The 243,803-nt window shown below is 43.0% G+C and overlaps 1 protein-coding gene and 1 long non-coding RNA gene across 3 annotated transcripts; one reads left to right on the top strand and one right to left on the bottom strand.

The window, feature by feature from the left end:
• The first annotated feature begins 87,281 nt into the window (after window positions 1-87,281).
• Window positions 87,282-211,561, top strand: RTN1 (reticulon 1). Of its 2 annotated transcripts, XM_071426211.1 has the most exons (9): window positions 87,282-87,808; window positions 158,799-159,536; window positions 163,828-164,610; window positions 206,334-206,541; window positions 208,349-208,487; window positions 209,344-209,413; window positions 209,795-209,841; window positions 209,924-209,982; window positions 210,736-211,561. In XM_071426211.1, the coding sequence occupies exons 1-9, from the start codon at window positions 87,619-87,621 to the stop codon at window positions 210,776-210,778; spliced, it is 2,277 nt and encodes a 758-aa protein (XP_071282312.1). In that variant the 5' UTR covers window positions 87,282-87,618; the 3' UTR covers window positions 210,779-211,561. The 2 variants fall into 2 exon arrangements, with proteins under 2 accessions (XP_071282312.1, XP_071282313.1); XM_071426212.1 differs by lacking the exons at window positions 87,282-87,808; window positions 158,799-159,536; window positions 163,828-164,610 and adding an exon at window positions 192,955-193,169.
• LOC139589673 (uncharacterized) lies at window positions 183,263-192,791 on the bottom strand. Its single transcript, XR_011679091.1, has 2 exons — window positions 190,262-192,791; window positions 183,263-187,211 (listed from the first exon to the last, which is right to left on the bottom strand). It is a non-coding gene; the product is annotated as an uncharacterized lncRNA (long non-coding RNA).
• Window positions 211,562-243,803: the final 32,242 nt, after the last annotated feature.

The following is a 243,803-nucleotide window of genomic DNA, read 5'->3' as shown; positions in this document are numbered from 1 at the left end:
CCCGGCCAGGCTCTAACACCTCCGGGGACCGTGACTCCGCCACTTCCCTGGCCAGCCCATTCCTATGTCTGATCTTCCTTCCTGGAAAAAATTCCTCTAATGTTCAATTTACCTCCCCCGCTACATGTTCAGACTGTGTCCTCTCATCCTGTCCCTTGTTTAAATGGAAGAATTTGGAGAAGAATTTGGAAGCAGATCCCGATCCCCACTTGGTTTCACCCTCCTGTCAGGGAGTTAAAGAGGGCGAGAAGGTTCCCAGCATTCTGACATCATAACAGAACACCCCAAAAAATTCCTTAATCTTGAATAATAATGGCATTTATGTGTTAACTAATTCAAGACACGAACATTGGTTTTAGCCTCAAAACCAAATTAATTCTGTTTTCTTCTAGGTTAAGTCAAATTGAGCATTCAGTGGCAAACTGAAATATAAATCCGAATACTGCAGTACCACTTCAAATTACACCTGTTTTAACACATTTGTTAAAAGAATGTTTAGCAGATCGGCATGCATGCTTTTTGGGTAAACTGTAATTAAGATCTAATAAAACTAAAATAATTATATAATTTAGTGTATTAACACCAGGGCACACATGTCTATGTTAATCCCTGTTAGAACAATCACCATGTAGATAGTTAGGAACAGTTATATCTGTTTTAATCTGAATATGTAATTTAACACACAAGCATGTGCTTGGAATTTTAGACAATGGATTCACTAGAAGCAGTTCTCATCAGAAGCATCATCATCTTTTCATAGGTCTGTTAATCTTTATTCTTCAGAGATAATAAAAAGACAATTGGATTGGGGAATCCAGTGTAAAATCTTGGAAACACCACCAGAGGACAATGACCATTTGTCTTTATTGAATTTCTTTTAAATGTAGTTCAGTGGCACAGATTATTCCATCTTCTTGCATAATAAATTTAAAATAATATGTTTTTTTCACTATCCTTGATCTAATATTTTTTCATCCTCTCTTTCAAATGCATCTGTTGCAATCCTATTAAAATTATTTATATCTTATAGGTATTCCAAGGTAAATACCATTTCTTTGCAATTCCCTAAAAGTTGGTAGCAGGTATTTACTTTTTTGGTTGTCAAGTTTCATCTTGTCCCAGTTTCCCAATTCAGTTACAACTTTATAAAGATGACGATTCTCTTCTGGAATGTTTAAATCCTAAATAACAACAGTGGAGTGAGGGAAGCAGACACTGGATTTATTTCTTTGCAAGCTCTGCTGCTTGTGTTTCAAAACTCACATAAAGCTCCTTCAAAACTCTGAGGAATAATTTCCTATATTTTCACTCTTGCTCAAAAGAATAAATCAGAATTTCAGTCAGTGCAAACTGACTACTGGTGAAGGGAGCATAGTAATTTATTTCTCTTAAGAGTTCTAAGAATTTTCTTGTTCATATAAAATAAGATAAAACCTGCTAACACAATAAACTGTTCAAGGTAAATTCTGCTGACCTCCAGCTGTCTTTTTCACACAATATATAGCTGGAAACATGAACTATCTCACTGAATTTAACAGGACTCCTGATCCTCTTAAAATTATGATACACATAAACTATTTCCAGATTTTGAACTTGGTTTTTGGCTTGCTTGTTCTGTTTGTGAAAAGTCTGTTAGTCCTAACTCCCTGAATATGAACGTTTCCATATTTTTAATATTGACTTTTCTTGGAGTAATACAGGTACAAATATTTTTCTTACCTTTCTGACCTTTCTTCTCTTCAGAGATAAAGCAAAAAAGTGTTTTCTGTTTGGAAATGCATCTTTTTATGTGTTTTTTAGGTTTCTGGAGATCTGTGTTTGCTGGATATGTGTTATCCATGACTACTTTCCTGTGGCTCCCTTGGCAGTAATGCCTTTCAACAACCTGGCTGTAGGCTGTCGGAAAAACACACGGAGGAGCTCCCTCCTTTCTGGGTGACTTTATCCCTTTAAAATAAACTTTAGGAAAAGGTTCTCCATTCCTAGATGTGAAAGATACCCGTGCTTTCCCAAAGGGAAAGCTTTTGTTGACATTTCTGAGCAACCATTAAGAGTTCCAGGGTAACATCCCGGTAATGAATGTTAGTGACTGAAGAATCAGCTCCCTTTCAGGTGCCCTTCCTTCATGGCAGCTGAATGTATGCTTCAAGTAATTTCAGTATTCCTACCTAGCTGTTTTTTACAACATTAAAACATGAGAGTATTTCTCATCAATTTAGCTTTGTGTATAAAGTGATTTGGATTTTATAAGAACTGTATTCTTCAGATGAAGGATAAAACACTGACTTTGCCGATTTCTGTTTAATTTGCGTAGGATATTCTTAAAATCAGGAGCTTTGAGCTGAATTGTTTTTGTTGTTTATCACGGTAGGGTTTTCCTTTTTTTTCTCCTCTTTGCATTTCATATTGAAAACATCTTGGTTATGGAAGCAATCTAGTTAAATATTGTATGTTTTGGGAAAGACTCACTTCTCTTGGAAGTCTCTTTCAATTGCTGTATTTTAAGAATCTGTCACTGATCCATGGAGAAAGGGACAGAGAGAGAATTACAAATAGCAAATTTTTGTACTACTGGAATCGTAAGTGACAACCCAGGATTGACTATGGGATATTCTGCATCTTTAGTTTGACAGGGTGCAACAGTCCTGTGGCCATGCAGCCTTCACAGTTGTCATTTATACCCCAGTGTGTGGATATAAACAGAGACAGATCATGTGTGGTGGTTGTGAGGGTCCCAGGACGAGGGAAGAGATGAATCTGACTCCATATTCTTATATAATAAGAATATAATAATAAATAATATGTATTTATTATGATATGAGATGATATGATATTATAACACTATACTAAAGAAAGATAAAGGATACATCAGAAGGCTAGAAAGGAAAAAATAATAAAAACCCCTGACTGACCAGAGTCCTGACACAGCTGGACTGGAATTGGTCATTAAGTCAACACAATTCACATGGAACCAATCAAAGATGCACCAGTTGGTAAGCAACCTCCAGACCACATTCCAAAGCAATCATTGTTTACATTTCTTTTCTGAGGCTTCTCAGCTTCTCAGGAGAAAAATCCTGGGCAAAGATTTTTCAGAAAATATCATGGTGACAATCATGTGGGGCACTCTGCTCCAGTGACACGCAAGCTCTTACAGCTGAAGCTCTGGGACACTTCCAATGGAATAGGAATGTTTGAATAATCAACAAAGTAGTGTATCCTGTGTCCTTGACCACCTCACCCAATTAAAAATGGTCATATACACACTTGCTGCTTGTTAAAACTTGGCTCAAGTCACCACTGTCCAGCATCCAACTTCTCAAAGACTTAAAAAAATATTCTTGACCAAGAAAATTCAGAGACCTCAGTGCAACATTTGGGCTCTGTGGGATATTGGGAATGAAGAAGGTGTCCCTGGAGGGAATTGGATGCTCATTAAGTGTAGAGCTGCCACATTGGTCATTAGGAAACATCTCTCCAGAAGCAGGTCTGAGCTGCTGGTTTGTGATGGTGCAAAAAGTGCCTTGATCCACTCAGAACTGGGATGGCCCTGGCAGGGATGGTACCTTCTTAAGGAGGAATAAAAAGCAGTGGTCTGATGTCAGGAACTGCCTGGTTGAGGGGTGCTAGTGGTCCCCCCAAGAGGAAGGAGGCCAAGGACCTTCTTAGCTTGCTGTGCCACTCCTTTAGATGTCCTAACCACAAAGCTGTGGACATGGTTATGGAAAAGCCACTGGCAGCTATTCTAGTGAAATCAGACTAGAGAAGGAGCCTGATCCCATCACTCAATCACATTTCCCTTGTGTGCCTGACCTAAAGTATTAATTACTCCTTACCTGCTGTTTCTAATTGTGTCTTCAGAACAGCAGCCCAGGGAGGGAAGGTCTCAGTGTGAAGACCCTCCTGTGAAATTCCAACAATATTGAGAAGTTCAGCCATGATTCCTTGGCATACATAATAATAATCTCTTGCCCCTACAGCATTACAAACTATTGGGTTCCACATGGAGAAGGATTCCCAGCCAACCATCCAAATCCTTCCCAGGAGCAAAGCTGGACCTTCACAGCTCTTTTGGGTTGCAATATTGAACGGTGTCTTAGACAGTAAAGAAGAATTTTGGGTAAACTGGTTGCTATTGTGAAGAGCCATGGACACACCTCTGAGCGTGTCTAGGCCTGTCCCAGGTGGTAAAACAATATATAAAAAGACAGAAATGGTAAAGTCCTGTGCTGTGCTGATGTGTAGCACACTGCAATACTGTTAATTAATCTTTGTTATTTTGATGTCCAGTTTTTCTGACATGGGTTTTGATCTAATCTTGAAGAATTCTGAAACTCGCCTTTTATTCTTTTTACGTGCAAGTACATTTTAGGAGAGATTTTCATAATTTCTTTGTGTCCAGCTTCTCTAATAAGGTTGGACAGATTCTCACAGTTTCTGTTGCTAATATGATTCCTGGCAAATAGAGCAGAAGGTTCAGGAGAACAAAAGAAGTGATCTAATTTTAGTAATGGTGCAGACTGAGTCTGTCATTTTTCTCTCTCTTTTATCCTGCTACCCTTTCTGAATGTCAAAACCTCTCCCAGCACTGCCTCTTTTCAGTTTGAATTGAATTCTTGTTCCTCGTCAAGGACTGGGCACAATGAGTTTTTAGATACTCCTCTGAACAGGCACTGAATATTTGAGAGGCTGATCAGGGAAATTCTGACTTGTCACAGGTAATTTGCTAAGAACGAACCACTTCCAGTGAAGCTTTTTTGCAGATTAGAAACTCTCATATCTGAAATTTCACTTAATATGTATGTCATATTTCTATTCTCCATTTTAGATTTGAAGTGTGAATCTATTGCAGTGTAAAGACAATAAAGGAATTTAGTTTCTGAAAGACAAAGAAGGTTGCATTTACTGAAATAAATCTGCTCAGTTTGTGAGGTGCTCAGATCTTGGTCCAGTGAAGTTCTTTAGTTTGTGTGTAATTCAAGTGTGAGAATTTTTGTAGAAGCCTTAACATAAAACAGATTCTCTCAAAGGCAATGGAAATACAAGCATGTTTTAAATTAAATATATGCTTACAAACTTTTTTAGTTTTGGATCTCAGAGGATTGTTCTATGAACAGCAATTATACTTGTCTTAGTCAGCCTTTTATTCTTGTGCTTCTGTTTTGGATGTGAGAAATAAACTGGCTGTGTATGCAATTTGGAGGATGGCAATTATATACATCTGATGTGCAGAACTGGACAAGAAAGCAAAGAGTAAAGAATAACATGGTTTGAAGTGAAAATTGCTTGAGCAGTAACAAAATGCAGAGGACGTCCTTTTTTGGATGTTTATTGAGTGTGCTACAAAAACACCAGTGTTGTTGGAAATAAATTATAGTTCAACATGTAGAGACATAGTATTTTACAAAATGAAAAATAAAGCCAGCCTAAAGATTAATTTTGTTCCTGAGCAGGTTTCCTTAATTAACCATGCCAAACATGATTAAAAATGTGCAATCATTTTTCAAAATAAATAACCATAGCATCTAGCTCCAGTTTGTTTCATTTCATGTCATCTGTACACAAGGGGGCTGGCAAGCATTGCAATTGAATCTATGAACCCTACAACCATATGATGATTGATGCAACAGACCACACTATTAGATCTAAAAATGGGCTGTGGAATACACTTGATGTACTTTAAAATAGTATTTTTGTCTGTCTTTGCAGATGAAATAATTAGGTAGACCTTCTTCCCTAACTTACATGATGGACTTAAAAACTAGTCTGAAGGATTTTGAGATGTGAGGAGTGTTGCTTCTTAGTTTGTGTCTTTAGGAATTATATTTACATTGCTTTTTCTGAAATTGTTAGACCTGAAAAAAAAAAAAAAAAAGAAAGCTTAAATGTATTCCAGGAACTGGAGCTTAAAAGAGCCCTCTGCCAAACAGACAAAGCTGGAAACAAAATCTCCCTTATCACAATGGAACAGCTCATCGTTTAACCTGAAATTGGAAGGGAAGGACCATTCTTTCTCCATTCCTGTTTTCCATCCATGAAGAGGCTTGGATGGTTGCACCAAGAGGCTCAGCTGCCAGCCCACCCCTTCACAGTGTTCAGTCTTTTTTATCCCTCACCTTTTCCTGCTCTGGTGCCTGCCCATTACTCCCACTCCACTTCAGCCATGGAACAGCACAATATTTCTGCTGAAATGAATGTTCTTGAAATGCTTCTCCTCCAGGGGCTGGGTGGCAGACTAAAAATGAACGGGGGGATCTGAGGGCTCCTGATAGCTTCCCCCAGAGCATGAGGGACCCAACCTCATACCCAACCCAACCAGGCGAGGTTGGCTGCTCTGGAGCCATCTCCATAGTTCTTTCCTATATCTGGCACTTGTTTGCCACAGGGTGATTTTCTGGCTGGGCTAAGGCATCCATACCCCTTTTGGTGCAGCAGATCCAGTGGCATAGACTCAATCCTTGTTTCAGCCAGCCCCTGCCACTGCTATCACACGCAGCTCTTATCAGGCTGCTGCTACTGTGGCTAACAAAGTCGATGTTCTTGAGGCACATCAAGAACTCTGGCACCCAGCCCTCGGCTAGAGCTCAGATTCTGCAACAATAATGTTTACATTGGCAGCCCATCGAACAGAAACTCGCGTCCTCTCCAGCTGACTGGTGTGATTCTAGCAATTAATTCAGCTTTTCCAGTCACAAAAGTTTGTTGATACAGCTTGTGGCTCTTCCTGTTTCCAAACACATCAGTAACTTGGAAAAAAAACTGGCTCGGCAGTCACAGAATCACAGAAGTGTTGAGGTTGGAATGGACCTGTGGAGGTTGTCTGGTCAAGCCCTGCTCAGAGCAGAGTCAACTTACAGCAGGTTTTTCAGGGCTGTGTCATCTTAGATTTTCAGTATCCCCAATCCCCAAGAATGGAGATACAGAACAACTCTGGGCAACCTTTCCCAGTGTTTGATTTCCTTCCTCCCAGTATAAACTTCTCATATTTAAATGGAGTTTCCTCTATTGCACTGCATGTCCTTTGCATTGCCTCTTGTCTCCTCACTGGGTACCACAGAGAAGAGTTGGTCTCTGTCTTCTTATTCCTTCACATCATGAATTTATGTACATTGATATAATTCTCTGACCTTCTCCACACTGAATTGCTCCTTCAGTTTCTCCTTACATAACAGATTCCTCAGTCCCTTCATCATCATCCTGGCCCTTTGCTGGACTCATCCCATCTCTTTTGTACTGGAAAGCCCAGGACTGGACCCAGCACTGCAGATGTGACCCCCACTAGTGCTGAAGAGAGAAGGATCACTTCCCTTGACCTGCTGGAGGTACTTTCCCAAATGCAGCCCTGGAGGCTGCTGGCCCTCTCTGCTGAGTGCTCACCTTGCTGGCTTATGGTCAGCTTGATGCCCACCAGAGCCTTTCCTCCAAAGCTCTTTTCCATGCTGTTGGTCTCATCCTGTACTGGTATTTGGGGGTATTAATATCTGAGTGCAGGACAAGGAGCTACTGGAGAGGGTCCAGTGGAGGCCACAAAGATGACCAGGAGTCTGGAGCATCCTTCTTTTGGGGAGAAATGAGGGCCTGCTTAATCCAGGGAGGAGAAGACAAAGAGGGGATCTCATAAATGTGTACAAATATCTCCAAGGTGGATGCCACGAGGACGGTATCAGATTCTTTTTGGTGATGCCCAGTGACAGGATGAGGAGCAGTGGCCATAAACCAAAACACAAAAGGGTTCATCTCAGTGTGAGGAAGAACTTCTTTACACTGAGGGTGGCAGAGCACTGGAACAAGCTGCCCAGGGGGATCATGGATTCTCCCTCCCTGGAGACATTTCAAACCCCCTTGGATGCATTCCTGTGTCACCTGCTCCAGGTGGCTTTGCCTCAGCAGAGGAGTTGGACTTGATGATTTCCAGAGGCCTCTTCCAACCAAAACTAGTCTGTGGTTCTGGGACTTTGCAATTCTTTGAGTTGACTTTGATGATATTGCTGTTTACCAGTGTTTGGAACTGTTTATAAATAAATGCTTGGGATAGAGGGATGGAGATGGAAGTATCTGAGGTTCCCACAAAACCCACACATCATCTTTTACTTCATGGCCCTCACACTTGTAAGACCTCATAATCTCTGATGATGAGGAGGCTATCAGAACTCCGAAAAGAGGACAAAACCAATCCATATGAAGATTACCTTTGTAAATCTTTACTGAAACAAGAAACTGCAGTTATTTAATTCTCTGTGTTGTATTTTGAGTTCTAAAATGTTGCATTTGTAGCATTTATGCTTAAATGATGGCAACTCTGCCCTGAAATAAATGTGTGGAAATGGAATCCTTTAAGTTACAAATGAACCACTTATTTTCTGCATATTTATGTGACAGAAATTCATAATTTCCCTTGTATCCTGGTTTTTTCTGCATGGTTGGTCTTTCCAACAGCAAGACCTCACTGTCTCTGCCCTCAGCTTACCAATGGTGAGATTGTAGAGTGTCCATCTGGTTTCCTGGGTACAGAGAATACAGCAAAATGCTGGTTGTGAAATGTCACTCACTGGAATTGCCAAATGTCCTGAATATGTCCAATTTTTCTTTGCCTTTTAATGTTGCATGCCTTTTGGGGGTAGAAGGACCTAAAGCCTAATAGAACTGTCTGAGAATTCCTGGTTTTTAGCTTTGATTTGCCATTCACATGGGACAGTCATTGATTCATGACATGCATTTACACCCATCTGTGAAATCTGTTACTTTGTGCTTTTCCTTGAATCCAGACTTTCCTGTCTATATTGGATGGCTCAGACAATGCACTCAAGACATTGAGAGAACAATCCTGGTTTATGGAAAGTCAGGAAGGAAGATGCTTTTGTGCTCCCTTTTTTTTGTGTATTTCCAAGCATTTGGAGATCAGGAAAATCCAGGCCTGTTCCTCGGTCCACACTGGGAAATTTAAGCACATTCAGAACCTCTGCCTACCTTTCTTTACCCAAACTCACTGACTAATTTTTAACTTTAACTTATTTTACTTTTTTATTTTACTTCTCTGGTTTGAAATGTCTTCATTTTCTTTCAGGTTTAATCCTGAAAATTTATCAATAGTACCAAAATTTAGATTTGTCAGAAAGGTGTGGGACTAGAACAACATTTTAAAGGGGGTGCAGCAGAGAAAGGAAGTAGAAATGTTGCTAAAATTAATTTATGGTATTTACAATTAATCTGCTCACTCCTAACTTGACTGTTGGAGAAGGTCAGGGCAGAGGGTCTTCATGGTATGTGGTTGTATGAATCTCTTTGGGTTCCTGACAATCAAGGCAGCACATTTTAACCCCTCAGCTCCATTCCTTGCGTGGCAGGATGGAGCCCAGTGCCTTGCCTGGGGCTGCCTTGCTCTCTGCATTCCCTGGAAGTGCAGTTCCCCATGGCTTCCCTTCAGAATGCTTCATTTGAAGGGTGGAAGAATGGCCTTGAGTTTAAGGTACTGAATTGAGATGCATCCAGTGTAAAATAGTAAAAAAATGTTTTCTTTAAAGAGATGTGATTTCTTGTGACCTGTAGATCTGCTAACTTCAGCTTTGCCTCTGTAAATCAGGTAATGTCCAACTAAGTTGGACAGGTAGTAGGAGGGAACTCATAATTGTTAATAATAAAACCCCAAATCCTGCTTCATGGACAGAGCTCATCTCTTTTAAGTAGGTCAGAGTCGTTTCAGAAAGCACAGCCACAGTCACACAGTGTTTAATAGTCCCTGTTAATGTTTCACACTTTCCCTCCCTTTTAAAACTTCCATTTCAGAGTCAGATGAGTCACTACAATATGGGTTTTTTTTCCCTCCTGCATTTCACACATTGTCCTGGCATCTTGGCAGCAGCACTGGTGAATCCAGGTCCCCCGGTCTGCGAAGGAAACACCCCTGAACGGGTCCCTGGGATTAGGCAGGAAGCAGAGGCTTTAATGAAGCAGACTCCATTCTTCCAAGGGGTGAAGGGAGGTAAAGGAAGCTCCTGTTGCTTATGTGATTATTGCTAATTACTCTAATTGAACATCCTCATGACAGGAATATTTGGTGCCTGAGGTAAAGCTTGTTTGCTTCCATTCCTTTTTTCAGCTGTCTCGTGGTGCCCTCTCGAGGTAGGAGAGCAGCCCCTTTTATTCCCTTTTCTACAGCTGCAGCTGCAACACAAACTGGAAATACAGATGCTGGTGAAGAAGCTGAGAAATTGCTGCTTGCTGTGAAAAAACAAATTAAAGGTGCTAGAAATCCGTGCCAAATCAGTGGGGTTTGTTATTCCCATTTATAAAAGCACACTAATGTCTTTGTTTCCATCTTTTTCACGAGACCCAGCATGTGAAAGGACACGAAGAGCACAGGGGATTCTTCTTTGCATTGCCCTGAGGCCACAAAGGTGCATGAACCAGCAGATGCTACAAGGTTAAAGGCTGTTTCCATGAAGGAAGGGAATGCATTTCCCAAAACGTGCTCTTGTGCCCTTGAGGCAAAGCACAAAATGCATCAGGAAATGCTGATGTGTTTGGATATTAAAGTGGATTAGGAAACTTGACACAGGAGGAAGGCTGACCTTAGGGCTCAAGTCAAACATAGGGAGCTGTGCTTGTGAGGGAGGTGTATGAGTGAGATGCTGGAGGAGCCAAATGCCTTGGATGCCATCACCACCTCACTGTGAAGGACTGCAAACTCTTGGTTTCTCTTTAAATGTGACTGTTAGGTGCATGGTCTTGAAATATCTCTCTCCAAGTGACAGCAGATTGTCCTTCCAGGGATGCTTCATCTTAAATTCATCAAGGAGCAAGGGCTGGCAGTACATTGGGTCTTGAAAAGGCAGTGAATTAATCAGTTTTGGTTTGGACTGGGATAGAGTTGATGCTGAATGTTTGGGGCAAGGACATCTAGTTTGAGAGATGAGCACACTATGGTGCTGATTTATTGAAAATATTCTTTTTCTAACCATCTCTGCTACTCGTAGCTAACTTTTGATGGGGGTGAATGTAAACAGATGCTGAACAACATGTTGGATCTGAGGGCATAAATCCTCTCCACAGAGCAGCAAATTGAAGACTGAAGGCTGTGGTTGTGTTGAAAAGGGACTTTTGGGCCCAACAAGGGCTAAGATGTTAATAAAACCTTTGTTCAATGTTACAATAGGGAACAGCTAAATGTGGTTTGGGGTTTCTGCCAATTTGACTTATTCCCATTGGCACAAATGCCACTAAGAAACCTCTTAACATCTTATTAAAGGTCAAGAATGAAAAACAATTAATACTCTTCATTTTAAATACTGGAGTTAAATCAAAAGCTTTCATTTTTAAACATCATTTATTTCCTTTCCCTTTTGGTAGACTAAGGACTTTAAAGAAAATTCACATTTTATGTGGCATTTACTTTCTTTTTGTGGGGAAAGAAAAACCTTAGCTTAAGTAGTCTAAAAGTGGTCTAAAAGTGGTCTAAAACTGGCACTGCCTTTAATATTAATGGAGTTTTATTTTCTCTAGGGTGAAAGTTCAGGTGTTCTGAATCCCCCCAAACACATCCTCACCTGGCTTGTTTTATTATTTCCTTCTCTTTGCTCTGTTGAGCTCTGTCCATCTGTAGTTTCTCCCCCTGTTGTCATCAGCAGGAACCATGAGCAGCACATTCAGACCCAGGTCTGGACAGAATTGCTGTGGCAATTGGAATAGCAACAACAAAAAGACATGGAAAAATAAGATAACATTCAATTATTATTTCTTCTTTTTATTTCTTCGGCGAAGAAAGGCAAAGGGAGCTGGCTTCTGTCTGCATTCCTGCCTTTCACTGCTGTTAGGGAATCAGAGGCCACTCAGCAGATGGTTTTGGAAACCCTGTGAGTGAGTGTGAGGTGGTAGGAGGTGTTGGTTTAGGGACATCTCCACGTGACTTTATTGAATTAACTTGAGAACAGGGAAGAAATGAAGGAGGGAGGTGTCGGGTGTGCCTGGGTGCTCTGGTCAGGACAGGATGTCTGGAGCATCAGGGTCACACAGGTCCCATGGTGTTTAAAATCAGGCTGGTGTTTAAAATCAGGATATGTTGGGGTGACAATCACATTCCCTTCTGCCCTCATACTCTGCTCTCCACTGTGCCCCCCCCTCATCTAAGGAAAGGTGGCATCTTTGTTCTGGTAGAATTAACTAATCAAATTACGCTGTTGGTGATTTCAATTATGAATGTTCCCTCCCATTCTTAAAATCTTTTCACTTGTTTTCTTGGCAGGATCTTGAGGATCTCTCCTGAGAGCTCCTTTCACATAGATATGCACAGAATGAATAGTTTATCTCCACCTCCTGCTGACTTTCATGAATAATTTGATGAAAAAAGCTAAGTTGAACTTCTGCTGTGTTGGATAAGTTGGGAGTACCAGCTTCTAATATTCTAGCCACAGATAGAAACATATTTTCTAGTTTTAGAGGACAAAGTGGCCTCTCTGTTTTCCACTTAGTTCAAATACCTAACCTTTCCCTCCTTTCCAACCATAACCAGGCTCCTTTGGCCTTCCCAAAAAATGAGGCTTTGGAGGCTTCCAGCTGACAGAACATTCCCTGTGAATGAAAACTCTTTATGTAGACAAAAAAAAAAAGATTTAGTGGGATATATGACCATGATTTTTACAGTTTCTTGTTTGCCTCCCCAGGTACATGCCAGAAAATCCTGTGGTCACTCCTGAGGCTGAGCAGCTCATTTTATGGACTGCTTTTTTGCTGCCCACTCTCGCTGAAGGCAAACAGAATTGCTTATCTGAGTAATGTCCCACGTGTGCCTAAATGATTGTAAAAGACTGAAAGGAGCTGGGAGTAGAAATAATAGCACTACTTCATCTCTCACAGAGCAGAGCCAACAAAATAATGAAGCCTTGTGAATAAAGAACCAACATAATAATCAAGCTCTAACCATTTTTGTAAAATTAGCACTTCTTCCATAACAGTCACGGCTGCTGGGAAAATGGTACAAAATATTAACTGTCAGGTTAAGCACACCTTAATCAACATGTGCCAAGGCCCACTGATGTGTTCTCAAACCTGTTACTTAAGTACTTGTTAAGGCCCATTAAATAAACAAAATTTTAAAGCTTAATAGCATAAACCACATAAATAACATAAAACAGCCATAATGGTTGAATGGGTGGGTGTTTAGCCCTTCTTGATTTAAAACAGTGAAGTGAAAAATGTTGGAGCCCTTGAAGGTGATTTCGAAGACGAGGAAGTGACTGTGCTACACAAACAGCAATCAGAGACAATTAAGAGAACTGGGACAAGTGCCTCATTCTCCCTGCAGACTGCATGGGAAATTGCACTTTACATTTCAGTCTCATTGCATTTTCAAATAAGGCCCCCAGCTATGTAATTTTTCAAGTCCAACTCAAATCAAAAGATATTGCTTAAAATCTTCCTATTACTCCAGAAGTAAAAGGAATGATTGTCTATGCTGATGAGCCTGGAAGATTGTTTTGGAAAGAATTTGACAGTTTTGTCTCCCAGCCCCATTATAATGTTATTACTGCCCTGAAGAAGGCTGACAGAGGCTGAATGCCAGAGTGAGTACGAGGGTAGCTGAGGATGGCTCTGTGCTGCTGCAGATTTTGTGTTGGTTCTCTGCTGAAACAGCAGAGAAAATGCTCTATGCTGTGGATGTGTTTTCTCTTAAAGCTTAATCTGATGAAGAATCTCAGTTAGACCCGATGTTAACAATACAACAGAACAAGCAAGCTCAAAAAAACCCTCATAAAAATGGAATTAATTAAAATAGGGAAATTAGAAAATAGTTATCCATGTCTAATTATACATAAAGCAAAACCGACCAGCAGTACTTTTTAAAGAAATTTTCTGTTATGCATGGGAAGTGTTCCAGTAGATGATTCAGAAATTTCCTCATGTGTTGAAGTGGTCCCACTTTTGCAGCCTTCTCCCCACAGATGGGAGTACAATGATCCTGCAGAGCTGTTGCAGCTGTTTGGGTTTGCCACAATAAGTGATGGTGCCCAGGAATGAGCCCTGCCCTCGTCCCCGGCTCCTCAGGGGCAGCCAGCGCTGGCCCAGCCACTGCTGCTGCTCCGGCACTGGTTGGAGGGCAGAGGGAAGCAGGAGGAGACCTTGCATCCCTCTGAGTGCCCTTGTGGTGCCCAACAAACCTTCCCTTAACCAGCCCTGACACCTCTGCTCGCTGCCATGGAAGCTGTGAAATGGAGGAGCTGTGGTGCATCCATAGAAGTGATGCAAGCTTTGCCTTAGAGCAATTTTCCCATGGAGGTATCTGTGTCAATCCCATCTTCCTGTTTCCTTTGCACAGGGCACTTTTTTTCCTCTTCAAGATTTTAACTTAAACTCCAAATAAGCTGCTCCCCTTCCCCTGTTTCCCTCTGATGGCAAAGGGACAAAGGCAGAGGCTCTGAGCTGAGATAATTTGCTGACAACAAACAGCCATGGGATAAGAAACAAACAGTAATGGCAACAATATTTAAAAAAAGCAGTGTACAAAGGGGTGATTTACACACAGAGGGGGCTTCAGTACCTCTATGCCATTCCATGTGGCCACTGAGACAGAGACAAAATGGCAGATATTTCCACAGCTTGGGAGTTCCTTCAGCACAGGGAGATTTTTTCAGCCCCATGAGGTGCAGATGCATGACATCACACACATCACAGTAATCCATCAGTCCTATTGCAGGAGTGCTAAACTGCCAAAGCCATCAGATCTGTGTGTGAAAATGCACCCCCATGTGATGGGGTGAACCAGATGGGAACTGACCATTGCATCAAAGTTAGTGAAGGCTTTGACTTAATTGTTCCATTCAGCAGAACTCTTCGCTCTTTCACCAGGGCTGAGCCAGCAGACTGAAGGCTTTGCTCTTGCTGCTTGCAGAAACAATTCAGTTTGACTTGGAGCTCCAGGCTGTGCCCCCTTCTCATCACCTGTGAGAAAAACTAGGACAGCTTTAAATGGAAATGTTCATTTATAATGCTAATTAATAGAAAGTTAGCCTAAGATCCCTCCACTCAGATACAATCAACTCTGCATAAATGAGGTCATCATTGAAAACAAGAATGTAAATCAATTATTTCCAAATTAAAGATTCAAACTTTTATGTTTCACTCTATAAAAATTGTCTGAGAGGTAAATTATGGTTACAGTGACAATCTGGCTCTTGCTGTCTTCAGTCCAGAACATAAACTACTCATATCTCAGAAAAGAAAAAAGCAATGCTTTGTTGCCTAGTGATGGTTATAGAGCAAATATGCCCACTGAAATTAAGAGGAATTTATGAAGGAAATAGCCTGCTTCTAAACCAGGGATTTTAGAAGTAATTATTAATTGTGATGGCCCCGAGAGAAAGATTTTCACAGGGTGGGGTCAGAAAGCACCTCCAGCATGATCATTCACATATGGAACTATGTAAAAGGAAGAAAAATACTGCCAACCCACATTCTCTGCACTCAGAACTTTATCCCAGTCCCCAGAACTGTGTGGATAATGTGGAAATTAATTTATTTTGGTGGGACTTCCTTGGAGCACAGTACTCTTCAAATGATGTTTGCAAACTTGGATCCTAACCTGCTTGTTTTAAACCAGCTTTAGCAAAATTACATTTATGGCGAGCTCTTGTCACAAGAAGAACAAGGGGATTTCTGTGAATGAGTTTTCAAACTGTACAACAATTCCCTTTTGTTACACATTCATGTACCTCAAGCAGGTAACTCCTAAGTGGAAGAAACACATTTATGTACCTAAAAATGATGTGTATAAAAATTCAGTATTTATTGTTTTCTGTTCACTGGTATCTCTATGGCTCTGCATCAATATCCCTCTGTCATTTTCTGAAACAGAGCCGAAAGGCCAACAGGAGCGAGATACCAACCTGAGATAGCAGTCTAGCAAGGAAGGCAATGCTGTCACTGCAGAGGGACTTGCAGCAGGAGAAGTGACACTTGCAGTTACTGAGGCTGTCAGTCCAAATCCGTGTTGCTTTGGTACCCTGGGTAAAGATGGGGCCAACTTAAGAGCTGGCGACACGCCACGCAGACAGATGGACACAGTGGTGAGCAGCAGAGACTGTGCTGCAGCATCAAGTGGGGGTTCTGAAGGCAGCATTCCTAGCTGGGAGACTCCAAACAGCTGGCCAGCCTGAATTTTTTAAAAACAATTCATGTTTTAGGAAATGCTGCAGTTTGTTTGGTTCTGGATGATGTTACACGCTGAACAAGCCGGAGATAGGGAGGGGTGTTGTTATTTAGTGGTGGTGAATATGGCCTGAGCTGCACAAAGAGAAGGAAGTGAAAAAGGACATTCCCTCTGAGCCCTGGAGAGAGTGAGCATGAGAAATGAGAATAGAATTTCCCTGTGTTTTTCTGTGACAGGGCAAAAGAGATCCCACACACTTCCAGGCAGAGCAGCGGAGGGAGCGTCAAAGTTGCACATTGGAAATGGGAAGGAGAAATCTCACCCTGGATTCAGAGGCTGGAATTCATCATAAACTCACACTTCAGCCTTCCTCTCCCAAGAGCACCAGAGTTAGGGTAGAAGCCCAGTGGGACAACTCCTTTCCTGGGACAAGGATAGACAAAAGATAACTTGAATTTTTATTACAAACTGAAATCTAAAGGTGAAAATTGGATACCAGTGCATTTCTTTTATCAAAATAAAATAATTTAGAGGAGTTCATCTGTATATCTAGTTTTAAGCAGATTATCTCCTTGGGCAACAAACTTTAACAGTTTAATTAAACAATTCAAGTGTAACTAAAAATTAGGCTGCTCTGTTGGGATGTGAATGGATGGTCCTCACATGCATCAGCATCTCTTTGTCTTAGAATATTTCATCCCTTTTGTTTGCAAAAGGTGAATAGTTTCTCCCAGGCAAATATTTTATCTGGATTGCACCATATTATGTTTTTGAATAATCAATCCAAACTGTATGTCAAGCAGTTATTCTGTTTGACAACAGAACAACTGTTCTCCATTTTCTATAATTGAGTCCTTATTTACTTCAAATTCCTCATTGCCTCATGCCTCTTTGCTAGCATAATGCATATTGGGCAATCAGGTCATTCCAGGTTGCTCTTGTTTGTGTTACTCTTGTGACCTCAGTTTATGCTTAATCCTGAGAATAAGAGACATAAAAGGCCAACACAAAAAAAAAAAAAAGATGATGTATCCAGTGCAGTCAATATCCTGTTCAGTTATAGAGTTAGAAGAGAACAGAATGAGTGAAGAGGTTGATGAAAGGCAAAAGCTTTCTGGAATTGCTTTAGGTTTGATAAATTAGAAACCTATTATGAAGTAAGATCACTAAATTACTGCTGGGTTCCTCTCTTTGGGCCAGCACTTCTAGTGCCATCTCAGTTCATTCTTCCACGTTCCCTCATATTCCCTGGCCACTGCAGCTCCCCCATAAAGGTAACATGCACAAAGGCAAGGTGGTGATTGTGTTGTACTCAGGATATTTGGATGACCAGAGGCCCAGGACCACAGCTATCAGCAGTGACATTATCTAATTGTTGGCCTTATCTTGGCTGCAAAGAGCAAGCACGGACCATTGTGCACCACCAGCAGAGAGGACAAAGCTGCCACCATGGCCCCAGCTCTAAGACAATGTCACAAAGGAGTGAATCAGGATTTAAGTCCACCTCATTTTTTTTAAGGTCACTGATTCTCTTTAGAGAAACAAAACAACACGCAGACTTGTGTGCACACAAACACATACACACTTAATAATTAAAAGAATTAACACGGGAATTAGTTTGTGTTGCAAACCAAGAGACTGTTGTTAAGTGGAAATTTGCCATATGCTCTCCAACACTAGACACAAAGAAGAACCTTTTACCACTTAAACCTCTGTTTTGCTGTAGAATTGGGATGCCCAGTGCTGTTGATTGGCTCGTTTAAAGAGCATTAATGTTTCTTGTGGAGTCTGTATATCAAGGATATCAAGGTTACTTAGAAGAAGTTTTTAGAAACTCTCTCAGGCCACTGAGCTTTTATTTTGAGGAGAAAGTAAAACAAATAATAAAAGACAGAGGTGCCAGTGGGCTTAGTGTAAAGAAGACTTGGAGGTTTATATTTCTTTCCCTTTTTTTTTTTCCAGTCCAGCAGTCCAATTATGTACCATGTAGCAGCAACTGGGCTAACACCAGCCATATGATGGAATAGCTTGTAATCCGGTTGTGGGTCTAACTCCATGAGACAGACTCCAAGTAGATGAGTTTTAAATCTCCTTAGAATTAAGAAGGGTTTGGCAACCAAATTAATTGTTTTGGAAAAATCCTGCTTTATGGATCATGAAGAGGATAAAAAGGGAAAAAACATGTCATCTGTAGTGGTTAGTCAGATGTTCTTTTGGAGTTACAACGATTTCCTCTCTAATTCCTCTTCTTGTTGACATTCCCGTTAAAAGAATAATGAGCACGATGTTCGTTGCCTTAGCGCTGCTCATCCCTGTGTACATTACGAAATCTTTGCATTAAGCCACCCAAATGGATTGAATCATACCATGAGGCAGACACTGAAAAAACAACTGCACTCAGCTGTGAGCAGGCATAAAAGCCACGTATAAACTGATACAAGCGGCGATAATCGCCGCGAGCCTGGACGGGAGTTTGTTTGAAAGCAGCGCCGGGGCCCGGGCAGCCAGGAGAGTGCCTGGCTCTGCTTTAGCAGGCCTGAATTATTTTAAGTCTTTGGCTTGTTAATATTGATGCAGTTACCCTTTTACCAGGGAGGTTGTGATGCTTTGGAAAAATGTGTTCTATGCATTATTAATGCCATGTTTAAATAATGAGAGACAATTAAACGATCGCTGGGTGATAGTTTCCCAGGTGTATTCCTGTTTTATATGTTTTGTAGGTCTATACTGTACTCTCACAGAGGCTGCATTACTTAATTACCCTGTGCTTTTACAGTATTTTGGTAAAAAGTAGGTGTGCAAAGAAAGGTATTATTATTTCACAGGTGGCATAAAAGCAGCTTCATTAAGGAGCTTGGTACTAATAGTCCTTTAATTCAGAAAGCCAGGAGATGAGTCTTCACATGGTACATTAAACAGTGAAATATGCCAATTTTGACTCAATTTCTATGCTGCTAAACTACCCCACATTCATTTGCTTCAGCTTTAAGCCCCTTCCATTCTCATATTCTCTAGCCCTGGTTACAGAATTGCAGCTTGCTTTTCACCTATCTCCTGACAGTTTAACATGGATGTCTGGGTCCAGCCCATTGTTCCAATTGTATATCGTTTAAAAAGCTCTGCAGTGTTTTACTCTTTCCATTATATCTTGGCTTCCCTGAGCGCTCTGCTCACTGCATTTTGCTTGTACTGGCTCTGTTTTCTAAACCCATTTATGGCTTTTTTTTTTTTTCTGTACACACTTGTTCATTGGGGAGCTTAAATTGACTTCTCTCCATTCTGTTTCCTTAACTAAAAACGCACCATTAAGGTTGATTGAAGTCTTTTGAAAACACTTCATAAAAAATGAAAGGCCACAAGAAATTAGGCTACCAGTGTTTGCAAATACCTGTTTTCAGCCAAATTGGTGGGAAGGAATAAGAACTGAAATTTAAAAATGCTACTGATATGTATTTGGTTGCTGGTTATTTTTATAAGAATTTTAAAACTGTGTGTAAAACATTTTTAAGAATAAAATACCAAGACTTTAAAAACATATGCCAGGCAGTAGCTTGTTGTTGCAGAAAGCCTTTTCCCCAAAAAAACATCAGGCACAGTTCTGAGAACAGAAAATATCAGAACGAACAGAAGTATCTGGATCAGTTATTTTCATGATTTTCCTTTATAAAAAAATATTTTTTACTCTCAAGTATTTCTCTTCAGAGAGTACTGAAAACTCTTTAACATTTGAACAATGGAATAACAAATTTATCCAGAATTGGAAGAGTTATTAATAAATTTCTTTACAAATGAGAAAAAAAGTTTAATTAAAGCAGTGAAACTTTGAGTGCCTTTCAGAACAAAAACATCTGTGCAAAAGTTGAGGATATTAAGTATGTTTTACATTATGTACACATATCCTTAATGAACAAAGCAGCCTCATTTCACAAATCCTCCACCAGGAATCAGGGAAGTCATTCTGAGCAGCGTGCTGAATTGTCAAGGAAACTTTTATGGACATATGGAAATGCATCTGCTTTAAAAAGAGAAATATCAAGAGGGATTTGCACAAAGTTAAAAGCAAAGCAAGTGCTTTAGAATCAAAAGTGATTACATTGAAAATGGCAGCTTGCTTGTCAGAGCAGCTGAGGCAGCTCCTCACCAAACAAAATACTAATCGTTCCAGCTGTTTCCAGGCTCTCCCAATACTGCTGCTTATCATTAAAAAATATGTACTTTATAGAAATGTGGAAAGCTCTAAAAGAAAAATCGTTAGATTTCGGTTTATTTTTAGATTTTTTTTTTCAGACAGCTGCCAAACATATTTTATTTACAAGATGTATGGCTTCTATGGCTTTTTCTCTTTTTCAGAAATGCAGATATTCATTCTGACAGTCATCTCACTAAGTGGAGACATCTAAAATGCAGAACACTTCCCGTATGAGACTTATGTTGCAGAATAGGAGCAAAAAGTCTGCACAGAGTGAGTTTTACAGTTCTAATGGACTTAAAAAAAATTAAATCTAAATATGGAAAAATGACACACCTTTTGAGCCTCAAAATCAAATTCAGTCTTTAGTTCATCAACAAAATTGTAAATGACAGCTGTTCCCTGACTTTGCCTGTAATAATATGATGAATTTAAGACTTTTGATCCTTTTTATTTTCTGAAGGCAATGGAATCAGCCCACCAGGCCTCAGCTGTGGACGTGTTTGAAGGTGCATGTGAGCACAAACTGCAGGCTGTACCCTGTGCTTAATGAATTCTCCCCTTAATGGAGGAAGAGAGCAGTGAGATCAACAAGCAAAGTAGCTGAGTACAAGGAGGTCATGCAGCAGCACTGAGTTCTGCTGCAGAGCTACAAGGAAACCCTGTCAGCTTCCATCCCATTAAACGAGCCAGGAGCTATGTGTTGGACTCACTGGGATTACCACAAACCCCTCCCAAGCTGTCTGCTGGCTCTTGCTCACATCCTCTATCAATTATTCAGTTCCTTTTATGCAAATAATGTTTCATGGAAGCGATAGAGATTCATAATGGGGAGAGGAGTAACATCCATTTAGGAGAATTAAATGGTAGATGAAAAGCTGACACTTTGTGGGCAAAAGCTATTGAAATGGTACAGTAGCAGGGCTCTTTAAATGCATGCACAGACTGGGAGAGGCAAAGTTTTGTTTGCTTTTTTTGACAATCAGCTCTATACAAAATTAAATAAAGTGGGAATAGACACAGACTGCAGCATCCCTGGTTCTGCCCAGGGGACAGAGAAGTGAGATCTGCCTCTGAAGCAGATCTGTCTGTGCTCTGCAGGCTCTAAACTCTCTGTGTCTTACAGAGGATCTGTGGAGAAAGCCTGGATGCCCATGTGTCTGTACTAAAGAGAGGCTTCACTGCTCCTTAGATCAGGAGTCACAAAAAAAACCAGGGCCATTTCTGCCTTCTTTTATCAGGCAAAACATTAGTTTCAATGCAAGTATTGGGTCAAAACTTTGTGTTAGCCCCATCACACGTCACAGGGCCAAACTCAGTCCTGCTCCTTTCAGAGATTCTTCCCCCAGAAGAGATTGGTGAGTACATGCAGACAATCCTGGGTGCATCCAGCCAAAGGACTGATCGTGCCTCTGTTTCAAGCCTTTAAATCCTTGTCTGGGATTTTACTTGCAGGTTTATCCTTTGTCTTGTCAGTCAGCTCATGGTGGTTTTCCTGCTGAACTGTCTGTGGCTCTTTGGCCACTTATGCCTGGGTGTGCACGGTCAAGTTTGGCAGTGGTGGTGGTACCCCACTGATGTCTGCACTCTGCAAAGGTGGTGGTGGTGGAGCTGCCTGTGCTGCACACAAACAGCTCAGTGGTGCTGAGAACACATCCATCCTGTGTGCTCCAACATCAATTACAGAATCTTATAAAAATGTTGGATTTTATACCAGCAAGCCAGTGTTTGATAAGGCAGAAACACAGAGAAAGCACCACAGCCTCAAGGTTTCTGTCTGTGTCCTGCAGCCCCTTTTACTGCACTGCTCTTGTGTGAACCAAAAGCAACCAAAAGTTATTGCAACACAAAATCTTAGAACCATTTAGGCTGAAAAGACCTTTAAGACCATTGAGTTCCAGCCATTAACCCAGCTCTCTCAAGCCCACCATGTCCCTCCTTTCAATCTTTCAACTTCATTTGGGAGACAACAGCCAAGTGCTAAGAAAGTTCTCACATGTTCTATATTTCCTGGGACACACATACAAGATCCAGTGTTGTAACAACTGTGTGTTCTAGACATAAAGACAACTCTTTTAAAAGCTTTGTAATGCAAGTGGCCTGTGTATTTATGGTACTTCAGCATTTAGCTATCTTTAATGACACTGTTTTTCAAAAAGGAGATTTTTTGCTACACCAAGAGAGACAGAAAGTGTGTTCTAATGGAGTGCAGTTAGCCTCCATAAGCAAAATAGGCTTCCATTATAAAATTCTGCACTTAGAGGAGCCCTGGCTATAGGCAGAGGTGGAAAATTGAAAGAATGTTATGCACAATAGATAAATTCAAGAGAATTAAAGCATAGATAAATTCAGAGAATCAAAAAGAAGCAGGGCGTACAGGAATATTTCTGATTTTGTGTTTACCACAATGTGCTTTTGCAGCCCAAGGAGATGGAAGCTCTTGCCCTGCAACAGGCAATGCTCTCCCTCTCAGGAGGAGGCAGCAGGCCAGTGAAACTCCAAGATCTTGGGAAATTTTGGCTGTTTTAGGATAATTCTACTCAGGATGATACAAGGGTCTTTCTGTAGGGTTCAGAATTACACAGAGAGCACAAGAGCAAAACGCTGCTCAGAGAACTGAGCTCACTCAGCCCTTTCCTCCCCCTTTACCCCACTTAAGGCCAATTGTTAAATCTTGCCTTAAAATCCAGCTTTACCCCTGTGGGGCTGGAACTGCTCTTGTACACAGGTCAGTAACACAAAGACACAGGCACCAAATTCTGGGAAAAAAAATAAATTATTCTGAGCATTGCTCCACATACTTAAGTGGTGTTACCAAAGGGAGAGTTTGGGCATTTGTACTTTCATTTTAATACAGTGATCATGCATGCATAATGATTAATTAATTAATGATTAATGAGCAGTTCTACTCTTTTTTTCCTTCAGCACAGTACTTTCACAACCAGCTCACTCAGAAGGGACTGTCTCCTGTTGTTTTGAGCTGTTCCTGTGCTCACTTCAGCTACATTTGTGCACCTCACTCTTTCAGGCTGCCTTTAGGGGTACAAACTGTGTTCCCATCCTTCTGGCTCAGAGGAACACCTGGAATCTGCTGCCAGGTGACAGCCAAGGCAGTGACCAGCGTGATTCGAGTTTTCTGGACCCAAACTGTAAAGAATGGGATTTAAATCTTCCATTTATCCTGTTACAAATCTGCCACATCCCGGACGAGGTGGGTGAGCCCTCGTTCCCCAGTGCCCTCGGGCTGTGCTGGGAGCCCTGATGTGGAAATTCAGCGGTACAACAAAGACACCTCGTGGCTGCCCTGCAAACCACACACGGACCAAGAACTCGGGAGCGCCTGCTCTGGGGGCAATCTTCACCCTTCCTCCCTGGTGTTAATGACACTTTTAATTACTTAAAAGTGTCATTAATACCAACCCCTCCTTCAAATCACCTCGGAGAAACAAGGAATGACGCTAAGAAATGGAGTGTGTGATGTTAATTGTGAAGAATAAATAATGCACTTGTTAGAAATGTGATGTTGGGTTCTGAATAAAGCTTAGGAACTCAAATTATTAGATTAAAAAAAACCTTAAAAATTCAATCAATAATTTAATTTGGTCTGATATGCAAAGTGAATGCTGTGAAAGATTTATCAAGTCTAGAAGTAAGGTCTTATATTATTGCTCTCTAAAGTCTTCTAAGAATTTTAATTTCATACTAACATGCTAAGTTATCTACATTTGCTTTTAAACTACTTACAATTTTATTAGAAATCGTCAGGTACATGCTTACAGTCCTGTATACGAGTAAGTATTTTAAACCACTATAAAATACTACACACTCTACCCCAAAAAACTATACTTAAAAAAAAAAACATGAAAAATGAAATGTATTTTTAAAAATAGATGGAATAATAAAGTCCATAATTACATTCAGATGTAGTTTCATTGTTATCCTTGACATCACCTCACACACATATATATGTGAGAAAGGCTCTACAGATACAACAAACCCATTTATTTTAACAAAGTGGCAAATTTTTTTGGATTAAACTATTTCTTAACAACAAAACAAAGTATTGCACAGTGAATGTACCAGCATAAATCCTCGAGCTGATGTGGACTGATGTTTTATTTCCTTCCTCAGCTTTGCATGAAAATTCATTGTATCATAACCAGGTCAGTAAAAAAGAAGGGTAATTAAGTTAGATAATGAAGCTCTTGGAAAATAGACCAACCCACTATGCAGCAAAATGGGAGAGATCAGATTCTACCCTCCATTTTTTTTCCAGTGCAAATCTGAAGAAATCATGTTAAATCAGACTTATTGTAAACTAAATTCTTAGATTTTATTGCTGATGTCTACTAAGGTGACTGAAAAGAGATCAAAGGCATCTCTGAGTCCCACAGCTATTCTGCATATGTGTAAATGGTTGCTTCACTGAATTAAATAATTTCTTTACATAATTGATATTTCATTTTCATTATGCATTCATGATCACTGTGTTAAAATGAAAGTACAAATGCCCAAACTCTCCCTTTGGTAACACCACTTCAGTCTGTGGAACAATGTCATTGTTTGATAATTTTTTTCCCCCAGAATTTCTCTCATTTTTTGCAGTTCTTTTGTCCCTTAGGTTTGATTTAGGTGAGGAGGCTAGAAACAACTCCACATTACACCACAGAGACTTTGTTTTTAAAAATATCTATTAATTTAGAGAAGTAATAATTATAATAATACTTTTTAATATATTAGTAACATCACATTCAGTCCTATCATGTACCCCCATGACAATAACTTTATTATATTCTGTTCATAGATGAAAGCAGGAGTTTTTTTAATTTACTTGGAGTTCTACTGCTAATACAGGAAAGTCAGGGTTTCTCCATCCACCTCAGTACATCCCTCTAAAGCATCTTTAGAACTTTATTTGTTTTAGAAAGAAGAGATTATTGCAAACAAGATGAAATACTGAATTTGCTTCCCTCAAACAGGAATAAAGAGCAGAGGAATGTGCCATTAGTGGTTTCTGAGCATCCTCTTGCATCTTTTAGCTCGAACTTGTTGATTTCTCTGGTTAATCAGAAAGCTTTCAGCCTGTTCCAGTTGTGACAAGAAACCAGCCCTGTCCTGGAGCACACGTGTCCCAGAAGGGGACCTGAATGAACCCCACAGATAATAACAAATTATCTCATTATCCCTCTCATCTACAGGCCTCTGGTGCATGGAGTGACTCAGTCCAAACCTCCTGCCTGATACCACCAAAGGATAAAATCCCAACAGTCTTAAAACACAGGTGTTTCCATTTGAGTCCAAATTATCCTTTTAAAAATCCTCTTTTTTTTTTTTTTTTTTTTTGCTAGGATTTCCCCCTCTACTGAAATATAATTTACCCCTAAAATATTTAGAACAAAATGAAGCCTGGAAATTCTTAATATTCAGAAAAGCAGACAAATGTCATGCTCCCTTTGAAGCTGGGGACTGTAGTGGAGACTCCAGTAGTAAAATAAAGTTATTTTACTAAATAAGTAAATTCCTTCATTTGTACATTAAACAGTGCACATCTTTGTATATTAAAGAGCTAATTTCCATCTCTCTAATGGGAAAATTCAAGCATTTGTTACTTTCTGAAGAACAGTGAGGTGAAATTCTGTCTTTTTTAAGAGACAGAATTTTTTGTCTCTTTTGCCTTCCTGTGTGGTTTGTTTCTTTTGATCACAGCAAAGGAAAACACTTTAAACTTTTAAGGGAAATTTATATATATATATACACACATATATATATATGTATATTTATTATATACATATATAATAGAATATATTCTATGTATAATAAATATACATAGAATATTTATTAATACCTACATAATATATATGTATATATATTATATATATACATAGTACATAGAATATATAATTCTATGTATTATGTATATATATAATACATACATGATAATATATGTATAATATATATACATATATTATTATGTATACATATAATATATACATATTCTATGTATAAATTATATCTATACATAATACATAGAATTCACTTGTATTAATTATCTTGCAGTAAATTTAAGTTGTAATTAAAAATCATGCACAAGTGTTATGATTATTTAGGCAACACACAAGCTGAGGACAAAAATTCAGTTAACTGCACCAAAGAATAAGGGAGAAATGCATAGGTTCAGATGGTTTTTGGGGCTGGAATGCAACAAAAAATTTAGCTCAAATGATTACTTTAGTTTTCCTGCTTTGATGCATCAGTGAATCTTCCTTGAAGTTTAAAAAAATAAATGCTGATTAAAAACAGATCCAGTAAGCAGAAACAATGAACTGTGATGACTCACAGCATTTTTGTTTTTATTTAAGGGTTGTGTGGAAGATTTCTCCCTTTTAATAAAGTCAATTTCAAATAGAAATTAATAAGTAAATATCAGTCATAAATGTAAAAGATGCTGCAAATACCATGTCAATAAATTTAGGGTGGATAATACTTCCAAGCAATCTAACCACAGTAAATAAGATTTAGGCTGTCAAGACACCAGAATAGCTTTATTTTTGCCTAAAGAGATGCCATTTTTTAAAGATTAAAAAAAAAAAGGTCTCAATTGCCCTAAACCATCACTTTGTCTGGTCTTGGATGACGTGGCTTGTGTTGCTTAGTGAAAGGCAAACATTTTATTGGCTTTTTTTTTACTGTCCAGGTGCCTTTGTGCTGTTCTTCTAATTTTAGCATGTTGGATTTAATAAAAACACTGTTAAATTGGAAACCCCCAGACACTGAGCATGGAGTTGTAAGGTTACAACAGGCTGAGAGATATGGGAAAAGAAGAGATCAAAGAGCAGGTGTGGCATGTGAGGAAATGCAAACAAAACTACTGACAGAGGATGCTTGCTGCAGCAGCTCATCTACAGGCTTAAAAATATGTGGTCTCCATGTGTTGGATTTTTAAAAAAATGTATGATGATCAATTAAAACATGGAGAAAAATTCATAGATGCTGCTTTAGGCCAGAAAAGCCCATGTTTTAAATAGCTGAGAGAAGTACCTGTGACAGGATGCTGTCTGTGGAGGGGCCAGCTGGGGTCGGGGCCAGGGGGAATTGAGCTCTCTATAAATCAGCCATGCTGAGTAAAGTCTCTTCCTCTGACCACTGCCTTCTCATCTGCCACATCTGAGTCAGCACAGCCCTCCTTTGTTTAAATGAGGTTTATTTAAAGAGTTTCCCCTCCGGAGGTTTGGTGGTGTCAGTCATGTTCCTGTGGAAACTACTCCCATCACTGTCACTGTCATATTTTCTGAAAAATCCCTTTGCCAGGATTTCTTCTCCAGGGAAGCTGAGAAGCCTCAGAGAAAAATGAAAACAATCATTATCTGATTCGCTGTTCCCTGTTTTGCTGCTTTGGAATGTGGTTTGGACATTGTTTACCAACTGGTCATTGTTTGATTGGTTTCATGTGAATTGTTTTAACTTAATGACCAATCATGGCCAGGCTGTGTTGGGACTCTGGAAGGAGTCAGGAGTTTTTCATTATTATCTCTTGGCCTTCTGTCTGTATCCATTCTCTATTCTTTAGTATAGTTTTAGTATGGCATTCTTTAATATAATACAATATCATAAAATAATACATTAGCCTTCTAAGAACATGGAATCAGATTCATTCCTTCCTGCCACAGAAAATACCATACCATCACCACTGAGCTTATGTAAACACCAGCTGAAGTTGGTTGTGGAGAAACATCTTTGGGAACAAGCCCTTAACTATCACTTTTTCATTGGCAAACATACAATTTTTAAATTTCTAGCAAAGAAAAATCAGAGCTTATATGTGGTGTATAAATATAATAATACATGAAATGTACCTAGGAAAAATGTTTGTTTGGGAGTAATCTTACATGAAATGCAACTTTGCAGAATGATTGCAGAAGGAATCACCTCACTGGCTTACACATCTGATTTTGAGGAAATCTCTCCAGGTAATAAATATTAATAATCAAGATGGAAATGTAAAAGTTGGAGTTTCAAGTTTGTTCACATCCCTGTTGTAGAGAAACATTTGATGTTATGATAAATGTTGGTGTAAAATTCAATCATGTGCTGGTTCCAGCCTCTGGCAGTCAGAAATAGCAAGATACTGCTGTTTGTATCATAATTATTGTTCATAATACTCTTTAACATAGTGTTTATAATATTAACTATAACTATCTTAACTACAAAATATTTAATTATAAATATTTAACCACAGTAACAGTTCTACCCATGCATTTCTGCTTTCATACTTAGTATTTTTAATTGCTAAGCAAAACTAGATTTCATGCAACAGAAAACAAATAAACAAAAAATCAAAGTCTTGAGTTAGGGATAGAAAAGGATTAAGCGTGGATTTGGGAGACACCAGCTTATTTCAGTCAAACAGCTGGCTCCATTTTATAGTACAGTCATTGTTCTAATTGCAAAATTTAAAATTGTTGTCTAAATGCTTTCTTAGATGCATTGCAAGTTTTACCAGGAGAAAGAGAGTAAATATGGTTTTGGTGCTCTGGAAAGTGAGATAAAGAAAATAGAGGAAGGAAAGTAATGTTTGAAGAGAAGTGATTTGGCTGCACCCTCCCCCAACTAAAAAAAACCCAAAATGGGAAGAAAGCAAAATATTTGGGCTGGCAAGAGCCTCACCTGCCTGGATTGTCTGTGTGGCCCTGGTGCAGTTGGCTGGTTCGAGCTGCAGCACTGTGATGCACCAAATGGTTTAGAAGATTACTTGCTGCTCCTTTGGCTTGCCCAAGAACTCTTTCCACATGGATGCCTCAAAGATTATTTGTTGTAATTCCTGGGTTCTTAGGCTTATCTGTAACACAAAGTGCACATGGATATTATCCCTGCATAGCCTCTCCAGCTGCCAGTCACCAAGTTTGGCCTGCTTTCTTCTTTTTTTCTCAATTTTCCTCACCAGAATAATGCTTTCATAATTTCTTTTCAGTTCCTAGGATAGCTAAAACTTTAATTTACAGTCTGAAATTGGTTAATAAATTAAAAGGAAAAAAAAAAGCAAACAACAAAAACCCCAAAGCTTTTGAAAGCATTGAAAGGCTAATTCTTCTATCTGAAGGTTCATCCAAGAAGAACTGAAACAAATACATATTTTTCCAGAAAACACATTTTCCAACTCACAGAAGGTTGTGTAAAAATTACAGTTTTGCAAAATACCCAGGAAAGATAAAATAGTACTTGTTAAAAACGCTCTATATTATAGTAGAGGAAATGTATTTGAATATCTGTATAGAGGCTTTGCCCCAGAGGTCCCGGTTGCCCTTGATGGGCTGCAGCTGCGATGTCCTTAATTGGGCTGCAGCTGTGACCAATGAAGATGACTGGGATAAAAGGGGGTGGGTTGGCCAGTCAGGGAGAGCCTTGGAGGAGCCCTGAACTGAGAGAGAACAGTGTGCAGAAGAAGGAGTCAGTGAAGAGCTGCAGCCATGAGAACATGCCAAAGAGGTATGGACTTTAGAAATCTAATAACAACACTAGGAGACTCTAAAGAAATAATAGAAGAAGAACAATTGGTGACCCCGATGTGATAGTTAACAGAAGATAAGACAGCTGAGTGCTGTGGCGGCCAAGAGCTGCGACAGAACATAGCCTTTGGGTCAGGGAGCTGTGAAAGAGTATGGCCTTTGAGCAAGGAGCTGTGTGTGTTGAACATGGCCTGTGAGTCATGAGAAAATGCATTGTATTGTAATTGAACATCTGTACAACTGTTAACTCATGTAAAAGAGAAGGGGGAAATATAGCAGAGGAAATGTAATTGAATATCTGTATAGAGGCCTTGCCCCAGAGGTCCCAGTTGCCCTTGATGGGCTGCAGCTGTGATGTCCTTAATTGGGCTGCAGCTGTGACCAATGAAGATAACTGGGATAAAAGGGGGTGGGTCAGCCAGTCAGGGAGAGCCTTGGAGGAGCCCTGACCTGAGAGAGAACAGCATGCAGAAGAAGGAGTCAGTGAAGAGCTGTAGCCATGAGAATACACCAAAGAGGTATGGACTTTAGAAATCTAATAACAACAATATGAGACTCTAGAGAAATAATGGAAGAACAACACTATATGACCATGTAATACGTAGCATGAAGGAGTATGACAGTGTTAAATATCCAGAATATCACAGAAACACGGAATAGTTTGGGTTGGATCTTAAAGATGATCTCATTCCAGCCCTCTGCTGTGGCTGGGACACCTTCCACTATCCCAGGTTGCTCCAAGCCCTGTCTAACATGGCCTGGAAAACTTCCAGGGATGGGAGGGTGTAATGAAGAAGTGCAACCTGAAGGAGTGTAACTGTGTTAAGTATTCAGGAATCTGTAATCCTATTTATTTATGTTTGCTTTCATTTGAATTATTAAGGAGACTCTGTTGATGTTCATGACCAAGTATAAGATCAGAGCCAAATAAATGGTAAATGTTTTCATTCAAGCTCCAATTTGTTGTTCTGAGGATTATGTCTTGTAAAATTTCCTGGCATTCCAGGAAATCCAGAGTCCCCTGGTGAGTTTGGAACTGGAAAATGATTCATAAGAAAAGAAAAAAAACTCCCCCTCAAACATTAAAGGTTCTGTATCATAGTCTTTAGGATAGAAAAGTCTTTTTGGTTTTGCAGTAATATAAACAGTAAAGATCAACTTCTTGTGAGTAAAGAACTGTAAATCATCTCAAATTTGGCAGTGACAGCATTAAAAGAGATTTAATCAATAGCATGAAACAAGAAAATATTATTATGTACAGAGTGTTCTGGTGTCTACCTAACCTGGTACTAAGTAAAGTGCCAGCCTACTCTGCTGGGAAAAATCTCTTTTGAAGCTTAAGATCAAAAGCACTTTTTAAGCTTAAGCAACACCATAAGGTTTCAATTCTTTCTTTGGAGCAAGCACTTTAAAAAGCACAACTAAAATGCAACTGACAAACTCAAAAAATCTTTTGTGTTGTTCCACTTGGATGATCTAATGAGAAAATGGCTCAGTTCTGTTGTGGCTAATGAGGTATAACATCTTCACTGAACCTGAATATAAACCAGATACTTCTCTGAAGATATAGTCTGAACATGCTTCTATTGCTTTGCTCACTCATTCTGCCATGTTTTTATTTAAGTGATGTCCAATGAATAAAAGCACGGGTCAGTTTTGAAATAGAACATTTACACATGAAATGACTCAATCCAAAAGTGCTTTGAACTCTGTGTACAAGCATTGTGGCTTCAAGTGGGAAAATGTGGTTTGCTAACTCCTGAAGGCCCTGAGTCTGCAAACAGAGATATTGATGCAGCCAGCCAGAGATCTGTGCTAACACATTTCTGACAGATGAAGTTTTGAGACAGAGCCTGAGCGTGCATGGATTTTAACCTACCTGGTTTCAGCAGTGACCTGCTATCAATGTGAAAACTGAGGTTTGGCAAAGCAGTGAAATAGTGTCAAATCACAGTATTTGTTCTGGTAGGAACTGGAAGGCAACATCCTGCTAAAGAGTTTTATTTATACAGTAAAATATTTATGGCAAGAAATGTATACAAGGATATTATTACACATTACATATTATATATACACTATATATATTATATAAATTTATACAAGGAAATTTATACAATGAAGATGTAGGCGTGGGAAGCAAAGGAGTGAGATTTAGTGCATTAAGAAGCATTTGCAGCTCAGCAACAGTTTAGATGTGGTTGAGCATGGGGACAGCACCCTGGCAGCAAAAAATTTAAGGAGATAATTGGAGTAGAATATCCTTGTGCTGTAGGTGTACACTGGTAGAGCTTCTTACCAGAGAACCATGGAATTAGAGAATGGTTTGGGTTGAAAAGGACCTTAAATATCATCTTGTTTCACCCCCTGCCAAGGGCAAGGACATCTTCCACTATCCCAGGTTGCTCCAAGCCCCATCCAACCTGGCCTGGAACACTGCCAGGGATGGGGCAGCCACAGCTTCTGTGGATACCCTGTGCCAGGGCCTCACAGCCAAGAATTCCTCCCTTATCTCTAATCTAACCCTGCCCTCTTTCACAGCTTGACATCTGTGAATGCAGGTATGGATATATCAGCTTCATCAATAAAGCAAAAAGGTGTTAGGAAAAGTTGAACAGGTTGATGAGGATGGGAAAATAAAACTGATTGTACTGATGCTTCTTATCATCCTCAATACTTGTGTTTCAGATCTGTTTCTGTGCTTCATGAATACAAAACTGAGATAAAAGGAGAGAATTGGACAAAGTGGGAACAGACTCCACATCTCCTCGTTACTCAGTGGATCCTTCTGGATAAGCCAATGTTAAAATGACTACTGCAGGCTTTTGAGCTGGAAGGAAGGAATTCCACTCATCAAACAAGTCTCCAGTGAAGTTTCATGCTGTGATACAAAAAATACAGGTCTGCTGTGGGACAATGAGCTGTTTCATTGAGTGGGGTCTCAGTGATAAACTGGACTGGAGAGAATGACCCTTCTGTTCTCAGCAGACACGTGCTGGGCTGGCCTCCTCTCCATTGCTGTTATTCTTGTACTTAGGAAACCTGGCAGTGAATCCCTTTAAAAATCTCTGTTGCAGTGAATTTATACTGTAAAATGAGATGAGGCACACCCAATGAATGCAGACAGACTGACAGATGGGTGAGCACAAGAAGATAATGAGCAGTGAGGTCGGTCAGCGTGGCAGGCAGTGATCACAGCAGATGCCCAACTGTTGGGAAGTTTCTTTTGAGCTTCACAGTCAGTGAGAATTTCAGGGCAAGGTCTGGAGGAGAACAACAAGGTCCAGGCAGCCTCTTGTCACCAAAAGGGGCAGCAAAGGTTGAAATATGGCAAAAAGGGGTGTTGATGACCAGCAGCAGTGGTCATGCTTATGAGGTAGGACACAACCTCACTCTCAACAAGAAGGATGGGCAAAGGCAGGACTGAATCACAATCATGGAGGAGCAACAGTGAGAGCTGACTCAAACCATCAGGCTTGTGGCAAAGCAATAAATAAAGACTATTTTCTGTGTTATTTCTGGAAGAAGATGGGACAAAATAGCATTTTTCAAGACAAGGCAATATGTTCTTAGGCATTACCAAATTAAAGTTGGAAATAACTATCTAGGTGATGATCATCAAGAAGATAAACTGGAGTCTCACTTACTGAGAAAAGGTGGACAGGGAAGTTTTAAGGGTGAGTATTGCACCTTGAAATTACAGTTTCAAACATTCAGGCAGAATTACTGTTAAACTGCATTATGTAGTAACATTATGAGGCAAGAGAGTAAGTTATGTCTGAAACTTGCATTAAAAAAAATCAGATACAGATACCCTGTGAAAGTGTGGGTATTTCTGCTCCTCCTCTTCTTGTTCCATGTGTATATAGTTGCATGGCATTGTGTTGTGGTTTAACCCCAGTCAGCAATTAAGTTGCCACCCCTCATTGTCTCACACCATTCCCAGGAGAAATAAGAAAAAAGGTAAAACCTGTGGGTTGAGATAAGAACCCTTTAATAATTGAAGTTTAAAAAAAATTGTTATAATAATATCATTATAATAATTCTAATGACAAGGGAGACAACAAAGAGAGCAAAAATGAAACCTCAAAAATTAACTTGTATCTTTTATTTTTTCTGACTTTACAAACCTTGAGGTTGCTATGGAACCTTTATCTAAAAGGGGGGAAAATCTATTTCAATGCTATGATAACTGCATTAGGGACCCATTATAGATTGCATTAATATTGTCCTTGGTATCTGAATAACACTTATTTTACTTGTTCAAGAGGCTGGTAGGCAGCTCCCATCCTTTTTTGAGCATTTGCTGGCTGTCAAAACACGGGCAATGATCAGTGGTTCTACCTCAGCAAAAGCCACTCATAAGCTTTCTGAATTGCTTGTGTGCTGCTTTGAACCACTTCAATGGCAGGGGATGACAATGTGTTTGATTTCATTTATCTGCCATCTCTACTTAGAACAAAATATCTTCCTAAATAAAATCTGGGCATCCTGAGAAACAAGGCTCAGGTCAATCATTATGATTGGCATTGGTTATATGTGTAATTATGAAGAGTACATATGGATGACTGCAATTTGATTAATCACTGGCACAGATTTTGTAGGAATTTTATCTGTATATTATAAAAGAGATGTGCTGAAAAATTAAACGTATTACTTGGAGGTGTAAATTTTACATATATGCAGTCCCAGTTTGTGGAAGATAGGTTAAATCTTCTGCATCCAGACCATGAAAATCAAACAAATAAATAAACCCACTCCTCTGTTCATTGAAGTCTGGGGACATGAAAAGAAGACAGCTGTAAACACTGCTTAATTTAGTAAAATACTTCTAGAATCATAGAATAGTTTGGGTTGGAAGGGACCTATTTGGTTATTTCTGTGTGTATTCTCACAACAGTTGAATGACACCAGGCTAAATAAATCAACATGCACTGTTCCACTCATCTGTTTGTGAAAGCTTCCTTTATGTTCTGTCTGACCTGTAATTAGGCAGCCTGAGCTAATAGATTAATAAGAAAGAGAAAAAAAAAAAGGGGTTCTCATTTCACCTTTGCTTCTTCCTTATGACCCAGCTAATGGAACAATGGGCTTGGTAACCCCAATTTCCACAAAACTGCTAAATATTGGTGATTGCTGAGCAGATAGGGGACATGAGATGGTGCCATTCACACATCACACACAGAACAGTAGCCAACATGTACATTGATAGGCAATATTAATTTGTGTTAAGGTGTGTAAATATGTACTATGCATGCTTTACTACACAGGCTTATCTCAACAAGGCTGCAAAAATGAAGGACTAATTCAATTTCTGTAGAAAGTGTCAAGAGGATCTGGAGAGTGTTGAGCACATTTATTTGTCCCTAGAATACCTCATACTTGAGAAAGAAAACAACAGTCATTAAGGGGAGAGTATCCACATAGTGGGAAATTGAAAGCAGATAGAATAAATGGAAAAATAAATAAATAGATAGTAAGAAGTAAAAACTTTAAAAAAAGCAAAAGGTGGAAAGAACAAATGCAGAAAAGAGGAAAGGGGGAAACAATTTGAGTGTGTATCTATAACAGAAGCAATCTGGACAATATTACTGTACTATTACTAACTGAAGATGGTAGAAGCATCACTAAACTTGAAATGAGGTGTGTTTACTAAATACTTTTGTGCTGCCTTTGTGGGAAAAAAAGGTCAATGTTATGTATGTCATACAGTAATAATTAAATTATTTCCATTTCAGTATTGACTTAAATGTTGTTAAATAGCAGCTATTGAGCTAAAAGCTGTTTTAATCAGTGACTCTGAGCAAGTCACATTCTGGGAAGCTGCCTGAGAAACATCATGGAATATTTATGTTGACTTACACTAAATTTGGGAACATCAGCCAGGTTTCAGGGGTATTTAAGAAAGGTACATTTTCTCATTATTTAAGAAAAGAATGGAGAGGAAGCTGGAAGGTGTTAGAGTGAAAAAAATATTTTCCATCAACAAGAGGGGCACTCCTACAGTTACTGAACAATTATTTCAAGACCAGTTTGTGTAAGGAATGTTCATGTCCCATGAGGAAATAGACTCACAAAATGAGCACAGAAATTTGTGATTGAATGGCCAGATAGCCCATATGCACGTGTGCTTCTGTCAATGTCCCCTTTCCCCCAGAAAATCTGAAAACAAATTCATGTTTTTCCCACCCTCCAGATGCTGATCATATAAAAAGAATGAAGGCAAGAAGAGCTGGGTGAAATTCTGAGAAGGATGCACAGAACAGCTGGGTTCTGTGGGGTTTTCTGAAGCTCTGCCTCTCTTACTTCTATAAAATTGGCCAATGTATGGAGGGAATTCTGTGTGGTGACTTTGCGAGACTTGTCTGAGTTGATGAAGCTGAATTGGACAGTGGATGTTGCCTTATGTATACAGAAATGAGCCAATGAATCCTGACAGCTCCCGGAAATTTCAGCCCTGAAAAAGTGCCCAGATGAGAAATGCAAGCTGAAAGGTGATTTGAAAATGCTTTTTAGGACACAGGCAGATCCAACATTGATGGGAAAAAGAAGACGAAGGGATTGCGGCCGTCTCCTTCAGAGGATGACGAAAAGAATTTCACTTATGGAATGAGCAGAGGCAAGGAGGGTTAATGGCAGGATGAAGGACTGCTCAGACTACACACAGTGCTGCAGAAGAGCTTTGGATGAATCTAAAAAAAAGCCTTCTCTGTGCTCATAAAAGGTGCAGTAATCTGAACTGACTGAAGTCATTGATTCTAACAAGGAGTTGTGACTGCCATCAGAACATCACACAGTGTAAGACAGCTGAGTTTTCACAGGTCAGGCTCAAGGGACTGAAACACTATCTCAATATATATCTCACCATCCAAACATATATTTCTAAAATTTTGTTGTGTGATGTGTTACAAATTTAAGAAGGAAAACAAAATATCAATGATCAAACTGATTGGATACATGTGGACAAAATCTCCCAGATCAAATCAGGAGAGGGACAGGTGGTTCCTTTGCTCAGAATGAAATCCTATGCAGAAAGGTGAAAAATGAATGTATGCCTGGCCCCCTATGCAAAGAAGGATCCACAATACAGATGATGGCAGCCTGGTACAGTTGGTTGGGTGAAGAAGTGGCCTAACAAGCTGTTCACAAAGAACTTAGCTAAGAAAAGACAACAAGGTGATGCCCTGCATGCCATATGTGTGAAAAACAAAGGAACAAAACCAGCAATCTACTGGGTTTCTTCAAGCTCAGAAGAGTTAAAAAAAGGGAGATCCAAAGCTACTGACACTGAAGGCACCTCCTTCCTCCTCCATGGAGTACAGGAGAGATAAAAGTATATTTTAAAAGCTGATGGCACTGGCTTCTTTTGTCATGTCCTTGCTGTCCATAGTCACAAGGCCACCTCTGAGCACAGCTGCTCCCTCTTTGTTACCTGATTTTTGTCCAGGCAGTATTGATTCAATCTGACTGTAGCTCAGCCATAATCCATGTAAAAAGGAAACACAGTTAATCAAACAGAATGTTCCTCTGCTAACACATTAGCAAAGCTGCCGGTTATGCTCCTCTGATTTGGGAATTTGATCTTTAGGGGGATGATTGGTCAGTTTAAGAAAGTTTGGTGCAATTCACTGATTTTGGATCAGACTATTGCAACAGTACTGTAAAATGGAGAGAGTCGTTGCAATCAGTTTGGTGATGAGTGATTGCTGTTGTTACAAGACCCACAAACATCAGGGTATTAAAGGAGATTAAAGACTGTTTTCAATCAAAGGAAATTAGTTTATCATTGGTATTATTGCAAAAAAATAGACAAGACTGTGTTATGAATCCCCCTTGGCATTAGGGAGAAAGATTAAATGTGAAAGACATGAAATTGTTGTTCTATAAATTCTCACTGCAGACATTTCCAAACTGATCTGCAAACACCACCTCCACAGTTCTGAGTTAAGCAAAAAAACCCCAAATATGAGCAGAAAAAAGACAAATGTTGATACCAAACATGTATTTTGCTGTCCTGGTTGTGAAATGGGTTTCTTAGACAGGATCTGACTTTGGACACCTGGCAGGACGTTTCCTGTAAAGGTGAGGCAGTCAGGGACCCTGACTATAATCAGTTTGTATGACTGGGACTCCCCACTTCCCATCTACCATAGTGTTAGCAATCATTGTTCAACACAGAAAAGATCACAGAGTCTCAATCAAAAAAATTCAGATTATATTGTGAGGGCCCAAATCATCGAGTATTGTATCTAGGTTTTCTGTAAGACAATCACTTTAATAATCAGTACCATTAAGTTGCTTTTTAATGACTAAAGAACCTTTTTGGCTGTATTATTTTTTGTTTCCTAAGTATTTATTGTACCCTTTATGAGTCCCTTCTCTCTGATGTCACAAACCATCCATGACATACGCTAAAGCATTAATTTTCCTGGCAATTTTTCCAAACATGAATTCCCTAATGCACACAGAATGAAATGCTACAGTTATCAGCAGAAATGTGTTTTCCTCTAGCAATTCTATATTCTAATAACAAATTGAACTGACAGAGCAGCTTTTAACCTTTCATACTGGGCAGATTAACATGATTTCAGCTGATGGATCAGAACAGGTTGGGATGACCTTGGATCTTCCTCCACTGAGTCTTGTGGCTTTTTGCTAGGTCACTTTCCTGAGGAAACAAGCTAATGGGATTATGCTATCTGTATATCCATCTGCTGGCCTTACTGCTGATTTTTAAACCTATGGATGAGTTTTGGACCGATTTGTCAGACCAGCATTTCTTCCCTTCCTACAAATTCTGTGAAAATGAGCAGTTGAATGAGTGTTATAAACTGATGGTCCCTGTGAAAGAACAGCTGCAATATTGGCTCAAATACAATGCCTGGCTTAAATATTGGCTCAAATAGAATGCCTGGCACTGGAGGATCCAGGACAGACCTGTTGTGATTGATCTGAGGAACCCTGAAAATTCACACCTGATTAAGCACTGGGTAACCCAAATACCAGGTTCCCTCCTAAAGCAAACCAGTTCCCCACAGTCCTGCTGCTCATCACCAACGACTTAATTAGTTTGTGATTTCAAGTGGTCTTTCAGGGTGAGAGATGATGCTCAGAGGGTAATTCTCAGTGTTTGCTGGTTTGAAATTAGATGTACTGGCTCTCTCCTTGCAATCTGCTTTTCATAGTGGCATTCAGTAGAACTCTGAAATTTTAATCCTGCCTGATCACAAGAAATGGATTAGTGTGGAGGGTTCAACATGCACATGGCAAAGCTCATTTGGCTTTAGACATGAAATATTCCTAAGCCTCTAAATTTTAGGGCAGGGTATATTTGAGGGGTCAGCATTAGAAAACTGTGTTGCTATATATGTAGCAGAGAAGTTATATTTATAGAGTTTGCTAGGAGAATTAATGTTTCAACGTTATACTTCTGTGACATCAGAGAAAGGTTGGGTTCAGAATTGGCAGAATAAATAAACTGAGCACAGCTGCTGAATGTTCTAATGAAGAAATCTCTGGGCCAATTTCTACAGATCAGGGGGAGAATGCAGAGGAGCTGGCTGCAATTTCCTGAGTCACTCTGCTTCTGTCATTACCTTTGCCACCAGTGTCCTTTCTCTTAAAAAAATTGCTCAGTATTCTTGAGGCTTCACTGACACTCTCCTTTGAAATACTTCCAGAGCATTTAGAATTCCTGGAATCATTAAATGAAGCAAGTAAATTAAGCACTTGATCTTGGCTTTAAAAGAACAAGCAAGTGTGTCTCAGAAGCACATCCATTGTGCAGCCTTGATGTTCTAAAAAGGAAATTTTTCATGTACTGCAAGCAGGCACGAGCAAAATGTCACCAGAGTGACACAGAAACTTGATCTAAAAAATGTGAAGGCTGTTTAGGAGATGTTTGAAGATGCAGAAACACTAAATACTTCATCAATACAAACTAATTTACATTAAAAACATCTTTACCCTCTCAAGTTTACAGATAAAAGCAAATATTCATGAGCCCTGCTGAGTCAGGCCAAGGCCCTTTTATTCTACTATAGCAGAAGTGAATGAAAAATAGGAAAAGTGATAGCAGTGAGAATTAGACAGTTGTTAGAAACACAGATTGCTGAGAATGGAAGCTAAAAATGTCAATGAAAATTTGATGGCTCATACAGATCACAGTCGGGACCTAAGGAAATTCAAGCAATGCTATGGATTGAGCCTGTCCAAGGATTTAAAAATAGTCAGACTACAGAAGGGAAAAATAGCTCCAGTGAATGTTTTTCTACACTTTTGGGAAGAACCATGATGAGAACCTTAAAATTTGCATGGGTTAGAGAAAATATTTTGTATTTCATTTGCAACTAAAAAAAAAATCAAAGCATGCTAATGTTTTTAAAGCAGGCATTTCTCAATAAGGGATGTTAATGAATCAGTTGCAGAACTTTCAGTTCATTTTATACAAATGGTATTAAGCTTGGGAACTTGTAGAAGATTATGAACAAATTAAGTGATAACAATATGGAGGATAAATGTCTTTAAACAGAAAGATGGTAGGTTTAGATTAGAAATTAGGAAAAAAACCCTTGACTGTGAGGTTGGTGAGGTCCTGGCACAGGTTGCCCAGAGCAGCTGTGGCTGCCCCATCCCTGGAATTGTTCCAGGCCAGGTTGGATGGGGCTTGAAACAGCCTGGGATAGTGGAAGGTGTCCCTGCCCATGGCAAGGGTCAGAACAAGATGATCTTTAGAGTTCCTTCCAACCCAAAATATTTTAGGATTCTCTGATTTTCCACTCCATTGTTTCTATTTGTCAAACAGTTACTCTTGAATTCTGGACTCAGCAGAATTTGAACATGACTGTTCATGATCATGCTAGAATAAAAAGTTTGATCCCTGCCAAGATCTTTGTAGGATCAGTGTTTAATAATTAATTTCTCACCTACTGCCAGAGGCAAGGACAAAGCTTCTATATTCACAAAACCCAGAAAAGGGAATTTGCATTGTAAAAACAGGTGCAGAACTTTTCCTGAAGATTTCCTTTTCAACAGTACCTGGTATAAGTTGCAACAAAACAGAACATTAAGCCTCATTCATCTTTGATCTTGCAATATTTTGTGGTGCTTCTGTGACTTCTGAATCAGAAATCAGGACCTGATTCAGGTCAGTGAGAGCCTTTAACTGCTCAGTGACTGTAAAGGTGGCTGGCTTGGAGATAAAATAGTTTAAAATTTCTAATATAACTTATAAGCAAGAAATAGACTTGCATTTCCTTTCTGTTTGGTGTAATGTCACCTTGTTGGTGACAAGAGCCAGAGCTCTGCTCTGATTCCAACAGAGCCACTGTGCCATCCATTCTCATGTTGTTTGCTCAAATCACATGGGACAAGGCACCTTTGAGCCAGTTTTGTTTGTCCCCATTTTCTGTGACATTGATGGTGATAAACTTCTCTGGAATCACAGGGGCTAACTCAGAACTAACTCATCTTGCACAGCTCACTAATATAAAAGATGTATTAGTTTTTGTTTATATAATCTAGGAATTTCGTTTATAACTAGAAATAATACCAAAAAAAGCCCAAAGAAAGCATCATAGGACACATGAGAAATACTTTAAAGATTACATGTGGCACTGAAACCTCAAAGCATCCCCACAAATCTGTCTTATATATACAGGATATGTTGGACTGCCCATGTTATGTTTAACATATAATACATGAAGTACACACTTCTCACATCATGAGCAAAAACATCTTTGTGAGTGAAATACAGGTGTATTTTAACAACCAAATAATCCAAAAGCAATCATAGAATTATAAAGTGTTTTGGGTTGGAAGGGACATTAAAGATCATCAAGTTCCAGTCCCCTGGTCAGTTATGAGGTTTAATATAACTTAATACAAGAAACAGACTTGCATTTCCTTTCTGTTTAGTGTTCTGTAACACTCAAGAGTTGTTGACACAAAGAGCTGGTGACAAAAAACACAGCAAAATTAGAAGTTTATTATGATAAATACCTAAGGAATAGCAACAAAGAACCAGAGACTGGAACTGGTAGCTCTTATTATTTTGTTTATATCTTAGCATGTGTTGAAGAGATTAATTGGAGCTTAATTTACAGGACAAATAGACAAGGCAGCAACTTTTTGGATGTTTCCTGGGTGCCCCAATGGAGTTCTGTTTCCTCTGTTGGCTTGTTGTTCAAATTATTTCAGTTATTTTGTTCAAGTAGTTGGCTTGACTTTGACTAGTACAAAATATTAAATTTAAGTGATCATAAAAAAACCCCCAACTTTTTAAAGAGTGTCTCAATGCCTCAAATTTTTGATGTTTAAAGCTGCCAATTCTGACTGAACCCTTTAAATAATGCTAAAATGTGCTCATTCAAGGGGGATAAAGCACAGAGAGAAAGATTTGTTCCAGAAGCTGCTTGGGCAACAGGGATGAATGAGAGTCAGAAAAATTGCTGAGTACTGGCTGTGTCCTCAAAGCTGCAGCCAGCACAGCTGTGCTGCTGCAGGCACATCCAGGCAGAACAGGGGCTCCCAGTGTGCACACACCTCCCCAGGGCTGGGAATATCTCTGCCCAGGGCTGGGAATTCCTCTGCTCCCACCCCTTCTTCAGGGCAGCTGAGGCAGCAGAATTAACACAAGGGTTTGGTTTTGATATCTGGCACAGGCCACCAGTATGGTTAAATCCTAAGGGAAAAAAAAAAGAAAAAGAAAGAAAATAATTAATTATGCCTCAGAGATGTCTCTGTGCAGAAATGCTGTGTTTTATTCACTTGGTTAGACTGGGACTGCAAAAAGCAGTGAAAGCCCTGTGAGAACAAAATGCCATAACACAACCACGAGGCCTCTTACAGTGAGAGCCTTTAACTGCCCAGTGACACTCAGCTGAAAATGTGGCTGGCTTGGAGATTAAATATTTAAAAATTTCTAATATAACTTAAGTACAAGAAATAGAGTTGCATTTCCTTTCTGTTTGGTGTAATGTCACCTTGTTGGTGACAGGAGCCAGAGCTTTGCTCTGATTCCAACAGAGCCTCAGAAATAACAAGGTGGAGGAGCAGATTTAAACATTTACAACTGTTGAAATGCTTCTCCAGGAATTCCAAGTGCTGCTGCCCACCTTGTGCCATGGGTTGTGTGTGATTTCCAAGACTGGCTATGTTAGTAATGTGTTTTTTAAAATGTTTGTATCTTCCCTGGGCCTTTTTAGCTGGGTGCAGCTCAGGTTGAGGAAGTGTATTTTGTTCAAGCCTCTGTTGCCCTCAAAAAGTGATCACATAGTTATGATTCACATCAAAATACTTGGTTAAAGCAATCAGACATATTTAATCCTGAAGTACACTTCTCTGGATCCAGAGCCCAGGACTGCCCTTGCTCAGTGTTGGGCCTGTTGAGGGAGACCCAGGGTGCTCAGGAGTATTTCTTTATTTGTTGAAATGAAATGGCCATCATCAAGGATGATGGATGATAAAGTGATATCACATTGATGCTGTGATTCAAACTGGAGGTCATATAACCAGGCACCAGAGCTTTTGGCTGCTGCTGATATCCCAAATTCATGAGCCAGGTTCTGTTTCCCATGTGCATCCTGGCCCAGTCACATCCTGTGGGCTCACCTCACAAAGCAAGATTATTCCTGCTACTAAATGTTCTTTATGAAGGAAATAGAGCTTAATTTCTCACCATGTCATACATATTATTTAAGGAAGTAAATTCATGGTAGTTGAAGAGAAGCTTTAGGAGTGTTTTTAAATCTAGAGATGTCCTGCAGTGCTCAGGCTGCTTCTACTCTAACTCAGAGCCCAGGCCAAAAGTAGATCAGAAATCACAATTGTGCCAGACATGCAGCCAAATTCTCTAACTGCTCCATGGCTGCCTTTAAAATGAGAAAAGTTCAACTGATGCAGTGCTAATAAAATATTGTCCTACTGCTAAACCACAAAAAGACTATAAAATGGGAATACACACTGAATCAAATGGTGAAAAGTCAATAAAGGCTGTGGTGACTCTTCTTCAGATATTTGAAGACTATTTATTCTCCAACTTCTCCTTGAAATAAAAGTGGCCTGGGTAAGATGGGGAGTCAGAGAGAAGGGAACAGATGCTGCTGACAGGAACTGGCAACTTTTCCATTATGAAAGAGCAGCAAGGGAAGACTGGAGCCAAGCAGAGACAGGCAACAGATCCTTAGGAAAAGAGAGAGAATTTCTATTATCTCACTGCAAACACAGAATCACTGGAAAGGTGGCACCTTGATAAAGCAGGAAGAGAATTGTTATTCACTTCTTTCTCCTCTTCCTGAACACTGCCTCTAAAATTTCTGGGGTTTTTTTCCTCAGGCTGCATTCTGGTGACGTCAGATTTAACAAAAAAGGAAATATTTTCCTGAACAACTGACATAAGACATGAAGTCACATATTTCATAAAATTCAAAGGACAGGTTGATAGTTTAGGTTGTGTCCTATTTTCAGATACATTCCTTTTAAAATATTTTTTCTATGAATTTTTGTGCCCTTTACACAATAAGAAATGCAATTAGGATTCAGCCCAATAATTGTAATTCACATTGCATATTAACTGAAAGGCAGAGAAATACCAGTTCTAGTTATGTTTAATAAATATAAGTACCATCAGAATCAAGCCCAAATGTTAATTTTTAACTTTTATGTTTAGTTTAGGTCATGGGCCAAGCTGAATAACAAAGTAACAGTTATATAATGCATTCACAGAACTGAAAATCTGACAAAAATATCTCACTTGTACCTGACTAAATATTGGCCCTAAACACTGTAAATAGTGTGGGCTTTTTTCATTTCAGCAGTCTGAGGCCTGACCTTTACTGTCAGTTCCATGTTCAAAACACCATAATCACATTACAAATCATGAGACAGAATGAATCTTTCTGTGTTTTTCTTTTCTTCTTCCACAATTATATTGAACATAGGAAACAGATGCTGTTTTTTGAACTATATAAAATTAAAGGCATTTGAAATCTGCAAACTTTCCTGCTTTTTAATTAAATTATAAATGCAATACTGAATGTGAGATGAGAGGAGTTTGATTAGGAAATGAATAGAAATCAAGTCAGGAAATCATCTTTCTTTAACACTGATCTTCTAGAAACTGAGTTTCATTTCTCATAATCAAAGTGTACCAAATACCAGTGTAGGACACTAAAATCCAGCAGTGTGTTCTGCAGGACCAGCTCTGGGTCAAACACAAACCTCTCACAATGTCTGTGGCTGCAGTCCCAATTCCCCTATCCCAAGGGAGCCCACATTTCCAAAATGGGCAAAACAGGGTAAATATATTGATTTTTTTAAACTAAGTCTGATAATTTCAGGATGTTGAGTTAAAGGTATCTTTTTCTGTGAAGTTGCATCAGTTTAATTCCTTTCCACCACTGGACTGGAACCATACAGGCTCACACAGGCTGATAAAGGAGTTTAACTTGGCTGATACCCTGTGCAGAATAAACAACTGTCAGATTCCAGCATGAAGATCTCAGCCTGGCAAAGTCTGCCTTAGATCCTGAGAGCATGGACAGCTCTCCTGCAGTGCTTCTCTTCCTGCACTGTCCAAAACTACTCCATACTTGGGAGGATTTGAGAAGGAATTTTGAATGAGTTAGAGATGGGACCTCTGAGTTTTTAGATGATGCAATTTGTTTTTCTTATCTTTTACACAGACAGGAGGGGTGAGTTTGGCTCACATCTTCACTGCATGGTTTAGAAGGTCACAAGACTTCTACTTATGAGACCTTTTAAGGGTTTATTGACCAATAAAACACTGCCAACAAGGATATTTATATTTTTGACTTAATCCTTAAATATTGTCTTATGGACTCATGTTACAGTGTAAGCTTTCTTAGCCAATCATGACACACAAACCTACAGTGCTGCATTCTAAACTTCTTGTTTATCTTTGTAACTACTTTTAATTTTTTCTATATCTTAAACTCTACAACTCTAAACTTTCCTCCACTTGATGTGTCTCTGCTTTAAACTATAAATCCACATTCTCACTTCCAGCACCTAAGTTTGGGAGCCTCTTCCAAGGTCTCAGATCAAATCCTGTGTTTAATTCTAAGCTTTGGCTTAACAGGCCCAAAGTTCTGAGAGTTCTTGAATTTTGGATTCCAACACATACTCTGATGTGATCACCTTCCAAATTAGCTTTAATTTCCTCCCTTCTGAGAACCCAGAAACAATCCCAGTTCCTTTAGAGAGAGAGAGATGTTGCTCCCTGTTAGCAATGAAAAGTTTGGAGGGTGTATCAGAGCAGATATTAAAATTCTTTAAAAATTTAAAATTATTACTGAAGTGAACTCTGTTTTCTTGCAAAAAATAGGGTAAAGCAGAAGGTATCAGAGGATAAATATGACAGTGATTTAATCTGGTTACTTATTAACTCTATTTCTCATTGTTATTTGCTCAAAGACTGTGTGTTTTAAGGGTGAAGGTTTCCTCTGTGATTTTTGCATATTGTCCTTTGCAGCCTTCACCCAGTCCCAGTGGATGAAGGGAAGGTGTGAACCTGCTTTTTGGTGTGAACCTGCTTTTTGGTGTGAACCTGCTTTTTTTAACCCATGGCTAAAGAGCAGCGTGGCCCCTCTCACGTCCACTCTGTCAACTAAAAAGGCACAAACCTTTCAGAGAAGATTCAAGGAGGAATCTTCTTGCCTGTTATTGTCTGGGAAAAAATGCACTTCAGCACAAAAATGTCAAAGAAAAAAATATTTTAAAAGGAATGTATCTGAAAATAGGACACAACCTAAACTATCAGCCTGTTCTTTGAATTTTATGAAATATGTGACTTCATGTCATTATGTCAGTTGTTCATTTCTCTTCAGACCAGAGATTGTGTTCTGAGGAATGAAAACTCTGACACAGCCCAGAGTCAAAGATGAGTTTAGAGTACAAATGGTAATTTAACCTTAACTTTATGCTAATAAGTGCCTACAAATACACACCATTGCCAGAAGAAGATGCATCACTTTCTTGGCATTTCCATGGCCTGAATACTGAATCAGCTCCTGGGTATTTGGCTTGATGGGTTTGATTGATTGCACAAGCTGGAGAGCTGTGGCCAAGGAAAGCTTTTGCAATTATCACTTTCCCTTAGTGAGGGAGAAAAGGCAGTTAATGGTTCTAATTCTAGCTTGGGAGTGCAGATAGGATAACACAACATGATGTCAATTCAATAACAGGCAGGCTGCATCTTGGTCTGGCAAATAAATATTCTAATATAGATGTAGTGCATATTAATAAAAAATAAGTATTTTATCTATATCATGATACTGGTTTTATTGATTTATTAATGAAAAAATATACTTTGCCAGGGAAAAAAAAGAGTGATTGGACTGTGAAATCTGACATTTGTAGCTGGCTAATATTTAAAATCTGTGACATCCAAAATACAAATAATTTCATAAGGACTGGAATCTGTGAGGCCAGGTATCCTTTGGATTTGTGTCATAAATACTTCACTACCTTTAAGACTTCCTTACATTTTTTTTTCAAATTTCGTTGAAATCTGACCAATTCTAAGCCACTGCAATGACAGAGTCACACAACTAATTGGTGTATGAAAAGACCAGACACCTTTAGATATTTCTCACTCTTCAAACTCCTGTCTGGGAATTACTCCCAGTAGCCAAAGTCCTTTGTGGAGTTTTTTTACATGCCAAAATGACACTGGGGAAGAATTCAGCAGAAATTCAGAGCTTTTCAAGGCTGCATGTGCCACCCCATGGCCATCTACAGTATCTACAAACTGTCCTTCCTGCAGGAGCAATTGCACATATTTTACAAGATCTCTCCAAACTTAAAAGTTGGGGTTTTTTTGTTTTGTTTTGTTTTGTTTTTGGGGTTTTTTTTGTTTGTTTTTCTGTCAGACTCCTGCAAAGATTGAAGCAAGAGCCAGGTATTTTATTTGACTGAAACCATATCTTAAACATTTAAAGAAATTTAAGCAGCATGAAAACAGAACTATAAAATAACATAAAATATACCATAAAATGTATGATAAGGGATGGCATGCAGGGAAAGTAAAGGACAGTGAACAAGGAAAGAGTTTGTGGTGTCATTATTGCAACAGAATGAGAGACAGGTGCAAGAAAATCAGACCATTAACTGGGGAACAGGATCTTTTTCCTGTGTGCTCATTTAGCATTTGACACCTGTGTAGTGCTGGTAGGATGAATACAACAATAGCAAAATGATATTGTGTTCCAATGAATACAAATGAAAATAGTTCAAAAAACAGCCCATGAAACCACTGAGCCAATCTGTTCCCCAGGAGTAAATGCAGGTGCTGCAGATGGTACTGGGGGGGTCTTCCAAGCTGGTCTGGCACTCCCAAACTCTGGTGGGGGGCACTGGTGAGAAGTGAGTGTGAAGAGACAATTTGCAAAAAAAGGAGAAAGGGCAAGGTAGGAAAAATATGTCAATGAGGAGAAAAAGACAAGAAAAGACATTTTGACCATTTAAAGTTTACACATAGCAAAGGATTTACTAGTTTACACATAGCACGGGACTTTGTGTGGTTAACACAAAATCCTTAGTACTTACTGTTTTTCACTCTCACCATGAGATCACTTGTAAGATTTTTTTTTCCTCTTGCCTCTTTATAGTTAGTAAGAGGAGTGTTCATGCTCAGTATTGCAAAAATAATCCCCGAAACAATACTCTAGTTATTTTCCTCAGGGCACCTTCCACTATCCTAGGTTGCTCCAAGGCCCATCCAACGTGGCCTGGAGCTCTGCCAGGGATGGGGCCAGCCACAGCTTCTGTGGGCAGCCTGTGCCAGGGCATCACCACCCCAAATCCCCAAGCAAACAAAAGCAAACCTTCTAAAAAAGTCCCAAAACATAATTATGCCATTAAGTGAAATACTGCATCTCCAAATGGGAATGCTCTGAAGCCCAGGGAATTTGTTTTGATCTTGGCAGCTTGTGAAAAACACCAATCATTGTTTTTAAAATTTTAAAAGTTTAATAGTAATAAAATGGTTATAAAGATAGTAATATAATGAGAGGAATAAAAATTTGGACAATTAGGATTTAGGACAATATGAGACAACAGAAACAAAGAGTTACAGACAGTCTGGGTACCTTTTCTGGGCAAAATAAGCCTGAAAAAGGACCCACGTTAACAGAGGATTAACCCTTAAAAGCAATAACCTGTTGCATATTCATACACCTCATCCATGATGCATAAATTCCATTCAAACACAGGATTCTGTCTGGGCAGTGTCAGCTTCTTCCTCTGAATCCTGACAGCAGCTGAGCAAGGCAGGAAGAAGTTCATTTCTTCTGATTATGGAGCAATAAATTCTCTTTCTCTGAAAGATTCAGGTGTCCTGTGGCTGCTATCTTGGTGCAAGTCCTCTCTTTAAAAGAAGTATCTTACATAGCATAGTTTCTATTTTAACATTATGCTATAACCTAAAACTATATTTAACACACTACTTAAGAAAATTAATACAGCATTACTTTCTAACATAACACACATAATATTCATTTTAATATTTGTGAAAAGCCAATCATAAAATACACATTTTTCACAGAGCTGAAATGTTCTGAGCTCAGAACCTGCTGTCCCTCAGGGAGATGAGATTTTGCTTTCAAGATTGAAAAGGTCTTTTTGCTCCCCTCAAGCTCTCAGCTTACATAAAAAATAAACTTTTACATGCTTACAGTAAATGCACTTTAAGAAGATGAAAAGCACCTTCTTTACTAAAATTGTAACAATACAGTCACGATTATCAACTATGCAAAGGAAGAAAGGGATTCACCAGTTCTGTCTCAGAGGTACAAATGGGTGTCCTCAGACCACTGGTGTCACAGTGAGCTGCTCAGGACAGGGTTTATGACAAAGGTCTTCCCTGCATCACTATCGCAAAATTATTTTTGTAAGGCAGTTGAATAAGTGAGTGCAATCATGAAAATGTCAAAGCTGAGATTTAGCCAGAAAATGTAGTGACTTACTTGCATGGATAAAATGCACCCTGTGACTGTCCTGACATGCACATGCTGTCGTGTGATACAGTGAAATGCAATATCTGGATGGGATTTGATTTATTTCTGAAGTCCAAGACCCATAGAAACACCAACAAAAGGGACTGTAGGGGGCTTCAAGCCACCTCTGTCTGGGTAAAACTTCTTAATAATTTTCAGTTGCTTGCTGCTTTGAAAAATGTTTCTGTTCTTATAAAGTTAAGCAGGCCAATGCTACATTAAATGCCTCATAGAATTGAGGCACTTACTCTGCTACACAGAAAACTTATTTTTACAGAAATGCTTGAAACTTCTTAAGTTTCAGCCTCAGAATTCAATTGGGCCCTCTAAATATGCATTTATTTTCATTCCCATGATACTGTTACTCTGAAGTCTCTGGTAGAGAATCATGATTGAATTATGCAGCATGAACTCAACCCATGTGCAGAAATGCATACAGAGAAGAAGCTAATAGTGTTTTTTCTCCTTTACATTAATTTTTTTTCAGTCCTTTTTTCATGGTTTTCTTTTTCCCACTCAGAAAAAAGAATCACAAGCATTACCTCTAGCCTTTCATTTCATTATAATTTTGCTCTCTTGAGTGGAGGCAAATGACTTTATTTTATTCAAGGGCTGTATTCCAAGTTAAGCACCAAATACCAATATCTAATACATAGTGTTCCTTTTCTCTTTTTGCAGTGTCATATTTTCAATCTGTTTAAATCCTTCTAAACAAATCTTGATTTGCAGTTTCAATAGTTTCTACAGACAAACTTGAGAAAAAGCTCCATTACTTCCACCTGATGCTATAAGATTCCTTAAAGAATTTGTGGTAATCAATCACCTTAAAAAGAGAACCACCCTAGAAAAGAAGCAGGTTCCCCAGCTTTTCAATTAATGGAAAGTTTTCTTAAAAAGAATGAGCTGTGAAAGCCAAAGTAATTAGTGCCACTGTTAAAAATGTTCTTTCTTAAAAATGACTATGTGCTAAGATTACTCATCCAAAACCCTTCGGTTTGGCTTTCATCCCTACAAGGCTGATTTATTAATTTCTCCTTGCCAGAACAGAAAGATCCTTGGCTCGAGAGACAGTGGCATTAAAAGCGAGCAGAATTCTATTTATAAACAACCTCAAATGCAAGCTGTAAGTACAGGAGTACCTGCAGCTCTAACAAACATCCCTGAACAGGGAAAGAAGGCACACCTGAGGTGGACAAGCTTGGAGAATTCAAGCAGAAAACAGTCCTTGAAATGCTGCCAGTCTAAATTTGAATCTCCCCTCCACCGAGCATCAAGGTTGTTCATACAAAGGTTATGTAAGAGACTTCCAGTGCTTCCCTACAAGAAAGAATGTGTGCAACTCAGAATAATCAAATCTTTCAGAATCCTGCGAATCCCAAAAGAAAGGCTTCCAAACACCCTGCAAGGAGATAGGATCAAATGAAATGCAATTGAAAAAAAGCAGAAAATCGGGAGTTTTAGTGTCTTCAAGAAATGGTCTGTGAGGAAATAAGCTGCATTGCAAAGGACCAAAACATGCCAAAACTAAGCTCACAGATGTTGCAAAAGCAGGGGAAACAGTCAAGGAGGAAGAGAAAACTTGGAGGGGAAGATATGAGGGATGTGGTATGGACACTTCAAAAAAACCAAAAAAAATAGGAAAAAATTTTTCCCAAAGTCCAAGGCATCAAAAGGCATGGCATGTCATCAAGTGCAGGGACATGCACCAAAGATTCCTCTCTTGGTCCCCGTTGAAATTGCAAGATTCCGTTTCCCTTCCCGAAAGGAAATTTCATTTCCTTTCGGGAAGGGAAACGGAATCTTGCGAATCCCAAAAGAAAGGCTTCCAAACACTCTGGAAAGGAGATAGGATCAAATGAAATGCAACTGAAAAAAAACCCAAAAAACCAGAAAATTGGGTGTTGTAGTGTCTTCAAGCAATGGTGTGTGAGGAAATAAGCTGCATTGCAAAGGACCAAAACATGCCAAAACTAAGCTCACAGATGTTGCAAAAGCAGGGGAAACAGTCAAGGAGGAAGAGAAAACTTGGAGGGGAAAATATAATAGACATGGCATGGATGCTTAAAAAAAAAAAAAAGAAAAAGAAATCTATCCCATATGGTATCAAGTGCAGGTAGATGCAGCAAAGCTTGCCAAAATGGATCCCTGCTGAAGGCCAAAACAGATAAGGAGGACTTAGAAACACGCTGGAAAGGAGATAGCATCAAAGGAATTGCAATTGGAGGAGAAAAAAAAGAAAATGGGGAAATTTGGGCAATTTAGTGACCATGAGGAAATGGACTGGGATTCTATCAGAGCAGAGCAAATAACCAAAACATGCCAAAACTAAGCTCACAGACGTTGCAAAAGCAGGGGAAACAGTCAAGGAGGAAGAGAAAACTTGGAGGGGAAGATATGAGGGACGTGGTATGGACCCTTCAAAAAAACTCAAAAAATAGGAAAAAATTTTTCCCAAAGTCCAAGGCATCAAAAGGCATGGCATGTCATCAAGTGCAGGGACATGCACCAAAGATTCCTCTCCTGGTCCCCATGGAAATCGCAAGATTCCGTTTCCCTTCCAGAAAGGAAATGAAATTTCCTTTCAGAAAGCTTTCGGAAAGGAGGCAGTTGCATAGCTTGCCTGTTCTTTTACATTTCCTTTTTAAAATCAAGACCTTCCTATATAGAAACAAATGAAAATGCAACAAAAATTCAGTCGCTGTGGGCTCAAAGCTTCCACTGCCCCCAAGAGAAGGAAAGGAGAGGGAGAGTTTCCTTTCTTGCCAGCTGTCTCTAAATGGAGCCTGTGGAAATGCTTCAAATTCTCTAGGTCTTTGTAATAAATTTGTCTTGTTGAAAGTTATTAACTTGGACGCATAAGAAACAGCTTCCAGTTTGAAGTATCTGTAAAAGTTTACCATGGATTATTTAATAAGTCTTCTTCAAAGTGAGTTTTTCCCACTGTTTCCAATTATGCCAACAAGAATTGTACTACTGAAATGAAACTTCTCTTCATTTCCACTTTGAAATATTTTAAAATTCTGCCTGCAACAACAACAACAATGGACAATTGACATAATCTTGATTTTTTGGTAAAATTTTGATTTTTTTGTAAACTACAAATTCAGAGACAATGATTACAGGAATGCTTATTTGTTGTCTGGAATTTTTTTTTTGTGTTTGATTTTCATTTTTCATAAATCTGGTATCCAGCCCTGGATCTGTGGCATCACTGACACCCTCCACATGCCCCATTAGTGAGGGATTCTCTGTATGTAGACTTCATGCTGGCCATTGATTTTAGATGAATTTGACTTGGAAGCCCTAAGCCAGAATTGAGAATGAGAAGAAAAAGAAGTCATAAAGTTCACATTGTAATTACAGGAAACCCTTCCCATTCAAAAAACATTAAAAAAACCCCAAACCACACAAACTCATAGCACTTTGCCAGATCTCTGTGGTTTAAAGGCCCAGAAAACTCTTCCAATCTTCCAAGCATTTCTCTAATATATTATTCACTAAATTATATTATAGTGAATATCATTATATTATATTATATTATGATTATTCACTAAACATGCTATTTTAGTTTTCTCTTCCAGAAAGTTACTCTTTCCTCTAGTGGATTTATTTTTTTGTAAGACTGCCCTTTCAAGAATGCATGTTCAGTGTTTTCCTTACCATGAACTGAATTTTTGATTTCTAAATTATTACTCCTTAGAGATTTATTATTTGATGTTACATCCAACATTTGCATCTTGCTCAATTCACATTCCAGCTGATAAAAAACCCCATGAGTACCCAGGAGCAAAAGTTTACATTAAAGCACAGCAGGAAAATGATCTTGTTTATGTATCTCCAAAAGATAAGCTCTCTCTATATGAGCATTAAAAAGTCTAAAAATTCCATAAAATTCTTCTTAAGACAACTTAGTCCACTCTGCCTATACTTCCCAATGTGAATATCATTTGAAATGTTCAAACATGAAGTTTCTATAGGCACTTTTGACTAAGAGATGGGGTGACTGAAGCACATTTCTGCTTCCTAGATATTACCTGATATCCACACATGGCAGGAGCCTGCACCAACAAAGAGATCTTGGTCTCTGCATCCTCACTCAAAAAAATCTGTTGACTCTTGATCCAAGCACTTTTAAGGGTCCTGTTTGTGAAATCAAGATTTTCTAGTTTATTTGATGGATATATGTGCACAAGACTCCTGTTTTGATGCAGTCCCTTTTAAGAGGCCTTTGGTCAAATCTCCTACCAGAGGTTTGAGGTATTTGATTCAAATAGTTGTGAACCCAGCAGAACTGAAAGTGGAAATGGTTCCCCTGCAACACATCAAGTGTTCTAGAAACTTGGTGGTTGATTTTGCTGAAGAATAGTAATCAGTGACATCATAAATGTAATAATTATTAATTATTTTCTATTTCCACTCAAAATATATGTACAGCATTTGGAAGATTTTCTTTTTTGTTACAGATGAAGATACACCAAAAAAAAATTAGATTCTCTAAAATCTGCTTAGAAATGCAGTCATTATTTACATTTCCATTTACAACTGAACAGTCTTAATTTACATTTACATTAAGTGCCCTTTTTACTAAAGGCACTGAAAATTAAAAATAAGTGTATGAACAATTCCCACTGATATGTATTTTCTGTCCTTTTTGATATGACTTCATTTGTGAAAAGGACTCTGGAGTACACAAAGATGAGCCCTGGGGAGTTTTGACACAGACCTTGGGATGCCCAGGGTTGTGTATTTTGGATATGACTTCAAATCATGCAAGTTAGTGGGAAATTTGTATTAAAATGAGAGAAAAATGAAACCATTTACAGAAATCCTTGATAATAATGAGAATGATCATGATAAAAGTGCAAGACTGGTACCACCTTCCTATTTTTCCTCTGTGTGCTCCCAGTGAGGCTGACCTCTTACAAATTCTGCAGAGTATGTAAACCCTGTGAATGTTTTAAACAATACAGTTTTAATCTAATATAGCACTGCAAATGCTGAAGAGCCTGCAGGCTAACAGGCAGATCATTCAAATGTAAAAACAATTTTGACTGGAGTCTAAACAATGTTGGCCTCTGTTGTGAACTATAGCTTCCTTTTGACATGCAAAGAGAGAATGCATTTTGCCAAGAGGGGATTAGCTTGGAAAGCCTCTGTAAATGATACTGAGATGAAAATAAACAGTTTCACAGCTGGGCATGAGGAACCTCAGAGATCATGCCTGGTGTCAGGAGTGCTCATTAGCTTTTGGCTGCAGCCCATGTCTTGGCCTGGGGGAAATGATGAGAACTAAATCACTGGTGCCAATCATTTCTCTCCACCATGACACTGCAGTTCCTTGCAGTGAGGTGCCACTTCTGTCTGTTGTGGGAATCAGAAAAATAGAAACTTCCACAGACACTGAAGGGTTTGATCTGCAGCCTTAGAAGAAGTTTAGATTGATGTAAAAACACGATACACATGGACTAAGCAGAAAAATCATAAACTTATGTTTCTATAGCTGTAGGTAAGAATATGCCTTAAGTAAGTGAGAAACTGTATTGATCAGATGGTGAAGGGTTTATAATGTAAGGTTATATATAGTTTATAATGTGATTATATAGAGAAAGCTATGAGTTTAGAAGTTATAATGGAAGCGTGTGTGTGTATGACAGAAGACCATAAGATAAAAGTATCTGCAGTGCAACAAAATTAAGTAAAACTAAGAAGTTAGAAAAGCAAAATAAACTTTGTAGCATCTATCCATTAGACTGAAAAGTTAAATATTGTCTTATAACAAAAAACTTGTAACTACTCTTAAGCTATAACCAGCTGCTTACTCTCATAAGTCTCACAGCCACTAAGACTGATGTTTATCTAAGTAATAAATTGTTCTTAGCCCAAAAGTAGTCCCATTGCTTCATTAATAGCAGCAATAATGATCCTTGCTAGTAAAGAGTCATTTCTGGACATGCTCTGCTCCCTTTACTCCTGTACTTTGTCAGCTCTCATTTCTCAGTCTTCCCTTTCTTATCATCAGGATCCAATTTCTCTCTCCCAATTTTTTTTAACAGGTTTGAAGTTTGACAGTGATTTGGTCTCACTCATCCTTATCAGCATCTCCTGCTCTGGCTGTTTTTGGGATCAGTATCTCCCTCTGCCTTTTTCCCCACATTCTCTCCCAAGGGAAAATGGAGAAGCTGCAGCAATTCCATCTCCCTGTTGGGGTGTGAAGAGCCAGGGAACCCAGAAAGCCACGTGGTCTTCTGCTAGAAAAAGGCATTCACACATTTATTCTCCTTTTATCTGCCAAATTTTCAGTCACAGAGCTCTTGCTGGTTCTGGACCAGCTTCTGGTTCAAAGGTTAGCATGGTGAGAAAAGAATTTTTCATAGGAGATAAAAATTTGATATATAAGAGCCAAAGAAAAAGACAGGATTAAAGTTCCTTCTGACAAGGAATTTATATCTCCAAGTTATACAAGAATAAAAAAAAATTTCCAAACACACAAAAAACCCTAAAACCCAACAAAAACCCCAAAACAAAACATAACAGAACAAGGAAAAAAAACCCCAAAAAACCAAAAGAAAACAACAACAGCAACAACAAAAGCCTTTATGTCAATCCTTTCACATAATACTGAAACTGAGACAAAAATCTGCATGTGTAAGAAAAGTAAAAACCACTTTTTATTAGGAAGAATCTCAGAAAATATTTGGAAATGAATGAGTTATGTATATGCAAAAAACTTCGACAGCTAAGCAAATCCAAATAATGTTTCAGCCTTAATTCTTAGAAAGTAAAGTTACAATTTTTCCTTGTTGTTGTTCAACAGTTCTATAAATTCCTGACTTATTAGACACATTTATATACCATATTATTTAAATACCATACATTAGACCAGTTGGAAGGAAAGAAATCCTAAAAAGGACACAAGACTCACCTCCATATTCTTCATCGGTTTTTTTTTTCAACCAAAGTAGGTTGACCTTTTTGAGAACTTTTAGATTTTTAATCCTGGAAATTCCATTGCAATAAAAATAAATCCTTTGCAAATTTACACATTTTTGAAGACCATCTATTTTCTATTTTCTCTTTTCTCAGAAGAACTATTACTTTGCAGTACTGAAAGCAAAATGTCATTTTTTAAATCAAAATATTAATAACCTGCACAAAAAGTAGTTAGGCAGTTCCAAATCATTTGGGATCCCACCCTCGGTGCAGAATTTTGAGAAAGCTTTTCAGTCAAGGCAACAAAGTAGTAGCAGCTACCACAATTCAAGATAAACAATTATATGTTTTAAAATAAAGTATTATTTTAATTTAAGTGGCTTTTATCTAATCAGTTTCCTGCAGAATGATTCAATGAAATTATTTTTTTTTAAATATTGTTTCAAATGAGAGAGAAAAAAATCTAAGAAGAGGCTCTAAATTACAGAACCCTCTAGTAAGTAATATTTGATCCATACATAAAATGGGATTTTTCAATACTTAAGGGAAAAAGTGCCAGATCCTGATTGCTTTGAACTGTGCCTTCTTCCTTGAGCAGAAGAAAGGAGTGCTTGTGAAATATAATTATTGTTGTAAGGTGCTGGAAACTGTATAAATTTGTCTGGAAACTCATATTTAACTTCCCATTAAGCAGCAGGGGAATCCACAGCTCCTTGAGCAACAGGCAGGTCTGAAACCTTTTGAATACTTTATCCAAGGAAAATGTTATATTAAAAAAAAAAAAAAAGTTTGAGGAGTATTTTGTGCACACAAACTTGGGATAATATGAGAAAACTAATTCTCTTTTTAGTCCCTCTTGATCAACATCCTCATTAGACAATCCATTACATCTGTACAAGAAATGCAAATATTATTCTATTTATGTCCCTATTATTCTATTTATGTCCTATTATACAATAGAATTTCTTAGTGCCATTACAGCCAATCAAAGGGAGCTGATTAACATCAAATGTGTCTTTTAAAACTTTCTCTGCACTAAAATGTGCAGTGTTTGCAATTTTGGCCCTGTTCAGTATTTCAGTATACAGCAATTTAAGTAGCTCTTTTTCTGCTCCCAAAGTATATTTGCAAAGCCTTACAGGAGTACCTTATACCACACCCCAAAATGCACCTTCCATCTAAAAGAAAATATTTTACCATTATTTTTAAACTTTTTTCCTTTTTTCCCAAAACTAATTTTCAATTATTGCATTGCTGAATCTGTATTTGTGATAGAATTACGATGGGGATCACAATAAAAGAAATTTGAAATTGGTTGGAATGCTCCACTGCCTTTTTAATAAATTTTTTCTTTCTTAGATTCCAAAGGTTCAGAAAAGAATATAGCAAAAGCCCTTTTGACTGCCTTCATAAGAAAGGGTGAGGAATTGCACTCACTTATCCTCAGACTCAATAAGATGTATTTACACAAAGCATAAAGATGAAGTAAAAACAAACCTGTCATGGTTTGAGGCTGGTGCAATGCCAGTGCCCCCATGAAAATACACTCTCCCTGGTGTCTGCTGTGAGATGTGACCAGGAATAAGCAAAGCAGGCCCCCACTTAGAAATAAAGAAAAGAAAACTTTATTAACTAACCTACAACTATATGTAAAAAGGAACACACAGGAAAAACGAAAACCTTCCAAAAACATTTCCTCCTCCCCCCACCAAATTTCCAATACATCCATCCCTCAGATCACCAACTCTCGGTTCATTACCACCCTTTAGATAATCAATTCTCAGTTCATCAAGAGGAGAGGAGTCCCTCTTGTACCATAGGCTTCCCCAGGAAACACAGTTGAAACATGTCACAAGTGGCACCACCTGGAGAACATCTGCCATCGCGACATCTCCCTTCCATGTCCAGTGCTCTCACCACTGCACATGGACCAGAGCTGCTTCTAGGGTTGTCCTTTTAAGGATGCTTTGTCCCGATCCAAAAAGAGCACAGTCTCACCTTTGGGACACCTGTCCCCCCCATATATCACCCCCTGGGGCCAAAGGGTACCAACACTGAACCCTCTTGGCTCTGAGCCATTGCCTCCTCCTGGATGCAGTCTCTGTGTCACAGGAAACAGGGTTCTGTCCATGGCTATACAAGAAAGGTCCAGCTAAGGCCACTCCATCGTCTCTTCCCACCTAAGATTCTTCTCTACTCTTCCAACATCTTTCACTTGCACGAACTTTCATCACACTTGCCCATTTCCTCCTCCATTTCATCTCTAGCTCTCTTCTCATTCAGATCAGTATTTGCAAGGTTTCCATTATTTGAGAAAGGGGTTAAAATCTCAGGCTCTGCCTGCTCACGGCTCCCACACGCACCTTCTTGCTGCACCCCCTCCCTGCCCTTCTTCTCCCAGCCGTGCTACCAAATTTCAAGGTGGCACAGGCACAGGCTGGCTCTCCCTCTCTCTCTCTCTCTCTCTCTCTCTCTCCTGGAGGGGAAGGGGGGGGTGGCTCCCTGATGCTTCCTGGTGCTTCTCCCACCCTTCCATCCTCGGGCCCTCTTCATCTCCCATCTCTGTCCAAGGCCCGGCCTACCTCACCTGGCCTCATGGCTTCCCCTCCCTCGTCCGGTCTCATGGCTTCCCCTCCCTCACCCGGCCTCATGGCTTCTCCTCCCTCACCCGGCCTCATGGCTTCTCCTCCCTCACCTGGCCTCATGGCTTCCCCTCCCTCGTCCGGCCTCATGGCTTCCCCTCCCTCACCCGGCCTCATGGCTTCCCCTCCCTCGTCCAGCCTCATGGCTTCCCCTCCCTCACCCGGCCTCATGGCTTCCCCTCCCTCGTCCGGCCTCATGGCTTCCCCTCCCTCGTCCAGCCTCATGGCTTCCCCTACCTCACCCAGCCTCATGGCTTCCCCTCCCTCGTCCGGCCTCATGGCTTCCCCTCCCTCGTCCAGCCTCATGGCTTCCCCTCCCTCACCTGGCAGCAGCAGCTGGGCAGGGGAGAGACCCGAACTCTTTCCCTGCTGGAACCCAAGAGGGCTTCCTCCAGGAGTTCTCTGCTTTTAACCCCTGTGTTCCCAGAGGCGTATCCATATCCCCAGTGGCCCCACAGGTGCCCATATTAAAATCTGAACACCTGTTGGCTTGACCACAGCATTTCCCAGAAAACTTCCTCTCAAACCACGACAAAAACAGAAAGAGCTCATAATCCTCCAAAAACCTCACCAAAAGCCCCCTCTGCGTGTGTGAAAAAAATCTACCACAATATAATTGAGAGTATAGAAACCTCTGCCAGAATGTTTTGAAGCAATCACACAGCTGCTATGATTAATCTTTAGAATAAACACTTATTAGCAATGAGTGGGATTCTTGCAGCAGGTTTTATTTCCTTTTGCTCCACTTACAGAGTGTATTAACCACACTACACATAAAACTAAACCCTGAATAGACCTTCCATTGGATCAGGCTGTTCCTAGCTCCATCCAACCTGGCTCTGGGCACTTCCAGAGATGGGGCAGCTACAGATTCTCTGGGCAACCTGTGCCAGGGCCTGACCACCCTCACAGTAAACAATTTCTTCCTAATATCCAACATAACCCTGCCCTCTGGCACTCCATAGCCTTTCCCTCTTGTCCCATCACTCCAAGCCTTTGTCAAAAGTCCCTCTCCAGCTCTCTGTAGGTCCTTGAGATACTGAAATGTTATTTAAGATCTCCCTGGGGCTGGGTATGATGGTGGCTGGTGGTTGGGAGATTCTAAACATCTAAATATTTTTATAATATAAGTTATTCTGACCACCTTCATAAGGAAGGATGAGGAATTGCACTTCTCCTTCCACTGGACTCAGTAAATAACAGAGTAAAAAATTCAGAAATAACTGTACTCAAAGCCTGTCTCACATTTCTGGACACATCTTTGCTGTATCATCATCATGAACTGAATTTTCAGTTTCCAGATTCTTCCTCCTCATGGATTTATTACTTCATGCTTTACCTGACATTTGCAGATTGGCCAATTCGTGTTGCCCTCCCTGGAGCCTTCTCTTCTGAAGTAGTCCAGTTCTTCCAGCTTCTCTCCATGGGAGCAGTGCTCCAGCCCTAATGGCACAGTGGAAATTGGGTTTTTTTGAGCTCCTAGCCCTGCTTGGCTGGCAGTTTGACAGAACCCCTTGCAGACCTTCCCCATCCCTTTGCTGGGATACAAATCTGAGCTGCAGTGACATCTCCTCTTGCTCTATTTGTGTGTGGAGTGGGGCTGGTAAACTGGGTCTGGAATGTTAAAAAAAGAGAGTTAGGGAGTTTTCCACTGTCCTGTGCCATGGGAGTGTGTCCTGTCTATGGGGCAGGGAAATGGAGATTAACTGTGCCCAGCTGCAGGAATTTACTGATGCTGAAATCAGTGACAAATGTGAGCCTCAGCTGAAACAGGCCACTGTCAAACCAAAATAAAGGGCTCACTGAGCCATTTACACTGGAATAATTTTATCAATGTAAGATCAATTATAATTAAATCACTACGTTTTGTTGGGATTTTTTTCCCCTCATTATTTTGCAGTCAGACCAGCTGCACATTTCCCAGGGGTCGGATTACTTGGCAGAAAATCAGATCCTCACTGAAACAAATGTCATCAGAGATGTCTGGTTTGTGAATACGGAGGTTAAATCTATAAAAAATTCGAAAGCTTTTTATTGAAGTCTTTGCATTAATTTTTTTTAACATTTTTAGTAGAGAGGGAGAAAACTGCTCAAGCAGCTGCTGCCGTTCTAAGGTGGATCCTCTGTCTGCAGCTCGCTGCTTGCACTGTTTTTTCCTGTCACAAGATGTCCCTCCAAGTCCACATAAATCAGAACTTTACACACTTCTACTTTGCAAAAGATGTTTTGGCTTGATCTTGGACTTTGCATCTATAGGTGCCTAATTTCACTTACACGAAGACAAAAAATAAATATAAATATAAATATAAATATAAATATAAATATAAATATAAATATAAATATATTTGCATTTAAATGTACTGCTTCTTTTAGCAGAAGTCTGTAACAAGTCTATGAGTTCTCCTGAATATGTTCTCCTGAATTAAAATATCATGGCAAGTACATTATGGAGCAATTTGAAATGATAATAAAGAGATGTTAATCATCTGAAAATTGTGCACAGTTTATATTTCAAGGAAAAAAGCACCAAAACAATTGTCTACTCTGAGCTTTCTTTAGAGATATTTTAATGGAATTTTGTGTAAGTAAGTGTTCTGTCCTCTTTACACCACCTCCTGCAAGAAAGAGGATCTTGTCTAGCAAATTCCTTTCTTTCCTTTCTCCTTGACAACAATTTACTCATTTTTTCTTTCCTTTCTCATCGACAAAGAGCCTTAGGGACAACCTGCTCTGTAAATTAGTTTATGCAACAAGGCCAACTGATACCATTTTGTGATCTGCTTGATATTTTTAAACAGTAATTGAATGAAGAAGCATTAAAACTGGACATGGCATCCAAATTCAGAGATTTTTTGGTACTATCAGTAGCAAATTGGAGCTGCTTTGTTTCTGAGTGTCTGAGGGGATGACTCAGTGTTGGCAGTGAGGAAAGCCAAATGATCTAATTTGGGTATAGGGATTTCTGCTTGACTGGAAAGAGCTCCTATCTTACCAGGAGGGAATTATTGTACAAATCAACACCTTGGCCCTTTCTAGGTAACTGAATCATCTCAGAGTGACCTGCTCTGGCAGCCTCAAATCTCAGTGCCTGAGATTCTTAATCTCTTCAGCTGCAAACACACAGGGCAGCATTACAATATTAATCATTAACTCAGCTCATTAAAAGCTTGCTAATGTTACTGCTAGATAATCTTGTGCTGGTTCATAAAGCCATTAAAATGTATATTTGCATATATAGTATTTTAAAAATGTCTGGCAGCAGTTGCTAGGTTCTTGTTCAATGTAAAGGATTTTCAAATCTATCTCAGACTGAATTAATCACTTTGAGTGTTATCTTTCACCTTCTGCTGTGGCACATTCTGCTCTAATTCTCCTAATGCCTTTTACTATAATTTGAAATCATTTCACAGCAGTGAAAGCAACTGTTCAAGTGCTGATGGTGCTTTGCTGCTGTATATTTACTTTTGGAATTGTCCTTGTACTTTTGCTGACTGCCATGGAAACTTTTGAAACTGATGTTCCCCACATTCTCATGGATCACTGTGTGTTTCTGTCTCTGCCTTCTACTGGTTTTGATATTTGATGGTTTCACTGACATTGCTAAACAGCCATCCTTGCATTTTTTTGTAGAAGGGTTCCCCCATCCTTTAAAAAAATACTGTTTGTAATCAATGTGTGGCTTTTTATCAGTTTCTGCTTTGTATCACTGGGGTATTTCTGGCTGTGGCATTTATTAATCCAAGTGCTTCTGGAATCTTCTCTGCAAACCAGTATGTGTTCAGGTGAAATGTCAGATTAAATGGCAAGAAGCAGTCATGATAGAGCTCATGTGAATGTTCGAGATTACATTTCAGAAGCTGGGCTCTCTGTGCCTTAGCCTTAATAGAACTGTTAACATTTATCTTTTATTATCAGCTAAGATATATGAGACAGTTTTTGGATTGGGTGTTTTTTTCCTAACAATTTTAACAGTAGAAATATTTTGATATGAAATGCAGCTATGTCTTATAGCCATTTAAAATAACAGATTTACAGACACTACCTGGGTAATGTCACCCCTTCAGCTGTGATTGGAAGCAGGATAAGCACAGGCAACAGTTGGAAAACTGATTACTTGCATTGATGCCTCCATCTAACAAGGCAGAGTCCTTACTGTCACTGAAGTTGAGAAAAATGTTATTGAAATTGATGCTGTGGAGTGGCTAAAACAGAGGCTAGACCAAATTAAGAGAATAAAAGTGGGTATTTATTGAAGGCCTTCACTAGGGACACCTTGGGCAGTGAAAGCCTCTGAGGGGCTACACCCAGGATGGACAATGGTCACGAGTTTTTCATACAGTTACAAGTTTGGTCCATTCCCATATCAGGGGTTAATCCTGCAATTACAGCTTCAGGTAATGAAGTAATTTACCCCAAGTTTGTCCCCCCATTTCACTGCTGTTTGCATCTCTTGGGGCCTGAGACAATGAGGTGTCCTTGGGGTTCAGGCATAGAGAGGAATTGTTTTGTCTGAACAAAATGGGAGAACAGCAGCTGACAGGCTATGGAGTTTTTAGAGTTACACACTAATGCAGTACAGGACCTGAAAAATATAAAAGTTAAACCCTAAGGCATTAAAACAAGACTGAGGGTTTGGTGCAGGAGTGGTGATGCATTGTGTGTGCTCACAAGAATCCCATGGCCACGGGCATGGATGTGGTCAGGGGAGGAGAGCAGAGAGCACTTGCCTGGTTTTGGCACTGTCAAAAATAGATATTATTTAGGGAGCACTGTGGCAGTATCCCAACCATGTTACAGCCTCCTCTTCAGGATTCAATGGAGTAAAAGTGGTTTTTATCAAGTCTGTCACTTGCCTGCATGGAAAGGGGCTACTTTAATGTATCTGCAAAAGCACATAGGAAGGCTGAGTTATCTCAGATATTTTGGGCATAGCTGTTGGGAATCTGTAAGGAGGTTATACCCCATCCTGCACAAACCTGTCAGGAAAATTAATGCCCAAACATCAGAGGTTTATGTCCAAAAAGGAGACAGAGGAGTCCTTTGCCTTATTTGAAAAAAGGGAGAGACCATGGGGCTTTCCTCTGTGATCTCTCACATTTTTTGGAGGACTCAGCCTCCTTTTTATCCCAATTTCCTGGCTGCATTTCCCTTCTCTCTTTCCCCATTGGCTGAGGTACTTGAGAGGTTCAGACTTCCCAATATGCCTGATACCAGAGATTTCCCTCTAATGTATAACCCTCCCTTTTAATTTTTAATTCTTACGGAATTTAGGGGTTTTTTCTTCCCCATTGTTTCTTCCATCTTCCAATGTCGAATTCCATTTATCAGTCAACCTAAAGTTTATTTGTAAAAGCAAATATCTTTTTTCCATTCATCAATCAATGGAATCCTTCCCATTGTTTCTTTTATCTACCAGTAGACCCACAGCTTGTTTGTAAAGACAAATCCACTATTCCTCTCAAACCAATAAAGCTTCACTAGTGCTTCTGAAAACAGCAGGTAAGACAACACTTCTAGAATGTTTTATTATTGCAGTAACTTCTTCAGCCAGCTCTGGTCTGGGTGTTGTGCTCACAGACAGAAATGAGATCAGCATTGATCTATAAATTAGCAGTTGCCTAGTGACTCATGGTCTTGGCATGCTCACTTTATGCAAACAAAAAATATCACTATGCAGTAATGGATGCATGCCAATTTTTTGTTAGGGTCACTGTCCCAGAGCTCACAGCAATTTTTGACATAAATTTTGACAGGGAGAGTAGCTTGAAAATGGAAAATCTTGATGGAAGCAGGGAATTGTTCAGAAACCATCAGCTAGGTAGCTGCAGAGGAATGTTGTCCATGTGTGTTGCAGCACACACACACACAAATTATGAACCCAAATTATGAACCCAAATTATGAACAAATTATGAACCTTATGAAAATAAGCAGCATAGAATAAAATAGAATTCGCAGGGTACAATTTATTTGTTTTAAAAATTGGCATAAAAGCATATCTCGAAATGGGGGAAAATAGTTTAATGATTATTGATCAATTTAATAAAGCTATCTAATCATCTTATTGACCATCCAAATGGGAGTGTAGGTCCCTGCCAATTAAATCTGCAAATGGCACAGGCTTGTTGAGTAGTAAGTAATGAAGTTACACCCACAAAATTATTTGAATTACCTAATTAAAAGCTGATGGTCCAGCAATATGCATTTCAATAGAGCTAAAAGCTCTGACACACCAGGTGTGTATGGGCTACAGCTGCCCAATGGGTATTCCCATCTTGGAATGCTTTGGCCCAGAAAAGGGATAAAGGGCCATCCACAGCAAACTGCTGCAGCCTGAGCTCCTGCTCTAGTGCTCTGCTTAAATTAACCAACACGATTCATGGGTTTATCAAGTGGATGAAGACAGAGAAAAGACCCAAAGAAGGGATTTTTCTTTGGTGTGTGGCACTCATAAAACAGCCCCCGTGATGGTGTGTTCATTTATTTTCTCTGAGATCCAGAAAAGGAGAACACAATCTCAGCTGTGAACTGAAAACCAAACCTGATTGTTCACTGCTCACAGATGGGTGCTGAAATGAATTCAAGAGGAGCTTGTAAAAAGCTACAGAAAATTACAGCTGGTAGCAGAGGGCTTTTGAATATGACAAGGAAAGGTGCAGCAATGTCCAGCCTCTGCAGCTTTAAGTTGGCCAATGTACTGTAAAATGCATGTGAAGTATTGTCAGCATCAATGGGGTTGTGCTGTGTCACTGCTGAATCCTCCTGCACCATCCATCTCACCAGGATCAGCTTAGAAATCAGCACCTGGGAAACTTTATCCTGGTATTTTCATGGGCAGTCTGGAAAAAAAAGTGCAAAGAATGCTTTTCACTAGTTTCAGCTTTATCCTTCCTTATAAATTATGAATGATATCCAATGCACTTAACACTTTAAAAATTACAGTTTATACTTTTCAAATCCAATGAATGGTAAAGTAAATAATTTCTCCAAGAGGAGGGGAACAAAATTCTCCAAGCTTTCTAAAGAGGACCTGCATATATAGGAATTTGAGTGTGCTTCTCATCTGAGTAGTGAAGAATATTTCCAATTTTTATAAAAGAAGAAACTGTGCTTGCACCAGTACTTTGAATAACATCACTGTCTTTGTCTCCATCCTTTTGATCTTTCTTTTCATCCAAGGCCTGAGCAATCTTCACTGGCACAAAAGTAAATCTTCCATGGACATGGTGTCATTACAGGCTTGTGAATCACAGAATCATGGAATAGTTTGGGTTGGAAGGGTCCTTGAAGTCCATCCCATTCCAACCCCTCCCATGGGCAGGGACATCTTCCAGAAGACCAAATTGCTCCAAGTCCAAGTCCACCCACCTTGGACACTTCCAGGGATGGGAAAGGCTTCCATCCACAAAAGTCTTTAATTTTGGCCCTTATTTGCAGTCTCTTCCTGCAGCTCCACTGGATCCCATGGAATGACACAGGTTTTGTCCCCCCTCAAGGCTGGATTCTGGTCATATTCTTCCCTGGTTTTGGCTTTATCTACACACAGGACATGAAACCCAACTGTCAGAGCAGGTGTGGAAGAATCATTTCAGTCTTATGAGGCATCCTTATGAATAATCCTTGCCCAGAGCCTGGATACACCAGGATCAAGACCCTCTGCTCCAGGGTGGCAGGGGGGAGCAAACAAAAGGAGTCAGGAGAGTCTTGAGTAAATGCTGCAACAGCAGCTACCAGAGGTCTCTAGGAAATGTGAACCTCAGAAAAAGTAGCACTGAATATTTTGTCTACCATTCATGGCAAAAGAATGGCACTTGAGAGCAGCAAAGAAATGCAGTGAGGGATTCTCACCTGAGGAATTCTGTTCCTACATTCTTCCATGGTGAGCAGCACATCTCTGCCTCTCTGAGGAATTTCAATGGAAATTGAAAACCTGCAGGACTGGAACAAGTGCCCTCAGCTTTCCAGGATGAAATAATACCTAAATAGTTATTTCTGTATGGAAAAAAACCTGCCCAAGCCCTATAATCTCATTTTGACAGAAATTATGAGAAAAGCACTTGAGATCTGATATCAGCAAATCTTCCTTGAGCTATTTGTATCTTTTAATGAAGAGAACTGCTGATGTGATTTGCAGAACAAGAATGCTTTAAATCATTGGTTTGAGCATGTAATGGACTCCTACATAACCAACTTAAGGAAGTCTTTAAAAGAATATTTTTATTTCCCTTTATTTTTTCATTAATATTTTTGGCCTGCATCAGAGAGACAAGGCTAGCAAGCCACTTGGGAAGGCACCCCTTCACTCCAAGGCAGAATGGACTTTCTCCAAACCATCCCCCTGTCCTGTTTCTGTAATTTGCTTTTAAAAGCCTCTGGTAGTGGAAATTCCAAAACCAAAGATGAATGGCAAATTTTAATCCAAATGAGCAGAGGAAAGTTCACAGAGAAAGTAAATGCAAGAGAAAATAGTGGTATTTTTAATGACCCTTTAATATTACATTAAACTGTAGATTTTCTGTAGGAGAGCAAGAACCTGGAAGTTTCAAAGTCTCATCTGACTGTGTCAGCTCTCTGAATTAATTGTGCAAATTTGTTTTCCTTTATGTTGCCCAAGGAATAAATTTCTTGTTCAAAGTTGAAGTCATGAGCTGAAGATTGATAGGAAATGGAATTGATTTGCTTTTTGACTTATAATTGCGATAGAGGAGAACTCCCCCTCCCCCCCAATTTAGAGTTTTGAACAGCTTAATATATCAAACCCCTTCAAAATATAAATATTGAAAACATCTAAAATATAAGGCCATTTTTAAAATAATCTAACAGGAAATCATATTTAGCTGTCAGCAGGTCACCACTGTAAAATAGTTAGAACACAGTCTAAAGATCTCAAAATTGCTAGAAATATAGAACTAATAATTAATAAAGTTAATATTGTGAATGAATAAGTTAATGAAACATCCTGAAAGCTGCTAAACAATGTTATACTTTAGGCAAAGGAGGACTGAGAGATGATCAGCTTGTATTACTATGAAACAACTCTATTTTGTAAAGAAAAAAATAAGGCTCAAAAAATTAAAAAAAAAAGAAAGTGAAGAATTCCAGCCCAGTTCTGAGGACCACAATTGATGTATTTCTTTTGAAAAGGAGCAGCAAAAACATGTCTTTGATCCCTCTTGTATAGCCATAGGTAAAAATGTTCCAGGACAAAAGGATTATGTATGAGTTTCTGTTAGGAAGTGACTCTGCTCTGACAGCTTGATGTGCTGATTTTCCAAGGTAAAGGAGAATTTTGAGAAGCCCAAGTGACTGAGTCCATCTGAAATGTGGAATGATTCCATCAGGAGAGGTGTCAGCCAGTGCAGCCCTGAGTACCAGGAGTCCTGACAACTCTCTTCAGTTGCTCTGAGAGAGGGATCATGATTTCAAAAGTGTGGCTGAAAGGCTGCACTCACATTTCTGGGAAATTATTTTAGCAATATAAAATTGCTAAAAATTTAGCACCAGTCTTTGTGGGCATAATATAGGAACTAGATACTAAGGCTCAGGACACTGCAGTGTTTCATTTTTGGAGTGAAGAAAATGCTTTTCTCTGATGCTTCTGTTGTTTGTGTGATGTCTGATGTTGAAAAGTTCATGTACACACCTTTTCCAGACCTTCATCTTACCACTTCTCTCATTAATTACAAGAAAATAGAAGAGAATGATACAAGAAAATAAATAAAAAGATAGAATATTATAAAGATATAGAATAAAATAATTTTTAAATCATTGGAAAAGACCTTCAAGATCATCAAGCTTCAACTCCCACTAAACCATACCATGACCACATACACTCACTTTGGGAACACTTTCAGCAATGGGGGCTCCACCATTTCCAGGACAGCCTGTTCCAATGCTTAACCATCCTTCAAGTGAAGAAATTTTTCCAAATATCCTGCCTGAACCTCTCTTGGTGCAGCTCAAGACCATTTCCCCTTGTACTGTCAAGAATCAGACCTGGACCTGGATCTCTTGTGCTCTTTTAGATGCAACTGGAAGAAGAGCAGAAACCAAACATCATCACCTTCACCTCCCCAAAAAAAAAATCAAAACAAAGCAAAAAAAAGCTTGAAGAAAAGAAAAAATCCACACAGGGCCTAAAGGCAGTCACTGTTCACTCCCAGAGTGGGGGAAGTCGTGGATGTGTGTCTCGGGAGGGAATTTCCAGCCAGTACAACAAAAAGGAGAATTTCTGTGTTGGCAGAAACACAAACACTGACAGCATCAGGTGCTTGGCTTCCTGCAGAGGAAGGGAAATGTGGCTCCCCAGAATGTTGGTTGTAGTACAGCATCATATTCTTGAGCACATCTTGGGCCAGCTGTGCTTCAAATTGTTTATTTCACTAAACTAAACTCTTTATAAAACCCAGTGGAGCAATAGTAACAAAGGCTGGTTTGCTATCAACAGCAGCACTCACGTGTGAGCAGAGAAATTGCCTTCTGGGGTTAGGGGGGACAGCAGACTTAATGAATTCAGCTGATGAGACTTTTTTCTTGGTTGTGCTTCCCACAGACCAAATTAATTCCAACAGATGAGTAAAAGATGGAAAGACATGCTAATTAGCAGCTTTTTTTATGAACCAGTTCTCTACTTCAGAATCTAATTAGCTTTCTAGATAAGGCTTAGGCTGAAGTTTGTCTCTGCAGTGTAAGGATTATGTTCTTGTTTTTCCAGTGTTTGAAGAGAAATGCTTTGGATTGATGGATATTCACTTGTATAGTCCTTACTTATATATTTATGAATTGTATATAAACTTAAGTAGACGATGAGGGCCCTCTCATTACAGCTCTGGGGAATTAAACAGCACAATAGATTCCTCCAAGACAGAGAAGGCAGAGGGAACACAAAGGATTGCAAATTGTGGATAAGAGCATTTTACCAGAGTGATGGAGAGCAGTCGTGGTTGTGAGACAACAAACTGAGGGAGAACTGAACAGGGGGAATCTGTGGGGAACCACAGTAAGAGGAGAAAAGGCAAAAGCAATTCCCAAAATCTATTTGCTTCTCCTACACTTTCTATGTTGAAGGAAGAAACCAGAAAATATTTAATGGAAACAAGGATAGAAGCAAATGTGAAATCTAGAGAAAAGTATGAATAAATAATGTGGCTGTTTAGGTTCAATTGTCTGTGAGGATAAGATAATCTCCTGACAAAAGTTCTGTAGGTTTGGGGGAAAAAGATAAGTATGATAAATAGTTGTGCTGGAAGAAATAGAGTCATAACATTCTGCTGTTTACAGCCCAGCTCACTGGATTTACTACCATGAAACATTTAATTTTAAAAATTCAAAGACTTACTGGTGAGTAAATTCTTCCAAACTTCCAGGTTACAATTTTTAATCAATGTTTGAAAACAATTAGGAAAACCCTGAAAGAGGCTGACATGCTAGGCCAGGGCCAAACTTGAACTAAATTTTGCAATAAGTCTCATTTCAGAAACACTCAGGTATTTAAAAATAATGGGATGCTAAAATATTCTCTGATTTATGACATCCATGAATAAATCCACAGAGGAAGTGCACGTACTGTACTGCAATGGAGGTGGCAAGTAGTGAATAAAGCCTTTTTGACTGTCTTAGCATGTTTGGAAGACAAGCTCTGAGCCTCAAGACTACACAAGTAGAGGACTGAGGTGAATTAATTTGCTGCTTGGTGTTGGTACAGGTCAATCACAAAGGATCCTTTAAAAAAGCCACCCAACACCCCAGCAGCTTCTACCAGCGTGACAGATCTAGGACTGTGCTGCCACAGAGGTAATAAAGACAGACTCAGGAGTCTGCTTTTCCCTTCCAATCTAGCTCACATTTCTAGGGACATGGTGAAAAAAAAAAAAAAAAAACAAAAGATAGAGGAGAAAGAATGAGAAAGATGTTAAATTTGGCGATGATAATGAAACTCTGCATATTGAACGAGGATCAAGTCAGACTGATTCTCTCTTGCCTGGGAAATTTGATTGCTTTTTTTAATAGAATTATAAAAAGTAATGGAAAGAGGGAATCCAAAATTTCCCTTGCATTTGATGGAATATATATTTGAAACTTCTCAAAACTTAATTGAAGGGGATTTAGAGGGGGTCTGGTAATACCTGTGCGAGACCCTATAATGAAACCAGCTGTGTTCAGGTGAAGTCTCCAGCTTTCAATAAAACAATGATACCTCAGATGCCCTTACAGAAGTTAGTGCAAACACAGTGTGGTGCTGCCTCCATCAATTCAGTGACAGAGGGCACTGGAGCTGCTCCTGCTGCAGAGGAAGGAATGGCCACACCGATTTCCCCACCCAGACACATCAGACACAGCCCACACTGTCCTGATCTCTTCCACTCAAAGCTATGGCCAAATTAATCTGCCTGCACTACATGTGTCCCTGAGGACTGTTTATGAGATTATGGAATGGGAGACAAATCAGAAATTGGTGATGTGTGGATGGGAAGGAGCAGACTGTGCAACATGCTTCTAAATTCTGGTTCAATGGTCAAAACATTCCCTTCTCACTGACTGCAGTGAGGTTTGGGATTGACAATACTCTTGCAAAACCAATTTGGTCTTTCTGTGGGATTTTAAAGGCTGTAGACTCTCAGTCACCACAGGAGATACCAGAGGTCCAAATTGGGTAGAAGCCAGGCAGAAAGCAACAACTTTTTTTAGCATTAGTTTAAACACCATTTTAATCTCTAGAGTTTTGGGTTGCAGTTGGATTCAAAAGACGTGGATTAGATCCTACTGCTCCTCTTTTGTCTTTTTTTTTTGTCTGGTGTTTCACCAGGATTGGAGGAGATGGATGAAGCTCCTGTTAAGACAGTTGTAACAAATCCAGGTGATCTCCAGGCTCCCTGAAGAGCAGGGACTCCAAAACCAGAGCACAACAGTGGCTGAAAGGATCTCTGTCCCAGCAGAGCTGGAGCAAGGATTCAGAGCTGGGAGAAGAATCAGCAAGCTGGTGATTACAAATGGCCCTGCAGGAAGTGCAGGGACATGGACCAAAGCTGGCCAAAATTGATCCCCATTGAAATCTTGGAAACAGAAAAGGACTTACTCTGGAAAGGAGATATGAGCAAAGGAAATGTAATTGAAAAAAAACCAGAAAATTGGGAAATTTAGTGACTACAAGATAATGGACCAGGATTAGATGAGGTGCAGTGCAAAGGACCAAAACACGCCAAAACTAACCTCACACCTTGCTGATTTTTTCCCCTGCTTTTGCAGCATCTGTGAGGGCATGAGGGAGGGAAATGGGGGGGAGGCTCAGTGAGCTGGGGGCAAAGGAGTGGGAAATGATGGCTGGAAAGAGGAGGCAGAGAGGGCAAAAGAGTGGGAAATGATGGCTGGAAAGAGGAGGCAGAGAGGGCAGAGTGTTCAAAGGATGGATCCTCCCAGTAAGGACAAGGGGTGAGAAGTGCTGGCTTTGTCCTGCTCATCATACTCATAAATGATGTGGAAAACAGAGAACAGTTACTGGAACTCTGGATATTGAGAGTTTTGGGCTTTCTGTGCTGAAAGGCACAGACCTCAAGAGGACACTACATTGGACCTGAGGCCATGGAGAAGGCTTCCAAAACTGAATGATAGAACTGGGATTGTGGGCATGTAATTTGAATAGAAGTGTGTAATATCTCATGGTGGAAAACTTAGAGTTTAAGGTTTTAGAATATAGTAATATCTATAAATCTAAGATGGAGGTTTTAGGGTGGTGACTGGTCCTTCTTCTTTACCTTCTTCTTCATGGATTTGGGTGGTTTTGTGTGATTGGACAGAAAAGTCCACATTGCGGGGCATTGGTGGTCGGTTATTGGGTTAAAAGTAAAAATAATTTAGGTGCCATTTCTTAATTGGATAGTTTAGCCTTAAAAGACCTTGTAGAGAAAGATGGTTAGCCATTTTGTAGCTTGTTAGTAGAATTGCTTGCTGTAGAACTCAGACTTGAGTAGCTTGTTAGTAGCTTGCTGTAGAACTCAGACTTGTAAGACTCTGTTATAGGTAAGAAATGATAAACATCTGAGTCTGAACATGAAATACCATCTCAAGCACTTCAATCCTGACCTTGACAGAGGCAGAAAAGAAGTTAAAGAATTGACAAACAGTGATGTGACAAGGACTACAGATTATGTGGAATTAGGTTGGTAAGAACTAAAGCTGTCTGCAAAGAGTTGCAAAAGGGACCTCATAAAATGTGAGTAACTGGATCATGAAACTGTAGATATCAAACTCCACATTGATAGCTGGAGGAGGAACAGGCATGAGTAGATATGCACCAATGAGCTCCAAATTAGCTATCACATCTCAAGAAAAAATATCTGAGTCATTGTCGACAATTCAATGAAAATATCAGGAAAATATTTGGGAGCAACGAAAAACCAAAAATAACCAAAGAAACAGACAAAAATTTAATTACCACTGAAGGGTGAGAGAAAAATCCAGCACACTGCAGCAGCAAATCCCCAGTGTACCCACACCTTACATTGTGCAAGCAATTTGACCTCTTCCAACTTCCTCATTGACATCTTTTTTTTTAAATATAGCTAGAAAAATCTCAGGGAAGAGTACTGAAAATGATCAGCAGCATGGAATATTTTCCACATGAGGAGAGGCTAAATAGAAGTGCTCCCCTTGGAAAGCAGAGGATTAAATCACAGAGGTATATAAAATACATAAATTATGCTCCACACATTGCATGGAAGATGCAAGTGAGAACTATAGCCATTATTTCTTACTGTACAAGCACACCATGAAATCATCAGCAGGTCCTGAACAAACAGAAGGAAGTATTTCTGCAAGCAGTCTATAATTAAATTGTGGAACTCATTGCTACAGGATGCCATGGAAGCTGAAAGCATAAATGAATTAAAAATGAGATTAGACAAATTTATGGATTTGCCTCCATCAAAGGCTGTTAAACAGAAGGATGTGGTTTCAATATCTGACTCAGAAAATGTTTCAGAAAAGATTGCAGGAAATCTGCGGGGCTGTGTTGAGGAAGGAGGGCAGAGGATTTTCAGTCCTTGTGAAAGGGATCATTTAGTTCCTGATTTTCCCCTGTGCACCTTCTCTAAACAGCTGAAACTGGATTGTCTCAGACACAGGATCCTGAACAAACCTTTGGCTTGACTCAATATGACTCTTTATAATTCTTCCTTTATTTCATTTCTCCTTTCTCTTTATCTGCCTTCAGTTTTTATGACCAAGCCATTGGATGAACGAAGTCTCTCAGTGGCAAAGCTGCTGTCTGACCAGACTTCACAACAATTTTTGACTTCTGGGGTTGTTGGACAGTTTTAGCAGTGCCTTGTCTTAATGCTCAGCACCTGGAAAAAGCAGGGAGGATTTTCAATTAACTCCTGGGTGCCTGAGCCATAGAATTAATTTCCCTTGATGCACTCTGGAGGTGTTTTTGAAGACTCTTCTAGGCAAGATTGGGCAGATGTCTGAGGCACACCATGGACTGAAGGCACAGCTATAACTGCTGGGGATGATTGGGAGCTGAGCTGGGCTGAAAAAAAAAATCTAATGAATTTCCATTATCTAAAAGAGCTCTTAAAAGCACAACTAAAAAAAAAAAAAGTGTAAATAATCCAGTTCTGGAACAGGATGCAAACACCAACCGGGAGAAAAAAATTAAGCAGCTAGGAAATGGAATCTGGAAATTAGTTTTAAAAAATTACCTCTTTTGTAAATGGATACATCTGGGAATCACTCTGCCTTTCCTCTTCCCCATATTCCTGTTCTCAAGGGGAAGCGGGATTGTAAGTAGGTGCATAGAAAAGCAGAGGTTAAGAGCAGAGCAGCAGGGAAGTGAATGACAGTGATATATTGAAATGGAAATGGGGGTGGTCGATTTGCTCTGCATATACAGGGGCATTATGCCATGAAGCCTCTTGATTTAGCCATGGTAAAAGCACACCTGTGGCACTGCAGCTAGATTCACAAAACTGTTAATAACAAAACCAGAACGAATTGCACCAACTTTAAAACCCACAACAAAATGAAAATAGGGAATGACTTTAACAAAGCCATGAATACATCAGCAGAGAAAACACCGAGGAGGGGGGAAAGTTCCTTAAGCTGAAGTACACTGCTGGCACAAGAACAAATAGCTGTAAACTGGCCATGAATAAATTCAGGATGGAGATTAGAAGAATTTATCTAGCCCTAAGAGGAGTGAGTTTTTGGAACTGCTTTTTAGTAGAAACAAGAGAGACAGATCACTCTATTTTCAAATGACAGTGAACAGCTTATATGATATTGTTGCCTGAAATAGAAAAGGACTGTGTCTGGCAAGCCAGGAAGTCCCTTATATCTTTATATTTTAAGCCATTCTGTATTATAAGATGAAAGTAGATTTGAGATCATAAACATTTGAAGGGCAGGGAGAGAATGACTTTCTTGAGACACTTCTGAGAGTGGTTATGCAATATTTTCTCAAAGGGACTCATGGATGACTCATCATTTGGGTTGTCTAAAATAAGGCTGAATAAAGCAGCAATCCAGGTAATTTCAAGATGTGCCAGGATGATGAACAAGTCAGTCTTAATTGTCACTCTTCATCAGGAGTCATGTCATGGGGCCTTGGTGATTCAAACCCTGGAGCTCAATGGCAAAAGTACAAAACACGGGGAGGTGGATTCTCTAAAAGCTGCTGAAAAGGAGGAGGTGGTGGCCAAAAGTTATGAATGCTGGGCTGGGGAATCTTAATTGCTCACTCCAAGTGGAGTTAGGTTTCATTTTTGTTGGCATGAACAAGATTTGCTTCCCATAGAGGATGGTGCAGGAGGAAATGTTTAATGTGGAGGATGCTCTGAGCAAGCTGGGCTAGAGGAAGGTGTCACTGCCCATGGCAGGAGAGGATTGGAACTGGATGATCTGCAAGGTCCTTTCTAGTCCCAACTATTCTCTGATTCTATGATTTCAAAAGGAGGTTCAGGACCACCAATTCCAGCTACATAGCTCAAAATGTCATAGGAGAACCTCAGATTCAGAGGCCACACGGCTCCCGAAAACTTCACAAAACTGAGGCAATAATAGCCATGAAAGTCTGTATCTAAAAGATGAGACCTCAAGTATAAGGATTGGCCAGTATAGACTGCAAAATTAGCTACAAATTTTAGTTTTACTAATTTTGAGTTTTAAAACTAATTTTAGTTTTATATTTGAACAGCTTACTACTCTCTGGGGATTGCTTGTGTTTTGGTTTTTTTTGTTGTTGTTTTTGTTTTGGTTTTTTTGTTTTTTTGGTTTTTTTTTGCTTGTTTGTTTTGGTTTTTTTTTATTTTTTTTTTTTTAATTAAGCTGCCATTTAACTTTGTGTTTCACTTTGGGACAATAAGATGTTGGAAATGTTCAGTGATCCCCTCTCCTCTTTCTCAGGCACACAGGAGGCTGTTCTGTCATCAGAATGACAACTACAGCTCAGGGTTTCTGTTCAGAGCTGCTGGAACTGGGCTTTCCAGACCAGTGGTGAAAATGATGGCATGGAGACTGGAATATGTGGAAAATTGGATAGAAAAGCAGGTCAGAGTGTTTTTCTCTCACAAGAAGAGTCACTGGTGCTTAGATTTAGTGCACTTTTGAGATAACCTGGATCCTTTGCAGCTTATCACTGTGGCACTAGGACAAGGCATGCTTTAGGTAAATAGTGATAAGGTAATGACTTCACAGAGGTGTTTTTAGCAAACTAGAACAGATCTTTAACAAGATGAAGATACAGATTCTAACTTCATTGATTGGCTGTTTTAATAGAAAATAAGCCAAAGTTAAAGTAGTCATGCTTGGGAAATCAGGCTCTCCCAATGAGTTTTCTGATTTTAATTAAAACTGCAGTTTTGATTCTTTGCATTGTAAGAATCATTCCCATGCAGATCAGTACAAGGTCATTTCATTGTTCTCAGGGATATCTTTTAATCTACCCCCTTGAGACTTGCATTCCTTGATTAAATAAATATGCTCTGGGAGCATTTATTATCTGACCATGCCCACTCACACATCAGATGCCAGGCAGTTACCCCTTTTTCTTAATATACAATCAAATTGATAAAAGCATTGAAATTCTGGGCTCTGTCCAACACTGAGAGATGAATAATTAAAGTTAAAAAAGACTTCAAGTTCTCACATTTCTTTTTCATGATCTCACTTGATGTAACTTTCAATACTGAGAATACCAGAGCTGGAGAAAACTCTGACAGCAATACTTTCACCACTAAAAAATATAGGTTCAGAATCATTAATTATTTCCTACTGATTCTGCTAAACTGCTTCAGCTGGGAGATGAAAATGCAAATCCAGAATCCAAGCCACTGCTTTGAGATTGTGTCATTCCACAGCTTCCACAGAAGTGATCATATTAACCAATATAATTTCCAAACTTCTTGTATGTAAAACAGTGAACATTTAAAAGTGCAGGAAAAGCCCCCCATTAATGAGCACAAAGGTGACCAATCTGATAGTTTGATACAGCTGCAAGTAGGGAATGTTAAGAAAGCTCTGAAAAAATCAGATAAAAAATGGAATGGCAAATAATTCCTCCCTGTTTTCACAAGTCAAGCAGCATCATGCAGCTTTTAAGTTTTCAACTCTATATTGAGTCATGTAGTCACTTATTATGTGTTCATCTCACTTGGATTCATCATCCCTAGCTGGAGAGTCAGACTTGCCAAGATTCTGCCTTTTCTCAGAAGCCTTTTTGGGAATGTCACAGGAATTCTGTGATGTGACATGGAGGAAGGACTCAGTTGTGGCATCCAGGCTAATTTTGTCCAGAAAGAGCTTGTGAAACCTGTTCTACCAGCAGCTGAACAGAGACACTGCTGACCTGAAATGTTTCCTTTTAGCATCACAGCCCTCCTTCCATCTGGATTTAGCCTTTCTGTCTGCAAGTTTATTTATCTCACTGTTTTTCCCCCCAGAGCCCATCTCCATTTGTCAGTGTTGACTCAGGTCCTGGACCTCACAAAGCTCCTGCTGCCTGGGGTAGGTGACAGGATTATGAGGACATGTGGCCTTTCCATCCCTTGAAAGCAGGGGAAATCTTGGGGGAGGGTTGATGGGACTTCCAATATAAAGTGCAGAAAATATTCAACTCCTTCCACTTGCTTGTATTTTTCTCAACAATTCCCCAAGCTGTGTGAAGGTCAAGAGCTCATTTCCTCTTAGAGCATCTTCACTGGCTCTGATCTGTCTCTGATTTCTTATCTATTTCTCTACCATGTTCAGCTGTAATGAGTTGATGAGAATTCAGATAAGGAAATTACAGTGAATGGGATGTTGTTATTTTTTCTTCTTGGACACAAAAAGGACAGATTCTGTATGCCTTACTCTGGGAAACCTTCCCTGCAGTGTTTCTTGTGAGCTGTCACAGAGATGAGCTGTAATCTGCAGCTCTGTTTTCATAATGTTAAAGGCCAAAGGTTTTATGTTGATGCAAACTCTGAGCTTACCAGGCCAGCAAATAATTTCAGCATTTTGAGGAAGATAAAGGATAAAGATTTCCTCACAATCCAGCAGAGGGCCCTGGATCTGATTTCACTTTTCTTTTTTTTGGCAGAAAATGATTTTACTTATACAATGGAGCTGTTCACAGGAAACCAGCTGAGCCTTGCATTCAGTTCAGGTTTTGATTTTTTTAGTAAAAGTTAAGTTACATTAGGAAAAGAACATGGTGCAGGTTATAAAAACAAGTAATCAGACTTATTTACTTAACTACCAAATCCACTGCAAAACACAGAGAATGAAAAAAAAAAGATGATTTTAGAGGTTATTTATATCAGGCATTAATCCCGCCTGGTTTTGCTTTTTCAGCACTGACATCAGCTAGAATCTGGGGAATGTAGGCTCGTGTTCATTGCAAGCATTTAATTCACAAAATAAAGCCACAGATGAGTAGAGCTGGTGAGAATCTGCAGGTTGTTCTCCCCAGTTTGAATAATGTGATGTACAGAATGCACTACAAAGTGATTTTGAAATGTAAAACATTAATGTTCCCTTTGAAGGGCTGATATCAAGTGCCAAATGATATATCAATTAAATGGAAAACAAATCCCAACCCTGTAAATATTGTACAAAACCAGCTTCTTTGAAGTCAATGGGACTAATTACAAGTGTAAAATAAAGCCTGGTTGTACAGCACTTCAGTCAACTGGAGTGTAATTCCATTAATTTAATAAAAAATAGATCTCAGAACAACTCCAGCTTGGCTTCACACTCACAAAGTGCAATTCCTGCCTGGCTCAGCCATCTGTGGGTCTCTGGTACCCGAAATCCTGCAGAACAGGGTCTGACACTGCACTGCAGAGCTCCACAATTCCCATCTCAGAGATGGAGTGTGCAGGCACTGACTGGCAAAGGGGTGTGTTCAGTGTTCCCAAACCCTCTGGAATCACACCCAACCTTCAGCTCCAAAGGGCAGCTGGACACATCCAGAGTTTCCTGTTTTGGGACAGAGTAGCTGTGCTCAGGCTTGGCTGGGTGGCAGGCATCAGCCTCTTCCTCAGATAACTCCTTCCCTTGAGCAATGTTTAAATTAAAAGTGAGAGGTGGGGAGTTCTGGGCTGGATTTTCATTTATGGCTTAGCCCTGATGGATGCTGTAAAGCTGTTCTTGCTTCTCTTTGGTATACAAAGCAAGAAAATTAGGCCTGTGCTATAGAAATGGGAGAAAAGACAAATATGTAGCTCATTGGGGGAATGTGATTCCTGGCTATCAAGGTTACACTGAGGCAGCAATTCCAATGTTCAGTTTTCTCTCTCCTCAGACCATTTAAATTAAATTTGGTCTCTCAGGTTACCAATAGCATCATATCTTTAGATGAACCAATGTCCTGCACATCAGTATCCTCATCCCAGCTCTTGGAAGCACTGCTGATCACCCTCAGGTGACAATTGCTTAGAGGTATCTCTGGGCACAAAACATTGATTTTACCAAGCATGTGTTCCCTTTCACAGCAGCTTTGTCAATATTTTCATATTGCAGCAGTTCTGGATCCCAGGAATGGAGGTTGTGCCTCAGTTACACTGAAAGGAGCAATCTCTTGTGGGTTTTGGAGGGGATTGTAGGTTTTATCTCCATTGGCCAAGTCTCTTGTACCTTCTGTGCCATGACAAATTGTAAATGAAAACCATTTGAGTCTCCTCCAGCTCACAAGCTGTAATCTTTAGTATCCATGGGTTTCCAGAGATGTGCAAATGGTGCATAATCAACGCTCAGAGCCTGATAAAGGCATAGATCAGCATAATTCAGGACTCAGAAGCCAACCCCTAATGGACTTGCTGAGGAGCTGTGCAATGTACAGAGCACTCTGTGCACAAATACCTTCTGATGTAATGCAAGGGAATGAGAATTCATTAAAAATCTGTTTCTGCCTCTCTGGCTGTACCTTTCAAGTACCAGCCTAACTGTCCTGTGATTGACACAATTCTGGCCAGACCTTTGCCTCCCTTTTTTCAGCTTCTCCCTAAGCAAATTTATGGATATTTTAATTGTAATTATCTTTTTGTTTGCTTTCACTGTTTAACCAGTATCAAACCACTGCCCATATAAACTTCTGGGATGATCTTCTCAGGGCTCATCTGGTGTGTCTTGTCTCATATTTTCAGCTGGATCATTAACAGTGCAATTAAATAGCACCAGACCCAGTGGTGTCAGTCTGAACATTTTCCTCAGTGATGATTTGCCTCTGAAACTGCTCTGCCAGAACTCAGGGAAGGAAGTCCTGTTCCACACAGCTGGGAAACCCTACAGGACAAATTCTAATGGCTGCTTCTTTCAGTATCCCTGGGCTGGGCTCCCAGGATGAGCACTGTAAAAGGAGAAAATGATTCTTATTTTGAAGATAAGAGCAGAAGCACCTGCATGAATATCCTCATGGAGGATGCACTTTGCACTTGCAAAGAATATCTTCAGATAAGACCATGGGTTCAGATTCAGACTCCTGGGCCAGCCCCCTCCAGGACAAGGAGCCATTTCAGTGGCTGTGTGTTCTGGAGGGGAGTGCAGAGCTTTTCAGACACTTGGGTGGGAAATCCAGCTGCCAATCCTGCTGAAACTAGGCCAGTGCTGCATGTATCTTGTATATCCCACCTACTCACCTGTCCACACTGCTCAGCTCTCTGTCTCTGCAAAGAGGGTGAAACTGGAAGAAGGGAGAACTGCCCATGTTGGGTTTTCCCCTCTCTGACCAGCACCCACCCCACGGCTGTGCCAGCTCACAGGTCTGATGGTTTTGCTGTTTGAGCTCCTGTCACTGGATTTCCTTGCAGAACCCTCTTTCCAGTGAAACAGAGGTAATCCCCAGTGCTCCCAGAGCAGCTGTTGATGTGCAGGGATGGAGGATGGGGCAGTCAGTCAGGCTTACCCAGGGAAAGCACCACCTTTAATCACATTGCATTACAGCTGCAGGGCTGGAGGAGCTGAGAGCTCTTGCATGATGTGGGAATTAAAGGGCCAGGCAGGGTCTCTGTGCACTGCTGTGATAGCCCAGCAAACCTCAGAGCAGTGACAGTGGAGGGAGGTTCAATTACACAGCATGCAGGAAAAATGCTGTTATTTAGACTCTGGTATTTTTGAAATTGCACTTACTAAAGATCCAAGGTGAACCAGTCTCCTCATTTTACAGCATGTGGTAAGAGTGGGACTGTCCAGGAGATCATTTCAGAGAGCTGCAGTTGTGGACTCCGTACCTGTCTCATCTCTGAAGTTGCTCATCACAAAGGGAAGCACTCCCTGCACAGCTCTTTGTCTGGGAAAGCTGGAAAGGTCTCATCACACCTGCCCCTTCTGCCTTTCCTGGGCTTGGCCCATTTTCCTGGCACTGAGATGTTTGTGCCTTCAGAGCAAAGCTGGGTCTAAGACCCCTGGCTGGTGCAGGCACTCCAAACTCCAAATCAGGCTGGAGCAGGAGCCTGTGGTGGGTCCCAGGAGGGCTGTGGGGAGTGCATGATGCCTTGAAGCTCAGGAGTTTGGGGTTCCTATTTCCAGAAAGCTCTGAAACATTGCCACACTTGTGGCAGAGGGTGGAAAAGATGAAAAGGACCTTGGAGAAGCTGCCTGGCCCTGCTTCATTGCCAGAGCTTGAGGGGATGGAGAGGGAGAATGTGGAAGGCTAAAGGCCCAAAGGGCTCCCTGGGAAGGATCTCTGTGGGCTGAAAGGTGAAGAATGGCCTTTGCTGTGGGGAGCACCCACAGGTCACCTCTTCTCTCAGGCCTTTTGCCTCTCTGCAGTGACAGTTTTGAGTGGTTTGGCTTGCCCAGGAGGAGTTGTTATTCTCACCAGGTTTCCAGCCTCTCTTTGGGTGTTCCAGTACCTCTCTGTGCTTTGTAAGGTGGGTGTGTGCCAGATTAACCCCACAGCACTGGGGCTCCTGGGCTTCCTACCTGTCTGTGTCCAAATGGGATCTGACTGCAGGCTCTGGAAGGGAATTCCTGCCTGCTGGCCAGCCCAGTGCTGTCACACACTGCCAGAGCTTTGCCTGTGTGAGGGTGAGGATGTGGATATTTTTATTGTAATTATCTTTTTGTTTGCTTTCACCCTTTAACCAGTATCAAACCATTGCCCATATAAACTTCTGGGATGCACAAATACCTTCTGATGTAATGCAAGGGAATGAGAATTCATTAAAAAATCTGTTTCTGCCTCTCTGGCTGTACCTTTCAAGTACCAGCCTAACTGTCCTGTGATTGACACAATTCTGGCCAGACCTTTGCCTCCCTTTTTTCAGCTTCTCCCTAAGCAAATATATGGATATTTTAATTGTAATTATCTTTTTGTTTGCTTTCACTGTTTAACCAGAATCAAACCACTGCCCATATGAACTTCTGGGATGATCTTCTCAGGGCTCATCTGGTGTGTCTTGTCTCATATTTTCATTTCAGCTGGATCATTAACAGTGCAATTAAATAGCACCAGACCCAGTGGTATCAGTCTGAACACTTTCCTCAGTGATGATTTGCCTCTGAAACTGCTCTGCCAGGACTCAGGGAAGGGAGTCCTGTTCCACAGAGCTGGGAAACCCTACAGGACAAATTCTAATGCTTCTTATGTGAGGATGTGTTTCCCTGTGTGAGGGATGCAGTGCAGATGTGGTGAACTGAACAGGAGACTGTAGTTCCTTCAGTGTTGAAATATTTTCTGTGGGATAGGGGAGGTTGTTTTACTTATCTTCACTTTCCTATTTATGTCAAAAGCCCTCTTTTTTTTTTCCCTTTCCTTTTTCCTGTTGCAATTCATTTATTCTAAAACCTTGAGAATAAATCCTCAAGGAAGAGGAGAGGATTTTTTTTCCATTGCTGAACCCCTTGATATACCCTGCCAGGTCCTGTGCTCTTTGCTGGTAATGTTACATCTGAGATCACAAATCCCCTCGAGGTTCAAAGTCACTTTGTCCCAGCATCATGCAGCACCCCCAGAACACAAAGGGCTATAATGGAAAGAGAAGCAATTTGTGTGTCTGTGTTCTCAGACTTCATACATTCAGAGGTTTATAATGTCCAAAGGGTAGATCAAGATAATTAAATACCAATAAGCAGAGATAAATGAGCCCCATGCAGGCCAGTTTGCTGCACAATACAATACAAACTACCAGGAGCTTTTGTAAACACAACTATTTTATTGAAAATAAAAATAATTAATTTTTGTTCCTTGTGCCACTTAAACTCACACCTCTCTTAAACAGGTATTAGATTAAATCTCCATCCAGCCTGATTTTCCTGTGGGGAACTTAAATAACCCCTGTAAATTAACTTCATGAAGACAGCCCAGGTTGTGCCAAGTTCAAAGTTTTCTCTACAGCATGAAAAATGGACTTATCAAGATTTTTGAGTATTGTCTTGTTGCTCCTGTTGATCTTTTTCCACTCATCCTGGCAAATCAAAGCTTTGCTATCAGAAAGGTATGTACAACATCTCTGATGGTCAGTAGGAGCTCAGGGTTTGTGTTTGTATCCAAGGTTTGAAATCAGACCTCTGGTTTTTCCTTGCAACATTACATGGTGATGAGCAGAGCTGACTGTATTGCATGAGGCTGTTCCAGGTCACCTGAGGACTGTACAGGAAATGGTGAAATAAAGTCCTGGGTTGCACTACAACTGGGATTCCCAAAGGAAAAAATAAACAAAAACAAAACCAAAAAACCAAACCAAACCAAACCAAAACAAAACAAAAAAAACAACAAACTTTTTTTTCTTTATTTACATACAATTGTAGACTCATTACCGTTAGAAAAGATCTCCAAGACCTTCAAGTCCAACCTTTGACCAATCAATGCCCTGTCAACCAAACCATGGAGTGCCACCTGCAGACATTTCTTGAACATCTCCACCACCTCCCTGGGCAGCCCCTTCCAATGCTTGACAACCCTTTCCTTGAAGAAGTTGTTCCTGATGTCCAACCTGAACCTCTCCTGGTACAACCTGTGTCCATTTCCCCTTGTCCTGTCCCTTGTTCCCTGGGAGCAGAGCCTGGCCCCCACCTGGCTGCTCCACCCTCCTGTCAGGAGTTTTGCAGAGCCAGAATTTCCCCCTGAGCCTCCTTTTCTCCAGGCTGAGCCCCTCCAGCTCCCTCAGCTCCTCCTCATCAGACCTGATCTCCAGGCTCTTCCCCAGCTCCCTTTCCTTCTCTGCACACACTCCAGCCCCTGAAGGTCTTTCTTGTCAGGAGGAGCTCAAAACTCATCACAGGATTTGAGATGCAGCCTCCCCAGTGCCCAATCACTTCCTTGGTCCTGCTGCCACATTTTTTTTGATACAGGCCAGGATGCCATTGTCCTTCTTGACCACCTGGGCACTCTGCTGACTCCTGCTTGTCCCCATTTCTGTTCAGTAAGCAGAACACACACTCCACACTCTTTCTACTCAGTCTTTTACTGTAGTAGCACTGCCTGTGCTCATGGAGCAGCCCCGGCCCACGATAACCCTTTGGTCTGTGGAAATGAATCATTCCTGGTGGCCATGTGCACACATTCTGATGATGCTGCCTTATCACAAGGTCTTTGTGATGGCCCATTGCTCACACAGCAGAGCTGCCAGGGGCTCAGTGCCCTTCTCCTGAGAGCTTCAGTCCATTGTACCCTCACATAGAGACTTGTGGAGCATCTCAGAGAGTGGTGAATGCAAAAGAAAACTGGGAAATCCAAACAAGGATGTGCGTTAAGAACCAGTGGAAAACATATTTTTAAAACCAAAACATATTTATATTATTAATTTCATTTATATCAGTGTTGACATCATCAGAATCTTGCTGAACTCATGATCAGACATTTTATATGTAAAAGGAGGAACCATGAATTTGGAAAATTATTCTCCTTTGCTCATGAGGTAAACCCTGATGTATGGGATGGGTTTTGGAATTACAACCATGATGACTAAAATCATTGCTGCTGATCTGCAGCAAACATGTCCTATCTTGAGATACAGAAATAAAGAAAATCTAATTAGCCTGGGCATGTTCTTGGCTGTGAGGCTGCTGGGACCCTGGCCCACGCTGCTCACAGGAGCTGTGACTGCCCCATCCCTGGCTGTGTTCCAGGCCATGGTGGGTTTGGAGCAACCTGGCCTAGTGGAAGGTGTCCCTGCCCATGGCAGGGGGTGGAACTGGATGGTCTTTGGTCTCTTAGGTTCCTTTCACCCCAAACCATTCTAGGATTCTCAGGCAGCAGCAGGATGGAGTGAGGATAAGGGCGACAATTCCCTGCGAAGATAACACAAATGGAAATGAAATCCTCAAGGCTACTTTTGAGGCTTCTCATCTTGTATTGTGGTCTCACCCTGGATTTCCTCCCCCTTTGCACGGAAAAAGTGGAAATGTTCAGTTTTCAAGCCCAAGCATAAGTTTGCTGTAGCTGGAGAGGGTCTGAAGCTTGCCTAGGGATGCTGACACACAGATCACAGCTGGAGATCCACTGCTGCAACAGGCAGAGAGCCAGGTGGGAATGGAATCTTCTGGCTGGGGCAATTACACCCCACTTTGTAGCTTGACCTGTTGCATTACAAGAAAGAGGCCCTTCTGCAAGGCAGGGGATTGATTCCCTTGACCTGTCAGTGCCAGAACTCTGTGCAATGCAGGAATGATCCCATACCCTTTACCTGAGTCCATTTCCTCACCTGTAAAAGGACAGCAAGGAAACTCGCTCCTAGTTCACTTCAGAAGTGGCACAGATTCTGTGAATGCACAGACCCTGCCCTGTGCTTTCACCTTTGCTGTATCTCACCCTGCTGCTCTCACTGACAGCAAAAATCTCTGACATTTCTCATCGCCCCAGTACACACACATGAATCCTGTGAGAAGGAAAGGAGAAAGGGGAAAGGAGAAAGGGGAAAGGAGAAAGGCGAAAGGGGAAAGGGGAAAGGAGAAAGGAGAAAGGAGAAAGGAGAAAGGAGAAAGGAGAAAGGAGAAAGGAGAAAGGAGAAAGGAGAAAGGAGAAAGGAGAAAGGAGAAAGGAGAAAGGAAAGGAAAGGAAAGGAAAGGAAAGGAAAGGAAAGGAAAGGAAAGGAAAGGAAAGGAAAGGAAAGGGGCCCACAGACACCTGCTGTGAGTTTATATTTGACAAGTGCCAATAAGCTGCGATCGTGTCTCCTGCATGGCTGCAAACAGAGGAGCCAACCGAGTGAACAAACCCAGGGGCAGAGCGCGGCTGCCCTCGCCGGGTTAGGGGCTGGCAGAGAGAGGAGAACCGGGCCGGTTTTAGGCTGGGCTTGCGGAGAGCTCCGTGCCCCGGCGGTGCGGGAGGAGCCGGCGGCGCTCCGTGCCCGGCTGCGGCGCCTGCGGGATGCTCCGGAGCGCAGGGATGCGGAGGAGGAGGAGGAGGAGGAGGAGGAGGGCTGCGGGAGGGGACAGGGAGGCGTGTGCCCGCCTGCCAGGGGGCTTTTCTTCGCTCACCCGCACAAACCGATGCCTACCCTGCCGAAGCAGTTAAACAGGGGAGAGAGCGGCAGCCCGGCTGGCAGATTCCTGCCCTGTGATATGCCAGCCACAGGGTGACGCAAGGGCTGGAAGGCTCCAACTAACAAGCCATTTTCACCTGCGTAATAAGCGCTAGTGGAGATCCAGCAGAAGCGGCGGCGGCGGCTCCCGGTGCCCGCAGCCGGCCAGACCCCAGCGCGGCCGCAGCCCCAGCCCCAGCGCGGCGGCCACCGCAGCCCTTCCGCGGCACCCCCAGAGCCGGAGAGCAGCGGGCGCCTCGCAGGCAGCATGTCAGCCCCGCCGGACCCCCAGGACCTGCTGCTGGCGGGCACTGGGCTGCACTGGGCTGCGGACGGGGCGGACCAGTTCGCGGCTGGGGCTCCGCTGCGGGATGGAGATGGGGCTGAGCAGCGGGAACAGCTGGGATTCGGCTCCGCCAGGGAACACCCGCCCGTTACCATGGCGACTGCATCCCCAGGTAAAAGGCGAGGGGTACCCAGGGATGCTCAACAAAGGGGCCCTGGCAGCAGCAGCAGCAGCGTCTCCCGGTTGTCTCGTTGCTGACGCTTCCTCTGTTTTCCTCCCAGCCTGGCTGCTTGGAAACATTGCTAACGAGTTAGTGAGAAACAGAAAATAACGAGGAAATGCGGCCTTTGCAAATAGTTATTTTTTGCTGATGTGGGGGAGGGGGGATGCAGGAGACAGCCAAGTTCCCTAAAGCTCTTTGCAGTTTGTTAGGCACAAGACAACCAGATTTCAGGCAAATGCTGAAAGGCATTTGATTTCACCTGACTTGATGTGGATCTGTCCTCATTTGTTGTACACCTGTTCACATCTGGAGTGACAGATCTTAATGGACTTACTTCAGCTATTCCCCGTGCACCTGGAATTCCTGCATGGCCACTTGTATTATTTCAACATGCAGCTTTTAATAGAGTGCCTATTCTGAAGTGTTTGTACATTTTGTGCATGCTTTTGGGACTTGTTCATTTATTTGTGGACTTCTTGCTTGCTGTGTTTTCCACCTTTTGGATACTGAGGTGTGCTTGACTTCTGGTGTGTTCAGTTTAGGGTCTGCAGGTTCATTGATTTTCTGTTTATTTTTGGGATGTGTTCAATTTCCCTTGATTTAGGGCTGCTTTCTTTAGTAGGTGTATTAACAGCAGGTGTGTAACTGTTAATGGACCCCAGGAGGCTTCAGCTCCCCATAGCTTCTGGTAGAAATGTTTGGGGAAAAATTACTCTCTTTCATTCTTGGTGACAATTCCCTACTTTCTTTCCCACTGCTGTCTGTCAGAGAACCCAAACAGCCAGAAACCCCAGCCCTGGGGGAGCTGATGCATCCCATCTCACTGGGAAGTAGATGTTTCCATTACAGAGCCTGAAGCATTAAACTTGTCTTGAGTAAGTTGAGGGTCAGGGCTCGGGACAGGAATCGATCTCTGTTATGCAATAGCTGCAGGAGCATTAGGAACTGCGTTTTTGGGCTGAGTCCCTTCTAATCCCCTCCAGTCAATCAGCACAGAGAGTAGCTGGCCAGGAGCAGCACAGTCTGTGTGGCTGTGGTGCTGCCCTGCTCATACCCACACCAGTGGCTCCACAGGGTCTCAGTGTGTGTCAGTGCCCCTGTGTCCCTGCTGCCTGTCTGTCTGCTTGATGTGACTGAGCTCAGGGGGAAAACAGGATCCAACACCCCTCTGCTGATGTGGGAACTGTTTTGCTGTGTTGTAGCTCTGGGCAGGCAGCTCATCTGCTGATGTGCTGCTCATTCGCTGAGCCCAGTGTTGGGTTGTGGAACGTGACTTTCTACTGGAGGCAGAGGCAGAGGGCTGGGAATGTCAGGATGTGTGAGTGTGTGAAGAGGGGCAGGACTGGGGTCTCCAGGTAGGGCTGCTTTAACCGTATAGTGACACAAAGAGGGGGGAAAAAGAATCTTGTGAGCAATTTTTTGTTCACTGATGGATAAAAATATGGCCATGCTGAATCTTAGCATTCAGAACAAAGAGGGGTGGTCTCTTAAACTGTGTAAATCACCATTAAATGGAATCACTGTGGAACTGCTTACAATTAATGAAGGCTTCTTCAGGCTTGACATGGCTGTAGATTTACACTTAGAGAATGCAGAATAGACAGACAGAAATAAAAGAAAAAGAAGAAAGAAAAGAGAAAAAAAGAAAGAAGAAAGAAAAAGAGATGCAAAGAAACTATTTAGCTTTTGTAATCCTCTGCTAAGTGGTTTTAGACATGTCTGTTTGCTTGTGTCAAACTGTGGCAAGGTGGAGGCAAAGTGAGTGATACAGATCTTTTTTTGGTGTTTGCTGGCTGTGGGCTCTCAGGCTGTCAAATCAGCAGTACTGTAAGAGTAGCAACGTGCTTTAGACATTTCCCATTTTGTTTTCCCTGTTCAATAAAGAGCTGTTGTGTGGCTGTGAGCGTGTCTGGCCAACCATGGCAGACAGAGCAGCATCCCAGGCAGTGCAGCCCTGCAGTCTGCCTCTGTTTGTGGCTGCAGCAGCTGTATTTCTGCTCCACACTACCTAGAGAGCCACGACTCCCGCCCCCTTCACCGGGGGAAGTAAATAATTTCCTTGTTCTCTCCGTGTGACTAAGTATTCATAAGTTTCTGAATAAGAAGACTGTCATATTGTTGAATATCTGAAACTGTCAAGCTTTTCTGTAAACTCTTTATTTCTCCTGCTCAGAGAGAGATTCCTGCCTGTTCCTAAGCCATAGGAGTGGACCCAGCAGGAGACACACAGCTCCAGCTTTTTTATAACACTCCCATAATCTGCCATAAACTCAAACACTCCTGACACAATGGGCTATCTAGGGACATTTTAGACAAGGAGCAATCCATCAAACAAGAGTGAACTGGACAGAATAATTTCAGGTAGCTTCCCAGCACATCCTGTATCTTCCTCCACACCTGTCAGACCGGTCTTTTTTTTTTTTTTTTTGCTTTTTCTTTTTTTTTTGTGAAAGCCATGGTTATGCTTTCTGAGGCAAGAGCAGGGTCTGGGGTCTGGGAGATTCTCTCAGCATGAAAATAACTGAAAACAAATGGGAGGAATTTATCGCAGGTTGTGCAGATATTTTTTTATACAACCTAAAAATTTGCAAACTTTCCCTGATCTTGGCTTTTGTTTTAAGTTTGAAAACCAGCCAGGGATTGTTGAAAGGTTCAGGAATATTTTCAAGCTGGCCGTGGGCCCGGCTTTGAGCCAAGCTGGCTTTGTGTCAGAACCTGGTGAGTTGTTTCTGAATGATGAAAAGCAATGGATTCCACTCCCCATTCTTTGGATCAACCAAAGTCAGCAGTGATTGAGACTGCAGAAAAAAATTCCAACAAGGAGTGGAAAGCTCAGAGCTTTCTCAAGCAAAGTCAGGGCAACAGGGAGCTGCAGATCCCTCATCAGCCTCTCCTCTTGCAGGGCTCCAGTGAAGATAAACTCCAGCAGCTTCTGATCAGAGATAAGGCTGTTTCTCTTGCTTTTTTTCCTCCCTGACTTTTGCTGAAAACGTCTCTCTTCCTCAAATGCCTCAAAGTTTTCTTCCTTCCCAAAAATGAATTTGGTTCAGGGTGAGAGGACCTTGCAGGCAGCTCTTGCAAGGACTGGTGAGGGAAGCAGTCCTGAAGGGCTGGTGAGGAATTACATGTTGGTGAAGAGAGCCCCATGTCACCCAACACACCATCTGGTCACAGATTCTGCTATTTTATTTTTATGCGCCAACAGTGATTAAAAACCCTGGAGAGGAATTATTTTCCGAAAATATTACACAGGCTAACAGGCATTCCCCAGTATAAATACATATGGTTTCCTCCAGAGAAATGGCAAAAATGGCAGAATGGACTGTACCTCCATGCTGGATGTGTTCTTCAGGGAAAAATAGTGGGGAAAGCGCAGGAACTCATACAAATGGTGATTTTTCTGTAAGGATCTGGGAAATTTCCTGCAGCCTGGTGCATGGGTGATAGATCAGTGGTCTCATGCCCCAATGTCCATACAGCTGAGATCAGAGAGCTGCCAGCTCCTGCTCCCTCCAGGCCTTCAGACAGCCACAGCAGTCAGGACATCCTGGCAATCCTGGCCCATTTCCATCTGCCTCCAAAGCCAGGTCACACATGGGGACCAGCTGCCCAAAGGAGAGGAGGCCAGTGCCACAGGGGATGGCATGAACAACTGGGACAGGTCTACAGGGACACGATGGGATGGTGGATATGGCCCGTGGGAGCCCTTCTGGAACAGCATCCAGGGGCTGGCTGGGATCCCCTGGGGTGCCCCAGTGTTGTGGAATTCCTGTGCTCATGGGAATAACAGCAGCCTTTTGGTGTGTGCCAGTGAGGGACTCAGAGCTGCTTGGGTGAGGCAGATGAGTTAAGGAACAGCCTCTGCCTGCTGAGGAGCAGTGGGAGACCAAATCCCAGGAGTGTTTCATGCTGTGATAGGGGCAGATATAACACAGAAGACCATGGGGGTGTTGGGTCCCGCTGCTCCATGATGAGGACAATCCCTAATGTCAGTGCTTTAAGTAAAGACCATTTAAAAAACACTTTCTAATTCTTATGATTTGTAGAGGCTGGGTTTGAAGGTATCTGCTGTGTACCCAAATGTTCTCACCATGAGGTACCCACCAACCCAACCCTCAGCCTGCAAGAGACTGCAGTGAGGTGCTCCTGCCATAAGCCTCAACTTGCATGGACAATGCTGCACCAGTGACTCTCAGTTTATGGTTTCTCTCCAGTTACTGGCAGCTTTGCACCTTGGCATGAAAGAGATTTTTGATGGTTTTCAGGCAGGTTGAGAGCCCCATGGGTGGAGAGGAGTAGGCATGGACACGAATGTCTGCACTGCTTGGGTTTGGCACTGACACTTTTTGGGATGTCAGATCATGGACAAATGCAGCAGATTCCCCAAGACAAATGGCTCTTTGTGGCCTTCCCACCCCTTCCCAGGTGTTGCCCTAGGAAGATCTCCCCAAACATCCATAGCAATGTGCTGCTCAAAGCCACCACACTGGAAAGGCCAAGACCCAAACCCTAATTTTACAAGTTGCTGTAGAAAAGTCTTGGTATGATGGATTCAGTGACCTAAGCATGACACAGGGGAGCCTCTGTGGGTGTTTGGAAATAATCCTGAACTGCCAGGCAATCCTGCTCAGACTGAACCACCTGAGGCCAGATTTAGTCAGAAATATGAGACTTTGGAAGAGTATATATTCATGCCAATTCTACTATCAACATTTTAGTCCTTTCTGATTTAGAGAACTGAATTTAGTTTTTCCTCTGCTGTCTGGATTAGCCACTCACAACTTCTGATCTACTGCTGTGAGTGAAGGGGACATATTTTGGTGGAGGTTCTCCCCATTCCCTGGTGTTTTGTTAGTGCAAGCAGATTTTGCAGAGGGACAGAAACAAAGTGGATTTCTTCTCGGATCTTTCTGTTCTTGTAATCCTCATGAAGCCTGAAAAAGTAGCCTAAGCCCACAGTTAGCCATCAAAAAAAAAAAAAAAAAAAGAAAAAAAGTCCTGTTGAATTACCATCCTTCATTCTCACTTGGGTAAAGTTGGAGCAATGGCTCCTGTTGGGCTTTTCCAGAAATGCTCTGCATTTGGGGTGCTCTCAGAGGTGCCTAAAATACCTGGCATAAAATCTGTGCAGCAGTGTAGTTCCCAGCTCTGGCAGATCAAAATGCAGCTGGTTTTCCCTTGTTCCTCACAGGGATGCAGAGAGTTCTGCCTGCTTTTCCTGCCACGCTGATGAATTTCCTTCAGCCTTCAGGGCTGCAACTGGGTTGAGGAAGAGGATGAGGCAGATGAAAGAGTAAAGTAGTACCAGGGAGGGTGACTCACCTGCCTTATTTTAACCTTCATCACTCAGTAATGAAACGTTTTATTTATAGATGAGGAACTGAGGGGAGAGTTTGGGGAGGAGGGGAATGGTGTGGAGGGGAGAGGCTCTGGATGTCCCAGTTACTGCAGGTGTTGGGTTTTGTGGGTTGCAGTATTTTCTGGGCTGTGAATCTCCCCTGGGCTGGGTGGTTCATTATCTCTCACTGCTACAAGGGTCCCAGGAGGCACATCTGTCTCCTTTTTTCCTTCAGCTCTGGAAATGCCACTCAATGACATGTCTCATGCCTTATTTTTACCATAAAACCTGTGCTGCTGTCTGGGGACAGCAACCCCAGAAAATGCCTGCCTGTTGTCTCTGTTTCAATCCTCCCAGAGAAGTCTGGGCAGGTCCCACAGGTCTGTTCATCACTCACACACCTTCCCACGAGGGATCCTGGCCCAGCTGCATGGCCTGGATTGGCCCAGGATGCTCAGGACTAGAGTTAGGATCTGCTTTCAGTCCTGAGGCCCGAGTTCACCCCAAGACCCAATTATTTCGTGCACAAAAGTTTTAGCTCCAAGTTCCTGAAACAGCCAAGGAGTTGTGCTGCAGGTCCACATCATCAGCAGGGAATGGAGTTTTTTAAATGGGTGATTTCTTAGGAATTTCCCTCACTCTCCCTCCTTAGTAGTTGGTACCTGTAAAATGGGCCAAGTACACACTGAGATTTTTCATTTTTAATGTAGCATTTATGTCTGTCCTTCATGTGCTATTCTCTTACTTCTAAATCAGGGCTGCTTACAAAATTCTGGGGGTTTTTGTTTTTCTTAGGTTGTTTGTTGTTTGTTTATTTTTTCAAAAGAGAAGGTGGCCTCCACATAGCAAACCATGTTTCAAATAATGAAGCATTATTTGTAATTAGTTTTCTAATTTAGGACAAGCTGTAGAGTTGGCATGATTCAGCACTCAGGAGCACATCTCACATTTAGTACTCTAGTTTTTTTAAGACATTTCTGATTTATGGTCAGTCTATTCCTCCAAGAAACCTCCTACCTTCAACAGTGAGAATAAATTCTTGGCACCCACCTGCAAGGCAAGACTTGAAATAGAGAGGACCTTAATCACCTATTTCAGCCCTCCTTGTTTCAGTGAAGTATTTAAGATTTTAATTTTATGGAACATGAGTGCATTCTTAACTGTTATTAAAATTAAGATGGTCATAAGTATATGCATAAAGATGAGCATGTTTTGTTTAATTTAGGAATAAATGAGGTAGAAGATATATCATTTATAAATTGGCTTTATTACCCATTAGACCAGACTGCTTCAGGACAGTTGCATGTAAAATGGAAGCACCTGCACTTACCCATCTCATTACAGCACTGAAAATTAACCTTTAAAGAGATCAAAAACTTAGAATTAAAATCATAATCATGTTGCTGTCGTTTATTTTGATCTGTCATGTGCTTCTAGGTGAGAACAAAATTTGTTAGAAATGACTACATCCTTCATAAGCCTGTCACTTTCAAACATTGAGGTGTTACCTCATAAACATTGGCTTTGTGCTTTAATATTCCTTGAGAGAGGGCTTTCCCACCTTTATTTAAATAATAGCTGATAAGAGTTCCTTGCATATTTCTTTCATTGCTGCTATGAGTTGCCTGCCCTTGATACAGCCTCCTGCTATCATGAGATCTGGTGTGAGGAAAGGGAGCTGCTTCTCCAGAGATGATTTGGACACAATTGCCATTAAGAGCTGCAGCATTCCCATCATCTCCCTCTCTCCCATCCTGGATGCAGGAGCTGATGGGGCAGGGAAGATGCTTTCTGCACCAGGGTGACTCTGCAGACCTGCAGAGTTATGTCAGCTCGAGGCTTTTCTGTGCCATTCAGGACATGAGTTATGGCTTATTTTTCAGCAGTGCTGAATTTATTAACTGCAGCTGATTTATTGCCTGTAGCTTTAAAGACATTGAAGGGACTTATTAACTGTGGCCAGTAGAAAGGAAATGCATGGGGCAGCCTTGTCAGGCTGGAAACTTTCCTGCTTCCAGCCCCTCAGGGTTTCTCATCTCTGAGGGTTTGTTTTTTTTTCCTGTCCAGATTATCAGTCCATGTCTTGGGTGCACATGTGGGTGCCCCTGGGTGAGCCCTGTGGCTGAGAAAGAGGAAACACCAAGTCTGGCCAGGGCTTTGTATCCCAAACACGGCCCTGGGTGCCATCCCTCACCCCACTGGAGCCCTCATGGACGTTTCAAAGCCACAAATGCAGAAGTTACGGACCCAAACGACATCCCCAGCTTTCCCTGCACTGCATTAGTCACTGGCTGCGTGACCAAACAAAAATCCTCACCCTGGGCAGGCTCTGCAGCACAGCTGTGCACAGAAGGGCTGCAGACAGCCTGAGCCATCTGAGTTTGTGCTGATGTTCTCCTGCTGAGCCTGGGCTCCTCCACACAGCTCCCAAAACACTCAGGGGCACCTGTGAAAGAACTGCTGGAGGGACAGACTGCATTTAAGGGCTCTGATTGATGCCTTGTGAAGGCTGACCTAGAACAGAGACTAGACAGAGCTAAAGAATAAAGCAGGGATTTATTAAAAGGCCTCAATGGATCCACCTTGGGCAGCACAAGAGCCCAGCCAGGGCTACACCCCAGGTGAACCCAAAATGGTCACAAAATGGACAACAGGTCACAGGGTCACACACTTTTATATGTTCTGGTCCATTTGCATATTGGAGTTGATTGTCCAGTTATAGCTTTAGGTTATGAAGCTTATCCCACCCATCTTGTTTTTCTCTCTTCAGTCCCCCATTGTTTCTGCTCTTGGGCCTGAAATTTGGATCATCTGTCCTTGCTCCCCTGCTAGAGAAGGAATTGCTTTGTCTCCCTATTCTGTGAAGAGAGCTCACCATCCCCTAATAAGAAGCTCAGAAGTACACACTAAACCAGAATAGAACCTGAAAAATATAAAAGCTAAAATCTGAGCCATCATGACCAGCAAGAGAGCTCTGCCATTCGCAGGCCTAATCCATCCCCTAAGCAGGGGCCTACCCCCCACAAACATAATTTTGCATCTCAGGAAGGTGGGGACTCCCTCACCCCACACAGGGTTTGGTGCACATGTGAGCAGCTCTGCTTGGAAATGGTTTTAATGCCAAGCTCCTGGGCAGGCAAAGGGCTGGATCCTGAGCACAGCTTAAAGGTTGCTCTGAATCTGCCAAGGCCTGGATCCTGAGCACAGCTTAAAGGTTGCTCTGAATCTGCCAAGGCCTGGATCCTGAGCACAGCTTAAAGGTTCCTCTGAATCTGCAAAGGGCTGGATCCTGAGCACAGCTTAAAGGTTCCTCTGAATCTGCAAAGGGCTGGATCCTGAGCACAGCTTAAAGGTTGCTCTGAATCTGCCAAGGCCTGGATCCTGAGCACAGCTTAAAGGTTCCTCTGAATCTGCAAAGGGCTGGATCCTGAGCACAGCTTAAAGGTTCCTCTGAATCTGCAAAGGGCTGGATCCTGAGCACAGCTTAAAGGTTCCTCTGAATCTGCCAGCACCGTTCAAGTGCTCACCTGTATCCAGGTCAGCTGCATCCCTCTCCCTGTGTGAGGCACCCGGGGCAGGGCTGGGAGGTGACACCTGCAGCCAGCAGAGCTGGGGATCAGTGTCTCATCTCTGCCCTCTCTGTGGAGCAGCATTCCATGTGCTTTGTGGGAGGGGGGATGAGTTTTCACAGCTCTCCCCTGGCTGCTGGGGCACGGAGGGCTCTGAATCCCAATCAGTCTTAATTGGCTTTTTCCCTTGATGTCCTCAGTGCAGGGTAAAAGGGATGCACTTGCTGCTCACGTGGATGGGAGGTGTTTTGCATTTCGTGATGTTTTCATTGCTGTTGACTTCAGCACTGGAGCACGATGCAACACGCTGGAAATGAAATGTGCACTTCAGCTGAGCTGCTCCTGCAGGTGTGGCTGTGTGATAGCAGCAGCAGGCATTTCTTATTTGCAGACTGATTTTAGTCAAATGGGAAACCTCTTCTCCTGCTCCTTATGAAAGTTACAAAAATGTAAAATTAATTTTTTTCATCCTCTGTTTAGTGCTCATCTCTAAGGATGTAGCATGTTTGTCAGTTTTCTGGGTTGGGGCTTTTTTGGTATTTTTTTCCTTTTTATTATAAAGGTTTATAGCTTTGGTAAACATCATTGAGGAAATGCTCTAAACTGCAAAATTGCAGTGCACTAAATTATTGAGACAGTTGAATTGAGACAGTTGCCTTTGATGTAGAGCTAACCTAAAGCTGAGGCTGATTCCTCTCTTTTGCAGCTTTTGCAGTTCTTTAAAAAAAGACATAATGCAGCATTTATGTAGTTGCTGATTTCTCTACTGCTCTAGCAAATTATCCCTGGGGTGGAATGTAGAATTGATTCCTCAGAATTTCCTGGTTATCCTGAAAGCCTCTGTTGTAATTTGTGATTCTCAGAGCTTAATTAGCTTGTAGAAAAGGTGTTGGGCCCAAAGGTGACACTCCAAGATGATGTGTGAGACTTAAAATACCAGAGGAGTCACCTCCTCTGAATACATTGTTTATGGGAAAAAATAAATAAAATAAAAATAAAATAATAGGTTTGGAACATCTGGGCAGTAGCTCTGTTTATCACTTTAACTAAGAAATCCTTATAGTGAATTGGCTGGTAAGTGGCATATTTGTTGCTTGTAAGAGAGGATTTTTGTAGATTCTTAGTGTTTTAGGTGGTATCTATTTTTCCACGTAAAAAGTTCTGTGAGGGTTTAATGAGGGTACGTTGCACACGGGACTGAAAAGTCAAACAAGCAATTAATTGATTGCATGGACAGATGTGGAGTCATTAAGTAAAACCTGGATTACTTTTACATGAATGAAATAGGAGCTCTGCCTATGAAAATGCATACCTACCTCTGCTGCCAGGAGAAAGGACTGAAATTCCTGAAATTTAAATTTTTTTAGAAATTTGTCATCAGACAAAAATACCCCTTCCCACAAGAGATACACAGATTAAAATAGTATTAGTGAAAATAATGAAATTTTAGAAATAAGTGCATATTTGTCAAATTATTCTCAGATCAATTCATGTTTCACCTTATTTGGCTGACAGCATTGTTTCGAAAGGTACCTTTGCTTCCAAACATACATAAATTCCATTTCAAAAGCACTAATTCCAGCCTGCAAAGTTCTTTATTCTATTTTAGAATTGCCATGTCATGTACATTTTTTTTCCTCTTGTGTTTTTTATTTTTTTTTCCCCACTACCCTAAAAAATACCACTGGAGATTATGGAGGATTATCTGAGCAGTTATCGTAGTAAAAGCCAGTTGCCATTTTGGGAATATTGTTGTTTTTTTTTTCTCAAAGTCCTTTTGACATTAGCCTTTATAATTCAGTGCTGTGTAGTAGAAGTTCAGGTCAGAGCTGAGGAGACAGGCCTGGGGATTAATGCTGTGTGAAATAAATGCAATCTCCCTCCACTTTGAACGTGCTAAGCAGACCATGTATAATCCCTGGAATATTTGGTGGATCTGCCAGGCCTTGAAGATGGCATTTGTAATATTTGTCTAGCTACATGTATTTTTACATCTTGTCCCTCCCTCTGCCATCCAAACTCTATTCAAAAGTGAGGAGAAGGGGGCTGAACAAAGACTGAGAAGTGAACCATTCTCAGGAGGGGATTTTAGAGTTTGGGCTTCTTCTTTTTCCCCCCCCCCCCTCTCTGCTGTTGCTTTTTAATGAATCGTTCTTCTAACCTACTTTAAATTGAGCTTCTAGCATGCTGGATGTTTTGCAGATGAATCATACTGTGCACTGCACTTATGCATATCTGCTGTGCAAGTACACTGTCAGCTTGTATTTGATAACCTACCAGCAAGCTGGAGCTTTTTTTTTATGGAATCTTGGGATGCTAACGTTCTCCAAGTGAGAATAATGCAACCACTGTTAATAAATCAGCCTGGGTCTGGGGATGTCTCACCACTTTCACTGCATCCTTGATTAGCATTATCCTCAGAGGTATAAATTAAAGAGGAAAATATATAATCTGGGAAGCTTTCCAGCATCATCTTTGAAAATGAGAGCTCAGTGCTTTGCTGGGATTTCTTTGGTGGAGGAATGCTAATAGCAATGCTGAAGATGTGCCCTGATTGCACCCTAAAGAGTAGGAAGATGTACAAAATAGCTTTTTTTTTTTTTCTTTGTCATCAAGATAATTTCTGATGTGATCTGCACTGGTGAACAATTTTCTACATGGTTCTGTGAATTGATCCCAGAAGTGCAGCTTCAGTCTCTCCATTTTCTACTGCTTGTTCCTTTCTTTGTATGACATCTGCATCAAACCTGGTGCATGGTTTCCCACCTCAGCCTGCAGACAGCTGCCTGCAGCTGTTAGAGGGTCTGAGACGCTGGCCAAAGCCTGAACTTCAGCAATAAAGGTTTCAGGAATGTCTTCTGACTGTTCCTACAAGGTGTCACCACAGCTGGATGGTAACTCCTGACACCTCCCTCCCTGCCAAGGGAAGAAAACTGTGCTGCAGAATGTGCTGATTTGCAAAAGGAAAAAAAAGAAAATTCACAGGGAGGGTTTGATTTTTGCAATGTCCCAGCTGTGCTAAATGAGCAGAAAGGGGAGTTTTCAGCATATCAGCAACATCTTGGAAATGGAAATGCCACATCTTCCAGCACTTTCTGAGTAAGTTTTCCCCTTCCCTGCCCATAATCCACTCAGCTGGATTGACTGGAACTAGGAGTTTGGCATGACCTGTGCTTGGAGTTTTGCTGTATAATGTCTGTGTTTCTATTTGCTTTCCCCTGGCCAGCTCTCTGCCAACATCTCCCTTTGCTTTCCAAGAGATGGTGAAAAGCACAGAAGGCAAGACAAAGCTGTTGTTCCTCAGGTTGCCTTCTGGGGAGACATAAGATACCTTTATTACTATTTTCCTGATGGAACATCTGATCCACAGGATGGTGGAAGGTCTCACAAAAGCCCCCAGGAGCTGCATTTGAGCTCAGTCTGGGTCTGATGAGGTCTGGGCAGTACCAGGCTGCTCCAAAGAGGTTTTGGCTTCATCATCAGTGACTCAGTTTACAGGGCCTCTCAGGCTGAGACTCCTAAAAGCCATTCCTCTCCCCTGAAAAAATGTAGGGCAGTTATTTTTACTCAGCTCCTGAAGATGGTTAATTTTTTTCCTGCATGTTATCACTTTTAAATTAATATTGAGGATCCTTAGTTATGTTTTACAAAGGCATTCACCCTTCCAGCTCAACAAAATAGAGGGAATACCATGTGTTATTTGCCAGCTTTACTGACTTTGGTAGATTTGCTGAAGCAAAGTGTTTCAACATTTCCAGACATTTTTCCTGTGGAGCTTTCTCTTCCATAGAATGGTTTTCTGTTTCCCCTTGATTTGAGATGAAAAGAAAATTGAAAATACTATGAAATTTTCCCACAGGACAGAATTTCTTTTGCAATAGCTCAGCTTCTAGGTAATGTCAGGAATAACACAAACCACTGTGATCAGTGTGTCTAATTTCAACTCTGCATTTATGACTTATTCCTTGACATTTCTGTCTGAGGAACAATGACATAAACCCACTATTCTCAGCATGGAAATACCCATTAAAACCGACAGCTACTGCAACAGCAAGTAAGGTTTGTGAGCACCTATTTAATGCAATCAACAGGGTTGGGACCTTGGTTTTCTGTCACTGGAAATGAAAATGCCTCTTGTCCAGCCCATCTCAGGGCTGTAACACCAAGCAGGTTATTTTCTCTTTATGGCAGATGACTTTGCCAGCACTGTGGTGAGGAAGGCCTGAAGTGTCCCCCAAGCCAGCAGCTGCCCAGGGTCCTTGGATTTTAATAATTATCATAGAATCACAAATTATAGAATAGGTTGGGTTGGAATGGGTTTTAAAGCCCACCCTGTTCCAGCCTCCTGCTGTGGGCAGGGACACCTTCCACTGTCCCAGGCTGCTCCAAGCCCTCTCCAGCCTGGCCTGGAACACTGCCAGGGATCCAGAGGCAGCCACAGCTTCTCTGGGCACCCTGTGCCAGGGCCTCACACCCTTACAGCAAAGAATTTCTTCATAATATCTACCCTAAACCTACCCTCCTTCAGCTGAAGGCCATTCTCCCTTGTCCTGTCACTGCATGCCCTTGTCCAAAGTCCCTCTCCGGCTCTCTTGGAGTCCCTTTAGGCACTGGAAAGGGCTCTAAGATCTCCCTGGAGCCTTCTTTTCTCCAGTCTGAGCAGCCCCAACTGTCTCAGCCTGTCTTTATAGATGTATTCCAGACCTGTGGTAGCTCTCTGCTGGACTCATTCCAACAGGTCAACATCATTATATAGTGCTCCTTCTCTACTCACTTAAAAATGTGACTTGCCTGTTGATGCCAAGCAAGGGAATTAAAGTGAGGGAAGACAGCAAATGAAACTCTTTCTTCTTAGTCTCTATACAAGAGTTTCCTTTTGGAAAAGCCCTTCCCTTCTCACACTGTGTGAGCAGGAAAGCAGCAAAGCAATTCCCATGAGGGGGAAGTGAAGCCTTTAGGAGCCACCAGGTTCCCTTTCCTGACCCTGAACTTGGAGTAGCAACAACTGCTCCCTCAGATTTGCTGTGCTGTTTGTTTTAGTCAGCTTTTCAGAAAAAATAAATAGTCTGTTCCAGAAGTTTTCAACCAATTTCAGTCCCATCATTCAGCAACTGCTAAGTAGGTAAAATCCAAATCTTACCAGGAGTCCTGCTGCCTGCTTCCAGCACCAGGGGTCTCAGGCTTTTGTAACTTTTAGAAACAAAGAGCCAGATGTGAGCAAAAAACCATGTTGAGCAAAGAATCTGCAGAATTGCTCACTCAGATTTCTGGTTACAACTGCTCTACAGAGATTAAGAATCCTCTGAGAAGATTAATTAAAGAAGGTAGTTTCTAACCTTGCCCAGCATAAAATTGAGAGGGAAAGGGATGTTTGGTCCTGGTGCTTGGTGAGACTGACAGGATAAATGAGCTACACTAAAAATCAGTGTAGGCAGAAGGGTAAAATTGTGTAAATTACACAGGAGTGTCAGTCCAGGGAGGAGAGGAAGTCAGCATGGAGGGGAAAATGGATAGCAAGAAAAGAAATCCCAGCTACTCTCAAGAGTTTGGATTTCTCAAGCAATGGTTTTCTCACCAGTTTATGAAGAGATGAAGTGATGGAGGTTAAATTTATAAATTCAGCAGATGCCTTTTGGTCCACATCTCCTGTGCTTACAAGATCCGGGGGTGAAGTTTGCCTGCAAAACCATCTCCCTCCACCCTTTGTTCAGTTGGAGCAATTAACAGAATTGCATTTTTGAAAAGCCTTTGAATGCATTTTTGTTTCTCAGTTATTTCTTTCACTCAATTGAAAGGGCTTGAAATCCCCATTCTTCAAAGCACAGACAGATCTGTTGAGCCTTTCACCATGTGAGTAGTACCTGGAGGAGTGCTGAGCTACAGCAGGAGTGTGAATCCACTCTCCAGACCCTTGGAGGCTGGCTGAGCTCTCCCAGCTCCTAAATCTAACACAGAGAAACCACAAGGAAGACCATGAAAAAGCAGAATGGTCTTGGCCACTTGTATAAGCATTCAGAATAAACAGGAGGTGGTCATGCAGGGATAGGGCACCTCAGCAGGGAGAGCGAGCTTCCTAAATATGGAATGGGAAACCCCAGATGAATCCATCAGGGAAGAACTGGGGTGTTGAGGGTCACAAGCCAAACCCAAACCACCACAGGCTGCAAATCTTGTGCTGTTTTGCTGTTGCTAAACACCAGGCTGAGATGTGGTGATGTGTTTTTGGTGTGCAAGATGCAATAAATGGCCTGGAGATGAGCATGGTGTCCAGTCTGGAGCACAACACATCAGGAGCAATGCAGAAAACCCAGAGGAGAGGGACCAGAGTGATCAGATGTCAGGGAAATACAACCTAGGAGGGGAGATTAAAAGAACCAGGCTTGTTCTGGAAGAACAAGAAGAAGTTCTGGAATGGCTGCCCAGGGAGGTGGTGCAGTCCCCATCCCTGGGTGTGTTTAACAAAGCCTGGATGTGGCACTGGGTGCCAGGGTTCAGTTGAGCTGTTGGGGCTGGGTTGTGCTCCATGATCTTTAAGGTCTCTTCCAACCCAGTGATTCTGTGAATTCTGTGAATTCTGTGAATTCTGTGAATTCTGTTTAAGCTAAAAGTGAGAATCACTGGGGCACAGAACAAAAGCAGTCTCTAAGTGCTTTGAGCTCATGAAAACCCAAGCAAAGAGCCTGAGTCAACCCAGCCTCCAGAAATGTGTGTGGCTTCAGCTGCAACTATCAGATTAAACATTTGGAAAAAGCCTTGGGAGAATGTGGACCTGTGGGACAGAGAAACACACTCTGGGTGGGTGGTGGCTGAGCTCAGGTGCAGGAGAGGGCAGTCCAGAGGGACATCACCCAGATGGCAAAGTGATGTTGCTGCCTGGGGCCAACAGTGGAATCAGGTCTTTCAAGTCTTTCTGGCCCTGTTTTTGGTGAATCTATAAGCTGAGGTGAGGGATGGCAGCAGGAAATACACTAATATTTTATTTTCCCATCTTACTTTGGTTCCCACCTGGTACAAACCAGCAGCTTCTCTTCCTCTTTGAAAATGTGCATCAACCACAAGCCACAGAAAAATGGGAATGGCTGATATTCTTGTGTTTCAGTGTCTTTTTTATGGTAATTATTTAATTTTTTAAAGAAAAATAAATAATTTATGTGTGTTTTGCAGGGAAAACCCAGCTTTCCTTAGGGGAAGTGGGTGAATTGACTCCTGCAGACAAATCTCAACTTATCATTCAGTAAGTTGGACAAACAGCAAACTTCAGCACAAAATATTAACAAGGATTTTTAATAAATGCAGGCAGAGAGAAATTCTAGAAGATAAAGTGTGCAGTGATAGTTGGATACTAAGAGCATAGTGCCTGCATCCAAGGAAGGAGGAAATGGAAAAAGATACAGCAACTACAGTCTTATTAAACTGATTTAATGAGTATTGTTGCAAACATAAAGGAAAGATGGGAAAAGTGTGTTTATAAATGTGGACTGTGAAAACAAACTTGAGAGTTTACTTCAGTAAGAGATTGATTGTTTACTGACAGGTTTACAGTCAGTTTACAGAAGTTTACAGAAGTTTAAAGCCCAGCACTGCTTGGAGCACCTCTGCTGGGGAGACAGGCTGAGAGATTTGGGGTTCTCCAGTCTGGAAAGAGAAAACTCCAGAGTGACCTCAGAGTGACCTTCCATTGCTTAATGGGAGCTTGTGTAAGAGAGGGACAGTGGCTTTGTACATGGGCAGGCAGTGACAGGACAAGGGAGAATGGAACTAAAACTAAAAAAACTTTTAAACTAAAAGAGGGGAGATTCAGACTAGATATTTAGAAGAAATTCTTCACTGTGAAAGTGATGAGAGCCTGGCACAGGTTATCCAGAGTATATGTGGCTGCTCCATCCCTGGAAGTGTCCAAGGGCATGATGGATTGGGCCTGGAGAAACCTGGGATAGGGAAAGGTGTCCCTTATTCCCTTATATTCCCTTACCTGGAATGAAGCAGTGAAAGCAATGAGAGGGACATCAGAGAAAAAGAGTTGAAATATTAAATACCTAACACGTGGTTCCAATGTTTTTGATTTGTTTTGCAGCAGTTTAAATTCAATTAAAATTAAAAAAAAAAAAGAAGAAAAAAGTTCAGTTTTATAGAAATTAATTTTTCCAGTGAATTCTTTTAAGTAAAAATTTTTCATCCTTCTGAAAGGGCAAGGAAATAATCAATAATCATTTTTTGGAGAAATATAGCACCTCTTCCCAACTGTGCTAATATTGGTGAGAAAACATCATTTCATCAGACCAACTCATGAGTCAAATTTGGAAATGACTCCCTTTATACTTGGGCTCTGTGGACTGCTCATGAATATTGGAAGTGTGAGCTGTGCTGCTTAATTGTAGCTTCTTGTATGAGTCACATGATTATTTAATGAGAATCCTTGATTGGAGGCATGAGCAAACACATCTCTTACACACACTTGATTGTGCCAATTTCAGGGCTCATTTTCTCTCAGTGCTGATACATAACACATTTGTCATTGGCCTTGGCAAACGTTTCTTTGCCAGAAAAAAAATCGTTTCTCAAGTATCAACAAAAAATGATACATGGGTTTAGATAATATAAAGTGTGTCATGGAACAATAGAGCCACAGAATCACAGAATTATTTAGATTGGAAAAGACTTTTAAGATTATTGAGCCCAACCATTGCCCCAGCACTGCCAAGGCCACCATTAACCCATGTACCAAAGTGCCACACCCCCGTTTCTTTTAAATCCTCCCCTTCACCACTTCTGTATCATCTCCCTTGCAACAAAATTAAGAAAATAACATTAAGATTCACTTGTGAGATACACTTGGGTGGCAGCAGCATGTGGGAATTTTATTAGGTGAAGTCAGAATCCTCTTCAGGAAATGCTGATCCATTTGCTTTCTTAGCTCTGCTGTGAGTTGGGATCTTGGGGTTTTTTTTGGTGCTTCTGGTATGTTTAGGTTTCTCCTGGGCATGAGGGTGGCTGTAATTCTCACCTCAGAACAAGAGTGGGTGTTGCAGCTCCAATATAGCTGCTCCAGTGCCACGTCTCTGGCTCTCATCCTGCATCCAGCATTAATGGAGATCAAAGGATCTCCAAAAATCATGGAAAGGCTTGGGCTGGAAGGGACTTCAAAGGTCATCAATTCCAGCTAGAGGAGATGGGCAGTTGTTGCCATTTGCGGTACACTGCTTGTGTGACAATTTTCTCATGGAAGTTTGGGGAAAAAAACCCTTTGTGTTTCCTGTGTTAAAGCACACAGCTACCCCAGATTTCAGGAGAGCCTTCTCTGAAGTACCATTTCATTGGATTTAAAGCTGTGTTTCATGAATATAAAACATGACATATGTGATTTTCCCTCTGCCTAGCAGCAAAGGCTGATGCTGATGTAAGACAGAGTCAATGACCTGCTTGGGTTGAAAAATAATCTTCTTTTTTTTCGCTGTAAAGGTCAGTGCAGTTGCATCAGTCCAGGGTACCTGACCTACTTGATTGCTGAAGTTAAAGATTTTTAATAGAGTACAAAAATGAGATTATCTCTTTGGAAAGTGACTCCACAGGTACAACACAGTCATTTTCTGTTCCAGCCATGATTCCACCATTCCAAACACTGATGATTGTTTCCCAGCTCAAGTGAATGTTGTAAATTCATTGTGGTGGCATGGTTATTTCCAAAATTCCTTGGTTTATGTGTTGGTTTAAAATATTAATAAACTGTCCTTACAAACACACTGCCAAGCCAGCCACAACTCCTTGAACAACAAACATAATCAAAATCAAATTCTTTCCAAAACTCAACATTGTTTTTTTGAATAGATTCACTGACCAAAGGAATGACAGATTAAGGAAGAAAAAACAAAAAGAAATAACAGGCTTGGAAATATGAAGCTGGGAGTGGCTAAACAAAAGGGGATCGTGGCAGTTCTTAGAGTATACAAAAAACTCACGTTTGGGAAGAAAAAAATGGAGAATGGTCAGGAAAACATCTGGAATGTGTGGTGCCAGATAGTTGTTTCCTTTTTGATTGGACCAGTAGTTCTCTCATAAAATACAAAGACCCAATTTTCATGTTTTTCAATATTTACAGATCTTAGTCTGTATGTAAGAAGGAAAATAAGGTCTCAAATAGAACTCTGTGCATGCTTAAAATAATCTTGATATTCTCTGCCTTGCTGACTCAGCCTAAATGACCTAAGATTTTGAAGTTCTGGGAATGCTGGTCTGGGAATGCTACACCCCTATTACAGAAAGGATTTTATTTAGGGAGGCAAACTCTGGCCACTTCATGATTAGAAGATTTTAGCTTAGGTTCTCACCACAGCAAAATCTTGTTGAGCTAGTAGCAGGGTGGCATTGACTAGAATAATTTTCCTTAATTTCTGCTTGTGGCTGGTGCTGCAGTTCTTGATTGAGAGATTTTCAACTGCAGGAATACACTTTTCCTCATCAACCACCATGAAAAGCCAAGGACAAAATCCATTTTTTAAACAGCTCCCTGTTTTAGAGGTTTGAGCTATCATTGTTTTCCCCACTTAGGAGGGAACATATGCATTTTATGTAACCTTGAGTAGCTATAACAGCAAATTATTATGTTTTCTACAAAATATTTGTGTTTTCTTTCAGAAAACAATGGTCTTAAACTTATAAAACCTGACATTAAAGTGGTGTTGGACTGTGGGTATTTTTTAATTTCATTGTGTGCAATGCTGAGATAAACTTCCATACAGCCTGACATTCAAATGCTGGGATTTAAGTGGGGCTGTAGTTAACCTCCTTATCCCATGGGGCAAAAACATGATTTCTGAGGATTTTAAAGAAGTTCTTTTGCCATTTTCCACCTGGGGGTTTCTTGAGGCTATCTTGAGGATGCTCCCATCCAGCTGGACCTCACCTTTGCAATACAAGATGCCCCCACATTTTAGGGATCCCCAGGTGCAACACCACCTGCTGGGAGCCTCGTATTTTGGGAATCTGAGGAGAGGACATGGCACAGCTGTGGGTGTTGTGAACACACCTGGGAGGGCTACAGGCTCTGCTGTCCTGCTCCAGCCCTGAGTCACCCTCCTGTCACGTCCCTGCTCTGTGTCCCTGGTGCCATGTGGGTCACTGAAAGGAAGTCAAAACTCTACATTACTGCAAGCAAATCACTTCCTACTCAGGCAGTGAATAGCATTAGAATTTTTAGTGTCTTTCTTTGGTTTTAATTGGATTTCAGTAATTTAAAATTCATCAGAACTTTGCTAGCATAATCTGAATAATGCATTTATTCATGCAAACATATTTGGGTATGTTGCAAACACATGGTGCAGTTGTTTTGCCTGAATAATGTGCAGAGGTTCTGGTGGTCAGTAAGATGGGCTGGAATGAGCAGTGTGGGCCCAGCCAGGGAGCTGAGAGAAAAGATTTCTTCCTCTCAATTCCCTCTATTCAGCCAATGGTGGATAGAGGGAAAACTGAGCTATCTGAGCTAGCTTTGAAATGCCTCTGCTTTGAGCAAGGGTTGGGCTGGAGCCCTCCAGAGGTCCCCTCCAGCCAGATTTTCCCTGCAATTCTGACTTTTAAGACTCAGTTTTATCACCATTCTCTCTATTCTTCTTCTACCTACTGTTCCTGACCACTTCCACCTGTTTTCCCATTATAGCTATAAAGGTAATTAGGGCTATTTTAAAAGTTGGCTGCTGGCCCTTGAGGCATTTCTGCACCAACAAAGGGCTTGGGTTGCTTCTCAAACCCAGCTGCCTTTCCTGTTGCTCTGCTGTGTAAGTCCCTTCACTCCTTCTGGTTCACAGACTGAATTAATAAAATAAAATAGATGTATTTCTGCCTGAGACTAGGAATTTTCACTTTCCTCAGGAAAACAAACAAACAAACCAAATAAAAAGTTGTTTTTCTTAAGTCCCAGGTGTTCAATTTTCTCCCTGCCATTTTCTTTCACTTCACTTTGGAAACTACTTATTACTTTTATGAAAAGTCAGCTTGGGGAAAAGACACTGCACATAAATTGCAGTACAGTCTGCCACTACCACTGTGCAACAAAATCTTTCTTCTTAGCTAAAATAATTGGCTGAATTTGGCAGAAACTTCCAAACGTTGGGGTCGATCAAGTGTGAGCTTTTCACTCAATCACCAACCAAGACCCCAAATCTCAGCCTTCTTCAATTCTGGCAGTGCAGCAGGGAATTCCTGTATCCCTTATTTGTGCTACAAAGGCCAGTTATTAACAGTGTAAAGCAGAGATTTGCATTGGTGAAGCTGCTGCTGGTTTCAAGGGGAAATAATCTGGCGATGGAGTGGTTTTTTTTCTTGTCTTATAGGAGTGAAAAGCTGGGCTGAAACTAAGGAGAAGTGTGAAGGTGCAGGGATGAGTTTTCTCTGAGGTGATTTGACTGGGCAGCTGGAATGGGGACAGCCACCTCTTCAGTGCACATCTCTTTTCCTGTCTTTGTCCCTCTTTTCCCCATCCTCAGAGATGAGGAATGGTTTTGCCTTGGAGCTGGAGCTCTTTGCCAGCAGCGTTTTGTGCACAGGGGTGGTGATAACAGAATAAGGGCAAGGTAGTGACAAAAGTGCTGATGTTTGCTCATGTGCTGTGCTTCCAGCTCATGGCTGGAAAACCTGATTAACACTTGAAGTCTTGATTTCTCCAGGAGAAAAATTGTTTGGCCATGAATCTGCTGCTCCCAGTTGCACAGTGGTGGGACCCAGCTCACATCAGCTGGTTTGGACCGAGGCAGAGGGAGGAGAGCAAGAGTGTCTGGCCACATCTCTCCTGCTGTGGGCTGGCTTGTTTAATTTCTGGCCTAATTTCCATGGGCATTGTGCACTTCTCTTGCTGTTCTGCTCACCATGGAGTTGTTACAACTCTTGAGCAAGGCAGGAAAGGGAAAATGAAGCACCATTATCTATTTCAGTCAGTAGCTGCAGGCTTTGAGGGCACACTGGACCCAAAAGTGGTGCTCACTTTGGATTCCTCAGGCCTGGACTTTCTCAGGAGAAATTCCCTCTGTTGAATGCTGTGGTGTGAGGACAGAGTGTGATGTGGGGTGGGTATTCCCAGGGAGACCAGAATCACAGAATTCACAGAATCACTGGGTTGGAAGAGACCTTCAAATCATGGAGTCCAACCCAGCCCCAACAGCTCAACCCTGGCACCCAGTGCCACATCCAGGCTCTGTTAAACACACCCAGGGATGGGGACTCCACCACCTCCCTGGGCAGCCATTCCAGAACTTTATCACCCTTTTTGTTAAGAACTTTTCCCTGCTATCCAACCTGTATTTCCCTTGGTGCAGCTTGAGGCTGTGTGCTCTGGTTGTGTCAGTGCTGCTGGAGAAAGAGCCCAGCCCCAGCTGACTGCAACCACAGTGGGGATGAGAGAGCCCCAGATGATGTGGAGGCAAAGCAGGATGTTCAGATCGAGAGAGAATGGGAAATTGCTGAGAGAGATGCTGTGGGCAGTTGAAAGCAGGCAGAGCCAGCAGTTCCTTATGGATGAGCCACCTCTCCAACCATCCTGGGCAGTGCCATGCCCTGGAAGGTGCCATCCTGGCCTTGTGAGCTGCTGTGCTCTGCCCGTCTGCACAAAATGGGCCTCTCAGCAGGACTGAGCAGCTGTGCCCAGGGACCAAGGTGGACACTTGCCACCATCCAGGCTGTAAAAGGTGAATGGGTTTGAAAACAGTCAGTCTCCAGCTTGTGATGGTGACTGGTGTACAGAAGGCTTGGGGAACCAGAGGACACTTATCAGGAGGTCCAGTTATAGAGGATTACATGGAAATTGTAGTCAAGTGGAGTATGGGAATGGCACACAGAGGTTTGTAGGATAGAGGGGTGAAGGTATTGACAGAAAATTCTGCTGTGTTTGCTGCTGGTTTATAGAACTGTGAAGTGTGCAGCCCTGCTGAATAACATTTATTTCCTAAGTGTAGTTTTCCAGAAGTCAAACTGTGCTGCTGAGCCTTCATTCCTAAGCACTCTAATACAGTCTGCCCCAAATACAATCTGCTGTGCCATTTATCTGCACAAAATAGTCTTTTCTCACAGCAGAAACTCCAGCAACCCTTAACTGGGTGGAGTGGATGAAAACATGTATTTCAATCCTGAAAAAATATGAAGCCTATTGTTAAGCCCTAAATGTGTTTTGAAAAGAGGCCTAAACAAAGAAGAAATATTTACCACAGATATTTACTACCTCTTATTTGCAGAATTCAGCCTCTCTGTTGTTCCTCTGGAAAATCTCTGCTGGAGTTCTTCCAGTAAGACCAATGACATGCACAACATCTCTGCCACCCCTGCATGGGCTGTGCCCTGCTGTGAGTGCCAAGGGTGACATGTGGGGTGGCAGACCTGGACCCTTGGCCACTGCAAGCCAGCAGAGCTCCACTGAGGTCTCTGCTGTGTTTCTTTGAGTCCAGGTGGGCCATGGATTTGCAAAACCCCATTCCAAAACTCTTCTCCATACCAGGATAGTCCTGGGAAGAGTGAATCTAATCCCTTACAGTTTGCCCTTTGTTGAATTTTCCCTGCTGCGTTCCTATCTTGATTTTTCCAAGAACATATTTGGCAATTGCTTGGAGGGCTTTTGGACTCCCCTTTCTGTTTTCTTTGGATTGCAGGCATGGAAAACTGCATGCTCAACATGCTAAATACTTTCATTAATTTCACACTGTTTACGAGCTACTCTGTCTCCTGACCCCTTGCAGCAGCCGATTAAGCTGGGGTTGAGCTTCCTCTAATCTGCAAATTGAGAAATTAGTCAGCTATATCCCTTAGTTATGAAACTGGGATGAAACTGGTTGAAATCTGAAGGCCATCAACTGCTCTAGTTGAGCGTCTCTCTAGCTGGAAGCTGGAATACATATCCCCCTACTATAAAACCAGCTGGGTGGGTGCATTGTTGGGGAGTTTAAATGCTGCACTTAAGCCAGGATGGCCTTTGTTTATGTTCTGAGTAGGGAAATGAAGCCCTTGGCACTGTGCTCTGTTACAGTAGGAGTTAAGATGTGGTCTGGTATCCAGGCCATTTCCAAGGAGATGTGATGTTTGCAGGTCATCCTGACTATCCAAGCTTGTCCTACTTGCAAGCAACCAAGCAGTTCTGCTCCTGCTGGGGAATGTAACCTCACCCTGCTTGGTTTTACCTCCCTTTCTCTCCTGAGCACCAGCTGGACATCCCTTTATTTGCTCCTGTAACTCCCCACACACTGGAGCTGAGTCACAGGGTCCCTGCTGGTCCATGTGGTTCCTGCTGGTCCCTGTTGGTCCCTGCTGGTCCCTCCTGGTCCCTGCTGGTCCCTCTGGTCCCTCTGGTCCCTGCTGGTCCATGTGGTCCCTCTTGGTCCCTCCTGGTCCATGTGGTCCCTGCTGATCCCTGTTGGTCCATATGGTTCCTGCTGGTCCCTGTTGGTCCCTGCTGGTCCCTCTGGTCCCTGTTGGTCCCTGCTGGTTCCTATTGGTCCCTCTAGGTCCCTGCTGGTCCATGTGGTTCCTGCTGATCCCTGTTGGTCCATATAGTTCCTGCTGGTCCCCATTGGTCCCTGCTGGTCCCTCTGGTCCCTGTTGGTCCCTGCTGGTTCCTGTTGGTCCCTCTTGGTCCCCCTGGTCCATGTGGTCCCTGCTGGTCCCTCTGGTCCCTGTTGGTCCCTCTGGTCCCTGTTGGTCCCTCCTGGTCCCTGCTGGTCCCTCTTGATCCCTGTGGTTCCTGCTGGTCCCTGTTGGTCCCTGCTGCTCCCTGCTGGTCCCCGTGGTTCCTGCTGGTCCCCGTGGTTCCTGCTGGCTGTCACAGCTCTGGTGTCAGACAGGCCCCCTCTCCACCAGTCTGTGACAGCCAGCCCCTGCTGACACCACGTCTGAGATGCCTCCTGCTTCCCTCCTTCCCATCTGTCTCGTGGGGAAAAGCACAAGGAGCAGCCTTATCTGCTCTGACAGGCAGGGTTATGCAGAGGAGAGCTCCTCCTGGAAAGCAGATGGGGCCAGTTGAGAGTGGACAGGGAGATGTGCTAAATAAATCTGGACCAGCCAGTGCTTTGGGCAGGTGGTGGGGAGAACACTTGTGCCAGGCATGGAAAGGTAACCATCATGCACAGGCTTGATTTTTAGCTGTTATAATCTGGTAAAACTCCCATGCAGGGGCTCAGGGACATTGCTGTAAGCATAATATTTACTGCTCTCTCTACTGAGTGATTAAAAACCCACCAGATCCTCCTGTATAATGGTGTTTCCCTTATGGGAATGGCTCCAGCTGAATGCATGTGCTGCTGGGTGGGATGTGAGGATTTGCTCTGCAGCTGTGAACATGGTTTGTGTGGCCTTTCTGGCCCATCCAGGCAGACACCTGGGGCTCAAGAATCAGTTAAATGCATCTTCAGGATAAACTAGGAAAAATAAATGGGCCTTGAGGGCTATGAGCAAGTTTGAGAAATATTTCTGTTTCTTGCTTTGATCTGTTCCAAAGAGGAATTAGCTGCTGTCTCTGTGTTTGGAAATAAACTGTGAAAAGGGGCATCCTTCAGGAGATACTGAGCTGTGAAAGGTGGGCTCACACTGGGATGCTGAAATTGAGGGTGAAACCCCAACAAGGCAAAATTCCTACAGGTGGACCCAAAGTTCTGGTGAAGGGACATTTTTCCTGACGTTTTCCCCTGTCCCTGCTCTTAGTGAAACCAGGGAGAGTCCCAGGATGGTACATGGCAGTACCTTGTAATGTGCACAGGGTACTGACCTGGCAATCTTTGAGGGCATCAAAAACCATCCCAGTAAATACAGCAAGGGAATGTTTTCCCTGTCCATAATAGGGAAAGCTCCTGGAGGTGTTTGAAGAACGTGGTATATTTGCTATAACTTTGTTTTGACATTTTCCAGAACATTTCTCATGTTGTTTGCAACCAAAAGCCAAAATTTCCAGGTAGTTGTTGCTACTACAAAATTGAAATTCTTTGATCTAGGGCTGTTCAAAGCAACAGAGACACAGTGCAGGACAGGGAGATGGAGGAGGGTCAGGAAGGGGGTCAGTCTTTCTGGAACAATTTCCATGTCATCAGATAGCAACATTTTCATGCTTGGAATGAAAAACAAAAGGCTTTGACCCAAGAGAAACTCAAAGTCCAGCCTGGAATAGTTTATTTTATTTTCTGTGCTAATAGGTTGTTGTCTCCATTCATGTATCCAGAGAAGGGCAATGGAGCAGGGGAAGAGTCTGGAGCACAGGTGGGATGAGGAGCAGCTGAGGGAGCTGAAGGGGCTGAGATTGGGGAAAAGGAGGCTCAGGGGGGATTTTCTCACTCTCTACAACTCCCTGACAGGAGGACAGAGCCAAGTGGGGCTCAGACTCCGCTCCCAAGGAACAAACAACAGGATGAGAAGAAATGGCCTCAAGTTATTCCAGGGGGAGTTGGGATTGGACAGTAGGGAAAAAATGAGCACCCAATGCCTAGGGGTGGTCAGGCATTGTAATAAGTTGCCCAGGGAACTGTTGTAAGTGCCATTGCTGCAAGTGTTCAAAAAAGATGAGGATGTGGCGCTTTGGGACCTGCTTTAGTGGTGATCATGGTGGTGTTGGGTTAAGTGGGTGACTCAATGATCTTAGAGGTCTTTTCCAGCCTCAACAATTCTGTATTTCTATAATTCTGTCCCTGTTAGACTGTGAGCACCTGAGATCAGCCACTGCATGTTTGCCCATTCCATGTCCAACTGCTTCTCAGTCACTGAGATGGACAAGAAGGAAAATGCAACAACCAGACCTCACAGGTCTGCTGGGCTTCAGCCCTCATTGCCCCATCCTGCTCTGGAATCAAATGGTTCTAGCAGCCTATGGAAACCCCTCAGCCTTCTGCCTGTGTCTCTTTGTAAAAACCAGGCATCTTGAGGCAGGCAGGGAAACCCTGCTGGGATGCTGCTGTTTTCCCAGTCCTCTGGATTTGAAGCATTTTCTTTGTGGTTCACCTTTAAAAGGACAAAAATGCTGATGAGCCTGAGATCAGGCTGACCCCTGGTTACACTCAGGAGCCTTGAGTGGTGTTGATAATGAAAATCTTGCAGGAAGGACTGACACAGTCCAGGGCTGCACCTCTCTGGGAGAATGGATCTCTCAGAGCACAGACAGCATGGGCATTGGTATCTGCCTGTGGAGGTGAACCTGCAGTGTTGGCCACTGATATTTTTCCCTGTGCACTGCTCCTGTTAAGGTTAATGGGAAACTCTAAAGGAAAAATTTAAATACCTTTTTAACAGGAGTGAATTTTAGATCAACTGTATTTCATTTGTCTTTTGGGCTGGTTTCCTGACATTCAGTGTAAAGAGGTGTAAATAGGAGGGGACTTGTCCCTGTGGGTTATAATCCTGCTGACTTTAAAACATGCTCATGGTGGGGTTTGCCAGGAATGGGGGAAGTTATGTGAAAAAAAGACTCCATCAATCACAAAATCAGAACAGAGGATCATGAAACACTGGGAGGAGGTTTTTTTCCACTCTTTTCAGTAGGAAAGGTGCCTTTTCCAGCAGCAGTTCTGCCAGATCCCCTGCAACCTGCAAGGAGCTGAACAGATGTAATAAAAAAAGAGAACAGTGGAAGTGCATCCTGTACTTTTGTTGTGGTTTTGCCCTCGTGGTGCCTTTGAACAATCACTTTTGTTGAGGTGGGAGTTCCATTGCAGCTCAGGGGCTGCCCAGCAGGGCTGGGCTTTGTGTTCCCAGTGCTGTTTCCCTCCTGCATCCTCCCCACACCCTGTGTCTGTGCAGCAGGCAGGCCCTGGCTGCTGGTTCTGTGGGCTGGGGGTTCCCAGAGATGGCTGACATTCCTGACCAGCAGCTTCTCCTCAGCAGCTGAGCATGCCAGGCACTGTATTCACCTTCCTGTTGGCAAACACCCTCAATTGTCCCTGGTAGGATGGGCAGAGAAGGCTCAGGGGGTCACATCTGAGCCACCACCACCCTAGGCCAGGTCTGAGGGGACAGGGGAACTGCTGAGCTGCTCAGAGCTGGGGAGTGGGATGTGTCAGGGATAAGCACAAAGGTTTTTTGGGCTGTGTCACTTCTGCTGCTGGCAGAGCTTCCTCCATGGGCAGTGGTGGAGGGAGGTGAAGCCTCCTTTAGCTCTCATCAGGACAGATCAGCCCAGCAGGCTTGCCTGCCTCTGTGAGACCCAGGGATGGCCTCAGCATCTGCAGCTCGTGCAATATTAATGCAGCTGATCTGGGAAATGGCAGGGGTTTTACTCTTTGTTAGGTGGGTGAGTGACCCCTCAGCTGTCCCAGCCACCATGGGCCCTCCAGAGAGCTCTGTGGCTGCCCAGAGAGAGGTGGTGAAACATCATTTCCACAGCCTTGTGCAGATGAATTAGGCTGCAGAGAGCTCACACGTACATAAATGCAGTTTTGGGACAGGTTAGCAGTGTTGAGGCCTCATAAAACCTGTGGGGGCAAAGACACAAATGTTTGCTGAAACTGTGCAGTGAGTCTGCCTAAGAACCAAGGAAGGGGAGATCTGTGGGGAAAAGTGCAGGCTTTCCCTAAAGCCAGGAAAACACCTGAGGGAAGAGGAAAGTACAGCAAGCAGGACAAAGCCTGGCCTCTAAACCATGATCTGCTGCAGGACTGGGGTGTCCCCTGAAAGCCCAGGCCACTGCAGCCCTGCAGGGAGGAGGATGAGCATGAGGAGGAGAAGGAGAAGGAGAAAAAATCTCCAAGGAGATTTCTCTTCCTTGCAATGTAGTGGGAGGTGTGGGGAGGCCCTTCTCCAAGGGGATGTCCCCAGATTGCCAAGGTGTCTCTGGCAATTCCCCTTTCCTGTGCCCTCTGACACCCTGGTCACACACCAGCCCTCAGTCCCAGGCTGCTCCTGCATCAGCAGCAGCAGGAAATTCATCTTTGCCCCTGCCAAATGTGGATGTGGGAGAGCCCCTGCCTGCACTCACTGGGCAGGGACTGAACTGTTCATTAGGAGCCCAGTCTGAGGCTGTCAGGATCAGCCCAAAAAGGGATTTAAGGACATGCCCTGTGGTCCCTGGTGTTGTTAAAACCACTAAGTACCTAAGCCTAACACAAGATTTCTGTCTGCACCCTAATCCTGGAGCTGGGTGTCTCAGGGTCTCCTCTCCCCCTCTTCACAGATTTCCCTCTCCAGCACCTTGGAGGCTGCACCAAGCCCCTTCAAACCCAGCTTTCAGCTCTGGAGAAATTCTTGGGGTTGTTTGGTGCTGAGCAAAGTAACACACAGAGACCATGGCCTTCCAGACATCACACTTAACAGTGCACTTGAGGGGAAGGCAAGGAAATGTTGGATTTTCCCTTGTATTTATTATTATTCACCCATGGAACTACAGGCCATGAGCCAGTTTTGTGCATAGGCATTCTCCCTTTTTTTTTTTTTTTTGCAGCCTGGTTTCACATGACAGCTACAGCACAGATAATGTTGCTGCAAGAACAATTTGCTGGAATGTGTTGGACTCCAAACCTGCTTGGTAGTGATTTCTCTGGCAGAGGGGAGAGCCCCTTTTTAGCAGCACATGGAGAAATGATGTAGAGCCCTCTGAACCAGAACCCTTATGCAATTTTGTGTGTTTTTTTGACTCCAGATCCTAAGAATGTCTCTCTTGAATAGCATGTTTCTTGCTAGTTCGTTCATCTGTGAATTTCCCTGGCAGGTAGCACATAAATAGCTCTGAGACACGAGTTCTTTTCAAAATACAGCATTGAGTCATTTTAAAGCCTCCTACTGTAGCTCTTTTAAAGATTAACTCATTAATTTAAGTGTGAGATTTGTGCCTGAGAAAGAAGGATAAAATCCTGGCTTAAGATGTTCTTCCAACAAAGTGCCTTGTTTAAAAACCACTGAATAGAATGTCATGGGAGCTGGCCTGTGAAGTGAGCAGGGGACATCTGCCCATCCCCACCAGGCTGTTCATCACCCAGAGGCTACACTGCTTTCTAGAGCCAGGAATAGAAACCAGAGTTCCTCATTCCCAGGAGCCCTTTGCCATGTAGGGCAGAGCAACCCAGCTGGTTCCCCCCAGCCTTTTTTTTCTGCCTGACCCCAGGCACCACTCAGCTTTCAGTAATTAGGGCAGAATTAGGGCAAGATCCCAGGGGATGGAGGCTGCTGGAGCAGGGCTTGCACAGAGGGCAGAGCTCTTCTCTATATTGAGCTGAGCCTCTTTTACCACCTGGAAATGTTGTCCAAAGGGAATTAGGGGATTTGACACACTTGTACAGGTCTGGCACCCCAGCAGGTTACAGCAGCAGCTCTGCCCCTGGGTATCCAGAAATACCACATGTGTCTGCAGTGCTTGTTCAGATAGACACCTGCTGTCAGTGCACTGGGCATCCAGAGCCTCCACTGGCACGGGCTGGAACACCAAAGTAAGCAGGAAAACCAAAAAGAGATAATTTCTCTTGTGACATTGCTCATGGTGTGCAGTGTTAGCAGCCTGAGGAACAATAGAGTGTGGCTGGTGCTGACTGCACACATCAGATGAATAGCAAATTTCATTCAAGCAATAGCAGAGCTCCCAAATAGACCAAAATATAGTGTCCTGCTATGGAAACAGCCCAAGACTCTTCTTCTCATGTGCAAAATACCACTGCACTGCCTGTGCTTAATTAGTTAAGGGCTGCTTTGTGCATTGTCTTTCACATGTACCCCAGCACAATCAATTTTCAAGAGCTGGGTCAGGATTTACTTCCCCATTAAGTCAGACCAACTTCTTTTTCTTTTTCTTTCTTTTTTTTTTTTTTTTTTTTTTTTTTTTTTTAGAGAGAGTTTCAGAAGGAGGAGACAGTTCTGGAACTGTCTGTAAATCTGAGTTGGGATATGCAACCACATTAAACCTGCAAAGAGAGTTTCCACAGGATACCTTGGTGGAATTTTCCTTTCTTTTATCATCAAAACATGCCTGACTGCCCTGCCCAGAGCTGCTATCTTCTTTGCTTGATGCACTCTGCACATGTATATTGTAATTAGTCCTGTGCCTTCAGTCCTGCAATGTGGCATCAGGATTCTGCCCTCAGCATGAAGTGCAGTGGTGACTTGTCCCTCCTGCAGGGTCAAAGGAACAGAGGCAAATTCTGTAAACCATAAACATCTCTGACGTCTCTAAAAGTTCAAGGTGAAAATCAAAAATAGCCATTTGATGCCTGAGACTTTTGATGCATCTTTAGCTTGTGGTTCTGCTGTCAGGAGCTGTGTGACTCACACAAGCCATCAGCACCCTGCTGTTTCCCAGAGCACTTTTAGGGCTCCTCCTTGGGACACTTCTGCCACATCTGCTGTCAACCAGGGCCCACAGAGCAGCAAGATGCAAAGCTGATGCCCACAGGGACACACAACAATTTATTTGGGGCTCTTGGGCTGGGACAGACACTGTGAGTGGGAAAAATCTGCTGAAAATCAGGCCCTGTGCTGTGTTACAGATGGACCATGACACACTAAAATTTCCAGTCTTAATGGCTGCTGATGTTATGATAAAGTAATATATCAAAGTAAAAAGTGTTCTTTTTTAAAAACCATGAATAGATCTGAATCCATCCATTATTGAAAAGACAATCAGCAATATGCTGTGCTGGGTCTCTTACAGGGGCTCCAGAATGCATTAGTGCATTGCTCCTTGGTTCCTTGGCAACCTTGGGAGGTTGTACAACTTGAAATTGTAGTTACCATCCTGGAGAGTTCAAGTATCCATAAGGGCTAAAAATACACAGGGAATTGTGGTGCATGAGTGTGGGCACCTGGGATTCAGCAGAGTTGAGATGGAAGTGCAGGAGGAGGAGCACGTGGCCTTCTCCATTCACTGGAACAGTTTAATGTGAAAAGAGGAAAAAAAAAGAAAGCAAAGCTAAAGATCAGTTGCATTTCATGGATGGAGGGTTACTGGTGGAAGGAAATGGTCCTCCTTGGATTTAAATCAGAATTTAAAATTGCATCACTTAATCTGACATCCTGCAGAACCCGTGCTTAAAGATTTTACCTTATAGTGCTATGGCAAGGTCAAACTCACTCTGTCAGTAATTACCTTGGAAGTCAGAGCGTGTTTCTGTGCATGGCCACATTTGGAAGGGATGGGGAATAGAACAAGCTTTTTCATTTCTTCCTAGCTTTTGGTATATTTGAAATAAGTGAATTCCCTTGCATTGTGTGGTTCTTCAACCCTTTTAATGGATTCTAATTCACATGTGCTGCCTCCTCCCATAGTGGGTGTGGAAATATCAAAGCCAAGTGAGTAAACAGATGGGGAAATTAAGTGGAGTGCCCAAAGGCACAGCCCTCTCCCCAGACATGAGATTGCAGCCCTGTGCTGTGTGCAGGCTGCCTGACCCCATCTCTCTCTTCTGCACCATCCACGAGTGTGAAAACACACAGAGATCTTTTTTATCAAGTCCTCTTTTGCTCTGTGGCTCAAAGCTGGAAATTATTTCACAGCATTTCTTTTAATCTTCTTTGACAGCTTTTTTGTTTAAAAATAAAAAGGTTATGACAGTGGGATAAAGCAGCAATCACAAGTGTTTGCTGGAGTTCTGATCAAGTGCTAGGTGGCTCATGCAGCAAGACTGCTCTTCATTTTTACAGTGCTGTTCCTTGATAATGTGGATATTTGTTATTCATAATTTGCTGCTGGTTACTCTCATCATCAGCTGAAGGAGACAACATAATGTGAGTTAATTGTTTAGTTCTGCAGTGTCTAATGAGCAGTGTATATATTCCAATATAACAATTTTCCATAGCTCCATGGGAGGGAGTATTAAGTGTTCAGTGACAACATGCAAATAATGAATGTATTTGTAGAAAGCACAACTGAGGGACAATAAAAGGGCCCAGGTTTACGGATCATTTATTCAAAACTAACAATGTGATAGTAAAGGAGATCCAGATTAAAAACCTAGATATGCCATTTGGGAACTCAGATGTAATTCTTAGCTTTTTAAAAGTTCAAGCCTTTTACAGATCTTATTGAAAGCAGTGGGAGGACATCTGAGAAAGATGTGGCTGCTCAGTGTTTGGTTAAAAGCAATCCAGCCTTTTTGTCTGGCACTTGTGATACAGTTCCCTCCTAAGAAAATTTCTTGCCAACCTGTTTTCAGCAAGGCAGTGCTTGATTCTTACTTCCAGCCCTCAGGAAACCATGGATCTCAGGTGAGAACACTCAGAAAATGTCTGCCTTATTATCACATCCATCTTATAATATCAATCAAGGTCAAGGCACTATTGAGATTGGTACTCTGTGGATATGTAATAAGAGAGATCCTTCCTCAGAGATGCACAGAACCAAAATAGTAAATGGTCCCAGTTCCACTGACATGACTTCTTTGTGTTCCCCATTTCTCCTTCACTTTCTGCCTCTGGCTTTTCAGGCTGTAGCCTTTTGGGACAACACTATCTTCTTTTCTCAGCTTTCAGCATATAGGAGTAGAAACCACTACTGGGGCTCCTATTTCAATTTATTGAAACTGAAATTATTGATAATAATAGTATGTGCATGACAGTAATGGACAGTGCTCTTTTGTGCAAGAGCACAGGTTTTTACAGCCCTAAGGTAGCAGTGCCTCAGATGAGAGGCACCAGAGAGGCAGGTGACATTTTTAAAAGCATTTCTCTTTGGAAAGTATGGCTTGAAAGTCAGGCTTGAACCTGTTTTGAACCTATTTTGGGCACCCTGCACTTATGTATTCTAAGAACAGTGCTGTGTGGAGACACTGTAGGAGACAATAAACCCACCTGCAATGCAGAGTGACTGAGCATGAGTGGGGAGCAGTTGTATCTCCTCACAGAGAGCAGCACCAGCAGCCGCTACTGCTCCACCTCTGCTTTTAGCGAGCACAACAGAGCCTTTGAAGAGCTCTTGAAATTCCCATGTTGCTTCTTAAGAGACAGGCAAGGCTTTCCAGGCTGCCTTTTTAAAGGGGTATTTCATTGTAATTGTCTGTTAAATCTAGATTATTAGAGGTTTCATTGACCCCTCCAAGCAGTGATCAAAGGACATTTGCCACACTTGATGGCAATGACAGCCACTGACTTCAAGCAGAAGGATAAATGAATTAGTTGGGTGACAGATTTCTTTCTTTCTTTTAAACACCCAAGCCAGAAATCAATCCTTATAGTGACAAGGTTTAGTGTGCTAAATTCCCTTGGCATTACAAACTCTTTCTTTCTTTCCCTACCCTTGGAAAAAAAGGAAAGCAGGCAGATAGAGCTGATGCCGTGTCGCATCCCACGCGCTCGTGTTGCTCCTGCAGTCTGTTGCTTTTTGGGATTCACACACACATTTGCATTTGCAAGCGCCACTACTGCTCTGCAGTAAACACAGCTCACAGCTCTCTCCTCAGAGAATCCAGATGTCTTCCTCTCAGGACTCTGTGTTTCTCCTCAGGTTTCTCAGCCCATCACTCTCCACACTGGATGTTCTTTGGTTCTGCAGAGAAACCCCAATCCTCATCGCAGAAATTCCTTTTTGTGGTGAGGATGTTGATTGCGAGGGAAAGGTATTTATCTTTCAAAACCCAAGTTTCAATTTCATTCTCCTGATTCCATCAGGTGCCCATGGATAGGTCTGTGCTTGGAGCACTTTTCCCATACAGCCAACTCTGCCTCCATGAGCTGTGCTCTTTGATTGCACATGGTATGTGCAGGTATTTGCTGGCTTTTGGGAGATGAGTAAGAGAAGTAAGAGCCTGAATGAGGGATGTGGGACTCCAGGAGCTCTTCAAAATGCAGTTTATTCCATCCAAGAGTTACAGCAGTCCAGGGTCGTGGGTGACAGAGCTGTGCCTACAGCTGTCAGCTCCAGCTGCAGGCAGCCCTGGACACCCTTAGTTTAGGTTACAAATGCATTATAAATTTTTCTTTGCTGAGCATCTCAATACAGTAGAACCAATCTATACCTTAACTTTTATCTATAGCCCATCATAACTACTATAATTACCATATTCATGTTGCTATTCTCCAATCACTAAAAGTTAGTACATTACAGTTTAAGCTAGAAGTTGTTTTTCAGTTTTCTTGCAGTGGAAAATTCTGAGACCTTTTTTCTACTTGCAACACTGGCAGTCTTGTTTGCCTGTGCTATCTTTCTGATTCGTAAAAACATCTTGTTTGAGGTGGGTTTATCCTTTTCTCTAAGTCATAAAACCCCCTTCTATCTAATACATCCCTTCCCTCCTTGGTCAGCCAGTAAGACTGGCTCAGCAATTCTTTTGCTCTATATCAAAACTTGCTTCCATCTCTATTCCTTCTGCAGATTCTACATTCAAAAATCTTTCTGCTAAGCATACACATCTGTGAGACTTTCTTGTCAAACTTTCATCCTTCCCAACAGAGAATGATTTTATTTTTTCAGTAGTTGAAATGGTGGGGGGAAAAGGGAGAGAAGACATTCAGGTCATTTTTTTTAGCAAAGGAAGTTGCAATCTGAATGAACAAAGGGGTCAAACCCCTATTGTTGGTGAAGAAATGAGGAGTAAATCCTGATCACCCTGAAGCCTGGTGGAGTTCCCGGGGAGTGCAAGGATCAGGATATCATCCTGTGAAGTGCTGCTGCAAGTTCAGTGAGATCTGGAGAAGGGTTCATGTGTTTGCTCTCCCTCCCCCTTCAGCCCAGCCTTTGTGGTGTTGGAACACCTCAGACTTGGCCTTCAGAGCTGTTTGTCAGAGTCAGAGCAGCTGCAGCTGTGATGGCCTGGGGACACATGAGGCACAACTGGGAAGGAGAGATAACAACTTCTAATGGACCAGCTAATATTGGCAGGGAAAACAGACAGCTCCCAGGCACAAGTGCTCCTCGTGTCTCCTCCTGCCTGCCAGGGGCTGTCTCCAGCATTGTGGACATTCAGAATGAGGATGTGCATCTCCAGGGCACAAAGTTCCTGCTGACCAGGATAAAAGACCAGCTCCTCAAGCTCAGCACAGGCAGAGGATGATTGTTATAAGTGAGCAACTCTATAATTCTGTTTGCATCCCTGGGTAGGAACCTCTTTTTTCTTTTTTCCACCTGATTTGCCAAATCAGGACACTAATCAGGTTCAGATGGCTACTGGGAGCAGTCACAAGCTGCCTCTTTCCCCCTGTTTTGCTGAAGTAAAGGAAAGGAGAGGGGTTTTAACAAGCTTTAGGCTTTTTTATTAATCTTTCTAGGTGAGATGTGCAGGATCTGTACTTTCCCTAACCCTGCTGGTGTGTCATCCTGGGGGACTGAAGTTGTAATAGAAGAGTGGAAGGTCTAGCAAAACAGTAAAAACAACAGCATTATAAAAAGAAGGCAGCTGAGTGGTGGCATTGTGTGTAGTCTGATATACACTGGGAGAAGGTTATAAATACACATTTGGGAATGTACCAGCATTAATGGCTGCTGAACAAGAGACAGAAATAAGGAGCAGATCAAGCCAAGAGATGGTTGTACTCAAGGACATGGTTTTCATACAGGAGACATCTGCAGAGAAGGAGAGAGAGAAAAAAAGAAATATGTCCCTATTACAAGATTTTTTGGCTGCATGCAACCACAGGCAGCCTCTAGGGAAAGCTCTGTGGAGCCAGCAGGGTGATCCAGTGGTGGAATGGGAAAAGGGTTTTTAACAGCCTGGCCTGTGGATGGAAACACTCCCTGGCACCCCCTGCTCTGCCCTGTGTGCCCCCTGATTCCAGCAGTGCCAGTGGGGCACCTCTGACCCTGGCTGGGCTGCTGCTCTGGGTGCCCACACAGCCCAGCACTAGCCATGGGGTTGGCAATGCCACCAGCATGTCCCCCCCTCACCTGGACCCTCTGTCTCCTCTCTCCCTCTCTCCATAACTTCTTGTAGGAGGAAAATCACCTACTGGAGCTTGGCATTTTGCTGTCTTTTTTCTAGGGGTGGGTGGAGATGGGAAAATGGAAGTAATTTGATTTTTGATGCTCTTTCACCTTTTTGTCTACTTTATGACCTCAATCTGCAGGAGAGGAGTTCCTGTAGGAGGAAACCAGGATGACAATGATGTACCAGGACTGTACCAAGGGGAGATAGTTTGATCTGTAAAGCAGGAAGATTTTATTTGGAAACTCCTCAGTGTCACTACCAGAGGCCAGTGTTTTCCTCCCTGCACAGGCAGTGACTCAGCTGGTCTCATGCATGTGGAAGATCAGGGGCTCAAAAGGGATTTGATTTAACATGACCTGCTGTTTCAGCTGGTACCCATGGCTTCCATAAGCTCACAACTTATCAAAACATGTGCCTGCAACTGAGCAGGGAATTCACATCTCATCTGTCACTGCATTGCTGGTTTGCAGATGGGGGATGCTGCTGAGGCAGCATGGGTTTGGGTGAAGATTTATTACAGGACAAATGCTGAAACCATCAAAAAAAATGGGGAGATGAGGTTTTCAGTGCATTACTTGTGAATGGAGCTGCTGACAGCCAAATACCTCAGCAGATAAAAATCCATTTCATTGCTGGCTGAGCCAAAGCAGAGGGAGTTCACCTGCCCTGAGTAGCTCTGCCCTACATACCCCCATTACTGCACAATTTATGCACTTTAGTGATATTTTTAGTATAGACTGAAATCTTTATGTCTTAAACCATGGAAGTTTCAGCCAGTGAATTTGAAATTGGAGATTTGCATTAGGATTCCCACTCATGCTGCATTTGGAGGGTGGATTCCATGCCCAGCAGCAAGGACTGGGCTCTGGGCTGGTCCAAGCCCCCAAAGCCATCCTGCCTTCTGCAGAAGAAGCAGTTTCTTTAATGCCTGAAATTGCTGACTACATATCTCACTCTTTCCCCCTAACAGTTACAGAGCACAGGTGTTTCAAAGCTGAAACCTGGAAAATAAAAAAGCATCTTAGACCCTTTACCCCCTCCCCTCCTCTTTCTTAAGTGGTATTGAGGATTACCACATGTGGTTATATAATACCTTCCCTCAGCCTGAGCTTTTCAGCAATTAATTAGTCAGGGATTTGAGGGAAAATAACTCTAAAATGGTTTGATATTTGCTTCCTGGTCCACAAATGTGCCCTATTTTGTTGTAGTTGCTGTTCTAAAAGCCTAAAAAAGAAATTTTTTTTAAAAACTGGAAAAATCTATGACAACATTTTTTCCTTTCATTTTATGTGTCTTTATTGAGTGACCATGGGTAGGGAGGATATGGAAAGCTAACACACAGCAGGGAGGACATCACTGCTACTTCCAACAGGTTATGCAGAGCCTCTTCCACCCAGCCAAAGGCGATTCAGGTACTTCTCTTTCTCAAAATGCTGTTTCCTCACTGTGTCTCTCAGACAAAACACTTCTGTAACCCCCAGCGTGGCTCTGGAATTGCTCAGGGCTGAGGAGTGTGAGATCTGCTTCATTCAGTGCCCAAGATCAAAGCCATCCAGGTTGTTAACACCTGAGCCATGTAACAGCCTGCTGAGTCAGCCAGAGCCTCTCAAAGCTGCGGGCTCCTAACAAGCTCTGTAAAACCTTTGACTGCTTGGAGGTCTGTGGGTGAACTGTGCAATGTAGGGCTCATTTATTTACTGCTGTCTCCCACCAAAACCCTGAGGATAAGGAGAGGAAAAGTCACTGAGCTTCCTTGGTTCAGAGGGGAACTGTCCTGTGAGCTGAAAATTAGGATGTTCCCTGTTCCAGGTATCTACAGACACAGCTTTCAAAGCATAGCTGTGGGTTTTTTTCAGCCTTGTATGTGCTTTGTTGAGATGCTCCTTATCCTTTGGAAGACACCACTGCTTTTTCCTCCAATCCCTCTCCTTTCTCTGTGCTAAAAAGGGCTGTGGAATATCTTTGTCCCTAATAAAAACCCCACTGAAGGAATGTTTCCAACTTTATGGGCTTCCCTTCTCATTTCTGCCTTCAGACTCCAGCTCACAGCAGTGCTAAGACGAGTGGGTGCTAATTATGGAGAGCCACACTCCACAACAGAGCCCTGCTGCTGGTGAATACAGAAAAATTGCTCATTAGAGCAGCATGGTATTTAGTCAGATTGGCTTCCCTAGATATTAACATTCTGGCATTAATGCAGACTGGCAGGGTGATGCTTGAATAAAACCATCTCCGGGTAAGATGTGCAGAAGGGCTTGTGAAATGTTTGTCCCACCTGTGGGGCTTGCAGGGCATTTCTGCTGGGGACTCCCATGTGCTGCTTTAGGGGAAAAAAAACCACCCTTGGATTTCAGTAACTTGCACATACAATTTCTTGGTGATTTTTCCTTACCTCACAGGACATGGTGCCTGATACATATGATTTATTTTGCTGGAATTAAAGGTGCTGTGCTTGGTTCTCTTCCTGCCCATCCAGCTTTTCACTGTGCTGTTGGTGTGACAGTGCTGTGTCCACGGTGCAGGTGGCAGGGCTGCCTGTGCACAACACAGTGTGTGTGACAGTGAGGCCACCCTGGAAAATGCATTGTTTGTACCTCTTGTACAGAATAACTCCAGGAAGGAGGCTCAGCCAAAGCTGGCTTGAACACAAAAAGCTTCAGGTGCCTTGTTTTAATGCAGGGAGGCTTTAGCATGGAGGTTTTACAAACAGCATGAACCAAAGCTGGGGGGTGTGTGCTGCAGGCAGAGGTGCCTTTTCTTGGGCACAGCTCCTTGTTCCCCCCTCTGCAGCATCAGGACACCCCAGCTTGGCTTTGCAGAGCTGCCCACACCTCTGCAGCTGCATGGGGAGAGCCAGGGCTCTGCTGGCTGCAGGACTGGCGCTGGTCTGTGCAGCTGAGCGAGCTGGAGCTGCTGCTGGAGCCACAGCCACGGGGAATTCCTCGATCCCATGCCCTGCCCTTTCCCACCTCCGGGCTTGCAGCAGCGCTGGCCGCTCCAGTGGGCTGATGTGAGTGCTGTGAGCACACCCAGAGAGGGCAGAGCTGCTCAGAGGCCAGCAGAGCTCATCCAGCCACACACACACACACACACAACAGAATCTCCTCTCCTGCAGGCCCCTGGTCTCCACTTTGTGAAAAACGCCAATCACTTGCTTTTAAAATTTTAAATGTTTAATGGTAATAAAATGGTTATAAAAATAGCAATATAATTAGACTAATAATTTTGGACAATTTGGATTTGGACAATACCAGACAATAGAGACAAAGAGTTTCAGACAGTCCGGGTACCTTTTCTGGGCAAAATAAGCCCCAAAAAGGACACACATTAACAGAGGATTAACCCTTAAAAACAATAACCTGTTGTATATTCATACATCTCATCCATGATGCACAAATTCCATTCAAACACAGGATTCTGTCTGGGCAGTGTCAACTTCTTCCTCTTAATCCTGATCCTTAATCTTCATGGTTGAGCGAGGTGGGAAGAAGTTCATTTCTCCTGATAATGGAGCAATAAATTCTCTTTCTCTGAAAGATTCAGGTGTCCTGTGGCTGCTATCTCAGTGTGAGTCCTTTCTTTAAAAAAGTATCCTACATAGCACAGTTTCTATTTTAACCTTATGTTATAACCTAAAACTATATTTAACACACTACTTAAGAAAAATGAATACAGCATAACTTTCTAACATAACATATCTAATATTCATTTTAATATTTGCAAAAAGCCAATCATAAAATACACATTTTTCACAACTTTGACTGGAACACCAGCGTTTGCTAATTAGCTGTGCTTTATCTAATTAGCATCCAAGTAGGAGTGCCTCCATTCTGTGCTGGTGAAGAGCCCAGAGCTGAGGATTTATGTGGGAGAGGGATTTTCCCTGGCGTTTTCACAGTGTGTCCTCAACCTTGTGCCCTGGGAAGGTGTGTGAGAGTGTCCCTGCACTGGTGTCACCCTGCTGGTCACTGCAGGAGCTGGATGTACCTGCACTAAATGGTCCCTCCACTGCCGACCTGTTTCTTGCCTGTGAGTTTAGTGTGTGGGCTTTTTCCTTCTTTTTTTTTTTTTTTAAATAATGGTCATGGTATTTTGCCTGTAGTTTGCCTTGGGAAATAGAGTGTGTCCTACATCTGTGTCTATTTTAAGCCTCTGCTCTATTGCCTGCTACCAGCTGGGGATATGGCTGGAAGGAGTAGTGGCTTCATGTTATAAGAGGAAATACTGGATATTTCTAGGAGCCTATAACTATGAAATATGTTTCTGGCCCAGGATGTTATGGTCTTAGGGATAGTACTTATTTCACCTGGTTTTAGTGTTTTAAAACTGGCTTTCTGTATTATCTGGATGGAATAAGACAAATTTAAGATGGAGAATAAGACACACACAGAAAGCAAATTATTTTGTTTCTAATATTTGTATTAAATTAACAAGAATATTGTTTACCCTTGTCTTTGCCCTGCTCTGATGTGTTTGGGTTTGGGGAAGCCAGTAGAGATTTTGTTATGGGCACCTTTTAATTTCTGTGGTCTGTCCAGATTAAAGTATCTGTGGGCTACAGCAATTTCTTCCAAAATTAAAACAGACAGACAGAAGTTCTATTTGTCAGAAAGGCAGGAGAATGTTTCCACAGAGCTGAAATTCAAAGATTCGGAAGCAGGTGCCTTAATGTTTCACATCTGATGTTTATGCCTGTGAATGTCTCCTAGTCCACAACTCTCCAGCTCAAACATTGGATCATTTTCATCCTGACTGCTTTGTTGTGTCCCACATGTGTTTTATTCAGTGACTTGAATAGCATGATTTTGGCTAAATCCCACTTTAGGCAGTAATGTGGCTCAGAACCAGTTCCATATGGGAGTCCAGGGATCTGACTCCATCCTCTGTGTGCCTTGGCCCCATCCTGGAAGGTTTTGTGCCCTCAGAAACCCCTTGGTGCTCTCCTGCCACAGCTCTGGGTGTGCAGGCTTGGGTGATGCTGCACAAATAAATAACACTGTGCTGCATGCCATGGTGCTTGTGTTCACAGATTTAAAAAAAAAAAACACAAACCAAACCCCAAACCAACCAACCAAAACCTTCCAATAACCTCAATAAACCTCTGGGTCCAGAGATAGCCAAGAGGAATCCCAGAGCAAGTATTTTGTGGTCTCTCTGGATTATTTATTTTTTTTTAGTGTTTTGAGCTGGGTGAAAGGAGGGACAGGGGTACATAAATGTGATCTTTTAATTCAAAGGTGAGGAATTACTTGGTAAACCTGGCATGAACTCTTCCATGGTTTAGGGTGGCTTTCTCTGAAGTGCTTCTGTTTTGGTTAAACAGCTCTTTGCTTCAGGGAGCTGGGAGTTGGTGGGTCTATGTGTTGTTCATGAATTACCAGTTAATAATCTGTTTTCAGAAGAGTCTCTCGCTGCATTCAGTGGTTCTCCAGTTTTTCTTTTCCATGGGGGTCCAAAACCACTTGTAAACCTGCAGGTCACCTCTGAGACTGAAGAAGAGCAGAACTTCCTCAGTCAGAGTTTTCCAGATGCTTCCATCTAATATTTAAGACACAGCATAAAAATTACAGTTTATGCAGTAGCACCAGGGAGTGAATTTTGTATTGATTTTAAAATTAGTCATTTTTAGCTTACTGTTTTATGCATCAAAAAATGGCCTCAGCTTCATTAAGAATGCTGTGTATTATTAATATACAGCATTAATTTAATCTTGGCACTGGGCTAGTAAAAGCACTTAAATCATTGCCCTGTCCTTAAAGTTGGACAAGTGAGGTAGTAATAAATGTGATGGGGAGCAAAGCCATTTCAGAAAAGAGCTGTTGTTCCCAGCCCTGCTTTCCTCACACACCTCTTTTTTGGGGGGTCACTTTCATCTGGGTCTGCACAACAGGTGAGTCTGGATGTGCTGAACTCACCATCTGCAGATCTGATTTTTGGCACCCAGGCCATTAGTACAGAGGTTGGGAAGCCCAAACAGTTGATAAAGCAGCTGATCTGGGGTGAGGAAAAGGGATGGGGAGGGAATTTGCCCTTCCCTAGGACATTAGTGCCTTATTCTTGTTTTCAGGAGGGCTGGGCACAAGCTGCACCCTGGCAGGGTAAGTGCAGGAGCCTCCATGCAGCCAACAGGAGATGGAAAGTACCAGTGCTACAGACACTCCAAGGCAAAGGAGGCAATTTCAGTCCCTGTTCTTGTGCTGGTTTATTTATAAGTTGTTAAAGATGTATAAAGTGATTTTTTGAGCAGGCAGAGGAGCCTGTGCATCTCTGCTTCCAAGTGCATTGTCTGAATGACTGGTTACAGACTCCTGCTTGCCTTCCCATGTCCTCTTTTTGGTGTTAGATTCTCCCACATAGGACACTGCTGTTTCTTAACTGGCATTAAAATCTAACTTTTGCAGGGTAGGGGCCCATCCTGGTAAACCAGCAGCCCTTCTGTGCAGGGTGTTTCATGTGACACCTCCCACCAGAATTACTGCTGGTTGTATTCCTGCTGACTGGACATGGCTCCATCTTCTCTGCCAGATTTGTGGCCAACTCACTAATTTAAAAATACTTTTGGTTGAGCTCTTATTTGGCAAAGAGCAGCATTTTCTGCATTAGGTGTACATTGATAAAATGGTTTGGGTTAGAAGGGAGGTAAAAACCATCATGTTCCACCCCCTGCCATGGACAGGGGCATTTCCACTAGACCAGGTTTTTCAGAGCCCTGTCCAGCCTGGCCTGGAGCACTGCCAGGGGTGGGGCATCCACAGCTTCTGTGGGCAGCCTGTTCCCCATCACCCTCACAGCCAGAATTTTTTTCCTAGTATTTATTCCTCTGCCCTAAAATTATTTTGCTGCTTGCAACCTGTTTGCTGTTATGGCATCCTGAAAATGAAGTTCTGTATCATTGTTCTGCTAATGCAATTCAAGGAAAAATGTAGAAAGAGACCCTGCTGCATCTGTTGAGTGCACTTGTTCTTCTCTGGCAGTAATCTATTTTACACAAATGCGTGATTTTGTAGCAAGGCCACCTTAAAAATGAAACAAACAAACAAAAACACCTCAAAGCACTTTGTGGGCATCATTATTCACTCAAGTTGTTTGTTGAGATCTGTTGTTACACAGATATTGAGGCATGACATCTGATTTGGACTGATGGTGCTTTCAACTATCCCATCCTTCTTGGTGTTAGTTCAAGAAATACATCATGACAGATGGCATTGTTTTAAAGCTTGAGTGTGCTGTGCAAAGCACTGAAAAGCCCTGAACTTTAGAAAAAGCATTTTGTAAATTGGCATTCTGGAGTCTCTTTAGCCTCCTTAGCATCCCTTACAACTGGACACATGACACATAGAAGCACTGTGGATGTGCCTTTAGGAAAAGGCAGATCATTTTAAGCTCTTGGATATTTGAGGATGTATGAGGCAGAAGGTGTTGTCATTGTGTGGTTTTATTGTTGTAAAAGCAATTGTAATAAAGGTTATGGTAATCCCTGGTGTTCTGCTTCAAAGCCCTTTGAAGTCTGCAATAATGGCTCCACTGAATCTTGGCAGCCTTTGAGTCCCTTTTCCCATTGTGGAGTGGCACTGATCAAACCTGGAGCTGCAAAGCTCTTCAGAAACACCTCTGTGTGCTTTCCCTGCTCTCCAGGCACTCACAAACACCAGCACAACTAACATTTACAAAGTTTTCTTAGATCTGTTGATGAAAAGGACTCTCTAAGAGCTTGATATTATTCTGCCATCACATGTCAGGTTAGTGGGTTACAAAGTCTGTGCTACACTGAGGAGCTTGCTGCCTTGGATGTCTGCATGAACCCATTTACCTCCACTTTCATGCTCTGGTGATGGAGCTTTCCTTTTGGGACCAAAATCTGTTATGATCAGTCTTTGACCAAGCTCAATAAATGCTTCTCCATTGCTGCTGCTTTGTCTGAATGCAAGAGTAATGCCCTGAAAGAGGTTTTTAAATTTGAAAAACGTGCTTTTTTTGGAAGACTTTGGGTCTGTTCTAACCATGGTGCTGCAACAGGGCTGTGTGAGCCCCCAGTGGTGTTTGCTGTGGCTGTAAGGGATGGCCTGCTGAGTGCACCTGAGTGAGGGGACACATGGCACACACCCACTTTGTGGGGTGAGCAGTGACCTGAGGTGGCCAGTCACTTCCTTAACCCCCCCATTGTGGCTTTGGGCACATTATTGAGATGTTCAATCTCACAATTTCTCATTTGTGGGATGGGAAGGATCTCTCCTCTCCTGGACTGGCTCTCTCCAGCAGGGATGCTGTGCCCAGTGACTGCAGCACTGGCAGGAAGCAGCTGGAGCCTGGCCCTGCTCTGCCATGCCTGCAGTGCTCCATGGCTTGGGAAAATGAGATACAAACCTGCAGCACTGCCTTGCAGGGCTGGGAAATTCCACTCTCTGTGTTTGTGAGCAGCCTGATGTGGAGCTTTGCTGTCTGTAGCTCCCTCTTTGAGCAGCAGGTTGTTTGGCTTATTTTTTTAAATTGTCTTTCTTGCTAGCATTGCCAGTCACTTGGTGACACCTAAAAATGCATTTTCCAATGTAGTTGCTCTGACAAACTCCATTATTGCCTGACTGGGGAGCTCCTAGTCTGCACTTAGAGATTCACTGCAGGTCCTCCTGAGAGTGAATTTAAAAAGCAGTGAGCCTCTGCTCTCAAGGAGAAGTTCCTCTCCTTGTTTAATGATGTCTATAGGAAAATTCCCAGCAGTTGGCACAGCCCTCCTGTCTGCCTGTGTGCTGTTCAGATCATCCCAAAGGGTCTTGTAGCTAGAATATGTCTTTTTACCAGTTCTGGGCTAAGTTCTGTAGAAACTTATTAATTCCTCCCCTGGTTTGTTCCTATAGGGGATGGAGGTGACCTGACTGAAAGCTTTATGTAAGTAGAAACAATTCAGACTGGCTTTATTGAGTTTTCAGCTAGGTCTCAAATACATGAATAGCTGCAAAACTGGGATATACATTCCAGTATACAATAACTCCTAATAAACTCTACAGGTAAAAATATGCTTTGTAGCAGACCTGGACTCAGTTTGCTGTGATCATGCAGCTGGATGTGGAGACCAGTTTGAGTACATGGAGAATTGTCTGTTACCAGCTAAATATTGTGCTGAGCCCCTGGACACACAGCCAAGCCTGTGCCATTTACCATTATTCAGGTAGATCTGCACAAAACACATCCCCAGCCTGTCTGCAATGAGAGCAGAGGCCCCAGGGACTCAGGGGCAGCTTTGGAGCACAGAATGGATTCAGGTGATGCTGTGAGTGGCTTTTTATTTACAGCTGCTCCCAGCACAGCACACAGCATGTAATGAGAGCAATTAAGGGAAGAGGGGACAACCTTGTTGAAAAGCATGCCAGAAAGGTGAGGAAGTGCAGGTCTGATGGAGGAGATGAGGCTCTTGGGGAGGGAAGCAGGATGTGTTTGCATCTTGCCTTCATTATGCATGGAAGATAAAATACTGCATTAATGAGAAGGTATTGAGCTGCTGCTAAATGAAGCTTTTTAAACTGAGTTAGGAGGAGAATTGGCCAAAGAGATTTTTGGGAATGGGAAAAGGTGAAATTGAATCCACTCTGGAAAGCAGAAGAACAGAAAGGATGGGGGGAATTAAACAAACACAATTGCGGTACTTGTAAATAAGGTAAATGGAAAAGGATTAGCCTACAGCTGAATGGAGTGAATGCTCTGCAAATCCACAGGGAGAGGTCACAAATCTGCTCTGAATTTCTGCAGGTGATTCCTATCTCTGTCTTGTCCATTATCCTGTGAAGAAAGAAAAGCTGCCTCTCTTCTGGAGCCAACTCTCCTGGGTGCATATCCCAGTGTCTGTGTTTGCTGTGTGTGGCTGGTTTGCAGCTACTGCATTGGGCAGGTCAGAATTTGGCTGGCTGCCTTTGCAAGCCTTTTGTTTAGGGCTTTGTTTAGGACTCCAGCTCCAGAGGTGGTTTCCAACAAAAATACCTATGGACCTTGGAGTATGAGGTTAGTGGGAAACATGTCAATGAGCCTGGGAACCTCTGGAGAAAGAGGGCAGTGAAAATGGCCAAAAAAAGGTTTTTTTGAGGCCTGCTAGGTGAAGAAATAGCAGAGGAAGAGAGATCTTAAGAGCAAGAAAATTCTCTGGGTGGGCTGGGAGCTGGAGAAGGAAGAGCCTGAGTAAGACTGGGTTATAGACAGTGAAGATGTGTTTATAACTTGTGAGTTGCAGCTTTTTGTATTTGCTATGACTTAGCAAAGCATGGGCTTGTATTCTGTCTATTCCTATGTTTTATGTTAAACATGTAATTAAGAGGTCTGAGTAAGAACCTGTGGGCTTTGCAGAAGGAAGCAAATTGGTGCAAATCAACTCAAGAGAGGGAAAAACTCCAGCAGAAAGATTAGAAGCAAGAGCAAGGCAGCAGAGGCTGAGAACTGCAGCACACATCCACCTCCTCTTCCAGCCAGGGGTGCCACAAATACTGAAAACTTTCTGGGAACTGAGTTTAACATTTAACCTCTCTTGAGTTAAATAATTGTGATAGGGAAAGTGGGCTTCTATTCCATGAAGTGCTGGTGATAAAATAGACAGTGGCCAGAAGGTGAGAGTGGTGGGTCAGGGAGCTTGTGGTAGAGCTGAGGGTCTGATTCCTCATCTCCTGTGCCCTGGACCTCATCAGAGTGCTGAAGTGACTCTCCTGGATGTGGGCCAGGCTGCTGTGGAGCTTCCTGAAGGTTGGGATGTGAGAGATGGTGAGAAACACAGCTCACATCTCCCTGGCCATGTTCTGTGCTCCCCAGCTCCCTGCTGCTGCCTCAGAGCTGGGGTGAATGACCTGTCAGGGGTGCTGGTGAAATGCTGCCTAACATGATGGTTTAGCCTGAGATGTATTTAACAAAATAAGGCTGTGAGTGTTGCACTGATCCCCTCTGTCCTCGGGAAGGGGGATTAAAAGGAGCAGGGGTGTGGGAGTGTGCAGCATTGGATGGGCTCTGGGATCTGCAGGGGTGCAGTGGTGGTGACAGGAGGCTGTGTCCCCTTGGGGTGAATGTCCCCCCAACTCCTGAGGAGGTATGAGGGGCTCTGAAGCTCGTGCAGATGGGTGTGAGGGGCAGGGCAAGGCAGGCAGCCCCCACTGCTGCCTTCCCTCCATGTCCTGCTTTCTTGAGAGCCAGGAAAGAAAACTTCTCCTCCAGGTGCCTGGGGAGGTGATGCTGGGGTCGCTGGGCCCTTCCCTGCAATCAGATGGTGGCTTTGCCAGAAATGACATCATTTGTTGAGCAGATTTCTTCATTAGGGAGCTTTCTAATCTCAGACATGAGTGGCACAGAAACCCTCCCTGCTCCCCAGGCACTGAGGAAGCCGGGCTGCACTGCCTGTCTCTGCAGCATGCTCTGCTTATTTATCATTCATGGCATCATGTTTGTTTTATGACAAATGAACTTAATCATGATTTTCACAGTGGAATACATGGGAAAATGTACAAGATAACCATAGCTGCAGGTAGAGAAAACCAAACTTAATTTAGAAAGGATATACAGGAGCAGTCTAAGCAGCAGAAGAATTGAATTAATCTAATAAAAAGATTCAGCTATACATAATTCTTCATGCTGAAACAAAAGCCCTGTGAGACAGGATGGTGCTCAGGTTCTTCATTGAACTTTTTTCTTTTGTGCTTAATGCTCAGCCAAATCATTATTTGTTGCTGAAAAGTGCCTTTGGGTGTTGGGAATACTTTTTTCCCCCCTATGTCCTAATGTGGAGGAGGGCAGGAATTGCAGATCATTTATTAATGCTCTGCTCCACTGTGGTCTTAATCTCCAACAGATGGGCCAGGATACTCTGGCTAACATTCAGTGTGAGCCTGCTGACTTGCACAGAGCTTCCCTTCTCAAGCACAGTGGTGCAGGGACTGATAAAAGGCACTGAGTATAGTGGTCATCCTGAAATGTGATTCCAGCAATTTCAGAAGCTGAGAATTCATCCCTGTGCTTGGGAGAGAAGGGGATGTGCACACATGGAAGTGCCTTTCTATGGATGTGTTTTGGAGTAGCTGGGTTTTGATTCTTGGATGTGGCATTTACTGTGTGGCCATGATTGCCAGGGAAACTGATAACTGCTTTCTTGACTCTGATAATACTGTATGCTTCCAATTTCAGCACCATTTCTGCTCCCTATCAGTGCTTCTCTGCTTTTCATGATACCAGAGCAGAAATTATTATGATTGAACCAGAAAGAATAATGCTTCAGAAACCATCCTACTGCTATCAGTGGATTTTCATGCTGCTCCAGCCAACTGAAATAATGGTGTGAGCTGCCTGCACTGCACTAAAACCCATTTCTGTGTGTAGAAACATCATTAGAGTGGCTTAAAGTACATAGCATTAAAGTAGAATTTAGGACAAAAAATAAAAGAAACTTTCTAGAGTGTAGCAGCAGGCATCCTAGAGTCTCCAGGAGATTTAGAGTGCAAGAGTGGAGAGCTTTCCTTAGGAGACTGGTGGCAGAAATTTGTTCAGTCTGGCAAGATGAGAGCTCCAAGGGAGGGATTGCTTCCCATGAATATTTTCAAGGGTCAAGAGCTGATGCTGACAGAATAACTAATGGATGTAGGCTGGTGATGAATAAATCCAATTTATTATTATTATTTATAATAATAATAATAAAATTATAAATATAATATAAAAATATAAAAAGATATAATTTATTATTATTTAGGAGACTCCTAAATATCAGAGAGGTTGTGTAACAACTTTCTAGTGAGTATAAGGAATTAAAAACAAAATTGCTTTTTAAGACAGAGGTTTGTCACAGACATATTTTCTGAAAAATACTTTTGCTAGGATTTTTCTCCTGAGAAGCTGAGAGGCCTCAGAAATGAAATGTAAACAATAATTATCTGCAGCTGTGGAATGCAACAGGTGTATCTTTGATTGGTCTCATGTGGTTGTTTTTAATTAATGGCCAATTACAGTCCAGGTGTCTCAGACTGCCCGGTCAGTCACAAGATTTTTTAATCATTCCATTCCTTTCCTTGCTAGCCTTCTGATAAAATCCTTTCTTCTATTCTTTTAGTATAGTTTTAATATCTCATTCTCTTTTAATATATATATATTATATTAATATATATTCAATATATATTATATTAAATAATATAATCTTATATAGTCTATATTTTATATTTTATATATAATGTTATATATTATATTAATATATATTCAATATATATTATAATGAAAGAGAATATATGAAAGATATATTAAAATGAAAATGAAAAATAAATATCGTTTTAAATATCTTTAAAATGAAAGATATATTAAAACTATACTAAAAGCATAGAAGAAAGGAGATATATATATATATATATATAATATATATCATAAAATAATAAATCAACCTTCTGAAACATGGAGTCAAGATTCTCATCTCTTCCCTCATCCTGGGACCCCTGTGAACACCACCACAGAGGTTGATGTCCTGAACAGGGCCCTGTGACAGTGTTTGTCATTTGCCAAGGAGATGGCTTTGCTTAGTGATCCAAATGTTCCCCACTTTTAGCTTTGGCTTTTATGGAAAACTGGTTCCTTTGCCCATGGAGTGTCCTTAAAATGTGTTGGAAAGCAGCAGGGGCCTGTATGAGGGAGCAGCTTGGGTACAGAAATCTGACTGCTTGGTTTAAAGGTTTGGTAGCTGCAGGGAAATGGGATGGCCTTCTGTCATCTGAAGACCCCAAAAAGTGGAGTTGAGAAAAAAGTCATGGAGATGCCAGACCTTGTGGGGGTGGAAAGGGCAGGAACTCCAAGTGGATCACCTTGTTGTGTGCCAGCCCTTGCCTTGCACATCTGGAAGGCATTTCCCTGCTTCCATTTGCCCCTTTGAACTGCTGCCATTCCCTCCCAGCAGCATTTCCTGCCAAGGGCTGATAGGAAATAGATTTATTTTTGAGGGCTGGAGTGCTGATAGGCAGAAAGGACTTCCAGCCATTTCCAAGGCTGGCAGCAAGCCTCAGATCTGAGATCTCCATCTCCTTCTTTAAGTGTGGCACCAAGGCAGGCCGTGCTTGAAACTCTGCAGCCTCTCCCATATCTCAAACCCTCTGAGGGTTTTGTTCCTGCCCTGCCTGTGCTCTGCAGGGCTTTGCATGGGATGACAGGAATATCACAGGAGAGACTGATTCCCATCTGGATATTTGTGCATTCTCCACCTTCTGCATGTGCATTAGCAAGGAATTCACCAGGAAAATGGCCTTCCAACCATCAAGCAGCACTTCTGCATCCTCACAGCCTCTGCTGCTGAGCCACAGCCCTGCCAGGAGTGCAGCACTGCTGCTCTGTTTCCACCCAGCTTTACTTTCCTGCCATCTCCCTGCATCTCTGGCTTATTCCTCTGGCCACAGGACACAGCCCAACCAGCTAAATTCATTAAAGCCAGGCCTGCTGGAGCTGCAATCCTAGAGACTTTGGGAATGGACCAGAATTGGGAAACATGCTAATTTTTAAGCAAGGATATGTACCTTCAAATTGCACATCAATTTAATGAGCATAAATTATGCAGGCACTCAGACTCTGGTGCATGTTAGTGATATTTTTAGTGCCTGGACTCTCAGGAGGCTGCATCTCTGTCAGCCCAGTGGCTCTAAGAGGCAGCTGAGTAAAGTCAAATTGCAGATGGACCAAAGTCTTTTGTTTTTACCTCTCATAAAAGTGATTACCTCCAGTGCCATCTTATAAAATTCACCAATGTCCTACTTCATAAACTTTCAGACACATAAGGCTGCACAATTTAGATAGGCAGTAAAATCTAGCAGCCAAAAAGAAGGAACATTAAAAAAATACAAGGATAGCTGGAAGATTGTTGCCTGAGTCCTGTCAAACTGTGTTTAGCTCCTGCATCTCTGCTCATGGGTGTACCCTCTCCAGGGAGAGGGACATAATGCTTTTCAAAGCAGGCTAAATGTACTTTATGGTCCAATGTCATGAGACTGGTGGGGAGAGGTGGGTAGAAATGGCTTTGTGCACCTCCATGAGCTCCCACTTCGTGTGGAGTAACAAGAGTGGCTCCAACTGGAGTTAGAGCAGCCTTGAGGCAGGGCTAAGCCAGCCTCCAGCAGCCCAAGGGCAAGAAACAGGAGGTGATGCTTCCTCAGACTCAATCCCTGCCTTCGCTGGCCTCCTATCCAAGAAAAGATGGGTGATTTTTACAAATTCTGGGTTCTTCCTGCTGTAACTGGTTAAATCATCTCCAGCTGGTGCTTGTAGAGAGGGGCAGAGCAGCTGTAATGTGCAGGGAGCAGGACACAGCAGCTTATTTGACTGATTCAAGCACATAGATGACCCTGGGGGAAGGTTCAGCCTTAAATCAGCACATTTCTGCCTTCAGCTAATCCCCTCCCTGCCCAGCATTTCCCACTGCAGCAATTCCCAACCCTGCTGGTGAGGATGCACAGAGCATCCCTCCAGCAGCACATCTGCTTCACACAAGGTCCCCACACCTGATATGGAACCAAAATAGCACCAGGCTGGTGCTTCTGCACCTGTTTCAGGCTATCCTCTGGCAGACTGGCATGGCCATGGTGCAAGAAGCTGCTGCCTTGGTGCAGGACCTGTCCAGCAGCTGATGTGTTCACCATGTTCCTCTGCCTTTGTGCATGTGTTGTTCCTCATGCTCTTTGCTGCTCCAGACTGGAAAAGCTCATTCCCTGCAGGAAGGAAGGTAAAATGCCTGAGGAGGCAGGTAAAATTCCATACAGGGAGGCCACCACCTCATCATTCACTCCCAAACATCCTCCTCTTCAGGCTGTGTGCTGTTCTGAGAATAGCTCCTTGCCACAGCCTCCTCTGCAGGAACAGAGTTATTTATTCACAGGCATTGGGTTTGCTCTGATAGTCTTTCTGAATTTATTCTAAAAAGAGATCTGCCTTGTGGAAGTGCCTGGCCCTTCCTCCAAAATGGAAGTGAGAAAAGCTCCTTGTGTGTTTTCTATGCATGGTTAAAAATAGCATCCCAGAACTGTATGTTGGATAAATATGAATGAGGAAAGAACAAATATAGTAATCTTCAGAGCCTACAAATGGACAGGTCTGTGTGTCTAAGAGCTTCTAAAATTTCTTTCCTCTCCCATTTCACACTCCTGTCTCTGCTTTCCTCTCTATCTACTTTTCTTTGTCCTTTGTTCCCATGGCTTTGTTTTAATTCTCCTGCATCATTCTTTTTTTCATTTAACTCTCACCCTGCTCTGCCTATTTCTCTCCCTTCCCATCAGTGTCCTTCCCTACCTCTGCTTTCCATCCTGCTCCTCTACCCCTCATCTTTTTCTTCTTTCCCAGTACTTCTCCCTGTTCTTAGCCAGTGCTCCCTGTTCTCCCTCTTGTCTCCTCTTCCTTTTCCCTCTGGGGACTCTTGATCCCCAAAGCCACCCCTGACCTGGGTTGCCAGCACAGCCTTTGGCTCAGGAGCAGGGATGGCAGCCAAAGGGAGGTGTTTTATTGCATCCTGGATGTGCAGACAGAAATACCTCACTGAAATGGCTGTTTCCACTTGTCATCTTGCTCAGAAATCAGACATAAGATCCTCAGGCCTGCATCTGCTGTAGTTAAATGGATGAAAACGTTAGAAATCAAGAGTCTGCCCATATGTTGTGAGTGCTTTACAGTGACAGAACTGAATGTTTATCCACATGAAGACCCTTTCACACTATTATACAGTGTTAAATGGCTTCAGGGTAAGTGGATTCAAGCCAGAGAGGGTATAAATAGCTTGCTGGAAATGCTCTTCATGCTGTCTCCTATCCTCAACTTCCCTCATCTCTCCCATTTCCAGTTTTTAAAGGAGAAAAATCATGGTTTTTTTGACATTTCAGGTCACCCTGGGAGCTGTGTGGGCCTCAGCAGCTCTTTTTGTGTTAAAAACCCATGGCTGATGTGAGCATCTGATGGGCTGTAAGCAAAGAGCCTCAGCCATGTGGATGAGAAAGCATCAAATGCTACTTAAAATTTCTTGGAATCCCTACCTTATTGTGGAAAGCCATTGCCTAAAAAATTAGTTTTGTTTAACCACACAAAGCCACTTTTCCTCTTGGAAGTGGAATTTAATGGGAGGATGCAGTTACTTCTGTGTTAGAACATGGGCAGCCTTGTTCTTCCTCCATCCAGTGCTCTCTGTCCATCCTCAGCTCTGTACTAATCTAATTTCATGTGTGCTGAGGAATGTGCACAGTTCTAACATTCAACATCAGAAAAAAGAGTGTTTATTGTCCTTCTTAGTGAAAAGGAAGTGTTCAGAAAGTTCTACAGAAAAATTAAACCTCTGCAGCATCATACTTTAAATTCTTGTCAAAAAAGGAAGGGAAAAGGTTTCAGTTTTAACATGTTTGCTTGGGTTACCAAAAATCCTCACTGCCTGTATTTAAATGAGAGCATATTTTGCTCACTTCTGGAAACTTGGCTGTGAAGGGGCAGCTTTGGACAAGCTGGGCCCTTCTAAGTGGGGTTCCTTTTGCTTTTTGCCCTCCACAGTTCTGTGCCACAACTGACAGCACTGAGGAAGACAGGACATGGTTGATCCAGTGCCTGGATCATCTGCTGTTGGGAGCAATGGGAAATGGAAAGCCAAGTTGTCTCTTACCCCTGCTGCACAACTCCTCCCAATAGATGGGATTTTGGAACAAGCAATTTATATTAATACTCAATAGGATGTTGCTATAGCAACCATATGATGTGGTGAATAATTTCATGGGCTTAAATCCAAAATGCTGGGAGCAAAGATGGGTCTGAGCATGATTTAGGACTTGGGTCATGTGGGTGCTGTGCTGGAATGGTTTGACTTGGGGAAAAGTTAGGGCAGAAGATAAAAGATGCTCCTCTGGCTCTGAAGGGAGCTGGACCCTGTTAGGTGCAGCTGGGGTGGGAGTGTGAAAATCAAGGACACTCCAGAATCCTCCCTATGCACCAGTTTGCATGTGCAGCCATGAGGGACCCTGATGCACAGCAGCTCCCTTTTGGTATTAGAAGTTTGCTGTAAACCAGATCTGACATTTAGCTTCAGGTCAAATTAAATTGATTTGACCTAGAATGATTTTTATTGGTTTGTTTTTGTTTCACGTTAAAAAAATCATTAAAAAAAAAATCTGTTACAGCCCAGTAGTTCCAAGCAGAATTACTTCCCTTTAATTTTCTCTCTTGCCAAAGTGAAGACTCTCTTATTTGCCCAGTTTTCATCTGCAGTGCTAAGTTACAGGAGGCAAAATTGGGCTGTTTATGGTGGTGCCAGGAAAAGACATCTGGAACCCTGTCAGAAGGCAGAACTGGAATTTATTCCCTCATCCAGATGTGCTGTAATGGGGAGATGCTGTATGGACACCCCTGTGCTCCCTGTTCCACCCCCCTGCCCTTTTCCATCAAGAAATATACCTTGTAGACATGTAGCCTAATTTTATATATTAACTTCAAGCCACTTTTTCTCCCATCCTCTAAGACTGTGACTAATTCCCTCCCTTCACTTGTACCTTGAGAATATTTATAGCCTGTGATCCTGTTCTTGCCCTCCCTTCCCTCTGCTGTGCAATATAAATTTATCTGTTATTCCCTCCTCCAAACTGGCCCCTGGGGTCCTGCCCTCCAGTGCTTGTGCCATCAACATCTTCCATAGCTTCTCTGCATCTTTCTCTTCTTGTCCTCCTAGACAGGGAAAACAACCCACAGAAATGCCCAGCTCCTGGGTTTTCTGTGCTAAAGGACAAGGTACAAACCAATAACAGGATCTCTTCTGCTGCCTTGTCCATCTCTATCAGGGACTTTCTGTTTTGCATTGCAGGGTTAGTGCATGAGCTCTTATTTATATTATTTTTGTTCCTGGGCTGGCTCTGGGGTCCTTTAGGGTCCTGCAGGGTCCCTGGGCACAGAGTCACTCCCTGAGGCATTCACAGCACCCTGGCTGAGCTTTGTAATGCAATGAATGATTACCAGAATCTGATACTGCATGTAAAGACCTCACTCCAGGACATCTCAGTGTTTTAATTCCCCTGTTATCACTTTATCCATCTGACTGATATCCTGTATGGACGTTATGAGTTGATTGCCAGAGGGAATCGAATGTCAAAATTACAAGAGAAAATTAAGTTTCCCACACTCAGTATTTTTCCTGTGCTGCCTAGAGCCAATGTTATAGCCAAGAAGGCTATTAGATTAAATTTTTTAACACTTTTATTTTGAAGCACAAGCCAGAGGCTGGACATGACTGAGCAATATGTGCTGGCAGCACAAAAAGTCAACTGTGTCCTGGGCTGCAACAAAACCAGTGTGGGCAGTGGGTTGAGGGAAGGGATTTTGCCCCTCTGCTCTGGTGAGGCCCCACCTGGAAAGCTGCATCCAGCTGTGGAATCCTCAGCACAGGAAGGACATTGCACTGTTGGAGTGAGGCCACCAAGATGCTCCAAGGGCTGGAGCTGCTTTGCTCTGGAGACAGGCTGAGAGGGCTGGGGATGTTCAGTCTGGGAAAGAGAAGGTTCTAGGGTCACCTAATTGAAACTCTTCAGTACCTAAAAGGGCTACAAGAGATCTGGAGAGGGGCTGGTTACAAGGGCATGGACTGACAGGACCTGGGGGAAATGGCTTCAAACTGTCAGGGGGTGAAGTTAAATTGGAGATTAGGAAGAAATTCTTCCCTGGGAGGGTGGTGAGGCCCTGGTGCAGGTTGCCCTGTGGCTGCCCCATCCCTGAAAATGTTCAAGGCCAGCTTGGATGGGGCTTGGAGCAACCTGGGATAGTGGAAGTTGTCCCTGCCCATGGCAGAGGGGTGGAACTGGATGGTCTATAAGGTCTCTTCCAACCCATTCTATGATTCTAATGCTTAAGCTGATCTAGAAGTGATGCTCTTCCCAATGCCCTCTGGCTCAGTGACAGTGGTAGACTCTAAAAATGGGCTTTTCCCAGAGGATAAATTGCTTCACTTGCCCTGAAGTTTTCTGGATCTCCTATCTCTTTGAAAACTGCATGGAAAAAACTGCTTGCCATATTTTCCTATTCTCTTTGGGCATTTTTATCATTGTGGCACAGACCTGTGGGTGAATCAGCAATATCTGCAGAGATGTCCTGTCCAGGACTTGTTCTAGAATCTGCTCCCTCCTCAGCTGAAATGCTGTACCTGGTGCATCTGCTGGGAAGCAAAGGTCCTTGTTGGTCATCACAGATGCAATTCTGGCTGTTGTGTAGCTGTTTTCCAAAAGCAGCTCCTGCTAGAGCCTGAAGCAGGAGAACTGCCCTGGAGGTCATGCATTTACCCTGTCTCTTCAAGCAGAAGCACCTCCACTGACTGCATCTGAGAGTTCCTTCTTTTACTACTCTCCAAAACTTCCATTTTCTCAGGATCTGAAACCTTCCTGGCCTGCACAGGAAACTTTCAGTGCCTTCTCTAGGGCCAGGGTGGGAATCCAGGGTGTTCCACTGGGGGAAGGGACATTCTCTGGAGGAAAACAGACCTGCCTGTGCCTGAAAATCGAAGTTTTCATGGCAGCTTTTCCTAGAAATCCTGCAGCAGGTGTGCATGAGGCAGCAGCACTGCTGGCACACAGATGGGGTGACAGGAGAGCTCTGCTCCTGCTTTTCCCTGCAGCTTCCACAGGCACCTGGGGCTTGACCCAGCTCTGGTAGAGCTGCACAAGGTTAGCAGGACCTGTGTAATTATCCCCAGCCTTTCCCTCGTGGAGCCAAAGCCCAGCTGAGCTCCAGGAGAAGCTCCTGACCCAGAGGTTGATCCTGGCGCTGCTGTGGAGCTGCTGCCCCCCTCCTGCTTTAATCACACACAGCAATCCCAGCAAATGGGTGCTTTGGATCGAGCTTGCTCTGCCACAGCCTCAAAAGCTTTCAGGAGTGCAGGCTCTGCTGTCATTAACTCTGCAGAAGGCTGGGATTTAGTCACCAAGCTCGGCTGTGGGCAGCTGGGTCCCTGCAAGGAGGGAAGGAAGGAGCAGGAGCATCTCCTGGGCTTTTAGGGAGGGTGACTGTGGAAACCCAGGGCACTGGGAATATTTCTGTGTCTGCTCTGGGGTGCCCTGACCCCCAGGGGAGCACTGACTCTGACCCTCATCCATGGAGAAAGTTTCCCAGACTTCAAGATAGACTGGAATCCACTAAAGAGTGAAATAGATTATAGAGAATAGTGTAGGTGTATCACTTGGGGAGAAATTGAGGTTTTGGGATTTTTAGTTTGTTGTGGATGGAAGCAAGATGGAGGGCACAGGGTGTTGTCCTGGGTTTCTTCTTTCTTCCTCCTTCTTCATGGGTTTGGGTGGCATTTTGTAATTGGGCAGAAAAGTCCCCATTTGGGATCAGTTATTGGGTTAAAAGGGAAAATAATCGAGGTGTCAGTTCTTAATTGGATAGTTGAGTCTTAAAAGACCTTGTAACAAGAGATTGTTGGCCATTTGGTGCCTTGCTAATGAACCCACAGTAGTGAGACTGTTTTACTGACAAGAAATAAACACCTGAGTCCAAACATGAATTACTGTCTCAAGTACCTTCAATCCAGACCCAGAGAAACCAACAACTGGTACCACCACAGGTGACAGTCAAACTAACCTGTGTTCCTTGATATCTTAATTATGCCTCCACTCTGAGCAGAGTTCAGACTTTCTGGCTGCTCTCCTGGGTGGGTGAGTATTGGTTTTCTGGGCCTGGATTGAAGCACTCAAGATGGTAGTTCCTGTTCGGACTCAGGTGTTTATTATTTCTTATCAGCCTCACAACCATGAGTTCTGCAGCTTTTCATTAGAAGGCACAAAATAGCTAACTAAGTCTTGTTACAAGGTCTTTTAAGACTAAACTATCCAATTAAGAAAGGACACCTAGATTATTTTCCCTTTTAACCCAATAACTGATCCCTGGAAGCCCTCAATGCAGACTTTTCTGTCCAATTACAAAACATCACCCAAATCCATGAAGAAGAAGGTAAAGAAGAACAACCTGCCTCCACCCTGAAACCTCCATCTTGCTTCATATTTATTTCTATATTCAAAAATCCCAAACTCTAAATTTTCCACCATGTGATATTACACACTTCTAACCAACTACACACCCATAATCCCAGTGCTATCAATCAATTTCAGAAGCCTGTTCCATGACCTCAGGTCAAATGCAGTGTTCTCTTGTGGGTCTGTGCCTTTGAGCACAGAAAGTTTAAAATTCTCAGCAGCCAGGATTCCAACAGGTGAGCAGTTTTGGTGTCATGTACTCACAGTAAAGGGAGGGAAGGACTTGTGTTGGTTCTTCCATAACAGAGAGTGAAGGGTGGGATAGGTTTAAAAAAACGTCCTCCTCCGGGGGGGGGCTGAGATGTCTGGGGAGGATTTTCCTGTCTCTGCCTGGAGTGAGCTCATCTGTCACAGGAGAAGAGACACAGTGGCAGGCAAAGAAAGGAGAGACCTTGAAGGCAAGGACATTTCTGGCATTAGTTATAGCACACATGGCCCAATCCTCCTCAAGCAGAAGCTGGAGCCAGCAGGTTGATGCTGATTGATGACTGCAGTGGCTCTGCCCCAAATTCTGCACTAGTCTGAGAGGTTTAACTTTTAATATAATTTTGAAAACTTTTTTGATTGACTTTCAGATGCATCCTTGGTGGCACCACCTTCTAGAAACAGAGAGAAATCCCTTAATGTGCATGGAAACCCCATTAGCTCTTGGATCAGAGTCTGCTGCCTCACCTGCCTCTGCAGAACCTCCCTATTTCTCTTTTTTTCTTTAAATATTTTCTGATATTACATATTCTGTATCCTGCTCAAGACTCTACAGGGGTTTTTGTCCTAATGTTTCTGTTGCTGCCTGTAGACACCAGGAGCCAGCCACCTCAACATGACTTGCTCCAGCCAGGTCCTCTGGCCTTTCTGGAGCAAGTCATGTTGAGGTGGGAAAACCTTGGGTGGAAAGAGAGCTTGATGATTTTTGATATTTTTCTGTGTCTGCCTGTGTCACCCTGGCACTGCTGTGTCCTCTCTGACCTAGATTTCCCTGCTGTCCCCTGGGCATTAGATTTGATCCTGATTTATGGCCAGTAATGCCTTGTCTTCAGACTCTATTTGTTGGCTCCCAGGGCCTCGTACTTCCTTCCCTGGTGACAGTTTTATGCAGGTGTAACTCTTGTACCTTTGGTGGAGTCACTCCTGATTTACCCCAGCCTGCAGTGCCTGACAGCTGGTTTTCTCCCTGAATTACTGTGCCTGACACATCACTGTAGGTGTTAGGCATTGTCACAAAATTAATTTTCCTCTCGAGAGCCCTCAGTGATTTCAGCTGAACCTCTGTGCAATTGTGCCTCTGTCTCCCTGGAAGATTCGTGCAGCTGGAGTGGATCCAGCCTTGGGGGATGGGGAGCCAAGTCCAAGTGCAAGACAACCCTTTTTGCCTTTTCTCTCATTTTTATACATGGCTTTCCATGAAATTTCCACAATTTGTTGTGGTCAGGTATGAGAGGCATAGAAAGAACTCAGCAATCCCTCCAGATGTGTATCAGATTCTTACTAAAAATCTTTTATCTCAACAAAGCTCTTCTCCAGCACTGGGTTTTCCCTCACTGTAGAAGAGCCTGGAGCTGCAGGGCAGTGATTTCTGTCCCAGGTTTTTCTCGGCATCAAAAACAGGCTTTGGAATTTCTCCCTTTTCCAGGCTGAGTTGGAATCTGTGGCTGAGGATTGACTTGGAGCAATCATGAAAAGCTGAATTTAAAAGGAACTAGGACCCAGCAAAGGTGGGGCTGGATGGGCTGAAGGGGCCTGAGAAGGGAATTCCAGGGATGGAATCTGGCCAGGAGAGAAGGTGGCTCTGCAGGGGAGATTGGAGAACAACCTGGTCTGCTCTATGGGTAAAAGCAGCGAGCAGCTGAATTTCCTGAATCATGCTGGAAATGGGATTTCAGTATTTTAAAACTTAAAAGAAGAATGAGACTTAGCCAAACACATCCAGATTTTGTGAGATGCTTCGGAGTCTATTGCTCTAAAGGGAGTTGGGCCCCATTTCAGGTAATGGAAAATCATGATTTAGGTGCTAATTCACTTAGTGCTTGGAGTATTTTTGTCGTGGAGCTCAGTGAAGTTTTATCATTCCAGGGAAAATGTGACTACGGTGAAATAAGAAAGAATTAATCTTATAAGTGGACTTTAATTATCCTCAGGAAATTGCATTTGAAGGTATTTTAGGTAGTATCATGGTGTCATTGAAACCTATCAACCAGTCATCTTCCTATCACTGGAGTGAAAACCTTTTTACAAGAACCAGATTTTTGTTAACTCACTAAATGATATTTATCTTTTTTAAGTTATGCTGGACATCTAGCAGCATTTGGAAATTTGTGCACGTTTGAAACTATTCTTGTGCTTTCTCAGGCCTCCTTTTAAAATGCTCTGTATTTTTCATGCTGTCCAGAGTGCTGTGGAGAGCTGTCACAGACCTTATGCCAGGATTTTACTGCCAGGTCAAATTGGAGCTCTCTGAGACAATTCATTGAAGCAGAAAGCCCCAAGGGCAGGTGGGGGTGGGTGGGAAGTGCTGAATCATTTAGGATGGGTTCACTTTGCACACTGATGGTTGGCTTTGGGGCACCTGCTCAGCATCCCCTGCCTGGTGCTGTGAGCCCTGGAGTGCTGTGGATGCCCATGGGAGCTGAGGGTCTTCAGCATCACCAAACCTGGAAGCTCTGCTGCCCTGTTTGACTTGGCTTGGTCTGAGGTGCACCATGACACCCTCAGCAGCAGCAAAAAGTGGACCCTGGTGTCTTTTTGGAGAGGCACTGACAGGGAAACAATAGCTGATGTGCTGCAGCACCTGTGGCCAAAAAAAACAATGCTGTTAATATCCTGCTGGGATGGAGTGGACCTTCTTAATTTTATTAAGAGCTCAGCAGTGTTTCCTACACATCCCTCCCACAGATGAGGCTGTAGCACTCCAGAGCAGAGCCAGGACCTGATCCATGCCTGCCCAGCTGTTGGAAGAAACCAGAAGCTGGCTGGGGCAACAGGAAAAGCCCCCAGGCAGGTCCTAGGGGAGAAACCTGCCACCAGCTGCTGAGGGGAGATTCTCAACCAGGCAGGCTGATGCTCCCAAAACTGTTAGGGCCTCTAAGGGTTGGAACCTTAAAGGGATTTATCCCCTGCTTCAGCCTCTGTGCTTACAAGAAGGTGGAGATCAAGGTTGCTGATCCTCAGCCAAGGTTTTTGGGGCTTGGATCCCAGCTGACCCCCTTTCCCCCATATATTTATCATATGGAGGACTGAGATTGGGTACCCCTGGGTCTGGAAGCTGCAATGCCTGTTTACAGCTAAAGCTGTGGGACAGTGATGCAACTCCAGCTGGGAGGCTGTAGTAACTCATATCCTCTGCAAAATGACCTGGGGGAGAAGATTTCCATGCACCAAATTTTACATTAACTTTTTTGAATTTAGGACTTACTTCCATCTCAGGGGGGGATGAATCAGAAGCCACTCCAATGAAATCACTTGAGTAATCAGAGTGTCAATAGGATTAAGCCTGTTTTTTCCACACTGTCCTCTTGCCCTCCTACCTGTGCAGGAGCCAGAACTTGCCATGGCAATCCTTCCTCTGGGATCTGGAGGGGAAGGATGATGTCCTGGTCTAGGGCAAATTTGGGAGAAAGCCTCCAAAGGGGGCCCCTCCAGAAAGCAAACCCACACAGCCCCTTCCCCCAACCGGTTTGGGAAGGATTCCTCGGAGAGAAGTGGAAAGAAGCTGTTTATTTAACAGGCACAGCACCCCCCAGCACACAAAATGAACAATACTGGGTGACACCACTGTGTCACTGCTCTGAAAAAGATGACAAATTCAGAAAGTCTCTCTGGGGGTGCTCGCTCTGTTCTCAGTCCCTCCGGCGCTGGGGCAGCTGCTGCCCAGAGTAGGCCCCGCTCGGCCACAAGGGGCAAACTCGCGGTGTTTGCCAGGCCCCAGCCCGGAGCAGGCTCGAGTGGGTCCAAAAAGGGAAAGGAAAAACAATCCAGGGAAAAATTCAGACTGCTTAGCTAAACTAACTAATGAGCAGAAGCAAAAAGCAGGAGCAAAGCAGAAGAAAGAGCAAAGCAAAAAAGCAACACTATGTACTGCGCTGTCTGTGCGTCCCACCAGCCATGGGGGAGTGGCTGATAACAAAACCAAAACAAAACTTTCACTCTTCCGAGCCAGTCTTGAAGGCACAGAATATAATATCCAGCATAAACAGAACTCACAAATGGGAATACAAGCATCATAACATCACCCTAGGACAGATGGATAACCTGCACAGCTGAGGCACTGACTCCTTGCTGTCCCCAGGAGCTGAGGCACAGGCTGCCATGGCTGGAGGCAGCGAGGAGCCACCCCAGCACATTCAGGACCGTGCAGAGAACCACGGGGAGCAATAACAGAATAGGGTCAGGTACCCTCCTGAACCATCCTCTTAAAAACAAGAGCAGGCTCCCAGTACTAAAGTGATTTCAGCATCTGTGATAAGAAAAAGAAAGTCCTAAAGCAAGGGGGCCCAGGCCGAACAGGAGCGTTCCAGTGTCAAGGATGTGGCAGCGCCAGCTCTGGGGCAGCTCAGCAGCGATGTCCCGATGTCTCAGAAGAAGCAACACAGATTCAGTGGGTCAGAAGCTCCTTTTTATCCTGTTTTTTTGTCCCTTTGGATTGGTTTCTTTTTGGATCCTTCATTTGCATGAAGGTTTAAGGTGTTCGATTGGCCCATTGCAGTTCTGTCCAGGCTGGCTCGTGGTGCACTTTCCTCAGGTGTGTTATGGTACATTGAGTATTGTATTTCTTACAACTACCCTTTTAACCCCTTTTACAATACAACAACCAAACTAACAGTACATGCTTAACAATCTATCAACTATTTTACAACAGTTTCTAACCTATTTTTAACAATCTGGTTTTGTTGCAGCACCCAATGTGCAAATGAATCCCCGAACGACTCTCGGGGTGTGGCCGTCCATGTCTGCCAATGCCCTTTGTGGGGATACATCTGTGCTGCAGACAGGATGGTGAGGGTTCTGGAGGAAAGGAAGTCGCCAACCTGTAAAGTGGTTTTGGGATTCCCGAGCTAAAACAAAGAGCACCATCTCCTGGCAGCTGGGAATAGCTGGCACAGCTTGCAGGGATGCACGCCCCGCTGCAGCTCTCCTGCAGGCAGCTTGCTGCTCTCTCTGTCTAGCCCAGAGCATCTGGAGGTGGGATAGGTCAGGGCTGACAGATCCAGCCTGTTATAGTAACCTCCTGGAGCCAGGTCTAATAAGCTCTCGGAAGCCTTTAACACACTCAAGATAGCTCGGCTACCCTTGGAGTAATAAAAATCAGCAGGATGGCTTCTGTTGCAGTGTCAGAAACAAAAAGGTTTAATAAAAGGCAAAATACCAAACAGAAAAACCGAGCCAGGTGCCAGAGGTTCTTGCTCCTGGTAAAACACTTCACAAAAGCGATTAGTTTCTTTGTTCACGGCCTTTTCTAGTTAATTGCCCAGGCGGGACTTTTTGGCTTCTGTCCAATTGGCTGTCCTTAAGTCTAAGGTAAAGTCCCCAAGGTCCTATGAGGTGGCTTTTCACCTAATGGATGAGAGAAACTTCTGGGCTTCTTTCCTTTTTAGGAGGACAAAGGATAGTTTTGCCACTCTGTCAACAAGGGGCACATTCCTACACCAGCCACTGAGAAAGGCAAATCCAAGGCATGCTGGGAGCTGATCCAGTGGTGTTATCCACAGCACAGTGGTGCCTCTGTGAGCATCTCAGCTCTTTGAGCTCTCAGCCATTTGGGATTCAAGCTCTGCTCAAGTTGACACACAATTGCTAAAGCACTTTTGGGTTTTGTTTGGATATCGAAGTGTTTGGGGTTAGAAAATTCATGCAGAAGGGTCTTGCAGAACAGAGAGCATGACTCCCAAGTGCTGCACTCAAATATCCTTGAGGGTGGCCAGATCCTTCTGAAGGAGTGCATGATTTGGGCTGGGGTTGAGAGATGCCTCTGCCACTTGTGCAAGTGCCTTAAAGTGACCTTAAAGCAAGTGACACCTTCCACTAGACCAGGTCCCTCAAGTTCCCCCCAGTGCCCTTGCCACTGCCAGGAAGGCACTAGTCAAGATACTGGGAAATCTGGAGTTTCCTGAGATTTGGGTTGAATTTGAAATCAAGCAGAGAAGGGAAAACAGCTTGGTCTGGAACCAAGAAAATGGTGTGCTTTGAATGTGGAGACAGACTTGGGACTGCTGGTCTGTCTGGGTATGGGAAAGAGGAGTGGAAAAGTGATGTAAGACTGAACATCTGCATAATGATGTGTAGGGATGCAGATGAGAATGCAGTAAGACATTATGAGTTTTAAAAAGGAAAGTAACTGAGTTGGGGAACTAATAGGACACAATGAAACATGTATCAGGGTCAAAAACCAGGAACAAATATTTCCCTTTTTTTCCCCTCATTTTAAAGTGTGAGGAATAAAAAGAAGCCAAGGTCAAGGAAAGGGTTTTTACTAGTGGCTGATGACAAATTGTAAATCTGGTACAGAAAAGAAAGGCAGGGCTGTTTAATAACTACTTTTGTTGTGCATTTGGAAGAAAGCAGGAAGTTACATTTTCCTAGTGGTCATGGCTGAGTGATAAAAATGAAATTATATCTCTAATTCATTAATTACTGCAGATCAGGGGTTGTTGAAATGGGACAGGGTGGACCTGGATATGGGAAAGAGCTGGGAAGAAGCTCCCTGCTTCTGGAAGCTTTCATCCCTGCAGCACTGGAGCAGCCAGTAATGACTCCTGAAGCTCAATATCCAAAGCAAAAAGTCAGAGCCAGCTATTTAAAAGACTTACAGGAAGTTGCTGGAAGCTGCTTGCTCCCACTATTCTGCTTTTGTCTGAAAAGGTCACTGAAACCTTAATTCCTCCCGTTGCAACCAAAAAGATTTTGTCTTCTCTGCACAGCTCCAGGCTGTAAAAGCTGCATCACCTAATTAAAGATCAGTTCTCCACTCTCTTCTTCTGAAAAATTATTAATTTTGAGCAAATCGGTGACAGGTAATAAATACAGAACTTTGCACTGAGGGGTTGCCAGCTGTTTTGGGGAACTGAAATTTCACATCACATCATCATGGAATGGTTTGAGTTGAAAGGGACCTTAAAGCTCATCTTGTTCCAACCCTCCTGCTGTGGTCAGAGACACCTTCCACTAGACCAGGTCCCTCAGGTCACTCTGTGCCAGTGAAGATCACCAGAGCTGCATGTGAAGCTTGAGAGGTTAATATGAAATAAGGTTATTTTCTTGAAAGTTGAACACAATATTCTGAAGTGATCAATTTTAATAAGGCAAAGAATACTCTAGTTGTGGAAAAAAAAGAAATCACTTTTATTTAAATCTGCTCTTTTTCTTGCCTGTGATCCTCAGCTAACTTTTTGTTCCCTGTTCCAGCGTGCTGCAGCAGAGCAGCTTGCCTTGATCCAAATTGGTCTTGAGCTGCCTTTCTTAAATTAAGAGCTACTCTGCATGGAACCGATGATTTCTAAATTATTTCCTGTATCAATTGCTAAATAGCTCTAAATCCAGTTCCACAGGAGAGGATTTCTGGAGCATTCACTTATTCTGAGCAAACAAAACAGTCATTTTCCAACCTTTTTTTTCCCTTTGCAGTTGATGAAAACACATGTACCTTGCTGAGCATCTCAGCTGGGCTGGAGTGATTGAATCAGACCCATTACTTCTTAGCTGGTTACAGGAAGTGAAATTATTTCCCGAGGGCTCGTTTTACAAGAAAGCACAACTGCTGCTCTCAGGAGCTGAATAGCTTTCCTTCACCTGAATTGGCAGGCAAGTTTTTGGGCAGTTTTGAGTGAAATCCAGATTAAAAAACCCCAGCCTTTGTAACAAGGGTGAATTCAGACCTGATACTGTCATCTGTTATCGGTGCTATTCAAGGCTTCTCCTTCCCACGGATATTGAACCAAATAAACTTAAAGTCAGAGAGGGCATTGCTTAATCACCAGGCTCTGAGTGTGCTATTCTTCAGCAAAAATCTGCTCAGCTGTTACCAGTTTCCATGTCTTTAATAGCCAATCTAATAGCTGAGAGATTCACACTTCCCAAATGAGAGGCAGTTTTGGCAATGGCTTTAAATCAATCCCAGTGGAAATAGGGAGTTACATTAAATCCTATTAATTAGGCAATTTCAGCTGTCTTCAGTGCTTTTGACTCTGCTGTTGCCTTGAGAGTTGGGATCCCCATATGTCCTGCTAATGTGAACCCTCCCTTTGCTCACATAGCCTGTAACTCTCTCTCCTCCTCAACCCCTGTAGGCAATGCATTTTCTGGTTTCATTTCTATTTGCAAAGCTGCTGCAGAAAAAAAAACCAAAAAGGTTTATGATTGATAGTGATTCCATTCTAAATCAGCTCCTGTGTTAACATCTGCTACAGTACTGGGTTTGTACAATTTGAAAATATGATGTTTGAAAATGTGATGTTTGTGTCGATGACTATTTCAGGGTTATTTTTCTTTCTGCTGAGGAATAACATAAAGATTAGGATGGTATTTTCTCAACCTCTCTTTATCACCGTGAGCTCACTTTATCGCTCCTGTGAGCTGCTCAGGCTATAACTCCTGCTATGAAGCACCTGACAAAAATGCATTAGAGACCTTTTCACTGCTCTATTGATCAGCATTGCTAAGAGCTGCAAATGCTTGTGCTTCTGGCTCCCATGTACTGTGGACAAAGCACAAATGAAAGCTGTGAGCAGCATCTGTGAATATTGCTTTGGCAGTGGCTTCAATCTCCTTCGTCTCTGTTTGTGCTCCCTCTCTCCTAGCAATAGTGGGATGTTTGCAGGAATGGATTTTTGCCCTCTGATGGTGTTGTGACAGTGTATTCCTCGTGAGCAGAAAGTATTCCACAGCCATCTTGAGCCACAGCCACTCAGGGTCAGTGGGAGTTTTCCAGTGGATTCAGTGGGCTTTGGATCAGGTCCAGGAGGCACTGAGGAAGCATTTAGTGAAAGAGCAGCCCTGAAACCCTGTGATTTAGACAGCCACTCACCCAGCACAAATAGTAAATTACAAACAGCAGATACTGGCAGCAACAGGCATGAATAGTCTGTAGTCGGCAATTCACAGTCTGGAATGTGTTGGCGTAAACAATGCATCAGATAATTCCAGCTAACCAACACATTTGTGAAAATCCAAGCCTGTTCATGGATAATTTTCAGAAAGGCAAGTTCAGCAAGAAGAGCACTGGCAAGGAATAGAACCTTTCCCTTTTTGCTTACTGTTCACTTAGGAATGTGTTCTGGGTATGAGCTGTCATTGCAAGGCACTGGATGACCTCAGGTAGAAGCTGGGTGTTGGGCAGCCCAGTTTATCCCTTATTCTGCTTTGGTTTCGCTGTGGTTTTCCCCTTAGGCTTCATTCTCACTCTAGCTTTGCTGTTGGGACTGAGTTACTGGGAGCAGTGAGGATGGGATCTGCCTGCAGCAAGTCACAAAGGCATCTTGCAGCCCTGAGTGAGCTGGCAGGAAAACAGGAGGTGAAATTTGGAGTAGTAAAATATTGTATTTTCAGGGAATGCCCTGACGAAGGCAGGAATGATGAATCTGACTCCATGTTCTCAGAAGGCTCATTTATTACTTTATAATACTATATTATATTAAAGAATACTATACTAAAGAATACAGAAAGGATACTTACAGAATGCTAAAAAGCTAATAATGAAAACTGGTGACTCTTTCCAGAGTCCTGACACAGCTTGGCCCTGATTGGCCAATGAGTCAAACAAATCACAGCAGAATCCAATGAAACAATCACCTGTGGGTAAACAATCTCCAAACACATTCCACACGAGCAAAACACAGGAGAAGCAAGTGAGATAAGAATTGTTTTCCTTTTCTCTGAGGCCTCTCAGCTTCCCAGGAGAAAAATTCTGGGCAAAGGGATTTTTTCAGAGAATGTGAATGCCACAGTTAAATGTAAAGGTGGATAGACAGAGAGGGGAAAATAAGCCTCAAGTTCACATCTCCACAGTGACCTTCCCTACTCTGAGACAAGAGCTTGCCAGGATGATAAATATTTCTGTGAAAAGTTCTATGCAGTGCTACACAGCAGTGAGAACACCCAGCTGAAGGCTGGGAATGACTGGCAATGGATGATTTTCCACCTGCTGGCTGCAGCACCCCTTGCTCTGTGCTCTCCTGTGGCAAAGGCTGCTACGAATCCCTGGCTGTGGGGATGGAGCTGCTGCCTGCATTGTGTGTGCAGGAGCAGATTAGCAGGGAGGACTGCACCCAAAGCCAGGGAGGATGGGGACACAGGAGCAGGTAGCGCAGGTAGGATGAGAAACAAGGAGTGGCCCTTTTGGGTTGCTTTTTTCCCCTGTGCTATCAGGTTTCCCCTTGTAATGGGAGGGGATTTGTTGTTCCCAGCCTAGAGGCAATCCAGGGAAAAGAAATTGCTTGTAAGACATCACAACACTGCACAATGCAGAAATAAGGTGAGGGAAACAATCGCTCTGCCTTTGTGCAGGGCTTGGGGTGTATGTGTGTGTCAAATCCAGTGAGGCTGTGCAGTACAATAAAGCCTTCAGCTACAACTCTGAAGTATTACAGGGCAGAAAAACTGCTTCAGGTCTCCCTAAATGAGCTGCACATGCCTGGTGCATGGAGGGCTGTGGGCAAAAGCAGTTGTGGTGGTGGTTAGAGATGGTATCAGTCTCTGTGTGTGCAAGGGGGATGGAAATACTCAAATGCAAGTACCTCAGGAGCTTTTGCATGGACATGTTCCAGCTTCTGGCTTTGCAGCTGCAGCAATGTCCCTGTAGTTTTGTGATGAAGTCTGCACTGTGTGTTGTGGTGGTGTTCACAGGGGTCCCAGGACAAGAAAAGAGATGAGAATCTTGACTCCATATTTCAGAAGGCTGATCTATTATTTTATGATATATTATATTACATTATATTATATTATATTATATTATATCTATACTAAAAGAATAGAAGAAAGGATTTAATCAGAAGGCTAGCAAGGAAAGGAATGGAATGATAATAAAATCTTGTGACTGACCAGACAGTCCGAGCCAGCTGGACTGTAATTGGCTATTAATTAAGAACAACCACATGAGGCCAATCACAGATCCACCTGTTGCATTCCACAGCAGCAGATAATTATTGTTTACATTTTGTTCCTGAGGCCTCTCAGCTTCCCAGGAGAAAAAATCCTTACAAAAGGATTTTTTCATAAAACATATCTGTGACAGTGTGTGGTAGCCCAGGCATGTGTGGAGCAGGTGAGGAGCCTCACATCCCTCGCAGGTGATGAGCAAAGGCTGGAGAAAGCCAGCCAGCTCCTGTGGTACTTCAGCACATGAGGGGTTAACAGGCTGCTCCCTCCCATAGGCAGCAGCTCCTACAGACGTTGGCTTTGTTCCTCCTCTTCCCATTCCCTCAGCCCCCACAGGAATCCTCTCTCCCCCCTCCCTGGTGGGGGATCTCGCTGTTCCTGTCCTCGAGCTGTGCTTTGTATGGATGCTGCAGAGGGAGAGTGGCCGCTGTTTCTAATTTAATTAGCATCATCCCGAGGAGCTGAGAGTGTGGCAGAGGGAATTAGAGGCATGAAAATGATGCATGGGTTTAACCACCTTCATGCCAGCATGATTTCTAGATGATGCACACAGGCTACAGCTTTCTGAACATGTGGAAATCAGTAAATGAGGATGTTGAGTCTTTGCCTTGGTGTTTCACAAATTTAGGGTGGCTACTCTTAAGAGAAAATGTAATTTAAATCTGCTTGCCAACTTGCCCTCTCAATTTCAGTCCAGCAGATTTTTTTTCATAATGAAAAGTTTCCTTAGGATGAAATTCCTCCAGGTCTACATATTTTTAAAAAATTTGGTTTAGTATTGGACATTAGATTTCTTTTAAGCATATGGGATAATGAGCCCCTGGGTTGGATTGTGAAGGATGTTGTGAGGTTGCAATCACAGGAAGTTTTTATTTACAGGCTGGGCAAACATTGGGCAGGAATACTTAGTTACTATCAGGATCCTTATTGCTATTTTAAGATAGCACAGCAGCTGGAAGCCTTGTGTGACAGATGTGCCCCTATATTGCCCAAAGGCATAGAAAGAGACGGTCCCCAAGAGCTTGCAAGCAAAGTCAAGTCTGGTTCACAAACCAAATCTAAACTCAGCAGGGGGTGAGCGTGGCTTTGCAGAAAGCTTGATGCAGAAATCCTGCAGGCACTTGTGTCTCACTGTGCCTGGTTTTTGTGTGTTTGCTCCAGGTGTCACAGGCTCATCACACCTCTTCGACTACGGCTCCACTGCCAACGGAGGGGACAACTCCTTCTACACCTCCCTGATCTCTGATGTCCACTACACCACCCCGAGGGACTCCACCTATTTCACAGGCATCTATCAGCAGGAAAACACCCCCATTCCCTGCTCAGGCAGCACAGAGGGGTTTAATGCCCTGGGCCATCCTGTTCAAGACGTGACTGGGTTTGAGTCCCGTGGCTTGTTTAGCTCAGACTCGGGAATAGAGATGACTCCTGCAGAGTCTACTGAAGTTGACAAAACCTTAGCAGATCCCATGAAAGTAGAAGCTTACAAATACATGGACATGAGTAGATCAGAAGAAATAAAGTACCAAGAAAAACACGACTCTGACTCAGAAGATGAGAGCCCAGGCCTTAGTGATAAGTACCGGGGAACCCCTGTGGGGTCCAGCCACACCACCGAACTTCCACAGACGCCTTCGGAGAGCACAAAGGCAGCCAAGGAACAAGACCTGCTGGAAGACAGAAAATCTGGGGGTCAGCACAGTCCCTCTGTGGCTACAACCCCTGTCAAGATCACGCTCACTGAGACAGAAAGCGCCAAGGAAGCTGCCAGCAAAGAGCCAAGCCCAACTCAGCCGGACACCGGCCTGAAGCCGAGCCATGAGGTGGTGCCCACAGTGACGGTGTCAGAGCCCGAGGATGACAGCCCAGGATCTGTCACACCACCCTCCTCTGGCACAGGTAATGCTGGTCTTGGTGCAGGGCACTGAGGGTTTTGCTGCTCAAGAAGTGGTTGCAATTGTGCCCTGCACATTGGAGAATTACCGTGGATTTCTGGGGTGAGAGAGGGCATTACAAGTCTCCACGGCCAGAGGTGTTTGTGCTCTCCTCTGGCACCAGTTTGTGCAGCCAGAGTGAAGGGGGGGCAAATTGTGCTCCCCATCATGGCACACTGCTCAGGAGGGGCTGTCCTTCTGTATAGAAAGGGATCCAGGCCTGCTGAGCCCAGTCCTCAGGGATCTCTCCTCAGGGGAAACAGTGTCCCTGTGGGCATCACTGGGGTATCTTCATCTAGGCCATGGTTTGACCTGGATCCTGGTGGTTTGGGGGTCTCTTGGTCACCCTGGCTGCCCTGATTCCCCAAGGGAAATGAGATGTGTGGGATCAGGGCAATGCAACTGACTGGGTTGATAATATGAAAATTTTAATGGCTGGCTTAGTATCTCTTTGGCCTTGCAGAAAATAAGGTTAAATTGTTAAAAAGCAGCGCTGTTTTCATGTCAAAGTGCTGATTTTATAAAGTGCTGAGGAGGGAAATGCTGTCACCTCATTTACAAAGGGGACTGGAGGGACAAAGGGCCAGTCTCTTTAAAAGACACCTGATTGATGGCTATTGGGAGGTTACCAAAACCCCATGTTTATACATTTTTCCTACTGTCTGATTACTGCAGTAGTCCATAATATTTATTCCTCATTTTCCCTATTATACACAGCTAAAATATAAAAGTAGCATAGTCCTTTAAAAAGGACTAAAGTTCTGTGACAGAAAGCCAAATTTTTAGACTGAAAATTAAATTTCAGTGTCCCGGATCAAAATCCTTTAACAATGAACATTTGACAAAGAACATCCCCAAGCTGAAACTTCCATTGTTTCAATTTCATTTAGAAGCATTAAAAAAAAACCAACTAGAATTTCCTTAAAATGGCAGTCTGGCACCCACACTAATACCCCCTCTTGGAGGAATATTTGGTTCCTACAAAAAAGTGAGGGAGCATTTGAGCACTTCCACATAGGAAAAGGAGATAGACTCCACCACAGCTGTGAATTTATTCTGCCTGCATCCGCCAGAAACTTTAATGAATAGACTTTAGAGCCATGAGCCATTTCACTCAGTCTTTTATTTGACTGAGTGAAATCACACACAGCTCCTGAGATGTGCCGCTATTCATCGATTTACACTTTTTGCTACAAGGTAATTAAGGACTTCAGGCACTGCTACTTATTCAGTCCTGGTGTCTGTTCAAGGCTGCCTTGGGGATGCTGGGTATCCCATCAAAATTGCTTATCCATCCTGTTAAGGAAAGAAGGAGGCATGTTCTTCTAGAGGCTGGCTCCCAAAGGGTGTTTCCTCTGCATTTGCCCTCCTTTCCTGCAGCTGGGAACGTTCCATGCCCAGATCCCACATTCATAAGTGATGAAGAAATTTAAAACCTGCCCTTGCTATTCCCACGCAGTGACCCAGCAAAGTCGTGGCTCCTAGGTACCCCTCAAGCATTCTGGCAAAGCTGCCAGCACACCCTGCTTGGATCAAGACTTTTGAAAACATTTTGCTTTTAATCTCTGGCCCTCATCTTTCTGGGGAAGGAAGATGTGGTCTGTCTCTGCACTGAAAGGCCATGGGTATTTATCCACCTCCCAGTGCCAGCAGTGAATGTGACACCCTGCTGCTGGCCACAAAGGGCTGTTTTATTCACAAGGTGAATGCCAGGGCTGGGAGGAGCAGGGTGAAGCCCAGGGACAGCGTTGCTGTGCTACCAGGGCTGGAAGTCACATGCCTGCTTGGACTGGTGCCGGGTTCAGTCTGGCTCTGGGAGAAAACGCTCGCATGTGGTGGTGCAGGAGAGCAGCGCAGCTTCCAGAGGAGGATGCAGGAGCTCCCAGTGCACCAGAAAATTCCCAGCATCCATATGGGAGTGTGGTGTAAAAACATCAGCACTTGAATCCTGTCCATGGACACAGTCTGGGGTGCAGAAGGACATTTTGGTGTCATTTTTGTGGGCTGGAAACTTTCCTCCACTCCACTGTGGGATCCAGCCCTGTGGATACCTGCAGGCACTGTCCTCTCATGGACCTCTTCACCTGCATCTGCTGGAGGAAACTTGGGGATTTATTTTCCTGGTAGCTTTTTTGACTCCTCACAACCTGCAGTGCCACTTAGTGACCTCATCACATTAATAATCATTTTAAATTAGGGAATGAACACTCAGGATCCCAGAGGACAAATTTCCATTGTGCCTGATGGCTGTGTCAATGCGACTGGGGAATTGCAGTCAGAAAATGCAGACTAGGCTGTTAATATTTTTGTTTTGTTTCAAATTTTGGGTGATGAGATAGTCATGATTTTTCTTAATATAGTTCATAATGATATTAAGAATTACAGTAGAAAAAAATTAGTTTCATTCTTGGACCCAACTGAGCTAAGAGCAGAGAGTATTCACCACCCACACCCAGAGAAAAAAACCAACCCCCAAATTAATAAAAAAACCCCCAACTAATCAACAAACCAAAAAAAAAGAAAAAAAAAAAAGATAGAGAAAAGTGTCCGATCTTAAATTTTCCACACCTGAAAGTTAAAGTTTGGCAAAGCTACAGGTAACTACACCTGGGTTGTTAGGATCAGCAGAATCCAGCAGTCCCATGTGTGTATTTGTCCCCAGAACAGACTGTTGGTGACAGTCTGATGCTGTCGTGTGTGTCCTGAGCCCATGCTCCTCTTGACTGAGGATTTCCCTGGTTAAAACCACGTTGGTGAGCCACTGGTCAAGCAGTGACCAGCACTGCCTTCTACCTCAGCTTTCTCTTCAGTCAGTGGTGCTTCTTTTATAAGGAGTACCTGCATGCCAGACAGGGAGACTTTGTGCCTGTGCTCCCAGCCCTGCTAGAGGGATATGTGCTGCTGTGAAATCTGTTCTGTTGGTTCCTGCTGGAATTTTGGTTATTGAGAATTTCAGATTTTTTACGTTGATAGGTATTGAGAATATTGCATTTGATTTGAGGTTATGGAGAAAGTTTTTAAAATTGAATGATAGAATTAAGGTTATAGGTGAGTAGTTTGCATAGAAGTGTGTAATATTATATAGTAGAAAATAAACTATATATAATTAACTATAGTGATAGTTCGCCTATATATAATTAAACTATATAGTAGAAAACTTAAGAGTTTAATATTTTAGACTATAGTAAAGTATATAAAGTAAGATGGAGGTTTTAGGGTAGAGGTTGGGTTTTTTGGGGTTTTTTTTTAATGGGTTTGGGTAGTATTGGATAATTAGATAAAATTAATATTAATTATATTATACATTATATGTAATTACATAGTTTTATATTATATATAATATATATTTTATTATTATTATGCAATTGTATAATTGTCATGTGAAAAATGCTAATCACTTGTTTTTAAAATTTTAAAAGTTTAATAGTAATAACATGGTTAAAAATAGTAATATAATTAGAGTAATAAAAATTTGGACAATTTGAATTAGGACAATATGAGACAATAGAAGCAAAGAGTTACAGACAGTCTGGGTACCTCTTTCTGGGCAAAATAAGCCCGAAAAAGGACACTCATTAACAGAGGATTAACCCTTAAAAACAACACCCTGTTGCATATTCATACACCTCATACATGATGCATAAATTCCATTCAAACACAGGATTCTGTCTGGGCAGTGTCAGCTTCTTCCTCTGAATCCTGACGGCATCTTCAGGCCTGAGTGAGGCGGGAAGAAGTTCGGGTTTTTTGATAAGAGAGCAATAAATTCTCTTTCTCTGAAAGATTCAGGTGTCCTGTGGCTGCTATCTCACTGCAAGTCCTTTCTTTATAAAAAAGTATCCTACATAGCACAGTTTCTATTTTAACCTTATGTTATAACCTAAAACTATATATAACACACTACTTAAGAAAAATGAATACAGCATTACTTTCTAACATAACACACATAATATTCATTTTAATATTTGCAAAAAGCCAATCATAAAAGACGCATTTTTCACAATAGTATTGTATTATAGTATTAATTATAGTATAGTATTATATCTATACTATTAATTATAGTATAGTATTATATTATTGTTATATTATTGTATAGTATTATATAATTATAATATATAATTCGATAAAAATCTAAGCTGCTGGAAAATAAGATTATTGTTTTTTTTCTTTTTTCTTTTTTTTTTTTTTTTTTTTTTGGTTTGGTTTTTTTGGGGTTTTTTTGTTGGTTTTTTTTTTTTGTTTCTCCTACATGGCAGAACCGTCCGGCTCGGAGTCTCAGGGCAAAGGCAGCCTGTCGGAGGACGAACTCATCAGTGCCATCAAGGAGGCCAAGAGCTTTTCCTTCGAGCCCGCTGAGGCGCAGCGCTCCCCGGCCGCCCCCGCGGAGAAGCGGGAGCCGCGCTCCAAGCCCGGCCGCCCTCCCGCCGCCCCGCACGGCGAGCACGAAGCCAGCAGCGCCGAGTCCGGCGACTCGGAGATCGAGCTGGTCTCGGAGGACCCCCTGGCCGCCGAGGAGGTGCTGCACTCCAACTACATGACCTTCAGCCACATCGGGGGGCCCCCTCCGTCGCCCGCCTCGCCCTCCATCCAGTACAGCATCCTGCGGGAGGAGCGGGAGGCGGAGCTCGACAGCGAGCTCATCATCGAGTCCTGCGATGCCTCCTCGGCCTCCGAGGAGAGCCCCAAGAGGGAGCAGGACTCCCCCCTGATGAAGCCCAAGGTCATGGACATTATCAAGGAGGAGAACAACTCGCGCACTGACGCCTCGGACTACGAGGCCGGTAAAATGACGGAGAGCAGGATGAACAGGGAGAACCTGGCGGAGTCCTCGTCCTACCTGAAAAGCTCCTTTGTTGCACCAAAAATAGGCGCTGAGCCCCCGACCTCTGCCGTCAGCACCGAGGAGCTGAAGGAAAGAGTAAAACTGAAGAAACCCATTGAAGAGACTGTTGTTAACCAAAGTAAAGTGTCTTCCAAGGACTTTGGCAAAAAAAGTCCGCTGGCTTCGTTGCTACTGCCGTTTTTAAATAAGCAGAAAGGTAAATGCAGATGTTATGTTGGTTTTTGCAGTGCTGCTGAGAGGAGGGGGAGGGAGAAGCGGCTGTTCCTTGCAGGGGAGAGGTTTGGAGTGCGGAGCAGGGGGAGCTGCAGGCACAGGATCCCCTCAGGGGGGAGCTGGGCACGCCTGTGACAATCCACACAGCATCCCTGACCTGCCCATCCTCTGAGGGAACAAATAAATACCAGCAAAAAAAGAGGCATCCTCTTAGGGAAAAAGTAAATACCAGCAGCAATAATTTTTAGGCTTAAGCATAGATACAGGGTGGTGCAACCCCAGAACCGTGAGGCTGATTTGTACATCAGGTATCGGGAGGACAAAGAGGAACAAATGATCATCTTACCTTTTAAATACTACTTGCTTTGTCCCAGGGGAGGGGTCCAGTCAGGGATGTGGTCCTGCATCTCTCAGAAGTGTAAGGGTAAAGATTTTGAGGATGCATTTCTAAAAAAAAGATAAATACTTGGAGAAGGAGAGGAGTTGGGTTTGGTGAGTCTGGGTGTTTCTGAAAGTGTTCAAGGCCAGATTGGATGGTCAAAAATTGATTTTGAGTGCAGGAAAGGCATGTAAAGGCTGTGCAAAGGAAAAGCCCACATTCAGCCCGACCCCAGAGCAGTGTTGCTGGTTGTGCTGCTGGCAGGCTGTGAGCTCTGGAGCTCTCTGGTGTCCTGCTGGGCGTGCTGACACCACGGCCATGGCCCTGAATAACGAGGTGGATGGTGCACAGCAAGTGCGTGTGTGGTTTGCACAGTGATCTCTGCTTAACATCTATTGCCATCCAGTGGCTATAACAAAAACAGGCAGGCACTTCCCAGCTCCATTTCACTGGAGCTGTCAGAATTCAATGGAGGGGAGCTATTCCCACGCTGTTGATCACCAAGCAGCCTCTCCTGCTTTTCCACATGGTTGGAATGATGGCTTTGCTTGATGCACCCCGGGCTTGGCTTTGGCAGGAGTTGTGCAGTTGTTACCTGAGTTAGTGCTGCCTCCTGCTCCTGCAGAGCACAGAGGGGAAGGCAGAGCTGCAGCCAAGCAGCATTCACATCACTCCTGGCATCTCCTGCCAGGGGTGGGCACAGCCCTCACGCAGCAGGGCTTGGAGCATATCTGACTGTGGCACTGCAGGAGGGGAGGCTGCCAGCTCAGTTTCTTCTTCCTTTTTATTCTTTTTTAAAATTATTATGTGCTGGACTTGCGCATGGCTTGGGCATACAGGGAATTTCAGAAAATACCTGCTGTCCTGGAGACACGAATCCTTTGGTCCAGGGCATTTTACAAGAAGTCCAAAAGAAGCCTGGATCAAGGCAAGCTGAGAAGGAGCTCTTTGGCAAAGTCCTTCTGTTTTCTCTCGTGGTGCCTTTTGGCCACTCTCTGCCAGGATGGCCTGGCTTACCTTGTGCTGGTGTTCCACAGCCTGAGGACCTGGTTCTGGGAGGAGATCTCCCTTATGCTGGAGGATCATGTCTCTCTCCAGCCCCTCTACAGTATTAGAAGATTCCTTCTTCTTGATCCATTTAATGAAATATGCAGCAGCTTGTTACCTCTCAGATCAGCTGCCTGATGTCAGGATATATTAAAAAAAAAGAGATGTGGACATTCAAAGTAATGGTTATTTTAATTTTGTTTTTGCTTTATGGAATTTCACTTAAGAAAAGGAAAGCCCAGGCCTGGGGCTGTGGGCTGTCACTCACAGGTTGGATGACACAATGGGCAGGACCCAGGCCCCAGGCAGGATCCTGCTCGACACAGTCAAACAAAATTAATCATTTCAAGTGCATTATTCTGCAGCACAGGCCTGTGCCAACCTGACACAAAGCATCTTGATTTTGATGCCTTATGAAAGGCTTTCACTGCACTGCTCCAGTCATTCCCCTACAAATGTGTGTCCTTACCACACACCCTGGGTGGCTGCTGTGGCTCCAAGCACCCATGAGGGACACCAAGGTTCTGGGCCACCCATCACTGTGGGGTATCCTGGTGTCTCTAAGGCAGTGTCACAAGCTGCAGTCAAGGTTTTGGGGTGACAGTGGCAAATTCCATGGGTTGAAGAAGGTGTTTTCCCTCCTTCCTGGAGCCTCTTGTGCTGTTCCATGGTGTCCAGAGCTAACCCAGAGTGGACAAACACTAAGCACTGTGGGCTTTTCCCCCATTTGGTGTCACAGACAAACTGATTTTACAGAGTTTCTCAAGGAAATGGTTTTCCAGCAGAGATCTGGGAAAGACCTGATTTGTTGGGAATGCTTTTTTGTTCAGCTAAACATCATCTGCATTGAGTTAGCACATCCCTGCTGTTGGAGGAGCTGCTAGTGAGGCATTTTTCCATGGGAAGGAGATGTTTGGTTGGGTGCTTTAGCAATCTGAGGCTCATTTCTCATCTGCATGCTCTCACCAGGCTGGCTCTGCAACCAGCAGCAAGCCAGGCCAAGGCTTAAGCATACGGGAATGTTAGTTTAATATTTTAGTGCCATCTGCTGTAAGTGCCTCCACACTCTGGCCCATCTGTTTTCTGTGCTTCAGTTTGCTTTTTATGGGGCTCTGGTAGCTTTGCATCCTTTGGAAAGTCCCTGCTTGGTAAAGGTGTAGGGAAGAGGGAGGGATGTCCTGCCTGGGGGTGGAGCGTCCACACCTTGTGATGCTGTAGGAGGAGGGGGATCAAAACCTGTCCAGAGAAGCAAACATGTGAACCTAGTCCTGGTCTCTCAGAATCTCTGCTGGTCAGAGTGACTCTGAGATATGTAAAAGTCTCTTTTCCCAGCCTGGCAGTCAAAGAAGGAGTCAGAATTCTTCAGTTGTCAATCTCAAGGTTGTTTATTGTTTCTTATCTATAAAATTCTTTCTCCAACCCACCGAGGTCTGGCAGGTCAGTCAGAGGCACACTGACTGCCCTCAGGGTGGTGTTATCTTTTTATACTAAAAACTACGTGTACATTATTTACTATAACTTCCCAATACCTATCACCTATGTTAGACAGTGAGTTTCTACCTTAAACCAATCCAAAAGTGCCACCATCACAGCAGAAGATGGAGGCCAAGGAGAACAAGAAGGAGAAAGGCTGGACACACCCAGATTCCTCCATCTTGCCTTGTGAACCCCCATTCTAAAAACCCCAAAAATCTATTTTTCACCCCGTGACTAATTATTATTCTACTTAAACTCCCTTGACTTGTAATTCTTCAGATAAAGGTTGGTAATTGTTTTTCCATGGGTAAAGATCAAAGGCACAGGGGTCCTGTGCTCTGTGCCAAGGTCTCTGAGCCTCCCGGGCAGGGTCTCGAGTCCTCCAGGGCAGCCAGAGGAATTTCCTGGGTTCTGACACTGGTCTTGCCACAGAATTGTAGAGTGGCTCAGTGAACCTCTGTGGTTCCTCCCACATGGAACTATTCAGGTGGGAAGGGGGCTGTGGAGGCTGCTGGTCCAACCCCTTGCTCTCAAAGCAGTTTGGTCAGGTGGATCAGGGCCTCCTCTGCCACCTCTGTCCATCCTCTCAGCCGAGGCAGAGCTTTGGGGGAGCAGAGAGTTGGAGCCTGCAGGTCTGGGTCACTCCTGTGCTGACGCCTCTGTGGGCAGAGCAGGGTAAAGGAGAGGTGTCACTCAATGCAGCTCAGACAGAGGGGGCTGGCAGGAGCTCCACAAGGTCCCAAGAGCCCATCTCCTGGCCCACAGCCACGATTCCTGGTAGAACACTCTTGACAGATGCTTGTGACTCATTTGGAAAGCCTCTGTTGGCAGATCCTCCGCCAGTTCCAGGTGTCTCTCAAAAACTGTTAAGTCTTCCAACCTTCTTTACTTTAGGCTAAGCAATTCTGGTTTCTTCTCTTTTTTTCTCTCTGTGGTTATGTTTTTGAGCTTTCTGAACTGTCTTGTTCCCTCTGTTCTTTCCTACCATTGGGCCCCACATATCATCTCCAGCCACTGTGACTGGAGGAGTTTCCCCATACCAGCACTGACTCTTCCTCTGCCCATGGAGGAGGAGAGAGAACTTCCCAGACACACATTTCTGCCCCACCTCCCCACTTCTGGCCATTTCATCCTGTTCAGCTGCCACCTGACAGCTTGTCACCCACCAAGCTGTGATAGCTCAGCCAGAGCTGAGCTGGAGATGTTCAGGCCATGCTGGTGGCAATGAGCAGCGTGCACACCAGTGGGTCTGTGCTGTGCAGGGTTTGTCCTTCACTCCTTTTCTTTTTCAGGAAGCAAGGAGTGAGTTTGGCCCCTTCTGGCCTCAAGAGTGGTTGCAGTGTCACCTGTCCCATCTAGAGAGGGGACACTGCTGAAAAATAATCAGGTGCTGACTTTGGAGTTCTTCCTGGAGTCCTGGTTTGATGGGAGCACAGCAGGGTCACTCAGAGGAGATGTCTGCACTGTGGAAAGGATCAGAACAAAGCAAAGAACAGGGGATTTTCTCCCTAGATAATGGTTTGCTTGGGCAGTGGCTGGGATCAGTGGTGATTACTGCAATAATCCCTCTCACAGTGAACACCATGTACATTCCAGAGCATGACCTTTTTATGACCTTCAGAAATGTCTCAGTAAATCTCACCCCTTCATTCCACAACCTGTGTTATCCATAGCCTGATTATTGGCCTGCTTCACCTCTAGCATCTCTTTCCTTTCCTGATCTTTGTCTCTGTTGGTGAAAATTACTCTTCATCTATTGGGTAAGGTCAAACTTTTAATGCTGTGTGTCAAAGCATCTTAAACCCAGTGACTGGATGCTCAGAGGGGCTTTTAAAATTGGGTATAGCTCTAAAGTGGGAGGATCACATGTCCTCTCCTGGGACTGCTGTCTACTCCACTGCCTGTGAGTGTTAAGTACTGAGCTATAAAAAATTATAGGCTTTATCCTCCTGTTTTTTTATATCTTCCCTTCCAGAGCAAGGGACAGCCTCTGAAGAGCTGCCATCAGTTGCAGCACTCAGACAGAAGTGTAGCTTTCTGACAGATATGACACAAGATGGTGTTTTATAAAATCCTCCTGCCAGATCAAGATTACAGAGTGAGCAGCAGAAAAACAAACAAACAAACAAACAAACAAACATACCCCAGAAAGCCACTTGTTTAACTGTATGCAGGGAGCTGATGGTTGTGCCAAATGTTTAAGTGTCAAGGCCACGAGTAGCAAAGTCCAGGCCAAGCACAGAGAGTTGGGAGGTGTCTGTACATTGATGCCAGGAGCCCCCAATACAGGGAATAATGTGCTCTGACTCCATGATTCAGAAATGCTGAACAAATGCTTTATTAAACTATACTATATTACACTAATACTATATTAAATTTCATCCTAAAGAGATACTATACTGAAAAGATACTAAAGAAAAACCTGTGACTGTCTGAGACAGCCAGGACACAGCTATTTTTTTCAATTGGCCAAGGAATCAAAACAGCCTTCACTGGTGTCCAATAACCAAATCACTTTGGGTGAACAATCTCCATGACACATTCCACATGTGCAAAACAACAGGAGCAGTGAACAGAGATAGGAATTGTTTTATCTCCTTCTCTGAGTTCCTCACTGCCTTCCCCAGGAAAAATCCTGGGAGAGAGAATTATGTGTGTCTCTGTTCAGAGACTGTGAACACCACATCTGTAGACAAACAAGAACCTACTGACAAGAGGAATGGAGAGAAAAGATGTGTTATGTGCAAAGATTTGTCTCTGGGAGTCCACAGCTTCCTGGATCCATGTCTGTGTCCATGCCACACCAAGCTGAGCACCCAAAATTGGCTCAGTTCTGCTCCTGGGAAAGGCTGCAAGGAGACAGCTGCTCTTTTCACGAGTGATCTTTCTGTTTATTCAGGCACACCTCAAGTGCAGCATCACTCATAGTTTAAACACATTTTAAGAGCCAAAATCTTGACACAGATTCCCTTTTGGTGTCTCTTTGGGTCAGGGATCCATGACTCATCTTTCAGACAAGGCTGTGACACTGGCAATCTGATGGTGGCCAGGTGTTGCAGGTGCCTGGATGCAGGGATGCTTTGCCTGGATATTGCAGCAGATCTGGGAGATGTCATGGACAGAGAAACATCCAGCACCTATGAGATAGCAATGATAGCTTTTCTGTGGCTAACACAATATACAGTGAGAGGTGATGTTTACTCTGGGCATACAGAAACAGGAAAAAACCCAACCCCTAAGTTATAAATAATGAAGGGGTGAAAGTTATACAACCTGTAAGGTTTTCTGTAAATTATTATATATTAATTACATTAATATAGATAATATGTATTTGTATAATTATTATATAATTATTATATAATTATTTAGTAACATAATTATAGTCGTTATTATGTATTATAATATATTAATTATGTATTGATATAATTATATATTATAATAATATAGAAATATATTCTTATATGTTAATTATATGCATGTAAATTGTTGTTCTAATTAAAGATCTTGATTAGAATCACTGAAAGGTTTGGGTTAGAAAGGATCTTAAAGATCCTCTTGTTCCAACCCCCTGCCATGACAGGGGCACCTTTTGCTAGACCAGCTGGCCTTGAACACTTCCAGGGATGAGGCATCCATTCCAATTCAAGGTTTTAGCTGAGAAGGTGCTTAGGGAAGTTTATACAATGGAATATAGATTAGGTGAAGGAAAATCAAAATACATTTCTTTTGTTAACACAGAATATTTTTCTTATTAATGCAGTTTTCTTATAAATTTAGTGTTTTGCAGGGAACTCCTGGAATGTTTTGTTTTCTGATCTAGAAATTCTGCTTCTAAACCTCTGCAATGCTCTGGGAGCTGGGAATTATGTTTTTTCATCAGTTTCATTGGTTAATTCATTTGAAGAGTTTGGACTAATTTCAGGTCAGATTTAAATTTAAGATTAAGCTCCAGTGATACAAAATACATTTCTAGGTCTCAGTGAGAGGTGGAATACAAATTCCTGAACCTGTTGGCTCTAATTCCTCAGATGTTCAGCAGAATAAGGACTTCCCTGGCTATTGCCGTTTGTGTCTGGTAGATACCATGAAGTTAAAATTAATGTATTTGACTGAAGTGAAATGGTGGCCATGTGATAGATTTCCACTGGGAATAAAACCTGGAGGTGGGTATTGATTTTCCTGGTGTTTTTCCTTAGCTTCCAAGGGTACACTGCTGATTGAGACATAATAGCTATATTGACTGAAAAGGGGATTTATTTTTTTGTTTTCCTTGGGGAGCTGCTGAGTTCATGTCAGTTCAGAACAATATAGAAATTAAGGAACATGCAATGATCCAACATTCAATCCAAAGGGCTTGAATTTCCCCCTGAAGGAAGCATCTTGTGTCCTTGTCACTTCAGCTCTTCATCTTACCTTGGTCACCACCTTCCTTTGCTTTATTCTTTTGCAGTATATTTTTTTTTCTAACTCTCCTGACCTTTACACTACCTGGGCAATTTACTGTGCTATTTTTTCTTTTCCAAAGAGATATCACAAATACCCTCTTTCCCCTCTGGCTCTTGAGCAGCTCAGTGGTTTCATGAGAACCCTTGTGGTGAGAGGTCATTCTGGTGTTCTGGTTCTGCTGTGTTTCATTTGTGTGTGAGAAATACAAACAACTGTGGAAAAAACCCCTAATGCACACAGAAGACAGGTTGGTTTTGTTTCCAGTAATCTCCTGCCCCCACCACAGGTCTACCAGATGCAAGCCTGCCTGTGGTGGGGATACATGGGGATGTCAGGGTTGCTTAAATCACCTGTAGAAAGGAAGGTGAAGGTTTGTCTTTTCAGTGGTCATGACCAATTTCACAAGTGCTCTGGGTCTGGGAGGATCCAGCTGAGCCTGATTTCTGAAAATTTGGCATGCAAAGCTACTTGTGCTTCTGAAATAGGTGTTTTTCCACTCAAGGTGGCTGAGTGATTGTTTCCTGCATGTTCAGGGCTCAGAACACACAAAACATGACAGATCTGCAGCTACCTTACATAGCAGTGAACTTTTTGTGGGGAAAAACCCTGCCAGTTGGGATGCTTTGGTGCCAAAAACTTCTCTTTTGGGGGGTTTTGGGGTTTATCTTCCTTGCAGCTTCTGCTTGACTCACTGTTTGAGTCTATGCTCTGAAAACCCTTTGATATCACTTGCCCAGAGAAAACCTTTCCCAGCTGGTAACAGGAGATTTTACATGAAATTAGTCCTCCAATGCTCCCCTGCAACTTTCCAACATCACTGGAAAAGATGTACAAGATTTCTCCCAGTTCATATCAAAATAATTCACAGCTCAGTTCATGAGAGTGCAAGAGCTGCACTGAGAGGTGACCTCAGGAGTCCTCTGAGCTGGGGTAACTTGAGAGGCACTAAAAGGACACAGATAATCAGTATTACCTTTGCAAAAAAGGGAGATATAAGGCTTAGAAAGGGAGATATAAGGCTTCCAAGGCAGCAAATTGAGCTTGCCTTAAGGATTTGTCATTAGGCTGTCCAGACTGCCAGGTAATGCAGGAATCTCAGTAAAGACTCTCTTCTTTCCAACTGGATCCTAAAGAATAATTTACCAGGGAAACAGCTTTTGATGTTGCTATATCATCCATCTGTGATGAGAGCAACACATTTCATACAAATGAGCAAAATGTAATTTTTAAAATAACTTCTTATAGTAGTAGTAGTAGTAATAATAATATAATATTAATAAGAATAATATAATAATAATAACTTCTAAATAGTGTAACTTCTTATTAAATTTCTTCTAATAGCTTTTTAATAGCTTCTTATCTTTTGAATAGAAGGTGCAATGAGACTGCAAAATTCAACGGATAAAATTAATTCAGATTTCCAGGGTTTGGTGCCACCATGGCCTGGCTGGTACAAGCTCTCTGCCTTGCTTGGTGCTACCTGGGATGCACAGTGGTGTAAGATCAAAATCCAGCCTCTGGCAATCCCACAGACACAGTTTTCTGAGCAATTCCCATGAAAGCAGCCCAGGGTCTCTGCTCACTCAGCGTGTACTGCTGGCAGAGGCAGGCATTGCACAGAAAGGTTTTTCTGCTCTCTTTTAGGAATAGAGACAGTTCCTCACAGAGGAGTGTGTGAGGGGGTCCTTGCATACATCCTCATGAAATGCTGATAGCATCAACAAGGCAAGGTCTGTATCTGAGCAACCAACAGGGGAGGGGAGCCTGAAGAAAAGCCAGCAGAGATTAATAGGCAGGATTTCTGAAGGTTACTTGGTCAGCCAATGTAGCATTGAAACACTGAAACACAAACAGCTGGGCTCACTTGCTTAGGTTAAGTGTAAGGGTTGTTACAAAGAATTGGAATTTACTTCCCCAAGAGGGAGAACAGGCTGTTTTCCCTGTTTGCCTGGGATTCCTGCTCTGGAGTTTGGCTGCTGCAGAAACAGGGCCATGTTTCACCCTTAGCTGACAGTGAAAGGCTTATTGCTCCAACCAGGGAGTGATAAATGAGTGGGATTTAATAAAAGCCATAGTGGCAATTGTGTCCTTCTGAAATGAGCACTCACCTTACCCTTCATGTGCACAATTACTGCAGCTGGATGTCACACACTGACTCCACTACACGTGCACATCCCTTTTGTCTGGAAAAGCTGCTGAAAAAGGACGATATTGGCTAATTTATTGTGTGAGTAATTGATTTGTTGGGTGTGATGAATTGCTTTCACTGCAGGAACACACAACAAAACTGGGAAATTACCTCACTTTTTTTTCTGAATTCTGGTTTGTGAGATCATCCTTATTGCGTGGTTATTGAACTTCATGTCCAATAGAGGTCTGTAAAAAAATAGCTGTTTTTTCCATCATTAACAGAAGCAGCAAGGCATCCAGCAGAATGATTAGTAGCACACCATTCCTATCAAAGAGGGAATTTCCATATATATTGTTATATTTCCATATAACGATGACAATGTGCTTTTTACTTGTAGATTTTGCTCCCCCAGAAGCAATGAAGGGGAGATTATGTTGGAATGAAGTTTAAATGGAGAAAAGGACCAAAGAACTGATCCTACTAAGAGCTGAAACAGCTTTGGCATGTGTTTAATGTTGCTGAATTATTCATTGAGCTGGCTGGGCAAATCGACACTGCAAAAGGAAATAAATGAAGGTGCTGGAGGAAAAATGCTAAAGGATGTGTTAGCCAAATGTCCCCAGTGTCACAGAGCTCACAGGGAATGACCCCACCCTCAAGTGCCAGTGGCTGTCAGGTGCAGCCTTTTGTAAAGGAGGGAGTGGGCTCAGGTTTCTGTGGTTGAAATGGCTCCCAAGGTGTTGGAAAATCTCTTTTTTCTCCCAGCCCTGTGACTGAAGAAGAAGCCGAGATTCATCTGTTCTGCTTTTCAAGGTTGTTTATTTTCTCTTATCTGTTACATTCTTTCTGTGACCTGCTGAGATCTGTCCAGCACGTCCGTCGGGTTGTGGCACAGTGACTGCCCTTGGGGGGGTGTTGGCTTTTTATACTAAAAACTACATGTACTTTATTTACAATTTTCCAATACCTATCACTTCTATTAGACAGTTTGTCTCTAAACCAATCCAAAAGTGTCATCATCACAGAGAAGATGGAGGGCAAGAAGAAGAAGGGCAGGACAGGCCCAGATTCCTCCATCTTGCCTTTTGAACCCCCATTCTAAATCCCCAAAATTCTACTTTTTCACCCTGTGACAAATTAACTATCATTCTACTCAAACTCTTGTGGCTTGTAACTCTTCACACAAAGTTGGTAATTGTTTCAATGGGCTAAAATCCAAGGCACAGGTGGTTTTGACTCCATGCCAAGGTCTCTGAGCCCCTTGCCAGGGTCTCGAGTCACCCAGGGCAGCCAGAGGAATGTCCTGGGTTCTGACAGAGTGGATGTTTTGGCTGTGCACACAGCAGTGACTTTAGTGATGTCTGTGGGCCCAGATCAGCTCAGTTTGGGATGTGAGACCTCCCCTTGGAGGGGAGGCATTGCAAGGAGCAGGAAATGGCCACCAGGCCACTGCTTGGCGTCACAGGGGCTGCTGGGGCAGCTCATGGAGCACGTGGAGCCATGCAGAGTGAAAGATTAACCTGTGGCAGACACACCTGTCTGGGGAACATGCCATCTCTCATCCCTTTCAAAGGAGTTTTGCTTCCTTCTGTTCCTGCACCCCTTGCTAGGTTAAATCAGTGCCTTCCCTCAGTGCTCCCTCTCCAGGTGAGAGGCCCTTTCCTGTCTGCAGCTATTCCCCCTCCTCCCTCCACTTCAAATCCCACAGAAAGAGAGCAACAATGGCTCACCACACTGTCTGTATTGCTACAACCCACAGCAGCAGCTGAGAGGAGTGTCTGGATGAGCAGTGGTCACTTAGCTCATGCTTGGTGCTACATGGAGGGGGTTAAAAAGATCAATGTGATAATCCTGGCCTCACAGACCTGCCTGTGCTGTGGTTTGAATCTTGCCTAGGGAGTAGAATCATTTCCTGGCACCTCTGTGTCTGCTAAGAGTAGAAATGTTGCCTCAAACACTGTGTAAATATCTCTGTTACATATAGCTGTGCTCTCCTGGGTATTCTGCAAGAAAATACTCAGAGCACTTGGCTTCAGCTCCTGTTGCTGTTGCACTGATTTGGAAATGCTGGCAGATGAGATTTTCAGGATTTATTCAGATGAGAGCTTTGCCCTGTGGGCAAGGCTGGAGTTCAGAGCTGCAGACTCTATTTGTGGATTTGAGTCAGGTACAGAACCATAACATACCTGTATGTATAATCCTCTAGTGCAGTTTTTAAATTAACTGTAGGGGTTTGAATCTTTCCAGAAAGGTGAGATTGCAACACACTTTCAGCTGTCACCTCCACAGGATCTCACTTTTGCTGACCAAAGTGAAGAAGCTGTTAAATGCTGAGGCATCCCCTATGCACCCTTTTAGCATATTTTGACCCAAAATAGGATGTAAATATTTACTGGAATTGTGTATCAGAGAGCACCCAGGGATCTCCATTTGGATAATCTGCATTGCAAGGGAAGTCAAGGGAATAGCAGATGACTTTGAAAGGCTGCAGTGCTGGATGTGTTTCCTAACATGCACAAATTGCTCCCTGATTTCTCAGGAAAGAGAAAGCTCTGGGCTGATTATTGTTTTTAGATCTTAATTTAGTTGTAGTGCCTGGAGACCCAGTCAAGATCAGGTTCTTTTGTTAGCCAAGATAAGAACAAGCAGTAAGGTCCTTTCCTTGGAGAGCCTGCAGGATGAATTTCACTGTGAGGAGGATTATTAAATGCAGGAATTATCACCTTTTTGTGTTGTCTGAGGGTCAGCTCTGCTTTGCCTGCTGCCTGCTCCTTTTTTCAGTCCCCTCACAATGGTGTTACCCTTTGGGTGGAGTGGTGGGTGGAAAGGTGAGGCAGAGGGGAGAAAAATGAGGGGTCTGCTCTGTTTTCTTCTCAAACCTTTTCCCTGCTTAGATGCATCTGAAAGGTGAGAATTGGCAGACTCAGGTGTTAGTGAGTCACTATATGCCTGACAATGCCAGTGCACCCCAAGAGCATCTGTCCCATCACAGAGAGGAGGGATGGGGAAATGTGCCTGACATTTGTTCTGTAACACAGCCACACAAGTCTGCCCACTGATGTTTCACCAAGAGATGTGTCTCTCCTCCTTTTCAGGAGCTGTTTTGGCCCGTTGCCTGCAGGTAACATAAACACAGGACATCACTGCCAATCCCCACACCCAGGTCTCTGATCAGTCTGATTCAAAGCTGCTGCCATTCCCATTTTATTTGAACTCAGCTTTAAATATAGCTCACAGAGAAGGATGCAGTGGGTTTGGTGGGAGGTGAAGCAGAGCCAGCCCCTGGGATCACAAGATTCCTCCTGCCACATACTATAAATGCTGCTTCTGCCAGGCATTAGAGGAAAGGAACTACATAAGGGCCTGAGGACCAAGTGCTCTGCTTTAATTATTCATCTTTAGCAGTACTATTATTATTTAAGAGCCTGACATATTAACTGCTGGCCAGTTTCTTTCTTTGATTGCTACCATCCAGTGTCCTGCTCTCTTTGCTCTTGGGCCAAAGCAGAGCTCTTCTCCATCAAGCCAGCTTTCCCATATCCCACCTATTCAGGCCTCCTGGACCTCCTCTCCAGGCTTATTCATACCAAGCCAGGCAGTGCTTTGCTGCTGGTGTTAATCCCAAGTTTGTGCTGGGTTTCCCATCAATTTTCCCCTGAGTCTGACTCAGATGTTTCATACAATACATTCACAGGAGCAGCTCCCACTGGCAGTGCCAACACGCCTTACTATCATCCCTATTTCTCCCTGAGAGGCACAGGCCTTGTTTACTCCTCTTTTAATAACACAGATGGTTTTAATAGTTCTCTGCCTTCGCCCCCACTTCTTTCTCCTTGCCTGTAGTCTGTTTAAAGCTTCCTTCTAAGTGATGGCTTTGTCACTTAATCTCATTAAAACTTCTCTCCATTGAACTCTGTGAGCTGCTTATCAGACCGTAAGCCTAATCTCCCATTTGTAATTAATTTGTTCTGTGCCTCCTACAAATTTGGCATCATTAGATAATGGCATCACCCTCAAGGTCACTGATACACCATGAGGTAAACACCCATGGCTCCAGCTCAGGCTGCCCTGCTGGCCTCCTCCTTCCTCCTCCTCCCTTTGACACACAGCTTGATTTTATTGACATGTTTCTCCCTTTCCCTCAGCCAGTTTCTGATGATGCTTCCTGCCCAGCCTGTGCTGCTGTGTGACTGCAGATCAATATCTCTGGCTGTCTGCAAGCAAATGCTTTTCTGATACCCTCCTAGTGCAGGCTCATCCACACCAGTTTTCTGCTCACCTTTCAGTTCCTTCCTACTTGCTCCAAGAATTTATTTGCAGTGTTCTTCCTTCCCTTACATGTTCTTAAAACTTGCAGAGCCTTTTCATAGAATCCTAGTATCACAAAATAATTGGAAGGGACCTTAAAGATCTCCCAATTCCAGCCCCCTGCCATGGCCAGGGACACATTCCACTAGACCAGGTTGCCCAAAATCCCTTTCAGTTTGGAATTGAACACTCTTGGAGTTTGGAAAAGGATACAGGAGCCTTTCCCCTTCAGGCCTTTGGGCCCAGTGGACATTCAGTGGCTCACTTATCAATAGCATAGGTAGCAACAACCCAAAAATCATTATTACAGTTCAATCAAAGCATAATAATGCACAAACCATTATTATGATTTGACATCTGTATTTTTGAAAAAAAAAAAGGAAAAATCCCAGATTATCACAGCTCATGGCACCAGCCAGTACCACCAGGTGATTTCCACTGTGAGATGAAGAATATTAAGCACTAGCCAGAGATGAAAACCAATCCAGTGCACCCTCCCTTTAAGCCACGTGTTAACAGGCTTCTAAAGGAAGAAGGATACCTTCTGTAGTACTCCCTGCTCACTGGGATTTACTGGTATTGAGTTCTCTGGGACCTTTGCAGGCTCTGGGAATAGGGTCAGTCCTGGTACTATCTCAATCTCTTCATTTTCCCCAGTAGATTTATTTTCATCTCTCATATTTCCCTGTTTGGATGTAGTTTCTAAGAAACTCAAATGGATTTGACCCATTCTTTCAATTTTTGCTGTTCTCTGCCTGAAAACAATCTACTAAACTTAGGTCCTAGATGCGCACAGAGCTGTCATTAGATCATAGGTATTGTTATTCAATACAGTATTGACCACAGTATTCAGAAATTCAGCATTCAGGCAGCTACAGAGAACAGCTCCAAATGCATTGCACAGAGAACCAGGGGGAGGAAATCTCCCAAACACAAAAAAACCCTCAAGATTTTTAACTCACTGAAGTCTGCAACTCTGTTTTCTAATTGGCAGTATTTGTAAGTGTGCCTAATTTTTCTTGCCTGATAGTCAAGAAAGAAAAGAAACCCAGACCTACTGGTGAGAGGTTCTGCAGCCTTTTGGGACAAGGCAGGCTGCTGTAAAAGAAATGTGTGTTTTTCTGAGGGGGGTAAGTGCAGGAAGGACATTTTGCATCTGATCCTGTAATGGCTGCACACAGATCAGCCCTGGTGCCTTGCTGGGAGCTGGCACCAGGTAGATCCAGCTCAGTCACTCAGGAGCAGCTACAATAAAGTCACCCAGTGCCACATTTTGGCTGAGAGGCAGCACTTACCTGGGGATAAAGGGTAATTACTCCCACTGAAATGTGCCTGTGTCTTGGTTTGGAAAGACAGGAGTCTGCTAAGGAAGGCAGGAGCCTCCCCTGAAATGGAGAATGTAAACCCTCCCCACCTTCCCAAATGGCTATAAATTTTAAATTAAGGGGCTCTCAGGCAAAAAAAATATGGGAGCAGGAAATAACAGTTCTTTAATAGGGAAGAAAAATAAAAGGATAAAATAAACAATGCAGTGAACCAAAACAACACTGCCAGAGTCAGAACCCAACCTGACACCCTGTGGGTCAGGGTGTTGGCAGCAGTGCCATTGGAATTGTGGCTGCAGCCCTCCTGCAGTGTCAGGGGTGGTTCTGCTGGAGCAGGGATCCTGTAGAAAAGGGTGAAGTCATCCTCTGAAGATCCAGTGGAAGAAGAGGCAGCTACTGTTCCTCTGGGAAATCCAGTGCAGAAGCTGTGCAGTTATTCCAGGATCTCCAGATTATATCCAGGTAGGAATGCTTGGCCCCTCCCTCTGGGCTCACATCTCCCAATGGGATGCTGTATTTCTTATCAGCCATGCAGTGACATTCAATGGCTGTTATCAGCAGGTGTCCCCTCCCGAGGGAGGAGTGATTGTGGTCACTCAGAGAGAGAGATAAGGCAAACTGCCCACTGACAAAAGATAATCTGCCATACAGATGGTAATAGAATACATCTTGCCTTGCAATCTTGGACAGCCTGGCTCAGCAGCAAGATCTATTTGCAGCTGGCTGGTGAACTGTTAAGAGCTGTGTGTTTTCTGTGGATGCAGGGATACCTCAAGATGCTCATTTAAGGCCAGGAAAACTTCATGGTTACAGTCAGAAAGAGATTTATGCTCGAAGGACATGTTGATAATACAGGTGACTGACAGGTTGACTTCAGGAGGCTCACTCCTGAGATCAGAGTCAGGTTTTATCAGCAGATAAACCTTTCCTAAACAATCTGTATTTCCTAAACCATCCTTGGTTTGGTCTCTCTCACTCCTCCAAACCATGCTGAAAACACATTTTATTCCATTTATGTAACTGCCTTTGTGTGCTGCACTGCCATTCTCTGTGCTCACACAATCAGTACACCAGTGTGACCAACAAAAGAGCAAAAATCATTTTATTTGGCATATACTCTGTTTCCTCTGAGAAAGAGCTCAAGTTTGGCTTTGTTCAGCTGTGATGCTCCTGAACCCCTGTCCCTGAAGAGAATGTTGTAGCACTAAATACCAGATATCTACCATCAAAAGGGATGTTAAAAAATTCAGGTGTTTTTTATTTTTAATGATCCATTTGTCTCTTCAGGCTCGTGAGCAGGCAGTGAGATTGCTGTGATTTGCAGCCACAGGCTGCCCGTTTCCTCCTCTGCTTCCATGGAAACACATGTTGGATGAGGCAGAACCAGGCACAGGCTTAAAGTACATGATTTCCAAACTATTTGCTTTTCCTTGCAAGGAGTCCTTTACCTCCTGTTTTTACAAAACTCTGTGTGAGGAGGAAATCTCTCTAGGGAGAGGCAGCTTTTTGAGGTGTCTGACTGTTGATGCACAGGTTTGAAAGTATAATCCCTGAGCATGTGAATGTGCTGCTCAGAGTGAAATGCATGAGACAGAGCAGGGACAGTGCATTCTGGAGCTGGTGTCACTTTGGCTGTGGCATTTGGGATCAGAAGAGTTCTGCTTTTATCTCAACTCTTTGCTTTACTTTCATCTCCTCCCTGGAGAGGTGAAGATTGCACCTTCTTGTGCACTTCAGGACCCCAAAGATACCCAATTTGCACATGTAACAGCTCCTTGTGTTCTCTGGGCAGCCCCTCTCCTCCCTAGTAAAAACCTGTCTCTCTCAGAGTGAAAATCAGATTATTTGCAGTTTGATGGTAAAATGAGGGAGGGCTGGGAAAAGGGCAGCAGCTCACACAGAGCTGTGTGTCATAGCTCAGTACAACTCTCTGGTGTCTTCTGTGTGGGGAACTCATTCAGAAAGAAATTGTAGGAGAAAATGGACCTAAAATGACAGCCACCAGCTCTTCCTATTCCTCACATGCAGCAGTCTCCTATTAGGAGGGCTCACCCTGCAGGGCCACCAGCTTGCTCTGCCACCCAGTGCCAAGCTGGAATCCCACTGCCATGGGAGCCAGATCCTGCTGTGGTGGCTCAGTTTGCAGGATCTGAGCCTCGCCCCTGCAAATGCACACCTGGTATCTTCTAGTTGACTCCTATTTGTCAGTAAGAGGGGAAAAAAAACCTTTTAGCTGTGGTGACTCTAATGAGCCACTGAGGGAAATGAGTTGCTGAGTGCCACATTTGCAGGATATCATTCCTGCATGGAAAAGAAATGTATTTTATCTTCCATCACCTGCAAAGCATTCATATTTTGAAGGCTGCTGGTGTCTGTGGCAGCCTAAGCACAAAGCAGGGCAGAAACCTTTTTTTACAGAACAAACCCCAGGCCACACCCTTTCAGCTGCAGGAGAGGGTGGAAGCCTCATCACAAAGCCCTGTCTCAGGCATCAAGGAGTGAATGTCACTCCATGCTGTCTGATGATTGCACTAGATTCACACTAATCAGAGCCCTTCATTAATTATTTAGCTTCAGGGAAATGTGCCAAAGGGTTCTGACACTTGGGATGTACAAAGTAATTGCCACGTTTACTTCCCAGCTAATGGGGAGGCCAAAATAAATTGTACCAGGCTGAGTGGTTGTGTGTGTGTGGGCAGGGGCAGGACCTTCCTGCCCTGCCATGTGATTCCATCCATACCTCAGGGCCCACAGAGCTTCCCAATGTCTCAAAGGGCTCAGGGCTGTCCCCCTGTGTGTCAGCATGGGCTGGACATGTCCCCATGCCCAGCCACAGCCATCTCCATCCTCCCCTCCCTGCATCATGTCTCCATGTGCCTTCTGCCCACTCCAGGGCTGCTCTGGCTCCTCCAGCCAGCAAGGGGGCAGCTGGGGGGTTTGTTCTGAGTTGCCAGAGCAGGGCTGGACCCTCTGTTGGGAGCAGAGCAGAGCCACATCCTGCACAGAGGGCTCTGCTCCCTCCTGGCTGCCGAACACGTGGTGCCAAACCAGCAGCTCCCCCTGCTCCACAATAAGTAGGTCTCCACTGCAGGTTTGCAACCTGAGAAAAACAAACAAATGCAGAGCAGCATGGCTATATTTATCTGAAATTTAGAAGCTGTGCTTCACAGGGAACTTTGATCACTTTAAATGTCAGGCAGTCTGGGAAAAGAATGGAGGGGGGGGTAAAGCACAGTTAAAAAGAAAGTGTTTTGGGAAAGGTAAGAGCTGCTGCTGCTGCTTCCAAAACCAAGTCCTTCTCTTCTGGCCCCCATTATTAATCATCCCAACCTTGAGGGCTGGTGTCTCTCAGCATTAAGCTGGGGGTTCTCAGAGGGTGAGGTTTCCAAAGCCCCACAGGTGCTGAGGACCAGCTGGACTCAGAGTCCTGCCCAGAATTCAGCAGGAGCTGATCACATCTCCTGCACCTGTGAAAGAGGAGGTTCATCCAAAACAAAATATGCCAATTAAGCTTGGGAGTTGGTTTTTGGTTTTTTTTTTTTTTTTGGTTTGCAAACCAAAATAAGATTGTGGTTTTCTTGAATTTATAATAATTTGAAATTAATGTCATGCCATTATGGTTTATCTCTGATTCATCTGCAAGACAATAATTTTAAGTACCTGGCATTTGAAATTCAAGAACCTCACAAGGGCCACAAGGGATATTGTGCTTTGGATCCCTGGGTGGATTTATTAAGAATGAACTAACTGATATAATACAATGAGGTATTTGGTGGTACCTGTCTCAGTCAGGGAGTTTCACCAAAGCCCCATGTACTTAAATGTTTGCAAGGAGGGAAACACTTTTGGAAAGCAGTTCTGAAATCCCAGCAGACCTTTGGTGAATCTTGCCCAGACCTATTTTACTGTTCTCTTTGGAAATCCCCCACTTCTGCAAAAGCCAAACCTGTTGCAAGGGAATTCACTATTAATGCAGAATATGTAATGTGCTTTCTTCCACTTCACACTGCTCGTGTGCAGTGCTCTGGGATACAGCTATTTCTGGAACTCTGCAAATCTGCAGCTACCCTAAAATTTCTGATGCTTCTACCATATCCACATGCTGTGGTTAAATGGGCTTCCAATTAGGAAAACACCTTCCCTTGTTTAGTTTTGTCCAGTGGACTTTCAAGCTACTTATTAATTGATAAATATAATGGAAAAAGAATTAATGGGAAAATAATTCTGTTTTTCATGTATCTATTCAAAGCCACCCTATACCTTCTATTTTGCTCACCCTCATCCCAGGATGGAGAGCTGTCAGTCCTTCTGCAGAAGCAATCAGGAAAATGTGGTTTGTGGTATTTAACAATATTGTCAGGGAAATCTGAATTCCTCAGGCTTTTTCGTTTGGTCTCCTAAATGTGAAATAGTTTTGCTGATCTATCCTTAATCCTTTAGCCTTGAGAATGGGAAATTAAATTGTCTTTTCCCAGATACTTGATGTCAGCGACCAAATCAGGATTTTCTCATTGTGTGCAGAGGGAGTGAGGTTATATGATAGCCAAGTGCTCAAAGATAGGATCTGTTCTTCAGAGAGAAACCCATTTCCACAAATTCAGTGGGTTCAATTGGGTTCTCCTCTTTTTTCTTCTCTTTTTCCTCCTTTTGCTCGTGTTTGCATAAGATAACTAGTTTTAGGGATGACTGATCTTAAGTTCCTAATGAGCTGGCTCCAGGGTGTGGATTTTCATGGCATATTCTGCTGATTGGATGCTGGCAGCTTGCTTGACCTTGCTTATGGTATCTTCCATAAGATATGTACATGTGATCTGTCCTCTTCCCTGTGCCCCATGTGAGGGGATGTCTGGGGCAGGGCCAGCCCCCCCCTACTCAAACCATTTCTGCTTTTCTATGTTGCTTCATTTCCAACCAATGTCCTAAAATGCCACACAAAACCATTTTCCTTGTTTGTTTCCCCAACAAGGACAACTCTGACCACTTTTCAGCCAACACTCCTGGCACATCATTTCCTGATCTAATTCTTCTAATTGCCCTAGAGGCCTATAATAACATTTAAAACTCAGAGTGCTGCTTTGCCCTCCAAAGCGTTTCTCCAGCAGTGCCCACACAGACTCTCAGCAGAACCCTGCCCTGTTCTCTCCTTGTTTTCCCCTTCTCACAGCCTTGCACTGGCTCTTCTGCCTTACACATCACTATTTTATGTCCTTCATTGCTCCTTTTGGGTTCTTTTCCTCTGGGGGCTTTAGCTGGTCAGGATGACCCTGAGATGTGTTAGAAAGTCTCTTTTCCCAGCCCAGCAGTGGAAGAAGGAGTCAGAACTCTTCTGGTCTCATTCTCAAGGTTGTTTATTGTTTCTTGTCTATAACATTCTTTCTCTGGCCTGCTGAGGTCTGTTCAGCAGGTCAGACAGAGGCACTCTGGTGTTATCTTTTTATACTAAAAACTATGTGTACTTTATTTACCACAACTTCCCAATACCCATAACTTATGTTAGACAGTGAGCTTCTACTCTAAACCAATCCAAAAGTGCCAGAATCATAGCAGAAGATGGAGGCCAAGAAGAAGAAGGAGAAAGGCTGGACACGCCCAGATTCCTCCATCTTTCCCCCTGAACCCCCATTCTAAAAACCCCAAAAAGTTTATTTTTCACCCCGTGACAAACTGATTATTATTCTACTTATACTTTCGTGGCTTGCAGATCTTCATATAAGGTTGGTAATTTTTTCCATGGGTCATAATCAAAGTCACAGGCATCCTGGGCTCTGTGCCAGGGTCTCTGAGCCCCCTGGCAGGGGTCCTGGCAATCCAGGACAGCCAGAGGGATGTCCTGAATTCCGACATTTTCCCCCACTTTGTGCCACTCAGCACTGCTGGCATTGCTGCAATAAGCAGCCCCACTACCTCTTCCAGCACTTTTGCAAGCACTGTAGGCTGTGTTTGCTCAGGACAGCATCAGCTGCTTCTTCATCTCCCCCTGTCCACTCTGCCCCCCATTTCTCTGCAAGCTCAGCCAGGATTTTCCCATATTAACATCCAGCTTCCCAGGCTGGGTATGAGTGGAGCTGTCCCTTTGCAGAGAGCATCTTGGTGCCCAGGCGTCTCCCACCCGCGGAGCAGGCTGTTGAATCCAGCAGTGTGTCGGTGCTTTGCCTCTGTTTTCCAAGGAAAGCTGGGGTTGCCATGGCGATTGTGTGCCGGCCGAGCCGGAGCAGGGCTGCAGTATCCCCACACCTCCACCACGAACGCAGCCTGCCCTCCCTGCAGGGCAGGGTGGGGGATGTAAAAATGCCTGGGCTGAGATGCTGGAAGCAGCTCTCCAGCATGGTGAGAAGCTCAGGCCCTTCTGGGGAGCACCTTTCCCCAAGGAATATCATTTTTTGGGCACATCTGAAGCTGGGGAAAGGGGCTTGATCTACATTAAATTATTCTGCACCTTCTCCCTTGGCCTGGATTGGGCTGGCAGCAGGAGTGCCAGGCACTGGAGCAAAGGGGCCAGCAGAAATGCTGCAAAGCACAGCTCATTCTCAAGCACCCCTGGCTGCTTATGAGCATCCCAAACTCAATTAAAGGCTTGTGGCACTGCTGCAAAAGTGGCCTCAGTCTCCTGAGCCTCTGCCTGCAGGCTGTTGGTTTAATTCGCAGTCACATTTGCAAAATTTGTAGCTGCACTTGGGCAGAGCATCTCAGCCTCTGAATCAGCACCTGGAGCTTCAAAACTTGGGTCTGATCCCAGCAGAGCCAGAGCAAAGGGTGGCCCTGCAAGCTGGGAGCAAAGCTTTGGCATTTTTGTGGGAACATCCTTCCTGGGGTGCACCAGAGCTGCCTGAGCTCAGGACTGGGATGTGCAGAGGAGCCAAGGGCAGAGCAGGACCTCTCCTTGGTGGCTTGTGGCACTGCTGTGTGCCTCACTTCCCCAGCTCAGGCACTGGACGCCAGACCTTGCTTCAAGAATTTGCTGAAAATGCATCATCATCATCATCATCATCATCATCATGGCATGCTTGGCCAAAGAAAAGAGTCCTCTGTGCCCCTTACACAACACCAGGCAGGATTTCACCATTTCCAGGAGCAGTACAATCCAAATTCATCTTCACCACCTTGCTTCATCTCCCCTGGTCCAAGAATGGCAGCCAGTAACACTAACACCAGCCTTGCAAGCTGTGCTGCAAACAGGAGCAAGGTTCCTCTGCTGGAGCTGCAGATGTTGTGCTGGGTGCTGCAGAGACAAAGCTCAAAAAAGCAGACCATGCCCCAAATTTAAATAGACCAAGCAGAGCCAGAGACCTCAGGGAGATGATTCCCAAGGTCACGTAGCAGGGAGCCTGTGGCAGATGTGGGGACTGAGCGGAGATCTCCTGAGGCTCAGCCAGGCTGTGGTCTCAGGACTCTCTTCTCTTTTGTCTTCCAGTACATTAAGAAGATCAGTTAATGAAATGGAATTAATAATGCCAGCTGCAGCACCAGCAATGCTGTAGGAGAGAAAAAATTCACAGAACAGGCTTAAAAACAGAAGGCTTGAAAATGGGCATAAGCTGGAAGCACTTCCTTTGTAAAGGGGGAGTGCAGGAGGTCAGAGAGAGTTTTAGGGTCTTTTCAGCTTTACTGATCAAATCTTAAAGGAGGAATGAAGATGTAGCAACTACCTCCCCCAGAGGAGAGAAACTCATGATTTTAAGGTTCCCAGCAACTGAAAAAAGTAGTCCCACTGGAAAGAATCAAAAGACTTTTCTAGGTCAATGGCAGGAATAGAGCCTTTATTTCTATGAACCTCGCAGTTCAAAAATAACATTAAAGAACCAAGAGAAATTATCCACCTCTGAAGAGCCAGGAGTAAATCAAAACTGATTGTTATGTGTTAGTTGTGCTGCTGCCTGTAGGAATCAGAGAGCTCAAATGGCACCACAGGAGTCCTGGCCATCTCTGGGATGGCTGCTGAAGAAGGTCTGTGCTGTGTTCACTGAGGCACATCAGAGGCTCAAAACCCAAATGTGTTTCTTAACACCAAGGTTGAATCTAAGGAGTTCCCCCAAAGGGCTCATTTACTAGGATTCAAAGAAAGGCCACCTCATTCCCAGGGAATAAGGAAGCACAAAGCTTGTCTCACCTGGGTCTTTCACCAACTCATGTGGCTCATGTCACTGGCTTGCTGCTGAAAATCTTATGATAATAAGGTCTTATGATACAGTTATATACATTTATTATACAGTTATAGATGGTTATTTTATTGTTATATGTAGTTATTATATAATTCTCTTGTACAGTCAGGACTCTTGAACTTGGAGAAGGGGAGATCTCAGAGCACCTTCCAGTGCTGGCAAGAGAGCTGGAGAGGGATTTTGGACAAGGGCATGGAGTGATAGGAGAAAGGGAAATGGCTTTATCTGACAGAAGGCAGGTTTAGAGCAGATATTAAGAATAAATTCTTCCCTGTGAGGGTGATGAGGCCCTGGCACGGGCTGCCAAGGAAAGCTGTGGTTGCCCCATCCCTGAAGTGTCCAGTGTGAGGTTGGATGGGGCTCTGAACAACCTGGGATAGTGGAAGATGTCCCTGCCCATGGCAGGGGCTGGGAACTGGATGATCTTTAAGGTCCCTTCCAATTTACTCTTCTATGATTAGATATATCCATATATATATATATATATATATACATCAATAATATCAGCCTTTGAGCAAAGATGGGTATGAAGAACAGTTTTGCTGAACAGAAAGTGAAACAGAGTCAGCAGAGCAGAAGCTTAGCACGTCTCAAAATCACACTTCTTGTCCTTGTGAACAATCCAAATATTTTGACTGATGATTAAAAAAAACCCTATAAATCCAGACATTTCAAGACTTAAAAAGAAATTGCAGGGAGGCTGGAACATTATGTACATGCCCGGACATTGGGCTTCTTTTGTTGTGATTGTTCAGCTTCAGACTTCAATTCTGCCAGTTTAAGACCATATTGTCTTTTTTTACCAGCTTATTGATTCCTTTTGTGGTCTGAAGACCTGAGAAAAAAGGTAATTCATCACTGCATTGCATCTTCTAAGAGAAAGTAGCAAAGACCTGGGGCAAAAGACAGCAAGGACAGAACTATGTGCTTCCTGTACTGTGAGAAGTGATGGACCTGAAACAGCCATCAGCATCTCCCAGCTCATGGCCTTGCCATTTCAGCTGCCTCTGAGCAGCTCTGCAGACCAGAAAATGTGCAAGAATGAGCACAAGACAGTGAAAAGGATGAGAGCAGAGCCAGGATTTGGCCCATCCTTCTGCTATTGACAGCTTCTTCACGAAAATGTAATTGCTGGCTGCCCTTGCTTGGAGTGCTCAGGCAAAAATTCCCCGTTGCTCTTTAAAGCTTCGAGACATATTAATGCAACATTTAAAATAGCATCCTCTCTATTTTTGTTGCTGATGCTAAGAACAAATTAGCTTAGAAAAATAACCCAAATGATCTCCCTTAATGCTATTGTTCTCCTAAAGTGCTAAGTGTCAGGATCTTTCAGCACCACGTTGCAGATCTGGCGCTGCCCTCAATGTGTCCCACGGAGCCTTGACGTGGAGTGATGCAGGAAAACGCAGTCAGTCCAAAGTGCCTTCAAAGTCACTGCACTCCAAACAGTGGTTTCAGCTCTGTATGTGGATTTGTAGTCATTAAATCACCTTTGAAACCAACTGAAACCAGCTGACTTCCACCCCTGCCCTCCAACAGGGTTGTTAAGGGATGGCCCCGAATTTTAGTTCCTGTGGTAGAACAGTGGGTGCTTCTGAGCTCTTATGGACTGATAGGGTCCACTCAAGGATATTTACCTAAAAAAGCCTTAAATGTTGCTAACTCTGACCTCATCAAAGCTCATCAGTGGTGCACAGGTGGGCTGGGTCACTGTGGAAGGACCTTTAGAGGGAAACAAGGTATGGCTGGAGTGCCAATCCTGCTGCAGGATTTCCTGTGTCCCTGGAAGGAGCACAACCCTGGTGGCCACACACCATAGCAGGGTGTCCCTGTCCTCTGCAGAGCTACAGTCTGCACCTCATTTGGCCATCCAGATGTGGGTGCCCCATGCCTGGAATTGTTAAAAGCCAGATTAGATGGGGCTTTGAAAAACCTTGCCTAGTGGATGGCATCCCTGCCCATGGGCAAAGGGTTTGGAACTGGATGAGCTTTAAGGTCCCTGCCAGCCCAAGCTATTCAATAATTTGATGATCCTGTGATTGCTTTTGGAGTTGGAGGGATGGAAAGAAACGAGGCAGACAATACCCTACACATGTGTTCACTTGACCAGTGGTTTCCTGCAATGATCCCATGGGTACCTTTATTTTACCCCACACATCCTGCATGCACAGATCATCATCTCCAGCAGAGCTATGGAACAGGCAAGTGCTGACGAGCCCTCTTGGCTTGTGGCTGTGCCATCAACACTGAGCTTCATGTGACCTCACCAACACCTCTTAAGATCTGCAACAATTTCAGTAACATCCGTAGCAGAAGGAGGCTCCCAATGGACAGTGCTCTGAAGGGAAGAAAATTCCACTTACTACTTTTCATCCTGCTCCTTCTCATGATCACAGGAATGATCTCCTCCAACTCTGAACTTTCCTGCAGCTGATGCTAAGATCTCTATGCATGTCTCACCCTTTTCAGATCCAGGCAATGTTTATTTGTGCCTTCCAGGTTTAGTTCTGTGGCAAAGAAGCAGTTCTTAACCTCAGGACTGATGGCCAAGTGCTCAGTCCTAATTCTCTTTCACTACTTACTGAATGCATAATTCAAAATTTCATTGTGGAAATGCATTATTTTATGACAATGGCCATTTTAGTGCCGGATCCACCCAGTGCTGATTGGGATTTTGTGCAATTTCTGTAGTCACGCACAGAGTTCCTTCTGTCCCCCACCTGCCTCAGGTCCTGGGACAAGTGAGTGCACACTGGAAGCTCTCCTTAGCCCATGTGCATTTTCTAAGTGTCTTCATCTCACTGTTCCAGTTGAGTTCTGTTTCTAACACAAATGCAGTGTTCTTGTTACTGCTGGTAAAGCGATGGGTTCTGGTGCCTGTGGATTAAAATAGTTCTGGAAGTAGTGTGGGAGAGTCCAATCACATGGGCCAGGTCTGAAGAGACACTTTTCCAAAGGGGAGTAAGAATTTAAACAGGAAGCCTGATGGTGTGGTTTGTTTTGCTAGCCTGGAAGAGGGAATGGAGACATCAAGTCTGAGGTGAGAAAAATTTCTACAAACAATGAAGGCAAGGAGAAATCATTATTGGGATGTTAAATGTATGTGGACCACACTTCTGTCCAAAGGGAATTTGTCCTTCATGCTTGACTGAGAAATTTGGGTTACAGAGAGACCAAACAGAGATCTTTTGCCTTCCCTCTGCTGTGTTGCTGGTGGCAAACACCCAGTATCCATGAATTTGACCTATGCACCACGTTTGGGGTGTCTATGGCTATTCCAGGGACAAGGATGCAGAAGTTTTATGTGAATTATGTCTCTATTTTATACACACTGCTTGTAAATACTTCATATTATGGCTTGGTGGTGGGAACCCCACTGTAGAGCTGCAAAGGGTTTACAGGGCAAAATGTATCAATAGGGAAATTTTCTACTCTTGCAAAGGGTCTAAACCAATCAGTCCATGCTTAGAAATCATCCCTTGCCAACCTCTTTCTTCCTTTTTTTTTTTTTAAACAAAGCCAGGAAGAACACAAAATCCAGATTTGTAACATTATAGATGGTTTAATCTTACCACATGCAATGGCAGCTAAAGCCAGTTCTGCCCCAATTAGTTAAGGATTTCCCTGTTAGGGGAATGAAGATGCTGGGTTCAAGCCTAAGCAAATGTTTTTGGGGATCTCAGGGATGGTTTATAAGCATGGAAAATAACTTTTGGCCTCTCTAATCCCAGCAGAGTTTCCTAGGTAAAGAGTAAGGTAATACTATGGTGAATTGCCTTAAATTTTGGCTTTCTTCTATAAGATGAGTTACCTGAAGGAAGAATAAGTGACCTACTACTGCCAATTGGAGGAGGTATCTGTTAACTCAGGTATTAAAGACCTTTTATTTTTGGAGTCAAAAGAGCAGAGGGGTTCAAACTCCATTCCCCATGCTGATGAGTATGTGACCCACTGTGTGTGTGTTGGTGACTGTTTCCACATGAAAAAACAAAATTCAGTAAAATGCTGCTAAAGTGAAATTATTTTATGAACTGTCATGATCTAAAGGTTTAAGTCCAGCCTCAGAGCTGAGAGGTGCCCAGCTGGGGTCATTCTGCCCAAAATGACTGGGCATAGTCTGATATACTGGTCACTCTTCAACCAAATGGGGTGACTTTTTGGGGAGTTTCTTAATATTCCCAGGCACCCCAAAATCTGAAAATGCAAACAGGTTGAGTGGTAAATATTTTCTTTCCCAGTGTTTACCAAGTATGACTATTGGATGGTTATGATGTCTCTGCAAGGCTATTCATAAGTTCATTGGTGGGGAAACTGAGGCAGAGGCTGTCTCCTGCTAGGAAAGGAGTGGTGGGGCCTACCACTGTTAAACTGAATATTAAAATTCAGCTATTAGTGGGTCTTTCACAAATCGTCCTGTATTCCTGCACTCTTACACCTCAAATCCTGATTTATGTAGCGTTTTGGGCAATGAGAGGAGGCAGCACACCCAAACCTGGTGCACCTGGGAGTCCTCAGCATCCTGGTGTGGCAGGGCTTGGCATGGGGGGGCCACACGGGTCACCCCATGCCCGCAGGGTTTTCCAAAAAAATACAGCAAAATAGGGGTTGCTCTGCAGGGCTTTGAGCCTGACCTTGTTTATTTTCCTGCCTGCTCCCCGACCTCACCCAGATGAGCAGAGGAGAGGGAGGCATAAAAACCTGGAGGGGTTGTGGTGTGAAAAAAAAAAAAAAAAAAAAAAAAAAGGAAAAAAAAAGAAAATTAAGAAAATACCAGATTCCATCACTGTCAAGAAATTTCTGGAACAGTCACAACCGTACTGACACATAGGCAACACTGCTCACCCCCCCTCTATTTACCCACACCCAATTTGCTTTTATTTCTTTGCCATCAGGTTGCCTTTAACCATTTCCACGGCTTAGCCGGGCTAAGCCGCCCGAGCTCAAGCTTTTGATTTGAAAAGGGACCCGCATCCCCTTTTCAAAAGGAGCCTGCTCCCTAGGGCAGCCACATCACACTGCTGATTTGCTGCAGTGGAGACCGCAGCGCGTACAATATGCCCTCCCCCTCCGCCTGTGCTGCTTACAGCATCAGTCCGGAGCCGAGCGGGGAGGCGGCCGCGGTACCCGGGAGCGCACCCATGCTCGGGAATGCCTGACTGCTAACGCAGTGCCTCCGAACAACAGGACCGGCAAGCCCTCAGCCCCCCGAGATGCAAGCCAGTGCCGACTCCACCAAGATGGACTGTCTTTGGAGCAACTGGAAATGTCAGGGTATTCTATCTGTTCTGGTGTTGCATGCTAGGGCTGCATGGCAGAGGAGGCAAAGGCAGGATCCATCCATTTTTGCATTGTTCACCTGTGTGGGCCTTTGCATGCTGTTTCCTCTCCCTCCCCTCCGCCCGCGGAGCTTTTCTTTGGGGGGGAATTTAAGAAAGAAATGAAAGATTAAAAGCCCCTATTTCTGATTTCTGTTCTCGGAATGCATTTCTCCCATCCGCAGGTGTCTCACCCTGAAAGCATCCAGGATACAGGTCCTCCCTTCTTCCCACCTTGCGGCTCATCCCCAGAGCATCCGCCCTTGCCGTGAGCGGCGTCATTCCCCATCCCCGGCTCTCTCTGTCGGGATGTCTCTGGCACGATTTCCTACCTTTCGGGCTTTATGATTTCCCACCTTTGGGGCTTTAGGGAAGCCGGGTGGCGGTGCATTGGAGCCCGCTGGGGCTGGGAGGTGGCGGCGTTGGGCTCCTGGGTGCCTCCTGCCCACGGACACACCCAGAGCCTTGTGTCACACAAAGAAAACGCAGCTCCGGCAAGGAGGGCGACAGAGCCGGGCATGGCCCCCCGCTTCCTACTTTGCTCTAGGATTGTTTTGGTTTTTATATATATATATAAAAAAACCCACATTAATCCTTTCATTATGCTCCCGAGCACTCGTTTCGGGGGGTGAAACATTGCGGGGATGTTGTCTCGCTGCCGCGGAGGCGAAAGGGAACAATGGCATCTCCCTTTTGGGTTGATTTTCAGCGTGTTTTGAGCGGGTCGGTGTCTGCGCTGGGTGGGGCTGGCCACCTTCCCGGGTGCCTTGGACAGCTTTTCAGCCATTTTTAGTCGGCTTCACACTTCCCAGCCAGTATCCAGCCTTTGTTTTGATAAAAGACAGTCTCTGTGACGCTGCTCGGTGGGCAGATTAGAGGCAGCAATGCTAGCGGCTGATCCCGCCGGGCAGGCTGGGGCTGCTTCGGACAGGCTTTGTTTGGATGTATTTTTGTAATTTTAAGGTGCATGTTTATGCTGAAGAGTCAGTTCATGGTGCTGATGCTCACAGCAGGGTCCCTGGCAGAGAGATTACTCCATGGCATCATCTCATTAAAGGGTCCAGGATGCTCGCAAGCATAGTTTCATAAACGTAGCTCCATGCAACAGAAGCTGAAAAACCTTCCTAAAGTGTTTTTTTTTGGGGTTTTTTTTTGGGAGGGGTGGGGATGGAGAGACTTTTCAGATGCCTGTCTCTAGGGAGGTTGATATTTTTGCAATCTCAATTCATCATCTAATTGTATTTAGGAGCTGAGGGTTTTTTAAGGAAGATGAGTAGCTGGAAAGTAAACAGATGCACCTGTTAAATGCCAGGCTCCAGCAGCTCCGGCTTTCCACGCAGAAATGAAGGGCAAGGTTTTTCCATGTGTTTGTGGGATTTATTCAGCTCAAATGAGAGAGTCACAACCAAACTTCAGGGTCTTTTCATCTGAGCTTTGCAGATGAACTTCCTCGTAGGGTGGGGTTTGGGAATGGGTTTTTCTTCAAAAATGCTCATTATTTTGCTGATTCTTATAAAAGCATTGACTTGCTGAGTCAGATTGCTGAACCACCTGTTTTTAGAACCAAACTGAGTATTTTTCCTTCTCATGAGAAAAAAAAAATCATAAATTAAAAAAGGGGAATAACAAAGGGCATGCTGCTCTTGTTTAATTAGTAATTAATAATAATAGTGGGGTTTCTCTCCTTCAGTGCCTTCCTTTTTTGAAAGTGGGGTAGATTTGATGAAAATTGGATGACACAATATGTCCCATGCTGATTGGAAAAAAAATCCCAGGTCTGAAAAAATCAACGCAGTTAAAATAAATCACTTGCCTCACTTCCACAGCATTTGCATTTTTTTTTTCTTTTCCTTGGATGGTGCTTTATGATTCCAAAATGATCCCGCAGAAAACACAAAATAGCCATAGAATATTATTTCTGTCATCAAAATTCTTTGATCAGTCCCAGATAAAATAGAGGAAATTTAAAATTCAGGAGAATGAAGACTAAAGACGATCCATTGATTCCTTTAATATCTATTATTCATGTTGTCTCTGTCTCAACCTGGAATATCACTTCTGTGCAAATCTGGAGTTGTATAATTTTGCCAGCTTGATTGTGGCATTATTATGGTTCCTCCCTGAAAAGTCTGGAATGTGTCTGTGACTGTAACAGATGCAGAGAGAAACCTCAGTAAATACAGAGCATATTTTTATGGAAATTATGGAGATTCGACAATGAGGTTAACAAAAGTTTTGATTACTCAACAACCAAGCCTGCAACTAGCTGTATCATTGGATTCATCCTGTAGTAGTTATAATTGATGTAAAATTGGGTGGGGATCATGAGAAGCTGCAAAGATTCTTGGTGAGGCTTTGACTTCGCCCCACTCAGTCAAGTGAATTTCCCTTGCAGTGAATCAACTGCTGCTGCTGCACACATTTAGAAATATTGGTTTTTACCTGCCTATCCTGCAGGTACAGCAGGATTAGAGCAAAGGTAGATCATCAGCAGCCCTTGGGTGAGCAGGACAGTAATTCAGCCCTGCTGGGCACCTGCTTCATTCAGAATATTAACATGGGTGGCCCTGGGGAACTGCAGTGGCTTCCACGCCCCAGTCATCTCCGCACTGGAAGGTGATGCATTTGAAGCAGGCTGGGATGGAGCCATGCATAATGCATGAGTGTGAGGAGAAATGTCCCTGCCTGGGCGTGCTGGTGGCTGTGAGCCCTGGAGGAGCAGCCTATAGCCTCTGCCAGCTGTGTGTGTGACACAGGAGTGTGACATGAGAGTGTGACAGAGTGCGCAGCTTCCCACCGGGAGCTGCTGGGCGAGGGCAGCCTCCAGCTGCAGATGGAGGGCAGGTCCCTGTGCCTTCCCCAGGGGCTCAGCCCAGCAGGACACAGGTGGCTTTGGAGAATTGCAGGTTTGCACCCTGCCAGAGACATTCTCTGGATTAGGAAGGATCTAAAACCATAGAATATCCTGAGCTGGGAGGGACTCACAAGGTTTGTCAAAGTCCAGCTTCTGCCCAGGACACCCCAACAATCCCACCCTGTGCCAGGGAGCATTGTCCAAACCCTCCTTGAGCTCTGTCAGCCTTGGTGCTGTGACCACTGCCCTGGGGAGCCTGTTCAGTGCCCAAACACCCTCTGGGTGAAGAACCTTTTCCTGATATCAACCTAAACCTCCCCTGACACAGCTCCAGCTATTCCCTCAGGTCCTGTCAGTGGGCACCACAGAGATCAGGAGATCAGTGCCCAAGTTTGCACCCAGCTTGGAGGAGTTGTTTGGTGTCAGTACACTGGTCCTCATGAATATTCCCTTTTCCACTCTTCTACATGCCAGCTCTTGGCTGGTCATAAGTGTCAGGCTTGCTCCAGCAGCTTCAACCTTCTGCAAGACTTATTAAAAAAGAAAAATGAAAAGATCCAAAGACACAGGTCCATGAAGTGTTCATAGAAATGATCCTGAATATTACCCCCATTATAATTATAAAACTTAATCTGAGAAAGGACTGCAAACTTCATCAAATCCATCTAGTTGACATAACTCTGCTGGGACTGCATTATTGATTATCATTCCTTGGCAGCTGTTTTCAGAGAGGCTGCTTCCTTACCTGATTGATACATCCACTGGTTTCCAAAGGCTGATGGGAAGCTGCAGCAACTGCTCAGGGCAATGTTCCTCACTTTAAGACTGATAAAGAATTTCAATGACAATAATTCAGTTGCATGCAGTTAATCTGTAATCTTATTGACAGTTGTGAAGTCTGCCTAATTACAGCTTCATAATGAGAATAAAACTTCAGCCAGTTGGTACCTTCAGTGCTTTACTGCAAACATTGTGGGCTGATCTCTCAGCTGGGATCCATCTGATAAACATCTGCCCCAGTATTTGGTTCTTATGTTGGATCTTGGTAGGGCTAAAACCCTGGTACCAACTCAACACGTGCTGTAACCAAATTAGCTCACGGTTTCATGAGGGTTAGGGTTGGGTAGTTTATTTCCTAATTTCACAGATGGTTTCCTGTGAAGTTTGAAGGAAATTTATCAAGATTGTTTATGACTTTCAGATTTGCTTCCTTTTTTTTTTTTTTTTTTTTGGTCACTGATGCAGAAATTGTATCAATTCTTCTTCCAGCACGTTCCTGTTAATGGCAAAAGAAATCAGTGAGAAAATGTGCTCTGCATACCTGCTGAGCCAGGACAGAATCACAGAATGATTTGGGATGGAAGGGACCTTAAAGACCACCCAGTTCCAACCTCCCTTCCATGGCCAGGGACACCTTCCACCAGACCAGGTTGCTCAGAGCCATGTCTTTCAAGATCTGATGGACAATATTCTTTCATAGCCAGAACAAGGTGAAAATTCCCCCAAAGTAAGAGTATATTGATTAAATTATTCCCTGAGGAGTAATTTAAACTCCATCAAGGGGGTTATGGGAGGGCAATAGCTGAAGGCAGTATTGGAGGGCTGCTTTGTTTTCATTTTTTTTAGGTCCCTGGGAAGTGAGTTCTGGTGAGGCTTTTATGATATTAGCAGGGGTACTTTCTCCACACCATATTTAATTATAAGTAACATAGGTCTGAACCACTCATTTTGAAAATCTGCAGATTTTTGAATGTTTGGATAGAGTCTAAGAGAGAGCCCAGGTCTATTCCTTTAGTCCAGGAGCATCTCAGGAGAACCTTCACATTTCCATAGCATTATGTGCACTCAGAGCCTGCATCAGGGATTCTGCTTGGTCTCCTTGGTTTCTGCTCAATTAAGGTGAGAGCCATAACATCCTCCTCAGAAACTGCCCAAGGCAGGCAGTGATACAGTTTGATGAGCAGGAGTTGTGTGTTTCTCCTGCTGCTGTGCTCAATTCTGGTCTTAAAGCATCTCTCACATGAAAATGAAAATAACAACAGCATAATCGTTAATAGCAGCAGCAATCACATAATAATTAATAATTAATGATAATAAATGCTACAGTAGACTCATGTGTGGTGTGGTTGAAGGGTTGATTTCTTACTGACAATTCTCTTTTACTGCCAGTCCTCTCCTGTCTACCCAAGCCTGCTCTGGTGCCTCACATGAGGCAATCCATCAATATTTTTTTGCTCACATCTTGATCTTGCAGATGTTGTAGGAAATAACACGGAGGGCATCGAGGTTTTCCTTTTCCCTGATCCTGTTCTTGTTCCAGGTCTCCTCTCATCAGACACTGGGGACTAAGAAGGTTGGAAATTTCAAGTTAAACCTTGAAACAGGTGGATGGTAAAGTTATAAAGCTGAACTGAGGACAGGAAGTTAATGGTCAGAGTGTGTACAAGAGGTAGAGGCATGGAGAGATTCCTCAAGGTTGGAGATGAAGGATCAGGAGCTATGCCTCATGAAACAGCACAGATACCCTCTCTTGGCTCTGCTGCTCATCACAGCAGTCTCCTGAAGGCAGCAGACTGCTCATTAAACTGTGTATCCATCTGTATTATGTTAGAATCAAATCTGTTGTGGGGAGGGGAGCAATGTCCACATTGGATCCTTCACTGGAGAGGAGAGGGAAAGGCTGGTCCTGCAGCCTGTGGTTAAACCTGCAAGCTGGGCTTGCTTTGAGTTCAAGCAGTATTTATTTTTACTCAAAACCTACAGCATTGTCTCATTTGTTGTCAAATACTTTTGTGACAGCACTGTAAACAAGGTTATTCTTCTTAAATTGTGTTTCTCGTTTTTTTCACTCCCAGAAGGTCTGATAAATGCCTTATGAAGTAATTTATATTTATGAAGTTGTAATATTACACTGTGTACAGAAGTAAATGCTGTGTGCAGAGAGGTTTTTCTCACTTTTCTTAAAAACTATTATTAGATAAGAATGAAACAGTACAACCATTGATTTTACCTCCTAAGCAGGCCTGGTAGTACTTCTATGGTGGGAAGGGCAGCTTGATCACTTCCAAAGGTGATAGTAGTGTACTACAGAGCATACAACCTTTTATATAATCATCAAGGCCCATCGGCTTCATTTGAAGGTTGGGTACCAGGAGTTTGCTCACACTTTTTTTAATAACTTCCATGGAAATGCTGCTTTTTGCAAGATCGTTTTTCACACAGTTGCTGCAGTAGAGGAAAAACTTGCAAAGTCAGAAGAGGAGAACAGAGATTTTTAGAGGAGAAGCTGTGGAAGATTTGAATTGTCCAGTCTCAGCTTGGTTGATCATTAATTTTCATTCTAAAATGCTTTCTTTGAGACATGGAAAAGATTCCCATTTTTCCTACAAAAGTATTTTTGGAAAACATAACCATGCAGGAGGACATTTTAGCTACAGGTTGGTTTGGATCCTCTGTTCTCCCTCTGGGATCTCTGCTCAGGAGGCTGGGCCTGCAGCTGCCCCACACCATGAGGCTTCTGGGGACCACAAAAACCCCCAAAGCCCAGATCTTGTGTTTCCACACCCTAACAAGAATGAATTCAGGAGCATTTTTAATCAGTCTACTTTGACACTGCCCTTTCCAGCCCCCACATCTGTCTTCTGTCTTTTTTGATACCAAGAGGAGCAGAAACATTTTCTGCTGCAGGCCATGGTAAGAGCTGTGTGGCACTAGGGAGCCATTCCTTGCAGGCACAAGCACTGCCTGCTGTGCTGTTTCTTATATTTGTGAGGTTCATTTCAGCCTGCCCCACAAACATGGCTTTTTACCAGCTGTCCATATTAACAGGTGCTTTCTTTACCATAGAGTTCACCTTTGCCACCCTGTGGCCCCAAGTGCAGGATCCCATTCATTTAGTCAGATGAGGTTCTGCCAGAAATATGGCTTCAAAAGCACTGTTTTGGCACCCTTGAAAAATCCTGCAACTGGAGGACCACTTGAGTAACATTTTGTGAGTTCTGGTGTGAGTTAAAAAGCACAAGCAGGCAATGCTTGCAGAAAAACAGCTCATCAGACACGCTTCTCCCAAAAAATTCTTCAAAGGCAGCAGCAGTGACCTGCAGTGCTGCTGTCTTAAAGATGGCTGGTAAGTCTTCCTTGAGAAATGCAAATAGTTTTGAGTCTGAGGCAGTTCTGGCAAAACCCAGAGTCCTTTTATACCTCCACAAATGACTCAGACTTCCGGTGAGTTGTACTGTTAAGAGTGCAAAGTGAGTGATGTTGCTTCCCTCCTTCCAGGAGGCTAAAGGGAGATCATGGAAAGCTACAGCAGAACAGCTTCTGCATGCTAATGGGCATGGGCAGGATTTTACAGTAGTGATTTTCAAAACAGAAAGAGCCTGACCCTCAAGGGAAGCCAAGGCTGATTTCAATGCCCAAACCCCTTTTACAAACTGGGTGGTTTGAAGTTTTGGCTCTTGGAAGTGGATCTTGCTTAGCCAAACAGACTGAGGCCCTGTCCAATTGCATGCACAGCACACATCACGGCCTCACGTGGCACCAGCCTCCTGCCTCATGAATATTCAGCGTGCATTGCTCAGAATTGTGCCATTGTGGTGGGGTCTGGGCAGCACCATGCACACACACACCCCTTCCCAGTAAAACACCCAGCGCTTGCAGGACCCTGCACCACACCAGGACCTTTCATTCCTTCCCTTCTGATTGACCAAAGCACTCAGTTATTATGTGGTTAATTTGTGCTGGGAGGTATCCCCTGTCCTTTAGCTGGTCTGGGGAATGCTGTAGCCACCTTGGAGCTGGGCTGGAAGCTGCCTCAGCCTGGCTGAGCGTGGGGCTGGCGCGTGCTGGCGAGTGGCCCTGCAGAGGAGGGTGTGTGTGAGAGCTGCAGCTCCAGATCCACTCCTGGCCTGTCATCCTCATTCCCACTGAGTCCTCATGTGCTGGGGAGGCTGCTCTGAGCCTGGCTGGGTGTCTCTTCAGTGTGCCAAGGAAGGGGTACAGGCAGATGCCCTTCAGCAAAGGCTCAGGTACCGGTTATACATAGTGACCTGTTGAAAGACACTAAACCCATGGGGTCAGAGAGTGTTTGGGAGGAGTTGTTTGGTATCTTAACCAATTTTACATGAATATAGGGTGAGATAAAACTCCAGCCAGAGATATAAATGTGGTGGACTGTGGGGATTTGTGAAGGAATTTCGAATGAGTCAGAGACAGGACTCTGAATTGCTTTTGATGAAGCGATTTATTTTTCTTATCTTCTACACAGGCAGGAAGGGTGAGCTCGGCTCACATCTTCACTGCATGGTTCAGAAGGTCACAAGACTTCTAGTTACAAGACCTTTTAAGGATTTATTAACCAATAAAACACTGCCAACAAGGATATTTATGGTTTTGACCCAATCCTTAAATATTTTGTCTTATGGACTCATGCTGCAGTGTAAGCTTTCTAAGCCAATCATGTCATGACACACAAACCTACAGTACTGTACTTTAAAACTCTAAATTTTCCTCTACTTAGCTTAATGTGTCTCTGCTTTAAACTACAAATCCACATTCTCAATTCTAACACCTAAGCTTGGTAGTTTTTTCCAAGGTCTCAGATCAAATCCTGTGTTTAATTCTAAGCTTTGGCTTACAGGTCCAAATTTCTGAGGGTTCCCTGCATTTCAGATTCCAACAGTGGACAACTTCATCTTTAATTTTAATTCCTGTTTAGAATAAAAAAGAAAGGGTGTGAGGAAGGTTGATGCAAGCCTGGGTTCACCCGATGGTTGATGAGAAAATTTCTCATTCGTTTGCCCCTTGGTCTCTATTTACAGCACCAGGCACTGATGTGACAGGTACTTTGGCTCTGGTGTAAATGGTTACAGGAGAAAATGGCACTCTGAGGAAGCCAGACAAAGGATCCCAGCTGGGGCATTCTGCACCCAGAGCTCCTCTCTCTGCTTTCCTTGTTTAGGCGAGGAAATGTAGGAGAAAAATGTGTTTAACCACTGTCTCAACAAGGAAGCATTTCTTTACCAAAAGGGTGGTCAAACTCTAGAACTGGCTTCTAGAGAGATGGTCTGTGCCCCAAACTTGTCAGTGTTTCAGAGGCATTTGGAAAATGCTCTCAAAAACATGCTATAACTTTTGGTCAGCCCTGAATTGCTCACGCTCTTAGAATAGGTGATGGTTGTAGGTGCCTCCCAACTGAAATATTCTATTCTATTCTATTCTATTCTATTCTATTCTATTCTATTCTATTCTATTCTATTCTATTCTATTCCATTCCATTCTATTCTATTCCATTCCATTCCATTCCATTCCATTCCAATAATTTAAAAAGCCTTTGAAGTGACTGAAGCTGCAACTGAAAGAGAATACAGGGCTCTGACAGGTGCAGCTCAGGTGTTTTTAGCAGCATCTAAATTCCAGGGGAGCTGATACAGCTCAAATCCCTGAGGCCTGTCTTGCCAAAGTCTTCCCAAGTCTCCACTGATTTCTAATTCTGGATTCTCCTTTTCCCCCTTCCCTGCTCAAGGAACTTTGAGGTTCACCCCCCTCCTGTATCACCTTTTGCAAAGAGGTTTGGCTCAGCCCCTTCTCCATAAGGGAGAGGAGGAGGAATGGCTACAGGCACATCAAATCCCACCCAAACAGCTGGACAGGGCAGCAGTTCTGCAGCTCTCTGTCCCTTCAAGGGAGATGGGGAGAAGGCAGATGTTCTTCCTGCCCTTGAGAATCCTGACAGACCTGGTAGGCTGTGGGTGAGGGGAATGTGCTCCCAGGATGGAGCTGGGCACTGGGAGAGCGATGTAAAAATCACTGAACTCGTATCTCCCTTTTCTGTGCTGAGATTTTCCAACTAGCAGTTGGCACTTCTTTTTTCCATGCACATGGGAATATTTGCCTCAGGTCTAAAAGACACAGGATCCCTCTCTCCCAGGTCTCCTTTGGCTGCAGAAAGAGGCCAGATGCTTTTTCATCTCCTCCCTCTCACATGCTCTTGTTCCCAGAACTGTGTCACTTGGCCGCCGTCCATCTCGCTCTGATCCTTTCCTTACCTGATACAGCTGAGTAAATATCCCAGGCATTCCATGGCAGGAACAGATGACTTTCAGGATACACACATACCTGGTCAAGCCTGTCATGAGTAACTCAGCATCTTCCCTTGTGAGGAGAATGAGAAAATGCAGTTTGGCATTTCTCTGCATGAGAATGCAGCCCACTGCCAGCCTGCAGGAGTATGAGTTTGAAGATCATTGGAAGGAAAAGGCTTAGTTGGTCATTTTGGATCTTATAATTAATTGGGATTGACTCAGGGAACTCTGTTGGAGTTCAGTTTGTATTTTTTGGCTCATTTTTCATTTGTTTGCCTCTCTACTGCCTGTGTCCCAGGGAATGTTTTCCCCTGGCACATGTCCTTTTTCTGCCGTCAGCAGATGATGTACCACGTACACCAGCTCACCTGTGCAATTTAATGTTGAGGTTTTGTGTGATAGACAACTTAAGTACCTCAAAGGCAGATTTGCATAAATTTTCAGTACTCTGACAGAGTAATTTTTGAGCACAAAAAATACCAGGTTGTGAATAATCACAGAATCTTAGAATGGGTTGGGTTGGAAGGAAGCTTAAAAATCATCTCATCCCACCCCTCCTGCCATGGGCATGGACACCTTCCACTTGTTCCATGCCCCATCCAGTCTGGTCTTGAATATTTCCAAGGATGGGGCAGCCACAGGTTCTGTGGACACCCTGTGCCAGGGCCTCAGCATCCTCACAGAAAATAAAACACCTGCTGTCCAAATGCTCACTGGTGACAGCCCCCAGTTGTTGTGCTGCAGGGTTTTGAAGTACCTTTACTGAAAAAGAATATGAAAAATGGCCAAACCTGCACTCTTGTGTTCTGGATGCCATTTTGTAAGGATGGTTTGCAAGGATGGAGTTGCATGCTCCATCACCTCATCACTGTGAGCAATCAGGAGCTCCAGCTGTGTCCTGCAATACAGCTGTGTCTGCTGCTAAACCTCCTCATCCAGGTGCTCTTACAATGCTGGAGCTGCATTTTGGAGCATTCCAAACTCCCTGCCCCAGGGTTTCTGCAGGAAGCAGGCATGGGCACATATCTGTAAAAGACTGGTCCCTGTTTTGTGGAGTCAGCACCCAGGATCCCAAAACAGGCACCAGAGTCCCTTGCCCTGTGCCTTCCATGCAGCCCATAGGATCCAGCCATGTGTGCTCATGACCACAGGTCCAGTGCTGAACACTTAAAAATAGTAAAAAGGTTCATATATAGTGTATTTGATGGAGAATATAATTGGATGTGAATGGTGCATGAAGAGAGGAGAGCTCAGTAATACAACAGCAATTTTTGATTTCAAGCCCATCACTGTAAAGCAAGGCTAATATGTGTAATAGTAATGAGTAATATAACTCATTGACTCAAGGCAACACTTTGTGATGACTCACAATTTTTGGAGATTTGATTATAAGGACTAAGAGGCTGGATTAATTTTGTTTCTTTTAGTATCGGTGACTTTTTTTTTTTCCCCTGACAGATTGCAGTTTTCCTGAATTTACTCTTTGTTCAGAATGATTTGACAAGTGGCATCTCTCAAATCTGTTTGGCTGGTGCTGTGTTCAATCTGTTCTTGAGGACTTGTGCAGTGTGTGAAATTAAAGCTGTTTTGTTTAGGTTGTCATGAGCACGTTCTCTGGCTGGATGAAGAGTCCTCTCAGAAACAGGTTGTGGGTGTAAACGGATTGAATTCACCTTTGTGGACTGGATATTCCACAATCCTTTCATAAAATTTTACTATTTTAGTGGCTGTCTCTGATATTAAAATTTTTTGCTGGAGAGGTTGAAATAAAATGTACAAAGTGGATGGAAAACACTGTAAAAGTTAACTGCTTTACAAATATAAAAATGCACTAGTTGAAAATGGTCTTATGCACTTGTTTTGTTCTAGCCAGCACCTCCCATGGACAGGGAAGTTATATAACAAGCAGAAAGCTTTTGTTTTCTTTTTTATTTCTGATTCTGAGGTTGGATTGAGTAGCAAGAGAGATTATTCTGTATTTGAAGGCCTTATCTGAAAAATGGTTTCCTACTCATGGAACTATTAAGCAGTGGTAAAACCAGGAGTCTTTTCCTTTCTCAAAACTTATGAAATAATAAAATTAAATCGTGAAAACTTTGAATGGGAAAGTGGTTTACTGTGGCTAGCCCCAAACTTCTGCATTCATTTATCAACAACCAAAACTGGAAAACGCTTTGATCAAGCATTTGGCATTTGAACTTGTTAAAAACAAAAGCAAATTTAAAAAATGGAATTTTCAGACTGAGTAAATGCAAGGTAGGTTGAAATCTTCCATTCAGCCCTAGCAACAACACAAAGCACTTGCAACCAGCTTGCACTTGCCTTGCTGCTGCAAGAGACCCACCCACCGTGCTGCGGTTGGAGATACTCATCCATCTTATCTAACCCAGGCACAGGCACAAGCAAAACAAGGATCTCAAGTAGGTCATCAGTTGTAATTTCCTCAGCCCGTGGCTCCAGTCCCTTTGCTGCTCCTGCTGAGGAGCTCCTGCTGGTGCTGCTGTGAGCAGAGACATTGCTGCTCCCCGAGGGTCACACCGGGCCCGTAGCAGCCACCGCCGCTGCTTTGCAGCTCCTGCCTGCTGTGTTTGCTGGGAAAGGCCCCAAAAAAGGCAGGAATGATGTATCTGACTCCATGTTCTCAGAAGGCTAATTTATTACTTTATGATACTGTATTATATTAAAGAATACTATGCTATACTAAAGAGTACAGAAAGGATACTTACTAAATGTTAAAAAGATAATAATGAAAACTCGTGACTCCCTCCAGAGTCTCAACACAGCTTGGCCCTGATTGGCCAAAGAGTCAAAACAACTCACAGCAGAACCCAATGAAACAATCACCTGTGGGTAAACAATCTCCAAACACATTCCACATGAGCAAAACACAGGAGAAGCAAATGAGATAAGAATTGTTTTCCTTTTCTCTGAGGCTTCTCAGCTTCCCAGGAGAAAAAATCCTGGGTGAAGGGATTTTTTCAGAGAGTGTGAACCAGAATCCAATGAAACAATCACCTGTGGGTAAACAATCTCCAAAACAGAGGAGAAGCAAATGAGATAGGAATTGTTTTCCTTTTCTCTGAGGCTTCTCAGCTTCCCAGGAGAAAAAATCCTGGGTGAAGGGATTTTTTCAGAGAATATGAACGCTACACCTGCCTTTAACAATTTGTTTTTCTCCCCCCAGCTATCGACCTGTTGTACTGGCGCGACATCAAGCAGACGGGGATCGTGTTTGGCAGCCTCCTGTTGCTGCTCTTCTCCCTGACCCAGTTCAGCGTCGTCAGCGTTGTGGCCTACCTGGCCCTGGCCGGCCTCTCGGCCACCATCAGCTTCAGAATCTACAAATCCGTCCTACAGGCCGTGCAGAAGACGGACGAGGGCCACCCCTTCAAGTGAGTGGCTTTGTGGTTGTTGGGAAGGATGAAAGTTTGACAAGAAAGTCTCACAGATATGTGTGCTTAGCAGAAAGATTTTTGAATGCCGAATCTGAGGAGGGATATAGAAGAAAAGAATTGCTGAGCCAGTCTTGCTGGATAACCAAGGAGGCAAAGGGTGTGTTAGATAGAAGGGATTTTTATGACTTAGAGAAAAGGATAAACCCACCTCAAGTGAGTGGCTTTGTGGTTGTTGGGAAGGATGAAAGTTTGACAAGAAAGTCTCACAGATATGTGTGCTTAAGAAAGATTTTTGAATGCAGAATCTGAAGAAGGAATAGAAATGAAAGCAAGTGTTGATATAGAGGAAAAGAATTGCTGAGCCAGTCTCACTGGCTAATCAAGGAGGGAAGGAGTGTGTTAGTTAGAAGGGGTTTTTATGACTTAGAGAAAAGGATAAACCCACCTCAAACAAGAAGATGTTTTTACCAAGCAGAAAGATAGCACAGGTAAACAAGACTGCCAGTGTTGCAAGTAGAAAAAAGGTCTCAGAATTTTCCACTGCAAGAAAACTGAAAAACAACTTCTAGCTTAAACTGTAATGTACTAACTTTTAGTGATTGGAGAATAGTTAACATGAATATGGTAATTATAGTAGTTATGATGGGCTATAGATAAAAGTTAAGGTATAGATTGGTTCTACTGTATTGAGATGCTCAGCAAAGAAAAATTTATAATGCATTTGTAACCTAAACTCAGGGTCTCCAGGCCTGCCTGCAGCTGGAGCTGACAGCTGTAGGCACAGGCTCTGTCACCCACAGCCATGGACTGCTGTAACTCTTGGATGGAATAAACTGCATTTTGAAGAGCTGCCTGGAGTCCTGCATCCCTCATTTAGGCTCTTACAGTGGTGATGCCCAAGTGCTGCTTTTTGTGCCAGAAGAAATTCTCATCTTGTTCATAAAGCAGGAAATAAAAATATTTTCACAGTTTCTCAAAAATTGTAAGGTTCTGTTGGCTTAGATCCTGGAGAGAGAAAGAAAAAACTAAATACCACAAAGATCGTCATCCTCTACGACATGGGATTTTTTTCTCAAAAAGATACTGGAAATTTCAAGCAAACAGAGAAAAGGAGTTTCTTTAGAGCTAGTGATAATACAGCATACCTGCAAGAGAAAAGAGCATTGTTTCTGGGCACAGTCTATGGGGCACAGAGGGCAACTATCACTATATTTTCTCCAGGGACCCAATATCTAAGTGATGGTGCCAGTGCCAATGCACTCCCCACTCTCCACAGGGTCTGGGGGGATTGCTCCACAAGAGCAGTGATCCTTTCTCCTCTGCTGTGCCAACCACTTGTTAAACCAGGTCATGGAGCTGGTGTGGTTACAGACACACACACACTAAAAAAGAATCTTTTTGGGGTGCTGCTCCTCCTGCTTCACTTGGGTCAGTTCTGAGCAGTGACTCAGGACGGGGGGATGTAGCTCAGAGAACAGCACTGAAATTTGTGGGGAAAACTCCCAGGTCAGATTTGTATCCCCATTTGGGTGAGAAAAAGAGAGAAATCCCATCAAGACCAGGCTCTGTGTGGGAAGAGGGTGAGGCTGGAGGTGAACAGCCCCAGCTCAGCACCACCCAGAGAGATGGGTCAAGCAGGGTGAGGAGGGTGTGCTTGTGGCCCTGGGCCTGCAGGGAGGGGAGCTCAGTGCTCCAGCACAAAGAAATGAGGTCTGGGAAGGAGGGAATGGTGGGGTGGGTGGGTTTGAGTGTGAACAGCAGGGGAAACTTCCCAGGTTTGTAACAGGACCTGTGTTTCTGGCAGAGCCTACTTGGAGATGGAGATGAATCTTTCACAGGACCAGATCCAGAAATACACAGATTGCCTCCAGCTATATGTCAACAGCACAGTCAAAGAGCTGAGGAGACTCTTTCTCGTTCAGGACCTTGTGGATTCTTTAAAAGTAGGATTGCTTTAAATATTTTTACCCCCTCTCTAGAGGATAAATCTACATTTCAAAGAGCTGCTTCCCATGTTGACAGGGCTGTCATGAAACCTAGTTTTGTGTAGCTCCAAATATGAAAGTTGCTCTGCTTTTTGATTTAAAAACTGTTTCCAGCACTTTAGACGTTTGGTATTTGAATGTATTGATAGGTAATACAGGATGTAAAAATTTGCAGAACCAGCTTAGCTCCACCTCAGTTCTAGAAGCATCCCAGCAATTTGCTTTCTATTGTTTTGCTATAAAATAATGGTCCCCTCTGTTAATCTGGATTTCATCTGGTGGCATTTCCTGCTATGGAAGAAGATCATCTTTCACTCCCTGTTGAAATAACTATTGATTTTTAGCCTTATACTAGAGCAGGTGTCCTTTAGGGAAAAGAGACGATCATTAAGAGACCAGACATAGGTTAGGCTCCTAAATTAGTAAAGAACTTTAGGAAAATGTACCCATCATTCAGCCTCAAGTGTTATCAGTCTCTGGGATTACCACTTCAGAGCTCTGTTTCACCTGTTTGGGGTGACCCCTGCCATCATAAACATTGGATGCAGAAATCTGCCTATGCCATTCTCAATGCAGAGTTCTACATGGGTGCAATTTAAGCCCTAAATAGACATGAAAGCTGAGCTAAGAGGGTGAGAAGCAGAACAGAGAATGGGGTTTATACACCTAGAAAAACGACCTTGTTCCTAATGTGCCTTAACCACTCCCTTCCACATTAAAAAAGGCTAATGTGCTGTTACATTAGCTAGGTAAGCAAACTATTTTCTTCTTATGCTGGCACTGGAGATGATGTAATGATCCATCTTTAATTTAGTTTGCAGTACTAATGTGGCTGCTGACTTATGTGGGAGCCCTCTTCAATGGCCTGACTCTTCTGATAATGGGTAAAAATCAACATTTCTTTTAAAAATCTATTTTTAACTTGAACTCCCTCCAGATTTCAACTTAGACAAAACAGCCTATCCCTGGCCTGCCTTCCCCTCAGTTAAACCACCAACATTTATTTCCCTTCCCTGTAAATATTAATTATTCTGTTATGCTCCTGCTAGAGCTACTTTGCAGTTTATGGTTTTGTGCAGCTCCCAGTCCCAGAGCAATGGGGAATTCCATATTTGGGAGGCTTGAGCAAAGTGCATTTTTAATACAAAGCTCCCTGGTGGATCAGCTGACCAAGTGGCACGATAATGTGTTTGCCACCAAAGTAGGTCTCTCCTCTGGGGGAATTTGATCTGCAGAACGTAACACTGTGCTCTTTTTCTCCTCAGCTGTGGTGTCTATGTTTACTCTCCCTGTTGTATATGACAAGTACCAGGTAGGTCTGTCTGCAGGGTGCATTTGGGGTGGCCCTGCCTGGTTGTTGCCTCCTTGACTTGGTCTCCTCTTGCTCTTTGCAGGCACAGATTGATCAATACTTGGGGCTGGTGCGGACCCACATAAACACGGTCGTGGCAAAGTGAGTTCAGCAGCCAGCTGTGGGAGGCTGTGGTGCCCTCGGGGGTGGCTGGGACCTGGGAGGCCCTGGGGACACTGTGTCCTGTCAGTGGTGTCCTCCCAGAGGGGCTGAGATGCCTGGAGAAACCCTCCCAGCTGAGTGCAGACTAAGGCACTCCATCCTCTGTCCCCTCCCCTGCTCTTTGGGGGAATTGTGGGCAGAGCAGCCCAGTCACAGACTGGTGTCCACACTGGTACCTGGCCAGGACAAACAGGAAGGAATGAGTGAATTCTCTTCCCCACTGACCACTCCAAGCCTGTTTTTTTTGCATGAGCTGATAGCATTAATGACCAAAGTGGGAATTAAGACACCACCCTGTCACAGAAAGCAAATACCTGGAAGCACCGTGATCTTCAGTGTTTCTAATCCCCATGGAACAGGCAGAAAACCTGGGTGAAATTTTGAAATTTTGTTCTCAAAATTCTATTTTTAGACTGTATTCCTGGCTTTCTGTAGACAATAGACCATGGAGAAATAATGTTGGGAGGAGAATATCACTGAACATATCCCTAGAGTACATGAACCACCAAAAACCAGGCGTGTAAGAACACCTGATGGGCATCACTTCTGTTTCTTATGTCACTTTAATTCACCTGTTGAGACAACACACTGAGCATGGACTAGAGATTATTCCTGGATAAGAGTCCAGGTGGGGAACCACTGGAATAGAATAACTGCCTCACCATATAATCCTTTTTCTTCTTTCATTTTTAGGATTCAAGCTAAAATCCCAGGTGCTAAGAGAAAGGCAGAGTAAATCAGACATCAAGAATTCATCTACTACAGTAGTGCATAATGGGGAAATCTGGAGTGAAAGCAGCTCTGTTCTTACACTTTACTGCAAATTTATCATTCTTTTTTTTTTCTTGACACCATAATCTTAGAAACATAAAACTCAGAAGCAGTGCTTTTCCCCTGCTGCTTCTGCACTTAGAATATTTGCAATCACTTGTGTCAAGCACTAAAGTATAGTAAAGAGAAAAGTGTACTAGATGTGGTTTTTTGTGTTGCTTATAAAGTGCATGATGGTGAGAGCCTAAATAATATTGACCTCTTTATTTAATTTTTTTTTTTAGTGTTTTTCCTTCTTCTATTGGCATTGCTTCTATAACTTTTAATGTTACATGTGGCTAGGGGCTTTCCTGCTTAGCGCACTTGATGCAATAGTTAAAATTGCTTCTACGTCACTGGGTTGCTGGTTGGATTCATCTTTATTAACTATATAGAATTGTAGACTGATGTTTTAGTGTTTTCCAGCACAAATAAAATAAACAGTAATCAGTACTTATGGTAATCAGTTTTGTATAACTCAAAAAAAAAAGAAAAAAAAGAAAAAAAGAAAACAAAACCCAGTACTTTTGTCGTAAAGGATTGACAGGCTGATTTACATGTATGGTAACTGGAAAGTTCCAGCATGTTCAATTTATTACAATTTGTATTACATTCTCTGTAGTTCCTAATGGACTTAATTATGGACTCTGAATATTTGCACTTATGTACTTGATACCGAATGCAGAAATAAATGTTACTAAATGTAAAAGTTCTCTTTCTTGTCACCACTGGGATTACCTTGACATGTGGGAACTGGCCACACACTGTGCAAAAAAGAGCATTTTCCCTCTTTCTCTCTCCTCTGAACATCAGCACACACTTTGCCCTTACATCATGGTGCAGTCCAACGAGTAGTACCTAACTAAGAGTAAGTAGCTCATCTAATATTTTTACATCTTGATGATCCTCCTTGGAATAACAGGAAGATCTCTGCACACAGGTTGTTTGTTTTTGTTGGTGGTGTAGCAAATATCAGGTACATGAACCAGGGTCTCTTCCTTCATTTGCTCACTGAGCAAACCACGAGCAGCACAGTATGGAGGTGTCAGCACAGCAGGAAGGGCTCTTCAGTTTCCTTATCACCAACTGCTGCTCTCTTACCCAAAACTGTGCTCTGAAATCTGCTTTAAACAGAATCAACCTCAAATCCAGAGGCTGGGAGCTGAAACAAGCACTTATTCTGGCTCAATGGTGAAGTTTTTTAAAAATTGGAATTTGGTGTTTGAGAACCATCAGAGGAGAGAAACAGCTGTTGAAAATAATCCAAAGTGCTTCAAAACAAGCAATTGGTTAAGTGCTTGATTTGCCCATTTATGGAGCACACCTGTGGATTTTTTTTTTTTTTGGTATAAAAATGTGAACATCAAAATATCTTCAGCCAAATTTCTGGTTTTCTCCTTTTCAATCAGAAAATATTTTTAATCACAAAAGGTTTTATGAAGAATCTATTTTTATACAAAGAACTAGATTTTGAAGCACTTATCCCAACTTTGTAAATTTGAAGTCTTTCCTTAGACTCATTCATTAATTCACCTTTGTCTCAGTTCCATGTGGCCACAGTGACACCTGTCCAAGGCCAGGCTGCAGTTCTGTTTGTATCTAAATGTAAAACCTAAATGCACATAAGGAGTTGGTAGAAATATTAGTATGACTGTGGACTAGTTAATTCTTGTGACAAGTCTCAAATACCCTTATTTTCATTTAAGCTTTATATCTAAATGTTAAAATACTAGGTTGGGTTTTAAATGTCACCTGCAGCTAGATGGGAACATTTTTTCTCAATAAGAAACTGAATTTCCTAAAAGAACATATATTGTTTTTGATCAAACAGAGTATGTTTGCTTTAGCAGGTGCAGTTTGCAGCCAGAAGTTAAAATTCAACAGGAAGCCCCATTTTTATCTGCTGTGGAGTTCCCTGTGTCTCTGAGGAAGGGAGTGCAGACCATACAAAGCATCCCTGAAGATAAAGATTCACCACCAGAATTCTTATTACTTACAAGATGAGTGTGTGGGCCCAACATGCTGATTTTGAAAATGAGCCCATTTAATGTCCCATCCCCCTGGTGCCATAAATGTGTTTTTCCCTCACACCCCCTGTGCAGTAATATCCAAGACTGGCTTTTTGCAATGCTGAGCCCTAAGCACAATTTAAAAGCTACATCTCCTGCCTATTTAGAAATAAAGCAAAATGAACCTTCTGGAAGAGTACAACTATTCTCAAGAGCCTAAACCAATAGAGACCAAGATTCCCATTCTTGTCTCCCCCAGCATCACCCTCTCTCAAACCCCAATCCCAGCCCTCAACCACCCTGACTGTACCCCTGCACACACACCTCTCAAACCCACATCCTTTTCTCACATCCCACCTTGCCAAACAAACTTCCCAACATGCTCAGAGCTGCTCTGACTTTCCATATATTTGGCAGTAAGAGACTGCAAGAGCAGCTGGGGTGGCTTAACCTGGTGGGTGGGAGCAACTGGGAATCCCACACTGGGATGTGGGAGAAGCAGAGGGTTTCAGGCAGGCTTTGAATTGCTGATACTGCTCATGGCCACCATCCCCTTATTGGGATCACAGCAGCACTTTCTGTGATGCCTTTGGACATGGAAGCTTGGAGAAAGCCAAGCTCTGCTAATTCCTGGTCCTTCTACACACCTTGCAATAACAGAGTCCCTGTGCATATGGGGAGGGAAGGTTTGTGGCACCCTCAGTGTCCCTGTAAGTCTCCCTCATAGAGCAGCACCTTGTGGAGGGGTTGGACATCCATGTTTTTTGTTTTCAAACAAGTTTGGGGGGAAATAACCAACACTGAGCTGTACTTGTTAAAATATTTTGGTGTGATTACAGTAGATGGCTGCAGACAGCAGAAAAACCCATTCATGAGCTGTGCTCTGACATACACAGGCTGTGAAGCCCTTTGGCCTCTGATCTCCATTTGCAAAGTAAAAAGCAACAGTGGGAAAGCTTGACTAGTAAAAGCAGCAAACTTGTGGGTGTTTCTAGGCAGGTGAAACCTGGGAAGTAGCTCACTCTGCCTGGGTGAAATGCAGGGGATGGTGTTAAACCATTCATTTATCCTCAAACTGTCCCTTGGGTGAGGAACCTGCACATCAAATCACCACTGCTTCAGAGATCTGCTTTTCCACCTGCTTCCAAGGCAGCTTTAATGAGAGAAGGCAGTGAGGGGTGTTTTGAGGACCCACCTCACCAAGGGAGGGTGTTCAGGTGGTTGGAGGAGGGTGTGTGCCAAATTCCTGGCCTGGGCTCTGCCTCCCTCCTCATCTCTGCATGGTTTGTGGTGCTGATGTTCCCTTTCTGGAGAGGAAACTGAGAGCTCTCCAGGGTGAGTGTCACAGGCTTATTTAGAGGCAGGGACAGGTACAGACCAGACCTTTCCATGGCTGGGAGCTGGCTGGGTAATGTAAATAAAACTTTTGATCTGCTCAACATGATGCTGTTCTTCAAGGAAGATAACAAGTCCTCCTGCTGAGCTGAGCTGTGAAAGCCAGCCCAAATGACTGGGTTAATTTGAACTGAAAGTAATTTACCTCTGACTTGGGGACAGGAAATCAGGAGTGCCATGCTGGCAGGTGACAAAACTTTGTCAGAACATCTACATGAGTCATTTCTCATCCTCTGTGACTTTAAAATGTCTTCCCCATGGTTTCACTTGTACCTTGCAGAAACTTTATAACCCTGCTCCTAAACTGCTGCCTGTTAAGTAGAGACTCAATGATTACTTAAAAGTTCTGTCAGAGCTTTATGTCATTTAAATGTCTGTTCCTGTGCCTTGAAATAATTACTGCATTGGTATTTCATGTGAAATGTGAATATTCTCTAAGGTCACTGGTTTTGATTCCCTGGTTCTTGGTGCTTCTGCAGCATTTCCACCCCTCTACACAAGTATTTGCCTCTGTTACTGATCTCTTTCATGCTCCTTCTGCTCTTTAATATTTATCTAGCGAGAGTAGGATCATAAAGCACATGAGTGCCAGGAAAGCCCTGGAACTGGGAGGAGATAAGAATGTTCTAATATTCTGTGAGCAGCTAATCCATTTAAAGAGAATCTGGCTGCTCCCCCATAGCTTTTGCTGTCTCCCTGCTTGCTCTCAGATGGCAGCTGTCTCCCATCCCTGTCCTGGTGGGTTACAAGTCAGTCAGCTGTGATCCTACCAGCCTTTCCCTCTCCATATGGGCCAGGAAAATTTGTGGCAAGCCCAGTGTTTGCCCAGTGCAGCTTTGAGAGGACCAAGTGTGATCTATTTCTTCCTGACTCCTCTTAATACATCATTTTCTTAGGCAGAGGATTAAAAGCTGCTCCATCAGTGTGTGAGGGTTTCCTGGGATGCTGGGAATGACTGGATGAGGCTGCTGGCACCAGGGAGCCTGGCTGGAACATGCAGCACTGCAGGAAATGTGACATTTGGGTCAGGGTGAGATGTGGCCACTGACAGGAGTCAAAAGCTGCAGTGCCTGGAGCAGGAGGAGGAGTGGGCTCTGCTCATTCCTGCCAGGCTTCCATGGTGCTCAGCACCTGTGCAGGAGAGAGGGGCAGAGCCCTCTCTGACAAAACAGGGGAAAGGTGAGAGAGTGGGGACCCTTCTCCACAGGTGCACAGGGAAAAGGGAGTGGATTCTAAGCAGGTAAATGGGCTTGTCCTGCTTCTCTCATTCATCTGAACTGCTCATTTCCTTGTCTTTGCTGTCTGCTGTCTTGGTTTGGAAAGACAGGAGTCTGCTAAGGAAGGCAGGAGCCTCCCCTGAAATGGAGAATGTAAACCCTGCCCACCCCTCTGAATTGCTGTAAATTTTAAATTAAGGGGCTCTCAGGCAAAAAAATATGGGAGCAGGAAATAACAGTTCTTTAATAGGGAAGAAAAAAATAAAAGGATAAAATAAATAATGCAGTGAACCAAAACAACACTGACAGAGTCAGAACACAGCCTGACACCCTGTGGGTCAGGGTGCTGGCAGCAGCCCCATTGGAATTGTGGCTGCAGCCCTCCTGCAGTGTCAGGGGTGGCTCTGCTGGAGCAGGGATCCTGGAGAAAAGGGTGTAGTCATCCTCTGAAGATCCAGTGGAAGAAGAGACAGCTGCTGTTCCCCTGGGAAATCCAGTGCAGAAGCTGTGCAGTTATTCCAGGATCTCCAGATTATATCCAGGCAGGAATGCTTGGCCCCTCCCTCTGGGCTCACATCTCCCAATGGGATGCTGTAGTTCTTATCAGCCATGCAGTGACATTCAATGGCTGTTATCAGCAGATGTCCCCTCCCGAGGGAGGAGTGATTGTGGTCACTCAGAGAGAGAGATAAGGTAAACTGCCCACTGACAAAAGATAATCTGCCATACAGATGGTAATGGAATACATCTTGTCTTGCAATCTGGAACATCTGCTCACCGGGGAAGAGCCAGGTCACTGTGTGCTGGAGCTCTCCTCTGGTCAGCATCTGATCCAAATGGCTGCCACTTCTGCAGCTCCCCTATAAAGAGCTCTAAATCCACAGGTATGTCAGATTGATAATCTGGGGACACCAGCAGGTGTGTGCAGGGCAGTTTATTTACCTGTGCAGTCACTGTTCTGTTCAGCATTCTGGCAACCGCTCCACAGCTGGGACATGCTCATCTCTGCATTGCCCCTTTCTCCTCTTCCCTTTCACTCCTGCTGCCCCAGCCAAAGCACTGGAGATGCTGCAGGCACCAGGAGCAGCACTGGAGGATGAAAAGAGCTGCACAAATCTGTCTAAGAAAACAAAACGGCCAAGGACACCTGTGCTGATATGCTTTCATTCCTTTTCCCTCCTGCCTGCCCCTCCACCAGCAAGTCAGACTCATTTCCCTTGTTCATTGAATATTAAAGAGATTCAGCCTCAAGGCTGCAATTTATGCGTCCTCATGAGTCTTTTGTTTTAGCTGAAAAAATAATTCAGTCCAGCAAAGCTGATTGTCATTCACACCAAGGTCCCTGTGTACACACTTCCCTTTATAAGGGAGCTGTAAAGAGGATTTAGTTACCTTTTTACTTCTTTTGCACAGCCCTCTAATTTAGATGCAGTGATATAGAGTACCCCAGACTGGTCTAAAAATGACAGAATTATAGAATCCCAGAATGGTTTGGGTTGGAAGGAATCTTAAAGCTTGTCTAGTTTCAGCACCCTGTTGTCAGCAGGGACACCTTCCACCATCCCAGGCTGCTCCAAGCCCCATCCAACCTGGCCTTGGACACTTTCAGGGATGGAGCAGCCGCAGCTTTTCTGGGCACCCTGTGCCAGGGCCTCAGCACCCTCAGAACCAAGAATTCTTTCCCAATATCCCACCTAACCCTGCCCTCTGACAGTGGGAAGCCATTCCCTCTTGTCTGTGGGAACCCAGGAAATTCCCCTGGCTGCCCTGGAGGACTGGAGACCCTGTCAGGGGGCTCAGAGACCTTGGCACAGATCCCAAGACCCCAGTGCCTTTGGTTTAGCCCTTGGAAAAAACAATTACCAACCTTATATGAAGAATTACAAGCCACAAAATTTTAAGTAGAATGATAGTGAATTTATCACAGAGTGGAAAAATAGATTTTTGGGGTTTTCAGAATGGGGGTTCAGGGAGCAAAGATGGAGGAATTGGGGCATGACCAACCTTTCTCCTTCTTCTTGGCCTCCATCTTCTGCTGTGATGGTGGCACATTTAGATTGGTTTAGAGTAGAAGCTCACTGTCTAACATAGATGATGGGTATTGGAAAGTAAATATTGTATATGTAGTTTTTAGTATAAAAAAATTGTAAATATTGTAAATGTAGTTTTTAGTATAAAAAGATAACACCACCCCAGGGCAGGCAGAGTGCCTTGGACTGTCTTGCTGAGCGGACCTCAGCTGGGCAGGAGAAAATATTTTATAGATAAGGAACAATAAACAACCTTGAGACCAAGAACTGAAGAGTTCTGACTCCTTCTTTGACTGCCAAGCTGGAAAAAGACACTTTCCAATATTTTCTCAGGGTCACTCTGACCAGTGAGAGGCCCTGAGACTTGTCCTGTCACTCCATGCCCTTGTCCAAAGTCCCTGTCCAGCTCTCCTGGAGCCCCTTTAGGTTCTGGAAGGGGCTCTCAGGTCTCAATGGAGTCTTTTCCAAGCTGGGCAGCCCCAGCTCTCCCAGCCTTTCCTCACAGCACCTTTGTGGCCTCCTCTGGACTCACTCCAACAGGTCTGTGATGTACAGTACCATCAAAAATTCTTATAACTTTTTATAGATGTGCCAAAAACAACAAAACAACGTATGTACCATCCAGGCAGTGGAGTGACTTCAATCACAGATGTCTTTACACAAAATATTCCTCATTTGCCAAGTCAGACATGAGGTCTAATTTCATTTCTCCTAATTCTACAGATGCTTGCTTGGAGAAACCAGCATCCACACAATCATTGCACTGAGTGAAAAAGTATCACTTTTGGCACAGGTTAATCATAATTACTGAACAGTTACCAGCAGAACATCAGCTTGACTTGTCAGCATCCAGCAAACTTGAGGTGCTTAGCTAGGAAGGGGTGGGCTGCAGCCTTCTTAGAAGAACCTACCTGGGGAAGCACCTCTTGTATTCCTTCTAACTGGAAATCTTGAAGTCCTGGAAACCTTCTTCATACCTCTCTCCCCTCAAAAACTATACCATTTACAGCTTTTTCCAGATGGAATATAGAAATATGATGAACTATAGAAAGAAAAACTCTCAAAACCCCTACTCTGAGTTTTCACGTGCCAGCTTAAAAAAACCTGAAGGAGTGTAAAATTCTGATAGTACTACTGTCTCTTTTGAACACCAGACTTTCAGGAAACCAGCTTCAATTTTAATTCTGACATCATCAGAATCAAGAATCTCTCTTCATCTCAAGTGTTTTCTCCCGCCCACTTTCCCCTCAGCAGTCACACGTCCATGACTCACGTACTATACCAACAGTGGAAATTGAGAGAAAACATTTCTCTTCCTGCCATTTAGCCAGAGGTACTCCCACAGCTCCCCAGTCACAAGAGACTTGAGTAAGTCAAGCCTTCTAGGGAGAAATGGGGCTGTCTCTGTTATGCAGGATGAAGTGAGGTTCAGAACTAGATTTTGCAAAGGAAAAATCAGCCAGAAAAGCCCTTAAAGTACCTGGAGTCAAGGTGTGATGGGTATGGTGCCATGAGAGAAATTATGAGTAAAGCACATAAAACCTTGATTAATGCAAGATTTTTAAGAGGATCTCCAGGAGCAGATGGGAATTGGTAACATAAAATGAAAATAAAAAAGCTACTGAGCTTTGCTAAAGGTACAAAGTGGTGAAGTGTCAGTGGGAGATGCCATAGGGAAGGAGAGGGGTGATCTTGACACCCCTGAGCAGTAAAAATCAGATTGTATTTTGCATTGCAGAGTTCTGTCCTGGACTGATAACAGAAAATTACCTTGTTGGCTAGAAAGCTGCTGCTTAGAAACAAATACTGATGGGCAAATTCTGGTCAAACACTGTTTGAAAATCCTCAGTGGGGCAGAGGAATGCTGTTAGGGTTGTACAAGGGAATTACAGGCCTGGAGTCCAGAAGAGCTCAGCTTTGTTACTTTTAGCAAACCAGAGGCTGGGAAGGGGGAATAGAATTGCTCTTTGCATGTACATAGGGCACAAACACAGGAAAGCTAAAATCTGTCTAAGCTGGTGCTTAATTAAGGTGCTGAATGAGGACACAGGGAAAAAAATTGCATTTGATGGTTTGAACTGAATTGGTTCAAATTTATTATTGGTCAGGGAAATTAACACTGGCTCCCAAATAGGAGTTAGAAACAAGCCCTGTGAATCTCTGAGTCATTCAAGGTGGGAAATGGGTTATGTAAAATGCAGAGTGTTACCTTGTTGATAACATGTGCCAGTGGCAGTTCCCATGTGGCTCTCCTTCATGAAAGGTGAATTTACCAAAAAAGTGAGTTTACAAGGGAGGATTGAAGGGAGCCACACACATTTTTTTCCCCCTCAGTAAATGTCCCCATCAGAGAGTGCCTGTGTTTGTTTTTCAGGAAGAGAATATTACATGGATGGGGATGTGAACAAGCAGATCTGCTGAGGTCAGAGAAGCTCTGTCCAGATCACGTGAACTCAAAATCTGGCCCATTCTCCTTGGGAGGAAAAGATTCCTCTTGTCCTTTATTACTAACTGGCAATGTCTGGGTCCCAAGGAGGCTGTTCCAGGCTCAGCTGAGGCACTCAGAGGGGCAGGCACTCACCCAGGCCCCCTGAGGCCATCGTGAGGCTTGTGACAGCATTTCAAAACCTTGTCAATTCTTCCAAATGCAGATGGTGCTTCATGACTCCTCTTGTTCCCTGGGAGTTAGAAAGATGCTAGAAAGACAGAATGGTTTGTGTCTTCCTCTGTGAATCTGGTTTGCCATAATTTTGCAGGTGGGGAAAAGGGTAACCAGATTAGATTCAGGTTGTGATGGATGGGTTCATAGAAATGAGTGCAAACAAACCCACAGGGGATTTCTGTTTGGTATAAGTAAATAGAAGTGGAAAAGATCTACTCCAATTCCCTTCTTAGTTTTTAATAAACTTGTCAGGATGCGGGTGATTTATGAGATGGAAATTTCCATTCACAGTGAACATGCATTTGCTCAGACTGAGAGTTGTAGTGTGGGGAAGGAGGGAGCAGATCCTCCTACACAAAATCACCTCTGCTCCTGTAGGCTGGTGCTGCATTTCCCAGCTACTCTCCCCTTCAGGCTGGGCAGGGATTTTTCTCTCCCCATTTGATGATCATTGCAGTAGCTGAATTTATTTCAGGTGCAGGGCAGCAATGAATCCTTAGAGGGCTGGGGCTAGAAATCAGAGTATTTCTGAGCTTAAATGTCCTGTGGCAGCAGTAAAACCATCCCAATTCATGACTTATCCTTTGCTTTTGCACTTTGTGTGTCTGTAACTTATTTAACACCCTCATCTTTGACAGGAATTTGAAAGTAAGACCTGCAGAAAAGGTTTTATTGGACGTGCAGAGGCAGCATGATGGCAAGGAAAAGGCATTCCTCCCTGTGGAGGACCTTTTGTGTAGGAGTCACCAGACCCTCTTCTTCTAAGTGTTAAAGGACTGAAATTCCTGTGCAACTCTGCAGAGCTGTTTGAAGTGAAGCCCTGGCTTGAAATATCTGCTGGAAAAAATAAGTGACTTTGTCATATCAGAAATTCTGATTTTGAGGCTGTTGTTACAGGAAAAAAAAGTGATATTATACAGTTCCTGAAGAAAAGGGAATATTACTACTATTTTTCCATTAAAATCTGTAATTCCACTGATGTATTTGTACAAAGCTGTGCCACCACAACTGTGGGACCATAATCCATCTGAAAAAAAAAAAAGTGAAGAATAGGTAAATATTCTACCTAGAAATGTTTTATTGCTTGAAAATGAACTAACCTATAATTCATCCTCAAGAACAATTTCTAGTTGAGGGGCTAAACTCAGCAGGAGAATGGAGTCCTTTGGTATTATAGTGCTGGGTTAATGGTTGGACTCCATGATCTTAGAGGTCTTTTCCAGCCTCAGCAATTCTGTCAGAATAAATCCATTTGTTTACTTGGCCCAGAGCTGCCTGAATTTCAGTCAGGCACAAAAGTGCAGCTACCAGGTTCACTGAGACCTGTTTAAGACTTGAAAAGATATTCACAAAAAGGGGACCTCCTCCTCTTCCTAGCAAAGTTTAATTGTTAATTATTCAATTGGCTGTCATCAAATGAGCAGATGACTTTTTTCCCCCCATAAAACCAGGTGAAATAGGTCTTCTGCTCTTCCAGGGATAACTGTTCATCCAGATAATGGCATTTTGCCTGCAGGGCAATGAAGACATTGATCCTTTTATTTTGGGGGTGAACTGGAGACACTTTGCCCATTCAAAGCACAGAAGAGCACTGCTCCAGTCTATGAGGTGGGGTGAACTGATTTCCCCCATGCCTTGCAAGCATCAGGGGGAGAAATGGGAGGGTGGGATCAGGTCCTGTGCAGGTGCCTGCCACACAGATCATTTAACACCTGGCTGTCCTTGGCACAGCTCAATTTCCAAGGCAATTTCTCAGGGTGCTGGAGGTGAAGGATGGCCCCAGCTTTGCTGATGGTGCCTTGCTGAGCCATAAATTGATGCTGATTTGGAGTGGGGAAGGTCTCCAGGAACAGCCTGGCAAGGTGGCAGCAGCTGTAAATAATGATGGAGAGAAAGGGGCCAGCTCCTACCAAGCTGATTTTCTCCAGAGGAAAGATGCAGCACTTTTTATTAGACTTTTTTAGATAATTGAAGAGAGGTGAGGCTGTCCTGCTGGTTCTTTGTTTCTTCTGTTTTCTTTGTTTCCTGCCTGTTTCTCACAGAAATGATCAGCAGTGCTGCCTGAAATTCCCTCATGCAATCACTACTCCATCTTCAGTTCTGAAATGAGGATATTTGTACTGAGACCCCCCTGTGATGACTGTAAAACACAGATGGCTACATTTAAACACATCCATGGGAAAGCCCCAAAATGCAGCTCAACTTCAAGGTACAGGCTTGGAAGATAAAATAAAGTGTGTAAGGTTTATTACTAACATTTTTTAAACTTTTGTGGTTTGAAAGTTTGGGATGCCAGCATGGTCTCCAAGGCCAGAAATTATTTATTTTAACTGCTAGAGGTATTTTATGCACTGTGTTTTGTGAAATGACTTTATCCTTGTATCGTGCATGTTTCTTCATGTGGGGATATTTGGAGCCAAGGATTAATAGGGAAAATGGGTCTCATTTTAACTTATTGTTTTTAAATTTTTTTGTTTGTTTAAAGATCTGCCTAAGAAAATGTAGTTATCCCCATGATGTTACCCCCATGGCTGCAGTGGCCATGGACTGCCTTTTCCTGTTTTCTGGGGTAATATAAAAGACATAAAATCCAAAGGGAAGAGTCACAGCAAGTGTTTGGTGGGGAAGGGCCATGTGAAGGCCATGTGTTTCTAGATGAGGGGGCTGCCCATGGTTATTAATGCATTTCCTCCTTGTCTTTTTGGTTTTACTCTCACATATGGGGCCATCTGGTTCCTCTGTGGGACTCCCAAGACTTTTTGGCAAGCACATACATGAAGATGTCTGGGGTTTTTCCTCTTTGAGCCTTTCTACTACATCTTATTTCTGGAAACCCTGCTCAAAAAAAAAAAAAAAAAAAAACCAAAAAAACAGAGAGCTGCAGTCTCTACCTGTCACACAAACCTGGCTGTCAGCAGTGTTGGTGGTGTGGGGCAGCCTTGGGAAATCCTCTTTCACTGACAGGTCTGGTGGCACATGAAGTGGCTGCAGCTTGCACTGAGGTTCAGTGGCAGGTGGTGAGAGACAGATGCTCCTTGTCCCCTCGGCCTCTGAAGTGATCAGGTGGCCTGAGATCTGAAGGCAGAAGGAAATTTAAAATATGCTCAGAGCACAAATTCATTCTTTTCAGGTCCTGAGAGGTTAGAAGCTCTTGAACTGTCTCGAATGTTAGTTTTTTCCTCCAGTGCCATATCAGACAAGAACCTGGTTAGGGAGCTGCTGGATTTTCTTGGAAGATAAATGTGACCTATTGAATGCCATTTATCATGATGACTGCTGTAAGAAATGCAGCCTGCTGTCAGGGTACCTGGATGGATTACAGGCATGCAAAACTGGAACAATTCAGCAATCAACATCTCGGTGTGAAGGCCTTCCTGAAAGAGATGAAGTAATGGCTAAAAACAGAATAAATGTGTTTCAGAAGGCCAGATTAATCATCATGCAGGAGAAGGATTGCTTCAAGTGCAAGCAAGGAAATTGCACTATGAGTAATAAAGTTGCCCAGAGAAAAAGGCACCAAATAAACTAAGTACCAGGAGACACATTTCAAACAAGTTTTATCTGTCTCTAAAATGCCCTTCTTGGAGATGTAGGGGCAGACATGGCTGAGCAATCTCCAGGGATGGATTCCACACTGCCTCTGGTTATCACTCCAAATTGTCCAATTTCACAATGTTCAAAACTTCCCATCCTTGTCAAATCTGTTCAAGCGTAATGGAAAGTTATTCCTGTCTAACAAAACTGGTTTCTTATAAATAGTGAGGATTTGGCACAGCTTGTGCTTTCTAACATGTACAGTACAAAATACTCACTCTGCAGGCCTCAGCTGTCAGAATGAGGACTTGGATGGGATGGGGCCTGAGCTGCCCTGTTGCCTTTGGGATGAGTTTTAGGGCAATTTGAAATGCTGCACGTTTATAACGTCCCTCAAAGAGCTTTTAACCAGGAGGTCAAACAAAAAGGGCATTCACAGATCAGACAGATGGCTTGGGGTGACAGGAGCTGATTCATGAGCTGTAGGACGGCCTGGAAACATTTTGCCAGTGACTGTCCATGATCTCAGCACTCTCTGCCCTCCTGGCCACTCTCAGGCTGCTCTCCCTCCCATGCCAAAGGAGCCAGGGGGGTTGAGGGGGGATTTCAGGCGGGGCAAAGCAGTGACTCTGCTGTGTCCATGGAAGTGACTCCAGTGAACAGGGAAAGGACAGAGTCAAAATCCCTGCAGGGATCTAAAACCCATGTGGATGTGGCACCAGGGACATGGGAGAGTGGTGGCCTTGGCAGTGCTGGGGGAGCTGCTGGACTTGATGATCTTAAAGGTCTTTTCTAACCTAAATAATTCCATGGGTTTTGGGAACATGGTGTGCAAGCTGTGCTCTGCTGAGCTGGTGCTGCTCTGAAACCAGAAGTTTGTGCCTGTGGCAATGAGAGAGTCCAGGAGGGATGGAAAAGGGCCAGCTAATCTTTTTTATCCTTTTTTTTTTTTTTTTTTTTTTTTTATGTCACCTTAATTTCTAAGCCTCTTTTAAAAGGCTTAAAGGTTTGATTAGGAGAAAATCTTCAGCAGTGAAGAGGTTGGGATAAAAGGCTGGCTGGATTTTGGAGGAGCATGTAGGAAAAAATTGCAAGACTTTCCAGAGGAATCTTTCTCCTTAATAAAACCCTTATATTTGAGAAAGCTTTACTTCACTAATGTCAGTTTGTGGCTGGCATTTATTTTTGGTTTAGAAACAGGCGTTAGAAGGAAATTGAAAATATCTAAATGCTTTATATCAAATTTTCTTTTTTTTTTTTTTTCCTGAATGAGATGTTTAATCTAGGCAACAGAGACTTGGAAAAAGCAAGTGAAAGAGACATTTTAGTGCTTTTCAGTGCCTCCAGAATCCTGCACAGGGGCTGTGTACAAGGGCCTGGAGGGTCAGCACCAGGGGCAGAGGCTTCCCTCTGACAGAAGGCAGCACCTGAGTTGGATTTTATCATCTATCTTAATTTATGCACAATATGCCTTAAATTTTCTGATGTTTCCGGGGAAAAGAACTCACATCTCTATTGATCTGAAGGTGGCAAAAAAAAAAAAAAAATTGTGATTTCGGGCTGCTATTGTTAGAAAGAATTGCCTGGAATTGCTATGAATTGGTGAAGCTGGGGCAAATTCTGCCCTTCCAGAGCACCCCCTCTGCTGTTTCCTGCATATGTGGACTTGTTTTCCAGCATTTCTCCTGCTGATATTTCACAGAAAATGCCATTCCAGTGGCTGGTGAGCATCAGGGATGCAGATGGGCAGGTAAGGCTGAGGCAGGAGCTTCTCCACCAGATAAAGACCCCATGGTCATGGGGCAGCTGCTGGTTTTCCAACAAGTTGGTGGATATCAAATTAAAGCCAGAGCTCTCAGCTGGCTGAGTGCCTCATCTTCACTACAAATTCACTCATTCATGGATTACAAATTTTCTTTTTCCCCCTCCTATGAGGATTTAGGCTCTGTTACAAAATCAGGATATAAAAAAAATTTCACGCCACTCTAACAGGTACAATAATGTTTTGGATGAATTCAAATCCCTGCAGTTATTATTCCAGCTCAAGCTAAATTAAAATTTACAACACAAAGAGTAGCTTCTGGACTAATGTAAATCTCACTTCAGGCTTTGACAAATCCAGATTAGTATTTTTGGTTGGAAAAAGAAGTAATGAAGGCATGACTGCCTGGAAAAATTCTAAAGATTAGCTACACCCTGCTTAAGGGAAAATTATTTTGATCCACAGCTCTTAATTCAGTTTAGTAACCTCTGTAAACTTCTCTGAATGACTGTTTTAAAATATTACCTCAGCAGAATTGGAGTTGGAAGCGTTTTGTCACTGAAAATTTCACCAGGTCCTGTGGACTTCAAACACTGCTTGTGCATCTGCCCCTTCTGTGCACCAGGAGGAGGAGGAGTGTGAAAGATGCTGACCTACTTTAGAACAAGGGAAAACAGCTTTAGCAAATAATTAAAAAAAAAATCCTTCTCTTCCAGAGTAATTCTTGCAGAACAATAGAGCAATATTTGACACTCGGAAACCATACATTCTAATTTCATTGTGTTTTTCATTTAGGAAAACACTTGGAAAATGAAGGCTCTGCATTCAGTGGGGAAATTGTGCAGTGTCTTGAAGGTACTAATGCTGCTATTAAGAAATTGGTATGGGAAATTGAATATTTAGTCTGAAACATATGGGAATAAATTACTTGGTAACCATGGAATTAATCTTTCACAGTTGTACTATTAGAAATGTTCTCTTGTGTGAGTTAAGAGACAGAGAGAAAGGCATTTTGGGGTGAAGGGGGGGTGCTTGCCTGCACTTTGCTGCCTGCAGAGGTTTGGCTGTCACAGGAAAAAAACCAATCTGACAAGGGAGGATGGCAGAGCTGATCCAGGCCTTGGCTCCCCTGGAGGGGTTTTAATGGGGGAGCAGAAGGTGCCATTTGTACATTATAGGGGCTGGGGAAATTTGATGTGTGCCTACACTTCTGTCAAAGTAAAAAGAGTAAGGGTCTTGTGGTCAGTGAAGTAAATTGTGAAGTTCTCCTCTCAAATCTGTTGTGATTTCAGTGTTTGGTTTTGGGCCTGTGTATGGGATCAGCAAGGCAACCCTATCTGTCTGGGAGGAATGGTGCCTCTGACGCCATTGATTCAGAAGGCTAATTAATTACTTTATTATACCATATTATTCAATACTATATTACACTATCTAAACTGAAACTGAACAAGAACTCAACTGCACAAAATCTGGTGACTGTCTCCAGACCAGCTGTCAGGACACAGCTTGCAGAGATCGGTCAAGAAAACAAAACACTCACACCAGAATCCAATTACCAAATTCCTTCTGCTAAATAATCTTCCAACACATTCCACATGTTCACAAAACAACAGGAGCAGCAAATGAGATAAGAATTGTTTTCCCTCTGTGCTTTCCAGGAAAAAAGCCTGAGAGAGAATTGTCTCTCTCTCTGTTCAGCAAATGTGAATTCCACACATGTGCAAGCCCTGAATCTGCCCTGACCCAGCAGGAGCACCATGAAAACCACATGGAGGCCAAGGTGTGCTTGGGTAGAGCTTTTTACATCATAAAGAGCTTAGCACTGCCAGTGCCAGGGAGGGAAACACGGCTCCCCTCCCTCGGGGCTGCTCTGAGGATGCACCCAGTGGGTTCTGCAGGAGGGTGATTTGCCCTGGGACTGGTGCAAAGTTGGGGCTGTTGGGGAAGATGAAACAGGAAAGCCTTATAAATATGATTGTCTGGCAAAAGATTTTGAGAATACAGAAACTATAAGCGAGATTGGAATGCAAGCAAGCTTTGAGATCTCTCAGTTACTGAACAACTGGAAAACAATGGTGTGGCTGACTGAAGGTAATCCCCTTTTGATGAAACAACACCCTCTGCCTGCAGACAGGCCCAAGGGTCAGAGCAAACCCTACTAGCTTGGCAGAAGGGGTGCAAAGAGGAGTTTTTAGGGTTTAAAATGTAACACAGTATGGTAATGTAGTGATTCTTATAGGCTGTATGTAAATGCTGTAGTGTTGCAGTGTGACGCCATTTCCTGTTTCACTTATCCCAACCTCTCAGGTGTGCCAACCTCTCCTTTCCCCTTTGCCCTCCTGCTGAGAGCTGCCCATCAATCTTAACATTCCAGCAGGGTCCTGGTGTGGTTGGCAGAAGTTCAAAGATGCCCCTCAGGTCCGGGCTCATTGGCCTGTCCCAGTGCCTTTATCCCTTGAGCCTTCCCCTCCTCACACCTGGCTGGTCCTCACCTGTCCCTTCCCCTCCCCCTGTCCCCAGGCTCAAAAGGAGACAGGACCATGGGGTCTGCATTCTGTTGGGAGCTGTTACAACATTCAGAGCTCTGTGATCCTGGAATAAAACTCTGGATTAAAACTCTACAGCAGAATCCTCTCCTTTCTCTCTTCACCGTCGCCGGAACCTTTTCCACCAGAGGTAAACTGAGTTCCTACTTTGCCTGGATTTGTGTGCCCAGCTGCAGCACCCAGCCGGCCAAAGGCATCTCTGAGGTGAAACACCACAGCTGCAGCCTTTGGCCCAGCAGCAAGGGTCAGATGAGCCCAGGCACATCCCACCCAGTAATATTTGGATTAATATTCCATATACTATAGGATTTGTATATTGTACTAGATTGGTTAGTGAGAATTAGAATATTCAACACAGAATAAGATTTATTGTATTGTAACAGGAGCCTCACTCTCTTACCTTTCTTACTCCCTTATGCTCTTCCCCTCTTACTGTCTCACCCTCTCATCCTCTCTCCCTCTCTCTTCTCTCAGGCCTGCTCTGAGCTGTGGCTGGCAGCTCCCAGCTGGGCCCTGCACCCAGGCCCTTTGCAATAAACCCCAAGTTCCTGACCTGGCTGCAGAGATCTCTCATCTCCAACCCCCCACCCACCCCGAGGCTCCCACAGTGGTATTCGCATTCTCTGAACAGAGACATAATTTTCTCTCTCAGGGTTTTTTTCCTGGAGAAGCACAGAGAGAATAAGAGAAAACAACTCTTAGCTCTACTTGCTGCTCCTGTTGTTTCTGCACGTGTGGAATGTGTTAGGAAGATTGTTTACCTGAAGTAATTTGTCAGTTGGATTCTGCTGAGGATTGTTTTGTTTCCTTGACCTATTAGGTCCAAGCTGTGTCCTGACTGTCTCAGGCAGTCACAGGTTTTTCTTTAGTATCTTTTGTATAGTATCTCTTTAGTATAGTTATAATATAGTGTTATGTAATATAGTATAATTTTAATAAAGCAGTTGTTGGGCATTCTGAATCAATGGAGTCACATGTCAATCATTCCCCATGTAAGGGGCTCTCTGCATTGGATACAAAGTGATTTTTTTAAAAAATAATTAATTTTTACTTGAAACTTTTGCATAGATTCATAGAATCATAGAATACCTTGAGTTGAAAGGGAACCACAAGGATCATCAAGGCCAGCTCCTGGCCCTGCGCAGGGCATCCCCAAAAACTCCACCATGGGCTTGAGGGTGCTCTCCAAACACCTCTTGAATGGTGACTGCTTGATAATAAAAGTCCTGGCAGAATTATGAGTTGGGGATGGCTGCTCACAGGTAACTGCTGAAAGACCTCTGAAGCCCATAAAAGCCAGAGTGGCTTCAAACAGAAGGTGTTTTAAAAGCATTTCCATAATGTGTTTATCTATGCAGGTGTAAAACTCCTAAAACTTCCCTTTCTCCTTCAGTGGGTCTCTAAATCACTGTTTCAGGCCAGCTCTGGGTTAGTCTATCAGGTGAGTGTTTTATGCAAGGTGCTGAAATCATAAAGCTGCTTTCTTTTTCACCACTTCAGCTAATTGAGGATGTAACTCACAGGAAAATTAAAACCTTTTACACATTTATTTCACACCTCTAAATATTTCACCTTGCCAAGGAAAGGAGAGTAATTTATATGCATGCATGCAGAGCTGGCTCTGCAGACAGCAAATTTCAACAATATAATTTCTTTCCATAGTGTCTCAGCAGGTGATTGTGACTTCCAGAAAAACTGAAGGAGAAAGATTGAATTGGATTTATGCATAAGCTGTGATGCCTTAAAGACAATCTTGTTCCAACTCCCCTGCCATGGGCAGGGACACCTTCCACCATCCCAGGTTGCTCCAAGCCCCATCCAAGCTGGCCTGGAACACTGCCAGGGATGGGGCAGCCACAGCTTCTCTGGGCAACATGTTGAGCAAGGTGAGCAAGCAGAATGATTTACCTAAACATGGAAAATATCCAGTATCAAATAACTTTTTAAAAAAATTGTAGGGAGAAAGTGCCTTTTCATCAGTTGTGTTACTTCATTGTCACTTGTGGGTTTTTTTTAATTGTCAGAAAGAGATTTGAAGGCATACACGTGAATGTCTAGAAGAGACTATAAATAGCAGCAATCTTTGCTTCAGAATGCAGAATTTTCCAGGAGAGATTATTGCAGGGGATGACAGGTAGTCTTGACTTAACCAGCCCTGAAAAATATAACCCCCCCCCAAAAAACCCCAAGAAGAGAATTGGATTGTATATGCATTTCAACAATTGAAAGTATCCTATAAAATAAATCTTGCTGCTAAAAATGCTTATTAATAATAAGAATTAATAAGTTATTAATGGAAGAAGATGGGTGTTTCCTGATGGGTGATCCTGTGAGGGTAAATCTCTCACATGAGAGTCTAAATGAGAGGCATCTTTAATGGAGACCCTGCACAATTGCTAGAGGAATGACTGGGGAATTGCAGCATTTCCTCTGATCCCAGCTCTGTGCTGCAACTTCCTTTAATCAGGTGTGACTTTGCTCCTGGGTGGGGTTCACCTGCCCAAACCTTTGTCACCTGTCCCTTTTGGACAGCCAAGAGAAAGAGGCATTTTCAGACATCCTGGAGGATCTGTTTAAAGTGAGTCAGAAGAATCACAGAAACATTTAGGTTGGAAAAGACCTCCAAGATCAAGTCCAACCACTCTGCCAGCACTGCCAAGGCCACCACTAACCTATGTCCCCAGGTGTCACATTCACACATTCCTGAAATCCCTCCAAGGATTGGATGGTGACCCCACCACTGTCCTGGGCAGCTGTGCCAGTGTTTGACAAACCCTTCAGAGAATAGATTTTTCTCTAATACCCAACCCAAACCTCCCCAGGCACAGCTTGAGGCCATTTCCTCTTGTCCTGTCCCTTTTTCCCTGGGAGCAGAGCCCAACCTGCACTAGCCCCATCCTCCTGTGTGGGAAAAATTGCAAATTCTGCACAAAATTGAGAAATTTCCCTCTGAGCCTTCTCTTTTCCAGGCTGGAGCTCATCACAAGCTGGAAGCTCTTTCTCTCCTTGGCTATGACAGGAGGCTAAAACTTCAACTCCAATGGAAAAAAAGTTTGAGCTCTACTTCTCTTGCTTTCCCTCAGGTATGGCTTGACTTGCAGGGTCAAGGCATTTTCTGCTACCACCCTTCTCTTTGCATTGGGCTTACAAAACAAATCATTCAGGGAGCTGATGGAGATGAAAGGCAGGGTTTCCTTTTCTTGGGAGAAGCAAGGCAGCTGCAGTTCTTTATCCAGCTAACCATGAGGCTGCATGACTGTCAGTGGTGGCACAGGAGGAGGGATGGGAATGTGGCAGGGTGACCACAGAGAGCAGGACTGGCTTTTTATGAATGCCACCAAATTAGATCAGCTTTAAATTCATCAAGAAACAGCAACCAGGCCTTTTATTTATTTCTCTTTTTTCTTTCTTCCCCCACAGCTGTGTTTGATGTTTGTTGTTCATCTTTTATAGCCAGCTCCCTATCTCACCTCTCTCTGCCCACAGCATGTGTCTGCTTTGCAGCCAAAAGGTTCTTTGTACTTTTTGCTCCCATCCTGCACTCCCTAAATATTTTTTTTGTAGGGATGGTGTGTCTCTTATCTCTGAAACTGAAGAGATGCTGTAGTACAACACCCCTGCACAGAGGAGCTCCATCCACCATCCCTCCATGCTCTTCCCTTTCACACAGCAGTGGCTCTTCTGGGAGAAAAATACTGAATTTCAAGCCAGCTGATCCCACTCCTTATCCTGGGCTGCCAGAGCTCATTGTGCAGAAGATTTTTTTGGGGAGGAAAGGAGTAATTTTTATCAGTTCACTATATGTCTAGTGAGTTTCTTAGATGAACAGCATGAGAAAGATCAGTTGTTGTGTGAGAACACAGCAGGCTTCTTCTCACTGATAAATGCAGATGATTCAGGGAAAAAGGGGTGGGACTAAACTACTGGAGTAAATGTAAATTGTGTGATTTCTGGGATGTTAGAATCACAGCTATCCTGTACCAGCTGACAGCACCAAGAGTAGAGAACTGGAGATTATAAATCAATCCCTTAATGCATTATCTTATATATCTAAATAGCTTTTTATACCTAAGAGGCTTCCACGTGTTTTGCACTTATTTTTTAGCCCTTGTTACTGCTGCACATGAATCCAGTGCTGCTCAGACACATCAGCTGCAGCTTGCTGTGCTGATGGAACTGAATTCCTGCATGAGAGGCAAAGAAACCCTTTGGAAAGAGAGAATGCTGAACCGTGGCATGCGTGGAAAATTGCACTGAGATTATTGAGAATAGAAATATTTTCAAAACATGGTGAGCAGTGCTTGGCCCTCACCCCTGCAGCTCAGTGCTGATGTTCCTAAGCAACTCTCTGCTGCAAGAGGTTTTTAAAATCTTTTTTTTTTTTCTGGAACAGCAGAGCCTGCCTGCTGCTGCCTGCCTTCTACAGCCCTGGTGAGCTCGCTGAGGGAAATCTGGAGGTTTAACAATTAATGTTAAGGAACTGCTGCAGACAAAGATAATGGAATCATTAATGGTGGGAAAACCCTCTAAGATCATGTGGTCCAGCCATTAGTCCAGCACTGCTAAGCCCATCATTAAAACATAGCCCTAAATGCCATGTTTACACATTTTTTAAACCCCTCCAGAGATGGTGACTGCAGCATTTCCCTGGGCAGCCTGTGCCTGGTCACCCTATCAGTGACAACATTTTCCCTAATATCTAATCTAACCCTTCCCTGGTGTCACTGTCATTTTTTCTGGAAAAATCCCTTTGCCAGGATTTCTCTCCTGGGAAGCTGAGAAGCCTCAGAGAAAAAGGAAAACAATAATTATCTCATTTTGCTTCTCCTGTGTTTTGCTGCTTTTTGGTCTGGAGGTTGTTTATCCAACAGGTGGTTGTTTGATTGGTTTCATGTGAATTGTTTTAAGTTAATGACCAATCACAGTCCAGCTGTGTCAGAACTCTGGAGAGAGTCACAGGTTTTTCATTTCAGTATCTTGTTAAGCCTTCTGTTTGTGTCCTTTCTCTATTCTTTAGTATAGTTTTAGTATAGTATTCTTTAATATAATATCATATCATAAAATAATAAATTAGCCTTCTAATAACATGGAGTCAGATTCATCATTTCCTTCCTGCCACGGGGGACCCTGAAAATACCACACCCTGGCACAACTTGAGGCTGTTCCCTCATCAAAAATCACAGTTTTCAGCTAAAAACATAAGACAGAAGAAGAACTCTGAATCAGTAACTGTGCTAGAGATCCATCTTCTTCTTCAAGAGTTGCTCCAACAGAGACTTGGGAGATATTTGTTTTTTCCCTGCCAGATTTCATGTCAGTGTCACCTTCTGCCACGCTGTTAGAGCTGTTCAAAAATAACTCACAATGCCCCTTCTTTGGGGAAGCCTCTTCCTGCTTTCTTTGTTCTTCCAGTGCTTGCAAGCAGCCCTTCCATTTTTAATGAAACTGGTGGGAAACGACTGCATCCAGAAAAAAGCAGAACTTTCTAGAAGTTAAGACACAAATAACTGGAATTTGTTTCATTGGAGCACAAAGTCTTGGATGATCTTATCACAGTTACTGGTCATGTCATGCTTTGTTGTACATGTATTAATTTTGTCCATGTGTGGATGAGCAAGGATTCATTTCAGCAAACCCAGAATGGTGGAATCACAGAATGGTTTGGGTCGGAAGGGATCTTCAAAACCATTTTGTTCCAACCCCCCTGCCATGGGCAGGGAAACCTGGAATGAGATCATCTTCAAAGTCCCTTCCAACCCAAACCATTCTGTGCTTCTGTGAGTGTGATAAAAAGGTAAAGGCTTTGAAACCTACTCCCAGCTCTGCAGACAGTGCCAAAAATGAAATTACCTTAGAAATTATTCCAGATGTTGAATTTTGCCTTCTCATATCTGTTTCCACAGTGGCACAGGCAGAAAAGTGACTCCCTTGGGTGCACATGTGCAGTTTGCACTTCTGTGTGTGTGTGGTTTACATAAATGTACTCACAGACATGGAATGCGAATTTTTTTCTGTGTCAGAACCTCTCAGAATGTCACATCTGCATTGATGCTTCTTACAGGCTGTGAGACAAACAAACACATACTTGGAATTCATTCCCTCCAGGCAAACTGCTCAAAATAAAGGTACCTGTATTTCCCAGCAAGCTGTGAGATGAGGTTTTACTGATTTTTTTATGTTCTGTCCTACTTTCTGTTGTGTATATTTGATATACTTTCTGAATGATAACATAAAGACAGATTAAAAATTATTTAGATTTTTTACTAAATCTGGTATAATCAAGTTCCCACACTGGAATAAGATAACATGAAATTTGATCAGGTCCTAATTTGCATGATATATTAATTAGTCATAGTTTCCTTATCTTACAGAATTTTGTCATTTGGTACATAGCTGTGGTTTTTGCAGAAAATTATTTTCTTCTAGTCTAAGTTTTGTACTCATTTAATTTTGGAAGGCTTCAGATGTTTTATTTTAAAGTGTTAAACATTGCACAGTACATTGCTCAGTTAATTGCATTATTTTTAATGTGGAAGAAAAAAGTGAAAAGGAAGAAAATCCATGATGCTCCTCTTCCAAAAAAATCTTCCAAGAAAAAGGTTGAATTTGAAAACCCAAGTACAAAATTTTTGGACTTATACCACTTGATAAGTTTGAATTCAATGACACATTATACACAAAATTCTTTGGGTCCACCAGTGCAAAGGTCAAAATTCAATTTCATAACTGGTCAAAGTGAGAGCATTTATAGAGAAATGCAGTCCCTACCTTTTAAGGAGAAAATGAGGGGTTTTTTTGATGCCTGACCTTATTAACTGTTAATTTCTTGGTTATAAAGTCACTTTCAAAACCACAAGGTCTGTATAGAGACCTTGTTTTTACCAGATTCATGGGAGAGTTTGCTACTCTTTTGGTCAATTTATCAGGACATTTTTATAAGGAATATTTAAAAGAGTCAGTGAGAGGCTGATTTGGATCCCAGTCCCTCCCACGCCTCTGAAGGACCAGCTGAAAAGGAGAAATTAAAATCAACAGATATTTAGTGGATGCAAACTATAATGTGAAATAGGAAGAAATTTAGAAAAGAAGACTGTTCAGACATTATGAAAGATTTTGTACTCCTCCAGAATTTTAACCTGAGTGATGGTAATCCTGCAGTGATGGTCCCTCAAATAGTAGATTTCACAGGTTAACATTTCAAGTTTCTTTTCATTACCAAGCTGCCTTGGTTATTTTTTAACTCTTTCTGTGATTAAATGCAATTAAATACAGAAAGTACAGCCTTAACCACTGCTCCTTCAGCATTCTTTCTTTGCAGGCTGTTGAAATTCAACTGTGAAATCTCAGAGGGGCTAGAAAATAGTAGATCCTCATGCAGATATTATGAAAACTTTTTAAAAACCCCACCAGTGGCAGTAAAGGGATTCATTATCTGCTGTTTTGGAAATTTCATTTGTTTTGGCATAGTCTGTTTTATTTTTGTAGGCTAGATTTAATTCTCATAGCAGAACTGAAAAAATCCAACCGGAAAAAATGGAATTTAAAGAGACAGACATTTTGAGATTCTCAGAAAAGAGAATCTGTGGCATAGATGTTTCTCCTTCTGAATGTCACCTGAACTGCAAGGCATTGAAAAAGGTGTGAGCAAGCAAAATAATCCAAATATTCTGTGGACTTATCCATGTTACATTTGTGGAACTCAATGTTCAGATCATCAATTTAGCACTATAATAATAATTTTATATTTATTATTATTATTTATAATTTATATATTATATAAATTATATAGAAATTATATGTTATATTTTATATATTTCTAATATATAATTTTATATAATTATTTTATAAATATTTTAATAATTTCATTCTTATTTTTATTCTTATATTAATTGCTTCTCTCCTGATCTGCCTTTTGAAGGGTTGCAGGACAAAAGGGGGAAAAGGTGAGGCTCTTCCTGGTGAACCAAATCCTGCTTTTGAACCCCCTTCCCTGTACAATCTGAGCTCAGAATCCCTTCAGAGAAGAAAAGATGAGTTCCTGGAAACTTGTGTGAAACCATTGCTCAGAATTCTACTATTTTTCTTGGTGGCAGAACTATTTCATTAGTGTCCTCATGAAATGAATGTTGCCATTAATTAACAATGTAATTACTGTAAAAATGAGCTGCAGCCAGCATCCAGCCCTGGCCCTGGATCTTGTAGGCAGTGATAAATGTCTTATCTTTACTCTTCTGAGCATTAACTTCAGTAAAAATATTTTTTGCTGGGGAAGTTGACCAAGTTGTTTGAGAGTCCAGGGAGTCATGGTCTGATGATGACCAGAGAGCAGCAGGCCAGGAATTTCACAGCCTGAGTGGAGCAGAAGCACTGTCTTTTTTTGTTTCTTTTTTCTTTTTCTTGTTTGTTTTTTTGGTTTTTTTTCCTTTGTACTGCATTTTTACAGCTGCTCAGTTGAGTTGATTTAAAGACAATATCTCATCAATGCATTTTTTCCTTCACATTTTTGCTACATGTTGCCCAAGCCTGGTCAAGATGGATTTCTGGTTCTGTATTTTTTTGCTATAAGGGTGCTGGGGTTTCTTATTCCTCTTTTTTCCCTTTGGTTTATCCTTTCCTCCTCTGTATCAGATTTCTTTCCTCATACACTTCTTTAGGCAGGCTCGTGCTTCTTGCACAACCCCTGTTTTGTATAGGAAATTAAAAAAGGAAACAATTATCCCTTGTTCTGAGTGCATCCTGTAAATCACACAAATGCACAATGTTCAGCCAAGAGAGAAGTATAAATCTGTGCTCAAACTTTTATCCTTTACCTACCTGAAAGCATCTCTTTTCTCCCTGTGTACTTTTTCCATGGAAAATATTGCCTCTCCCCACAAGCCTGCCTTGACTTGTAATTTAAGTCCTTGTAGCAGAAATCCTACCAGTTCTCTATGTCCTTGCCCTCTTTGCCAGTTTTATTCTCATCAGATATATCAGAGGGAATTCATGAATAAAGATGGAATGGAATAGAGCTCAAAAGCATGTAGACACATCTTATATTCACATGAGAGACCTGAAAATTAGAATGCACGATTTTTTTTTCTTTTTTCCTTTTTTTTAACAATATCTCCTAAATATGCCTACATTGGTTTTGTCTGTTAGGATTCAGCTTGATTCTGAGTTGCTGCTTTTACAATCAAATATTTCCCAGGGAAAGAAGGATTTCAATATGGAACCTGGAAAGGTAAGAGAGATATATTTGTCCTGGCTCAGAGCTTTTACTACTGAGACCATGGACTAATGTTGAAGGGCTTGAGAGGCATTGAGAGGTCAGATGAGCTTGGAGGAGAGGTTTTGTGTGCTGGGATGCAAGGGAAGAGAGGGTGATGAGGTTAGGATGTGGATTTGGGAGGGACTAAATGTGCAGTAAGAGCATGGGGCAGACAGATGGGTGTGGGAGGTTTGTCAGCAGGGATGAGGTCGGGTTCCTGGTCTGGAAAGTTGAGTGTGCAGATTTCAGAGTCATCCTGGCTGACTTCCTCCATGTGTTTTTTATGTTTTTATTGATTTTCACTGTGTGTGGGGGGAAAATCTAAATCTGTTGGGGGCTCTACACTCATCTGTCCACAGGGGCTCTCCTGGCTGTGTCCACAACCTCTCCTCCAGAAATATACAGATCAAACAAGAGGCTGGGCCATGAAAAACTCTGCCATGCTGGGATTGGGCAGCACGAGCTGGGAGCCACATTGTCCCCATTCCATGGCCACTCCACCTGCTCTTCTGCAGCATTCACAGTGGCCCCAGTCACCCATATTCCTATTCCCTGTGTCTCTTTCATTTTCCTGCACTTACCTGCCTGTCCTGGGTTTTGAGATGTGGGCGGGGATGTGAATTCTATTCTCATCTCTCAGAGGTGGGGCAGTTATCTTCTGTTCATTAGGCAGTTTTATCTCTTCCACAACCAATCCTCCCTCTGGAAAATACCTTTTGTTAATGGGCCAGTGAGTGCCAGTGCATGACTGATAAAAATTACATCATCCTCTGCCCAGGGGAGGAGCCAAGCATTCCTACCTGGATCCAATCTGAGCTTTGGGACAGCCCAGCAGCCTTTGCCCAGTGCATTGCCAGAGGAGCAGCTTCTGCTGCCCTGCATGGCCAGAGGGAGCCCAGGCCCATCTCCAGCAGCCCTGGAGCTGCAGAGGAAAACTCCCCCCTTGTGCAGGATCCCTGCTCCAGCAGAGCCACAGCTGGCACTGCAGGAGGGCTGAGCCCCCATGGGATGGGGCTGTGCCACCCCCTGACACACAGGGGACAGGGCATGCTCTGACTCTGGCAGTGTTGTTTTGGATCACTGCATTGTTAATTTTATTTTTATTTTCTTCCCTAATAAAGAACTGCTATTCCTTCTCCTATATCTTTGTCTGAGAGCCCCTTAATTTCAAAATTATAACAATTCAGAGGGAGGGGGTTTACATTTTCCATTTCAGGGGAGGCTCCTGCCTTCCTTAGAAGACACCTGGCTTTTCAAACCAGGACACTGCCTCCACTGATATTGCATGCCTACCATCCCATCCTTCATTGTCAAGCCTTCCCCATTTTAGGCACTGGTTGAAGTTTCCTCTGAATTATTGTAATAAATCTGTTGGAGTGAGTGATGGTGGTCAAGACATCCCCCAAGGCTGCTGTCACTGTTCCTTGGAACAAAGAGGAGCTTCCTTCCCAAAGAAAGTAGGGCACTGAAATGCTGAGTGTGAACTGTGCAGCTTCCAAAGATTCCAGAGCTCCTTTGGTCTGCAGCAGATGCTCTGTCCCCAGGGGGATTGTCTGACTCCTGGTCACCAGTCTGAGCTGAGACGGGACAAATGCCAGGAGAGCAGGAAATATTCTCTGTGCATGTCTGACCTCAGACAGGTGGATTTACAGCCAGCCTTGAGGGTTGTTCTCACTCTGCTGGTGGAGAGGTTGTGCTCCCACATCACCAAGGACAGCCATGGTCTGTAACTCCTCAAGCATCCCTAAAAATCAGGGCTAGGCTGTCACTGCTGAGTAAACCATTGTGCTGGATTCATTCTCATGCTCTTTCTGGCAGCTGAGCTAAGCAGGACATACAAAAGAGATGCCAAATATACCTTGGTACTTTCCTACTCTGTCTTTCCCTAAATATGATCCATTCTAAATGAGACTGCTATCAGAGGATTGCTCCTTCTTTTGAGTCCTGAACAGAACTAGGCATAAAAAGCATTTGTAAGTGTAAATTTTCATTCAGTGACACACTGGTAACACTTTCTCCTTTTTTAACTTTTCCTACTTTGCTTTATTTCATCCCATTTTGATGAAACAACTGAAGTTACTTCCTTTTCTCTTCCATTTTCTTTAGGGGCTTTCAGTATTTCTTGCACTTGCCCTCCACTATTTTAATCTGCAAAATGCCTCAGTCTGCATGCTGTGTTCTGGAGGTGATGTGTGTGAGGGGAATATATTCCTTTGTAGGAACCATGTCAGATCAAGCTCATTCTTCTCTGTTTGGACCATTACAGTGATGCAAAATATCAAAGTAGTTCACAGCAATGAGACTCAGCTCACCTTTCTCTGCCTTCCTCACACACCTGTTTCTACCAAGAGAGCCATTTCTTCTGTTCTCCATATTTCACTTTTTTTTTTTTCATTTTTATGCTGATTTTTCTGCTACAGTCTTTTATTAAAGAAAAAAAAATAAAGCCCGTGAGAATATCCAAACATCTATACTTTGAGTTTATCTGATGTCTCTAGACTTTGATCACAGGAGTGGATATGACAGGTTTACCCAAGTTCAGAGTCTCAGAGGGAACAAAAACAGGTAGTGCAGCACTTGACATTGAAGTCCTGCACAGAAATGAGTTCAGAGTCCTGTGTTGCTTCACATCCTGGGCCCAGTTTCATTCCTTTGTTTGGCTTTATTTCCTGGGTATCATTTTGTGTCTCTGTTCTCCAAATCTCCCAGCCTGCACAGATTGTTCCTGCCTTCCCTTTCTGTGTTTTCACCTACTGCAGCAAAACTGAAGGGATGTATTTTTCCACTGAAAAGTCATTTAACTTGTGACTTGTGTTTCTTTGGCCTTAACCAAGATGAGACTCCACTATGCTGAGAGATGCACATTCATCAAATTAGACTCTTTTTTGGCCAGAGCTACTCATGATTATATTTAAGTGCTCATCAGAAATAGGTGAGTGAAGTTCAAATCAGCTTCATTTCCCAAAATAGCCCTGCTGGGTAAGGCTCAGAGCTGGTCCTACCAGGATCCTGTCTTCTGCAGTGATCAATAGTCCTCCTTGGAGAAGTAATGCAAGAACAGTCAAATATAGAATGGCCCCTCTTCTGTATAATCTCCATGACAAATGGAGTGCCAGGAACTTCTCTGGATGAGGATGATATCTGCATTTTAATAGCTTTTGATGGAATTTTATGCTATGCTGGATCTTCACTGCAGTGTTCTCCTATCACTGATTGATTCTTTTAGCTCACATATACATTTATCCTCCCTAATAACTTATATAATTTATTTAATAAGGACAAGAATTCTCCTGTTTTAAACCTGCTGTCTCAAAAGTTTATTGGCATCCTGCAGTTCTTGTATTATAAGATACAGTAACTCATCTCTTCAACTGCTCCAGCAAAGGTGTGTGTGTGATTTTTACACACCTTTAATCTATGTCCCTTCAACTGCCTCTTCTTCAGGCTGAACCAAAATAGTTGGAAAAATCACCCTTGATAATTGTTACCCATGCTTAAGTGAATGGAATAATGATTCCTGTTGGTTTGCAGGAGGTCTGGCCTCATACTGGAAATAATCTGTTTTTTCCTGAAGGACTCAGGTGATAGGACAGAACAAATGCTTATCATGTCTGCAAATGACAAACATGATAAGAGTGGGAGCACCCTCTGCAGGACAGAACTAGAATTAAGAATTATTTTAGCAAGCCAGAAAGTTAATTGAAGGGGAAAAACGTTCATAATAATTTTTTAAAAATCTGTGTGTTTTGCATTTAGGTAGAAACAGTTGTTTGTGCAAATCCATCATGAGGGAGGTAGATATTCAAGCAGAGATAAACAGAATTAAAGCTGAACAGTTGAACTTAAGTCAACAAAGATTTGCAGCAATGAAAAAGGCAACAGTCAGAGCAGTGTGTGTGAAAAGGTGGCCTGGCAAGGTTTAAGGTGTGTGTTCTCCCTGTAGCTTTGGTATAGGACAGACCTGGAGTTTAAAGGAGGATGCAGATTATTTTGAGATTGAAGAGGAATTCAGTAAAGATGATGAAAAAAAGGTTGAATAAATGTGCAACTTTTCCATTAAAACAGGTAAATGTAAGAGAAGGCATGGCAGAAATCATCAAATAAATAAAAAATTCCTAGCAAGAGAGTAAGCTTTTCTCCTTGCCCACTTTTTCAGACAAATAACTGGGAACAGAACAGATTTTACAGAAGAAGAAGGCCCTTAGAAAGCACTGACAGCACAGAGAGGGAGGCCCTGGAATCAAACTGGAATCAGTTGTCTGAGTTTTGCAGAGACAGAGTATTTCTGCCACCAGGGTTTTTAAGGACAAATCAAACATCTGGCAGGGGTTCTTAGGTCTAATTATTCTGCTGTACAGCAGAGATGGACTAAGATGACCTTTTGAGATTACTTTCAGTATTCTTTCTACTACTGTAAAAAAGGAGGAATTAAACCTAAGCAGGCTAATCTTGGAAGAAACCAAGAGAGAAACAAAAGAGAAGTATACAAAATTTTAAAAAGAAAAAAAAAACCCAGAAAAAAAGGAAAAAAGGGAGACTGGTTATGCCAATCAGTTACTGACAGACCCTGTTTTTATTCATAACAGCCTAAGTGTAATGTTCAGTCATTACACTGTCTAAAAACCTTCTCTCTGCTTTGCAGAAAAGAGAGATGAAGTTTGGAAGGAAACAAAGAGGAGTATCCAAGGGCAAGGTCCCTGCCTGAGGCATAATCAATATCCTGTGTCTGCTGCTTTCAGCCAGGGATTGTAGGAAAAGGCCTGGGATGCAGCTGAGGTGTTGCACAGGCTGTGAAATGTGGAATTGATGCTTTGAAATGATTCTGTACATCTTTCAGGCCCTTGGCTATCAGCTTTGTCTGATGATATCTGTCTGGAACCAAGATGAAATTTAGCTGGGTACTGGTAGAGCTGATCCAACATTATTGAGTCAACACAATTTTGTGGAAGCAAAGCAGAAAAAGTTTCCCTGTTTGAGCATGACCTGTGCTGCTCTGGCTGTTCTCACCCATTTTATTTGGTGCCATAGACACAAGTTTGTGTTGGTTTTGGAAACTCCTAAAATTTGTTCAACAGGGTCAAATGAATTATGTTGTTGAAAGAAAAACTGTCTTTTTAATGTCAGAGGAATACATTAACCTTTGTATTTCCATAAGCAAAAACTCATTTTATTCTTCCTGATCTCTCTAGAAACAGTGAAACTCTGGAAAATATTTAGAAAACTGTAGTAATATTCAGTTGTAATTATTTTTTTCACAGAGCAATAATAAAATAAGATATTTTTGCAGTGAACTCAAGGTAACAATAGGCAAAAGCCTGAATGACCTGACAGTGCTTCATGGTAACATGTTAATAACTACTTGAAAACAAACAAACAACAACAACAAAAAAAAATAGAAAAGAAAAAAAAAGAAAAAATACTTTTTTCTTTTCAAGATGACATTTTTAAGAAAATCTTTCAGTCCTTATATTTTAATTTTTTGGCACAGCAATCTACCCCATTTTAACTCTTAACTGAAGAGCTGTGGTAATAGCAATGAGTGGGCTGTAAAATAGTCTGAGCATCACTGATCTTCCCAGAACTCTTTGCTTTTCCTCAAAGGATAAATAAAACTAACAGACTTCAACTCCTGCAGCTTGTGGCTGGGTGGTGATCACTGCAGGACTGTGGTTGATTTATTTTTATATTCTTTAAAATTTTTGTGTGAGCAATTTGTACTGCTGTTTCTGTGGCTGCCATTATATATGTATTTATAATTCTTTTATTGCTACTGGGAGATGATAAAAGGCTTTATTAATTTGTATTTCACATTCCAGGTTTTGCTGAAGGCTAAAGCACTGGAGTCCAGCAGAAAGGTCAGTGGTTGAGGTGCCAGGCAAGGTCCATGGGGTGCACTGCCCTCCTATAAGCTTTGCTTTTAATAGAATCCCTCATTCTGCTTTCAAAATCAACACACTCATTTCCAGACCTAGCAAAATATGTACTCTTTACCTGAGACTTGTTAGTTTTCTTTTTAAAAACAAGATCCAGCACAATATTTAAACCCAAAATCCAGCATAACATTTAAACCAAATACACATAGTCCACACAGAAATACACATGAAGGAGTGAAGTCCTCAGATGTGGTATTTAACATGAATTTTAATCCCATACTTTTAAAACTCTCCTCTAGATCACTGTGTCTGCAAATTAAACATTGTACACAGCAATACAGACACTATTTGATTTAAGATCAATTACTTCCTCAATCCCCAAATAAAACCTCAATTCTGCATGCAAGAGTGAGTTTGTTTGCACACAATTTTAGGTGCAGTGAACCTGTCAAGTGGCATTTCACACGAAAATAAAAAAAAAAATCACATAAAGCTATGAGGAAGGGCATATCAGATGTACAAAACCCTTCCATGGGGGAGAGTGACACTCAAGGCAGCCTGGCTGAGGTGACACCTTTCAAAGGCTCTGAGCTCCTGGCAGACTCTGTCCTTAGCAGTGCTGGCAGGTGATAGAATGAAAAAAGCATTATTGTCACAGACATATCAAAATATG

The sequence above is a fragment of the Agelaius tricolor genome, unplaced genomic scaffold (assembly GCF_023055355.1).
Source record: "Agelaius tricolor isolate 1412-34295 unplaced genomic scaffold, bAgeTri1.0.p SCAF_5, whole genome shotgun sequence".
NCBI lineage: Eukaryota > Metazoa > Chordata > Aves > Passeriformes > Icteridae > Agelaius > Agelaius tricolor.
This window is presented reverse-complemented; position numbering and strand designations above follow the sequence as displayed.

Bases quoted from the DNA above. Each gene is read 5' to 3' on its own strand.
- RTN1 (XM_071426211.1), top strand. From the start codon at position 87,619: ATGTCAGCCCCGCCGGACCCCCAGGACCTGCTGCTGGCGGGCACTGGG. The intron at 159,537-163,827 runs GTAATGCTGGTC...CCTACATGGCAG, and splicing joins ACCACCCTCCTCTGGCACAG to AACCGTCCGGCTCGGAGTCT. The intron at 209,983-210,735 runs GTGAGTTCAGCA...TTTCATTTTTAG, and splicing joins ATAAACACGGTCGTGGCAAA to GATTCAAGCTAAAATCCCAG.